This window comes from Bos mutus, chromosome 5 (genome assembly GCF_027580195.1).
Source record: "Bos mutus isolate GX-2022 chromosome 5, NWIPB_WYAK_1.1, whole genome shotgun sequence".
In the NCBI taxonomy this organism is placed as follows: domain Eukaryota; kingdom Metazoa; phylum Chordata; class Mammalia; order Artiodactyla; family Bovidae; genus Bos; species Bos mutus.
The window spans coordinates 107,730,210-108,001,515 of record NC_091621.1 but is presented as its reverse complement, the minus strand read 5'-3'; the positions used below and the strand labels follow the sequence as shown (position 1 = coordinate 108,001,515).

Here is a 271,306-nt window from a genome sequence, read left to right as displayed (position 1 = left end):
GGCTGCTGCCGTCCATGTTCCTTCCACCCTCGGCAGAAATCACCTCCTTTAAACCCCTTTCCGGTGGTCATTCACACTGCAGGAACACTTCAGCGATGCAGAAGAACGGTTTTCACATAGCTGGCGTCACCTATTTGCAGAGTTCTGCCTGGGTATCCATAAGGACCCTTGGTTGCAGAGCAGCCAACTCCAGCTTCTGCTTAGGTCATGGAATGTTTGTGAGGGCCAGGGGGCTGTGTCCTCTGAAAGGAGAAAGGGACACAGGGGCTGGACATAAGAATGAATAACTAGAACCAGGGCATCCCTGCTGGGATTCTCTCTATCGCTCTTTCACAAAGACCAGCTGCTTTTTTTGGCTATGCTTATAGCTTGTGGGATCTGGAGTCCCTGACCAGGGATCAAACCTTCGCCTGATTAATGGAGGTGCAACTCTTCAATTCCTGAAGCCACAGGCATTCAGAGGCATCTGAGCTCTCCCTTCGCCTCTGCATCTAAGTAGTCATTAAACTCCATTCACCTGCAGCACTCACTGCAACCTGCACCCTCTTCTCCATTCCCATCGCCACTGACAGCACAGGCTGTCTTCATTTTCCTCTAAAACAATTGCAGTTCTCCAACTGTTATCGTTAGTCTCCTTGCTACAACCTGAAACAAATCTTTAACTTGACTGATGGCCCTTCCACTAGCTGGGAAATCTCTACCTTGATGGACAGAGTTCACTTCCCATTGTAGACGAGCGTGCCTCATCCCGGCTCCTCCGGCTTCCAAGCAGCTGGAGAGGTAGGGTACCCCACCTCCATCAGAGACACTCGGGCTGCCATCCTTTGTGGCTGTGGGCAGCAGCATTGGCAGCACCCAAGGCCCAGTGCAGACAGCCAAATGGGTTGTGACAGCCGGTGTTTAATAGCCTCAATAGCCAGCACCTTCCCAGACCAGTTTTGTGGCATCATTTTGGCTGTGGTCCCAGTTGCTGCCCATTTTCCGAGCCTGATTCTCCAACATGCCCTGTGCTGCGGTGAGCTCTCCAACATTTCTTACCGTATCCAGTCTGCTGCAACGATCACCCAGGCCTTTGGTTCTCAACTGTCATCATTAATCCCCTCCTGCCCCTGCCAGGTACGTCTACACTGTTTCCTTATTCATTCTCAAAACAGTCCTAAAAAGCCCATCATTTTATGAAAATGTCATCTGACATTTTTTATTCACTTCTTCAGCCAACAGAATACTTCTGAGAGTCCTTTGCCTGTCTTTTCTCTTCTCGGTTTTTGTCCCCTATTTGATCAGTTTGTTTTTTCGCTGCACTGCTTGGCATGTGGGATCTTAGTTCCCTGACCAGGGATTGAACCCCTTCCCCTGAAGCAAGGAGTCATTAACCATTAGACCACCAGGGAAGTCCCTCTTGTGATATTTTTTCCTTCAATGCCTTTTATTTTCTTCCTGCTTGGACCAATTTTTCAGCCTACTGTTGAAACACCTTTTGAGGGCCTCTTGTCCCCACTGAGCCCACTGCCCTGCCCTCTTACTTGGGTCTTCAACCCATGGCATACAGAGCCTCACACGACCTGTAACCGCAAAGCACATCCCCATCTCTGTTCCTCTCTTTCCAGCCTGGCATGAGCTCCTCTGACCTCATCCCAGTGCCATGTGGAAGCTTCAGCTGGATTTGCTTGAACCTCCGTCCTTCCAAGAATACCTCCTGCCCAATCCAGTCCCCCTCCCTACTCCCTTGTCTCAGTGCCGGGTTACCTGAGAGGCTAGCCCTCCCCCAGACTCCTCTAAACAGGGTCAGGGCCCCTGCCTCCCTTTAGGGCCTCCAGCATCATAGTGTCCTCTTTTCTCCGAACTTTTTGAAATCTCCCCCAAAGTGAGACCATATTTCTAGCTAAACCCAGGCTATGATGAAGTCTGAAACAGCGTGGTGTCTTTCACCAAAGTGTCCCCTTTCTTCTACTTTCTTCAGAGCAACCTCAGAGTAGCAATTTTTCAAACTAATTGTTTCTACATTTTGCGTTCTGAGACATGAAACTAACCATTACACAAAAGTAGAGCCTATCATCCTATACTTAGCAGAGAATGGAACTATTTTCAGATGCCTTGATAATTATTCTATGTTCTGCCAAACAAACTCCTTCTGGAAGTGATAGCCTCTATCTTGCTCAGAGACATTGATATCCAAACAAACAGTCTAGAAACATTAAACTCATCTTTAATGTCACCTCAACCCTCATCCCAAATATCCATGTGTATACTGTGTCCTATCTATTATACTTCAATTTTGCATCTCTCAAATCCACTTTTGTCCACTCTGTCTCCACTATTCAGGCCTTGATCATCATCTGGATTGTTGAAATGTGTCCCTTATTCCCTTCACCTACAAGATTTAGGAGCCCTTATAATAGAAAGTGGCTTCCCAGGTGATGTTAGAGATAAATAACCCTCCTGTCAATGCAGGAGACTTAAAAGATGCAGGTTCGGTCCCTGGGTCGGGAAGACCCCCTGCAGAAGGAAATAGCAACCCATCCCAGTATTCTTGCCTGGAGAATCCCGTGGACAGAGGAGCCTGGCGGGCCACAGTCCATGGGGTCACAAAGAGTCAGACAGGACTGAAGCAACTTAGCACGAATGCATGGGGCTTCCCTCATAGCTCAGTTGGTAAAGAATCCACCTGCGATGCAGGAGACCCTGCTTCAATTCCTGGGTCAGGAAGATCCCCTGGAGAAGGGATAGGCTACCCACTCCAGTATTCTTGGGTTTCCCTTGTGGCTCAGCTGGTAAAGAATCCGCCTGCAATGCAGGAGACCCGGGTTTGATCCTGGGTTGAGAAGATCCCCTGGAAAAGGGAAAGGCTACCCACTCCAGTATTCTGGCCTGGAGAATTCCATTGACTATGCAGTCCATGGGGTCGCAGAGTTGGACACGACTGAGCGACTTCCACTTCACTTCACTTCATGCACATGATAAAAAGTATCATGAAAGAATAACCCAAGGACTTCCCTTGGTTTATTAGTCCAGTGGTTAAGTCTTCACCTTACAGTGTGGGAGGTACAGGTTTGACCCCTCGAGGTCAAAAAATCAAAACATAAAACAAAAAGAGTAATGCAACAAATTCAATTAGACTTTTAAAATAACCCACATTGCCAGTCAGAATGGCTGCGATCCAAAAGTCTACAAGCAATAAATGCTGGAGAGGGTGTGGGGAAAAGGGAACCTTCTTACACTGTTGGTGGGAATTCAAACTAGTACAGCCACTCTGGAGAACAGTGTGGAGATTCCTTAAAAAACTGGAAATAGAACTGTCTTATGATCCAGCAATCCCACTGCTGGGCATACACACTGAGGAAACCAGAAGGGAAAGAGACACGTGTACCCCAGTGTTCATCGCAGCACTGTTTATAATAGCCAGGACATGGAAACAACCTAGATGTCCATCAGCAGATGAATGGATAAGAAAGCTATGGTACATATACATACATATGGAGTATTACTCAGCCATTAAAAAGAATACACTGGAATCAGTTCTAATGAGGTGGATGAAACTGGAGCCTATTATACTGAGTGAAGTAAGCCAGAAAGAAAAACACCAATACAGTATACTAACGCATATATATGGAATTTAGAAAGATGGTAACAATAACCCTGTATACGAGACAGCAAAAGAGACCCTGATGTATAGAACAGTCTTATGGACTCTGTGGGAGAGGGAGAGGGTGGGAAGATTTGGGAGAATGACATTGAAACATGTATAATATCATGTATGAAACGAGTCGCCAGTCCAGGTTCGATGCACGATACTGGATGCTTGGGGCTGGTGCACTGGGACGACCCAGAGGGATGGTATGGGAGGAGGAGGGAGGAGGAGGGTTCAGGATGGGGAACACATGTATACCTGTGGCAGATTCATTTCAATATCTGGCAAAACCAATACAATATTATAAAGTTTAAAAATAAAATAAAATTTAAAAAAATAAATAAATAAAATAAAATAACCCACATTAAAAAAAAAGAAAAGAATAATCCAGAAGGTCCAGTTTTATGTCATCTAAAGATTTTGCCCCTTCAACAAACTCACGTTCTCTGACTCTTCTGAGCTGTATTCTCAAGAGTCTGCAGAAGGCATCTTCATTCATTCAAAACTGTTGGGGAACAAGGCAAAGATGAAGGAGCATACATTTGCCAACAATTTCTTTCTTTACACCACTAATGTTTAAATCTCACCGAATTTCAAAACTTCACAAAAATACAACTGCCTAGAAATAAACATGTAGACATGCTCTAACACTAATCAAATGGAATACTAATTGTAAGATGGAACTTTAATAGGGTAGAATATTTTCTTTAATTGTGAAAACTGATAAGAAATGCATAAAAGCATTTATTATGTGATGCCAAAAGGAAATAGAATTATTATGGGCATCGTGACTGCCCATGTAGCATATTCGACAATATACTCCAGTAAAAAACATAGATAATATGCAAAATGAGATTGCTGTTAGGTATATTAAATTGTGGATCATTTATCACCATGTTTTGTTTGTTTTTTGCTATGTTTCCTCTTGCATTTAAAGGGGAAATAATAAGGAAAAGGGGGGCTTCCCTTGTGGCTCAGTGCTGAAAAAAAAAAATTGGCCTGACAATTCAAGAGACTCAGGTTTGATCCCCAGTCCAGGAATATCCCACGTGCCGCAGAGCAACTAAGTCCAAGAGCCACAAGTATGCTGTAGCATCTGGGAGCTACAACTACTGAAGCCCACGTGCCTAGAACTCTGAAGCCCACGTGCCTAGAACCCTGAAACCCAGGTGCCTAGAGCCATGAAGCCCACGTGCCTAGAACTCTGAAGCCCACGTGCCTAGAACTCTGAAGCCCACGTGCCTAGAACCCTGAAACCCAGGTGCCTAGAGCCATGAAGCCCACGTGCCTAGAACTCTGAAACAAGAGAAGCCACACAAGAAGAAGCCCGAGCACCACAGCTGGACAGTAGCCCCCGCTCACCACAAGTAGAGAGAAAGCCTGAGCAGCAACAAAGACCCAGCCAACCAAAAGTAAAAGAAATTTAAAATAAATTTTTAAAAAATAAAATAAGAAAAAGAAGAATTCCCCCTCCCCCTAACCCCACCAAGATGCTAAGTTGTCTTCAGACTCCGGAAGGCTCCACTTACCAAGATCAGTGACTCAAACTGCGGAAGCATGATCCTCAAAATTCACGATTTCCATCATGTTCTCATACATACAACCTCATCTGATCTTCCTAACCACTGCCTCTCTCAGATCTTTGCTTCTGAACAAAGTCAGTGGCTGGGTTCCTTGTCTCCACTCCCAACCCAGCACATCTTGGAGACACCTGAGACTATGTTCAGCTCCCTTGTGTCATACTGACAACCCTACTCTTCATTGCTTACCCGCTGGGTGTTCCTATAAAGATGGCAGATGCTATAAAGCTCAGGAGCCTGTCTCTCTCCTTGCTTTATCTGAGTTGCCAAGCTCCTCTCTGCTGTCATTATATCTTCCTTTGTTATATCCCATCCTCCTGAGTATACAGCATTATCTGTATTTTCACAGTACTACTCAAATTTCTCCCTAAGGCCTTCTTGATCTCCACTGCCTTCCCATAGCGAGGGGTCAAATGAGTTTAAGCTAAAAGCCTGGCTCTGCTACCAACACGAGGTGACTCTGAACAAGGTTCTGAGCTTAGGAGCCTTATCTTTAAAAATAGGTATAAGGGATACCATGAAAAGTGAGAAATAAAGAAAATTAGATCACCTGCTGAGATTAATATCGAAGAGAGCAGAGCTGGGATTACAGATGGGCAGACAGAGGAAAAGTGGATCCCAGGCAAGCAAGAAAGGACTGGGAAGGGATTAATGGCATTAATACATCCAAATAAATAATATGTTGACTTCTAAAGGGGCTTAATCTCAGCAACCTAAAACCTGAGCCTCACTGAGTCAAAAGTAAGCAGGGCCCATCCCTACTCCCTGCAGAATAAGCAGCCGTGGCTAATAGACTTTGACTAGTAACAGCCATTGACAAAGCCAACCTCCCTTTGGAAATCTTTGTGTGCTTTATATGTTTATTTTGTTGGATTTTATTATTTATATATGTATTTATGGCATGCTTTCTCTAGTTGTGGCGAGCAAGGATTACTCTCAAGTTGCAGTGCTCTGGCTTCTCATTTCAGAACTCAGGCTCTAGAGTTAGGATTCCAGAACACAAGCTCTAGTTGTGGTACACCAGCTCAGTTGCCCTGTGGCATGTGACATCCTCCCAGACCAGGGATCAAACCCATGTCCCTCACATTGGCAGCCAGACCCTCCACCACTGGACCACCAGGGAAGTCCTGCTTTAAATATCTGCATCATCTGATTAACTTTAAGACGTTCTTCCTTGGCTTTCCCATTGAACTTAAATTGAAACTTCTCACCCACAGCAACTCCTTCTCAGGTGAGCTGACCCCTCCTGCCTTCCCACATCTAAGAATGTCATTCCCTCTGGTATTCACAGAGCTCCAACCACCTTCCTGACCCCCACTTCTCTGCCCCAAGGGAGCCAGGACCTTGGCCTGGGGCTCCCCCACTTCTCAGCACGACTGGCTTCAAGTCTCAGAGCTCCCCTTAATTGCCACTGCCTAAGCAGGACTTCCCTGCCACCCATTCATTCTATCACATCAACCCATTTTATTGTCTACACAGTACTTGGTGCTATTAAAATCCTCTTGGTCCCTTATGTGATCACTTGTTTTACCTGGTTCTGAAATTTCAGAACAGAAACCTCACCTGTCTTATTCACCCCTGAATCTCCAGCACCTACCAAGGTGCCTTTGCTGCATGAGGAAATAAACACAGGACTGCGAGATCAATTGACTCTCTCATTTATTTAACTTAAGCTGACCAAATCAACTGTGATCCAGGTTTGGTGGTCTATTGGGAAAGAGTATTAAACTGACGGTGGAGATGTAGTTTTCTGATCCTTGTAATAGCTATGGTTCACTTTGAAATTAATGTTATCTTTTTAAAGTCTAAGGGTTTGGTAATTATTGTTGATGTCTATATTTACCATTATTATTATTCATTACTGTTGATGACTTGCCAGGCATCAATGAGAACTTTATCATCCACTGAGTCTTCACAAAAGTAGAATCTACAAGATTAGTGCTGTTGCTAGTCCATGTTACAGATTAAGAAACTGAGGCTCAGGGAGCTTAAGTGACTGTATAAATTCTCACCGTAGGTAATGGCAGAGGCAGATTTTAAACTGAGGTTGAAAGTGAAAGTGTTAATCACTCAGTTGTGTTCAACTTTTGTGACCCCGTGGACTGTAGCTCTTCAGAATCCTTTTCCTTGGGATTCTTCAGGCAAGAATACTAGAGTGGGTGGCCATTGCCATCTCCAGGGGATCTTCCCAACCCAAGGATTGAACCCAGATCTCCAGCACTGCAGGTTGGTCTGATGCAAAAGCTGGTGTGCTCATCCCAAGGCCCACAGTTGGCGCTGAGCTCTACCTGCCCCGCCTCACCCAGGGGATTCGACTCACCCTCTCTCTTGGTCTCTGATGATGATGACTCCACCTCACCCTACCCCTTCCAGAAGCCTGGCCCCTCAGTGTGCTGCCATCCATACCCAGAGTTGTCAGTCTTTTTCTTTTAAACTGTGGCCAGATACAACCTTTAGGGACAGAGTGAAGATGAGACCTGTTAGTTTTTTGTGTGTTCGCTTTGTTTCTTAATTTATCTTTTAAAGTCTTTATTGAACTTGTTATTATATTGTTTCGGTTTTATGTTTTGTTTTTTTGGGTGAAATGTAGAATCTTACCTCCCCGACCAGGCATTCAACTCACATCCCTTGCATTAAAGGAAGGCAAAGTCTTTTTTTTTTGGAAGGCAAAGTCTTAACCACTGAACCACCAGGGAAGTCCCTGCTTTGTTTTTTTAGAAGCTCAGTTCTTAATATATTGAAGGTCAGAGTAGAATGTACAAATCAGTAATAATAATAATGCTGTTCATTAGATTGGTGCTTGGGAAAACAGCCATATTCTCTGATTTTTTTTTTAAAGAAGTAATTTATTTTTTCTCTTTTAGTACTTTATTTATCTATTATTTATTTATTTATTTGGCTCCTCCAGGACTTAGTTGCCAGCCTGTGGTATCTCGTTCCCTGACCAAGGAGTTCCCCATGTTCCCTGATTGATAAGGCCTGATGTTTGTGCAGCCCTTAAGCATTTACAAAGGGCTTTCACTCCGTTATCTCGTGTTTCCCTTACACTAGCCTTTCTGTAGAAGAGGCTACGTGGGCGAGTAGAGAGGAGGCGGTCTTAGAAAGAGATAAACCTGGGTCCCCTCCTGGCCCACCACCAAGGAGCCATGAGACCTTGGGCAGGTCACTTGAGTCCCTTTTTTAAAAAAAAAAAAAATTGTATATACAATATCTCATTGTAGTTTTGATTTCAGTTTAGTTCAGTTCAGTGGCTCAGTTATGTCTGACTGTGCGACCCCATGGACTGCAGCACACCAGGCCTCCCTGTCCATCACCAGCTCCCAGAGCTGAAAATGTGCTGAACATCATCAGTCATTCAGTTTGGCTTATTGGCTATGTGTATGCCTTTGGCAAAATGCCCATTCAAATCCTTTACCCATTTAAAAAAATTATTTCTTCATTTTTGGCTGTGCTATGTCTTCCATGTTGTTCAGGTTTTTCTCTAGTCACTGCCGTGGCGAGAGGGTGGGAAATGCTATCGAGGTGCAGTGCGCGGGCTTCTCTTGTTGCAGACCACAGGCTCTAGCACCTGGGCTTCAGTAATAGTGGTGCACTGGGCTTAGTTGCTCCACGGGGATCCAGGGATCGAACCTGTGTCGCCTGCATTGGGAGGCAGATTCTTTACCACTGAGACACTGGGAAGCCACATCTGTTTCTGCAGCGCTACTGTCTGAATTCACATGCCCCCAAAGAAGACCCTGAGACAAGAACTCCAGAGCTTATTTCGGAGGCGATTCCCGGAAGCGCAGCAAGGGAAAGGGAAAGTGAAACGGAAAGTGAAAGGAGAAAATGAGGACGCGCCTGTGGGCAGCGGGGCTCCGCCTCACTGGGAGGAGCCTCGCCGAGCTCTCAGCGCCGTGCTCGCGGGGGTGTGTCCGCCCACTCCCACCGCCCTAGACGGTTCACGTCTCCGGCCCTTCCGGGCTGCCCGGAACAAAGGGCTGAGTACTGAGTGCTGGAGGTAAAGACTGCATGCAGGGACATCCCTGGCCGCTTTCACTGCAGGGGGTATGGGTTTGATCCCTGCTCAGGGAACCACGATCCCACATGTCACACAGCATGGCCAAATAAATGAATAAAACAAAACAAAACTGCATGCAGAGAAGCATCTCCTGTATCTGCAGGTAAAATAAAAAGGACCAAGGGGTGATGGGGCAGGGTACCAGCAGCCTCTTCAACTACCATCATCAGCTAGCTGCCTCAGCCCTTACTGCTTCGTCAGTCTTGCCTGCTCAGAGCTTCCTCTGCAGCAGACTTCTACTCTTGACTTTAATCTCTGTGCATCTCCGGGTTTCTGTGTCACTCTGCTGCCCAAGTCTCTGTGGAAGTCTTGCACTTAACCAGTCCTCCAGAGAAGCTTGGATGGTCCCTGGGGTCACCGCCTTGACTGGGCGGGGCTCTCCACACACCCCAGCTCATCAGACCTGGGCCTCCAAAGCTGGCTGCCCTGACCACAGGCCCTGACCTTCTCCCAGCCCCTATTTCTGAGGTCCAAAGAATAAAACATAACAACTGGTTCACACGAACCATTTCTGACTCCTTTTTCAGTCCCAGGTCTCCCAGATTGTTCATCCGTATCCCTCTCTGATGCTGAGCAATCATGATTGTTCATCAGGATCCCCCTTTGGAAATGAGGATATTGGGGCTCAGAGTGTTTAAGAGTCTTGCCCAAGGGCACACAGTCAAAGGCAAGTGTGCACTTGCACGAAGTCTCAATCATTTTATCTCTTTTTAAAAAATTTATTTGCTTACGGCTGTGTCAGGTCTTAGTTGCAGCAAGAGGGGCCTTTCCTTGGGGTACATGGGCTTCAATAGTTGCTCCCAGCATGTGGGATCTCAGTTCCTCGACCAGGGATCGAACCTGAGTTCCCTGCATTGCAAGGCAGATTCTTAACCACTGGACCACCAGGGAAGTCCCAATTGCCTGGTTTTCTGTTGAGTTGTTGGTCATTCCTGTTTCTTCCAAGATCTTCTACATTTTCAATGACGAATATATATGTATGGCAAAGTTTGCTCTCGGCCCATCACACACTGTAACTTCAGTTCTGGTACCTGCACTGACTCCTGTAATGCCAAACTCCCCAGATTTCCCTCCTGCTCTCTGGTTCAGCGTCTGTCCTTCTCCCTCTGCCTCTTCCTGTGAAGTCTTCCTCATCACATAAATGGCACCATGACTATCTAGGCTCCGGTAACAAAGAGAGGGCTTCCCTGTTGGCTCAGTCGGTCAAGAATCCGCCTGCCAATGCAGGAGAAGCAGCAGACATGGGTTCGATCCCTGGGTTGGGAAGATCCCCTGGAGAAGGAAATGGCAACCCACTCCAGTATTTTTGCCTGGAGAAGTACATGGACAGAGGAGCCTGATGGGCTACAGTCCATGGGGTAGCAAAAAGAGTCGGATACAACTTAGAGACTAAACCACCACCAAGAAATATGGATATCTGTCTCTAATTTTTTTCTTTTTTTTTTGGCCAGCTCAGTTGCAGGATCTCAGTTCCCTGAACAGAGACTGAACTTGGGTCACGGCAGTGAAAGCCTGGAATCCTAAGGACTAGACCACAAGGGAACTCCCTGTGGGCATCTCCTTCCATCTTCCTTCTCCCTCATCTATATTTGACTTATCGCCAAGCTCCATCAGCTTAACCTCTTAGTTCAGTTCAGTTCAGTCACTCAGTTGTGTCCGACTCTTTGTAACCCCATGGACTGCAGCACGCCAGGCCTCCCTGTCCATCACCAACTCCCGGAGTTTACTCAAATTCGTGTCCATTGAGTAGATGATGTCATCCAACCATCTCATCCTCTGCCACCCCCTTCTCCTCCTGCCTTCAATCTTTCCCAGCATCAGGGTCTTTTCCAGTGAGTCAGTTCTTCATGTCACTTGGTCTTTTCCAACGAGTCAGTTCTTCACGTCACGTGGCCAAAGTATTGGAGTTTCAGCTTCAACATCAGTCCTTCCAATGAATATTCAGGACTGATTTCCTTTAGGGTGGACTGGTTGGATCTCCTTGCAGTCCTGTCAAATCCATGTATCTCTCTCCATCTCCCCGACCCGGTCTATAGCACCATCACCTCTTAGACACTCACCAACAGCTTCTCTGGTTTCTCTGCATCTGCTCTGCCTCCTCCAATCCATCCTCTCAGGATCTTTTTTGACCCAGACTGATCTTATCACTACCTGGAGCCACTTTCTCCCTCGAGAGACTCTCCCCAGCTCCCCAGTGACATCAACCTTCAGAACAAGTCTTCCTTGCTCCTTGTTTCCTGGAGGCCTTTTCACATTCACATTCTTTCTCTCTTGAAAACTACCATCCCCACTCCGTATTAATTTTCTCAAACAGGAATGACCTTTCTTCCTCCCTCAAGTTCAAGTAGAGTCTCCCTCACCCTCACCAGGGTTCAGCCAGCTGAACACTGATGTGCAGCCCCCCTGGACTCTGAAATGCAATCCACCGGCAGGAGTGGAGGTCAGTGTCTTCTTTTCAGAGACAAAGGAGGCTAACGCCATGGAAGGCAGAGCATAGCCCCTGCCTTATAAGAAAAGGACACGTTCGTTACTATGCTGAGAAACATGGGCTTTCTCCTCCACCCAGTTCTCCTTGGGGGAGAATGTGAATTACTATGGCAGGAATGCATGCAATGCTACTGCAATATCCAGTCTCTGGTTTTCAAAATGAACTTTTGAATCCCATGTCAGATAAAATAGCCTTCTTTAGCAGATATTTATTCAACAAATACTTACTGAGCCTCTACTATGAGCTGAGAGCAGCTTGAATGAAGCTGGCAATACAGCGGTGGAAAAAGGTGTAGCTGAATCATTCCCCCAGAGAGAATGTCATCAAGTGAACAAATAAGCATAGTATTGATTTACACGAAATCTTCCAATGCATATGAAGAAAAACAAGGCAGAATAAGGGGGAGGGTGGAGGGAGAGGCAATTTGGGGCAGAACGATCAGGAGGGCCTCTAGGAGAAGGTGTCCTTGGAGCAGAGCCCTGAAGGTGAGGACAAGTCTTCCAGGCAAAGGCCCAGGCTGGGGCCGGACACAGTGTCTGAGTGAAACCTGGAGGCTGGCACAGCTAGGGTGACACCAGCAAGGGTGAGCCCAGGGTGGGTTGGGGGTGTGTTGGGGTGTGGGAGTTGAGGGGGTGTGGCGGGTGGGAGTGAAGGCGGAGAGCAGCCAGATTCTGAAGTTGTGGATTTGGAATTCTATCCCAGGGCCTTGGGAAGCCAAAGGAGGGGAGTCACTTGCTCTGATATTTGTTTTAGAACATTCGCTCTCAGTGCTCCATGAGAATAGACCATAGTGGGGCAGATGTGGCGATGGGGGGGCACTGTGTGGGACCAGGAGGGAGTAACCATCACAGGACCAGGACTGAGCGTGAAGGCCACGAGTGATGCTGGGTACAAGGTGGATTTAGAAGCAGGTGCTTTTAGCAGTTGGTGATATGCTGGACAGAGCAGGACAACGCAAACAGAGGTTTCCAGGGTGACTTGTAGGCTTCTGTTCTAAGTGACAAGGTGAATGCTAGTGCCATTTACTAGGGGAAGAGAGGACTTGTCGGTTCACCTCTTCCATTTCAAAAAAAAAAAATATATATATATATATATATATATATATATATATATATATATATATATTTGGCTGCATCAGGTCTTAGTTGTAGCATGTGGGATCTTCATTGAGTCATGCAGGCTCTCCAGGGTGGTGCTCAGGCTTAGGTGCCCCGAGGCATGTGGGATCTTAGTTCCCTGACCAGGGATGCAACTCAGGCCCCCTGCATTGCAAGGCAGATTCTTAACCACTGGGAAGACCACCAGGGAAGAGTCCCACAGCTTCCATTTGGGAGGGTCTTTTAAATAAGTGGAGATGTCCAGCAGACCGTCATGCTGGGAACCCTACGGAAAGGCTGAGGGTGAAGCTGTAACTGGGGCTTCACTGGCAGATGGTGTTCCAGGTGTGGGACTGGGTTAGGGCAACTGGGAATGAGTTCAGGAGAGAAGAGAAGGGGTCCAAGGAACAGGCAGAGGACATGGGCCCATCACGTTTCACACTGTCCAAAGCCAGCTCACCCCTCACCACTTGGACCCTCAACCTCGTGTGACTCCAAGTAGCCCCTAATATGGTCCAGTCCCTGCACTTCCTGATCAACCAAATGCTCCCACCACACTCTAGAACTCACAGCCTGCAAAACCCTGTCCGTCTCCACGTCTTCTCCGCTAGCCTGACTCTTCCCGGGACACCGCTTCCTCTCAGTCCTTAAATGGGGACTGTTTTCTCCTCAGGACTCCCTGGACCAAAGGGCCAGAGGTGGGGTGAGTCTCCTCCATGCTCCTGTTTCCTCTCCCCCTCTGTCCCTCTCCCCCTCTCCCCCGATGCGGTCACTCTCCTTTCCTCGGACGCCTCTTTGGTGCACAGGCCCTTAGAGGAGGTCCCTACTCTCAAGTCACTCCCCTGCCTTCCTTCCAGGTGCTCCTCATCCTCCCCAGGGCTCACTGCCTCTCTCTCCACCTCTATTCCTTCCCGCCTTCTTCGTGAATCCGGCATCCACGGGTTAGACCACCCATCTAACCCCCAGGCTCTTGACCTCTGTGCTGCCAAGAATCTGTTCTTTGGCCACCATTGATCTTGTCATGCCCCAAACCTTGTCACTTGCAGCTCCATTTCCAGACCTTCTAGCGCTTCCCAGGTGGCTTAGTGGTAAAGAATCCACCCGCCAATTCAGGAGATGTGGGTTCAGTCCCTGGGTTGGAACGCTCCCCTGGAGGAGGAAAAATGGCAACCCACCCCAGTATTCTTTCCTGGAGAATCCCATGGACAGAGGAGCCTGGTGGGCTACAGTCTGTGGAGTCACAAAGAGTCAGACATGACTTAGCGAATAAACAGCACAGCAACCAGACCTTCCAAACACCCTAGTCTGGTACTTCTACCTCCAACTATATTTCCTCCCTTTTAGTCTCCTGGGACTTCCTTATAGCTCAGATGGTAAAGAATCTGCCTGCAATACAGGAGACCCAGGTTCAATCCCTGGGTCTGGAAGATCCCCCAGAGAAGGAAATGGCAACCCACTCCAGTATTCTTGTCTGGGGAATCCCATGGACAGAGGAGCCTGGCGGGCTACAGTCATGGGGTCGCCAGGAGTCAGACACGACTAAGCCATTAGCCCACACACATGTTTGGGACCCCTAAGCTACTGGCTGTCCATCTTTTAACTGCTCATCCCTGCCTTTCCCATCCTCATGTCCATTGTCACCCAGATTGGCTCCATCATTGTTTTAATTCATTCCTTGCTGAACTGCTGAGTGTCCTTGGGGGAATAACACCCATCTGAGGTGGAGCACAGGCTCTAGGTGCGAAGGCTTCAGTAGCTGTGGTACACGTGCTGAATGTTCTTACTTTGACTTTATTACATGAAAGTCAAAGTAACAACATTTGCTGGGAAAGATTGAAGGCAGGAGGAGAAGGGAGTGACAGAGGATGAGATGGTTGGATGGCTTCACAGACTCAATGGACGTGAGTTTGAGCAAGCTTCAGGAGATGGTGAAGGACAGGGAAGTCTGGTGTGCTGCAGTCCACGGGGTCGCAAAGAGTCAGACACGACTGAGCAACTGAACAACGAAGGGCCTCCATGCTGCTCAACAACCACCCTCACCCAAAATGTGGGTCCTTTTATTTTTCCTCCCATCTCTCTCAGAGATAAAGTTATCAGTACTAAGTAGAGCCTCCTTCTCAGCACTGGTACTGTAGGCATTTTGTCTGGATGATGGGGTAGAATGTCGAGGGCAAGGAGATCTGAGGTCTGCCCACCCATCCTGCTGAGAGAGCATGCCGAGTGTTGTGGCCGAGAGCCAGAGCTTTGATTTGCACCAGCTAGGTTTTTTTTGACTGAACTGGATCTTGGGTCTTCCTTGCCACCCACAGGTTTGCTGGAGGTGTGGTGTGCGGGCTTCTCATTGTGCAGGCTCCTCTTTTTTGTGGAGTGCAAGCTCCAGGCACACAGGCTTCAGCTGTTGCAGCACTTGGACTTAGTAGTTGCGGCTCATGGGCTCAGTTGCCCTGCTGCAAGTGGAATCTTCCTGGACCGGGATGGAACCCATGTCCTCCGCACTGGCAGGCAGATTCATTTCCACTATACCATCAGGGATGTTGGTATAGTGGTTTTGAGACTAGAGGGGCAGCCCCTTTGATGGGGAGGGACATGGTATTTATCTAACAACAGTAGTTTGGAAAGCAAAGAGATAAAATGTTAGGCATCACCTGGGGTAGGAGGAGGAGATTATATCTGAGGTTAGAGGCAGGAAAAGAGAGTCAGGAGGAGTTTGGTGGGGCCTTGCTGACTCAGGAGAAGAGCAGGAGTTTACTCCTGTAAAGTCCAACAACTCCTGGGACCGTTGGAAACACCCACCGCTTGAGCGGGTCCAGCAGCCCACCTATCACCTACTTCCAGGATGGCGGGGCTGTGTGTCTCGCCCTCCCATGACCAGCTGCCTGCACTGACCCCACTGGTGGTCTAGCTGGCGAAGTCCTTCTGCCTTGAAGCCTCGCTCAGTCCGTCCAAAGCATCCATGAGAATGAAGAAGACCTTGTCAACAGTCACGACACAGGTCAGCACTCTCTGGACAGTTGCGGGGCTGGTGGTAGCGGAAAGCCCCTGGCATGTGTTCTGGGGAGGATCTATCCAGAACTAGCTTGGGTGGATCAGTGGTGATACCCACTCCCATTACCCTAGCTTTCAGGGATCGTGCTTTGTTCTGGGGTGGCGAGGAGAGGAGGAAAGGCGCCTGGTCTACTGAATCTCTCCTGGAGTGGCTGTGGCTGGGAAGCTTTCTAAGTCCTGTCTGTGCCCAGAGGCTCCCTAGTCCACTCACTTAGCTCCATCCTCATTGCCACGTACCTGGTTATTTATCCTCTCTCAGAGATCACTTTCTGATAAGTCTCTTTGGCTTACTCACTCCCACTCTGCCTCATTATTCTAAAATCCAGTTCTGGGACTTCCCTGGTGGTTCAGTGGCTAAAACTCCGAGCTCCCTGGGCAGGGGGCCCGGGTTCAATCCCAGGTCAGGGAACTAGATCTCACGTGCTGCAAGTAGAGTCTGCATGCTGCAATGAAGATCGAAGATCCCGTGTGCTGCAACCGAGACCCACTGCAGCAAAATATAAAGAAATAAATATTTTTTTAAATAAAAATAAAGCCCAGTTCCTGGGACTTCCCTGGTGACTCAGTGGTTAAGACCAGGTGTTGCCAATGCAGGGAGTACAGGTTCAATCCCTGGTTGGGGATTCTACATGCCATGCAGCATGGCCAAAAGATAAACAAAAAATAAAACTCAGTTCTCATCATGTTGTTCCAGGGACTTCCCAGGTAGCTCTACTGGTAAAGAACCTACCTGCCAAATGCAGGAGATGTAAGAGACATGGATTTGATCCCGGGATCGGGAAGATCCCCTGGAGAAGAAAATGGCAACCCATTCCAGTATTCTTGCCTGGAAAGTCCCATGGACGGAGGAGCCTGGAAGGCTACAGTCCATGGGGTCTCAAAGAGTGAGACACAATTGAAGTGACGTAGCACGCAGGCAGGGTTGGCAAATTTCAGCATGAAGGCCAAATGCAGCCCACTGTCTGTATTTGCACAGCCTGGGAGTTAAGAATGGTTGGAAAAAACTCAAAAAAAGAAGTTTTCTTTTTTATTTATCTTATTTTTTGATCACTTTGCACACCTTGAGATCTTAGCTCCCTGACCAGGGGTTGAACTCTCGCCCTTGGCAGTGAGATCTTGGAGTTCTAACCACTGGACCACCAGGGAATTCCCAAGAATAGTTTTTCATGACACATGTAAATTATATGAAATTCAAATTTGTGTCCATATTTTTCTCTATTTTTTTGGTTCAACCCACAAGGCATATGGAATATTAGTCCCCTGATCAGGAATTGAACTCACGCCCCCTACAATGGAAGTATAGGAGTCTTAACCACCGGGCCACCAGGGAATTCTTTCATTTTTTAAAAAGCCCTCGTGCACCCTTGGGCTTCCCATGTGGCTCAGCTGGTAAAGAATCCACCTGCAATGCGGGAGACCTGGGTTCGATCCCTGGGTTGGGAAGATCCCCTGGAAAAGGGAAAGGCTACCCACTCCACTCTTCTGCCCTGGAGAATTCCCTTGACAGTCCATGGAGTCGCAACGAGTCGGACACGACTGAGCGACTTCCACTTTCACTGTGTCCCTTCTCCACTTGGCTGAGTTACTCATCTTCTCCCGCTGTGCTCTGAGGTCACCTCCTCCAGGGTGCCCTGTCTGGCCCCCTCCAGGCTGGATTAAATGTCACTTGAGTGCGTTCCCCCAGACCCCTCCACCACATCACCTGCTGCAGGGCAGACCCCTGGGCTGTTAGCTGCTCTGAGAAGCCCAGGAAGCTAAGAACTTAGAAGTGCCCTTGATTGAGCAAGGTGGAGACAGGTGGGGCCTGCAGGAAAGGGTTCGGTGGAACTGCGAGCAGAAGCCAGGTTGTTGTGAGGATCAAGGGATGTATGGGGAAACTGAAGCAGCCAGTGTAGACAACTCATTCAAAAAGAATCGGCTTAGGAAGGGAAGAGGCTAGTTGTTAGGAAAGGACACAGAGGGGAGGAGAGAGGCAGGGAGGGAGGAAGAGACATGAGGAGCTCGGTTTGCTCTTGGCAAAGAGTCAGAGAGCCCACAGAAGCCTGAGGGGGCATCCAGGCGTGGAAAGTGGGGTTTGGGGTGTGCGAGTCCGCACAGTGGGGAGGCCTGGCCTTATATGACGTCTTAGTCTATCCAGGCTGCTATAGTAAAATACCACAGACCTGGTTGTTTACGAACAATAAACATGTATTTCTCACAGTTCTGGAGGCTGGGAGTTTAACAGCGGATCTGGTGTCTGGCGCTGCCTCCCGTGATAGACTGGCTAAGGGTAGCTCCCTCTGGAGCCTTGTTTATGTGGCATGAATCCCATTCATGGAGTGACCTCATCACCCCCAAAGACCTCCTAATACCATTACATTAGGTGTTAGGATTTTTTTTTTTTTAATTTGGCCATGCCATGTCAGTTGCAGCATGTGGGATCTAGTTCCCCTGCCAAGGATCGAACCTGGGACCCCTGCACTGGGAGCTCAGAGTCTTAGCCACTGGACCACCAGGGAAGTCCCAGGTATTAGGATTTAGCACATGAATTTGGGAGGACAAACATTCAGATGCAGAAGACGGAAAAAGGACACATATTCCCTTCAGGAGGCAATCAGGTGGGCTCCTCGGTGGCAGGACACTGGGGGAGATCCTGTCTGAGGGCCTTCGGTCTCTGTGTGGAATAGAAGGTGAGGTCAGAGGTAGCCTCTGCAGTGGGCGGCAGGGTGAGCTGACGAGGACCCAGTGACAGTCATCACCCATGAAGCGATGGCAACAGGCCCTGTGGTGACACGATTTCCTCCAGCAAAGCTCAGGGCCCAGGCGCTCCCCAGGAGAGGAAGGGCAATCAGACTGACCCCGAGGTGGGGGTTCCAGGCAGGTTCAACAGGGAGGTGCAACAGGGAGAAGAGGATGTTGTCAAGAGAGCAGCCATGGTGGGGAATTGTGGAATCCGCAAGGGAGGGGAAGGGAGTGAGGACAGGCGTGGAGTCAAAGACAGGCCTGAGGTCACAAAACAAGAGTTCAAGCCACTAACAGCTGGAAAGGAGGGGCTCATACGTGGGCACGAAGGTAGCAGAGCAAAGGAGGGGCTGGAGGGGAGACGAAGATAGAAACTGAGCTGTCAGTGAATGAGCACAGCCGAGATGGGGACTTCAGAGGAGGCGGAAGGACGAGGGTCTGGAAGAAGACTGGGGCGGGTGCAAGAAAGGGAGGGGGAATACTTGAGTGAGGGAGGGTCCTGGGAATGGGTGACCTCAGAAAAGAGCGTGATTTCTGTTCCAAGGTTCCAAACTGGTGGCCTACAGGCCAAATACTACTTTGCTTTGCTTGCTCAAAAATTAAGTCAGGGAATTCCCTGGTGATCCAGCGGTTAGGATTCGGTGCTTTCACTGCTAGAGCCACGGTTCAATCCATGGTTGGGGAACTAAGTTCCCACAAGATACGTGGTGTAGCCAAAAAAAAAAAAAAAAAAGGAATTTAAGTCAATGTGAAAAACATCAGGTTTCTCACAATGATCCAGATTGTTGGCCTCTTTCTCTTTGTTTCTGAGATATAATTCCCATACCATAAAATTCACATTTTAATATGCATAATCCAGTGGATTTTAGTACATTTGTAAAGGTGTATAGTCATCATTGTTACCTAATTCTGGAATATTTTCATCATCTCCAAAAGAAAGCCCATACCCACTAGCAATCACTCCCCATCTTCCCTTCTCTCCCAGTAACCACTTCTCTATTTTCAGTCTCTATGGACTTACCTAATCTGAACATTTCATATGAATGGAATCATAAAATTAGTGGCCTTTTGTGTCTGGCTTCTTTCACTTAGCATGTTCTCCGGATTTATGTTGGAGCATGTGTTGGTACTTAGTTCTTGTAGTGCAATAATATTCTGTTAAATGAATAGACCACATGTTGTTCATACATTCATGCCTTGATGGGCTTTCAGGTTATTTCGATTTTTTTTTTTAACTTTTTGGCCACGAAAAGCAGACATTACTTCGCCAACAAAGGTCCATCTAGTCAAGGGTATGGTTTTTCCATTGGTCATGTATGGATGTGAGAGTTGGACTGTGAAGAAAGCTGAGCACCGAAGAATTGATGCTTTTGAACTGTGGTGTTGGAGAAGACTCTTGAGAGTCCCTTGGACTGCAAGGAGATCCAACCAGCCCATTCTAAAGGAGATCAGTCCTGGGTGTTCATTGGAAGGACTGATGCTAAAGCTGAAACTCCAGTACTTTGGCCACCTCATGCGAAGAGCTGACTCATTGGAAAAGACTCTGATGCTGGGAGGGATTGGGGGCAGGAGGAAAAGGGGACGACAGAGGATGAGATGGCTGGATGGCATCACCTACTCGATGGACGTGAGTTTGAGTGAACTCTGGGAGTTGGTGATGGACAGGGAGGCCTGGCGTGCTGCGATTCATGGGGTCGCAGAGAGTCGGACACGATGAGCGACTGAACTGAACTGAACTGAGGCATATGGGATCTTGGCTCCCCGACAGGGGACTGAACCTGTGCCCCCTGCATTGGAAGCACAGAGCCTTAACCATTGGACCACCAGGAAAGTCCTTAGGTGATTTTTTTGACCAAGAATCAGCTTTCCAAAGAGAAAAGGAAAAAAGTTTCAGAAGGTGGAGAGCAGAGGGCTATTAAAACAAGAGGGGAATTACAGAATGGTATGGAGAAAAGAGATGGCCAAAACAGCTGATATCTGGGGCAGTGACTGAGGATTAACAGGCATGGCGGGATGAGCATCCCTGCCTGGGCCTCAGAGGGTTGAGGCCGGCAGCTCCTGCAATGGTCCTGGTGGATTTGGAAGGACGAGTCCTCCAGGTGCTGTAGCTCAGTGATTTAACAGCTGACGGGGGAACTGGTTTCAATCTAGATCAGCACTATTCAATGACAATAGATTATGAGCCATATGTTATCAAACCACTGTATTTTTTTTTAAAGAAGAATTTATTTTTCTTTTAGGCTGCTCTGGGTCTTCGTTGCTGTGCACAGGCTTTGTCTAGTGGCAAGCGGGGTTACTCTCTAGTTGCAGCGCACAGGCTCCTCATTGTGGTGCCTTCTCTTGTTGCTGAGCACAGACTAGCGTGCACAGGCTTCAGTGGTCGTGGCTTGTGGGCTCCGCAGTGAGGGTTCAGCAGCCGTGGCGCAGGAGCTCAGCTGTCCCTCGGCATGTGTGATCTTACCGGACCAGCGATCAAACCAGCGTCCTCTGCATTGCAAGGCAGATTCTTAACCACTTATCTTTGCCAATCCTTGAGTCTAAATGGCAACCCATTCCAGTACTCTTGCCTGGAAAATTCCATGGACTGAGGAGCCTGGTACGCTACAGTCCATGGGGTCGCAAAGAGTCGGACACAACTGAGCGATTTTGGGTTTACCCAGTGGCTCAGTGGTAAAAAAAAAAAAAAAAAAAAAAATCTGCCTAATACGCAGGAGATGAGAGAGATGTGGGTTCGATCCCCAGATCAGGAAGATCCCCTAGAGGAGGGGATGGCAACCCACTTCAGTATTCTTGCCAGGAAAAATCCTGTGGACAAAGAATATGGACAAAGTCCATGGAGTTGCGAAGAGTCAGACATGTCTGAAGCGACTGAGCACACAAGTATCTTTTTAATGTATTTAAGAGCCATGTTAATTTCCATTTCTGTGAACTCTTTGTTCATATCCTGGGACTATTTTTCTATAGGATCTTAGCTTTTTGTATTTTGATATATGAGTTGTCTTTATGTTACAGAAATTTGTCTGTTACATATGTTGCATAAACTATTGCTTAGTTTGTCTTTTGATTTTCTTATTTTTTTCCATGGAAAATTTTGAAACTTTTATTGTGGTCAGAGTTGATGACTTCTGAATTTTGCGTCATGCTTAAGTAAGCCCATCCCACTGCAAGATTATAAATTTTTTTTAATTTGCTACTTTTATGGTTTCGTAGTTTAGATTTATATCTTTGAGCCATTTGCAGCTTATTTTAGTGTAAGTACTACAGGAAGGATACAAATGTATTTGTTTCCAAATGGCTACTCATACTCCCAGGAAAACTTCTTACATAATCTATGATTTCCTATGTGTATTTAGGTCTGTTTCAGGATATTTTACTCTATTGATCTCTACTCATGTTTCCATACAAAAGAATTTTAATTACCATAGCTTTATAATATGTTTTAATATCCAGCTGGGCTAGTTCCTCTACTTACTCTCTTTTTAAGAATTTTCTTAGCTCTTAAAAACTAGTTTTCTTTTCTTTGGGGACAGCCCATATTAAATTTATAAATTAGTTGAGAAAAAAGTGACATCTTTCTAACACTGATTTACCTCCTTTGGATACGCAAAGCCAGCATGATTTAGAATGTATTCTGCTCCTTGCTTTTTTCCACTAAACTGGAGATCTTCCCATTTCACATCGCAGAGAGTTTCCTTCGTTTTTTGTATAGCTGCATAGTATTCCATTGGTAGATGTACTTTGTTTAAACTGGTTCCCTATCGATGAATACTTATTCTTTGAATCTTTTGCTATTACACACATGACTCTTGTGCACTCATCAGGCATAATCCCACCCTAGGGACTTTGTGCATGCCCCCTGCCCCCAGTGCCCATATTCACATGGCTCAGCCCCTCACCTCCTTCTCCACGAGGCCTATCCTGACCACCTAGTACGCCCAATCTCCCTATCCTGACAGTAATCTTCTAACACATTGTATCATTTACTTTTAAAATTATGCTTTTTATCTGTTTCCTACCACTAGATTAAAAAGGCTTTTGTTGTTATTTGTTTTGTTTTTGTCAATTTGCTTGTTTATTTGCAATCTTGGCACTCAGAAAGCTATCTGATATGGAATAAGTAAGCATTCAGTAGTAACTGCAGAATAAATGAGTGAATGTATGCACAAGTATGTTGGTAAGATAAACTCCCAGAGCTGAAATTGCTGGGTCAAAATATAAGTCCTCTGGGACCTCCCTGCTGGTCCGATGGTGCAGACTCCATGTTTTCACTGCAAGGTGGGGGGGTCTGATCCCTTGTCAGGGAACTAGGAACTGGCTAAAAAAAAAGTCTTCCAGTATATTTTCAGACCAATCTTTTTATATCTAGTAAGGCTATTGATTTTTGTATATGAAATGTGTACGGAGATGCATCACTGAATTGTGTGCTACAATTTTCTAGTTGAATTTTGTAGGCTTTCTAAAATATAATTGTATCATTTCACCTGTAAATAATAATTATATCACTTTTTCCATCTTTATAACTGTTTAATTACATTGGTAAGTGCCTCTGGAACAATTATAAATAAAAGTGATGGTAGTGGATATACTAGTTTTGTCCTGACTTTAATGAGAAGTCTTTTAGACTTTTTGGCTTGAGGTATATACGTATGTATGTGTATGGGTGTGTGTGTTGAGGGAGGTAGCTGTGGGGTGTAATTGTACTTTAAGGATGCATTTTTCCCATCCTCTTGTTAAGGAATTGTCTTAAAAATCAAACATGGATTTTTGAACTTTTTCAAATACCTTTTCAACATCTCTGAAATAATCAGACAATTTTTCTCCAATGATTTGTCAATATGGTGAATAATATCGATGGTATTTCTAATGTTGAACTGTCTTTTATTCCTGGTACGACCTACTCGGTTGTAGTATATAACTTTGTATGTGCTGCTGGATTATCTTTGCTAGTATTGGGTTTACACCTTTTGCTGTTGTATTCATAAGTGAGATAATTTGTGTTGTTGCTGTCTTGCGCCATCAGTGACAGACTTGGTTATTGATATGTAATATTCATAAAGGTAATTTGGAAGAGTTGACCTGACATAGTGGTTCAGGGTGAATTCTGGAGCTAAACTCAACTGGGTCCAAATTAGGATCTGCCACTTACTAACTGTGTCACCCTGAACTACTTATTGACTCCTTTTGCCTGTGTTTTTTCATCTCCAGAGTGAGAACAATAATTTATCTTTAAACAGGAATAATCCTTTATTGTGAGAATTAAATGAACACAGCACTCAGAACTGTGTGTGCCACTGGGACTCTACAAATGTAGCTGCTTTCTTATCACTTCTAGGGCCGTGAACCATTTGAATGGCATTTTTACTCATCACTTTATAAAGTTCTGCTCGAATTCACCTGAAGTCTTGTTTGGACTCAGTACTTTCTTTCCCCTTTACGTGTGGGAGAATAGCTCTTTAATAAACATTTTCATTTTCTTATGTAATATTTGGTCTGTTTACAATTTAATGGTCCTTAAGGACTGATTTTTGTAATTTATGATTTCCTAGAAAACCACCCATTTAGTTCAGGCTTTCTCATTTACTTGCATAATCATCACAATTCTTTTAAGGTTCTTTGTAGCAGTGATTATTTCCTCAGTCTCACTTCTGATTTTGTTTAGAAAGGCCTCAGGAAGCTATTTCCTATATTTCAGAAAGTCCAAACCCTACAGGCATGAACTACTTAACAAAACTGTGGAGTTTCTGATTTGGGGCTAAAATACTATCAAAGCTCGTGAGGGGATGGTTATCTCCTGAAGCTCTGATGGTAGTTCTGTAATTGTTGATGGATAAAGAATGAGGCTACAATTTATTTACCACTTATGGGCAAGTGTCCTCGGTAGATACCATTTTTTAAACTATGGGTCTGTTGTGAAGGTGGCGGTGGTGGGACAAACAGGGTCCTTGGTCAACAAGGATGGTCAAGAGCAATAAAGTATGACTTTATTGTCATCAGGGACTCTCTCCTCTTTGCTGCTTTGTGTTAACCTTTGTCGGCTTGGACAGAAAAGCTGTAATTATTGCAGAGAGAGAAGGGTTCACTGGTTTTGTCCTGGGTTGCCTGAAGCACTTACTTCTAAAGTTCGGTTACCATGGCAACCGTGTAATCGCCCCTAGGGTCTGTTAACTTTGATCAGGGTGAATCTGGATGGAGGTGTGGGAGACTGGAAAGAGCTTGATTCCTTCATTCATTCCCTCGATGTTGGGGAGACACGTGTGAACCAGACAGATAAAGGTCTAGCAAGAATTACAGATTATGGGAATTCCCTGGTGGTCCAGTGGCTAAGAGTGGGCACTCCCAGTGCAGGGGGGCCGACTTCAATCCCTGGTCAAGGAACTAGTTCTCACATGCCGCAACCAGAAAAAAAAAAAAAAAAAAAAAAATTCACATGCCCCCACTGATTCGGTGGACCACAACTAAGACCCTTTGCAGCCTAATAAGTAAATATTTTTAAAAGAAAAGAATTACAGATTAAAAGAATCAGCTAGACCTACATCCAACTGCCAGCCCTGCCTCTTCATCGCTGCGTGATGTCGGCGTGGTGCCTAAACCTCCCTGAATCTCCTCTGCAGATGGAGCGAAGACGACTTCTGTGAGGCTCTTGGACGCGGAGTAGGTGCCGTACCCATGTTGGTTCCCTTCCTCCTCGTCCCGACTCAGCCATTTACAGGCGGCGTGACTTGGGAGAAGGTATTTATCTTTCTGGAGCTTCCATTTCTTCAGAGATGATCCGTAAAAGACCCTTCCGTCTCGGGAGCCTGGACCCTGAAGGGTTAAATACAGCCGCTCAGCGGAGCCTGATTGGCTGCTGCCCCTCCTTCCTTCCCAGGAACAGACCCGGAAGTACAGGTTCCCTGGGACGCCAGCAACACCCCCCAGCCACAGGCTTTCCAGGGCAGGGCTGGTCTCAGGTGCGAGTTCCGTGCTTGTCAGACCAGATTCCCTGGTCTGGAGTTTGGGAGAGCCAATAGCCCGGAACTGACCTCGCAGGGGAGACATCCCTTTGTCTCGCTGGGCTACTCTGCTCAGGAGGGGGATGAAGAACCGGTGAGAGTCCTTCACAGGCTTCAAGGAAGCTAGCCCGGGAGTCACCGCAGGGCGCTGAGTACCACAAGCCTGGCATTAGGTTCTTCATAGAAGGATTGTTTTCTAATTGAGATTAAAATTCACAAAACATGATTTGAACCATTTTAAAGTGTAAAACCCAATGACATTTAGTCCCATTTTCTACCACCCCTACCAGTTCCAAAACACCTTCATCACTTCCAAAGGAGACCCTGTGCCCATTAAGTAATCCCTCCCTATTTCTCCCTTTCCCCAGCCTCTGGCAACCGCTAATCTGCCTTCTGTCTCTACAGATTTAACCATTCTGGATATTTCATATCAATAGAATGATAATACGTAGTCTTTTGTGACTGACTTCTTTCACTGAATATAATGTTTTTGAGGTTTATCCACCTTGTAGCATACATTGGTCCATCATCCCTTTTTATGGCTGAATAACATCCCATTGTATGGGCCTCCCACATTTTACACATCTGTTCAGCCACTGATGGACACCATTGGACTATTGTGAATAGTGTTGCTATGATTCATGTACCAGCAATTGCTTGAATACTTCTTTACAATTATTTCAGGTATATACTCTGTAGAGATTCCATTCTGCCAAACTGGGGTAATAATCCCTGGCCTGCCTTCCTCACTGGCTAGTGTGAGGATTAGGTGTAAAAGTGAAGGAAAATATTCATTGTAGTGCTTCCTCGTAGCTCAGTCAGTAAAGAATCTGCCTGCAATGCAGGAGACCCGGGTTCGATTCCTGGGCCAGGAAGATTCCCTTGGAGAAGGAAATGGCAACCCACTCCAGTATTCTTGCCTGGAGAATCCCAGGGACAGAGGAGCCTGGTAGGCTACAGTCCATGGGATCAAAATAGTCGGACACAACTTAGTGACTAAACCACCACCACCAGTGCTAACAACTCTGTTTTACATCAACATCCTATTAGATATCTTCATGCACATGTCTGACATCTAGATCTTAATACGTCCACATTGAAGTGGATCTCCTCCCCAAAACCTGGTTCACTTGCAGCCTCAACCATCTCAGTTGGTGGCAGCTGATTCCTTCTGTTAGTTCAGGCTCAGCATCGCCATCATCTCCTCTCTCTGTCTCACACACACACTCCAGATCAGAGCCCTCAGGAAACCAAGCTGGTCCCAGCTTCAAAATATACCCAGAATCCGATGATTTCTCATTGCCACCACTGCCCTACCAGGACCTCTGCACCGGTTCTCCCAGCCTCATTCCGAACCTCCTTTTAAAATGTAAGTCAGATCATGTCGTTCTTTTGCTCAAAACCTTGCAGTGATTCCGCTCCACCTGGAGTAAAGGCCAAGTTCACCATGACCAGCACTGCCCCATGGGATCTGGCGGCCTGACCTGTGACATCATCTCTCAGCTCAGCTTCCCCGACCGCCCCCACCCCCAGCCCCGCCAGGCACGTTTCACCTGGGGAGCTTTGCACAGGCATGTTCCTTCTGTGCAAACATTCTTCCTCAAGATACTAGCACGTCTGTCTCCCTCACCTCCAGTCTTGGCTCAAATGTCACCTTCTTTTTTCTTTTTCTTTTAATGGGTTTCCATTTATTATTTTTCATGATAAACTTTTCTTTTCTTTTTTTTTTTTGGCCATACCGAGGGGAACTTCCCTGACCAGGGATTGAACCTACGCCCTCTGCAGCATAGTGGGTGCTTGATGCATATTTGCTGAATTAGTAAACAATACTAACAACAATAGTGAACATTTATTAAGCCTATTAATGCCACATCCTCTACAAAGATGCCACACAAATTTCATAAACAGGGGCTTGCCTGGTGGCTCAGTGGTGAAGAGTCCTCCTGCCAATGCAGGAGACCTGGGTTCGATCCTTGATCTAGGAATATCCCACATGCCACAGAGCAACGAAGTCTGTACGCCACAACTATTGAGCCTGTGCTCTTGACGCAGGACCTGCAACTTCAGAAGCCCACACGCCCTAGAGCCTTTGCTCTGGAGCACCGCAACCAGAGAGTAGCCCTCACTCTTGGCAACTAGAGAAAAACCTCCACAGCAACAAAGACCCAGCACAGACAAGAATTTTAAAAAAGAAGAAGGTGTTGTCTTAAAAAAAAAATTCATAAACAAAGTAGAATTCTTTTGCTTTCATTTTACAGGAACCTGGGGCTCAGAACTTTTTAGGCAACCTACCCCAAGCGACTATTTAGCACTTGACAGAGAACAGATTGGAACCCAGATCTGACTGCTTGACTCTGGAATTCTTACTCTTTTCTACTTTGTCCTGTGGTCACTGCAGTGTATTTAACATGGTTCACTTACTCATTCATTCAGCAAGTATTTCCCAAGCCTCTTGCATTCCTCCTCTCCTGAAATGCCAGGCCCTTTACTGCAGACTGGGGACACTCACAGAGATGGATCTGGATCCTGGGGGAGGAGCTCAGGTCCTAAGTTCTGGGCAACCCGTCTCCTGGGTTTTGTAAACTGATCAAGGGGGCTCTGTCTCCCTAGCCACTCATGAGCTCTACTAAAGGGGAGACCATGTGAACTGATTGTCCCCCCTTTACAGCAGGAACAAAGCAGCTTCCCACACCATAGCCCTGGCAATCAGGCTGAGTGAGGCCTGAAGGAGCACACTCCACTGCACCTCACCAGGTAAACAAGCCAAGAGGAGGGCCATGGGTGTGGGTGCAGGCCCAGGCCGATGGGCCGAGGGGTGGGAAGACAGGGAGGAAGTGTGGGCGAGGGGGAGTGCTGGCTCTGGAGCAATCATGATTGCCACACAGGGAGATGCCAGCCCCAGACTCCCTCCCAGGGCTTCCTCCCCGCTTGCTTTCTCAAGCCCGGAGACTCACTGAGCACAGTGTGGCCTGAAGGGGCCCTTCCTCTTGCTCGCACTGCTTCCTCCCGCCAGAACCCGCATGCCTGCCTCCTCCGGGCTGCCCCTCTGTGGTTCACCCCCTTATTCCTTCCTCCTGAGCCTCCCAAGGAAAGCAGGGGGCAGGGGTGTGCGGGGTGGGGAAGACGCGACAGTTCGTCCCTCTAATCCTCAATTGCCTGGCACTTCATGTTGTAAAGCCTCACTGAGGAGTTGGTTTTGGGGTTTGGGGTTTGATTAAACACACACACACACAGACACACACTGGGTCCTGCATGCCCCGTGGCTTTTCTTTCCTGTTTAGCCAACACACATTTATGAGAGCTTCCTTTGGGCAGGACCCTCTGCCAGGCGCTGGGGGGCCTGAGGGGTCCTGGGGGAAGCTAGAAAGGTGACTGCTAACCACATTGCAGCCACAGGCGGGGGCAGGGTGGCTCTGGGGCCCCCAAGGAGCTCCTGATGCAGCCTGGAAGGCAGGGACACTGCCTAGAGAAACAGGCGAAGGACAAGCTCTGAAGTGGAGCTCAGGAATAGAACTTAAGTGCCCAAATGCAGGGGACACTGTCCTTCAGTCTGGAGGCCCCTGGGATGGACCTGGGCAGTTGTTCCCTGTCTGGAATCAAGTCCAGGTCTCCCTTGCAAGGGAGGCCTGGGCAACAGAGTGAATATTCTGTCCTTGAAACTACAGCTGGGAGGTGGAAAGCGTGCTCCCATTATAGAGAGGGGCAAACTGAGTCACAGGGCTGTGTTTGCACACTCCCCTAGATCACAGGTTGCCTTGGAGGTGGGAAATCAGGCTTGACTCTGCAGCACCCAGGGTAAAAAAGACGTAAAAATTATCCACGGGTAGGGTATTTACTGGTACAGCAGTGTGATTTTATGTCATATGATCCAAATTTTATAAAATACACAGGTACATACACACTTACATTTTTTAAATTGACACTGGTAGACTACAAAATGTTAATAGTTGTTATTTCTAGGTTGTAGATTGCAGATGTTTTTAAAAGACTTTTTATCATGCTGAAATATGCTGGAATAGTATGGAAATATGCGAAAAATAAAATAGGATAATGAACCATTGTTGTTGTTCAGTTGCTCAGTCGTGTTCGACTCTTTGAGACCCCATGGACTGCAGCACGCCAGGCATCCCTGTCCTTCACCATCTCCCAGAGCCTGCTCAAACTCATGTCCACTGAGTCAGTGATGCCATCCAACCTTGTCGTCCTCTGTCATCCCCTTCTTCTTCTGCCTTCAATCCTTCCCAGCATCAGGGCCTTTCCTGATGAATAGGCTCTTCACATCAGGTGGCTTCAGCTTCAGCATCAGTCCTTCCAATGAATACTCAGGATTGATTTCCTTTAGGATGGACTGGTTTGATCTCCTTGCTGTGTAAGGGACTCTCAAGAATCTTCTCCAACACCACAGCTCAAAAGCATCAGTTCTTGGTGTTCAGCCTTATTTATGGTCCAACTCTCACATCCGTACATGACTACTGGAAAAACTATAGCTTTGACTATATCAACCTTTGTCAGCAAAGTGATGTCTCTGCTTTTTAATATGCTGTCTAGGTTTGTCATGGAAATTCCCTGGTAGCTCAGTCAGTGAAGAGTCTGCTTGCAGTGCAGGAGACCCGGGTTCAATCCCTGAGTCAGAAAGATCCCCTGGAGAAGGAGATGGCAACCGACTCCAGTATTCTTGCCTGGAAAATCCCATGGCCAGAGGAGCCTGGCAGGCTACAGTCCATGGGGTCGAAAGAGTCAGACACGACTGAGCAACTAAACCACCACCAGGTTTGTCATAGCTTTTCTTCCAAGGAGCAAGCATCTTTTAATTTCATGGCTGCAGTCACCATCTGCAGTGATTTTGGAGCCACCCAAAAATAAAGTCTGCCACTGTTTCCACTGTCTCCCCGTCTATTTGCCATGAAGTGATGGGACTGGATGCCATGATCTTAGTTTTCTGAATATTGAGTTTTAAACCAACTTTTTCACTCTCCTCTTTCACTTTCATCAAGAGGCTCTTTAGTTCCTCTTCACTTTCTGCCATAAGGGTGGTGTCATCTGCATATCTAAGGTTATTGATATTTCTCCCTGCAATCTTGATTCCAGCTTGTGCTTCATCCAGCTCGGCATTTCTCATGATGTACTCTGCATATAAGTTAAATAAGCAGGGTGACAATATACAGCCTTGATGCATTCCTTTCCCAATTTGGAACCAGTCCTTTTGTTCTATGTCTGGTTTTAACTGTTGCTTCTTGACCTGAATACTGGTTTCTCAGGAGGCAGGTATGATGGTCTGGTATTCCCATCTCTAAGAATTTTCCACAGTTTGTTGTGATCCACACAGTCAAAAGCTTTAGTGAACTGTTGTCAGCCCAGTAACCAACCACCCATGCCTGACCATGCTCCATCCACCCCTCTGTGATGTACTCCATGGCAGTAAATCCTATAGATCATATTATCTCTTCTCCAAATAGTTCAGTGTGTATCTCTCAAAAGAAGACCTTTAAATATATGTGTGTGTGTGTTAGTAGCTCAGTCGTGTCTGAGTCTTTGCGACTCTATGGACTGTAGCCTACCAGGCTCCTCTGTCCATTGGATTCTCCAGGTAAGAACACTGGAGTGGGTTGCCATGCCCTCCTCCAGGGGATCTTCCTGACCCAGGAATCGAACTCGAATCTCCTGCATCTCCAGCTTCGAAGGTGGATTCTTTATCGCTGAGCCACCTGGGATCCCCCCAAATATATGCACATATATATGGCAACCACGATACCATTACATCTAAGAAGATATACAATTATTCCTTAATATTATCAAATGGCCAGTCTGTGTTCAGATTTCCAACAGTGTCACATATGCATAGGTGTTTCCAATTTACAGCTGCTTTAAAGAAAATCAGGATGAAAATCATGACCGCTTTATGTAATTAGCTGATATACTGTTTAGGTATCTTTTATCTACAGTGTCCCCCTTCATCTCTTTTTATGTTCTTCCAAAACACATTATTTATCCTAAAATAGCTGACAGTTTGCTGATTGCATCTCTGCGGTCTAATTTAACAAATTTCTCTGTTCTTTGTATTTCTCGTAAAGGGATAGTTTCACCTAAAGCCTGATTCGATTCAAATTAGAGTTTTTTAGACAAGACTAATTCAGAAGAGGTGTTGTGTGATTTCACTAGGAGGCAAAAAATGTCTGGCTGTCTTCTTTGGTGTGACATGAGCAGCCTTGTCGTTCAGTGTTGAGGTCCGTAAATTCATGAGGAGTTGCAAGACGAAAATCATCTAATTGATCATTCTCTGGAATGATCAATTCCAGAATACCTCTGTGAAGTGAAATTCCTGTCACCACCTGTCTGACTCATCTGAGGTATAGATTTTAAAGGAAGGGCCTGAAAAACGCTTCAATCTCACCCTTTATTTACCAGTCTTCAAAATACTGAGTTTGTTCACCAGCATCCACCAAAGGCCTTTGGAAACCTCAACTCAGCTCCTGAGTCCTTTGTCTTTTTTTTTTTTTTTAGCAAAAACATATACATATGTATGGGTTTTTTTTAATATATGTTTTAAAATTTTTATTTGCATATTTACTTTTGTCTGTGCTGAGTCTTCGTTGCTGTGAGAGCTCTTCTCCAGTTGCAGCGGTCCGGGGCTTCTCTAGTCGCAGTGAACAGCCTTCTCATTGTGGAGAACGAGAAGCAGTGGCTTCTCTTACTGCGAGCACAGGCTCTAGGGTTTCAGCTGCACGGGCTTCAGCAGTTGCAGCTCGTGGGCTCAGTAGTTGAGGTTCCTGGACTCCAGAACACAGGCTTAGTAGCTGCAGCTCCTGGAACTCCAGAACACAGGCTCAGTATATGTGGCACACGGGCTTAACTACTCCGAGGCATGTGGATCTTCTCAGATCAGGGATTAAACCTGTGTCTCTTGCACTGGCAGGTGGATTCTTGACCACTGAGCCATGAGAGAAGCCCATGTATGTATGGTTTTGTTTGTTTTGACTTTTTGGCCAGGCTGCATGTGGGATCAAACCACTGGACCACCAGAGAAGTCCCACACCCTGTAAGTCTTGATAGCCTCTTTGCTAGCTGGTGTTTCCAGATCTTCCAGAATTCTCTGGGGTTCAGATCTAGAATCAGCCACTCTCTAAGGAGCTCTGGTTCCTCTTGAAGGCAATCATGTTTAGAGACCATAAGCTGGGTCCTAGGGGTATAATTGGTTTCTTAAATTTTTTTCTCTTTTTACTTTTTATTTTGAAATAATTTTAGACATACAGAAAAGTTGCAAAAATAGCACCGAGAGTTCCCCTATATCCTCTTGCCCAGCTTCCTCTCAAGTTAACATCTTACATAACCACAGTATCATGATCAAAACCAAGAAAATACCATGGGGACAATACTATTAAATAAAATTAACTGCAGACTTTATTCAGATTTCAGCAATTTTTCCACCAATGTTCTCCCACCCCCACTCCATTTCTAGGATCCCATTGGATGGTACGTTAAATCTACCCATCATGTAACCTTAGTCTCCCCTCGCCCATAAGGGTCCCTCAGTCCTTCCTTACATAAATCGTGATCTTGACACTTTTGAAGGGTACTGGTCAAGTGTTTTGTAGAACGTCCTTCCCTTTGGGTTTATCTCATGTTTTTTCATCATTTGAGGGAGATTGTGCCTTCTGGGGAAGCATAACAGAAGAAGAGGCCTTCTTTTCACTACATTAGGGATACCTGATGTTCATATGTCTTCTTCCTGAGATATGCAGTTTAATCACTTGGTTAAGATGGTGTCTGCCATATTTTTCCACTGTTCAGTTATTATTTTTCTTTTTGTAGTTAATAAATACCTTTTAGACAACGCACACACGCTCCTCTCCTTAAACTTTTCCCACTAATTTTCCATCCATCGGTGGATGCTGGCTGCCGTGAGTACTATTATGGTGTTCTAATGGTGAGCCCCTGTTCCCCTCATTCCTTCTCACTTATTAATTGGAATCCTTCTGTAAAACAGAGCTGTTCTTTCCTCTCCCATGTTTCCTCATTTATGTATTCATTTATTCATTCACCCACGTACATCAGTATGGATTTGTGGATATTTTATTCCATGGGTTATAATCCAGTTCTGTAGCTAGTATAATAGGCTTTGAATAAATGTTTCTGGAAGAAAGCAAGGCAAGCATGGAAAGAGAAAGAAGAAGAAATTGATAGGGAACTTGTCTTAATCACCTGTATGTAATAAACCTTCATCAGAACACAGCATACAGGTCAAGTAAAGTGTTCCAGTCCATCCGTGTGTGCTGGTCGGAGGGCCTGTTCTACAATGCAGGTATGAGTTGGCTGGGGGACACTGCACTGCCCTGGGAGCCCCTGGGAGGAGGGCTGTTTTTCTCTCTGTCCTCAGGACTCTGCCTGGCCAGGGCAGGTGTAGTGAATGCTGGTTCCTTTAGTTTGCCATCTCACTCAGAGTAAAAGCCTAAGGTCTTGCAAAGGTCTCAGAGTCTACGTACTCTGGGGCCCCCTTGTCCCTCCCCGCCTTTCTCCTCTCTGTCCCTCATTCGTCCGGTTCCACTTGCACTGGCTGTGCTCCCTGAGGCAGGCTCTCTGCACTGACCTGGCCTGCTCTTCCCCAGGTGTCGCTTGACCCTCTCCTCCGGCAGGTCTTCTCCCGGGAACTCCCCTGACCGCCCCCGACCCACCCCAAACTGCCACCTCTCTTCCCACACTGCCTCCCTCCTCCTCCCATTGCACTACATATTTTTTTCCTATTTGTTCTTTCCTTTTCTGTCTCCCTCCCCTTGGATCTAAGCGCCTGGAGGAGCAGGGGGACTGACTTCAGTGAGGCAATAGGAGGGGGGACAAATCAACACGGTGTGGAAGCCCTGAGGAGTGGTCAGGGAGGGCTTCTCGGAAGAGGAAGCCTCCAAGCCATGGAGCCAAGGGTTGTTCAGGTATTAGTGAGGTGAATGGAAGCGTGTCAGGAAGAGTCTTTTAGGAAACAGGTGAGACGGAGCAGGTCACTCGGGGTATGGTGGGTGCTGCAGACGGCTGGCACGGGGAACCTCAGCATGTGTGTGCACAGGGTCCCCCATGTGGCAGGTCGTGGAGCCCCTCGGGGTCCTGGGGGTGGGGGCAGTGGCAAGCAAACTCGCTCCTGCTGTCGCCAGGGAGACGGGAACGACTTGGGAGAAGGGAGAGGAGGTGGTCCTGAGGACAAGCTGTCTGCTCCACAGGAATATTCCTGGACCATTCTCGGGTGAGAAAAGCCAGGCAGCAAAAGCCAGGCATCAGAGAGATTGAGGTGGAATGTGGGGCCCAGTTTTGCTAGAAAACATGGAATTTGGTCTTTATCCCCAGGAGAGAGAGCCACGGGGGCATTTTAAGCCTAGAAATGACACCATCCAACTTGTATTTTGGGAAAGATTCCATCTACTCCTTTCTGAAGAAGCCTCGACTCCACTCAACAATGTCTACTTTGCTTCTATTTAGTAACCTTTCTTCCTTCACCATGAATCTCCTTTTCCCTAATTCCTGCTGTTGTTGTTTTTTTAAGATTTTTTTCTTTAACGTGGACCATTTTTAAAGTCTTTATTGAATTTGTTACAATATTGCTTCTGTTTTCTGTTTTGGTTTCCTGGCCAAGGGATCTTAGCTCCTCAAGTGAAAGTGAAGGTCACTCAGTCATGTCCTGCTCTTTGTGAGCCCATGGACTGTATAGTCCATGGAATTCTCCAGGCCGGAATACTGGAGTGGGTAGCCTTTCCCTTCTCCAGGGGAATCTTCCTGACCCAGGGATCCAACCCAGGTCTCCCACATTGTGGGCAGATTCTTTACCAGTTGAGCCACAAGGGAAGCCCAAGAATACTGGAGTGGGCAGTATTGAAGTGCCTATCCCTTCTCTAGCGGATCTTCCCGATCCAGGAATTGACCAGGGATCAAACCCAGAGCCCCCTGCACTGGAAGGGAAAGTCTTAATCACCGGGCCACCAGAAGTCCCTCCCTTTCCCTAATTCCTGAGTACTGAATACTCGTGGCCTGGGTAGGAGACCCCAAAGCTTTCACCCTCTCTTTATTTTACTGGCTCCCACACTTGTCCTTCAGGTCCATTTTCTTGCTTTGCATTTATCGTAATTAATAACTTCATATTTGTGCTGAGTGTTTACATGTTTATGGGCTTCCCTGGTGGCTCAGACAGTAAAGAAATCTGCCTACTAATGCAGGAGACCCAGGTTCGATCCCTGGGTCAGATCCCTGGGTCAGGAAGACCCCTTGGTAAGTTCTGGGCCACCAACCACTGTTTTGACTGTGGAGTACACACTTCCAATGGTTTTCAACATAATTTTAAGGTGTTAGGAAAGGCAATGGCACCCCACTCCAGTACTCTTGCTTGGAAAATCCCATGGACGGAGGAGCCTGGTAGGCTGCAGTGGATGGGGTCGCTGAGGGTCGGACACGACTGAGTGACTTCACTTTCACTTTTCACTTTCATGCGTTGGAGAAGGAAATGGCAACCCACTCCAGTGTTCTTGCCTGGAGAATCCCAGGGACGGGGGAGCCTGGTGGGCTGCCGTCTATGGGGTCGCACAGAGTTGGACATGACTGAAGTGACTCAGCAGCAGGAAGAATGCCTAACATCTATTGAGTGATTACCTTGTTACAGGCATCGTTCCCATCATAGGAGCAGAAACTCATTTCATCCTCACAACTGGCTTGTGAGGTCACACTATTTTATATTCTCATTTTACAGATTAAAAAAAAAGTGAGACCTTACAGACTTAGAAAACAAACTTATGGTTGCCAGGGAGAAGTGATAGTTAGGGAGTTTGGGAAACCACTATTCAAAATAGGTAGGTAACCAACCTGTGGCACCTACTACGTAGCACATGGAACTATTCAATCTTATATGCCAGCCTGGATGGGAAGAGGTTTGGGGGAGAATGGGTACATGTATATGTATGGCTGAGTCCCATGTATGACGGTCTCACCCAGTCCTCCCTTTTTACAAAGAAGACCTAGGCTGGAAGGTGTTATCTGGAATCTGGTCTGTCCTGGTAAGCCATGGTGGGGTAGCCAGGTTAGGACTAGGACAAAGTTGGGACTTCCCTGGCCGTCCAGTGCTTAGGCATCTGTGCTTCCGTTGCAGGGGGCACGGGTTCGATCCCTGGTCCCTAAGATTCTGAATACCTTGAGGTGTGACCAAAAAAAAAAAAAAAGAACCTGGACAAAGTTGTTACCTCTCTCTGTTGCCCTCAGTGGGCCCCACGTCCATTGCCTGCAGTGTAATGTGTATGACACCCTCTGGGCTCCCACTCTGCCCAGCCCTCAAGCTTCCCCTCCCATCTCTCTGCCCATCACCCCGTTCCTCCCCTAGCTTCCCTTTTTCCTTCTGGGCATTTAGGGGACCCCTGAACCCAGCACGACTGGTCTTGATAATGGCTAATTGTTGGTGTTGCCTGCATTGCTGGACCACCAGCTCCAGGAGAAGAGGGGCAGGCCTACTTTGCGGAGCCCCCAATTCCCAGCACAGCCTCCAGCTAAGACATACATGTTGAGCAAATGGATGCTTGTAGTGGGAGAATAAGGGAGAAATTACTGCAGTGGTCAAGGTGAAAATTAAAGTAGGTCTGTGCTACCTGCGTGTGTGGGTGTGCTCAGTCGCTCAGTCCTGTCTGACTCTTTGCGGTGCCATGGGACTGTTGCCCGCCAGGCTTTTCTGCAATTTTCCAGGCAGGAATACTGGAGAGGTTGCCATTTTCTACTCCAGAAGATCCTTTGTGACCCAGGGATCGAACCTGCATCTCTTGCGTCTCCTGCAGTGGCAGGTGGATTCCTTACCACTAGCACCATGTGGGAAGCCCGTGTGGTGGGGGCAGGGGTTGTCAGGAGAGGGAGAGGAACAAGCCCAGATGCGAAAGGATTTACAGAGCTAGAATCTAGATATTTCGTTTTGTTTGTTTGTTTGTTTGCTGTTGTTGTTTTTGATGTGGATCATTTTTAACGTCTTTACTGAATTTGTTACATATTGCTTCTGGTTTTTTCTTTTTTTATTGCTTCTGTTTTACGGTTTTGGGGTTTTTTTTGGTGGGGGGGGGCTGGCGGCTGGGAGGCACATGGGATCTCATCTCCCCCACCAGGGGTCAAACCTGCACTCCCTGCATTGGAAGGCGAAGTCTCAACCACTGGGCCACCAGGGAAGTCCCACAGACGTTTGTTTTTAATGGTGAGAAAACATTATTGCCAGTCCACACCCTACTCATTCCAAAGGGGTAAATCATGGCAAATTATCTGGAGCCACTGAAGGCTTTTGAGTAGAAAAGCGATTGTTTCACAACAGGCACTGTTCTATATCAGGCATGTTTTATATCTTGTAAGTTGCCTCAGTCTAACACAGTCAAAGGGCCCCTCGTCCCTGGGCCCACCCTCTGAGGCTGGCCCCACTCGCGCACTGAGAGGGAAAGAAAGCCAGCTTATCACCAGGTAGCCCATGGCCCCTGCAAGCCAGTGAGCAGAGAAAGGCCCACCTGTTGATCCTAAATTCAAATCATCCTGGAGCGAGACAACCTACAATCAAATCCCAGTGCTGACACTCTGCGTCCTCACAAGTTACTTGGTTCATTTCCCCAACTGTACGATGGCTATGTGAGGAGTAAATGAAATACACATGGAAAGCCTTTCGACATCCCTGGCAGGTGGTAAAGGTTAGTTAATATTAAATCCCATCCCTCCCATCCCTCCCATCCTCTATGGAAAAATCCGACAGGAAGCCCAGAGACCTCCTCACACAGCAGAGCTGGGTGGCCTGAGGTGGGGGAGGGGCATGCCGGCCCTCCTCCTGGGCCTTCGGCAGTGCCCTGTGGCAAGGCCTAGGGCTCCCCGGATTCACAGCTCCCACCCTAGACCTGCCCTTGGTATTCTCTGTTGGGTGGAATGTAACCAGGTTAGGGTTATTTGCTTGAAGTGTGTCTTGGAAACTCACTGGAGCCCATGGGGACAGGCTGGTCCCATCTGCAGCCCCTTTGTTCACTTAATTCTTTTTTTTTTGGCTGTGCCAGGCCTTAATTATAGCATGAAAGATCTTTAACTGCAGCATGGGGGATCTACTTCCTTGACCAGGGATTGAACCCAGGACCCCCTGCATTGGGAGAGCAGAGTCTTAGCCACTGGATCACCAGGGAAGTCCCTCATTCGCTTATTCTATTATTCATTTGCCTCAGCACACACTGTGCTGTGCTTCCCAGGTGGAGCCAGTGATACAGTCAATGCAGGAAAAGCAAGACACAGAGGTTCAATCCCTGGGTCGGAAAGACCCCCTAGAGTAGGAAATGGCAACCCACTCCAGTATTCTTGCCTGGGAAATATCATGGACAGAGGAGCCTAGCAGGCTACAGTCCATGGGGTCTTAAAGGGTCAGACATGGCTGAGCAATTGCACACACACACACACACACACACACACACACTGTGCTGGACATTAGGGAGTCTGTGACGTCTAAGCTCCCTCTAGGGAGTCCTGTCTCCCTCTAGCAGCTCACAGTCTTTACAGAGGAATCAAAAGAGCCAAGAGGCAGCTTCGATCTGGCAGCATCCAGACCACTGGGCCCTGCCTGGCGATGCAGGTGTGGATGGTGGGAGCCCAGATGGAAGGCCCAGCTGAAGCCAGGCAGGGAAGTGAGAACTGGTTTGTTCTGCTGTATTGGAAAGCCTGCAGTGGGGTGGCTGGAGAATAGGTTAAAAATATGGCCCAGAGCCTCATAAACTTCCCTCCAAAATGTGGCAAAAGGCCTGCTCCCTGGGGTTGTGTGTGTTACTCACTCAGTCGTGTCTGACTCTTTTCGACCCCATGGTCTGTAGCTCACTAGGCTCCTCTGTCCATGGGATTTCCCAGGCAAGAATATTGGAGTGGGTTGCCATGTTCCTCCTCCAGGGGATCTTCTGGACCTAGGTATTGAACCCAAGTCTCCTGCTTGGCAAGCAGATTCTTTACCATCCGAGCCACCAGAGAAGCAAGAATGGAATTTGCTTTTTCCAGAAGATGGAGGGTCAGGATGGGTTAAAAAGGGAGAACTGGCAATCAGAGGGAAGGGTGCCTTGGATGATGGTCTGGGGACTAATGGAGACCCAGGCAGATGGGAGGGACACTGAGGGGTAGAATCAGTAGGACCTGGACCCTGGCTGAGCTGACAGTCCTGCAAGCTTCCAGAATGGCAGCACAGGCCCCCGAACTGACTTCAGTCCCTGCATGGGGAATGCCAGGCCGCTCTGACAATGGAGTTGTGCAAGTCTGTGCAGCTCAGCTGAACAGGCGGAGCAGCCCATTGCCTCCAGAATCTGTCCCATGCCAGCATCCAGCTTTGGTGTGGCTGAACTACCCAAGTGATCCTTCCATGCCCCCTCATAGGAAAGCATGAACTCAGCACTTAGCATAGAACCTGGCACAGCACAGACACTCAGTAAATGGTAGGTGGGATTATTTATTAAGCCTCTGCAGGGAGCACTCGGGGCTTCCCTGGTGGCTCAGTGGTAAAGAACCTGCCTGCCAACGCAAGACACATGAGTTCAATCCCTGGATTGGGACGATCCTCTGGAGAAGGAAATGGCAACCCACTCCAGTATTCTTATCTGGGAAATTTCATGGACAGAGGAGCCTGTCAGGCTACAGACCATGGGGCCACAAAAGAGTTGGACAAGTCTTAGCCACTAAACAAAAAAGGGAGCATGGGGGTGGGGGTCGGGGGTGAGAACAAAAGACTTCTTCCGTTCACTCAGTATTCACCTACTGAACAGTCTGGGGACAGGCCCTGGACAAGACCAGCTAAGGCGCTGTGTTGAAACTAACTGAGGGATGGCCTGAGGCCCTAAGCACTGCGGGATGGGGAAAAGCTGAGAAAAGGGGGTTCCTTCAGAACTCTTCCTAATGCAGAGGTGGCAAGAGAAAAGGATCTTTCAGCCTACTGAAGGGTCGGGGTCTGGCTTCTGAGAGTCTACACCTAGTATCTTATCTAGAAGCAGTGTTCAGGTCACATGGCCTTTCTAAAAACAGGCCAAGGGGCAAGCAAGTACTCTAAGTGGCTGGCACTACCTGGAGAGCCTAGGCCTGGCACACAGAAGGGCCCTGGGCTGGCTGACTTCTTGCAGCTTCAAGGGCCCACCTTCTGGCCGGAGGGAAAGTCTCCTTTATTGGCTTCTCCAGGCCCAGCCCGCTGCCTTTATCACTGCACCCTCCCGCCCAGCATGGGCTCGGTGCCAGAAGCCTCAGAATATTTAATGGGCTGTTGTGTGTCGGATTCTTTGCAACCCCCATGGACCGCAGCAGCCAGGCTTCCCTGTCCTTCACCATCTCCTGAAGTTTGCTCAAACACATTGAGTCGGTGATGCCATCCAACCCTCTGGTCCTCTGCCGACCTCTGTTTTAATGGGAAGTGAAAGTGAAAGTCGCTCAATCGTGTCTGACTCTTTGCGACCCCATGGACTATACAGTCCCTGGAATTCTCCAGGCCAAGGAGTGGGTAGCCTTTCCCCTCTCCAGGAAATCTTCCTCCACCCAAGGATGGAACCCAGGTCTCCCGCATTGCAGGCGGATTCTTTCCCAGCTGAGCCACAAGGGAATTCCGTTTTAAGGGGAGGAAGGAGCCCAGACCTGTGTAACTGGGTTTGCCCGGCAGAAGCGGAGGGGCGCTCGGCCCAGCCCTGCAGGTGGCGCGCACAAACGCCATTCCCATTAGACAGACCAGGAAGCCGAGGCCCAGAGAGGCCGCTTGCCGAGGTCACACGCAACCCGTGTGCCCGCGCTGCCTGCCGCTCGGGCAGCGTCCTGTCAATCCCGTCCCCAAGCCTGCGACCCCTGGCCCCCAACAGTGCAGTACCCGCCTCCTGCTCTGCGGGCTTTTTTTGACCCGGGCGCAACCCCCGGGGCAGCCCCCCCCCCCCGCCCCCCGCCACCTCCACTCCCACTAAGGCCCAGCCTGCCTGCCCGCCCAGGCCCTCCCACCCCCCGCCCAGCCGCGCCGCCTCGCTGTGGCCCCCAGGGCCGCGCACCTGCCTGGGGTGGGTGGCGGGGACCGGCACTTCCGGAGGCGGGGTAGGGGTGGCGGGGCCCGCGTCTACTTTTTAGCGATGGAGCCTCGGCTGCGGCCTCCCGGCTCCCGGGCGGGGAGCGGGGTGGGGGTGGGGTTGGGGGGAATCTGAAAAGGGAACTCGGACGCGAGAGCAAAACGGTGGCGGTTTCGTTCACCCAGATCCGGACACAAAGGCGCCCGCGGGCAGCTCGGCGCGGGCGGGCCGCCCCGAGACCCCGCGGCCGCCGGGGCCCCGGGGGCTTCCGCGGAGGAGGGAGACCCGGGCGGCGGCGGCCGGCTCGGTCCGGCCACACCCCGACACCTGGGCCCGGGGCGGAGAGAGCCGCGCCCTAGGGCTCCGCTCTTTCCAACCTTTGTTCTGGCTTCAGCGCGCGATCCCCGGGCCCCTCCACCCTGGCCGCAGGGCTCAGTGCGGACCTCGACCCTTAACCTTCGCTGATCCGCGGGCAGTCCCGCGGTCTCGGTCCCGGGCGGGGCGGGAGTGGGCGCGCGCGCGGGGTCCCGGCGGCTGCACGTGCCGGGCCTCAGGGGGCACGGAGCCCCGTTCTCGCCCCGCTGCCGCCCAGGTGTCCCGGCCGCTGGCACCGAATCGGGGGTTGGGAGCTGCGGAGGCGAGCCCACTGGAGCGCCCTGGACCCCTGCCCTGGTGGAGAATATAGACAGGATCAGGGCCACGCTGATAGTAGTTAGTGACTGTCAGCCCTCACTATATGGGTGAGATCACAGCCTCAAGGGCTGACCCGAAGAGCCGGGCGAGAGTTCCTGTCCTTAAAGTTACAGGAAAGTTGGTAATCTTGGATTTTTTTGTTTAATCATATTATGGAGGATTTTTTATCATAAGCGAAAGTCACGATGGTAAGATGAGTCCCCCAGGTGCGCAGCACTCAGATACAATTATAAGCAGGTGACCATCTGGTTCTGCCTGACCCTCACTCTCCACCCACGGCCCCGACCTGTCATTGTGAAACAGATCCTTGGCATCGGGTCAGATTTCAGTTGTGCCCCCTGAGACACTTACTGGCTTTTGATGAAAAGCCCTTTGTTTGTTTAGAAAACATTTAAAAAGCTGAATAGATTAAAACATTAAGGAGTGGAGATAAACATGAAGATAAAGGAGACTGAACAGAGGAAGGAGTGGAAAGACTGAAATGATGGGTGAAAGCCCAGGCCATGCTTTCCGGGGGTGGGGGGGCGGGGTGGGGTATTAAGTTCCCAAAGTGAGAGCTTGAGCAGAGAGGAGCCAGGGAGAAGAGGTGTGATTCCGAAGGTAGAAGTGACTGGATTTGCTGATGGATTAGACAGAAGTCTTGAAGGAGAGAGGCTTCGAGGACGGGAAGCTAGAAGAATGGCAGTGCTTTGAACTGACTTGAGAAGACTAGGGGAAGATTCGGGGGAAACCAAAATGGAGTTTGGTATGTTACACCTGAGCTGCCATTGAGATATCCAAGTGGAGATACCATGGGGAGGTAGGTATTTAAAGAGAATTCCCAGGGATGAGAGCAGGGCTAGAGATTCCAAGAGTGGAGTTTAACTACTGGACCACCAGGGAAGTCCCAAGGGCTAGAGATTTAAATCCGGAAGTTGAGAACTTGTGCTGCTGCTGTGTCGCTTCAGTCGTGTCCGACTCTGTGCGACCCCATAGACGGCAGCCCACCAGGCCTCCCGTCCCTGGGATTCTCCAGGCAAGAACACTGGAGTGGGTTGCCATTTCCTTCTCCAATGCATGAAACTGAAAAGTGAAAGTAGAGTCGCTCAGTCGTGTCGGACTAGCGACCCTATGGACTGCAGCCTACCAGGCTCCTCCATCCATGGGATTTTCTAGGCAAAAGTTCTGGAGTGGGGTGCCATTGCCTTCTCCCTGAGAACCTGTAGTGTATTTAAAATCACAGGACTGGAATAGATAGTGGCCAGTGAAGTTGGAGGGAAATCAGGAGAGTGGTCTCTCAGAAGTCAAGGGAAGAAAGCGTTCCAAAGAAAGAGAGAGGGATTGACAGTGTGGAATATCATGGAGAGGTCAAGGAAAAGGAGGACAAAGAAAAAGTGACCATTTAATCTCATAACTGGGACACCCTTGGTGAAGTTGGTGGGAGTAATTTCAAAAGTGCAACATAGTTGAAAGCCAAACCAGAGAGACCTGAGAGAACATGAGTGAGGGAGTGATTAATCTTTGGAGAAACTGTGATGTGAGCAGAAACTAGAGAAATGAGGCCAAAGGGAGCATAAGGTCAAGATACATTAAAACGAAATGACATTTTAGTACAGAGAATTTAAGACTTACTAGAGAGTAGAATAATATAATGAACCCATACCCGTCATCTAACATCTGTCTTTATCAACATACAATTTTGTTTCATCCATACCTGCCTAGTTACTTTAAAGCAAATCTTAGAATTCATTCTCTTTCAGTCATAAATGGACTTCAGTATGTATCTCTAACAGGGAAGGATTCAATCTTTCATAGTTAAGAACTTAGTTTTTTAACATAACTGCAAAATAATTTTCATATCTAAAAGCAATTAACAGTAATTCCTAAATAATTATCTAATAGCCAGTCACCAGTGTTCACACTTTCCTGATTATCCCATAAGTGATTTTCTAATAATTTGTGTGTTACAGTCAGGATACAAATAAATCCATATATTGCACTTGATTGATTTGTCTCTTAACCCTCTTTTAACCTATAACATTTCCTCTCCTTTAAAAATTTTTTAAGAAACCAGATCATTTGTATTTTAGAATTTTCCACACTGAGTTTTTCTACATTGGCTCTGTGGTAAAGAATCTGCCTGCCAATGCCAGAGACATAGGAAATGAGAGTTCAATCCTGAGTTGGGAAGATCCCCTGGAGAAGGAAATGGCAACCCACTCCAGTATTCTTGCCTGGAGAATCCCAGGGACAGAGGAACCTGGTGGTGCGTCCAGGAGGTTGCACATGACTTTGCAACTAAACAACAAAAGCAACATCTTTCTAATTGTGCTGGGAACTTCCTGATGCATCCCATAAAGCCTCGTTGTCTCTTGGTGATTGATCAGGTGTTTTCAGCCTGATCCTTCTATTATAAGTTCCCCATCAGCCTGTCACCCTACAACCCTAGTCATGAGTGTTCTTGAAAAAGCAATGGTGAAGAGAAATCCTCCCAAGGGGCAAAACTGGAGTAGTGTATGTCATTGTCTACATGGTCTAGACTTGGGGATGACCTGAAATTAGACTTACAGGCCGTAACTAACAGAGACTTGAAGGGACAGGACTGGAAGACAAGTAACCAGAAAACTGCCACTGCTGAAGTCAATTTAGTCGTGTCCAACTCTGTGCAACACTATGGACTGCAGCCTGCCAGGCTCCTCTGTCCACAGGATTCTCTAGGCAGGAATACTGGAGTGGGTTGCCATGCCCTAACTCCGGGAGATCTTCCCAACCCAGGGATCAAACCCAGGTCTCCTGTATTGCAGGCCGAGTCTTTACCACTGAGCCAGCAGGGGAGTCCAACAGGAAAACTAGGGAAGAGCTATGTAGATGGGGGTGCTCAGAACAGGCAGTGTGGACCTATTTGTGTCATATTTGAATGCTCTTCACAGGATATCTGTTGCAGAGGAGGCTCTCAGTATTATCAAGTGGACAAAATGATACATTCTGCGGCTGTCAGTCAGCCTCTTTCCCTGGCCACCCTGGTTCAAGTGGGTCCATGTGGCGAGGATGAAGATAATATGCACAGCTAACAAGGCCCTCCCCTCAACAAGCTGCCCTGGCTTCTGCCATTCCTGAGTGTATAACCTCCCAAGCAGAGACCAGCACTCACCTCCCCAACCCTGCATGCCATCATCCCCCAGGGACTAGCCACTTGCTTGTAGGCTGGTTACGCTGGACCCCTTCCATCGTGTTGGCAGCAGTTTTCCTCTCTAGAAAAACATACATCCTGTCATCAGTGCTTCTCCCTGCATCACCGTCCATAGTCTCTTAGAATGCCTTTTGCACTTGCATAGTATTCCGTGCAACATGTATTTCATAGTATTCCATTGCACATCCAATCAAGGGACTGGCTTCCTAGCAAAAGAACTGTAGGTGTGAGCACGCGTGCATAGAATTCAGTAGTGTTACTATGTACCCCACCACCTAGGGGCAGCTGGCCTGAAAGATGGTGGAGTGACCTACTGGAAGTTCTTTTCTGATGCCGGTTGAGAAGAACACCCTGAAAGGATGGGAGTCTGTCTTACACGTGCTTTCTTGCACGTGTGGTCAATACGTGGGTGCTGTTTGAAGGTCTAGACAGGAGCAGCACCTCTCACTGTTACACCTGCTCAGCTCCTTCTCCCACACCTTTAGCTTGATGGGAGGCCTTAGTTCCCAAAGAAGGAATTTGTCCTAATATTAGGGGACACAGCTATGGTTTCATTCAGTTGGAATCTGGATGTTTGGCACTTCCCATCTGGTAAAGAAAGAGGTTACTCTACTGGCTGGAGTGATTCACCTGAATTCTCAAAGCAAATTGTTACTTACAAATCCATCACATGCTCAGTTGTGTCCAACTGTTTGCCACCCCATGGACTGTAGCCTGCCAGGCCCTCTGTGCTTGGGATTTCCCAGCAAGAACATTGGAGTGGCTTGCCATTTCCTTCTCCAGGGGATCTTCACGACCCAGGGATCAAACCCATGTCTCCTGCATTACAGGCGGATTCTTTACTGCTTGAGCCATGGGGGAAGCATCGTTACTTAAAAAGGGGGCTACAAAACTGTGTCTGGAATCCCAAGGAATCTTCCTTCATTTTCTCTCAGTGAAGGGGAGGAGCCAGTCCTGCTGTCTCTGGTGGTTATGGTGAATCTAGGTGTTTAAGTTTCTCTTAAGGCATCTACTCAATGTCACATCCGGGCCTCAGAGCCTCACTCCTCTTTCTAGTCCCTAGCAGAGGAGACTTGCTGGGCTGCGAGTTCAGCCTTCTTTGTAACTCATAAATAAAATCTTGGATCTGATTTCCAGCACTGTCTGTCCTCTGGGTGCAGGAGATGAGGGTCTCTTTAGATGGTGACTTTCTGGCTTCCACATCATGCTCTGAGTTGATTGTTGACTGACTTGAGCCAATTGTTTTCTTCCTTTTGGGTTCTTGTGGCAGTTAAAACAGCCAACTAGGGACCTCCCTAGTGATCCAGTGGCCAAGAGGCCGTGTTCCCAATGCAGGGGGCCCAGGTTCCATCCCTGGTGAGGGAACTAGATCTCACATGCTGCAGCTAAGACCCAGCGCAGCCAAATAAATAAATAAATATATTTTTTAAAAAGCCCCCAGATCCTTATAATCCCTGATCCTGGTGTTTTTCATGCAGTAGCATCGTTGCAGATGCCAATGCAGCATCTTCTACTGGTACTGCATCCCCATCAACCAAAGATGAGAGTCTCAGTCCTTGTGCTGGTCCAGCATATTTGGGGTCATCTCCATCCCACTCACCATGAATAAGAGTCCTCATTGCCATCTGGCTGGCAAGTGATCCAATTCCAAAATCCCGTTCTGAGAGCTTACTTCCTAGAACCACTTCTGGTAACGTCTTACCTTAGATTTCATCAGATGCAGGTCCTTAGGCAAGAATCTGAGAGCAGGTAACTTATTTTGAAAATGAAACCGGGAAGTCCCAGTAAATGGAGTGGAAAAGTAAGACAGGAAAGGTAAGGAAGCTGATGCCCAGGATGTGGTTGATATACAGGGTACATTAATGATAGGTTACCCCTGGGGGCTTTCCTGGTGACTCAGATGTTAAAGAATCTGTTTGCAATATGGGAGACCTGGTTCGATTCCTGGGTTGGGATGATCCCCTGGAGAAGGAAACGGCTATCCACTCCAATATTCTTGCCTGGAGAAATCCCATGGACAGAGGAGCCTGTTGGGCTACAATCCACGGGGTTGCAGAGTCTGACACAACTGAGCGACTAACAACAGCACCACTGTGGGCAGCTAGAGATCATCACAGACTCCCTTTGGAAGTGGTGCAGAGCAGTCCTTGGGATGGTGCTACTCTGGATTAGGGAAGCACGCTATTTATCCACTAACTTCTACTTCCCATCCTTCAGGGCTGCTCCTGGAGTGTTAATTTCCTGGCACTTTCGTACTGCCCACATTCAGTCTGAGTAAGTTCCTGCGGCCCAAGAAAGTCCTTCAGGTAGAGAGTCTTTGGCGCTTGCACTGGGAAGCCTAGGGATGCAGAGGAATAATGGGTGCTTTGAGGAATTGGTGGAGGAGGTGTGGTACTATCATGATGGCCTCATCGGAGTCCAAGCTCCATGGGCCCCTCCTCCAGGTGTGCAGGTTCTCCAGCTCTAGCTCTTGCCTTTGTCCTCCGGGGCCCAAGGCAGGTGGTGGCCACCTGCAGTTACTGTCTCTGTGTTAACTCCAGCCTTGCCTTTTCAGTCCTACGATATTTGTTCAGGACTTCCCTGGTGGTACAGTGGATAAAAATTTGCCTGCCAATGCCAGGGACAGGGGTTCAATCCTTGGTCCAGGAAGGTTCCACATACCTCGCAACAAATTAGACTGTGTGCCACAACTACTGAGCTGGAGACCTAGAGCCTGGGAGCCTCAAATACTGAGCCCTGGCGCCAAAAGTACCAAAACTCATGTACCTAGAGCCTGTGCTCTGCTACAAGAGAAGCCACTGCAGTGAGAGGCTTGCACGCTGCAACAAAGAATAACCCTTGCTTGCCTCAACTAAAGGAAGTCCAAAGAAGACCCAGCGCCACCATAGGTCAATAAAACATATTTAAAAAAATCTGTTTAACCAATTTCCCTCGTTAATTTCTCCCTGCTAAAACAGCTAGTTTTGTCTCTGTTCTCCTGCCTGGAAATGAACAAAGGAATTAATGAATGGAGAACACAGAGCAGCATGGTAAAGAACAGAGTGAGGGGGCAGCATACGACACGAGTATGCGCCCAGCCCCTGTGTGCCAGCTGCCTTAGGGTTGTTGTTCAGTCGCCCAGTCGTGTCTGACTCTTTGTGACCCCATAAACTGCAGCACGCCAGGCTTCCCTGTCCTTCACATCCCTCTTGGAGCTCACTCAAATTCATGTCCATCGAGTCAGTGATGCCATCCAACCATCTCGTCCTCCGTCGTCCCCTTCTCCAGAAGGAAACAGGTACAGTCAGTTCCCTATACATGAATCTTCAGGCTGTGGACTTTCAAAGATGCAAACGTGTGTGCCAGCCCCTGTATGCCAGCTGTCTACTGTACTACTGTACTTTTTGAGGTACTGTACTGTAAGATTAAAAATGTTTTCTTTATTTTTTGTGTTTGTTTTTTAATGAACATATGATTTGTGTGAAAAGTATTCTAAACCTTGTACAGTACTATAAAGCCAATTGTGTTAGTTGGGTACCTAGGCTAACTTTGTTGGAGTCATGAACAGATTGGACTTACAAACTCACTCTCGGAATGGAACTCATTCGTGTGTAGGGGACTTCTGTAAGAAAGTATTTGGGAAGCACCCAGGAAGCATCTGGGTTTCCCTACTGTCTCAGATGGTAAAGAATCCACCTGCAATGTGGGAGACCTGGGTTCGAGCCCTGGGTTGGGAAGATCCCCTCGAGAAGGGAACAGCTATGCGCACTCCAGTATTCTGGCCTGGAGAATTCCATGGACAGAAGAGCCCATGGGGTTGCAAAGACCTGGACATGACTGAGAAGCTTTCACTTTCAGGCAGTGTCTTGGCTGTGCCTGGTGTGTGGATGGTTCCTGTTTTCCCTTCCTGTCTCTGTTTCATCTTCAGTTTTATTCTGCAAACATTCTCCTGACGGGCGCAGTCCAGGCCCTGTGCTCAGAGGGGGCTGTGCAGGGATGTGAGTCTACCCTCTTTGTCAAAGGAAACCCCAATCTTATTGTCTGAATGTTGAGACTGGCTTGACCCTTCATGGATGTAGATTTTTCAGAATCTTGGTACATTCTCTGCTCTATTGATATTGATACTTCCCTGTGGCCTCAGACCTGCCATGTGGTTCCACCTGCCTGGAGCCTTCGCCTGTGATATTCCTGTGCCCGGGAATGTGGTTTCTCCTGTTCTTTCTTTCTGTCTCAACAAACTCCTGCCTCTCTTAAGACCTAACTGAACTATTCCATCTTCAGTCTCTGACTTCCCTGTATAAGACTGTTGCTTCCTCTTTGGAATTTACATATGCATACATACATCTATCATGGCCTGTATTACAAATCTTTTTTTTTTTAATCTGTTTTTTCTCCAGAGTCTGACCTCCTTTTGGGCCTCATTCATCCCTGTATCTTCATTCATCCTCACAACCATCTTTTTTGAGTCTCTGCCTATCCAGGGCGTGGGAGCAACTCAGTCAGTGTCTGTTGACGGGATGAATGAACTGGTGAGCGGTTGCTACCCCACGGATGCTATGTTGCTAGGTGACAAGCTCTAGCGATGATTAGAGAGGAGGGGGTGATGCTGGTGCATGAGATGAGAGTCTACACATCTTCCCGCAGAATCAGGGAAACTTTGTGGGTGGAATTTCCACACTTCAGGGCTGCCAGCGTGCCAGGGGTGAGGTTGGGCCTCCAAAAGTGATCTTGGAAAAAAAAAAAACAACTGATCTTGGTTGTGCGTGGGGAGAGGAAGGACGGGGGAAGGAGTTGTGCTAGAATCTTTCTAGTGTGTAAGAGGCCATCTCTCCTGCACCCTTCAAGTTGAGAATCCCTGAATTAAAAGCTTTCTAAATAAGAGTAGTGAGGAAACCCAGGAGCGTGGGTTCAATACAAGAGTCTACACAGCTGCCTTCGAGGATCAGGAAGGAAAGGAGGAGCAAATGACTGAAGGCCAAGGAGGCTCATGCCTGGAGGGAGCCACTGCTGCTCAGCAAAGAGACAGTCACTAGGAAGAATTGTGGGCCCCAGGTTGCAAGATCTTCCAACTTTCCAGGAGAGGCCCCCAAGCCCAGGTTTTAATATGAGATTCCTTAAGTTTTCCATGTTAAAAGTAAATCTGGATTTCTCAAAGCCAGGAATTTTCAGACTCAGTCTCCCCCGGCCCAATACAACTCTTTTCTGTAAGCCCCAGCCTGGAGAACACGTTCCCAGGGGGCCTTTCCCCAGCATCACTGGCTCTTCTGTTCATTCAACACTAACTAAACCCCAGCTGGGTACCAGGAGCTGTGTCTGGTGCTGGAAACGCATGGGTGGAGGTGTCTCTGCTCTTGCCAACTTTCGTGAACCCCCATATTGCAGCGTCTTCCGTAACTCTGTTCTTCCTCGGATTTGTTGGTTTCCATGTCCACAATTGGCTCCCTCTCTCTTCTGTGAGTACCGTGAGAGCAGTAATAGCATTGTGTGCATCTCTGCAAGAGGACAATTTGTTGTTGTTGTTAGGTTGCTAAGCTGTGTCCTGGGACTTCCCAGGCAAGAACACTGGAGTGGGTTGCCATTTCTCATTCTTGTCCTGAGATCATCCACATAGAGAACTCAGCACACCGCCTGGCACATGGGCCTTCAAAAAATATTAATTGTAGAAAAAAACATTAGCCAACACTTATCATCATAATCCAAACACATATAATAAATATTAAAATGAAAATACTAACAGTATGCATGCGTGTGAAGTCGCTTCAGTTGTATCCAACTCTTTGCGGTCCAATGGATTGTAGCCGCCAAGCTCCTCTGTCCACGCAGATTCTCCAGGCAAGAATACTGGAGTGGGTTGCCATGCCCTCCTCCAGGGGATCTTCCCTACCCAGGGATCAAACCTTTGTCTCCAGAATCTACCTGCATTGCAAATGGGTTCTTTACCACTAACGCCACCTGAGAAGTCCACTAATAGTATAACAAGCAACAAAGGAAAGATAGCAACCCACCTATACTGAGTACTTATCACGAGTGTATCTTTATTATCCCCATTTTACAGATAAAAAGGATGAAGTTTAGAGGAAGACAATTAATATAGCCAAATTTCTACTAGTGAATTCACAAAGCCAGGTAATCTGGCTTTTCAGAACCGTGCTCTTAAGCACTGTGCTCTACTGATTCACTGATGTTGGGCATTTCACTGGAAATTCACTTCATTTGGGCATTTCACTGGGAATTCACTTCATTTGGGCATTTCATTTCACTTCACCAGGCTTCCCTGGTGGCTCAGACAGTAAAGAATCCGCCTGCAATGCAGGAGACCTGGGTTCGATCCCTGAGTTGGGAAGATCCCCTGGAGAAAGGAATGGCTACTCACTCCAGTATTCTTCCCTGGAGAATCCCATGGACAGAGCCTGGAGGGTTACAGTCAATGAGGTTGCAAGGAGTCCGACATGACTGAGCGATTAACACCTTTACTTCTTTCACTACTGATTCACTGAGGTTGGGCATTTCATTTATGCTAAGAATAATCAGTAACTCTGGCAGTTCTGATCACTGGTAACTCTGGATCCCAGTCAGAAAATATACCTGGCCCTCCTCTTGAGTTGGTGTAGAAACTGGGTGACCAGGTGAAGCCCAGGGGAGGTGTTCTCATAGCGTGGCTGGAAGGCACAGGATGGGCAGGGCTCTCCTTTTCCTGACCCTGCTTGTCCCTATTTCTCCTCGAATGTGTGTCTCATTCCTCTGGCCATGGCCAGACCTCCACCTGGTGGGAAAGGCAGCTGCTGACAAACCCCAGCCCCCACTTTTGAAGGTCATAACCTGAAAGTGGAACCCTGTCCCTCCTGATGTCCCTAAGCAAATGGATGGGAAGGAACTGATTGGGCAAGACAGGGCTGCATGTTCCTCTGACCAGTCACTCTGGGTTGACATTGGGCACCTTCATTATCCAAACCCTGACTGCTGGACCCAGTCCCATAGTTAGGTGGCAGTCAAGGCCCTGGGCCATAAAGAAAGTTGAGTGCTGAAGAATTTATGCTTTTGAACTGTGGTGCTGGAGAAGACGAGAGACTCTTGGGCTGCCGAGAGATCAAACTAGTCAATCCTAAAGGGAATCAACCGTGATTATTCATTGGAAGGACTGATGCTGAAGCTGAAGCTCCAATACTTTGGCCACCTGATGGGAAGAGGTGACTCACTGGAAAAGACCATGTTGTTGGGAAAGATTGAAGGCAAAAGGAGAAGGTGGCAGAGGATGGAATGGTTAGATAGCATCACCAACTCAGTGAACATAAATTTAGCAAACTCTGGAAGATAGTGGAGGACAGGGAAGCCTGGCGTGTGCAGTCAAGGGGGTCACAAAGAGTTGGATACAACTTAGTGACTGAACAGCAACAACAAGTCCCTAGGAGTGACCATCCTGCCATGGGATGGGGTAGAGTCAGCCTCCCAGTGGAAAGAGAGATGCTTGGAAAACAAAAGCAGACATCACTACAAGGAGGCAGGCAAATCACGGACTCATTTCAACACACGGCGGTTGGTACTGGGTTCTGAGTCTGAGTCCAGGAAGCTGGGGTTGAAGGAAGCTGGGCTGGCTGGCATAGCCTGGCACCTGGGGTAGCACAGCTGAGCAGTGACCCCCCCCCTACTGTCCCCCATTCTCCCTGGAGACTCACCTCTCCCATGATTCCCTAGATTCTCCCTCTTGGTTGCAGGAAAAAGAGCCACAGATTGGATATGAGAACACTGGAGCTTGTATCTAGATCTGCACCCTGGCTGTGTGACCTCAGGCTGGTGGCACCAGCAAGGGAGGGACCTATTCAGCAGGCTGTGAAGAACAACGCAGGAGTGAAGGATCCAGTGGTTAAGACTTCGCCTTCCAGTGCAGGGAGTGTGGGTTCTATCCCTGATCAGGGACCTAGGATCTCACATGTTTCCCAGCCAAAAAACCAGAGCATAAAACAGAAGCGATATTGTAACAAGTTCCATAAAGACTTTAAAAATGGTCCACATCAAGAAAAAAAAAATCTTAAAAAAAAGTTATTTATTTTTGGTTGTGCTGGGTCTTCATTGCTGAGCAAGGGCCTTCTCCAGTTGTAGCAAGCAGGCGCTACTCTTCCTTGCGGTGCCTGGGCTGCTTACTGCGGTGGCTTCTCTTGCTGTGGAGCCCAGGCTCTAGGTGGGCAGTCTCTGTAGTTGTGGCACACGAGTTTTGCTGCCCCACGAGGCATGTGGAATCTTCCCGGACTGGGGATCAAACTTGTGTCCCCTGCTTTGGCAGGCAGATTCTTATCCACTGTACCACCAGGGAAGTCCAAGAAAAAAATCTTAAAAAAAAAAAGAATGAAGGACCACCGCTTGGCTCACCACTGAGCCTCTCTGTGGACACACCTCCTCCTTCCCACGCCGGCCCTTCCCTCTGGTGATCTCTGCATTTGTCCAGTAGGCAAGGAGGAAGACAAGGGAGAAAGAACTGGACCTAGAAGTGTGAACCCAAACAGCCACTGGGTGGCCATTTCTATGTGCTTTTTTAAAGTAAAGAAGATTTAATGAAGGCTTCTCTGGTAGCTCAGCTGGTAAATAATTTGCCTACAATGCAGGAGACCCCAGTTGGATTCCTAGATCAGGGAGAACCCCTGGAGAAGAGATAGACTACCTACTACAGTAAAAGCCAGCCTAGATGGGTGAGTATCAGGAGACTAAACTGCTGTGTGGTTGCCTTGGCAACCAAAGTTGATAGTGATAAAACCTCAGAGCCACAACACCGAGAAGCTGCAACGTACAACCTGTGTGCAGGTTGGAACAGTCAAGCGGTGTCCTGGGTGTTCCGGGTGGGAACCTCTGGGAAGGAGCTGGGTGATTTCCCTGGATATGAGGAGCTGGGGGTGCTGAGCATCCAGTCACCAGTACAGCAAAGAAATAACCCCACTTGCCAGCCCCGGCCTGTGCTCCAAGGGGCGGGTCACCTCACTCTGGAGTACTGGGGACCGACAGAATTTTGTCTGTCTTGGCTGAACCCATTCAGGTGTGTAGGCAAGAGTTCCAACTTGCCTAAAAGCAGAATTCCTGCCTAAAAGTGGGTCAGATGCCCTTGTGGGCTTGCTGTGTCACAAGGACCCGGGGCAATCCACTCTTTTGGTTTTCCCCTTCCCCCACCCTCCCCACCCCTCCTCCCATTTTCTTCCTCAGAATTCCACTCCCCTCTGTCTCCCACCCTGGAAACTCTTCATCTCTTCAGCAGCTCTCCTCACTGCCTACTTTATAACTAAAAAAAAAAAAATGCTCCGTAACATGGAAATAGGGAATCATCTATAATCACAACCAATTAATACAACAAGTTTTGGGTAGTGCTGGCTTACCTTATCCCCATAATTATCATTTAGATGTCGGTTCACAGAGCAGATGAACCTTAATCACCAGGGTGGGAAGCTCCTTTCAGATCTGTCTCCACCCACATCTGACATCAGTTCTGCTGTTTTATTCCAAAGCAAAAAGATCCTGCCTAGGCTAAATTCTGAGTTGGCTGTGCATGAGTGAAATCAATCAAGACTCTGCTATGTACTTTGAGGCCTTCCCTGGTGGCTCGGTGGTAAAGAATCTGCCTGTCAGTGCAGGAGACACAGGTTCAATCCCTGGGTTGGGAAGATCCCCTGGAGAAGGAAATGCATGGCAACCCACTTCAGTGTTCTTGCTTGGAAAATCCCATGGACAGAGGAGCTGGACACACGAGTGACGATGCAGGCAAAGTAAGATGCAACTTACAACATCAGTGTAAGAATTGAATTGAATTTAAGAATTTAATTTAATTTAAATATATTTGAAGAGTTTACTTATCAGAAATGATAAAGCAATAGATGCAACTGAAAGTTAACAATTAGAAAACAGCTGATTCCATAATAGGATAGCCACTATCTTGACAGCTTGCTAAGTAGCCATTGCAAGTGAGAGTCATAAAGACAATGTTGCAACATGAAAACCACTCCGGCTGCATTATGTGAAAAAGCAGAACTAGAAATTTCATGTACCCTTAGGACTGTTAGAACAACGCCTGGCAACCAGGAAGTACTCACTAAATGGTTGTTGTTGTTCAGTCACTAAGCCATGTCTGACTCTTTTGCGACCCCATGGACTGTAGCTTGTCAGGCGTCTATCTGTCCATGGAATTCTCCAGGCAAGGATACTGGAATGGGTTACCATTTCCTCCTCCAGGGGATATTTCCCGAACCAGGGATCAAACCTGAGTCTCCTGCATTGGCAGGTGGATTCTTTACCACTGAGCCACCTGGGAAACATCCACTATAATGGTAGATACTGTTAATAGGTTGTAACGGTGTCAAAGCATGTATGCTCCTGGAAGAGACCATGAAAGGAACACACAAAGTATAACTGATTTTTGTGCTGAAGGAGTGTGATTTTTTTTCACTCTACAAATGACATTCCCAAATAAAAATTTGATAATAAAAAGCCAACAACTCAATTTAAAATGGAATTGAAAATTTTTTAAAAAAAGAATAGAGAAATGGACAGAGGATATGGACAGATGGTTCTCACAGTGAAAAAACAAATGATTCAAACAAATGAAAAAGTGTTCAGTCTGCCTAGAATAAGAGAAACATACATGATAATCAGCCTGACATACCCTTTTGAATTTATCAGATCGGCACCGTCCAAAGAATTTGAAAACACTGTGTCGCAAGAGTAGAGGGAAACAGGTGCTCTGGTACCTTGTTTATGAGATTGTAAGATGACACAGTTTAGGCTAGCAATTTGGCTATATTTAGTAAAATTCTAAGTGGATGAACCCTTGAGCCACCACTGCTTCCAGGAATTTATCCTATGATCTATGTACACTTTTGCCAAATAACATGAAAAATCTATATATTGCAGCATCGATCTAATATCAACTGATTAGAACCAGTCTAAATGTCCACTAATAGAGGATTTGCTTAAATAGTCCGTACAAAGGAGCACTCTATAGCCTTTAAAAGGCAGGGGTGTGGTTGGGCAGCAGCTAAGGGTATTCAAATGAACAGGGTTAGAGCTTCCCTGGTGGCTCAGATGGTAAAATGAACAGGGTTCACTGTGAGTTATGAAGTGATGGAACAAGGTGTAGAATGGTGTGTTCAGTGTGTTCCCTTTGTGTGAATAAGGAAAGCATGTTAATCACACACAGATTGGCTCCATAAAGATGCCCAGAAATCTCTGCAATGGTACCTGGGCTGGGGTGGGACAGAGTCCCTTAGAATGGGACTGACTTTGCAGCATATACTTTTTTTGGTAACTTTTTAAATTTTGTAGCTTTTGTACATATAACCAATCCAAAAACTAAAGTAACACCATATTAATTTTTAAACGTTGTCAGTATTCTTTTTTTAAAAAATCATGATCCACGAGAAGTTTTCTTAATCCAGGCTTGCAGAGATCACCTGGTTTGGTAGAATAGAAATGAGGGGGTTTTGAGCTCCCTTTTCTGGTTCAGCCTCTGACTCAAAGGGTCTGGGTGAACAGTTTCATCCTGACTCTTCCTTTCTCATCAGCACAGCAGGGGAATCGGCTTCAGTAATCAATCAATTCCCTTTCACTCTATGAGTACCTTTGAAAATATCTTACTGTTTACAAATAAGAAAATATCATTCACAATCATTTGTGAAAGCAAACATTCTATTAAAGTAAAATGTACAGGAAAGCACACAAATGGTAAGTGTCCAGCTAGGTGAATAGAGCGAACTTACACAGGTAATCATGGTGTTGGAGAAGACTCTTGAGAGTCCCTTGGAAACCAAGGAGATCAAACCAGTCAATCCTAAAGGAAATCAACCCTGAATACTCATTGGAAGGACTGATGCAGAAGCCAAATCTCCAATACTTTGGCCACCTGATGCGAAGAGCCGACTCATTGGAAAAGACCCCGATGCTGGGAAGGATTGAGGGCCGGAGGAGAAGGGAGCGACAGAGGATGAAATGGTTGGATGGCATCATCAACTCAATGGACATGAGTCTGGGTAAACTCCAGGAGTTGGTGATGGACAGGGGAGCCTGGCGTGTTGCAGTCCATGGGGTCTCTGTCAGACACGACTGAGCAACTGAACAACAGCAACAGCCCAGGTAATAACCTACTTCTGTGTGGACCACAGAACACCACTGACACCCCCAGAAACCCTGCCCAGTCACCACCAGTCGCCAGGGCTACCGTCCTCCCCACCCCATAGATTCGTTTTGCCAGGGACAATTAAAAGCAAATCACCCCACCAGCCCAAACAACTCTTTCCATGTTTGCACTTTTCCTTTCAGTCGTTTCAAGACCTGAACAAGCAGGGCAGATTGCCAGAAGGTCCTGCCAACGACCCACGTGTGTTTCCACCACCTGCCAGTTTTTGCTGTGAGGAGTCTAATGGCAAATAATGGTTAACACTCTTCTCCTCTCCGCGGCCTATTACAATGTTCAAGGGAAAATGCCATTACAGACATTTCTAGACAAATCACACAGAAGCAAAGTAAACACGTGGATGAATGGTCTGGAATGCACTCTCATCAGATAATGGAAAAATCCAGGCTGTCTTCTGGTGCCCTGCACTAACATCGCCTGGGGCGTGTGTCCGAGTCCCCTGGATGGTGGTCTCCCTGCCTCTGCCCGTGTGGCCGTGGCGGGGAGCATATATTTGGGCGCATTTGTGGAATCCGCAGGATTAGCTGACTTCCTGTGTGCCCCAGGGTTCACCCGCCAGGACGCAGGCAAGATGCACAGGGCCTCTGGCTGGAAGACGAGTGTAGCCTCCCCGGACGTCCACTCTGCTTCCCCGTGTGCAGGGTCTGTGGTGTCGGAAGACCTCAGTGGATTCAAGGAAAGTTTGCCCAGCAAGCCTATAAAGCCGCCACCCTGGGCTTGAATGGAATGGCTTGGGGGAGGGGGTAAGGGGGAGTGTTTCTGAGCCTCTGCCTGCACCCACATCCCCACCCCCACCCCTGGCAGCCGCCCCGCGGATCGCTCTGGCTGGCTTGTGCCATCGGTGATTTATGGGCCTCGGGGCCCAGCTGTTGGCCGTGCACGCGGCAGCTGCTCAAGGTTAAGGGGGCCTTACTGAGGGACTCGCGTCACAGGATGGCTTCGGTGCAGTTGTTCCCTCCCGGGGTCAAGGTGGTGATCATGTTGCGGGTCTGGGAGCCAATACCGGAGAAGGAGAGGCGACAGTCCCCCACCCCGCAGGCAGGCACACATCCACCCCTCACCCAGCTCCAGCTAAGGCCCAGCCTCTACCCTTGGTCTCAATCTTCTCCGTGGCCCACTGATGCCAGGCTAGCAGAGCTGAGTGGTTGTCTAGGAGCAGGGAGTCCACTCCTTCAGGAACATCGTTAGTGGGAGTTGCTCCCGGTTGACCCTGACTGTCACCCAGCCTGGGCGTGCATCAGGGCAGGGGCTGAGAGCAGAAGGGAACAACCAGCTCTTCGTGAAGCCCGTACCGTGTCTGGGCCCCTCGCCAAATGCTTTCCTTGCATTTTCTCATCTATCTCCTGCAACAAGCCAGTGAGGTAGTTTTGACTCAGATGTCCCTGAACCTCCTGAAAACTGAGGTTCAAAGTGAAGGAAACGGGCCAAGATCACACAGCTAGCTGCCTGTCTCTGGACCCAGAGCTTTTAACAACTAAGGTGCTGTGTGTCAGGTGGTCTGCAGAGGGTACAGTATTTCATCTCCTCATCAACTCTAAAAGGCCAGCAGTACTAGCCCCATAAAATTAAAAGATGCTTGCTCCTTGGAAGGAAAGCTATGACAAACCTAGACAGCGTATTAAAAGGCAGTTTGTCGACACACGTCTGTCTAGTCTAAGCTCTGGTTTTTCCAGGAGTCACGTACGGTTGTGAGTTGGTCCGTAAAGAAGGCTGAGCGCCAAAGAATTGATGCTTTCGAACTGTGGTGCTGGAGAAGACTCTTGAGAGTCCCTCAGACAGCAAAGAGATCAAATCAGTCAATCCTAAAGGAAATCAACTTTGAATATACATTGGAAAGACTGATGCTGAGGCTGAAGCTCCAATACTTTGGCCACTTGATGCAAAGAGCCAACTCACTGAAAAGATGCTGGGAAAGATTAAGAGGAGGAGAAGAGGGAGACTGAGGATGAGATGGTTAGATAGTATCACTGACTCAATGCACATGAATTTGAGCGAACTCCAGGAGATAGTGGAGGACAGAGTTGCCTGGAGTGCTACAGTCCATGGGATCACAAAGAGTTGAATGTGATTTAGCAACTGAACAGCAGCTAGCCCCATCTGGGAGCTGAGGAGTCAGGTCTGCTTCTTTCTAAGGTCACGTAGGCAATGAGCAGCCAGGCTGAAACTGCCCTAGTGCCCTTCTTCCTACCTCTTCACCTAACTCCATCCTCTACTGCTTCAGGGGGGGCTTCAGAGGGGCCCACCATGGACTTTTTGCCAAAGAGGGCAGAGTCTGGGGTTAGCCCTACATCCTGCTTGCTCTTTCCTGCCCACTCGGCTGCCTGGGACATACTCGGCCCTTGCCCCTTCACAAAACACTCCTCTCCCTTGGCCCACATCACATGGGTATCTCCCACCCCATTATCTGCTCCTATTTGGCCTTCTTTCCTGAACTCCCCTCCTCTCCTCTTTTCCAGCGAGGAAAGGTCCCAGGACTTGATCCCAAATCTTCTTACCCGCCTACTCATCTCTCCAGTCAGATCTCTCCCGTCCCCATCTGTGGCCCAGTAACTTTCAATTTATTTCTCCTGCTCCAGCCTCTCCTCTCAGGAGTCATGCCTGATTGCTTCCTTGCATTTTTTGAACTGTATTGAGATATAATTCACACACCATACCATTTGTTCACTTAGAGCGTACAATTCTATGAATTTCAATATATCCATGGAGTCGTGCAACCATCATCATATAGTCAATTTTAGAACATTTTTATCACCCCCTAAAGAAACCCCATACCCATTAACAGTCGCTCCCCACTTCCCCTCAACTTCAACAGGCCCTAGAAACTAATCTTATTTCTGTCTCTATGAATTTGCTTATTTCTGCACATTTCATAAAATGGGATCATTCATACAGGCAATTCCTTGGATGTCCAGTGGCTAGAATGCCACGCTTTCATTGCCAAGGACTTGGGTTCAATCCCTGGTTGGGGAACTAAAATCCTGCAAGCCAGTGGGGCAGCCAAAAAAAAAAAAAATGGGATCATGCAATATGTGACATGCTGTGACTATAATGGTGATGTTTTATGCTTTCAAGTTTTATCCATGTTGTAGTATACATCAGTCCCTCCTTTTTAAAAGCCAAGTAATATTTCACTGTATGGGTGTATTGTATTTTCTCTATCCATTCATCCAGTGATGACCATTCATGTTGTTTCCACTATGTTTAACTTTTTGAAGAACCGCTTAGCTGTTTGCCACAGAACCGCATTATTTTACATTTCTACCAGCAGTGTATGAGGATTCCAAGTCCTCCACACCCTCACCAACACATGTCATTGTCTATCTTTGACTGCAGCCAACCTAGTGGAAGGACTATTCACTAGACTGACTGATGTTCCCTGTGAAGGACAGGGAACCCAGGCGTGCTGCAGTTCATGGCATCACAGAGTGGGACACGACTTAGTGACTCAACAAGAACAAACCTAGTGGATGGGAAGTGGGATCTTGTTGTGGTTTTGATTTGCATTTCCCTGATGGCTAATGATGTTGAAAATGTTCTCATGTATTTATTGTTGATTTATACATCTTTAGAGAAGTTATTTGTCCTTTTATTATTGAGTTGTAAATGCTCTTTACATATTCTGGATGAGAGTATCTTTTCACTTTCTTGATAGTTTTCCATAATGGCTGCACCAATTTATATCCCCACTAACGATGTAGGAGGCTTCCCTTTTCTCCACACCCTCTCCAGCTTATATATAGATTTTTTAAATAATGGCCATTCAGACCAGTCTCACTCTGGCACCTTATTGTAGTTTTGATTTGCATTTCTCTAATAATTAAAAATATGTGGGTGTCCCTGATGGCTCAGTGGTAAACAATCCACCTACCAATGCCAGAGACACGAGTGCCGTCCCTAATCCAGGGAGATCCCACATGTTTGGAGCTACTAAGCCTGTGGGCCACAAGTATTGAACCTGTGCTCTCGAGTCCAGGAGCTGAAACTACTGAGCCCTCTAGCTGCAGATACTGAAGCCTGAGTGTCCTAGAGACCCTGCTTCGCAACTAGAGGACCCACTGCATTGAGAAGCCCTCACACTGCAGTTGGAAAGTGGTACTTGCTCCCCGCAACTAGAGAAAAGCCCAAGCAGCAACAAAGACCCAGAACAGCCAAAGATAAATAAATAAATAAATAATCTGGAATGCTTCATGAATTTGTGTGTCATCCTTGCACTGGGGCCATGCAAATATTCTCTGTATCATTCCAATTTTAGTATATGTGCTGCTAAAGTGAGCACCTGGATGAAGTTTTTTTCCTTGCCTGATTACCCTATCTAGAACCTCCAAAACAATGTTAAATAGAAGTGATGATAGTGGACATTCTTGTCTTGTTCTTGATCTTAGGGGTATATCTTGCAGTTCAGTTCAGTCGCTCAGTCGTGTCCAGCTCTTTGCGACCCTATGGACTGCAGCACACCAGGCCTCCCTGTCCATCACCAACTCCCAGAGCTCGCTCAAACTCATGTTCATCAAGTTGGTGATGCCATCCAACCATCTCATTCTCTGTCATCCCTTTCTCCCACCTTCAATCTTTCCCAGCATCAGGGTCTTTTCCAATGAGTCAGCTCTTCGCATCAGGTGGCCAAAGTATTGGAGCTTCAGCTTCAGCATCAGTCCTTCCAATCAATATTCAGGACTGATTTCCTTTAGGATGGACTGGTTTGATCTCCTGGCAGTCCAAGGGACTCTCAAGAGTATTCTCCAACACCAGTTCAAAAGCATCAATTCTTTGGTGCTCAGCTTTCTTTATGGTCCAACTCTCACATCCATACTGGAAAAACCATAGCTTTGACTAGACGGACCTTTGTCAGCAAAGTAATGTCTCTGCTTTTTAATACGCTGTCTAGGTTGGTCATAGCTTTTCTTCCAAGGAAAGAAAACCTTTTCTTCCATCTTTTAATTTCATGGCTGTAGTCACCATCTGCAGTGATCGAACAGTATACCATTCAGTCTTTCACAATTATGTTTGTAGTTAATTATGATGGGTTTTTCATAGATTATCTTTGTTAGGTTGTGAGAGTTACCGTCCATTCTTAGTTTGTTGAGTATTTTTATTATTAAACGTTGGATTTTGTCAGATGCTTTTTTCTGTATCTATCGAGATGATCATATGGTTTTTGTCATTTATTTTATCCATGTGCTATATTACATTAATTAATTTTCAAATCCCCAAGACCATCGTCAAGGTCAAGAAGACTCACAGGATTCAGTATGTAGTCATACTCACAGCTAAGTTTTATTATAGTGGAAGGATACAGCACAAAATCAGCAAAGAGAAACAGCATGTGGGGCAAAGTCCAGAGGAAACCAACACAAGCTTTCAGCGTGCTCTTCAAGTGGAAACATACCTAACACCTCCAACAAGTCCTGACAATGCGTGAGATGTTGTTTACCACAGAAACTCATTTGAAATTCAGCGTCCAAGGTTTTAAATAAAGACCAGTCATTCAGGCATCCTTTGCCTAGCATGGACCAAAATTCCAGACTCTTAGAAGGAAAGGAGGTATTTAGTTAGCATAAACCACATTATTTGTATACACAGTATAGGCACAGTGAACTGCACTTACCAGTCCTGAAATTCCCATTTCCAGATGCCAGCCAAGGGCCCACCTTGCAAACCAGCATTTCTAAGGATAGCAGTCTTAAATTCCATGTGTTTACTCCTTTCTGCACAAGATATTAAACCAACCTTGTATTTCTGGAATAAATCCCACTTGATCATGGTGTATAATCCTGTTACATATTTTTTATTTTTATTTACTTATTTATTGAAATATAGTTGATTTACAATATTATGCTAATTTCTGCTGTACAGAAAGTGATTCAGTTATACACATATATTCATTCTTTCCTTTTCATATACTTTTGGGTTCATTTTGCTAGTATTTTGTTCAGGATTTTTGTGTCTAAATTTGTGAGGGTTATTGATCTGTAGGTTTCTTTTCTTGTGATGTCTTTGCCTAGTTTTGATATCAGAGTAATACTGGCCTCATGCAACGATTGGGAAATTTTCTCTCCTGTTTTTGGAAGAGTTGGCCCTTCTAGTCTTTGGAAGATTGATGTATTCATTTCCTTTTGCTGCTGTAACATGTTATCACAAACTTAGTGGCTTAAATTGACAAATGTATTCTTCTACAATTCTGGAGATTGAACATCCAAAAATCAAAAAGTGAGGGACTTCCCTGGCAGTCCAGTGGTTAAGACTTCCTACTTCCAATGTCATGGGTTTGACCCCTGGTCAGGGAACTAAGATCCCACACGCTGCAAGGCATGGCCAAAAGAGAATGAAGTTTTTAAAAAAGGTCCAAAAATTGAGGTGTAATGGGACTGCTTCCTTCTGGAGGCTCCAGGAAAGAATTTTTTTTTTTTTTTTTCTTGCACAAATGTTCACACATTACTTTCTTTTTATTTATTTAGTTTTGGCTTTGCTGAGGCTTTGTTGCTGCACTGGAGCTTGCTTTAGCTGTCGCAAGCGGGGGCTACTCTTCGCTGAGGTGCACGGACTTCTCATTGCAGTGGCTTCTCTCGTTGCAGAGCACGGGCTCTACATGCACGGGTTTCAGTAGTTTGGCACACGAGCTTAGTTCCTCTGCAGCACGTGGGATCTTCCTGGATCAGGGATCGAACCCATGTCCCCCGCATTGCAGGTGGATTCTTATCCACTGCATCACCAGGGAAGCCCTCCAGGACAGAATCTTTCTGCTTCTTCCCTTTTCCAGCTTCTAGAAGCTGCTCATGGCTCTTTTCTCCATCATCACAGCCAATTGAGTAGTAGCTTCTTTTCCAGACTCTTCTTCCCTCTGCTTCCTTCTTGACATGGCATCCTAACCCTGACTCTTCCATCATCCCTCTTATAAGGACCTTTCTAATTACATCAGGCCTACTCAGAAAATCCAGGATCATCTCCCTATCTCCAGATTCTTGGCTGAATCACATCTGTAAAATTCCTTTTGTCATATAAATTAACACTCACAGGTTCTTTGAATTGCGACAGACAAGGGAATCTTTGGGGAACCTTTATTCCACCTACCATAATTTTTCTTTGAATGTTTAGTCGAATTTGCCAGTGAAGCTATCTGAGACTGAACTTGTCTTTGTGGGACATTTAAAATTATTAATTGGATGTCTTTATTTACAATAGGCGTACTCACATTTTCAGCTTCTCCTTCTTTTTATTTTTTTTTTAAGTCACATCCGACTCTTTGGGACCCCGTGGACTGTACAGTTCATGGAATTCTCTAGGACAGAATACTGGAGTGGGTAGCCTTTCACTTCTCCAGAGCATCTTCCCAACCCAGGGATGGAACCCAGGTATCCTGCATTTCAGGAGGATTCTTTACCAACTGAGCCACAAAGGAAGCCCAGGTTCTTCATTTTTTGGAATAACTGTATTTATTTTTGGTTGGCTGTGCTGGGCTTTGTTGCTTCACGGGCTTTCTCTTGTTGTGGCAGGCAGGGGCTACTCTTTGTTCCAGCACGTGAGCTTCTTACCGTGGCGGCTTCTCCTGTTGCAGAGCACGGGCTCTAGGGCACAGACTCCATGGTTGTGGCACATGGGCTTAATTGCCCCGAGGCACATGGGATCCTCCCGGACGAGGGATCAAACTCAAGTCTTCTGCACTGGCAGGCAGCTTCTTTACCACTGAGCCGCTAGGGAAGTCCTTAGCTGCTTCTTCAGGGAGTTTTAATCGTCGTGCTTTTCTAGAATTTGCCCATTTGATCTAAATTATCTAATTTGTTGCAGTGCAGTTGCTCATAGTATTCTCCAGCTTTATGGATGTATAATTTACAAATGAAATTGTATACATTAAAGGCGTACAACACGATGATTTAACCTATGTATACTTTGTGAAATGACTACCACAGTCAAGTTAATTAACACATCCATTATCTCAGATAGTTACTTTTTTTGTATGTGTGTGGTGAGGATGAAAAAAAAATTAAAACTTCTGGTTACTCAGTCATGTATAACTCTTTGCAACCTCACGCTCCTCTGACCCTGGAATTCTCCAGGCAGGAATACTGGAATGGACAGCCATTCCCTTCTCCAGGGGATCTTCCCGACCCAGGGGTCGAACCCGGGTCTCCTGAATTACAGGTAGATTCTTTACCATCTGAGCCATGAGGGAAGTCCAAAGTCTATTCTCTTAGCAAATTTCAAGTACACAGCATAATATTGGGCAGAGTTTCATTCTGTGCATTAGATCCCCAGGACTTATTCATCTTATAACTGCAGATTAGTACCCTTTGAGCAGCATCTTCCCATATGGTATCCTCTTATAATCTTTCCTATTCCTTAAGTTTAGTTTAATGTCCCTTCTTTTAGTTGTGATTTTAGAAATTTTAATTTTCTTTTTCTCTGATCAGTCTAGCTAAAAGTGTATCACTTTTGTTGACCTTTTCAGAAACCTTTGGGTTTTATTGACGTTCACTCTTGTTTTTCTGCTCTTTAGTTCATTTGTTTTCTGCTCTAGTGTTTATTATTTCCTTCCTTCTCCTTCTTTTGGGTTTTATTTGCTCTTTTTTTTTCTAGTTCCTTAGGGCGGAAGTTTAAGTACTTGATTTAAGATCTTTCTTTGTATTAAAACTAGGCATTTACAGTTATAAGTTGTGCCCTGAGCCCTGCTTCAGCTACATGTTGTGTAGGGGTTAAGGTCATAAGATCAGGACCCACTCCCTAGGTTGAAATTCAGCTCTGCAACTTATTAACCCTTGGCCTTAGGCAACAGCCTCATCTGTAAAATGATATAATATGATAGCAACTGCCTCATAGAATTGTTGTAAGGATTCTATATATATTAATATACTTAAAGGACATAAAACAATGCCCAGAAAATAGAAAGCACTTAATAAGTATAGCTAATATTATTTATTTAACAAATATGCATTGAATCACCACTATGTAGCAGTTTGGTTGTCATGAGAATGATAAACGAGACTAAGGTCCCACTCTCCTGACGCTTATGTTCCAGCTGGGAGAGACAGACAGTAAATTAATTAATTAGTTAATAATAATTTTTAGTCAATTAATTAATTAGTGTGCTAGAGATAAGCTGAGGAACTCTTTTAGATTGGGAAAAGTGGGTTAGGGAAAGTTATATCCAAATGAAATTTGTCAGGGACAGAATATGCCAAGCTGAGGAAAGGGCTCATGTAGAAGTCCCACAACAGGAACAAGAACGGATTGTTTGAGACCCCCTCAGGAAGGCCGGAGGCGGATAGAGGAAGAGTGGTTTCAGAAGAGGTCAATCTGGGACTTTAAATGACTTCATGGGATTCCAGAGTCTGGCTGTTCCGTAGTATTTTTGAATTTTTTGTTGAAGTTATAGTTGGTTTATAATGTCAGGCTTAATTTCTGCTGTACAGTAAAATGATTCATTTATATATGTATATATTCTTTTCATATTCATTTGCATTATGGTTTACCACAAGATATCGAATATAGGTCCCTGTATCTAGGACCTTGTTTATCCATCCTATATATAACAGTTTGCATCTGCTAATCCCAAGCTTCCAGTCCTTCCCTCCCCTCACCCCCTTGGCAGCCACAAGCCTGTTCTCTGTATCTGTAAGTCTGCTTCTGTGTCATAGATATGCTCCTTTGCGTTGTATTTTAGATTCCACACAGAAGTGATATCATACAGTATTTGTCTTTCTCTTCCTGACTTTTAAAATGTTCTCTTCTGAGTGGTTGTTTCCCAATTTGTTACTCTTACAACAATGCAGCACACAGGTTCGTCTCTGCATTCAGCAAGTTTCTAAGATAGATTCCAAAGGTAAAACGATTGGGTTGTATTACTTTTTAATTGGAAACAATGTTATTTAAAAAAATGAATAAATGAGGGACCATACAATGGGGAGTGGGACCCTCTAGGGGCACCACAGCACATTCTGGAAGATTGTCATGTGCTGAGAAGTTAAGCCTTCAGGTAGCAAAGAGCTACTGAATAATAAATTGTTGTTCATCACTTATTAAGTTTATTATGCACCTGGCACTCTGCTTCTTTACATGCAAATTCATATTTCATCCTTGTGAAAATACTCTGCTACAATACTATTGGTCTCCATCATTTTACAGCCAAGGAAACTGAGACGAGGTTAAAATAACTTGCCAGAAAAAGTGGTCCAGCTCATAGGCAGGGTAGTCTGGATTTGAATCTAGGAATCTTGATTCCACTTCTAAGTTTAAGCACTATGTCTGATGGTTGAAGAGTTGGGAATGGGTCAAAGGCAGACCAAAGTGAAGGTGTCTTCTAGCTATGTGAGAACAGCTCTGAGAGTTTTGAAAAAAATCAATGGTTAAAAAAAAAATGAAATACTTGGTTACCACTCATGACTGAAGTGACTTAGCAGCAGCAGCAGCAGGATGCCTTGAATCTACAAGTGAATCCTATTAGTTGCCTTATAATGAACGTGCTCTCTCCCTTTTTTCCCATTGTAATATCACTAAAAGGGCACACAGTCACCAGCATGAAAATAACATCTCTCAGGACTTCCCTGGTAGTACAGTGCATGGCAATCTACCTGCCAATGCAAGGAACACCAGTTAAATCCCTGGTCCAGGAAGACCCCACATGCTGTAGGGCAACTAAGCTCGTGCACCACAGCTACTGAGCCCACGCTCTAGAGCCTGTGAGCTGCAACCACAGAAGTCCACATGCCTAGAACCTAGAACTCTACAAACAGGGAAGCTACCGCAATGAGAAGTTCATACCCCGCAGCAGGGAGTCGTCTGCACTTGCCGCAACTGGAGAAAGCCTGAAAGCAACAACGAAGATCCAGTGCAACCAAAAATAATAAACAAATAAAATTACAAAAAATAAATAAATAACATCTCTCACCCTCCTTGCACTAGATGTGACCATGTATCTAAACTCTTGCTGGTGAGCTATAAGTAGAAGTGTTATATGGCAGCTTCTAAGAACAGAAAATAAAACACTGCTGGGGCTCCCTTTGCCTGCTCCTCCATCTTTCCACAAACTTCTGCCTCGTCTGAAGATACTGAATTGGTGCTGAGGTAGGAGGCAGCAGGCCTCTGGACCTGACACCTGGTGTTTGTCAAGTAGAATAAAACCTAGCCTTTGGTCTCACCCAGACATTCCAAGGACAAAGCTATGGCAAAAGCTGAGCTCTGCTAAAGAGATCAGGTGCCCACTCCTGAGGTCAAGGAAGACCTCCCTGTCTGCACATGCACAGGAAGGCTTCTTGAGGGTCAAAAAGGGAGGGGGCCCCACCCCATAATAAATGTGGACATGCACTCACAGGCCTCTGCAGTGGGATCCATCTTAGCAAAAAGTTGTGCATGCATCTAGGTGTGAAGAAAGAAACAAGTTAATTGGCCAAAGCAATAAACAAAGACCCGGAAGGACTGTCCCATACAAATGATTTACATCACCTCTTTACTGCACTCCTCCTCACTCAGGGTGTCTGCACTTCCGTCCGGGTGTGCATTTCTGCCTGGTTTCTGACTTACTATGCTCCTCCTCACTCAGGATGCCCCCAACTCCACTCTGGGCGTATGTCTCTGCCTAGTTTCTGACTTACCGCAGTCTCCCTCATTAGAAAGGATGTCCATACACTTTCTTTCTGAGTGTGTATCTCTGCTGTGCTTCTGAGTTGGATAAATAAACTGTTTTCCGGTGTGCTTTCCCATACATTGTGCTGTGTCTCTAATAACAAACTTTGTACCTGTTTTCACAGTTTTTGTCTCCTTGAAACAATCTTGCTTTCAAACTGGGGAAAGAGCCAGGGCCATTTTGCTTCTGGGCTCTAGCTCCTGGTGGTCTAGTGGCTAGAATTCCTGGTTTTCATTCATGCTACCCAGGTTCAAATTGCCATCTGTTGGATCATAGAAAAAGCAAGGAAATTCCAGAAAAACATCTACCTCTGCTTCATTGACTACATGAAAGTCTTTGACTATGTGGATCACAATAAATTGTGGAAAACTCTTAAAGAAATGGGAATACTAGACCACCTTACCTGCCTCCTGAGAAACCTGTGTGCAGGTCAAGAAGCAACAGTTAGAACTGGACATGGAACAGTGGACTGGTTCAAAATTGGAAAAGGTGTACATCAAGGCTGTATATTATCACCCTGATTATTTAACTTATATGCAGAGTACATCATGCAAAATGCTGGGCTGAAATCAAGATTGCCTGGAAAAATAACAACCTCAGATATATGGATGATACACTCTAATGGCAGAAAGTAAAGAGGACCTAAAGAGCCTCTTGATGAAGGTGAAAGAGGAGAGTGAAAACCTGGCTTAAAACTCAACATCCAAAAAACTGAGATCATGGCATCGGGTCCTATCACTTCAAGGCAAATAGATGGGGAAAAAGTGAAAACAGTGACATTTTATTTTCTGGGGTTCCAAAATCCAAAGACACAAAATTAAAAGACCCTTACTCCTTGAAAGAAAAGCTATGACAAACCTAGACAGCTTATTAAAAAGCAAGGACATCACTTTGCCAACAAAGGTCTATATAGTCAAAGCTATGGTTTTTCCAGTAGTCATGAATGGATGTGAGAGTTGGACCATATAGAAGGCTAAGTGTAGAAGAATTGGTGCTTTCGAATTGTGATGCTGGAGAAGACTCTTGAGAGTCTGTTGGACTGCCAGGAGATCAAACCAGTCAATCTTAAAGGAAATCAGTCCTGAATATTCATTGGAAGGACTGATGGTGAAGCTGAGGCTCCAATAGTTTGGCCACCTGATGCGAAGAACTGACATTGGAACACTGGAAAAGACCCTGGTACTAAGAAAGATTGAGGCAGGAGGAGAAGGGGGTGATAGAAGATGAGATGGTGGGATGGCATCACTGACTCAATGGGCATGAGTTTGAGCAAACTCCGGGAGCTAGTAAAGGAAGGAAATCCTGGTGTGGATTCATGGGGTCACAAAGAGTTGGACATGACTTAGTGACTGAACAACATCAACAGCCCAGGTTCAATTCCTGGGCAGGGAACCAAGATCTCCTTGAAGACCGCTCACTGCTCTCCCTCTGAGATCAGTGCCAGAGTCTGAAAGCCACCAGTTAGCCATGGAGGGTGAGCCAAGGCGCTGGAAGCAGCTGAGCAGGGAACTTTGTGGAGTGAAGCTTCTATTCCTGCCCTGAGCTGCAAGCATCTGATATTTTCTATTCTATTCTAACTTATTTAAAAAACAAAAAAACAAAAAAGTTGGCTGTGGCCCACTTGACATCACAACACACTAATGTTCCCAACAGGGCAGGAATACTGGAGAAATGGTAGAGAAAGTTCAGTCTTTGGGTGTGTTGGGTGCTGTTTGCTTTCAAGAGTTCTCAGAGAGCAGGACACAGAAGCGCTCCAGTCTTCAGCAGAGGTACAAAGGAATGTACTCTGCTGGCAGCCCCCAATCCAAATTGTCCCAAAGTTCCATAACACAGAGAAGATTCGGGGCTGAAAGAAGCCATCTGCTTTGGTATTTCAAACCTAAGCAATTACAAGGAGTGGCTTAAAGCAATGAGAGATAAGGCTAACTTTCCCCCAGAGGCCAGGAGCCTGAAGGCAAAAATGGGATTAAGGAATGTGCCTCCCCACCCTGTTTTAGAGGCTTTGAAAGTGGCGGCCATCAGGCTCAGCCCTGGGATTCACTTGTAGACCAAAACGCGTGCTTAGTTCCTCAATCGTGTCCAACTCTGCGACCCCATTAACTGTAGCCCCCAGCTCGTCTGTCCATGGGATTCTCCAGGCAAGAATACTGGAGTGGGTTGCTATTTCTGACTCCAGGGGATCTTCCCAACCCAGGGATCAAACCCACGTCTCCTGCAATGGCAGGCAGATTCTTTACCCCTGAGCCACCAGGGAAGCCCATAGACCAAAGTATCCAGGCCTAAAAGTTATATGTAGGTGAGCTCTTTGGCTGTGGTCACTTCCTTGCACAGGAAGCAAATAATCTGGAGCTGCTCAGAGAAAGAATTAAACAGTAGTTCCAAAAAAAAAAATAAACAGTAGTTCCCACTCGTCCTCGGGGGACACGTTTCAAGACCAGCAGTGGGTGCCTAAAACCACAGATAGTACGGAACCCCATACATACTGTTATTTCTAGCATCACTACTCTTGATCTTTGGGGTCATTATGATGTGAAATGAGTAATCTGAACACAAGCACTGGGACATTGAAATAGTCTATCTGATCACCAAGAAGGGTGCTAAATGTCTTCTCCATGGGAAATATGTGCAGTGTGGATACACTGGACAAACGGATGACTCATGTCCCTGCAGGAGAGAGCTGGACGGGGCAAGATTTCATCACACTTCTCGGAACACTGTGCAATTTAAAACTTATGAATAGTTTGCTCTGGAGTTATCCAATTAATATTTTCTGATGGCGTTTGACCCTGGCTAACTGAAATGGGGCAAAGTGTAAGTGAAACTGAAACCGGGGATAAGAGGGGACTACTGTATTAGCAAAGAAACCACGAACTTGAGAACATCTGTGACTACTCAACCCTGAAGGAAACCTGCATCAGCAGGAGGCAAGCACTGAAACTATGCGGCCTCAGTAAGCCACCTCCCCAGTGCCCACCTTCCTTGCGTCCTTGGAGAGTAATGGACATTTTCAGAACAGTCATTGTGATTATCTTGTTCTCACTCCACTTACGTGTGTCTGTGCTCGGTTGTATCCAACTCTTTGCCACCCCATGGACTGCAACCCACCAGGCTCCTCTGCCTCAAAAGATCTATTTCCAAACTCCCTCAAATGAGGCTCTGCACAGGACAGCCTTGCTGCATGGCAGCTGGATTTTCCCAGAGTAAACCATCCAAGGGAAAGGGAAAGTTAAACCCACAAGACAGAACCACCATCTTTTCATGAGCTAATCTTGAAAGTAACATTCTGCCACTTCTCCTGTATTATCTTCTCTGTACGCACATGCTCAGTCGCTCAGTCAGGTCCAACCCTTTTGTGACCCCATCGACTGCAGCCAGCCAAACTCCTCTGTCCATGATTTCCCAGGCAAGAATACTGGAGTGGCTTGCCATTTTCTTCTCCAGGGATCTTCCTGATCCAGGGATTGAACCTGCGTCTCCTGCATTGGCAGGCAGATACTTTACCACTGAACTACCTGGGAAGCCCCTCTTACTCCACTGCTGCTGCTGCTGCTGCTAAGTCGCTTCAGTCGTGTCTGACTCTGTGCGACCCCATAGACGGCAGCTCACCAGGCTCCCCGGTCCCTGGGATTCTCCAGGCAAGAACACTGGAGTGGGTTGCCATTTCCTTCTCCAATGCATGAAAGTGAAAAGTGAAAGTGAAGTTACTCAGTCGTGTCCGACGCCTAGCGACCCCATGGACTGCAGCCTACTAGGCTCCTCCGTCCATAGGATTTTCCAGGCAAGAGGACTGGAGTGGGGTGCCATTGCCTTCTCCACTAGTATGTATTTAAAGATAGTTTGTCTTTTAGTTTTTAGGTTGCACCTTTATCTGAACCAGGACTTCCCTGGTGGCTCAGACGGTAAAGCATCTGCTCACAGTGTGGGAGACCTGGGTTTGATCCCTGGATTGGGAAGATCCTCTGGAGAAGGAAATGGCAACCCACTCTAGTACTCTTGCCTGGAAAATCCCATGGACAGAGGAGCCTGGTAGGCTACAGTCCATGGGGTCGCAGAGTCAGATGCGACTGAGCGACTAAACTTTAAAAACTTTTATCTGAACCCGATAGGTAGTTACAGACTTAGGTTATAGTTTGAGCTGGATACAGTGGGATTTGGAAGTTTCTTTATTGGGGAGCAGGTAAGTATGTTTTATAAGTGGAGAGAAAAATATATAGGGTGATGATTTAATTTACCATCCAAACTAGGACAATTTTTAAAAACTGTTTGTTTTTGAGGGGGGATTCAGGTTGAGCTGTGTGGAATGAGAAATCTTAGCTCCCCAGCCAGAGATCGAGCTTGTGCCACTGCCATGGGAGCGCAGACTCTTAATCATCAGAGTGCCAGCAAAGTCCCTCTCCAAAAAGCCATTTATTTTAATATTATTTATTCAGATGTTAATGTAATTGTGTGTGCATGTTTAATTTAATAGCACATATAAAAACTGTACACATTTAAAGTGTATGAATTAAAAAATTTTGACATATATAAACCATCATCACAATCAAGATAATGAACTTAGCCATCACCTCTTCCAAAGCTTCCTAGTGTTCCTTGGTGATCCTTCCCGCTTAACTTTCTTGTTCAGTCACTCTCAGTCATGTCTGACTCTTTGCAGCCCCATGGACTACAGCACGCCAGGCTTCTCTGTCCTTCACCGTCTCTTAGAGTTTGCTCAAACTCATGTCCATTGAGTTGGTGATGCCATCCAACCATCCCATCCTCTGTCATCCCTTTCTCCGCCTTCAATCCTTCCCAGCATCAGGGTCTTTTCCAATGAGTCGGCTCTTCCCATCAGGTGGTCAAAGTGTTGGATACCTCTCTAGGCCACCACTGTATACTCCCACTATACAGTAATGTGCATTTTTTAGAGTGTATATAACTGCTATGTATGAATATGGCATATACTATTTTTTATAATTTTATTTATTTCATTGTTTATCTTATTTTTGTCTGCGCTGGGTCTTTGTTGCTTTGGGCGGGCTTTCTTTAGCTGTGGCAAACAGGGGCTGCTCTTGATTGCAATGCACAGGCTTCTCAGTGTGACAGCTTCTCTTGCTGTGGCACACAGCCTCTAGAGCTGGCGGGCTTCAGTAGTTGTGGCTCCCTGGCTTAGTTGCTCTGAGGCACGTGGAATCCTCCCAGATCAAGGACAGAACCCGTGACCCCTGCACTGGCAGGTAGATTCTTAACTGCTGTGCCACCAGCGAAGTCCCAGCATATACTACTTTACTGGCTTCTTTCACTCAATATAATCATTTTGAGATTCATCTATCTTATTGTAGGTATCATCAACATATTCCTTTTTTACTACCAAACACTATTCCATTGTATGGATATACCAGAGTTTGTTTATCCGTTAACCTCTTAATGTATGTTGGGGTTGTTTCCATTTGGGGGCTATTGCAAATAAAGCTGCTCTGAACTGCCATTATTTATAATGGAAATATATGCTTTCTTTTCTCTTAGGTAGATACCTTAAGCTTTTTTTTCACTTTTTAAAAACTGTGGCAAAATACACATAACGTAAGATGCTTCATTTTAACAGTTTTTAAGTGTTCTGTGGCATTAAATACATTCACGTTATTGTGTTACCATCACTCTATACATTTCTAGAACCTCTTCATCATCCCAATAGAAACTCCTGTACCTGTGAAACGATAACTCTCATTTCTCCCACCTCTCAGCCCTGGTAACCACTTTCTGTCCTTATGAATTTGCCTATTCTGGGTAACTCGTATCAATGGAGTAATATAGGATCTGTCCTTTTGTGTCCGGTTTCTTGCACTTAACATAGTGTTTTCAAGGTTCCTCCATGTTGTAGCGTGTCTCAGTATTTCATTCTTTTTAACAGCTGAATAGTATTCCTTTGTAGGTATATTTCACGTTTGTTTATTCTTCAGTCTGTTGATGGACACTTGGTTGTTTCCACCTTTCGGCTATTGTGGATAATGCTTCTATGAGTATATATAGGTATCTGGTATATAGCTATCTGTTTGAGTTCCTACTTTCCGTTATTATTTTTTTAACTTATTTTTAATTAGAGGATAATTGCTTTACAATGTCGTATTGGTTTCTGCTGTATAAGAATGTGACTCAGTCTTAAGTGTATGTATATTCCCTTTCTCTTGAGCCTCTCCCCCACCTCCACCAACCCAGCCCTCTAGGTCATCCCAGAGCAGCAGGCTGAGTTCTCTGCGTTATGCAGCAACTTCCCACTGGCTATCTATTTTCACAAGGGAGTGTATATTTGTTAACGCTACTCTCCATTTGTGCCACCCTCTCCTGCCCCCACTGTGTCCTCAAGTCCATCTTCTATGTCTGTGCCTCTGTCCCTGCCCTACAAATAGGTTCATCAGTACCTTTTTCCTAGATTCTATATATATATATATGCACTAATATACAGTATTTGTTTTTCTCTTTCTAACTTACTTTTCTCTGTATGACAGTCTCTAGGTTCATCCACCTCATTTCAATGGACTCAAATTCATTCCTTTTTATGCCTGAGTAATATTACATCGTATATATGTATCACAACTTCTTTATACAGTCATCTGTCGATGGACGTCTAGGTTGCTTCCTTGTCCTGGCTGTTGTAAATAGTGCTGCAGTGAACATTGGGGTACACGTGTCTTTTTGAATTATGGTTTTCTCAGGGTATATGCCCAACAGTGGGATTGCACGGTCACATGGTACTTTTATTCTTAGTTTTTTAAGGAATCTCCTTACTGTTCTCCATAATGGTTGTATCATTTGCATTCCCACCAACAGTACAAGACGGTTCCCTTTTCTCCACATCCTCTCTAGCATTTATTGTTTGTAGATTTTTTGATGAGGGCCAGAAGATCAGTGTGAGGTGTTACCTCATTGTAGTTTTGATTTGCATTTCTCTAATAATGAGCAATGTTGAGCATCTTTTCATGTGTTTGTTGGCCACCTGTATGACTTCTGGGGAGAAGTGTCTGATTAGCTCCTCTGCCCATTTTTTGATTGAGTTGTTTTTCTTTTTAATTCTTTGGGGTATATACCTAGAAGTAGAATTGCTGGATCACATCATTGGAACTACTGATGCTGAAGCTGAAGCTCCAATACTTTGGCCACCTAATGTGAGAAGCCAACTCATTGGAAAAGACCCTGATGCTGGGAAAGATCGAGGGTAGGAGGAGAAGAGGGTGACAGAGGGTGACATGGTTGGATAGCATCATCATCTACTCAATGGATATGAGTTTGAGCAAACTCCAAGAGATAGCGAAGGACAGGGAAGACCCGTGTGCTGCAGTTCATGGGGTTGCAAAGAGTTGGACATGACTTAGTGAATGAACCACAATGGCAATTTTATTTTTAACTTTTTGAGGAACCACCAAACTTTTCCCTTTTCTGCCCTTTTGAGTGAAAAGGAATTCTATTAATACACAGATAATCGTGTAAGCTGTGGCAATCCCATGCAAATTGGGATGTATGGTTGTCTTTTGTGTGTATAGACATATGGAAGAAATGTGGCAGAGAAAATTGTTTCCCTGTATATGTTCTCTGCTTGGCCTATAAAATTTAGGGGTGCATGTGGCTACTCAGAATGAAATCTATATTTCCAAGGCTGCCTTGTGACAAGGCATAACTGTGAAACTAAGTTCTGGCCAGTGGGATATGTAACAGCCGCTACAGTTTCCAGGGAGGGTTCTTACAGGAATCTCTTTCTCCTGACTGGGATGGAAATATCCTGGCTGCTAGATCTCAGAACAGAGATGATTAGGAAAGGAAGATGCACAAGGCAGTGAGATGGGGTTGAAGGAGGCTGGGTCTCTCATGCCCACTGGAATCCCTAATGCCAGCTGTGGACCATCTACCTCTGGACTTACACCAGGAGCAAAATTAAATTTTTGTTTGGTTTGAGGTTTTCTAATTCTAATTCTTCCAGGTATTCTCAGTAGCTAGTTATTGATTGTTTTAGTGCTTGAAATGTGATAGTTATGATCTTGGGGTTAAGTTGGTGGAAACCCAACCTTAAGTCTGACTTTCTTTGATTTGTTCAGCGCTAGACAATTTCAAGCTCCCTCACCCAATACACCTCCTCCTTCCTTTTCTTCTCAGCCCTGTGCTCCCCCTTCTGTGGCAAACAAAGCCCCTCAGCCTGGACCCTCACTTCCAGCAGCTTTCTCTCACTGGCAACCGGAGAAGCTGGCTGTGTCCCAGCAGCTACGGGAAAGAGGCTCCTCCGGGCCCCCTCACCTTCTACTCCCGGAGCTCTAACTCTGCAGTCTCCTCCTGCCAGCCCTTCACTGTTTGTCTCTTCAAGCCACCTCCCGCCACTGTTTACTCATCGAAAACTCGGCACCAGGGCCCCAGGCAGGGGCAGGCAGTGGAAAGCAAAGGGGTCAGAGAGCTGGGCTCATGGTTGACCTCAGGGTCTGAACTGCTGTCATGAGGAGCTTGGCATGAGATTTCTGGGGAAATCTTAGTCCCTAGCATCCCCTCCAGCTGTCCCACATACCCACTTCCCCTGCCCTTTGGAAGCATTCAGCCTCCCCATTTCTCCCCACCCTGAATTTCTTTCTCTTGGCCTCACCGTAAGCAGGCTGTTTTTGTCACTCTCTTGAACAATTTATTGTCTCTCCAGCCTCACCAGCATTTCTGACTCCTGTGCTCCTAACCCTCACCCCTGCCTCCTTGAAGGCAGGAGTCAGCAGACTTTCTGTAAAGGGCAAGACTGCAAATATCTTAGGCTTTGCTGTCCTTTTGCTGTCCCTTGTAGCAAGAAAGCAACCGTAGACAACAGGTAAATGAATAGGTGGGGCTGTGCTCCAATTAAATTTTATTTACAAAAACTGGCAGCTGGAAAAAACAAAACAAAACTGGCAGCTATTCTTTGCCAGCCCCTTCTCTAGGGCATTGTTCTGCCAGGAATCCCTGATTCTCTTCTGGATTTTTAATTTCTTTCCCTGTGTCAATTTCTTCTCCATATTCTATGAATATGTTCAAGTATCTGCCTCTCAATGGGAAAATAGCTGAAAGGGGAGAGAGGATGAGTCAAGGGTGAGGGAACACAGAACAGTCTGGGGCTGAATTTGAAGGAGAGAGCAAGAGATTGAAAGTGATTTCAATGAACATACATCAGGAGCAAGTCCTCATAATGATTATATCTAAAGCATTAGAATAATAAGAAACTAGCATTTTAACTAACTGAAGTAGTTTCCAGGGCCACACCAAAGAGAACCTAGATCATTGAGGATTAGCTTTGACTGGCAGAAATTGGAAAATCCAAAAAAATGATGACTTAAACAAGATAAGAGTTACTCTTTCTCTAAATAAAAACTGAGAGACACAGCCCATGGAGGGAACGGTTCCTCCACAATGACAGGACTCTGGCCCGCTCAGCCCTTTTACTGTGCCATTTACATCTTCCACTTCCAAGATCACCTCATAATACAAGGTGGCTGCTTGAGTTCCAGCAGTCATCTCTGTCTTCTAGCCAACAGGCAGAAGGAAAGGTAAACAATCACTGAGCACACCTTCCCCCCACACTCCATGGTGTGTGTGTGTACGTGTGCTAAGTCACTTCAGTTGTATCCGACTCTTTTCGACCCCATGGACTACAGCCCACCAGGATCCTCTGTCCATGGGATTCTCCAGGCAAGAATACTGGAGTGGGTTGCCATGCCCTACTCCAGGGATCTTCCCCACCCAGGTATCGAACCCGCGTCTCTCATATCTCCTACGCTGGGAAGCAGTTCTTTACCACTAGCGCCACCTGGGAAGCCCCACTCCAGTATGAGCGGCTTCTGTAATGACTTCCAGGTATCCCTGCCTCCCTGGACTTATTTATTCACTTCTGGGAAAGACATAGGAGACATGGGTTCAATCCCTGGGTCAGGAAGATCAGCTGGAGAAGGAAATGGCAACCCACTCCAGTATTCTTGCCTGGGAAATCTCACGGACAGAGGAGCCTGGTGGGCTACTGTTCATGGCATTGCGAAAGAGTTGGACATGACTGAGTGGCTGAGCACATGCACACAGAGAAGACAATACAGGAGACGTGGTAAAATGTTCCTTTCAAGATTAGTCCATGAAAAGACGGTGGTTCTGTGTTACGTGCTAGCTTTCTCTTTCCCTTGGATGGCTCACTGTGTGAAAATCCAGCTGCCATGTTGCAAGGCTGTCCTGTGCAGAGCCTCATTGGAGGGAATTTGGAAATGCATCTTTCAAGGACTGCCGATAGCCACAGGAGTGAGCTCAAATGCAAATCCCCCACTACACACACCCGCAGCAGGGTCTTGAGGTGATTGTCGCCCCAGCTGATACCTTGATCACATGAGAAAGAACCACCCAGCTAAGTTGCTTCTGGATCCCTAACCTGCAGAAACTTTAAGAAACAAATGTTTCTTGTTTCTAGGTTTGTAGCTTTGGGATAATTTTTAATGCAGCAATAGATAAAACATTCCCCTTTGAGAATACTTCCCAGAAGTGCCTTCATCAAGCATGTCTATAGATGATTGGTCAAAACTTGCTCCACGACCACATCCAGTTGCAAGTGGTGCTGGAAAACATAGTCTTTATGAGGAGAGTGGCAAATGTCCAGCTAAAAATTGAGAATTCTAAGTGAAGAAGGGATATTGAGAACTACTGCCCATCCCTAGAACAATGACAGTGACCAGAGATATGGCTTGAGGTGATTACCTTCAATGAAAGTTGTGGAACGGATCACTGGAGAGAGGAATGAGTTGGCCATATTGGCTCAAACGAAACAATCTGGGAATGGGGTCAGATTCCCAAGGTTCTCAGGGGCTGAGTGGTGAGGGGGCAAACACCTGAACAAAACTGAGGCTCTGGTAGGAAGAAGGAAGGGTATGTGAATGCTGGGAAGTCAACCAACAGTGTTCTTGCAGACTGAATACTGTATAAGAGGGTGAAGATTGGTTTTCTTCCTTCTCACTTTCCATAGTCTCCTGTGGAGACACAGACAAAAGACTCTGCTACACATTTCGTCCAACAATTCCAGAATCACTTTGTCCAGCCCAGCCCAGATCACCCCATGAGGATGAGACGCACACATCCAACTGTCCACTGCCAACGGGGCACAGTCCATCCACAGGTCCCTCTATTGCAAGGTCCCTCTTCACTGATGGTGAAGGTCCCTCTTCACCATCAGTGTTAACTCACTAGGGCTGCCATGATGACATAGCACAGGTTGGGTGGCTTAAACAACGGAAATGCATTTTGGGGGGACTTCCCTGGCAGTCCAATGGTTAAGACTCCTCCATGCTTCCACTGCAGGGGGTTCAGGTTCAATCCCAGGTCAGGGAACTAAGATCCGGCCTGAAAAGAGAAAGAAAAAACAAAATGTATTTTCTCACTTCTGGAGTCTAGAAGTCCAAGATCAAGATGTCAGCAGGTTTGGTTTCTGCTGAGACCTCGCTCCTTGACTGGCAGATGGCTACCCTGAACTCTTTTTACAATACCACGTGACCACATGTATGGTTCTTCTTCTGTGTGCTCAGTCATTCGGTCATGTCTGACTCCTTGAGACCCCATGGACTTTAGCTCACCAGGCTCCTCTGTCCATGGGATGTTCTAGGCAAGAATACTGGAGAGGGGTGCCATTTCCTTCTTTTCCCACACCAACAACAAATTCTCCAGCTCTTGAGATACCAGCTGCTGCTGCTACTACTGCTAAGTTGCTTCAGTCGTGTCCAACTCTGTGGGACCCCATAGACGGCAGCCCACCAGGCTCCCCCATTCCTGGGGTTCTCCAGGCAAGAACACTGGAGTGGGTTGCCATTTCCGTCTCCAATGCAGGAAAGTGAAAAGTGAAAGTGAAGTCGCTCAGTCGTGTCAGACTCTTAGCGACCCCATAGACTGCAGCCCACCAGGCTCCTCCATCCATGGGATTTTCCAAGCAAGAGTACTGGAGTGGGGTGCCATTGCCTTCTCCGAGATACCAGCTGGGTGCCCAACAATTCAATCAATTCTGACACAAACTGCCCAGAATAGGCAACAGACCGTACAGGTTAGGGCTCAGTCTCACAAGACTGTCCCCTATTTCAGATGCCAATCACCATTCTCAGACTTCTCATATGTGTGTGTGTGTGTATATATATATATATATATATATTTTTTTTTTTTTTTTTCCCCTTAATCTTTTGACTGCACCACACAGCATGTGGGATCTTAGTTCCCTGACCAGGGATCGAACCTGCATTGACAGTGCTGAGTCTCAACACTGGACAGCCAGGGAAGTCCCAGGCTTCCCACACTTCTGACAGAGGCTCTAAATTAGGGGTTTCCATGACCCTCTCTTCCAGTGCAACTATTTCTTAAGATGGCTCACTCAGGAAGGCTGTTTCCTGACTATTCTCCATTATAAAGGACACACCTGAGGAACAGGGGATGAAGAGACACACCGGGCAGGCAGGATATGGGGGAGGGGGTGAAGCCTCCCAGCACGTCGATGCATTCCCCAACCTGGAAGCTCCATGCTGCTGCTGCTGCTGCTAAGTCGCTTCAGTTGTGTCCGACTCTGTGTGACCCCATAGACGGCAGCCCACCAGGCTTCCCCGTCCCTGAGATTATCCAGGCAAGAACACTGGAGTGGATTGCCATTAGGGTTTACAGAAGATTCCGTCATGGAGGAATGATCGATCCAATCAGGCTCCTCCCTTCTTCCCAGAAGTGAGTGGGTAAAGATGGAGTTGAAAGTTCCATCTCTCTAATCCCAAGGCTTCCTCCTTTGGTAAGGAGCTTCCATCTTGAAGCTATCCAGGGGACCCACCAAGAGTCACCTCATTAGCATAAACTCCAGTATGATTGAAAGGGGCTTATTATGAATAACAAGACGCTCCTCTCACCCCCATCGCTCAGAAAATTACTAGGATTTTAGGAAGTCTTTGCCATGAAGTAGGGCATGTGTGCTAAGTCACTTCAGTCATGTCCCAGTCTTTGTGACCCCATAGACTGTAGCCCTCCAGGCTCCTCTGTCCGTGGGATTCTCCAGGCAAGAATACTAGAGTGGGTTGCCATTTCCTCTTCCCGGGGATCTTCCCGACCCAGGGATCGAACACACATCTCCTATGTCTCCTGCAATGGCAGGCGGATACTTTACCAGTAATGCCACATAGGAAACCCATAAAATGGGGACGAAAGACCAAATGTATATTCTTATATCATAACATCACAACCACCTTCTCCCTATGTCCTCACATGGTCTGTTTTCTGTGTGGTCCAATCACTGCTATCTGTTCCTCTTCTTATTAAACACCAGTCTTGCCTGGAAAATTCCATGGAACAAGAATCCTGGTGGGCTACACAGTCCATGGGGTTGTAAAGAGTCAGATATGACTGAGCTCACTTTCATTTACATACACATAGTGGATTAAGGGTCTCATTGTAGCTTAAACGCCTCTTTAAACATCTTATCTTTAAATAAGCTACATTCTGAGGTACTGGGCATTGGGACTTCATGAATTTGTGGGTGGGTCATAACTGACCTTTAACATCATCTTGCTCCAGAAATCTTCCCTTTCATTCACACACGATTCATTCAACAAACTTATACTGGACATATATAGAGATGGCACTAAAAGCCTGCCCAGGGGTAGAGAATGGTATTAGAGGGCCAAGAACTAAGCCTTGGGGAGTGCAGCATTTTTTTTTTTTTTTTTAAATTTTGGCTGCACCACGTAGCTTGCAAGATCTTAGTTCCCTGACTAGGGATCCTGTGCCCCTGGCAGTGAAAGGATGGAGTCCTAACCACTGAATCACCATGGAATTCCACTCAGCATTTTAAAGACAGAGGAGGGCCCAGAAAAGGAAACTAAGGAGGAGTGAAGGCTGCCCTTTCTGGCATGTGGATCTTCTCATTCTCTCCTCTGGCTCTTTGGCCCTTCCTCACTTTGAGCCCTGCTCCTGCCTCTTGGGGGGCTTCCTAAGTGGCGCTAATGGTAAAGAAACCGCCTGTTAATGAAGGAGACATAAAGAGACACAGGTTGGATCCCTGGATCAGGAAGATCCCCTGGAGAAGGGCATGGCAACCCACTCCAGTATTCTTGCCTGGAGAATCCCATGGACAAACGAGTCTGGTGGGCTGCAGTCCATGGGGTCACAAAGAGTCAGACACCATTGAATGCACACGCACCTCTTCCCCTTGGAACTCCCCATCCCTCCAGGCATGAGAGAAGCCCTTCTGGTGTCATATTTCAGTTGGATGTCAGTGCAGCCCTCTTGCGCTTGGGTGTTTACCACTTTCCAAGAGGATGATGCCCAGATGGGGGTAGAAATGGGGGTTGCCCTGTACTCTTAACAGGGATATAACATCTTAGGTGTTCAGTTTAAACTCGCATCAGCAGAAGCTGTAGCTGTTTCGCCCCTCAGTTCCCAAAAGGCAAACTGATCTTCCCACCACAGAATTCATTTCTTCTAACTCCACACTGTCCAGTCCAATGAAAAACACAATTTCCGGGACTTCCCTGGTGGTCTAGTGGCTAAGACTTTGAGCGCCCAATGCAGCGGGCCCAGGTTCGAACCCTGATCAGGGAACTAGATCCCATGTGCCACAACTAAAGATTCCTGCATGCCACAACTAAGACCCGGAGCAGCCAAATAAATAAATATTTTAAACAAACAAACAAGCACAATTTCTTCTGATAGATAAGATTTTGCTCTGTTCCCTAAGAAATGATAAAAATTCCTTGGGCTTTTTGTCTCCCAAATGCATTTGCTTTCCTCCTGGGGATTTTTTCCATAAAAATGTTATATGGTAATGCCTCCACCTGAGGTACCAGGGAAGGATAGCACTTTCTGGCATAAGTCTTCTCTGATTCCCAAATTCCTCCTCTAATCTAGGAAAGGTTTGATTCCTTCTGCCACACTGTTGAAACCAGAGAAAGGGTAGGAGTTGTGTTCTGATGCTTTCTCTTTGCCCTGCAAGGTACAACGCAAGGCCATTTACTGAGAGTGAAAGAGGAAGGCAAAGAAGTACATAGTTCAGCGGAAAAAAAAAAAAAAAAAAAGATTAGCAAGAGTCTTGTGAAGACCAGGAGAGAGAGCTGACCAGAGATGCTGGGTAATGTTCTCAGCAATGTTAGAAGGCCCAGGGAGACGGGTGACCCTGAATTTTAAGCCAGACCAGCCTGCCCATACTGCGTACGGCTGCCTGGGTACATCGCTGCCTCCTCTCCCTGTCTCCTTTTCCTGGTTAATAATGCTACTGTCCCCTACCTGGAAACCTCAGCCCCACAAGGAGTCAGCCACTCAACCACCAAGCTTATAGATTCAATTGCTTACATATTCCTCACACCCATCCCCTCTGCAATGTTCTTTCATTGTGTACAACAAATTCTTCATTGGACTCCTACTTCTCTCCTTTCCATTACTCCAGCCAGCTATTACAGTAACTTTTCAGATGCCTTCCAAATTCTCAGAAATTTGGTGATGTCATTCTTTTATTTAAAGCCCACCATGGGTTCCCTGTCACAACCCTATCATCCGTGGGCTTCGTTCTCAGAGCAGTGCAAACCACCGGAGGGCTTTGAGCGTGACATGATTCAATTCACATGTTGGAAACGTCACTCTGGCTTTTACGTGGAGAATGGCTTTGATGGGGCGGGGGTGGGGGGGCGGTGGCGGGAAGAGCAGCTGCAGGAAAGGCCAGTGAGGACATCTTCTGATGCAGGTGAAGTGCTGGCTGAGGCCACATTGCTGGTGGTGGGGATAGAGATACAGGGAGAGATTTCAGCCCGGTGGTCCAGTGGTTAGGACTCCACGCTTTCACTGCCATGAGCCCAGGTTCAGTCCCTGGTTGGGGAACTAGGATCCCGTAAGCTTCACAATGCCACCAAAAAATAAATGAATAAAATAAACTATAAAATAAACATGGTGGCTCAGTGGTAAAGAATCTGCCTGCCAATGCAGGAGACTCTGGTTCAATCCCTGGGTCAGGAAGAACCCCTAGAGAAGGAAATGACAACCCACTCCAGTATTCTTGACTGGAGAATTCTATGGATAGTGGAGCTGGTGGGCTATGGTCCACGGGGTCCCAGAGAGTCAGACACGACTGAGCAACTAAGCACGCACTTTGGTCTAAGCATGCCAATAAATTGGGTACAGATTCTGTGGGAGAGGGGGCTGTTAAGAAAGACCCTTTACTTTTGGAGATTCCAAAGTCCTTGTCTGGAGAAGGAAATGGCAACCCACTCCAGTACTCTTGCCTAGAAAATCCCATGGACAGAGGAGCCTGGTAGGCTACAGTCCATGGGGTCATGAAGAGTCGGACATGAATGAATGACTTCACTTTCACTTTTCACTTTCATGCATTGGAGAAGGAAATGGCAACCTACTCCAGTGTTCTTGTCTGGAGAATCCCAGGGACGGGGAGCCTGATGCACTGCCGTCTATGGGGTCGCACAGAGTTGGACACGACTGAAGCGACTTAGCAGCAGCAGCAAGTCCTTGTCTTCTGCAGCACTTCACTCTTCCCCCAAGACGTGACTCTCAGTCTTGCCATTGCTCCACAGTCACTGCCAGCTCCTTAAAGGATATGATTCTTTAAGGCCCATGACCCTCTTCCACTCCAATTTTATTAGCTCTCTCTGGGAAAGCTCAGTTACCCCTTAGCTTCAACTCTTAACTATAGGTGACATTTTCTTTTTTTTTTTATAGGTGACATTTTCCAAGTCTGCCTCTCCATTCTTGTTTATCATGTTGCGATCAGTCTTTCTGTAGGTGCCTCATTGAACATGCCCAAAACAGAACCTATTCTTTGACCCTCAATCATGCCCCATTTTCTGTGCTCTTGATCTCAATGCTTTCACCATCTCTCCAAATATTCCTCATTATCTACTAGAACATCATCATCGTCTTTCTCTCCTTAATCCATATATGCTGTGAGCCAACAAATTCCATGGTCCTTAAATACATTTGTCATTCAGTGTTTCTAGCCATTTCCAAAGTCACAGGTTTATTTCCATTCCGCATTATCTCTTGCTTGAACTATCTTACCTCCATGAACCACTTTCTCTAGCTTTTCCCTCTGGGTTTCTGTTGCTTAAAATTAGCATTTCCCTGGGATTGCTCCTCGTGTGGCTTGGTCAAAGTTCAGGTGATGTCATCAGGAACCAGTCTCATATCTCCTCCATGCTCTGCTTCCTCCATGATGACTCTTCCTAGGTTCCATTCCCCCTGTGCCACAGATACTCTCGTCTTTCTCATTCAAGTCAGGAAGTAAGACCTAAAATTGAGCCTCACTGGCTCTGATTGGCCAGATTTGCATCATGAACCCCGTCTTGAACCAATGATTGTGTTCAAGAGTATAGAATGTTTTTATTGACTTAAGACTAGCTCACATGCTTCATCCTTGGTAAGGGGCTGGAAGAAGTTTCATCGAGAGCATCATGGTTGAAAGGAGGGGAAGAATGGTTCCCTTAAGGCAAAACCAGGGTACCATTATCTCAAGAAGGCAGACTGGATGCAGATCATCATCTACTGCAAGTTTCCTCTTCCTATATCCCTTTTCTTAGTGAGCAGTACCATCCTTAACCATCTGAGGGAATCCTTGGCACATTCCCCACATCCAGTCAAATCCCACCAAATGCCAAGATTCTAATCAACTTTTCCTTTCTTTCCCCAATGACAGGTTGCAATAAACTGTCTTATATGTTCATAGTCATTCATTCCTTCCAACCCATAACATGGAGCTTCCCAGGTGGCTCAGATGGTAAAGAACCTGCCTGCAATGCGGGAGACCCAGGTTCAATCCCTAGGTCTAGAAAGATCCCCTGGAAAAGGGAATGGCTACTCACACTAGCATTCCTGCATGGAGAATTCCATGGACAAAGGAACCTGGTGGGCTACAGCCCATGGGGTCGCAAAGAGTTGGACGCAACTGAGAGACTAATACTTTTTTTTTTTTTCCACCCTTCACATATCTCCCTGGCCTACTGCTTTGGATCTTGCCACTTGATCTGCTTTGGCCACTGGGATGTGAGTGTAGGCAACCTTTATCACAACTGAGTAGAGCTTTAAACCCAATCGTGTGGCTTGTCTGGGGGGCTTTTGCGCCAACACTCCACTATGAGAACACGTCTCAGAAGGTGGCTGTTCCTTCATCCTGGGTTCCAGGAAGAAAAGATTTGTGCGGCTGCATTTAGAAGGGGCTTCCTAGGTGGCGCTAGTGGTAAAGAACTAGTCTGCCAATGCAAGAGGCGTAAGAGACGTGGGTTCGATCCCTGGGTCAGGAAGATCCCCTGGAGGAGACAATGGCAGCCCACTCCAGTATTCTTGCCTGGAGAATCCCATGGACAGAGGAACCTGGAAGGCTGCAGTCCATAGGGTTGCAAAGAGTCAGACAAGACTGAAGCCACTTAGTATGCACACATCTAGAGGAAAGATAGCTAAACTACAACCTTCGTGTTTCTTGAGCAAAAAATAAAGTGTATGTGGCCACATGCCATGAGATTTTAAAGTATTTGTTACGTAGCGTAACTTAGAGAAAGCTGAGTATTACATACACCTGAGTTTGAGTCCTTATCATTTCTACCAGGATCACTGCCAGCATTCCCCACTCCCACCGCAGCATCCTCCCCACCATCCTCCTTGCTGGTCATCTGGCCTCCTCCTGCCCATTCTCCACATTGCAGACACAGAGATCTTTCTAAAGGGCATATCTGATCACACGACCTCCCTGCTTACCTCCAAAGCCTCATTTTTCAGATAAAATTCAATCTCCTGGGAATTCCTTGGCGGTCCAGTGGTGAGGATTCCAAGATTCCACTGCCTGGGGCACAGATTCGATCCCTGGTCAGGGACCTAAAATCCCGCTGGCTGAGCAGCGCGGTAAAAAATTTTAATTTAATTTTAAAATTCAATCTCCTTTAAGCACACCCCAGTTTTTCAGGAGCTTATCCAGATCTTCAAGCTTACGCCTTCCCCATACAGGCACCCATTCCCCCAGTCTCACTGAATCCCAGTGAGGTTACTGAATGCAGCCACTCTGCTGGCTCTGCCTACCACGTTCTGCTCCTCATTCACCTAGGTGTTGCTTAGTTGTTCATCAAGGTCTACCTCTACCCATATCTTCTTTGCCTTTTTTTGGGGGGAGGGGCCATGACTTATGGCTTGCGGGATCTCAGTTCCCCGACCAGGGATTAAACCTGGGCCACGGCAGTGAAAGCACCAAAGCCTAACCGCCAGACCACCAGGAAACCCCCAGCCATACTTTCTATTATGGAAGCCCCAGCCCACAGTGGAATTAGGTCTCTTCTCCTTCCTCTGTGCTCCCATAGCACAGTGTGCCCAACTACTCCTCTTACAGCGAGGTTCCCTAATCTCACTCCTTCCTGGCCCCAAAGTCCCACAAGGTCAAGGACAGCGTCTGGTTTACCTCTGTGTTCCCTGGGCTTGGTGATCCCTGGCACAAAGTGTGTGGTGATACTTGGAAGATGACTCAATAAAAACACATGAATATACGTGTCGGATTTTCTACGACCTATTTCTCCAAATCAGTCAATCTTCTACATTGCTGCCAGAGCTGTCTTCCAATAAACAAGATTTGTTCATGTGACTTCCTTGCTAAAAAAACTATTCGGGCTTGTCTTTGCTCTTACTTAACTTGTCCCAGTCTAATTTCATCCACTGTTTTGACCTCAGGCTGTATCCTCATGATGCCCAAATTTCCAGCCCAGAACTTTCTCCAGTTATATATATAAAACTGCCTATTGTACTTAACCTACTCAGGTAGGGTCTCACAGGAACCTCAAATTGGAAGAATCAGATGAACATTTTCTTTCTCGAAACTTCTTCCTCTCTTGTGTTTTCTCTCAATAAGTAGCATCATCGACCACTGAATTGCCCAAACCTGACATCTGGGAGTCGCCCTTAAGAAATGGGTTAAGGGCATGAACTTGGCAGCCAGATAAATGACTTCAGATGCTGGTTCTGCTGCTTAGTACCTAGGTGGCTTCAAGCAAGTTCCTTAACCTTCTTTAAATCTGTACATTCTCATCGTGGTAGACATACCTTCCCGATCACTAAGACCACTGAATGACAGAGTCATGCTGGGCAGGTAATACCACGTGGAAAGTCCTTACCAAATAGTAGCTTTTATTATTATACTGATCTTCTCTCTCCTTCTCCCTGTCATCCAGCCACTAAGTCTGGTGATTCTATTTTCTCAATCTCTGGAATTTGACCCATCCTCACTAGCCTCACTGCCACCCTCTCGGTCTAACCACCTGTCTTCTGTCATCTGATGATGGCAGAAGCTTCCTAACCAGTCTTCTGGACCCCACTTTTGTCCCCTTTCAATCCTTTCCTCACACTTCGACTGTGGCTTTTTCTGAAAACCAACTCAGTTCATGTCAACTTCCGGCTGGGCCAAACTTCTTTCAGTTCCTCAAATGGCCAGAGCTCTTTGTTCTCCCTCCACAAATGCTGTTTCCTCTTCCGGGCCTGTGGTCTCCAGCTCCACAGGCTGGCTCCCTTGTCCTTCTGCTCCTCATGTAAACATCAGGCTGCCCACCTACAAGGCTCTCTTAGATGACCCTGCTCTGTGTCAGTTTCCTCCAAAGTGCCTCAATGTCCTATATTATAGCACTCATCACGTCACCATAAGGATGGCTTTAGTGACTGTCACCCCTCACTAGACCAGGAACTCCAAAGGTAAAATCTCTGTTTTGTTCACCACGGTATTGCTAGGATTTAGCACAGGCCTGGCCCATAATTGGATCTCAGTACATTTTAAAATTATTTGGACTTTCCTGGTGGTACAGTGGATAAGAATTTGCCTGCCAATACACGGGACACGAGTCTGATCCCTGGACAGGGAAGATTCCACATGGCACGGAAGAACTACAAATCCCATGGGCCACAGCTACTGAGCCTGCGCCCTAGGGCCTATGAGCTGCAACTACTGAGTCCACGTGCTGAAACTACTGAAGCCCGTGCGCCTAGAGCCTGTGCTCTGCCAAGAGAGGCCACTGCAATTAGAAGCCCAGGCACCGCGACTAGAGAGTAGCCCTGCTTGCCACAACTAGAGAAAGCCCATGCACAGCAACAGAGACCCAGCACAGCCAAAAAATAATAAATAAAATAAAACTGTTTAACTTACATTTAATAGGTGAAATGTACACCTAGTAGAAAACCCAAAAGGTGCGAAGGGATGTACAGTAAAAAATAAATCTCTTTTCGCCCTGATTACCCGATCATCACTATATCTATTTTCTTAAGGGTCCTTCCAAGATATTCTGTGCAAATCCAAGCATATATGTACATACTGCAGGTGCAGTAGCATATTATATACAGTATTCTACACCTGGCTATTTTTCCTTTTCTTTTGTTCTTTCTTGTCTTTCGGCTACACTGCGCCACTTTCAAGATCTTAGTTCCCAGACCAGATCTTAGTTCCTAACCACTGGACCATCAGGGAATTCCCTGTATTTTTTTCTTAACAATGTATCTTAAAAGATATTCATTTTCAGCCTGTATAACTTAAAAAATAATCTGCATGTTCCTTTGTAAAGATGTATCTCAAATTACTGAAGCAGTCCCCAGCCGATAGGTATTTGTTTTCCATCTGTGCTATTACAAACAAAGTTACCCTGAAGATCTTTGAACGCATCATTTCACAGATAACTGAATCCATACCTTTCTCAACCTTAAAATGTGGTGACGTCACTAGAAACCCATCATAAGTTGAAAATATTGTAAGTCAAAAGTGCCTTTAGGGCTTCCCTGGTGGCTCAGTGGTAAAGAATCTGCCTGCCAATGCAGGAGACATGGGTTTGATCCCTGATCTTGGAAGACCCCACATGCGGAGAAGTAACTAAGCCCATGGGCCACAACTGCTGAACCCACGTGCAGCAACGATGGAAGCCTGTGTGCCTAGAGCCCGTGCTCTGCAGCAAGAGAAGCCACTGCAACGAGAAGCCTGCACACTGCAACTACAGTGTGACCCCCCCAGGGCTGCAACTGCAGAAGGCCCAAATGCAGCAACAAAGACCCAGCACAGCCATAAATAAGATAAATACAATGAATACATCTTTATAAAAAATGCACTTAATACTCCTTAAAAGCACATCAAGCTTAGCCAAGCCAACCTTAAACATGCTCAGAACACTTACATTAGCCTTCAGCTGGGCAAAACTATGCAACACAAAGCCTATTTAATAATAAAGTGTTGACTACCTCATGTCATTTTTGGAATACTGTACTGAAAGTGAAAAACAGAATGACCGTCTGGGTTCAGAATGATTGTAGCCATATCGGTAGTTAACCCTGGTGACCACGTTTACCCTGGGAGCTGTGGCTGCTGCCCTGACCAATATCCTGAGAAAGTTTTCTCCCAAACACCGCTAGCCTGGGAAAGACCCAAATTCAAAGTCTGAAGTATGCTTTCTGCTAAATGAACTTTGCTTTCACACCGTCCCAAGGTTGAACCACCAGAAGCTGGGGACTGTCTGTGTGTCATGGGGTAAATTCCTAGAAGTGAAACGGCTGGAGTCAAACCACACCTGCATTTCACAGTGTGCTAGATGTGCCACACTAGTCTTCAAGTTCACTAGTTTACACACCTGTGTGTAACGGACTGCTATATATCCTTCACATGCTTGTCAGCACAATATTACCAGACTCCTTGATCTCTGGCTAAGCTGGTAATAGCAAAAACAATGCCGTCATAGTTTTGTCATCTCTTTTTATAACTGAGGGTGAGCATCCCATGTGCAAAGTTAAAAGACAAATGACATAGTGGGAAATTACAAACCATCAATCAGACAAAGACAAACGAACCGACAGAAAACTGAACGAAAACTTGAACTGGGGACTTCTCTGATGCTCCAGTGGTCAGGACGCCCACACTTCCACTCTAGGGCACGGGTTCGTTCCCTGCTTGGGGAACTAGATCCCATATTCTGTGCAGAACAGCAAAAAGAAAAAAAACAGTGTAAAAATAAACAAAACTTGAACTGGCACTTCATAAAAGAAGATATCCAAATGGGCATTAAGGGAAATATGAATTAAAATCACAGCAAGACTGCACTGTATACTCACCCGAGTAGCTCAAATTAAGAAGTCTGACAATACCAAATGTCCCCGATGATGTGGAGAATAGGAACTCTCACAGAGTTCTGGCAGGAGTGTAAATTGATAAACTGCTCAGAAAAGCTGAAGATATGAATGCTTTATATCCCAGAAATTCTATTCTTGGCATCTATGTTCCTTGAGAAAGTCTCGCCCATGTGTACCAGAGAAGTTATATGAAGGAATTTCGGGGCAAAACTGTTTCTACTAGGAAAAAAAAATGTAAAACCTTAACTCTCCATTCTAGTAAAGTGGAAAATAAATTGTTTACTCATTTTTATGATTTTTATAAAAATATTTTAATGTTTAATAATTAAAAATAAAAATATATAATATTTTGGAAAAAATAAATCTCCACAACAATGGAAAACCATACAGTAACAGAATGAAGGAATCACGGCTTCATGCATCCACATAGCTGGGTTGCATAAAAATGCAAGCTAAATAAGTCACAAAAGAAGAACATGACTCACCTTATGTAAAGGTCAAAAACAGGTGGAGCTACACTTCTGTACAGCGTCTGAGGATGCAAACACAGAAGGAAAAACTACATTAAAAAGATAAAGAAGGGCTTCCATGGTTGCGCGGTGGTAAAGAATCCACCTGCCAATACAGGAGACATGGGTTCAATCCCTGATCTGGGAAGATCCCATACGACACAAAGCAACGAAGCCCGTGCGCCACATCTACTGAGCCTGTGCTCCAGAGACCAAGTGCCACAACTACTGAGTCCTCAGGCTCCAGAGACCGTGCTTTGCAATAAGAGATGCCACTGCAGTGAGAAGCCCAAGCACCGTAACTAGAGAGTAGCCCCCACTCACCGCAAATCGAGAAAAGCCCTGCCAAGATGCTGGCTTTATTTTACTTTACTGTGTGGGTGATGGTTCTGCAAGTGTTGGCTACGTCTTTAAAATGTACGTATATGTTTCATACACTCCTCTGTGGGTATGATAAAAAAATAAAAGAAGTTCAGAATGACATGTGTATAATACCACTTAATTAAAAAGAAAAAAGTTTTTAAAATATAAAGAAATAGACATTTATTTCCTCATCTATGCACTGATCAGCTCTGGGAGCTTATGGAAGAAACTGGTAACAAAGATCATCACTGGAATGAGGCAATGGGTCACTGAGAGGCAGAAGCAGGAAGAAAAAGATACTTCTGGGGACTTCCCTGGTGGTCCAGTGGCTAAGACCCCATGGTCCCAATGCAGGGGGCCCAGGTTTGATCCCTGATCAGGGAACTAGAACCCACATGCCTGAACTAAGACTCAGTACAGCCAAATAAATAAATATTTTTTGAAAAAAAAGAAGAAAAGATACCTTTCACAGTGTTAAATCATGTTAACATACTACTCACTTAAAAATACACTTGCATTAAAGAAAACAAGTTCTGTTGGTATTTTCTTTCTTGATCTATTACTACATAACAAGTAGCAAATTTAGTGGCTTTAAACAATACATACCTTTATTATCTCACAGTTTAGGTGGGTCCATCCTAAAGGAGATCAGTCCTGAGTGTTCATTGGAAGGACTGATGTTGAAGCTGAAACTCCAATACTTTGGCCACCTGATGTGAAGAGCTGACTCATTTGAAAAGACCCTGATGCTGGGAAAGATTGAAGACAGGAGGAGAAGGGGACAACAGAGGATGAGATAGTTGGATGGCATCACTGACTCAATGGACATGAGTTTGAGTAAACTCTGGGCGTTGGTGATGGACAGGGAGGCCTGGCGTGCTGCAGTCTGTGGGGTCACAAAGAGTCGGACATGACTGAGAGACTGAACTGAACTGAATTTAGGTGGGTCAGGAGTGCAGGCATAGCTTAGCTGAGTCCTTGACTCAGGGTCTCCCAGGGCTGCACAAGGACTGGGCAGTATTTTCACTGGGAGGCTCACATGGGGAAGAATCTATTTCCAAGCTCATTCAGATGGTTGGCAGAATTCATTTCTCAGTAGCTATATGACTGAGGGCCCCAGGTTTTTGTCCCAATTCCTTGAGACCACTTTGCCAGGTGGGCTTCCCAGCAAGGCTGCTCTAAATGCAGTCATAGGTAACACAGCATGTTTTGGGAGTGTCCTCCCATTATATTTGCTGTATTCTACTGGTTACAAGTGAGTCATACATTCTGCCCACACTTAAGGGGAGGGAGTTACACCAAGGCATGGACACCAACCAGGAGGTAGGAATTACTGGGAGTCACCTTAGCGCTTGTCAGCCACAACTGTTTATTATTTGGGAAGATTTTTTCCCCCAATATTTTTCTATTTTATTTTTTTCCTTTATCTATTTGCAAGAGACCTGTGGATAAGTTAACCCTTTGTTTGCCACATGAAGTGCCAATTCAAATCATTTCTGATAAATTAATAAATGACTTCATGAATCTTCTATTTAGCTGGTAAAGAATATGCCTGCAACATGGGAGACCTGGATTCCATCCCTGGGTTGGAACGATCCCCTGGAAAAGGGAAAGGCTATCCACTCCAGTATTCTGGCCTGCAGAATTCCATGTGGTCCCAAAGAAACGGAGAGGACTGAGCAACTTTCACTTTCACACACTGTTAGCTACAGCAAGAGTGACTTCACTGGGCCTTTGTAGAGTCTGTTTCCCTTACCTGGAAAGCTGAACTGGGTCAAGGCACAGAATTTGATTAAAATTCAAGGACAGGTGAGAAGATTGATTTGGGCCTGACTTGAAGTTTCTCTGACTTTGATTTATGTCAAGATGAACCAAAGAAATAGTGCCAAGAGGAACGTCCCTGGTGGTCCAGTGGCTAAGACTCTGTGCTCCAAAAGCAGGGGGCCTGGGTTCAATCCCTGGTCAGGGAATAAGATCCCCCATGCTGCAGCTAAAGATCCCTTATGTCACAACTAAGACCCAGCACAGCCATAAATAAATACATTTTAAAAAAGAAAAAGAAATAGTGCAAAGACAGTGTGTGCTGTGCCAGTTCTGGGCACTCTTCCCTTACCTGTGCCTGGACTACAGAGCCAAAAGGGAGTTGTTCAACTCTTTCACATAGGCCTCTTCCTTTTTAAACAACAAAAGCAAGGATAACACTCTGAATCATTCCAGATTCAGCTCCTAGGCTGTCTCCTAGAGGGACATCACAACTTCCAGGCCAAGGTGGTCATACCATCAACCAGTTAGCCTTCACTGCAGAGAATTGTAATAGATCTATTATTAATATATTCACATTTCTAATTCTTTCACTCCATAGCAAGACCCTTCAAGGCAAGGATGGAATTTGCTTTTCATCTGTATGTCCAGCTGTCCACTGGAGATCTCCATATAGGTATCCCTGCAAGCAGATCACCCTGTCCAAAGCTGAATTCACTTGATGCACCCTGCCCACTAAGTGTCTAGATAGCACCCAAGCCTCTTTCGTTGCATCTTTTTTCAAAATTTTTATTTATTTATTTTTGGATGTGCTGGGTCTTCGTTGCTGCTCAAGGGTTTTCTCTAGTTGCAGCAAGTGGAGGCTACTCTTCATGGTGGTGCCCAGGTTTCTCATGCAGTGATGTCTCTTGTTGCAGAGTATAGGCTCTAGGTGCTCGGGCTTCAATAGTTGCAGCACAAAGGCTCAGTAGTTGCAACTTGCTGGCTTTATGGTGCACGGGCTTCGGTAGTTGTGGCTCCCTAGCTCTACAGCTCAGGCTTAATAGTTGTGGTGCATGGGCTTAGTTCCTCCATGGCATGTGGAATCTCCCCAGACCAAGGATCGAACCCGTGTCCCCTGCATTGGCGGACAGATTCTTATCCACTGTACCACCAGGGAAGTCCTCATTGCATTTTGCATGTAGGTTGTAGTTTTCTGTTAACAAAACTATCTCTCCCATTAGATAGTGAGAAACTGGGGGCAGAAACCATATGAATTTTATTTATCTTTGTATCCCTGGAGCCCAGCCCAGACCTCCAGTGTAGGAGCTATTGAATAAATGGCCACTAAACTGAACTGGGTGTCTATATCTTCAGGCCCAGGTACCATACGGGTACCTGGGAAATGCTCAGGACATGTTTGTTCCATTAGATTCGAGGAAAGATGCTTCTCCGAGTCCTCTGCCCGCCCTCCTTCTCTAGCAGGCTTGGATTAATACTGAGAGCCAATAGTTTGTCACATAGCAACAATAGTAAAGAATGAGCTACTGCCGCAGAGAGCAGAAGCTTGCCTGCCGCAGAGAGCAGAGCTATTTTGAGATCCTTTAGGTAAAGTCACAGTCTGATAGGCCCACGCGTTGTGGCAAGTTACCCTCAGCTTAGGGGTACAAGGCACTGAAAACATCTTATTTGCATATCTGTCTCTTTTGCCATCCTTTGGAGCACCCTTTTAGAATATGAAGTACCACATTTTAGGTCATGGTTTTTCTTATTGTTCAGTCAATCAGCTTTTCACCTGCAATAATACTAACATATTTTAATATTCCACTGAATTACTGTACAGATGTGCTAATTTAGAGATCAAATGGCCACAAAACCCAAACAAAAAAGCAGGACTTAGGTCTCAGCCCAAACTTCTCGGCATGACACATGGGCCCTTTGTGGCCTGGCCAGGCCTACTTTTTCGGGATCTTCTCCTCCCTGGCTGTTCTCATTAGCATATGCTCCAGCCTTGGTGAGCAACCTCGAGGCACCAATGTGGCAAGTGCTTTCGCTCATGAATTATCCATCTTTGTTTGCCTTGAGAGAGCCTCTATTGCTCTGTCCAGGAACTATTTACCTCCATGAGTTTCTTTCCAAATAGACGGTGTGCCCAGTGGACAGGAATAGTGGTTTTTCCCTTGTTGAAATCTACAGTATCCAGCAAAGTGCTGGGCACAGAGAAGATGATCAGCAAAGGTTGGTTCAGGTATAAAGAATACAAGTTCTTCAGGTACCTTTCAGGCTCTGCTAGTCCACTTCAGTCCTGGTGGTGGGACACCATGCCTAATGACATGGACAATTATTACACATTCTATGGTTGTTTTTGTGGCCCTGGCAGTCTGTGTTCTTATTTTACAGAAAAGACATTGTGACTGTATGTTTACGTATACAACTGTCTTCTTCCTTTATTCATTCATTCATTCAACAAACACGCATTGGCTCTGAATTCTGTGGCAGTTCCTAGAAGCGGTGCTTCCCGCCCCAAAGGTTCAGTGGTAAGAAGCCTGTATGTGGGGTTGGAAGACCTACGGTCAAGCAAGCCTTGCCTTTGCCTCAGTTTGGGGTCCTGAACAGGACATTTCACTTGCCTTAGAGTCCTAGGTTCCTAGATCATCAGTGAATACAAACACTTATTCTCCTTCTGTTGTAATTGTAAATAATTTGGGTCAAGATATTCAAGATGCCAGGAGAGAGGAAGATAGACTGGCATCTTGATGGACAGGAAAAAAGAAAAAAAAAAAAGACCAAGTCCTTTTCAGGGCCAGAAAGTCCTCCTTGCTGCATTAGAACAGATGAGGGTGGGAAGGGAGACCTGCCCACCCAGACCAGATTCACAAGTCAATGATATCCATTCATTTGTTCAAGAAATTTGAGTTGAGTTCTTGCTTTCCCTTGTAGCTCAGTTGGTAAAAAATCTGCCGGCAATGCAGGAGACCCAGGTTCGATTTCTGGATCAGGAAGATCCCCTGGAGAAGGAAATGGCAACTCACTCCAGTATTCTGGCCTGGAGAATCCCATGGACAGAGGACCCTGGCAGGCTACAGTCCCTGGGGCTGCAAGAGTCGGACACGGCTTAGCGACTAAACCACCACTTGAGTTAGGAGCTGGGGAGAGAGAAATGGACCATATGGTCACCCTTCTCACTGTCACAGGGAAAGACCAACAAGGACTGTAACAGCATGTAATGTGGGGCAATTCAGAAGTATAGGATACTGGCCATGGAGGCCCTGGGAGGAGTCAGGGACTGGGGAGGACTTTAGTGGAAACGGGAGTGTAAGCTGAGATCTGAAGGGTGAATTGGCAATTCGGCGGGGAAAAGGGCTGAGGGTGGTGAGTGTTTCAGACAGAAAGAATATTTGTATGACTGTCCCAGGCACAGAGAAACCACGGCTCGAACAGAACAGAAATAATTCCACTTGGCTGCAAGGAGGGAAGTTGAAAGGAATAAGACAGGTGGGCAAGAGCCATTTCCTGAACATGAAACTTTGCCCTCACGATAAAGAGGAACTATTGAAGGCTTTTGAAAAAACACTTTTGGGCTCTGATGTCATACACCACAGAAATTCATATTGCAGAATGAAAGCTCTCACTCTGACACTGGTAACAGTTCAGTGCATATTCACTCCCATTATTATCATTAATAACATTCGTAAACGTAGAGCCATTCTTTACCTGCTGTCTTATCATTTTTTCCCTGTCCTTAGTAATATGGATATCTTTCTATGGTAGTACATATCTACCTACTAGTTTTTAAATGACCACATAATATCCCATTATTGTAAGGCTGTTTGATTGCTTTGTATTGTGGTAAAAAAAAAAAAAAATGTATATTCCCTGGTAGCTCAGTTGGTAAAGAATCTGCCTGCAGTGCAGGAGACCCAGTTTGATTCCTGGGTCGGAAAAATCTGCTGGAGAAGGGAGAGGCTACCCACTCCAGTATTCTTGGGCTTCACTTGTGGCTCAGCTGGTAAAGAATCCATCTGCAATGTGGGAGACCTGGGTTTGATCCCTGGGTTGGGAAGATCCCCTGGAGAAGGGAAAGGCTATCCACTCCAGTATTCTGGCTTGGAATATTCTATGGACTGTATAGCCCATGGGGTTGCAAAGAGCTGGACTCGATTGAGTGAATTTCACTTTTACTTTCCCCATCCCTCCTCCCCCCAGCCCCTGGCAATCTCCATTTTGCTTTCTGTCTTTATGCATTTGACTGCTCCAGGTACTTTATATAAGTGGAAACATATCCATAGCATTTTGTTTTGCTTTTTAAAACATTCACATAGAGATAGGCAATTGATTTGTTTCCCCCTTTTGGGTGAGGGATATTCTCATCTCTGTGTACTTGTATAATACATCCTAGAGGTACTGGAATTTTCAAAGTCTGTAAACATTTGGTATGAATCTAAACATTTATACCATGCTCTATCCCCACTAACAGTGTATGAAAGCCACAATTCTCCATATCCTTGCCAATTGTTGTTGTTATTTAGTTGTTAACTTGTGTTCGACTCTGTGACCCCGTGGACTGTAGCCCACCAGGCTCCTCTGTCCATGAAATTTCCCAGACAAGAATATAGAGTGGGTTGCCAGTTCCTCCTCCAGAGGAGCCTCCTGACCCAGGGATCAAACCTGCATGTTCTGTGTCTCTTGCATTGCAGGCAGATTCTTTACGTCTGAGACAGGGAAGCCCATCCTTGCCAAAATCGGCTATCACAAAAAAAATTTTTTTAAGAACAGATCTTATTAAATGAGTAATATAAAAAATGTGTTCTTGCAAATGTGGACAACATTTTACATATAGTATATCAATCGATAATTCCTTGTAATGGGTGTACAGTCACTTTCACCTCCCCGTGAGTGTTCACATTTGCAGGAGCAACCCAAGTTCGTGAACTGTTTTTCCCTTGATGACAAGTGCTTTGGAAAAAACTTTGTTGAGGCCACACCTGTAAGAGTTCACTTTAATTTTTGTGAATAGGTGATACTTGCACGTGGTTCAACATCCTCAATTTGGAAGATAATTCAGGAAGTAGTATTCATAGGGCTTGATGACTTGGTGTGAGGAAGAAGGAACAGGGAAGAAGACTATGTGGATTCATGGATGGTGCCCAGATATCCATCCACAGATAGAGGGATCGTGGGGTTATTCGTAGGAATAAGAAACACAGAACACAAGGTATAGATCCTGGGGAAAGGGGGCAGAGGTGAACTAAGCTACAGTGCCAGGGGGTCACAGGGGTAGTATCTCAACCAGAGGCAACTGATGGATACACCCTGCGCTAACATCTATCTCCTCCTATTCTTGTGCCCATTATCTATGTGTGTTTGTGCTCACTCATGTCCAACTCTGCAACCCCATGGACCGTAGCCCACCAGGCTCCTCTGTCCATGGAATTCTCCAGGCAAGAATACTGGAGTGGGTTGCCATTTCCTCCTCAAGGAGATCTTCCCAACCCAGGGATTGAACCCTTGTCTCCTGCATCTCCCGCATTGACAGGTGGACTCTTTACCACTGAGCCACCTGGGAATCCCCAATATCTAGATGTCTCTTTTGGCAATCAGGGCATCTGGAAAGCTGAATTAGTGATCAGAGGGTTTCAAGGTGAACCGAGAATGTCTTAAAAGGAGTTGGATGACCCTGTGAGACACTTCCTTCTGACGACGGAGAAGTGAGTGTCGTAGCTCAGGAGCGCTAGCCAGGCCTGAGGTGCAGGCCTAATCACCTTACATGCAGTGATCTCATTTGCATTCTCCCAGCAACTCTCTGAATTAGGTAAGATCTCTTCCCTTTTAGAAGGAATGACCAGAAACTAAGGTGTACTGAGTACTTGCTGTATTCCAGGCACTGTGATAAACACCATTCATAAATTATCACATTTCGTCTGTGAAACAGTAAAGTAAGTCTAATCAAGAAGTCCACTTTACCAACGAGGAACCAAGTCACACAGCTGCCAAGTGACAGAGTCAGGATTTAAACCCCATCCTGACTGACTTCTTACCTGCCCGTCTCTACTGCCTAGCGTGTGTCCCCCACTCTCCCACCACCCAGCTACCAGCAGGCAATTTCTTCTTTATGAATGTACTCTTCATTTACACATGGCACTCCACATTTGATTAGATTTTCATTTGATTAGGCTAGATATAATCCAAGCTGAAGATTCAATTCCATGTTTTTGGAAACATGTGAAGTTTTCACCCTGATCGCATTTTGTGTGATAAAATGCCTTCAGTCACTCGCAACATGGCTGACTTCAGTGTCAGATTCTGGGTGAAGACCCAGAGGAGTCAATTGCCTGAAGAGAAGGGCGTCGAATCAGAATTCCCGGTTTACAGCAGAGCCTTCCCTTTGCCAGGTCCATGGCCCCTGACTACTCTCTGCAGAATTTTCCCCTGAGATGTTTCACAGGATCTTCTCTAATAGGTATTCCGTGGTATTTGGGGCTAGGTGGGCCAGGGACGTTTGAATGCTGTTTAGCCTCAAGCTGCACCATCTGCAAACAAGGCAAATCTTTCCCCAGAAGTCATGAACTCTTCAAAAAAAATCAGATGAGAAACCTTTCAGGAGGAAATGATGGGCAAAATTTCCAGGTGTTGTGCATATTTTTTCCCTCTGTCCTCTTTACTGTGAACGTGGATATAAACTACTAAAGAGAACTGAATTATTCCTGAAGGCCAGTTCTGACTGTAGCCCAACAAGGTGAATCCATCCTATAACAACTTTAAGGTAAGTTGGTACTGCCCTTTTCAATTTGCCTGCCTTTCTACTGCTGCTGCTGCTAAGTCGCTTCAGTCGTGTCCGACTCTGTGCGACCCCATAGACGCCAGCCCACCAGGTTCCCCCGTCCCTGGGATTCTCTAGGCAAGAACACTGGAGTGGGTTGCCATTTCCTTCTCCAATGCATGAAAGTGAAAAGTGAAAGTGAAGTCACTCAGTCGTGTCCGACTCTTAGAGACCCCATGGACTGCAGCCCACCAGGCTCCTCCATCCATGGGATTTTCCAGGCAAGAGTACTGGAGTGGGGTGCCATTGCCTTCTCCACCCTTTCTACTGCAGTTTGGGGTAAATAAGGCCTGAAGTCACAGGACGGAATTCATCCCTGTTGGCAACCTGAATTGCTTTATTAAGATTTTCACTTCTAGGTTCTTATTTATTCTCCTAGTTATTCATTTAAAAGGCAATAAACAACATCTACCGAGTCTGATGCTGGGAGGGATTGGGGGCAGGAGGAGAAGGGGATGACAGAGGATAAGATGGCTGGATGGCATCACTGACTCAATGGACATGAGTCTGAGTGAACTCCCGGAGTTGGTGATGGACAGGGAGGCCTGGCGTGCTGCGATTCATGGGGTTGCAAAGAGTCGGACAAGACTGAGCGACTGAACTGAACTGAACAAAAATCAAAGTAAACTTGACAGTAAGGAAACATCAACTAAGAAGCATGAGATCTGAAACATGTTTAAAAGCTTTTAACTATCTCCATAGAAACTGGTTTAGGGGTTTCTTTGGGGAGACCTTGCCATCAATTTACCCAAGGCCAAACACAGAGAAATCCTGTAACATGTAGGTACGAATGCTGGTGAGGCCTTCCTCTGCAAAACTGATGTCATAAACACATTTTATTTATATTCAAGCATTTTCCTCCATCATTTTCCCCATAATTACATTATCTTTAAAGCACTGCCTAAACATGGCCTTTTTTTTTTTTAAGCTGTTTTATCGAGAGCGAATTAAAAGAAACACCCTAAAATGTCATCAGGTCCTGGATGCGTTCAGAAAAGTAATTCAACGCTCCTTTGGTGAGAGTGCCGCCTGGTAGGGGCATGTGCACACGTGGTGGGCAAGAAAAGAGTTTAGTAGATCTGGTCTTAAAAAATCTTCCCACTGCTGTGATTTTTGTTTCCTGATTATCAAAATAAAGTATGTTCATTGTCAAAAAAACCTAACATTAAAAGAAAAAGGAAACAACTCGTAGTTGGTGTGATTTTTGGATGGGAGCCCTGGGAAAGCGACGGAGAGGAACGCACGATCTGTGGCCTGGAATACTGGGCGGCAGGGTACCCCTGCCTAATAAATTAACAGGGCTGGGAAGACTGGCTTCCCAAGGGCCCCGGGCGCAGTGCCATCCCCAAGAAGCTCCTCTTCGGCCACCTGTGTGGCGACTTGTCGCCTTCCCTGAGTAGCTGCGCGGCCCCGTCACCCCGCCACCCAGTTCCCACCGATCTCCTACGCAAAGACCCAACCCAGGCACCTTCCCCCGTAAATGTCCACCGACTGAAAATAGATCCCAAGCCCGCCCCTGACCCCCCCCTCCGCAATCCTCCCCTTTAAAGGGAGCCACCGGGTGACGCCGGGGGAGTTTGCGGAAGCGCCAACCGCGTTGGGGCCTTGGGCGGATCCCGTGATTGACCCGGCCCCGCCCCCCGGCTCCTCTTCCCCCATTGTGTGAGCGGCTCGGGCCCAGGCCCCGCCCCCTGCCACCTCCCTCTGGAGGCCCAACCCCTCCCCTTTTTTTCACCCCCCCCTTGGCTCATTTCCGGCCGCCGCTGCTACCGCTAGCCTGTAAGGAGGATTCGGCAGAGCGAAGAAACAACAGCCGCCATCTTGTTTGTGTGCTAGGCTTGGGGGGGAGAGAGGGCGAGAGGGAGCGGGCGAGAGTGGGCAAGCGGGACGCCGGGCTGAGTGCGAACTGCGGGAGCGAGAGTGCGGAGGGGAGCTGGGCCGGAGAGAGGCGGCAGGGGGCCGAGACAGTGGCAGGGGGCCCGGGGCGCACGGGCTGAGGCGACCCCCAGCCCCCTCCCGCCCGCACACACCCCCACCGCGGCCCCGGAGCCGGGCCGGCGTCGACGCCTAAGGGGGGACCATTACATAACCCCGCGCCCCGCGGCGCCTTCGCCCGCCGTCGAGGGCGGCCCCGAGCGGAGCCCCGGGGGGCGGGCGCTCCAGGCACCTGGCCGCCGAGGGTGGGGGCCGAAGCGGCGGCCGTATTTATTTTCCGCGGGAGGGGAGGGCGAAGGAGGAGAGAGCGCGGCGCGAGAGGAAGCCGCCTGCGCCGCTCGCCAGAAGCGGGGCCTCCTCGGTGGGCTCGGCGTCGGCGCGGGCAGGCGGCGCTGCTCAGCCCGGCCCCCCTCGGCCCTCTGGGCCGCCGAGCTCCGCGCCCGGCGTTCTCGCCGCGCCTCCGCTGCGCGATGTGAAGCGGCGGCGCCAGCCTGGCTCTCAGCTCGGGCGAGCTCTCTGCGGCCATTAGGGGCCGGTGCGGCGGTGGCGGCGCGGAGCGCGGCGGCAGCAGGAGGAGGAGGGTTCGGAGGGTGGGGGCTCAGGTCCGGGAGGGGGCACCGGGAGGAGGTGAGTGTCTCTTGTCGCCTCCTCCTCTCCCCGCTTTTCGCCCCCGCCTCCTTGTGGCGATGAGAAGGAGGAGGACAGCGCCGAGGAGGAAGAAGCTGATGGCGGCGGCGGAGCTCCGAGAGACCTCGGCTGGGCAGGGGCCGGCCGTGGCGGGCCGGGGACTGCGCCTCTAGAGTCGCGAGTTCTCCGGGATTCGCCGCAGCGGACGCGCTCGGCGCATTTGTGTGCCTGTGCCCTCCTCCGGGCCCAGGCCCGGCCCCTCGCACTTGCCCCTACCTTTTCTCTCGAGTCCACATCCCTCTTCAGCCACCGCGATCCGGCGGAGAGAAAAAGGAACTTCCCCCCACCCCCTTCGGGGGCCGGCGGAGCCCCTAAGCCCACCCCCGGGATCCGGGCGGGGACCCCGGGCTGAAGAAGAGATTTCCCGAGGATTCTCCTTTTCCTCGCCCGTGTCTCCGAAAGAATTAAAAATGGCCGAGAATGTCGTGGAACCGGGGCCGCCTTCAGCCAAGCGGCCTAAACTCTCATCTCCGGCCCTCTCGGCGTCCGCCAGCGATGGCACAGGTTAGTCTCTGAAGCCCTGGCCTTCCACCTCCTCCTCAGTCTTTTCTGCTCGCTGCACCTTTATTCGTCCATATTTTCTTCTCTCTTCCTAGTTCTCTGCCTCTTGATTGATTTTAAAGGTGTTTGAATGAGCTGATCGAAGGCGTCCAGTAGCCGAACCATTTTCTTTGCTTCCTAAACATTCGTTGCCACACTATGTCATATCGATGTGTGTTCTGGAATTAGGGCTCTTGAGTGGTGCTGTAAAAATGGCCTTTATTGTCGTTATCATGCAGTTTAATTTTGGAAATGCTAGTGCATTTGAGTTGTAAGGGCTTTTTTTTTTTTTTTTTTTGCACTTTTAGTTGTAATTTGTGGTTAAGTGAGGAATTATGAATTCTTTCTTCCTGATCGTTACTTGTCCTGTTTCTTCTACTTTCTACTACTCTTCATGAATTCCATTTTGCATAAGATTTTCTGTTGAGGATGAAGGTGTAAAAATTCTTGGTTTTACTTGTTTGTGTGTGTGAGATCCAGGATTTCAGGCTTGATGTGAAGTTAAACGTCAAACTTGAAATTTGGTATGAATTATTTTACTAACCATTCCTAGCTCCCTCCGCCCCCTTATTTGCTTTAAAAATCAATATGGAGCGCAGTTCATTTTATCTCTCTCATTTCTTTGGTGCCAGACCAAAATGTCTGAAATTCTGGGGTTTTAGGTTGGAAGAGAGCAGAGGCATTTTCTTTGCAATTTGTAGTTACTTTCTCTTTGGGAAGAGTTGGGGGGTTAACTGATTCTATGGAGTTATATACTTGGAAATCAAGACTAGATATTGAAAGAGTCGCAATCAAGAACTGCCCACATAAACTGATCATAGAAGAATTTAAAATGTGTGTTAAGTTTTGTATTTGTGGGTTTTGTCTTTTTACACTTTAAACAATGTATGGGGATCCAGATTGCAGTTTTAAGAAACTTCAAATTTTTTACTTCACTCAGTTGTGGACCAGCCTTTTGTCAAGAGAAATGAGACTTGTATCATTCCCTTCTCACAGTGAGTTTGGTGCTATCCTGATGGGCACCGACCTTCTCTTTGGCTTGTCATAGTTGTTTGAGGTGCCAGGATAATGAAGACGAAGAATGGCTGGCCATCTGACAGTCTACAAGATGTTCCCCTTTACTACGGAGCATCTCTTTAACACCCTGAGAAAACAGGCTCGACGTCATCCCTCCATCTGCCAGTGATAGTGCATAATGGAGTTAAATGTACCCTCTGAGTTTGTAGAGAACTTTTAAGCGCGGTTCTAAGTAGGTTTCCTTTCAGTGGGTGAAAAGGTAAGGATATGGCAAAATGCTGTGGATTTTTTGCTTTTATAAGATGTATCCTGAGTTTAAGATAACCTGCAAAGATTGAGGATTTTTGCAGAGTTCCTCTGCTTCAGGCTTGTAACATTGACAGTACATGAACTTTGATCTGTCCTCATTTCTTGAAGTTTCTGTAGTCTTCAGGGATTATTTTTTTTAACCTGTTTTTTCCCTCAGAATTCCTACACGTATTGAGTATCGTATTCCTTTGCGCTTATTAAAATGTCGCTCGGGACAACTTTCACCTTAACTTTAGACTCATTTTCCACCTGTAGATTTGTGTGTTGTTTCTTTAGTTTTTGTGTACTGTGGTAGTTTTTGCTGATTAGTTTTTGTGTAATATGGTAATAGATTTGAGTTAGCCAGTGACTGGGGATATTGTAAAGAAAACTTTTTACCTGTACTATTTTGCCAATTCCTCATTTAAGCAGTTTAGTCTTGGGAGTACTGCAAGGCCTGAAAGGAGACTGCTCTGTTGTTCAGATACTTCTGTTCAGGTTGATCTGTGTACTTGGTAACTTTAACTTACTTTGGTAGTGTTTCACCTGACTTATACACAGAAACTGTTTTGCTACTTTAAATACCTGTGAATAATTGTAAGAGTACTAAATGTATCAAGTAGGTTTTTATATAAAAAAAAAAATTGCTCAACATTGAGATTTAACTCAGTCTTAGTATTAAGAGTTTATCTTAATTACTTTACTCTAAATTTTGTAGTGAAGATTGATTTTTGTACCCCTGCCCCGCCCCACTTAAGATTCTAATCCAGGAATTGTTTGGTATCTAATTTTTAATCCTAACCAGTCTGGATTTTTTGATTGGGGCTGGAGGAAGGATATACTGTCCCCCTGTGAACTTCACATTGGGCACCATTGTATTTCTATCGATTGATTGTTTTACATCCAGCACGGTGTAGTTTTAAGTTTGCAGGTAACTTTAATAGAAACATTTCACTCTTTAAAACTTTACATTTTAAACTTGTAACTTCTGAATTTTTAGAGTTGCCACCCTAGGTAGTTTATAAATGTGAATGTAAATTATGCCTCAGTACTTAACTGATTGATTTTATCTAGAACTGTTCAAAATGATCCCCGAATTCTAGACTCCAGAAACTTTTTTTAAATGGTTGAGGCTTGCAGTTTTAATAGTGTACGTGTACCTGCCAAGAGTGTTTGCATGTGCCAGTTTTATAGGGAAGAAAGTTGGAACACAATTGGGTTGACATGCTAAAGCATTACAAAACAGAATTAGTGCTTTAATCTCCAAATTTGAACTTCTAAGGTTATCCACTGATGCAGAATGAAAATGACTTATTTAATTCTCAGAGATTCTTCTAAAAGATTTTCCAGGTTGATTGTAGTAGCTTGAATTAAGTTCAAGTTTTACATGTCAAAATGAGGAGAAAGAGAATTACAGCTTTTGCATCTTTATGGTCTTGTCTCAATATTCGCACATGATCCATTGAAATTTTTACGTAACTTGGTATGGTTAGATCAGAATTATTTGAGAAATCAAATGACTTTCTGTCCTACCACATCTGTTACCGCCCTACATCATAAAAGCATTTATAAAAAAAATTGTTTTGGTAAAATTATTGACCAGAATAGTTAATATGTAAGTCCTACAAATATTTCTTGAACCTGTTTTGGTAATACCTTGAGTGGCGGGAAAGATGGGGATGATGCGTTGCCTTCATTGCTCACTGGACGTGTTCTAGCACTGCTTTGTGTACATTGGATGCTGTATGGCCAGAGTCTGGAAAGAGGCATGACAGCATGATCTGGTATGTTTAGTAGGCTCTTTCTGGTCTTGATACGGTTTTGTGGCTCTGCGTGTACTCTGTGTCAGAATTAGCTTGGATTTTATGCCCGTTTTCATTTTGAAGGCAAAGGACAGCTATAGCTGCATTTGAACACTAGATTATGGTACGTAATGGATTTTTTGTGTGTGTGGCAAGGATTTTTTAAATGTCTGTTTCTTTCTCAGGACACCATTGTGTCTTAGTGGTTTATCATCAAAGAAAATATTTTTGATTGGAGACTCTCCTTTCTAGCTCTTACACCGGTGATACTATGTTTTAATTTTATTTTGGGGGCATGAAGGTTTGCTTGAGAGTTCTGCTTCTGAAGTTTTTGAGTTATGGCTGTTCAGTCCAGCAAAGTATTGCTGACCTTGTGTTAAGTTAAATTTCAAAACATTTTAAGTGCCTTAAACTCTGGCAATTGCTTATTCTTAAGACTTTGTAAGTTCATTTATAAGGCTCCCAGAAAGTTGTCTGTGGTTGATAGTAAGATAAGATGACGTTAAGTTGTAAATCTTGTGTGTGTTACAGTAGGGTTCCCTTTTTCAGCTAGAGTTCACATTATTTTGTGGAGGTAAGAAATGCATTGCCATGTCTAGCGATTGGATGAAGGGGAGGGAGGAAAGGGTTTCTGCCTTGGTTGCCTTTTGGCATTGTTTTCTGTTTTACTTTGCTTTTGAACCTTCTCCTTAGTCTGTTCTGTAAAACGGAGGGGAATTAAAACAAAAAGTTGAATATTAGTGCATAGTGGGTTTGTAAGAACAGTAAGCGGTAAATAGGAAAGAGAGTAGGAAGAATGTTGCAGATACAAGTGGGAGTGTAAAAAGCTTCTTCCTGGTATATTTACAAAAACAATTCAAGAGTTATTCTGCCAGTTCTTACACCCAACAATTAATGGAAAAATAAGACATCTTGTTTGGTGTGATTTAAATTTTAAGGTTTCCTCCTTTGAGAATTTCTGAAGTTGATATTTTTTCCCCCCCGTATGGCAAGGCATTAAGAGAAATTAATGGGCAAGCTGAAACTTAAATTATGCCACGTGTAAAATATTTAAAACGTTGGCTATTGCAGATGATTTTAATTAGATGGATAGTAGTTTTCTTCTAAAATTTTAATGGGAAAATTTTTTATTACTGCTCAGTTCTTGAAAAAGATTTAAGAGAATAAATACTGAGCTTTTAAGGCCTATTCTGAACAATCTGGATATCATTTGTTTTTGAATGTACATTTTTTAAAATAAATGCCCCCAACATCAATTAGGAGTAATTTAGTTGAGAATGTAAATTTTGACTAATAGGGAAAAAAGTGAAATGTACACTACTGGGAAAGTGAGTGGCTGAGAGAATGGGTTTTAGAGTCTAACTAGCGGAGTTCAAATCCCAGGCCTGCCTTTATTAACTGTGTGCCTTAGGCCAGTTACTTAATCTTTCTGTCTCAGCTTCCTCACCTGTAGTGCCCAATGTGTAGGATTGTGGTGAGGAGTAAATGAGAGTTCTCTTTATTAAATGCTTAGAATAGAGACTTCCCTGGTGGGCCACTGGCTAAGACTCTGTGGTCCCAATGCAGGCAGCCTGGGTTCGATCCCTGGTTGGGGAACTAGATCCTACATGCTGCAGCTGAGACCAGGCACAGCCAAATAACTAAATGAAATAAATAAATATTAAAAACGCTTAGGGTGGTGCTTGCTGTAATATAGCATGAGCTTATTAAGTGTTAAGTGTTTTTAACCTTACTGCTAAATATACCCCACAAAAGCAGTTCTAGGTATGTTTTTTAATGGATATACAGATAGGTTGGCTAAAGATAATGAGAGAGTAGTCTTAAAAGTAAGGCTTATGGTGCAGAGTTAGCCTATACATCATCTACTCAAATGTGAAGTTTTTTGAGAATATAATATGGCAGCAGAGATTTAAGAGTATATATATGTGTGTGTGTGTGTGTGTGTGTGTGTACACACACACACACACACACACATACACTGTCACATATTGAAGGCAGTTAAGAAAGATTGTTCTTACTGGAAATGCTCAAGGTAAGAATGTCTTTTTTTCTAAAGAATCGTGTGGTTGAGCATTTTTTATTTATCTGGATTTTAAAACTTTCTTAAAGGAGGAGGAAGAAAAGTAGAAGGAGCAGGGTACAGCTTTTCAGTATTTTTGGCCACACCCAATAAGAACTACAGTTTATATGGAGAACCAGAGACCCTGTCTCAGCAAGTGAACAAACAGTACTTATCCTGCTTATTTCTTGTGATCTACTCTGATATTTTCTGTTGCATTTTATTTTTTTAAAAAGTGGTGGTTGTGATCCACTACATTGATTTCATGACCCACCATGGCTTGTGGCTCATGACTAGTATTTGAAAAATACTAGTTTAAAAGAGTTGACAGTCTGCCAGTTAGTTGTCCTGTGTTGGACCAACATTTTCTGTGTGCTAGGCATTTATCCTCAGAATGAGGAATATTGTGGTAATCCAGAAAGTCATGGACCCTTCCTTCCTGGGGTTTGCAGATAAGGGGAGGAGAACAACATTCAAGTCTGATGGGGCCAGTATTGTATTTGGGAAGTACAGTGTACAGTGGGAGAAATGGGGGTACCTAACCTGTAGCTACTATTGCTCTGGTGGCTGTCTTTGAAGAAACTGGAATCTGATCTTGGGATTTGAAGGATAGACAGGGCTGCTAAGAGTGAACCCAGGTTAAGGAGAAGAGTCTGGTCTGTCAGGGAATCTTTGCATGTCATCTAGTTGGGGGACAGCAAGAAATATAACTGCATAAGTTAGCAAGGGGTCAGTCATACAGGACTTATTGGCGTTACTGCTTACTAGAGTTTAGACTTTCCATTTTAGCTTTTTTAAATGTATAGACAGAATTGTACCTTAGAGTCTAAGGCTTAGATGATTGACAAATGAGGAATGGTTTGGAAAGGAAAAGGAGAAAATAGGGAGACCAGTGAGATAACTGTTTCAGAATTCCAGCTGTGATGAGAGTGGCCCGGATTAGTAGATGAAAAGAAGTGAGGTTTGAGGGGGCATGGGTGGTCAGCAGAGCTTGGTGATTAATTAAATGTCAGGATATTGCCAGAGAGGGAAATTCCCAGATTTCAGGCTTGGACAGCAGGATTGATGAGGATATCATTTACTGAGACAGCAAGCATAGGAAGAGATGTGTGTGGGTATGGATGGGGGAGGGGTTTTGATGAGTTAAGTTTTGCACATTTTGAAGTTGTGCAATTCTCCTGAATTGAGTAGTCACTATTTTCATTTGGAAAACTTTTCATTTCAGCTAACAAACATTGACTGCCTACCGAGTTATAAGTGTTCGCACATAAAGATGAAGCAAGGTGCAGTGTCTGGTTTCAAAGCCTTTAGAATCTGCTGGAATTGGTATACATATCTACACAGTTTTCCCATAAGTTATACCCTGATACAAGTTGTTAAAATGGGTTAGATGAAGGCAGAGGATAGGGATTATTTCTTTCTTGACATGTATAGCTGCTATATTTATTTATTTTTGGCCACACTGGGTCTCTGTTGCTGCAGGCAGGCTTTCTCTCGTTGCAGGGAACGGGGGCTTCTCTGTCAGTGCACGGGCTTCTCTGTCGGTGCACGGGCTTCTCTTGTTGGGAAACACAAGCTCTAGGTGCACGGGCTCAGTAGTTGGCTACTTGCTGGCTCTAGGTTGAGTGGGCTTCAGCAGTTGTGGCTCACAGACTCAGTAATCATGGCATGTGGGCTTAGTTGCTCCGAGGCATGTGGAATATTCCTGGACCAGGGATCGAACTTGTGTCCCCTGCACTGGCAGGTGGATTCTTATCCACTGTGCCACCAGGTAAGTCCAGGGATTATTTTTGACAGAATGGGTTTGAAGTATTAGGGGAAAAACTTCATAGAGGAAATGTATATTTGAATAAGGGTAGGAGAGCATGACCTACCTTTTCTTAGAAGTAGGGAAAGTTGGGAATTAGGACTCCTGCACTTTCACTGCCAAGGGCCTGGGTTCAGTCTCTCAGCAGGGAACTAAGATCCTGCAAACCGCATGGGCCAGTTAAAAACAAAAACAAAAAACAAGAAGTAGGGAAAGTTGGAATGGTATTTCAGGTGGAACAAACATAAGTGGTTTATGTGTGACCGGAACACAGACTATATGGTGGAATGTTTTCATAGGCGACAGATGGGAAAGGATGTTAGGGTCCTATTTTGGAAAAGACAGAAATACGCTAAGGAATTTGACATTTATCTCACCATCAGGATAAACATTTTATGAGAATAGTGGCATGGTCAGGGGAAGAGTAGTTCCAGAAGCCTTGTACGAAATCGGTAACAGCGACAGAACCTAATGGCTGGAAGACCTAGGGTTTGTCGTTTATCTCTTGGACATGCACATATCTTTTGTCTTTGAGGGTTTTGGTAAGTTGTAATTTTCAAAGTGAATTGTTTATTTTCTTAAGATCCAAGTTTTGTTACCAGTTGTTTGTCATACATGTAGAAAATACAGCTGATTAAAAAAAGTCATGCTCCTCTTTTTCTTTACAGATGTACAGTTTCTAGGAGGCTTTTTTTTTTTTTTTTTAAGAAAAGAGTATGATAGCTTCTCTAGGAGTCCCCTAGGCATTCCCTTGGAACAAACTCCAATTAGGCAAACAAATCCAGCCCTCAGAGCAAAGCTTCTCATAACATGTTACTATACTCAAAATCAAGAAATGATCAGTGGTAGTTATGTTAGCATGCTGTTTAGGCTTAATATAAACATGTAATTGAGTTGATTGGTAAAGTGGGTATTTATTGAAATGAAAATAATAGTGTCCTCATCTTTTTAATTTCACACCAAGAAATATCATAAATATGTTAGGGTTAAGAATAAAACTTCAGGTCAGTCACTTTGCAAAGTATAGGTACACCTTTTGATGTCATGGTTGCAAGACTGTTAAGAATGCATATTTTGAAAATTAATACGTGCTTTTGCCTGTTGGCTTTCGAAATTCAGCACCAGCCAACATGCATAGCTGTATGATCCTATAAAACTTAATATTGATTATCGTCTTTGATCAAACTTGTATCTTACGAAACAGATGTTTCGTAAAGTAATAGAAGTCTTACCTGTCTCTCCAGCATGGATTTTTTTTTTTATATATATATAATTTTTGGCTGTGCTGGGTCTTTGTTGCTGCAAAGGCTTTTCTCTAGTCGCAGTGTGTGGGCTTCTCATTGCAGTGACTTTTATTGCAGAGTACAGGCTCTGGGGTGCACATGCATGGGCTTCCGTAGCTGTGGCTCTTGGGCTCTTAGGGCACAGGCTCGGTAGTTGCAGTGCATGGGCTTAGTTGTGGGATCTTCCCAGATCAGGGATTGAACCCATGTCTCCTGTTTTGGCAGGCAGGTTCTTTACCACTGAGCCACCACGGAACACCCACTGTGAATATTTCATTACATTTTTTAGTGTTCCTTTAAGCTCAGTATTGTAGTTTTGAGTGTCTGTGATCTTTTCCTTGACAGGTGGGTTTTTATGGTTAGATTAATTCTGCTTCATCTACAGAGTATTAAAATACTTACGAATTACAGTACTGAATAGAAGTTACCTATCATGAAGTTTACAAAATTGCCTCGATTTTAAAGGCCAACATTGTGCTTTTTTAAGCACCCAAAACAGCTGAGTTAATTTAAGAATAGAAGTGCCCCAAACCATTAAGGAGAGATCTTTGTGAGATTGATAGTTTCATATCTAGCCAAACCGTTTTCAGAATTATTAAAGTTCTGTAGATTTGACTTTCATCTCCAATCCCTGTTTTTTTAAAACCTCAGCTCTCTGCCCACCTCGTCACTCACCTGGCTCCCCTTCAGTTTGCTGTGGCTCAGTTCCTCTCCACTCTTAACTTGTCCCATTCCTACTCGTCCTCTGGCCCCACCACAGGGATGAAAGAAAGGTTTTGAGATCTGGATTGTACATTAATTTAAAGGCACTTTTAATATCACCAGGGAAGTCCTTTAATATCACAGAGAAAGCTAGCTTAAAGGAGTGGATGGATAGATTCTGTCTTTTGAGCAGATACTTGCAAATTGACTAGTTTTAGAATAATTTGTACAGGTATTTCGCTTAATGTACACAGTTTAAGAGAACTGAGTTTTTATTTGAATTCAGCTTACCTGAAGTATAAAAAATAAGCCTGTTTATTCAGCAAATAAAGTTTGAACTTTCTAAATGGGGAAAAAAATTAGTAAGTGCAAGAGATTCTCTTATGCAGTAGAATTAGATTTTGAGCCAACGTTATTTCAGTTTTGCATCCTAGTTTGTAGTTTTAAACTTTTCTTTATACTCAGACAATCCACTGTTTGGGATTATATTGTTAGTAATCCTAATTTTGAAAGTTATACTTCAGTTATATATTTCACAGTAGTGAATGTCTGCCCAATTTCTCAGCTAAGTATTTATTGTACAAGAGATGATACAGTTAAATCTGCTGTGAGGACCACAGAAATAGAGAAGACACCAAGGGTAATCTACAGAATCAGAATGTAAGAATGAAAGGGTGTTTTGACTCAACACTAGTTTCCTACATGTTCAGTCCAAATTCATTTTTGTTTAAATTGTCACATTTCTTATCCACGGTCCATTGGCTGAACCTAATGTATTATGCTAAGCTTTTCAAACCAGATTAAAATCTGTCCTGTTTGGCTCATTTTGTGCCACCATGTTTGGACTGAATGTATACTCAGGTGAAGAAACATTATTTTTTACCACATCGCCTGGCATTTGGGATCTTACTTCCCCAACCCAGGGTTGAAACAAGCCCGCTGCAATGGAAGCGATGGACCATGGACCTCCAAGGAAGTCCCGAAGAAGCATTTTACTCAAAGTTCTTTTGTATTTGAGCATCTGAGAACTGTATATGGAAACCTGTCAATAAACTATTTGATAGAAGCAGCCTGCTGTTGATGTTGATCGGTTGATACTTTGAAAAGTAAGCAGGAAACATCTTACAGGATAAGACGTTCAAGTTGTTCGTGATACTATTCTACAGTGTTTGTCATGGGATACTTTAAAGGTAATGGGATAAATTTCAGATTTATACATTTCTAATCAAAGAAAAAGGGGAGTCAGCAAATTAAATATGTTAGAGGCTCACCTTAGTATCTAGAAAAAGTTCTCTCTGTCATTTACTATCTTAACTTCCTATTTCTCAGTCCACTGCAGTCTGGCTTATGCGCTTCACTGCTCTTAACTTAGACCACCAACTATCTCCTGTTATCTATATTCAGTGAATTCTCTCTCAAGCATGGAACACCACGAACATTGCCTTCTTGGAACCTGGTTTCCAGGACAGTATTCCTGGTAGATGGACTGGAGGAGGATGTTGAATTTTAGCATCCTTTGCTGGTAAGATCATTGTCCTTTAAATACGGGCATGTCCAGGTTATCCAAGAGAGTAACTTCAGAGTCATTCCTCTCTTTTTCTCTCCGTAACCCCCTAACTACAGTTAGAGAGTTCTTCTGGTAGACCTCTTTGATGCCCCTTTAGCAGCAGCCTCCTCACCAGTCTGCCTTACTCTAGACTTGTCTGTCGATTTATTTTTCATCTTCTTTGTCTGAGTGAGCTAGAGCATGAAGATTTGTTCATATCCTGAAAAGTGAAAGTGGCTCAGTCCTGTCTGACTCTTTGCGACCCCATGGGCTGTATTAAGTCCGTGAAATTCTTCAGGCCAGAACATTGGAATGGGTAGCCGTTCCCTTCTGCAGGGATCTTCCGCACCCAGGGATCGAACCAAGGTCTCCCACATTGCAGGCAGATTCTTTAACAGCTGAGCCATCAGGAAAGCCCAAGAATACTGGAGTCGGTAGCCTATCCCTTCTCCAGTGGATCTTCCCAACCCAGAAATTGAACCGGGGTCTCCTGCATTGCAGGTGAGTTCTTTACCAGCTGAGCTACCAGGGAAGCCCTTTATTCATGTCATATTTTGCTTAAAACTCTTCAGTTGGGAAATTCTTCTCTTTACAGTAAAAATCCCAAGGTATTAACGTTAAGGATCTTCTAGGTTGCTGCTTTTATTTGTTTAACACGTAAATTTTATTCAGCTGATCTGACTAATCCCTGTGAAGGGCAAGTTGAGGTGGGGGCCTCAGAAGGTGATTTATTTGAACGTTTATATTTTTCCTTTCCTTGAACGAAAAGGAAGAAGCTGAGGAGCTTAGTAAGAGTCGTGGATTGAGGCTGGTCAGTATTGAGACCCACTGTTCAGTATTTGTTTAAATCCTGGCATTTAAATTTCTAATTATTTTTCCCTTGCATCTTCATACATACTTTTTGTTTGGGATTTGCTTTTCTACTAGTTTTAGATCATTGGGTTTTATTTCTGTTTATGACAAACTGGTTAAAGACATAATATCTCATTTTTAGTAATCTTTTTCCTATATGCTGCTCATGAACTTGCAACCAGGTTTTTTTCTGGGAAGCCCCTTGCAGAAGAACCTAATGGGGAAAGCTTGGAAGTTTGATTGTTAAAGTAAAACCCTCGTATTACATTTATTGAGCTTTAGTACTCTTAACCCTTTGGGGTTTCCCTGTTGGCTCAGTGGGTAAAGAGTCTGCCAGCAGTGTAGGAGAGACAGGTTTGATCCTTGGGTTGGGAGGATCCCTTGGAGAAGGAAATGGCAACCCACTCCAGTATTCTTACCTGAAAAATCCCATGGACAGAGGAGCCTGGCAGGCTGCAGTACAAAGGGTCTCAAAGAGACAGATGCAACTGAGTACACCTCTTATCTTAACTCTACCAGTATAGAACTGATACAGTTTGGGTAATTTTTCTTAGTCTGTAAATATTTAAGTTTTTATTAAAAAATGTTTTCTCAGTTTAAAAATGTTCAGAAAAGTTATACTTCTCATAAGGTTGACTACTACTCTAAAACAACTGCTAAAAATGAAGTCTATTTGCTTACTTACATAGAACATTCAGCTGGAATCCAGGGGCTTTAATAGAGTCCCTATTCAGTAACAAAATAGTACAATCTCAGGGAAGCCGGTGATGGATCACTAACTGCACCTATAAAATGAGAGAATCAGTCATTTCTGATCTTGGGCCCTCCCTGGCAGGGGCCGTGTTCTCTAAGAGGCCTGAGGAAAATGCATCTTCGCTCTCCCAATTCCTCCCCACCCCATGTGTGCTGTGCTCAGTCTCTCCAGTCATGTCTGACTCTTTTCGACCCTATGGACTGTAGCCCACCAGGCTCCTCTGTCCATGGGCTTCTCCAGGCAAGAATACTGGAGTGGGTTGCCATGCCCTCCTCCAGGGGATCTTCCCCACCCAGAGATTGAACCTGTGTCTCTTGAGTCTCCTGCATTGGCAGGTGGGTTCTTTACCACCAGCGCCACCTGGGAAGCCCAGTATGTTTCTGCTTTTATATTTTGTCTGTTTCCAAGTAAACACTACTAGGTGATCTGAGGATCCTTTGCTCAGTCCCACCTGGTATATAACTTTTAAAAGAGGGTTAATGAATTTACACGTTTTTTAATAGGCACATACATTTATATACTTTGGAATTTTACTTTTTTTGTTTTTAAATATGTAAGAACCATCTCGTTCTTTAAAAAAAAACACCATTCATTCATGGGGGTAGAATAAGTAGCCTTTTGATAGAAGAGGTAACATGAGCTCAGTTGGAAAGTAATTGGTAAATTAAGTCAGCTTATAAGAATTAGGTTTTAAACCCCAGGTATTTGGACCCCTTGAACTGTGCTGTTAGGTACCAGTGATGGCTGATGGCATTTGGGAATCCTAAATGTGCAGAACTCTGAGGCACAATCAGACTAGCTCAGAACAGTCAGTGGTAATCAAATGAAATAGTAAGATCTGTTTAGTCGTGGGTCAAAGTAGATGCGACTCTCAAGCCTTCTTTGCTGTGCAGGCTTTTCCCTGACTGCGGTGAGCGGGGCTGTTCTGCTCACAGTGCGCAGGCTTCTCACCTTGTTGGGGAGGACGGGCTGTAGGTGCGCAGGCTTCCTTAGTTGTGGCCTAGGGGCTTAGTTACCCTAGCATGTGGAATCTTCCCGGATTCAGGGATTGGCAGGCGGATTCTTTACCACTGAGCCACCAGGGAAGCCTGTGACACTCTAGCATAGTCTTCCAAATTTAATTAATTTAATCATTGAAAATAACAAGTTTTAAGGAAAGGTTAAGAGAACTTTTATAAATTTGTAAATCACCCAATCAGATATAAATATAGTGTGCAGTTGCAGAATTGCTGGAAACGTTTATTATCATATTCATTTATTGAGTATATGTGAGGTGCTATGGGAAATGTAAATGTTAAATGAGACCCTTACCTTTCAATACTTAAAATTTGGTAGAGAAGAGCACACAAATATTTAGCTATAACAACAGGTAGAAGATAGGAAGTACATAATTGAGATTGTAACAATGAACCATCTTAGAAAATAGGAGTACTTGAATCAGACTGAGTTGAAACCTGAGTGGATCTTTTGTAGTGATCACTGAATTAGGTCAATTGAAAATACAGGATTGCCATTAAAAGAATAACCCTATAACCATTGTCAAGGTCTACCAGCGTTAGCTTTCCTGTCTGCTTCACAGTGGAGCCTAACTTTGTAATGAGATGTTGAATATTTTGAAACAGTAACCAAGTGCAGCAGATTGGCTGTAGTACAGGTTAAGTTAAATCCTCAAGGTGAGGGCCTGGAATAAGGCTTCTGTATTACTGAAGTTGATATCTCCTCAATGAACTCTCTATATGTGGCTTTTAACTACTTCTGAGATTCTTGGAGGATTAATGAGAATAATGTATTTATTGAGGAAATGCAGACAATATGACACATTGAAAGTGCCTTATAAAAAGTTGTTTTTGTTATTATAAGCTAGTTATAAGCTAGTCTTACCTCCTAATAGAGTGATGATTCTGTTGAATAATAGGTAACATTTTCATAGTTCTTAATATGTGCCAAGCACTACTATAAATACTTATATTGTCGAATTCTCACAAATAATCCATGAAGTGGCTACTTCTCCTGTTGTGGAAACTAGGTTCTTCTGTGTATACTTTAAAATAGTCTTGTCTGGTGATTTGAAAAATTGTTAGGTTGTTTTTTTTGTGGGGGGGTGGTGTTGCTTGGCATTTGGGATCTTAGTTCCCCAATCAGGGGTGGAACCAATGGCCCCTTGCAGTGGAAGCATAGACTTAACCACTGGACTGCCAGGGAAGTCCCCTGTTAAAATTTTGATTGGCCTTGCATTGAATCTATAGGTCAATATTGGGGAAGAGTTGATGTCTTTATGTAATATTGAAGATCTGTACCCATATGTTTTGTGATGTTACTCTGTTCATTTAGATGGTCTTTAGTTTCATAGTTCACGTGTATCTTCTAATACTATTGTCAGGTCCCCCCCTCCCATTTCTTAAATTATTTCTAATCATTTTTTACTGATATACAGAAAATGCAATTTAATTTGCTAACCTCTTACTATTTCCACTTCTTTGCCTTGGAATTTCACTGTTGACAGGTGTATTGTTTGCATACAGTAAGTTATGTTTCTTCCTTTTCAGTCTTGACTCATGAATATTTCTTGTATTATTGCTTTGACTAGAGACTCCAGTTCAGCACTGAATAGAAATGGTTGTTTTGGGTATCTTTGTCTCGTTCTGATGCTAAAGAGGCTGTTTTTAATGTTGGTGCGTTATCCATAATTGCTGTCAGTTTTTAGGTTTTGGAAGAGCCTTTTTTATCAATTTAAGGAAGTTCTCATCAGTTGTGTGTGTGTGTGTGTGTGTGTGTGTGTGTGTGTGTTTTATCGGAGTGTTACTGATTTACACAGGCTTCCCTGGTGACTCAAGAGTCACCTGCCAACGCATGAGATGTGGGTTCAATACCTGGATGGGGAAGATACACTGGAGAAGGAGATGGCAACCCACTCCAGCATTCTTGGCTGGAAAATCCCACAGAGGAGCCTGGCAGGCTGCAGTCGATGGGGTAGCGAGAAGAGTCAGACACGACTACAGACGAGAGCATCGTTGATTTACACTGTTAGTTTCAAGTCTACAGCATGGTGATTCAGTTATATATATATCTGTTCTTTTTCCCGTCGGGTTTTGATTGCTGTGGTTTTGTTTTAAAAATCGTGATTGGGTATTGACTTTTATCCAGTGCTTTTATTCCAGTCACTGAACCTAATGTTTTCTTTCTTCTCTGTTACTATGGTGAATATGCAAACCTCTCTTTCATGGATTCCTGAGATGATCCCAACTTGATCATGAGATTACACCTTTAAGACACTGATAAATTTGGTTTGCTCTTTTTTAAGGATTCTTGCTTCTCTGTTCATGATTTTCTTTTCTTGTACTGGCCATGTGTGGTTTTTAGAGTATTTCTGTTTTCTAGAAGTATTTGTGTGAGGTTGAATTGTCTTTTCCTTGAAAGTTCAGTAGGACATGCCTGCAAAAATACTTACATTTGGTCTTTATGGGAAAATTAAGCAATGGTTCTTTGATAGTAATAGCAATATTCAGAGTTTCTCTGTTTCCTTTTAAACTTTTTAAATGGAAGAATTCAATTTAATAGAAAAAAGAATTCCCATGTGCCTGTTACTTCAGGTTACTAATAATTTTGTCTCTTCCCCCACTCTGTTTTTTCTGCTGGAGTTTTAAAAGTAAATCCCAGGCTTCTTGTTTCACTAGAAATGCTTAAATATGTATCTCAGGATTTATTTCAATAACTATTCTGTTGTCGTACCCAACAAAATTAATGATTTTCTTAATATCCATTAATCAGTATTTGTGTTATCTTGATTCTCTTCTTAAAATGTATTTCCACAGTTGGGTTTGAATCAGGTATTCAAACGAGGTATTGTTGAATCTCTTGAGAACTTCTACCATTGACTTGTTGGAGATGCAGGGATATGTATAATTTCTTTTTGATTGAGGTTTATTGAGTGCTTAACAGGAATTCATTAGTTTTGTCACTTTTCCGTTTTTTCTTGGTATAAAATTGATTAGTAATGCCACTTTTTCTTTTTATTGTCTTTTCTCCTTAACTTTCCCAGAAGTTTATCTTTTATTACTCTCTTTGAAGAACTAACTTCTGGTTTTGTTCGTAACCTCTCCATTTTTCTTTTTTGTTGCATTGCTTTTTTATTTGATCATCTTTTTCTTACTATTTTTTTCAAATATCTTAGATATTTGTTGATTTCTAGCTGTATTTCCTTTAAGTTTTGAAATGTATTCTTATCATTATTCAACCAGGGATTGAACCCAGTGAAAACCTGGAGTCCTAACCACTGGGCTGCCAGGGAATTCCCCATGTGTATATTTTAAATTTCTAAATAGGTAGAGATTATTTTTTCTTAAACACTAAACATATGCTGACGGTGGAATGTTTCCTTGTGTACTCCAGGGGGTCAGTAGAATGCAAAGCTGCTTAAAAGTTTGTATGATTCCAGTGTTGTGAATTATGTAAATAGAAGGAAATGAAAGAAATATATAATTAAGCAGTTGTCTTGAGTAGTGATGTCAGGTAAATTTTATTTGAAACCTTATTTATATTCCAAAACTAATCATGAGATACTTTATTTTTATGATGGAGGGGCACATGATTTTTCAGAAGGAAAGAGAATAATTCTGTACTCTAAATCACATCCTGAGATCCTGAGGTACAATTCAGTTCAACTAAAATATCACCCTTTGAGGAGTTGGTATGTAAGTAAGTAACTCATGTCATTCCCAGAGCTACAGTCTGGGTGCATAGGTGGGGTGAGGGGTGGGGGCGGGGGGAAAGACGGCAGGAGAGGAGGAAGAGAAAGAGACACACATGTGATTTCAGTGCCATGACAGAATGCAAAAGAACAGGAAGTTCACATAGAAGAAGAATTGTACTTAAGAACTGAGGGTAATTAGACCAAGAAGATCATTATTAAAGTGGTATCTTGTCTTTGGGTGAATTATCTTTAATAGGATTATCAATTGTAGATTGAACTATATTTACTTTTTAAATACCCAGTAGGGCCTTTTTTGTTTAAAATTAATTACTTTTGGCTGCGCTGGTTTTTCCTTCCTGCGCGCAGTCTTTCTCTGGCTGTGGTGCTGGAGCTCCTCATTGCAGTGGCCTCTCTCGTTGCTGAGCAGAGGCTCTAGGACACATGGGATCACTAGTTGTGGCACTTGGGCTCCTAGTTGTAGCTGGAATTCGTGTCCCCTGCACTGACAGGCAGATTCTTACCCGCTGGACCACCAAGGAAGTTCAGCAGTGTCCTTTTAATGTTAAAACTACTTGGAGAATTAAAACTCAAAACACCTCAGTCCTTCTATTTACATAACACTGGATGGAGGAGCCTGGTGGGCTGCAGTCCATGGGGTCGCTAAGAGACACGACTGAGCGACTTCACTTTCACCTTTCACTTTCATACATTGGAGAAGGAAATGGCAATCCACTCCAGTGTTCTTGCCTGAAGAATCCCAGGGACGGCGGAGCCTGGTGGGCTGCCATCTGTGGGGTAGCACAGAGTCGGACACGACTGAAGTGACATAGCAGCAGCAGCAATCATATATACTTTTAAGCATATACTTATAAGTATATGCTTTAAGCATACTTTCATTCTACTGTCCCCCTGGAGTACACAAGGAAACATGCCACCATCAGCATATAATGAATTAATACTGTCAACAACCAGGGACAGTTTTGCACTTCCAAGGCACATTTGGTGATATCTGGAGACATTTTTTATTGTCACAAATTGGTTAGAGGTACTACTAGCATTAAAAGGAGAGACCAGGGATTTGCTGAGTATAGTGCACAGGACAATTTTTCCTTCCTCCCAAGCAGAATTATCTAGCCTAGAACGTTCAGTAGTGCCAAGACAAGGAACCCTAGGTTAATCTATAGTCTTCGCATCTTTTTGGCACGGGGGTAGGGCAGAGATGGAGTGGTGATGGTTCGTAGGTTGGTGAAGGAACTGGACGCATGGTTTCATATCTTACTCAGCTAGATTTTGGTTAAGGAGAACTATTCTGTGGTTTGAAGTCAGGTGAACACAACTTCATTCAGCTTTGTGGCAGGCGCTGTGTGATAGCAGTTAGAGGTAAGCAGCTCCTGTCTTTCTGGAGCTTACCCTGAGTGGTCTACAAAGAGCAGGTCTTTTTCTTTATATCAGTTGTCTTTTTATAATTATTATATTTTTAATCTTTTGTTTCATTCTGAATTAAGTTTGTGTATAGATTCTGGATTTAGTCTGTGTATAGATTAGTTATTTTAACCCCTTGTAAGAAATTCTGGAATAGTAAACAATTTTAATTGTATATCTTTTTCATGACTGTCAATACAAACTTTCAGCAACTTGTAATGTATATCACACTAATATGTATTCTTCTTTGGTTTTATTTTAGGTACAGTTTATAAATGTTTAAACTTGTTGGCATGATAGTACTCTTTTATATATATTTTCTATGTGCACACACACACAAACATGTAAAATAAAACTTCAGTGTAACATGAAAAACTAATACAAACAGTATTCCATGGGGTGAGGTTTAGAGATGATATTTAATGCTGATCAAGAACAAGTATAGAGAAATCTGTAATTTTGACTGTCATACTTTAACCTTTATCTTTCCTCTTTGTTTTTAGATTTTGGCTCTCTGTTTGACTTGGAGCACGACTTACCAGATGAATTAATCAACTCTACAGAATTGGGACTAACCAATGGTGGTGATATTAGTCAGCTTCAGACAAGTCTTGGCATAGTACAAGATGCAGCCTCTAAACATAAACAGCTGTCAGAATTGCTACGGTCTGGTAGTTCCCCTAACCTCAATATGGGGGTTGGTGGCCCAGGCCAAGGCATGGCCAGCCAAGCCCAACAGAACAGTCCTGGATTAGGTTTGATAAATAGCATGGTCAAAAGCCCAATGGCCCAGGCAGGCTTGACTTCTCCCAACATGGGGATGGGCACTAGTGGGCCAAATCAGGGCCCCACGCCGTCTGCAACAGGTGTGATGAGCAGTCCCGTCAGTCAGCCTGCCATGGGAATGAACACGGGGATGAACGCTGGCATGAGTCCCGGCATGCTGACTGCCGGCAATGGACAAGGGATGATGCCTAATCAAGTCATGAACGGTTCAATTGGAGCAGGCCGGGGGCGACCGAATATGCAGTACCCGAACCCAGGCATGGGAAGTGCTGGCAACTTAATGACTGAGCCGCTGCAGCAAGGCTCTCCCCAGATGGGGGGACAGACGGGACTGAGAGGCCCCCAGCCTCTCAAGGTGAGTGCAGTTTCGGTTTGTGTGCCCTGTCAGTGTATTTCTGAGTGTTCCAGGGGTGGAGGAGGAGGGCCTGAGGTCATTTATTCTTTACTGTTCATGTTTACTCTTCTTATATTATGTAGCATCTCCCACATATTATATGCCAGGGATCTATTGTCACAAATTTTATACTGCTCTTACATTAAATGTAAGTGATAAATTTATTTTAACAACTTTGAGTACCTTCACAGTTTGTTTCAAATGATTGCCAGCTAATTCCTGTTCCCTGTGACACAAGTATTAGAATATTTTCATCTCATTTTAGCCTTCATAGCCTCCCTTAAAACACAGTTTTGAGAGAGCTGGCATTATACTATCTTCAGATAGATTTCATTTGTTCCCATTGCTTGGAATGTCCCTGGTTTTTAAGAGATGTGTTATTTTTTTTCCTTATTGGTTGATGGATATTAAGATGCGTTTTTGTTTAGTCACTTAAGTTGTGTCCCACTCTTGTGACCCATGGAGTCCAACCTGCCAGGCTCCTCTGTGCATGGGATTTTCTAGGCAAGAAAATGGGAGTGGGTTGCCATTTCCTTCTCCAGGAGATCTTTCCGACCCAAGGATCTAACCCACGTCTCTTGCGTTGCAGGCAGGTTCTTTACCACTGACCACCTGGGAAACCCTAAGATGCCATTAAGCCCCAACCAACGTCCCAGGTGTTCTAATTAACCTGATCTTGGCTGTTATTTGAAAGACTTTTCTCTTTTAAAAAGCCTACTTTCTTAGCCTTATCAAGTAGAGAATGTTAAATACATTTAAAAATACATTTAAATATGTACTCTGTGTAATTAAAATTTTATCAGTGTATATTTGATGTTTATTCCTCCATATTTTTCCTGCACATTTCATTCCTTTTTCTTGAAATGGCATCACACTACAGTTGCCAGTCTCTGACATGTAATTATTCCTAAGTTCTTGTTGAATGAAAGAGATGGCTTCACTTGTAAGGTGATATTAGAGGTGGGAGAGATTTTCACATTGAGTTAGGAGCAAGCATGCTCTGTAAGAGGAGTAATTTGAGCAACATTAGGACTTGTGTATTCCTGAGAATCATGATGGTGAGGGTTCTAGAGTGAAAGTAAAACGTGGATGAATTGGGAGCGGGAACCCTGAGGGCACGCAGATAAATGAAAGCCCTTAAATATATGTGTGTGGGGGTGTGTGTGTGTATATATTTTATAGCTACAGGGTAAAAAATACAGACAACTTAGGAAAGGGTTCTGTTTGGGGTCAGCTGCCTACTCGAGGCTCTCCCTTTCCGGCACTGTCATGTTGTGTGTTGGTGTGGCTTACTTAAAATATTTGGAATGAGAAAGAACAAGAAGGTAGAGTATTAAGTACCTCTTCTGGATTCTGGGGATATGCCTGTTAGGAGTCCCTGCCCTCCTGATGTTTGTATGGGGCAGGGATGGTACACCTTACGCCTTCACTGACCCAGCAAATATTTACTGAGTTGTGGCTTTGATGCTGAAGCTAGAGCAGTGGATAAACTCACTTCAGGGAACTTACTTTCTAGGCTACACATAAGATGTAAATTAATAGTATTCCAGGTAGTGCTGTGAAGAAAAATAAGAAAAGGCTCATTAGGAGAATGCCTAGGTTGAGAGTGGATCACTGTTGTATTTATAATCTGAATCACACATTTCTACATCAGCATTGTTTCAGGTTGGATATATAGCGAGTAAATTAATCAGACAAAAAAATCCTTGGCTCTGTGGAGCCTAATGGGGAGGGGTAATTCAAATATAAAGATTCTATTACTAAAATATTTGTTTTAAGTGAATACCACCTATATGAGTACTGAACCCATAAAGTTTAAAAGTAAGAGTATTAAGTATAAGGCAGAGAGGAAGAATCCATGCTGAGAGAGAAAAAGACAAGTCTTTATGCCAAATCCTGATGGATTTTAAAGGAGACTCTTTCTCCAAATTTGCAATCTTGATGGGTGTGGTTTTAGGTGTGCTGTATCAATTTGAAAAATAGTCCCTATGGGGAGGTGAGGCCCCTGAATTAAGTGTAAGAGTCATAGGAATGAGTATGGAAAATGTTTAGGATTAGATGTCTTTTCGCTTCTGAAAGATCCCTAGTCTTCCTTGTTTATCGTTGTACATACCACCCTGCCACCGCCTCTCCCACCCACCACCAATTGACACAGTGCTTGGGGAATGACTGGATATAGATGTATTTATCAAATCCATTAGGTAGACCAGGTCAGGATGTAGTTTAATTTTGTTTTTATTATTTGGGGATTCATGGAGTGTGTGCATTACTGTTGATGCATGCAAGTCTTATTAAGGGATTTTGTTTCTTAAATATTCCTGAACTGTTCACGTTGTTGTGTTCTGGGCGCTGGTTTTTGTTTGTCATGTGTGTTACCATCGTGTGTTTTATGTGTTCCTGTGTTCCCTAAGTTTCTGTTTTTAATGCATCGGACGCTAAGAAACAACCTGTAGAGTCAGATTTATTTTTAAAGAAAGATAAAATACTCCCCTGCGGTCCTCTGGTTTTAGTTGCCTGGAACTGACTGTGGCTTCCTGGTCCTCTGCCTTTTCAGTTGAGGTGGAGATCTGTATCACTGTGGTCCAGGTAGGTGGTACGTAGTTGGACATCTGGATCACATTAGCTGTAGGGAAGGGAACAAGATGAGATAACTCACTATAGTGTAGCAGAAATTAAGTACAGTATATTCCCTTCCTGTTATACTTAGTGAGAGAGTAGAGGGGGTTGAATAAATAGAAACGATAGGGGTGAGGGGGTTGGTTGTGTTTATTTTCTAACACAAAACTCTGAGGGAGATGGCACACAGAAAGCCTGAGGGCCTTTGTTGGTCACGGTGACCAGAAGTGTTAGGAATGAATTATCGCCATCTGACCAGCAGTTAGTGCAGTCTGTATATTTGAGACCAGGGTCTGCTAGAGTGAACTTGGAATTTCCAGGTTATGCATTGTGATTGAGGAAACAAGCAGTGTCAGAAATTGTTGAAACTTGGTGAGAGCAATCAAGGTGATGTCTGTGTGAACAAATGTTTGAAGGACCGAACTCTACGAGGATGTACTTGATAAAGACATTATGCATCTAAACAAGAGATGTGAAGGCATCTTACTAGTGCCAGGGTTTTGTTTATATAAATTGTGGACTCTTAAATGGCTTTCGTTTTACATCTACCGTGGATTTCCATGCTAATAAGAAACACAAGTGAAATCCAACTCCCCCAAGTGTAGGCGAGCACACTGTTGGAACTGTTAGTGTAAATATCAGTCCTTTAAAAGCAACATGTAGCAGCAGTGCTCCCAGCCCCATTTGGAACTACCAGAAGAAACTGAAACTTTTCACGTAAGCCTGTTTTTGTATTTGGTTATCCCTACATTTTCACTGGTCAGATTCACATAGGAAATTCCAGTTATCGGAGACCAAATACGTTTTTACTCTGGCTGCATCCCACTGAGGCTGCCTGTTTTTTTATGCTTTCACCGAAACGATGCCACTTCCTCAGTCTCATTCCCTATCATCATCCCTGCCTCTTTGTGAATTTAGTATTTTATTTCCTTTACAGGTTAGCATTCAGGAGCCAAAAAATAGGGAAGGAAGGTGTGCCACTCACTGCCTAGTTATAGGGAAAGGGAAAAGCTGAAGCAGATATTGGAGATTCAAGAAACATGATGCTCTCAGGTTTGCAAGTAAATGGGTAAGGGAGATAAGTAGTACTTCTGCCATGGAGAAGTAGTCAAGTTCTCATGAAGATAATGAAAGGTCTGGTATACCATCATTTTTTTCCCCCTTATGAGTAGAAAAAAGTGAGGACAGATGGCAAGAAAACCTGTTACATGTAGTCTACAAAAGCTGCGTTCAGGGACTTGAATTAAGACAGTGACAGTGGGCACGGATGCATGGGACTGGGCGGCTAGAGGTAGAATTTGAAGGACCCTTTGATAGATTGGATCTGTCCAAGAAAGGTGAGAAATCTGGCATGACTCCTTTAGCATCCTTAGTTTGTATCCTGAGTGCTTGCAAGTAGGCAGTGATTGACTTACATGGGGGTCTTATGTGGAAGAATAGAGTTGTGAGTTGCATCATTGTTATCAATAAAACATTTGGCTTTTGAATAATTAATGCTGTGTTCTTTAAGCTACAGTATGATGGCTCCACACAGACTTACATAAAGACAGGGAAATACTTTTTTTTAAAGCCATGCTCTGCAGCATATGGGATCTTAGTTCTCCGACCAGGGATCCAACCTGTGTGCCCTGCAGTGGAGGTGCAGATTCCTAACCACTGGACTGCCAGGGAAGTCCCCGAACTTCCTTTTTAAAGTACATAGGGATTACGAATATACTCAGATTACTTTAAGAGCCAAGGAGGCAATTTAATAAAGCAGCTAGGTCTAAGATATCAAGAAATGCAGGCTTTAAAGTTTATGCGCTGTATCTAGGTAATTCAGATTCAAAAAAATTTTAAATCACTGTTCTACTGTGTCCCTAAATTTAAAAAAAGACATATCCCCCAAACTACCAGTTTTCTACCTTGTTTTTGGTATTTGTTTGTTTGTTTTTTTAACCCAGCCACTCCACACAGCATTTGGGATCCTAGTTCCCTGACTTCAAACCCATGCCCCCTACACGGGAAGCACAGAGTCTTAACCACTGGACAATAAGGGAAGTCCCCTCCCCCACTCCTTTTTTTTTTTTAATGCTGGAATAAGCATTCAAATGCTTTGGTATATCAAGTTCTCTAATATATTTAAGGATTAGATGGTTTATTGAGTTGAATTGAATTTGTTAAGTTACAGTTTGCACATTAAATGAAAGTTATTTAGTCATTGAAAGTGGAGATGAATGGCAAAACCTGCTTAGTAGGTATAGCTAAATGAAGACACATTTTTAGTAACATCTCATATTTACAGGCAATACCTCTAAATTCACTGTACCTCAGGCCCCTAGTCTTTTTATATATGGAGAATTTCTTTTAGAATTGTCTTTGTAAATTAGGAAGTGGAAAAGGAAGGGAAATAGTATGTCCTGTTAGTGTGGGGAATAAGATGTAATTTCTTTTCTGTTTCTTGTTCTTAGATGGGAATGATGAACAACCCTAATCCTTACGGTTCACCATACACTCAGAATTCTGGACAGCAGATGGGAGCCAGTGGCCTTGGTCTCCAGATTCCGACAAAGTCTGTACTACCAAATAGCTTATCTCCATTTGCAATGGACAAAAAGGCAGTTCCTGGTGGAGGAATGCCCAATATGGTGGGTAGTAATCTGTCTGCAGATTTGTTTTCCATCTGACACTTGAGCAAAAGAAATGCGTTTGGGACTTCCCTGGTGGTCCTGTGGTTAAGACTCTGTGCCTCCAGTGCAGGGGGCGGGGGTTCCATCCCTGGTTGGGGAACTAAGATCCCAAATGCCATGCATGCTTGGTGCAGCCAAAAGATTTTTTTTTTTTTTTTTAGAATTCTGTTAAACTTTTATGTTTTCTGTTCTGCTATAAAGCACAACACTAGGATTTAATGGGATGGTCCCTGTGATCAAGGAAGCTTATGCCTGCCTTCCATTTCACATGGTTTTTTTTTACTTGGGTATTGATCAGTAAAGCTGTTAGCCCAAACAGAAGCAAGTGGGGCTGCCACAATGAAAGTTTGGGGGTCCTGCCATATTCAACTCCTTGTATATGCAGTTCTTTCTATAGAATAGGAAAGTGGAACCTTTTTCCTCTTCGGTCAGTCATCTGGATATCTATTGATTTATATCTGGTACTGTTAGACAGAAGTAACTTCTCCCTCTCAAAGTTACACATTTTTAACAGTGACTGTTATGGAAAAATCTCCAACTCTTCTAACATTGCTGTTTTTCTAAAGTAAAACTATCTCTAGTTGTAAATGTGTCAAATAGTCCATGTGTGTCTTCAAAAATTGTACTGTAGGAATTTTATTTCTTTTTCAGATATTTTAGGTTTTTTGCTTTATGTCCCATAGTCACTGAATGCCTGTATTTCAGATACTCTGCTAAGTACTGGAGACAAAAGATTAACACGTTTCTCTGTCTCCAGAAATGTTTACTTTTCTATAGGACAAGACGAATTTTGTCCAGAGTTTACAAAAACTAGTTTTTCACCCACCTGAAAGGCCCCTGCCAGGTCTTCTGAGAAGCTCTTCACTGTTTCAAAACCTAACTTGAACATGCCTTTCACAACAGATTCCTTTATTTTCCCCCTTGCATTGGACTTTACCGTGTCCTCTTTGTTTTACTCTATGTTACACATACTTTGATTATATTAGTTGTTAATATAGTAATAGTAATTTATTTTCTTGTTAAATTAAGCTTCTTGATGGTAGAAGCCATCGTTTATTTATCTTAGAATCCCCTGTGTTAAAAAATTGGGTGTGGCACCTAGTAGATGACATGTCGTTAAAGGTTTTCATTGAAAATCTCCAGGTCCGTGTTTATTCAGGAGGTAGCACCCAGTGACCCCTAACATTGAATGTGTCTTTACTGTTGTACCCCTTAGGGACAGCAGCAGGCCCCACAGGTCCAGCAGCCAGGCCTGGTGGCTCCGGTGGCCCAGGGGATGGGTTCTGGGGCACATACGGCTGATCCGGAGAAGCGCAAGCTCATCCAGCAGCAGCTTGTCCTCCTCCTGCATGCTCACAAGTGCCAGCGCCGGGAGCAGGCCAACGGGGAGGTGAGGCAGTGCAACCTTCCCCACTGTCGAACCATGAAGAACGTCCTAAACCACATGACACACTGCCAGTCGGGCAAGTCCTGCCAAGGTGAGTGGGCTCAGAGGTTTTTTGTGCTCCGCAGTCAATATTTATTTATAGTCAGAGCTGATCACATTTTCTCTCCCCTGAGACTCCTTACTGATAATGCCTTACTCTATGTTATGATCAAATTCAGTATCATTTTGTGTGTATCTAGAGATATGGTAGTAGAGGAAGTTTTAGAGACTTCTCTTTTGCAAGGGACTTTTATTTGCCCCAGCATAGCTTTAAATATTGAGAGTTTGCTGTCATGTAGGCAAATACTAAAAAGAATGTTACCCAACTTAATATAATTATAGAGCCATTAGGAATCTGTATTTTTATTGAAGCATAGTAGCTTCACGATGTTGTGTTTGTTTCTGCTGTACAGCAAAGTGAATGTTATACATATTCATATATCCATTCTCTTTTAGATTCTTTTCGCATGTAAGTCATTAGAAAGTATTGAGTAAAGTTTCCTGTGCTATACAGTAGATTCTTACTAGTTATCTGTTTTATAGAGTATAGTAGTATATATATGTCCTTCCCTATCTCCCAATTTTTCCACCTCCCCTGCCCAGTAACTAGAAGTTTTTTTTTACATCTCTGACTCTCTTTCTGTTTTGTAAATAAGTTCATTTGTACCCTTTTTTGGGGGGAAGGTTGCACTGGGTCTTTATTGCTGCATGCAGGCCGCAGGGGCTACTCCCTGTGGTGGCTTCTCTTGTTTCGGAGCACAGGCTCTAGGAACTCAGCCTTCAGTGGTTGCGGCTCTCGGGGCCTAGAGCTCGAGGGTTCAGAAGTTGTGGCACACAGGCTTAGTTGCTCTGTGGCGTGTGGAATCTTCCTGGACCAGAGTACTCTTGCATTGGCAGGCAGATTCCTATCCACTGAGCCACCAGGGAAGCCCTGTACCACCACCACCCCCTTTTATTTTTTTAAGAGAAATCTGTATTTTAAAGATTTTTCTCACACAGTGTTGTGGTCAAAAATAGAGGCTCTGGAAATCAGATTGCTTGAGTTTGAATCCCACTTGGGGTGCTCTGTGACTTTGTTCAAATCACTTAACCAGTTTTTGCCTATTTTCTCAACTGTAAAATTTGAGGATTAATAACTACCCTTTAGGGGGTGTTAGGAAGATGCATTAATAACATTTGTAGCACTCATTATATGGTTGATAAGTTAGCTAATAATAATGTAAAAAATCACTTTTCTTATCAGTGGCACACTGTGCATCTTCTCGACAAATCATTTCCCACTGGAAGAATTGTACAAGGCATGATTGTCCTGTGTGTCTCCCCCTGAAAAACGCTGGAGATAAGAGAAATCAACAGTGTAAGTGATGAAATCTTTTGAAACTTTTATATCAAAGTATTCTTAGACTCTTCCCCGGTGCGATTTGGTGAGATTTAACATACTTCTTGATTATATGAAGTTCCTGTGACTGCCAGTGCTGTCATACTAGATTATTTCCACTTACCACAAACTTCATAATAATAAGGTTAGAACTGAAGTGTTTATTACTTAAAATAAGATCCAGAAAGATCATTGCTTTGACATTGGGCAGATTATTACTCTTCTCTACCTGTGATGTAAATATTTAGATAATTTGAAATTAATGTTAAAGAAAAGTTTGAGGTTATTTTTAGAAGCCTGGGGTTGATGAGCTTTTCTTAGAGAAAAAGTATCAAAAGTAGAAAGTGCAGCCACCAAGTCTCATTTAGGATTTAAAATTGAAAGGTGGCATTTAGGATTGAAAGATAAATTTGGAACTGCATATAGCATATTTTTAAAAGGAATGAAATTCCATAAATGAGTAAATAAATCATAGATATCCTAGTAGAGAATTAGGACTAGGAAATAGTTCACCAGGAGGAGGAAATACCCAAAAGTTCCCTATTAAATTAAGTAATGAAATAAAATACCATTTCTCTCCTGTCAACGCTGTCATGCATTCTTCATGGGAACATTGATAACAGCTTGTGGGAAGGCTTTTGGGTATTTTGGATCAAAAGTTTTTCATGCCAGTGATGCCCTTTGACCAATCAGTTCTATGCTTAGAAATTTAAGGAAATAATGGGAAACAAGATGCATGTATTTCATAATCACACAACAGTATTTTTGTGTTTAAAACTCAGACATGATAGTATTTCCTGTCTCAGCATCTTTAATGTTGTAATACTCTTTCTTCTGTTTTCCCTAGCAATTTTGACTGGAGCACCAGTTGGACTTGGCAGTACTAGCTCTCTAGGGGTGGGTCAACAGTCCACTCCCAGCCTAAGCACTGTCAGTCAGATTGATCCCAGCTCTATAGAAAGAGCCTATGCAGCCCTTGGACTGCCCTATCAAGTAAATCAGATGCCGACCCAGCCCCAGGTGCAAGCGAAGAATCAGCAGAACCAGCAGTCTGGGCAGTCTCCCCAAGGGATGCGGCCCATGAGCAACATGAGTAAGTCTGTGTCCTCCTCGTCATGGCAGACTTGCAAGTTAGCTTCTTGGATTTCTTTTTTACCTTTCTGAGTCTTTTTTTTTTTTTTTTTTTTTAAATTTTGATCTCTTCTACTGTTTTTGGGGGGAGCATTGTGCTGGGTCTTCATTGCTGTACATAGATTTCCTTTAGTTGCAGCAAGCAGGGGCTACTCTTCGCTGTGGTGGGCAGCCTTCCTGCAGTGACTTCTCTTGTCACGAAGCACAGGCTCTAGGCTTGCGAGCTCAATAGTTGTGGCGCAGGGGCTCAGTAACTGGTTGTCCCTACTTTTGAGACATCTCTAGTGTGGATGAGCAAGTAAGTGAACAAATAGACAAAACAGCAGGATCTCTACTGCATATTTCAGGTAGTAGAAATTCTGTAGCAGAGAGGGGAAAGAGGGAGCCACTCCTGGAACTCCGCATTAGAGCTTTTCTCTGTAAGGCCCCCATGACCCTGTTTAACCACATGCTTAATCTTCTGATTACTATTGGATTCACTTAATGTATAAAGATTTTGTTGGGGCTTAGAAAAAAATATATGTTCTCCTAAGGCTTAAGATTCTCCCTAGGGCTTAAAATATTACATGTTTTCTCCTTGATTATTAGGTGCTTTGAATTTTTCTTTTGTTCATTTTTTTTTTTCTTTCTGACTTACTCTCTGCCAGTGCCAGTGGTGTTTTTATCCCTACATTTTTGTATCTCAAGTGAATGCTCACTCTTAGGGTCCTAAATACAAATCTGTGTAAAGGTATCTTTCTCAAGTTAGATTGAGCCATTACTTGCAATCAGTGCCAAAGATTAAATGAACCTGGATACTTTGGAGGGAATGTCTTTTTTCGTATGCCATCAGAAGGCAGTAAAATAAGCAAATCAGTAATAGTATAATCACTTTTTTCTTTACCTTAATACTGTTACCACCAGTGAAACAAATCTGTGTTAAGGATGTGTAGTTTTCTTAAAAATGAATATTTCATAGTGACAGATAAGCCACTACCAGCAACTGCATTTCAGAGCCTGCCTTGATGCTGTTAGGAGAGTTCTGCCTAACGATTTGGGAAGCGTGATGAAAGAAGACAATAGGATTTTTATTAGACACTGTTGAGAAATCCAGTCAATTATTTGCATTTTAGGGAGGAGTTTTGTTTTCTTATTTTTAACTAAATATCTTGAAGGATATATTAATAAAATTGTTAATCAAAAAATTTTAACCACATGAAAATCTGGTTTAGTATAAATATTGCCATTGATGGTTTTCTTTGTTTTAAAGAAGTAATATTCATTAAATCATTAATTTAAAAAGTAATAGGAATACATAGAGCTATTCAAGCCAGTTTGAAGGAGTAGTCAATTTAAAATGTGTAATGCAAATACTGTCTTTAATTCTCCTCCCTGGGGATCATCATCCTTAGCTTTCTTAGGTTCTTACATAGATGGTGCTTATGAAAACACGTGCATGTGTTAAGTTCGGTTCCCTAAACAATTTTAGTTCTAGTTTTTTGCTCCTTTTGACACCATTACTCTTATGTTTATCCATACATATGTGAGTATAACTGTAAGATGGAATAGCAAGTGGAAATCTAAGTTGGTGAAAATGTGTGTACATTTTTTTTTTCATTTGTTTAACGGTTACCAGATAGCTTTCCAAAGAGTGGATCAGTTTACACACCTATGAATTTTCAGAGAAATGCTGCTTTTCCCAAACCTTTCTCAACATTTTGTATTCTCAAACTTTAAGGGAATTCATAGGAATTCCCTGATGGTCTAATGATTAGGACTCCATGCTTCCACTGCAGGGGGCACAGGTTCAACCCCTGGTTCAGGGAACTAAGGTCCCCACAAGCCCAGTGGCCCCCCAAAAAAAAGTTTGTGGAATTTCATACGTGAAAAAAAATTATATGTTTTTCATGTATATTTTTTAAGCCATTGTATTTCTTTTTTTATGTAAATTGTTCCTTTCTTCTTCATGTTTTTCTTACTGTGCTATAAAGGAACTTTGTGTAGTAGCCTTTATATATGTGTTGCTGATTATATTGCAAATAATTATCATATATAATATTAGCATTTTCCCCCCCAGATTTGTCATCTGTCTCTTGATTTGGTTTATGGTGATTATTTTACTTATTACTAATTACTGTTACATTTCTAAATATCCTTAAAACTTCTGTTTTGGGTCTTTTGAATGGACAAAAAATTCTTGTAATGTTTTATTCTAGTACTTTCATAGTTTTTCCTCTTCCTTTCTTTTTATCCTTAATTTTTGTTGTTTTTGTTATCATTTTTTGGTATTTAAAATACCATCTCTTGCTTTTTGTTTTGATGTAGGTGCTAGTCCTATGGGAGTAAATGGAGGTGTAGGGGTTCAACCGTCGAATCTTCTTTCTGACTCGATGTTGCATTCAGCCATAAATTCTCAAAAGTAAGTTTTAATCTTGGCTTGTGCCCTTTGTCAGATTTCAGACTCTTGTTAGAGCTCCTTATTTGAGCTTTTTAAGTTTACTTGATTTGACAATATCCTTGGTGAATGATGACAAATTATGTGTTTTCTTTAGGCTCTGTATAACCTCTTTAGAAATTATATCAAGTATTTGGGGTAACTGACACCTGTACAAATACAGTAGGAAGTTAACAAATGCAGCTGCTTAAAAAGCGAGTTTGCTTTATCCCAATGCTAGCAGTTAGTCCATCGCCCAGTGGATTCTTGGGTAAGCTGTGTCAAAATGACAGCTCAGTCTTGTAACACAAGACTCAGTCTTTTAAACACAAGGTTATCAGCCACCCCTCTACACAGTGAAATGTTGTGTGTTTTAATTGTTTCCCCTCACAAGTACAAATACATATATACCATTTCCCCCAGATTTATGTGTAAACAGACTTGTCATAGTGTATTGGCCCTATTGCAGTCATCACTGTTAGCTCTACTTAAATTGAGAGCCTCTTTTTCCTACTACCCTTCTTTGCTAAAACTGTTTCACTCCTTCTTAAAGCCCACTGATGAGTGACAATGGCAGTGTGGCCTCTCTGGGTCCTATGCCAACAGCAGCTCAACCATCCAGTACTGGAATTCGGAAGCAATGGCATGAAGATATTACTCAGGATCTTCGAAATCATCTTGTCCACAAACTGTAAGCTTGTTGGCATGTCTTATTCATAAGGAGTTATAAGGTCAATCTGCCAGGCACTTAAACACGAGAAATTACTGATTTTTCTATAGCCTGGTTGCTACTGATACTTCTCCTGTGGCTTTCCTGCTTCTATTCTCTGCTTCTCAACTTTTTCTCCATTATTTCTTAGGTGTCTTTTAGCTTTTAACCATGTGTGAGGATTCTGTCTAGTGACAATAATCAATATATATTAAAGATTATTCATTTTATTAATCATTTCCTTTACAAAGTTAATATTTTAAAAGAAAAACTAGGTTTTAACTGAGATCATTAGAATAGTAGTGGCAACACAGCCTTCTGTTAGCCTTGGTAAAATTTTTATTATCTTGACAAATTGAATCTGTTTGGGTGGCCTCTCTGGTCTTCTGGTCTTCTAAATGTGTACATAGCAATTACTTGTGAAATACCTGTGCACTGTTTTTTGTGAAGTTAATGTATGCCAGGCACACTGCCTCACAAACACTGTCTTGTTGGATGAAAGAGGCGTAAGGCATATAGAATGGTAAAATGTAATATACCCGATACCCTAAAAATTGAGCTTTGCCCTCACTGGTTACAGAGCTTATACTTCAACAAAATGCAGCACTTTTTTTTTTTCTTGGAAGAATCAGGGTTTGTTTGTTTTTTTTTTTTTTTCATTTCCCCTCTACTTAATAGAGAGATCTCCAGTTCATCCAGTTTTTTTTATTACCTTGAAACAGGGTAGTCTGTCTTGTTTTCTTAGTTTATTTTTATGTTACATTAGCTTATCAGTTATACTTGAGCTTCATTTAGGAATTCTCAAATGATAGCACCAGAAATGGAATTTGACACAGAGAAAAAACAGATTATTTTTAATACAATGAATTAATAAGGAATAACCAAAACAAACTTATCTTGTGATCAAATTGTTTAGAAACTTAATAGAAACGGTAGGTTATTTGGGATTGATCATCTGACTTGATGTTAATATTATATGCTTGAGAACTTTTTACTAACTCGGATTTCCATTTATTTCTTCTCCACCTGGTGCCTGCAGGAAAGTTAGTGCCAGGCATTTTGGGGAATTGCTAGAGAGTAAAAGACATTGAATTTAGCAGAATTTTCTTTGCATTTTTGCTCCCTTCACTTCAAGTTTTTGATCTTTTAAGATTTTGTAGAGACTATTAGGTTTTATTTTACTAAGCTGAGTGCAAGAGTAGAAGGATCTTAAGGCTTTTGCTACATGATGCTATAGCAAAGGTCAGGTTTTCTCACTTCCCTTTATGCAGATAGCACAGTTTTTTCTTTTTTTTTTTTTTTGCCTTACATTAGAGTCATAGGGACCAGAGTATTTCCATGGAGTCATTTCTTATATTCTGATCAGGAAAACCCTTTGATTTGATTAATACAGACACTTCTTTTGGTCAGTAATTTATGTTTGAACACATCTCAAGCCTTATTTTAAAATTTTACCCAAAGTATTCATTGTATAAAAATGAGAAAATACTAACCAGGAAAATATTTAAAATACTGTGTGTTTCTATGATGAGAAAAAAAAGCTGACGTGATATAATAGTGGTAGGATTTTATATTCCTAGCGTTCAAGCCATATTTCCCACTCCGGATCCTGCTGCTTTAAAAGACAGACGGATGGAAAACCTAGTTGCATATGCCCGGAAAGTGGAAGGGGACATGTATGAATCGGCAAACAATCGAGTGAGCATCTGTTTTTTCTATTTAAAGCAAAAGTGGACCTCTTCTGGTTGTTTATTTTTGTTCCTCTGTGTTGCATGTACACAGAACACTATACCTCAGAGGACACCCTTTAGCCATTCTGTCCTGTAATGCACTGTGGAGTTGCGATAACAAAACACTTTTTTTAAAGTGTATGTCAAGAATCTTGCATTTTTCCTCTTAATACAGCGCACTCATGTGGCACTTTATCTGGGTTGTCCTTCTGGCAGCTAAAAAGTGGTTGAGCTGTTACCATGCTCCGTGCTGTTTTCACTGGAATATGGTGGTGAATCAGCTGCTCAGTATCTTCATCTCAAGTAGTATTTCTGTATCAGTTGAACTTTCTTCTCTAAATTGGCACTTCTTTAAGAAGTAGCATATTCTTGGCACATGTTGGGAATTGTACTTTGAGAAGTCATGCCTTACTGTGTATATTCATTATATAGCAATTTTTTACTGATCATTTTAAATGTGAGCTCATATTTGGAATGATCTAAGAAAATAGATTAGAATGCTTCTTTTCCCTTTTCATTTCTGCCTTTTTTAAATGAGGCAAATATTTGCTCTTAGTTCGTTTTTTCTGTTACCTGATGGTAGTTCATCTTTTTTCCTCATCTCTACTTAACAAAATTCAAAAAGGCGGAATACTACCACCTGCTAGCTGAGAAGATCTATAAGATTCAGAAGGAACTAGAAGAAAAGCGAAGGACTAGACTACAGAAACAGAACATGCTACCAAGTGCTGCAAGCATGGTGCCAGTTATGAACACAGGGCCTAACATGGGGCAGCCACAACCAGGAATGACTTCTAGTAAGTGCTTTTTGTGTATTTTTAGGAGAAACTGAAATAAAATGGTTTCTAACCAAATTCACTAATTTGCATTAGCTTATGTTACTATTCTGGAGCTTTCAAATGACTATTGCCTTTTCAAAGAACTTAGTTTGTTCTCTAGTAAAAACAGTAAACAGTGTATTGAAGATTCCTAGATTTGCTACTTGTCTTAACAATATGGCATCATTTTTAGTGCCAAAGGTATTCTTCTCTCATAGTGACACCTAGGAACTGATAGCCCATGGGTTTTTACTGACTTGCATGTGGCAGGCAGCCAATTGATGTAGACTCAGCAGGCAAGCACATTATTGGCTTTGATACATCCTAAACAGTATCAGATTACTTACCTTGTCACACTTTCTTCTTGACCCAGTATGTTCATAGGCTAAGAACTGTTTAAATGATGTGTGAACGGCTGTGATGGGGAAAACCTGTGTTTTTTTTAAGTCAGGAAAAGCTGGCTACCTGTAAGTAGTGCCAACTGAGCCAGCAGGTACCAACTCTTAGGCCACTGGTGGATGGTGAGTGGGCTGAGAAATTGACACCCCACAGGTCTTGAAGTAGTCAGGTGGAGAGCTTTCAGCAGCCTCATGTGTTAACTGTGGTGTGCTGGATACATTTTCTCATTGGACCATGATGGTGAAAAGAATTGAGAACAGCATTTCTGGCAGAGAGAACAGCATGCACGGAGGCCCCACTAGCAAGGGAAAATTGCAGGTGTGTGGGTTTGGGTTGGTTTTTTTGTTTTGGTTTTTTTTTTGAGTAGGTAGAACAATTGTTCGGAAACAAAGTCAAGATTGGGTTGAGGATACTGCTTCAGTGCTGATAGTTTGAATTAGAGCAGTACCTATGATATAGAGACAAGTGGATAAGTTTGAGATATTTGAGTGTGCTACAATTTACTTGACTTCTTCAGAAATTGGAGCCAAGTTTAAAGTTTGTCAGGTATTAAATTGTAGTCTGTATTTTAAAATACAAACAATGGTTCTAGTGTAGGCAGGAACAAATACTAGTGGAACTGAGTAGCCCTAAGTGCGTGTTTATGGAATGAAATCCCTCTCTTATCCCATACACAGAAATCAATTGTAGAAGAATCCAAAATTTTGTTTTTAACCATAAACATAACTAATGAGCAAACCAGGGGAACCAAGCGAACCACCTTTCATAAAAAAGGTGATTTTAGACCATATAGATTTTAATCATTCTTAATTATTTCTATTTTTGTTTTTAAGAGGTACATGATATATAGTTCAATATAATATGTATATTATTTAAAGTCAGTGTTCACAGTGGACATGTATACATCAAAACACATTATTGGGGGTACACAATCAAAATCGGTCACTGGACAAAATCTGTGGCTCTTGTCTATAGAGAGATTCTTTTTACCAGTGAAATAATCAGGCTTAATCAAATGACAGCATATTAAATACTATATTCGTCTTTTTAAATATAAGATCTCACATTATTTCCTGTCAACAGCAAAAGCACCCTGGTTCATATAGAAATGGACTAAAACCATTTTGAGGTATTTTCTTGTACTGCAGAAAAGCATTTTCTTCAGATTCCTCTCTGGTTCAAACCTTTATTCTTTTGATAGACTGAATTCTGTAAGTTACTACTCTTATTTAAATGGGAACAGCTGGCTGAAAGGTGCGTTTCTAACCATCTCTCTGTTCTGCTCTAGATGGCCCTCTCCCTGATCCATCTATGATCCGTGGCAGTGTGCCAAACCAGATGATGCCTCGGGTAACTCCACAGCCTGGTAAGGTTTTTGTTTTTTAACAGAATTCCTAGTGTATTACAAGCTTAAAATTGTCACCTTGATTGCTGCTGCCACTCAGCAGCAGGTATCACGATTGTCTACTTGAGAAATCAGAAAGCCTTTTAGATTAGGAGCCCAGGGAGGGGGGAAATGTGAAGAGCAGGTTGACTGGCAGGTGTAGGAGCAAAAGGTACAAACGATCACGCATTCATTCAAAAACAACTAGCCAAGATGAGGTTTGTTCCATCCAAATTTGGTTGAGACCATACATTAATTAACAGTGCCTTTCTGTAGCTGTTGGGAATGAAACAGAGATTCTTTCACAGTTGGAAGCAGGTTCCTTTATTTGTCCTGATAAAATGACATAGAATTGTAAAGAAGAACTCTCTTATTCTCCAGTCACATGGTGTTCAGGTTTAGTATTTGTACTGATTACAGGTTTGAATCAGTTTGGCCAGATGAGTATGCCTCAGCCCCCTATTGGACCCCGGCAAAATTCTCCTCTTCAGCACCATGTACAGTTAGCTCAAACTGGAACACTTAACCCGGTAAGTTTGACCTCTGGGTCATCTTTTTGCCCTTTACTTGACCTTTTTGAAGTTCCTTTTTTCTGAGACAACAAATTCTAACACTAGCTTAAACAGCTAACTATATGCAATTAGTTCTTAATGCTGTTGTTTTTTGGGGTTTTTTGTTTTGTTTTTCGTTTTGTGTAGAATTCTGTTGTATTTAGCCCTTATCACAGACATGATTAAATGATTAAAACTAAACCATATACCACAATTAGACAGTATTCTTAATTTTCACTTACCTCTGTTTACCTATATTTGTTGTTTTTAGAAATTTATCCTATAGAAATAATTCCTGAGATACTGAAAGGATATAATTTGAAGAAAATTCATATTAAGGGTGGTATATTATATAATGTGTTTTAGAAAATGGCCATAGCCTGAATGTACATTAAGGGATTCATTATGGTTAAATTATGGTACATCTGTAAATTGGAATGCTTCATAAGTGTTAATTTCAGAACTTATATGATGGCATGAAAGCTGTTTACAGCTTTAATTGGGAAAAGCATGTGTCTAAAGTATATAGGATACTGTACAGTTAAGAACTCTCTCTGGATTATAACATATAAAATAAACACTAAAAGAAAGATTTGCTTCCAAATACTGTTCATATCTAGTCACAGTACTAGAAAGCTTGTAACAGCACCCAGTCAGCACTGCCTAGAGTCTCACTCAGCGTTGAGTAGTCTGCACACTTGGACAGAGTCCTCTCTCTTCTGTAATGCCTATCGTCCCCAAACACAGAGCCTGCCCAGGGAGGAACCTGTCAAGGGTGATGGAGGGGCAGTTGTTTGGTTCTCAAGAGTGGAGAAGAGGGACTCTGAGCACCTCATTCCTCCTTACACAGATTCTAAACCTGTCATCCACCTTTCCATGTTGGCCCCCAGCCCTTACCCTACCTCTCAGAGTTAGTACTATCAGTCACTGGGCCTTTTTGGAGTTGTCTCTCGCCTCTGGTCTGCTGTGTTTAATGAGGGGTTTTATTTTTCATTTTAATCTCTGAGACAAGTGCCTTTCTTAGATTATGAAGTTTTGGGCCTTTGGTATCCATAATTACTCATTTTAGAGTCTTACAGCTTGTGCTTTAATAATACCTACATAAGCAAAAACCTCATGAAACTGATTTGCTCTTCTCACTTATAAAACAAGCAGTGTATAAAGACAGTTACCTCTGTACCTCGGTCTAGATGCGTGTGTGTAACTTCTTTAGAGTGGGCTTTAGGGTAAGTAGTGAGGCTGTTCTCTGTTATCTTGGCATGAGTGTCTGCTGCTCTCATGCCACTTTCTTCTTGTTCTTCCCCACCCTCCCATAGCAGGGCCAGAGCAATTAATTGGTGATTCTAGCCTTAGTAGAATAACTAAAATGAAGCAACTTGGTGCTCTGTGTTTTGTTTTTTGTGTGTGTGTGTGTACAGCCTATGGGCTACGGGCCTCGCATGCAGCAGCCTTCCAGCCAGAGCCAGTTTCTTCCTCAGACTCAATTCTCAACACAGGGAATGAATGTAACAAATATGCCTTTGGCTCCGTCTGGCGGTCAAGCACCAGTGTCTCAAGTATGTCTCACAGATGGTTGTTCTAAATTTGTGCAATTCTTGAAGCTTCTCTTGATGTAGGTTTTTACAGAGAAGGGCAGCAAAATTAAGCTTTTAATAAAAATAGTTATGGACATAGTATTCTGAACATGAAGTGATGACTCTGTGATACACCAGTGGTATTCCTTGCTAATAAGTAAGAAAAAAGTGACTGTGGTTTGTTTGCTCAGTTGTGTCCAATTCTTTGTGACCCCATGGACTATATCCCACCAGATTTCTCTGTCTGGGATTTTCCAGGCAAGAATACTGGAGTGGGTTGCCATCTCCTTATCCAGGGGATCTTCCCCACCCAGGGACTGAACCTGGGTCTCCTGGATTGCAGGTGGATTCTTTACCAACTGAGCTACCAGGAAGCCCAAGTAAGAAGGAGATTAGATTTTAAAGAAAACCATTTTAGCCAGTTTTTAAAACCGTGAACTCTTTAAAAATGGTATCTTACTGAGTGCTATAAAGCAGAAGAGAGAGCTTTGGCTGAAGAGAGCATTGGACAGCTAGAAAACAACATGTTCACCTGTCCCATGCCCCCACAGCACCTGAGACATCTACCTAACTAAGTGCTGTGTACTGGTTGGATTATCCAAAGACAGGCCCCCAGTAATCGGGTTTTTGACACATTTTGAAATGGAGACATTCATTGCTGATTTCTGTTAAATGTATATAGCCTGCCTATGTAAATACTTCTTTGACTGTGTTCTGAATTGCATCTTGTTTTGTTTTTCCTTTTAACAGGCACAGATGTCCAGTTCTTCCTGTCCTGTGAACTCTCCTATAATGCCTCCTGGGTCTCAAGGGAGCCACATTCACTGTCCCCCTCTCCCTCAACCAGCTCTGCATCAGAACTCACCCTCACCCGTACCTAGTCGCACCCCCACCCCTCACCACACTCCCCCTAGCATAGGGGCTCAGCAGCCACCAGCAACAGCAATCCCAGCCCCTGTTCCTACGCCTCCAGCCATGCCACCTGGCCCACAGTCCCAGGTTCTCCATCCGCCTCCAAGACAGACGCCTACGCCGCCACCAACACAACTTCCTCCCCAAGTGCAGCCTTCGCTTCCTGCTGCTCCCTCAGTCGACCAGGCGCAGCAGCAGCCTCTGTCCCAGCAAAGCACAGCAGCCTCTGTGCCCACCCCGACGGCACCCCTGCTGCCTCCGCAGCCGGCAACTCCAGTAAGCAGAGTCTGGGCTTTCAGCAGAACCATGTCAGCTGTGCTGTAGTTTTACACTACTTCAATGCGGTTTCTTTTTTTTTTATTTTTTTAAGCTGGGAGGTGGGTGGGGGTGGTGAGCTTGCAGGATCTTAGTTCCCTGAGCAGGCATCCAACCTGGGCCCTTGGTAGTGAAAGCGCCGAGTCTGTATCACTGGACCTCGGGGGAATTTCCTCTGCCATGTCTGTTTTCTGTCATTTCTTCTCTCGTTGTCGCCTCCTCAGACTGGAACCTCTTACGTTTACGGACTTTTGCTGTCATACCTCACATAGAAGGACCTCAAAGATTTTGTTTAGATCTTATGTTGACCGCGGTCATGTTGTATTCAGAGGCTTGAAAGCATGTAAGGGGAGAAGAGCGACCAGACATTTAATACTACACGTGAATTTTACAGATATTTAAAGAGTCTTTTCAAACAGCCTGAACTGCTGTGCTCAAGAGCAAATGAACAAAATCACTGATTTATGAATGTCTGTGGTACTAGCCAAAGTTAGAAAATTCATGAGGTGTTTCATAAGGGCCTGAAACACTCCTTGCAAAAGATGTGTTACCTGTGTAGCAGAGATCCAGATGTCCACCTGACAGTTGATCCTTATTAACAGAACTCTGCGTGTCACTGTTCAAACTTTCTACATGATCGCTGATACTAACACTTCAGTTCTCTGTCCTGTTGGCAAACTGAGAAGTGCTGTGAGTCATCGCTACTTCTTAATACATTGTTCATGTGTGACTGGTTCATCTTAGCCTCTGATATGTAAGAAAAGGCAGGATGCAAAAAGGCATCTTTATTCTGTGTAGGACAGATTCTGAAAATACTGACTTCCCATTAAGAGGTATGTTATTGGAAGACTTAGGAAAAATAGAGATTGTTAGTTATCCATTAGAATGTGATGACTCAAAACAGCTGCTCATGGTGGGTATTTATTATATTCTCCCAACTTGGACATATGAAACTTTTTCTAAGGAGAGTTAAAACTAAAAGATTGCCCATCAGTCATTCTTATTTTCTTTCCATTTTTCTATAAACATGAGCTCCTCTGGGGCAGTCCTTTCTGAAACCTCCCTCCCAGGCACTGTCACAGAATGGTACTGGAGAAACAGTTGTTGACTCTTATGACTACAACCAGCCAACCGATATTTGTTAGTCCTCAGTCTCCTTTTCTTAAGCAACATTTACTTCAGGGGGGCCAACTAGGTAGAGTAAGTGAAAGCACCATGGGTGTACATGCGTGCTAAATCACTTCAGCCGTGTCTGACTCTCTGCAACCCTATGAACTGTGGCCCACCAGCTCCTCTGTCCACAGGGATTCTCCAGGCAAGAATACTGGAGTGGGTTGCTATACCCTCCTCCTCCAGGGCATCTTCCCCACCCAGGGATCTAATATGTTTCCTGCATTGCAGGCAGTTTTTTACTAGCCCCAAAACACCATAAATGGGTGTAATGACATTAGCTTAGAAATAGGTGGTTATGCTGCCATCTTGTCATATAGCCTAAACTCTGGTTTTGTAATAGACGGACTTTTTTTTTTCTCTCCCCCGCCCTTTTCTACCCAGCTTTCCCAGCCAGCTGTAAGCATCGAAGGGCAGGTATCAAACCCTCCATCCACTAGTAGCACAGAAGTGAATTCTCAGACCATTCCTGAGAAGCAGCCTTCACAGGAAGTAAAAATGGAGCCTAAAATGGAAGTGGAGGCACCAGAACCAGCAGATACTCAGCCGGAGGATATTCCAGAGGTGAGAGGAGGGTAGTTACCACCTTTTTGGGTTAGGAACGTGTTACAGGAAAGGACTCTGATAATTAGGTCTCATTTTACTGATTTCCGTATGAGAAGGGGTCTTGAGCTCCGTTCACAGGGGAGAGTAAATAAGATAATGATGGTACTGCTACTCAGTTACATGACTTTGGAATACCAAAAATTCCTACCTTGCCTTCTAGACTAAAGCAGAAGACTGTAAAGTAGAACCTACAGAAACCGAAGAGAGAGGCACTGAATTAAAAACTGAGACAAAAGAGGAAGAAGACCAGCCAAGTACTTCAGCGACCCAGTCATCTCCAGCCCCAGGACAGTCAAAGAAGAAGAGTAAGTTTCTTAGTCTCTGGGTTCGTGGAGGCAGAGGGAAAACTAAAGACTTCAGTAGAGCGAGATTGGGCTTCTTGGGCCTTGGAATTGAACTCTCATGTGATTTCATTAAGCTTGGCGCCCTGGGCCTGGTCTTCATTATTACTAATGTTGGAGAAGGAATTTTCTTTCCTTTAAGTGTATTTGCTTCCAGCAGTCGCTGGGTGGCAAACAACTTCTCAGAACTCTTTCAGAGGACAGAAATTATTAAATAATAGTCTGGATCAAAATGCAGGAAATAACAGCAGTAATAATATTCTTTGTTTTCTTTGTTAACTGCTGTGCACCAGGCACTGTACCACAAGCTTTCTGGTCTCGTCTGAGAACCACACAGCCCCTCTGTGAGTGAGGTCCCTGACCCCTGTTTCACAGTCGGGAAAACTGAGGCTCAGCAAGGTCCAGTAACTTATCCCAGCTCTCTTAGTCCAGGCAGGCTGATTCAGAGTCTCTGCTCTGAACCATGCTACTGAATGGTAATGAGGCAAGCAAGTCTGCTTAAGCAGAAAGTGTTTAACAGGTCCCATGGAAGTTAATTTACTAGCTAGTTTAGGACTAGAACTTCTTATGGCTCTAGTGACCCCTTCAGTGTCACAGGTGGTAGGACTTACCTTAGAGGGGGTCTGCTAGCTCCTGAGATGATATATATGAAAGTGTTCCATGAATACAATGCACCTTCAAATGATGGGGCTAAAAAATTATTTAAAAATAAGGTTGTTGGGACTTCTTGGTGGTCCACTGTCAAGACTCCTTGCTTCCACTGCAGGAGATATGGAGTTCGATCCCTTGTTGGGGAACTAAGATCCTGCTAAAAAATAAATAAAAATAAAGTTTTATATATGGAGATGTGATTTTGATGTAGGCTGCAACAGACCCAGTCTTACTATTAGGAATTAATATTTAAAACAGCTAATCTCACAAATTTGCTCAAATTCTGTTTATTTTGAACATAGCAAAATATTAATATATTAAGAGACAAGCTTCTCCCATCTATTTGTTTGAATTTTTCATGGCAGCCCCCACCACGTGGTGAAAAAATACTCAAGTACTGACAGATATACCATCTTGAAGATGAAATTAATTTGTAAATAGAAGAAATAAGTCTCTGCTCACAGTGATGGACCCTGAATGGCCAGCTTCTTAAATGGAGTGTAAATTAATTCCATTTGGCGCACACCAGCAAATCTTCCTGACTTTTGGGAACCATACTGAGAACACATTTGAACATAATTTGATAATTGAATACATCATTCTGGTGATAACAATTTAGGTTTTTTTTTTTTTTTTAAGAATTAAAACTAACATTTGCCATTGAAACAGTAAATATGTCTACTGCTGAAGCTCTAAAACATCAAACATTTTAACGAAGGACTCTTGGCCTTCATTGGTTCTGATTCCTTTGGTGATAAGACAATACCAGGTCTAATTTCTGACTTGTTATACTCTGCTATTGTGAAGAGGGGGCTTCTTTCTCTTCTTGCTTGACAGCATCCCCTGCCCATCGTATCATTTGGAATATGCTGACAAAGTCTTTTCATAAATTTTTGGAGCACTTAGGATTCTCTTGCTACTTGGTCAAGACTAAGTGAGTTTCTGACTAAGAAATTTAACTGAGTCATGACGGGTATTTAAAGATGACTAGACAGGGTGTTTTAAAGGATCTGTCTGAACCAGAAAATAGAAACACCCTTAGTGATCTTTGATGGGGACAACGTAGGGAATTTTGTGTATACCTCAAGACCCTTGAGGTATATGTTATAGTTTCGACTTGAACTTTTTCTCCTCTTTCTCTTAGTTGGTAACTAATTTCTAATATACTCTTTTTCAGTTTTCAAACCTGAAGAGTTACGACAGGCACTGATGTCAACACTGGAGGCACTTTACCGACAGGATCCGGAATCCCTTCCCTTCCGTCAGCCTGTGGACCCTCAGCTTCTAGGAATCCCTGTAAGTATGTGGGTGCTACTTCTCATTTCTCTTACAATCTGGTAACAGCTTTTTTTTAAAGATGGAATTCACATATTATACAAACTGCCCATTTAAGTGTACAATTTTATGGTTTTTTGTATTAACAGAACTGTGCGACTATCACCACAGTCAGTTTTGGATCATTTTTCATCATCCCAAAAAAGAAACTGTGTCCCTAAGCAGTCACTTCCCTTCCTGCCCACAGCCCCCCTACTCCCAACCAGCTGTTGGTCTGCTCTCAGTCTCTGGTTTGTCTTTTCTGGACATTTCATCAAATGGAGCCTTGTAGTATGTGGCTCTTTGTGACAGGGTTCTTTTCATTTAACATAAAGTTTTCAAAATTTGTCTATATTGTAGCACAATCAGTACTTGATTCTTTATGGCCCACCAGTGTTTGTGTGGATATACATATGTTCTCTCTGCCCACTCATTAGTCAGTAGTTACTTGGGTTTTTTATACTTTTTGGCTGTTGAAGATAGCATGCCTATGAATGTTTACGTACAAATTTGTGTGTGTGTGTCTTTTTTTTTCTCTTGGGTATATATCTAAAAATGGGACTGCTGGCTCATATGCTTTATTTTTATCAGTTGAGCAGCAGTAGTTTCATGATAGAAAAGATAGACCCAAAGTAGCTTCATCTGCTTTTACTTTTTTTTTTTTGCTTTTAAAGTTGCCTTTATACACCAGACTACTGGCAAGTTTCATTTGAGGATTTTAAGTGGTGTTGGATAAGGCATTGGAGTGCTTCAAGGGGTAAAAATTGGTTGGAATCTTTTGTTTTTTTCCCCTCTGTTTTTTTGTTTTGTTTTGTTTTGTTTTTTAGAGTACAGGTCTGTGAAGTTTCAGAGCAAAGTTTTTTTTTTTTTTTTTTATTTTATTTTATTTTTAAACTTTACATAATTGTATTAGTTTTGCCAAATATCAAAATGTCCCCTCTGTTTTTATAGATGATCTTAGTTTCATCTGTAGGCCCCATCTAGTACTAAAATGCTAAGGGCCTTTGACTTCTTGGTTTTTAAGTTGATCACACACATACTATAACAAAGTGTGTGGAATTGCTCCGATAGACCATTAGCTTGCTACTAGAAAGTCTAGGATTGAAGGCAAAAGGAGAACAGGGCGACTGAAGATGGGAAGGTTAGATAGCATCACTGACTCAATGGATATGAGTTTGAGCAAACTCCAGGAGATAGTGAAGGACAGAGGAGCCTGGTGTACTGCAATCCACGGAGTCGCAAAGAGTCAGACACAACCGAGCAACTGAACAATAAGAAGCTCGAGAATAGTTGTTATTCTCTCTGCCCCTGTCTGCTTAGTATGTCTATAGACTGATGATTTAAGGAAGTGTTGGGGGACTTCCTGGTAGTCCAGTGACTTAAGAATCAACCTTGCAATGCAGGGGATTTGGGTTCAGTCCCCAGTTGGGGAACTAAAATCCCACATGCTGTGGCGCAACCAGGCTTGAGTGCTCTGGAGCCCGCATTATACAACTCGGGAGCCTATGTGCCGCAAGGACAGGTCCCGCATGCCACAACTAAGACCCGATGCAGCCAAATAAACAAAAATATATTTTAAATAAATAAAGATGTGATGGGCATCAGTCATTTATTTGGACAGACACATCAAAGATTCAGCATTGCCTAGAAAATGTCAAATGGTTATACTGTGGACCTTGAATATACTGAGGTTTTTGGTAATGTTGTTTGGTGTCACTTGTCCTTCTAGGATTACTTTGATATTGTGAAGAGCCCTATGGATCTTTCTACCATCAAGAGGAAGTTAGACACTGGACAGTATCAGGAGCCCTGGCAGTATGTGGATGACATTTGGCTCATGTTCAACAATGCTTGGTTATATAATCGGAAAACATCACGGGTGTACAAATACTGCTCCAAGCTGTCTGAGGTCTTCGAACAAGAAATTGACCCTGTCATGCAAAGCCTTGGATACTGTTGTGGCAGAAAGGTAGGAAATTTTTGCACAGATAAGAATTACAGTGAAAACTTGACCAGTTAGAATCCTTGGATCATCAGGTTTTAAGTTCATCTTGAGTTAGGGACTTGGTCATTTTTGCCTGCGGGGCACTGTGCCTGGCATGTGCTAGTTCCCCTGTGCGTGCCAATTCACACTGAGCTGTTTGTGCCCTCTTCAGTTGTTTGGCAACTGGTGGAGAAGTAACAGCTATTAAGCTTACCTCAGAGTGGTGGAATAATACAGTAGTAAACTGGAGTAGTTTTAGTTCGGTGAACTGTCTTGGAATCTGAAATTGCCTATCGTGAGAGACATAATGAGGACTACGGCTTAAGTTCTCTTTCTGATTTGCCAGTGTAAATATTTTAGCTTGCCCTTCAAACCATATTCACCAAATGGTTTCTCTTGCAGTTGGAGTTCTCTCCACAGACACTCTGTTGCTATGGCAAACAGTTATGCACAATCCCTCGTGATGCCACTTACTACAGTTATCAGAACAGGTAAGCTTGACCTGTGTGGACCAAGGTCACAGTGTCCGCGTGTCCAGGGAGTGCATGCGGATGGACCAGCACACATACAGTCATGGTTTGTGTGTGGCTTGCTTGAACACAGCTGTACAGCACAAGTTCTGATCTTTGCATTCTGCCGTTGCAAAATTGCATGATTTTCTAGTAGAAAGGAGCCTTGGGTCAGTTGTCTGGGCCCGTATTTTTATAAGCCAGGAACCCAAGGCATGAAGAAGTCAAGCAACTTTATGAGTTGGTAGCATTCATGGGATTATGTCCCAGGCTCCACATTCTTTTCCCACTGTCTTTTTATAGCTTACCACAGCCTCTGGCAAAACAGAAAATTGTCAAACTAATTGGTCTATCTCTCCGTGAAATTCCCAAATCTACCCAGAAAACTTTTAACCAGAAATTTGTTAGCCAGCTGTATCTTTTAGGAAATAATTCCCTTTTTGTGTGCAATGGATTCCTCAGTTTTTCTTGGAGCATATAAAATCAGAGGATCCCAGGGTACTTGCTTTTTTCTCTATTAAGTACATCAAAAGGAGCACCTCCAAAAACAGCTCGGTACCGGCCTGTTCCTTACAAGATGCACATGACCGTGGATAGTGTGCTTTTAACAAGTTAGACACTTCGGCCTTTTCTCCTGCTAAAGTAAGGACTGTAGTCACACAGACTGCATTCATTAATCATGATTTGTCTCTTATTTTGTGAAATCAGTCAGCAGTGTACCTGGCATGGGGTGTTGACTTGGGGCTCTAAGACAGTGTAAGAGCATGGCTGGACAGTCAGTACTTTGATAAAGCAGCCCCATGGTGATGGCTTTTTGCTGAACTTGTGCACTACAGCTGTATTTCTAGCTTTGAAAAAGTTACTTAAACTTTTTGTTTTATTTACAAAAAGTTAGGTGTGTTCTCCTAATGCTTTGTAGTGGTAAGAATCCACAGTTTTTTATTCATGAAAACCTAGGAAAAAATGGGTCTCAAGTTGTTATTAGCACCTTATATTCAAAAAAAGCAAGTGACAGCTGGCATGCTATAGTCTCATGCTATCATCTTGGCGTTTATATACCATTTTTGGATTTTAAACACCAGTCTACAGCGCTTGCAGTCTTTGTACCAAGGAATATGTAATCACGTGTCTGCACATACCACTGCCTTTCATTTCCCTCTCAAACTAGGTGGCTACAATCAGTATTTAACTGCTTGTGCAGACTTTTTATTGTACACTGTGGTTTCCTTGGGATCAAAGAGAAATTGGTGTTTTTTGTTTTTTTCAGACCAAAATTGTTTTTAGATGATTATTTCCTAGTACTGTGTTCATAGTGGATTTTTGGTTATCCTATCTTTGATTATTTGTATCAAGTAGCATTAATTACTCAAATGAAAGGGTATAGGTCTGTGTGAGGCTTGTTTATTTGCTGTAATCATTTGCTACTTGTGATCCCATTGAGATATTTAATGCTAATCTGTGCTTTGCCTTGGCTTTCTGCTTTGTGTTGTCTTGTCTTGCTTTTATGTTTTTTGTTGCCCTGCAATCCCTCATTTCTTCGTTTGTTTTGTGTTTTTTTTTTTCTCCTCATGCTTGTCGTTGTCTGCACTTGGCTTTGATTGCAAAAACCAAAACCCAAACTGTGGTGCCCATAAATCTGCATCATTGAATGTTCTTGTCGCCGTTGATGACCTGCTCTCTGCTCCCGTCCCCCTCCTTGGCCTGCTGTGATTGGTGGCTTCGTTGCTTGGCTTGGGCTGTGTTGTGTGAACGGAACAGTTCACCCCAGTATGGCCTTCTTGCCGACAGGTATCATTTCTGTGAGAAGTGTTTCAATGAAATCCAAGGGGAGAGCGTTTCTTTGGGGGATGACCCTTCCCAACCTCAAACGTAAGTAACTATTATTTTAGAAAGTACTGTCTTTTCAGTTTGTTGTCAGATGATCGTGCTCAGGCTTCTAAGTGGTCTTGGATTTTGTTGTCCAGGATGGTATAGCCACAGGTAGCTATTTAAATGGAAATTAAAATAAATAAGATTTAAAATGTCTAATTTCGGTTGCTCAGTAGACGTTTGTGGCTCGTGACTGCCATATTGGTCAGCATAGATGGAGAACATTTTGATCACAGCATAAGTTCTCTCGGTACTGATTTAGGGGGGTACAGCAGTACTGGATGGTCATAGATTCCTTCTACAAGGAAATAGCTTCTCCCAAAAAGTGCAAGTGTGGAGTGCAAGGTAACTTCATCGTTAATTGTTTTGAGTTTGAGGAGAATTGAACAAATAACCACCATACAGCCTTCTCATAAAGGTTAATAATACCAAAATCCTTAGAATCATGTGTATCATAATATCATTAGGGATTTAGGAGGTTGTGAGAATGACTTATTTTAAAGAGACTTGGTTGGACTTCTGCAATCCACAAGCTCTTGTGGTTCGGTAAATGCCAAAAAAATTTTTTAAACATTGCCTAAACTGCCTCTAATCTCTTAAGATTCAAACCGTCAAATTTTAACTGTTTTAGGAAGAAAGTACTATTTGGTGTCCTTTAAATATTCTTCAGCTTCTCTTCTGATTTAACCTACAATACACAAGCAATTCAGAATATTTCCCATAGCAATTCAGAATTGTTATGTTACTAGTAAAAACAGGGCTTCTGAGAAAAACTTGGTGTCTTCAAATTGGATTTTGAAGTTGTACTTTTCCTTCAGTCACCACTGACATATAAAATGGTGGGGTCTGGTACTGGTTTGGGTCCCCTTGAGCCTTGAGATTTTCTGACTCTTGGCTAACCAGGGAAGTCAGGTCTAGGTAGGTTTCCCTGATGCAAAAAAGGGAGGCATCCTTACCACAAGTTTTGTACCTTAGGACAGCAGGTCTCTGACTTTGAAGTGTGTAGGAATCCCTCTTCCAGTTCTGCAGTTGGCAGTGAGCCTGAGAGTGTGCGTTACTGACAAGTTCCCAGGTCCATCCAGGCTGATAGTCTTCCAAACTCACTTTGGGTAGCAATATCTTAGGGCACGTAGCGATGAATCTGGAGTCTGTAACTAGGAGAAAACAGTTTCAATGGGGAAATCGCTTCATTTTTATGAGGAAGAATCACAGTAGTCAAAGTTAGGTCCCTAACTTTAAAAACTTTAAAATTTTTTTAAGTTTGTTGTAGGTGGCCTCCTGTGTTTGTGAGACTATGAGCAGAGTAGTAGGCTAGATTTCAGGATAGGAGGCCATGTGAAAAATTTTTAATGAACCCTTTTTTTTTTTTTTTTTCTTTTTTGACTAATCCCATCAGTAACCTGAACTATGTATTCTTAATGCTGAAATTTTTTATTAATATAAAAAGTTGCTTGATTGGACTGTCCTAAAAAATGCCTTTTTTTTTTTCCAATAGTGGTTTAGCTCCCTCTATACGCACTGTCTTTCATACTGCTAGACTGAGCTGTCTAGAAACATTAAACTATTCAAAGGTATAAATACATAACACTAAGAGTAGTAGGCAAGATTTTAAAAGGAAAAAAGTACAAATTCATTTTTAGGTCTTATTGGGTTGTCCTGTTAGTGGGAACAGATTTACTGTAAAGTCATTTCCCAAAACATAGGCATGTAAACGTGTGTTTTGTGGGAGCTTAGAATGTACTACTTGTATCCTTGATATAGTCTTAGATTTAAATAATCTCCTTACAGGGTGGGGTTTTTGTCATTTGGTTATTAGAACAATAGTCAACTTGCTAATCTTCTTGTGTTGCTTTTTCTTATTGTATCCTTTTCTTTCCTTAGTACAATAAATAAAGAACAATTTTCAAAGAGAAAAAATGACACTCTGGATCCTGAACTGTAAGTAGTTCCCCTTGAGTAGTACACTTTCATTGTCCTTCTTCCTGTCATTCTCTTGGTTTGTGCAGCCAGTGTGGTGATGCTATTATTCTTGGGCTAAATCTGTAACCTACATCTAGCAGGAAAGGTAGAAATGTAAAAAATTGAGGTTATGGTTTACATTTGCATTTCATTAACCCTCCCTAGTGTTTTGGTGCTTTCGAGGCTCATGTGAAGCACCAGGCTACCTCTGCTCAGTGCCGTTATTCCAACTTTGTCCTCTGTGTGTTCCAACCGTTTCGTAATCGCCTCCTTTATTGTGACACCTTTCAGAGGTACAGAGATGTACTGGTACTAGACATTCCTGGAATGGACAGGATGGTGTCAGACTCGGAGGTTTAAGCAGCAGTCATTTTTTCTATCACTTTTTACTCCATAAAATGACTGAATTTAACTGTGTTTGAGATTCGCTCTGTTACACTAAAGAGCTTTTAAAAACACTATTACTTCAATTCTTTGGACATGATCTTGGCCATCTTTTGAATTGTCAGAAAACGAGAAATACCGGCAGTTTTCATTTGGTTCAAGTTTTGGATTTAACTCGACGTTTTGCCTTTGCAGGTTTGTTGAGTGTACAGAGTGTGGGAGAAAGATGCATCAGATCTGTGTCCTCCATCACGAGATCATCTGGCCATCGGGGTGAGGCATCAGTATTTTCCCCAGACTTTGTTGCGAACTTTAGCAAGTTTTTGTCATCTTTGCAATGATTGTATTTTATCGTCAAAATTAATTCCTCTTAGAATTATTCTCTGGATTGGGAAAAGGTCATTAAAATTCAGTTTTGAAACAGTAATGAACCTGGAATCCAGAACAGTCCTTGTCTTATTGCATCGGTCAGTCCATGTATAAACATTTCTCTCTGCTGGTTCACAGTTTCTAAATTCTTTGGTGGTCATTGCGCATCAAAAGTAAACATAGAGGATTCATCAGTAGAGGTAACAGAAATCTGTAGCACCTAGAAACTAGAAAGGAAGTGTTAGACACAACTAAGTGTTGGTTACTCGCTCACGTCCAGCTCTCTGTGACCCCATGGACTGTAGCCCACTAGGCTCCCGTGTCCATGGGATTTTCCAGGCAAGGATACTGGAGTGGGTTGCTGTTTGCTTCTCCAGGATATCTTCCCAACCCAGGGACAGAGCACAACTCTCCCACATTGCAGGTAGACTTTCCTGACTGAGCCACAGGAAAGCCCTTAAAGTGTTAGTTGTGTCAACTAAACTTGACAGATTTTGAATGTTGCTAATATTGCAGTAGACAGACTAGATGATGTCAATAACGGAGAACGCCAAAACGACGACTTTGTTTCTGCCTCCGAGAGAACATTAAAGTGAGATTGTATACTGAATGGTGGCCCTGGTTAGTCTGGATTATTTAAAGTCTTTTGGGCAGTTGGATAACAGGTAACATGGGTGTTCCCCCCTGCAAGGCAGAGATGCATGAAAATGATGAGATACAGACTTCAGTGAGCTAGATACACTTGGGCCTCTTGTTTCTTGAGTATTCTCCACGTATCTCCCCAGGCTGCCTATCATCAGTGCCTCTCACGGAAATACGTGGATTTTTGTCCACTGTGACACTGCCAAGTGTTTACTGCCACGGCTGCCTCTTGCTCTCCAGGAATGAGGCTGCTCCCAGCTCCCTTCAAGGGAAGGGTTGGGGAGGGGATGTCTGTGCATTAAGTGACTCTCATCAAGATGGGAGCTCTACTCTCTCCTCTGCTTTTTTCCTGGACTAACCTGATGCTAGTTTAGAGTTTATGGGGGAAAAGGAGGCTAAATAACAAAATTTTCAGAAAAAAAAAAACTAAGGAAAATAGTAGTAGATTTCTAAAGGCTTGTCTTTAGATAGGTTTCTCTCCTTAATTACAGAGGATGTGAGGATCACGAGACTTGCAGTGATCCTTGCAACTGAAGGTCAGCCAGCTGGTTGACGAGTACTTTTGTGGTGTCGTTTTTCTGAAAATTCTACTTATGCACACATCCTTATGTAATTTCAGGAACAAAGAGAATGTACATATAAAATCTATTCATGCTGCTTTCAAAATGTCCCTTTTTATATTCCCACCTGTAACATACACACTTTTGCTAATGTGATTGGCCAAAAAACAAAAATTTCTGCTTTAATCTGTGATCTTCACCATCTTTGCACATGTAAGCTAGTTTATACGCTCTTCATATCTTCTACCTATTTATCTTTTTTCTCTTAATGTTTTCTGAAAGCTCTTTGTATATTGGTTGTATTTCTCCCAGGTTGTTTTTTTATTTTCAACTTTATGCATACATAAGATAGATTCTGTAGAGTGCGTTATTTGAAATGCTTCTCTAAGTTGTTTAAACAAAGTCTTGGTTTACATTTTAGATTTGTCTGTGATGGTTGTTTAAAGAAGACTGCACGAACTAGAAAAGAAAATAAGTTTTCTGCTAAAAGTAAGTTCCTTTCTTACACGTAAATTTTGGGAAAACTTTGCTTGAAACATAGTTAAAAATTAACATCCATAATGAATTGTTTTGTTTCAACATTATTTTAGATATTTAACCAAACTAAACAACAAATAAGTTTTCCATGATGTACTTGAAGTTGAACTGTAGTATCCTTTTTGGTGTGAAGTTACTTACACCTAATAATGTGTGAAAAAGAGCAGATGTATTTTTCTTGTTCCAACACATTTCCTGATAGAGGCCAGAATTGCCATCCCGTGAGTGATTCCCTCAGTTTTGTGTAGGGTCTGCATTTAGTCCTGTGTGATCTTTTCAGTTGGCTGGGGGTGGCAGTAGTTTTAGTTCTGGAGATAGATGCCTGTGCAGTTTTTTGCTGTTTGGTGGTGTTGTTGTTGAGTCCATCTCTTTGCAACCCCTTGAACTGCAGCACGCCAGGCTCCCCTGTACTCCACTGTCTCCCAGAGTTTGCTCAAATTGATGGCCATTGAGTCAGTGATAATCTTGCTAGTATTGAAAAGGCAGAAATGAGATATGGTATTGAAATTTGACTGATAGTAATAAATGTGCACCTTGGTTTCTCCTGAACTTGCAACTTGTAAATTCCTAGGACTGCCATCTACCAGGCTTGGGACATTTCTGGAGAATCGTGTGAATGAGTTTCTGAGGCGACAAAATCACCCTGAGTCAGGAGAGGTCACTGTTCGAGTAGTTCATGCTTCTGACAAAACTGTGGAAGTCAAACCAGGCATGAAAGCAAGGTATGTAGTTATTTCCCCCTTCTCTGTGGATCCACAATTGCTCACACATAGTTACTGTTGATGATTCTAATCTGAATGAAATGTTGTACTTCTTCCCTCCACTATGAATTGTATAGATTTGTAGATAGTGGAGAGATGGCAGAATCCTTTCCATATCGAACCAAAGCGCTCTTTGCCTTCGAAGAGATCGATGGTGTTGACTTGTGCTTCTTTGGTATGCACGTTCAAGAGTATGGCTCTGACTGCCCTCCGCCCAACCAGAGGTAGGACTTTCCTGTGGTTACTTTGTAATTTGTGTGGAAGTTTGAAATTACAATAAGGTGAACAAGCATAGTGGAAAAGAAAATGTTTGATGTGCTTCTTTTGGAAATGCAAGTTCTCAAGTGTGTAGTACAGAAGTGAAATAAAAAAAAATAGAAAATACTGCTCTTCCATATTCATAACAACAGGGAAAGAGATATGAATGGCAGCCTAAAATATGACTTTTCAGAAAATGCACTTAAATCTAGGTTGTGTCTAGTACCTTCTTGAGATTCTACTACAAATGAAGTAGAATATGGTGTAGAATTCTCCACATAGTATAAAGGCCAGAATAAGAGTCTGCCAGAATGTATTTGGACTGCTCAGTAGTGACTAATTATGCTGTATCTCAGGCCCTCTAGGTGCTGAGATGGTAATAGGGCCACAGACCCACAAAACTCCCTGATGAGCTCATGATCTAGTCATTTACCTAAATAACTGTAATATTGTGTGATAAACATTAAAAATGACAAGGCGAGCCAAGGGCACAGAGAAGAGAGATGTCTTTAGCCACATCGTCAGAAACTCATTATGCAACTTGACCTGGCTTCTTTCTCATTTGATACAGGAGAGTATACATATCATACCTCGATAGTGTTCACTTCTTCCGTCCTAAATGCTTGAGGACTGCGGTCTATCATGAAATCCTAATTGGATATTTGGAATATGTCAAGAAATTAGGGTAAGCATAAAAACAAATGCTAGTTTTAAAAACAACTTGTTTAAGCTGATTAGTTTTAAACTGATCACCACTGTGGTATTTTGGTGAGATACAGTACATGCAAATATGTAACTTTGGTTTTTTCTCCTCTACTTTGGTTTTCATCTGGCAGAACTATAATTTAGAGACCCTTTGAAATTGTTGGCTTTGCCATGGGAAAGAAATGGGTATTGTGATGCTAGTTGCACCCACCCCAAATTACTTTGTTTTGTTCAATTAAGCCGTTTGATACAGTTTGATTTGAAGAGCCAGAACTTTAAACTGCACTTGGTCCTTTCACACCTCTAAGTATCAAAACCAAAATCACACTAAGGTCTGAAGATACAAAACTCCTTCGTAGTGGTTCCTTACCTTCAAGGTATATATATGCTTGAGAATGTTTAGCACCTCACCTTGCAGGTTATTCCTCCTGATGGTTTGCATTTCATTTAACTCTCTTGCTGACATGGATTGACTTTCCTTTGCATTGTAGCTTTTGTTTGATCTTTAAATGGAAATTGGGGATTTTTTTGATCCAGGGTTATGCCTAGTTCTGGCGTAGATCACACACTTCATGTTATCTTGGAGAATCGTTAGTTTCTGTACTGATTCCTCTTTGTGGTTTAAAGTGTAGCATTCTTTCTAGAATGGATGATCTTTCTCTTCAATATTCCTTCTGTTTGTGTTGTTAGATACACAACAGGGCATATTTGGGCGTGTCCGCCAAGTGAAGGAGACGACTACATCTTCCATTGCCACCCCCCTGACCAGAAGATACCCAAGCCCAAGCGACTGCAGGAGTGGTACAAAAAGATGCTCGACAAAGCTGTGTCCGAGCGAATCGTCCATGATTATAAGGTCAGGACAGGGATGGCAGCACCGTTGCTCGACTAGTCCTGCTGCTCTGTATTCGGCTTGTTTTACTACCTTAACAAAAATCTTGTGTTTCTTCTCATTCTTCCATGTAATTTAAAACAACCATTTGTGACTGTAAGATGTCTCATAATAAGAAACTTGAACTGTTAAATTTTTTACCTGTTTTTACTTATGGGGAGGGAAAACATGAGCTGCTGCTGCTGCTAAGTCGCTTCAGTTGTGTCCGACTCTATTCGACCCCATAGATGGCAGCCCACCAGGCTCCCCTGTCCCTGGGATTCTCCAGGCAAGAATCTGGAGTGGTTGCCATTTCCTTCTCCATGAACTGGTATTGTCCTAATAAGCAGCCCAGAAAATCGTTCTTAGCTATATGGTTTCCGGTATCTGTAACTGGGATTTTTCTGAACATACTTCTCAGTAGAAACTGCCAATATTTCTAGGATTTTTGCAAGGCCAGCGCGCCTCCCATCACGCCGCATTCTGTCTCAGAAGTGCTGGAGGCATGGGTGTGAGTGCTGCTGCCTCTGCCTTTGTTCCCGACAGAGGCATCTGTCACTTGGTTACATAGAGGCAGATGATCTCCCCGTCCTCAAGGGTAGAGGAAAGAGGAAGCCAGAAATACTGACTTCAGACCAGACCTTTCCCTGTTGGTGACACTGTCTCCCCAGGCACCAGGCTTGGGCACAAAATCCCTGCTGTCTTGCACAAAATCCCTGCTGTCTTCCAGAAGACAAATCTGGTTCTTTGCATTTCTTGAATCCATTAGCTGTGACTCTGCTGCTATATAATAAACACTTTTTTCCCCCCCAAAAAAATAGACATTGCTATTTGTTCTTGGATATTTTCACAGGACATTTTAAAACAAGCTACTGAAGATCGATTGACAAGTGCGAAGGAATTGCCTTACTTTGAGGGTGATTTCTGGCCCAACGTCCTGGAAGAGAGCATTAAGGAACTGGAACAGGAGGAGGAGGAGCGGAAGCGGGAGGAGAACACCAGCAACGAGAGCACAGATGTGAGCGCTCTGCGTTTCCCTTTTCCGCCTCTGCCTCCGCTCATATGACCCAGACGTGAGCTGAGGCTTTCACCGGGCCCTGAAGCTCCAGCTGTATAAATTGGGCAGGCGGGGAATATTGGTATAGATAAGTTACTATGGTTCTAGTTTAGAGATTTTAAGCCCTTTTTGCACCAGCTGCTACTGCTAAGTTACTTCAGTCATGTCTGACTCTGTGCGACCCCATAGACGGCAGCCTACCAGGCTCCCCCGTCCCTGGGATTCTCCAGGCAAGAACACTAGAGTGGGGTGCCATTGCACCAGAGCTCATTTTTAAATGGAATCTTAGATTTCTAGTAATGGAAACCCTGGAGAACAGAACATTACCTGTCTAGAACACGAGGTTGATAAACTGTTTCTGCAAAAGTCTGAATGTTTCAGGCCTTATATTGTCTCTAGCACATTCTTTTTTTCTTCTTTAAACAACCATTTAAATATAAAAACTATCATTCTTAGCCGTACAAAAAACAGATCTGGGCCAGAGTTTACCAGTCCCCCCAACAGAAGTTGCCTTATAGCAGGTCACCTGAGGAGTTTTTCCTTGTCATTTATTTCCCTGCAGTATGTTTTGGTTGCCCTTGCTGAGCCTGAACTACTGAAGTCACCCTTAGTCTAAGAACTCTTTACAGCCTGCAGTTTAGATTCCTCGATTGAATGTTTTTCAAGGGTTTTCTTTTTTTTTTAATAGTAGGTCCATGAAATTTTAGAAAGTGAGTCGAAGGAAATAGAGCCAGGGCCTTTGGCTCCCTGCTCCCATGTACACTTCACTACCTGTTGCTCACTCCTCTCCATCCTCAGATTTGGTATGGCCTGGCTCCACCTGACGTGTCTCCCGGTCCGCAGCTTCCGCTGGCCAAGGAGCTAAGGCTGCTGTTGCCTAATGAAAAGATAGAAGAGAGATTTTTCAGTGAGAGAAAATTAATGCAAAAACATTAGTAAACCTTAGTTTACTGTAAACAACAGCTTTAAAAAGAGAGGAGCAATGAAGAGAAAGCAGCTGTTAGAAGGTTATGATCTGTTCCTCCATTAGAAACTTGTTCTTAACAGTTATTAACAAATAACTGTTCCAAACTTCTAAACAGTCTGTTAACAAAGAGTTATTAACATTTTCTTGTTCTCTTATGGTAACCTGCAGGTGACAAAGGGAGACAGCAAAAATGCTAAAAAGAAAAACAACAAGAAAACTAGCAAAAACAAGAGCAGCCTGAGTCGTGGCAATAAGAAGAAGCCAGGCATGCCTAACGTATCCAACGACCTCTCACAGAAATTGTATGCCACCATGGAGAAGCACAAAGAGGTAAGGGGACAGCCGAAGAGCAGGAAAACCAAGGCCAGGGTCCTCCAGAACTGCCCACCGTAGTTGGTATCTATGATGTGAGCACCAGATCATATGAAACTCAGAAGGAAGGAAATCATTTGAGGGAGAAGAAAGCAAAGAGAGGGCGGTGAGAACAGGAAATGGTAAGGTGTCTTACTTGGATTTGTAGCTGTTACAAAGCTATATGGTGTTGGGAAAAGTGTAAGCATAGTTTGTCTGACCCTATTGTTTGTAACCGTTTTATGTTTGTGTTTCTGTCCATTGTTCAGAAGATCGGCTTGTTGGATATTTTTTGGGTATCTTTGTGGTCTTGCTTTAGACCAAAGCCCCTTAGAACTCTATTTGGCCATTCAAGTTTGTAATGGAACTTTGGCAAAACGAATGAATGTTTTGCCTAACTGAAAGGGAATTGGCAAATGGAGAGAATTGAAGAAAAGTTAAACTTTGATATATGCATTTGTGAATGCCTTCACAGCAAAGTTAAAACTTTGAATTATTTGAATATTTATATTGGTTATTTGTTGTTTGGGAATATAACTGAGTATGTTGGGTTTTTTTCCCCTTCGACATTATTGTTGGTAAGATGAGGCGTGTTGAAGATGTTGCTTTGTTTAAACATCTGTTTATCTCCATGTTCAGACATCAGGTTCTTACAGGAAGAGGCTATTAATGTGGAGAGGGAACTGATGGTTTGACTTTAGGTGTGGAACTCTGAAATAACAGCGATTAGGAAAGGCCCTTAGAGTATGTTGTAGTCGGTATGACTTCAGTTGTAGATATATCATCTGAAGAATTTGTGGGTAGTAGTCTCCTGTTAGGAGTTAGAATCTAATTGTAATCATTTTATTAAATTTAGGTGTTGTTTTAGCTCTAGGGTGACATTCAGCAGAGTCAGTCACGATGGCTGTTATTGGAGGTTGGCCATAGTGAAGGTTTCCTAGGGAGTCACCAGGTGGTTTGATCTGCCCCCACTTGTTAGATACAGTACTTCCCTGTGTGTGATCGCATTTTCACAACACTCCTCCTCACTCTATGAATGCTTGCTTTGAGCCGCAGTAGCAAACCCAGTATCACAGATCCCCCCTTGAGCTTTTAACTCTGGCTTTGATGCGTCTTTACTCAGTGTGGATGCTCTTGTCCTGTGTTGTTTTCTGGCACGCGCAGTCTTAGTCCCACGTCCCGTCTCCCGCTCTCACCCGGGGCCGAACCCATGCCCTGCAGTGGAGTGCAGTGTTTACCAGTGGGCCACCGAGAAAGTCACTGTGTTCTTTTCCTAGACTCTTGTTCTGTGCCAACATTGCTGCCCAGATATATAACAAATATTACTGCCAGTTTGCACAGATTTTCAGCCTCAAAAAAACTGACAGGATATAGTGGGCAATACAGCAGTTACAAGTTCTTGATGTCTTGAAGGTTCCATTTTACATTTTATTACAGAAATAACAGCAGCTTTCTCTTGCAGCCTTTATACCAGTGGTTATGGGAAACAGTGGTTGTGTTGTGTTTTTAAACTTCAACAAAAAATTTTTGTTTCTGTAGCAAGGAAAAAGATTTTTTTTTTCTTTTTCCCTTCCAAACTTACAGGAAAGTTCTACAGAAGATGCCCTCCTGTTGCCTTCAGCTAGATTCATCAGTTAACGTTCTGCTACATTTTATTTCAGTAAGCTCCTTCTAAGACAGAGGACACGTTCTGCATTAGCGTGCTGTGACTTCACACTCGGGAAACCTCACCCCTGTAGCCACCTCCCATCTGCTCCTCTGCTCCATGTTGAGTTGCCGTGTCTCAGTTCCTAGCTTTATTTTCTTTCATGACATGGGCATTTTGTGAAGACTCCAGGCCAATTGCTTTGTAGAATATCTATCCATTTGGGTTTTTCTGATTTGTTTCCTTATAATTAGAGTCAGGTTAAACCATAGATTGCATTTTAAAAGTTGACCTCTTTGAAGCAGAATGTCCCCTGTATGGCCCTGTGTCTGACCATTCTTCTTTTGAAGAATTACTGAATGAGGTAGAAAACATAAGATGTAGATGTTTTAGGCCCATTGTAGTCAGTTTCAAAAAAGAGAACAAATGCGTGAAGCAAGAGAACGAGGGCAGTATAGTGTAACTTTGCGGGGTGGTCACAAAACGAAGCCAGGCATCCCAGCCCCCCAGGTGCACTGGCCCAGCTGTCTGCAGTACTCTAGTTCCAGAGTCCAGAGGAGACTGTCTGTTTTGCAGGTCTTCTTTGTGATCCGTCTCATCGCTGGCCCTGCCGCCAACTCCCTGCCTCCCATTGTTGACCCCGACCCCCTCATCCCCTGTGACCTGATGGATGGGCGGGATGCCTTTCTCACCCTTGCAAGGGACAAGCACCTGGAGTTCTCGTCGTTGCGAAGAGCCCAGTGGTCCACCATGTGCATGCTGGTGGAGCTGCACACCCAGAGCCAGGACCGCTTTGTCTACACCTGCAACGAGTGCAAGCACCACGTGGAGACACGCTGGCACTGCACCGTGTGTGAGGTCGGTCCCTTGGCGGGGAGGGCTGGGGGTTCCAGGTACCTGGGAGGTGGTTCAGAGGTGGTACTGGCCTGAGGGCAGGCTCCGGGGCCAGTGTGAGGACCAGAACAGGCCAGGTGGGGCCTGGTGTCAGATTTGAGTGGTTGGGCTAAAGAAGCTTTCTCTAAATTAGGGCTTTTTAGCCCAAGCAGGATATGTAAATGCCTTTGAATGGCTTGAATCCTGGAGTGTTGACCTGCGCCTCTGTTTTCCCCAGGATTATGACTTGTGTATCACCTGCTACAACACTAAAAACCACGACCACAAGATGGAGAAGCTCGGGCTGGGGCTTGATGACGAGAGCAACAACCAGCAGGCTGCCGCCACGCAGAGCCCGGGAGACTCCCGCCGCCTGAGCATCCAGCGCTGCATCCAGTCGCTGGTGCACGCCTGCCAGTGCCGCAACGCCAACTGCTCGCTGCCGTCCTGCCAGAAGATGAAGCGGGTGGTGCAGCACACCAAGGGCTGCAAGCGCAAGACCAACGGCGGCTGCCCCATCTGCAAACAGCTCATCGCCCTGTGCTGCTACCATGCCAAGCACTGCCAGGAGAACAAGTGCCCCGTGCCCTTCTGCCTCAACATCAAGCAGAAGCTCCGGCAGCAGCAGCTGCAGCACCGGCTCCAGCAGGCCCAGATGCTGCGCAGGAGGATGGCCAGCATGCAGCGGACTGGTGTGGTGGGGCAGCAGCAGGGCCTGCCCTCCCCTACCCCTGCCACCCCTACCACGCCGACGGGCCAGCAGCCCACCACCCCGCAGACACCCCAGCCCCCACCCCCCTCTCAGCCCCAGCCCACACCTCCCAACAACATGCCGCCCTACTTGCCCAGGACTCAAGCTGCTGGCCCAGTGTCCCAGGGCAAGGCAGCAGGCCAGGTGACCCCCCCGACCCCTCCTCAGACTGCTCAGCCCCCACTTCCGGGACCCCCACCTGCAGCAGTGGAGGTGGCCATGCAGATTCAGAGGGCAGCCGAGACGCAACGCCAGATGGCCCACGTGCAAATCTTTCAGCGGCCGATCCAGCACCAGATGCCGCAGATGACTCCCATGGCCCCTATGGGTATGAACCCGCCCCCATGGCCAGAGGGCCTGGTGGGCATTTGGAGCCAGGGATGGGGCCCACTGGCATGCAGCAGCAACCCCCATGGGCCCAGGGAGGACTGCCCCAGCCCCAGCAGCTGCAGTCCGGGATGCCCCGGCCAGCCATGATGTCGGTGTCACAGCACGGGCAGCCCCTGAACATGCCTCCCCAGCCGGGCCTGGGCCAGGTAGGTGTGAGCCCTCTCAAGCCAGGCACTGTGTCTCAACAAGCCTTACAGAACCTCCTGCGGACTCTCAGGTCTCCCAGCTCCCCCCTGCAGCAGCAACAGGTGCTCAGTATCCTTCATGCCAACCCCCAGCTATTGGCTGCGTTCATCAAACAGCGGGCTGCCAAGTACGCCAACTCCAACCCGCAGCCCCTCCCCGGGCAGCCGGGCCTGCAGCCCCCCGCTATGCCAGGTCAGCAGGGGGTCCACTCCAGCCCCGCCATGCAGAACTTGAACCCCATGCAGGCAGGTGTCCCGAGGGCTGGCCTGCCCCAGCAGCCCACGCAGCAGCAGCAGCTCCCGCCACCCATGGGCGGGATGAGCCCACAGGCTCAGCAGATGAACATGAATCACAGCACCATGCCCTCGCAATTCCGAGACATCTTGAGGCGACAGCAGATGATGCAGCAGCAGCAGCAGGGAGCGGGGCCAGGGATGGGCCCGGGGCTGGCCAACCACAACCAGTTCCAGCCTCCCCAGGGCGTGGGCTACCCTGCCCCGCAGCAGCAGCCGCCACCGCGAATGCAGCATCACATGCAGCAGATACCACAAGGGAGCATGGGACAGATGGGCCAGCTCCCGCAGGCCCTGGGAGCAGAGGCGGGAGCCAGTCTGCAGGCCTACCAGCAGCGGCTCCTTCAGCAACAGATGGGCTCGCCGGCCCAGCCCAACCCCATGAGCCCCCAGCAGCACATGCTCCCGAGTCAGGCTCAGTCCCCGCACCTCCAAGGCCAGCAGATCCCGTCTCTCTCCAATCAAGTGCGATCTCCCCAGCCTGTCCCTTCTCCGCGGCCTCAGTCCCAGCCCCCCCACTCCAGCCCTTCCCCACGGATGCAGCCTCAGCCTTCTCCACACCACGTCTCCCCACAGACCAGTTCTCCACATCCTGGACTGGTCGCTGCCCAGGGCAACCCCATGGAACAAGGGCATTTTGCCAGCCCGGACCAGAATTCGATGCTCTCTCAGCTCGCTAGCAATCCAGGCATGGCAAACCTCCATGGTGCGAGCGCCACGGACCTGGGACTCGGCACCGACAACTCAGACTTGAATTCAAACCTCTCACAGAGTACACTAGACATACACTAGAGACACCTTGTAGTATTTTGGGAGCAAAAAAAAAATTATTTTCTCTTAAGACTTTTTGTACTGCAAACAATTTTTTTGAATCTTTCTTAGCCTAAGAGACAATTTTCCTTGGAACACATAAGAACTGTGCAGTAGCTGTTTGTGGTTTCGAGCAAACATGCGAGATGAACCTGAGGGGTGATAGAATACAAAGAATATATTTTTGTTAATGGCTGGTTACCACCAGCCTGTTTTTTTTCCCTTGTGTGTTTGGTTCAAGTGTGCACTGGGAGGAGGCTGAGGTCTGTGAAGCCAACCACATGCTCCTGCCTTGCACCTCCAATAGGTTTTATTATTTTTTTAAATTAATGAAAATATGTAATATTAATAGTTATTATTTACTGGTGCAGATGGTTGACATTTTCCCCTATTTTCCTCACTTTATGAAAGAGTTAAAAAGAACATTTCTAAAACCAGAGGACAAAAGGGGTTAATGTTACTTTAAAATTCATTCTATATATATATAAATATATATAAATATATATTAAAATACCAATTTTTTTTCTGGGTGCAAAGACGTTCATTCTTTTAAAAATGTTTAAAAAAAAAAAAAAAAAAAAAAAAACCCTTTGCTCCCCTCAAGTCAACTTTTGTGCTCCAGAAAATTTTCTATTCCGTAAGTCTGATCGTAAAAACTTCAAGTATTAAAGTAATTTGTACATGTAGAGAGAAAAATGACTTTTTTCAAAATATACAGGGGCAGCTGCCAAATTGATGTATTATATATATTGTGGTTCTGTTTCTTGAAAGAATTTTTTTCGTTATTTTTACATCTAACAAAGGAAAAAATTAAAAAGAGGGTAAGAAACGATTCCAGTGGGATGATTTTAACACGCAGAATGTCCCTGGGGTTTCTTCTGTGCTTGCTTTCTTCCTCCTTACCCTGCCCCACCCCCCCACACACACACTTTCTGTAAAACTTGAAAATAGAAAGCAAAAACCCTCAACTTGTAAATCATGCGATTAAAATTGATTACTTATAAATATGAACTTTGGATCACTGTATAGACTGTTAAATTTGATTTCTTATTACCTATTGTTAAATAAACCGTGTGAGACAGACCCCTGATTTTGTTTCACTTCTTGCGGTTGCATCTCTGTGTTGGAAACCATTGGTTTAAATGCCTGACATCTGGGATTTCGGGCGGAAGGTGAGAGCACTGGCTTAACAGCCCTCCCTAACTACTACGTGAAGTGATTTTGTGATAAGATAGATTTTGATAAATTCATCCAAAATTTTGGAAAAAGACTTGCCAGGGAAAAAGACAAGCACCAGCTAAACATTAATTGTATCCATTTGAATTGATACAAGCCTTTATCAGCTTGATACAGCTCCTTCTCTATGGTCCCCTATGTATGACCGCATGGTCGTCATTCAGTCACCCTCATCTTAAAGGAGTAAGAATGACCACCTAAGAGGAGTCATACCTGCTGAAGTCACAAGTAGCTCCACTGGAAGCTGGGGCAACAATACAGCCCTGTTCTCTGTGAAACACACTTTATTTTGCTGACTGCCAGCCAAGAAGTCCTGGGGGGATGAGGCTGTAGGAAAAGACACTCTGGAAATAAAACCCACAATGGGAAGGCTGAGAGAGACTAGCACAGAGTCTGGTACTGAGATGGGTGTTGAAGAACAGAAGGGGAACCGGCCCTTCCTCTACAGAATATTACATCCACTGTGGACAAGTCTGAAAAGTCAGAAGGACCCTGGAGTGAGCTGCTCTGGCAGCATTTGGCAGGTCTTCCTTGTTACTCTAATAGAGCTTTAATTTACATTGACTCGATCATCTGCTAAAGGCTAAGGAAAGAAGACCCTCTTCAAGTACCTTAATTCAAACTCCTGTTTGGCCTTTCCACTAGTTTACTTGGTCTCAGCAAAAATAACCAGTATGTCCATGTGAGGTGGACCAGCACACTCAAGCCCCCATCCCAGAAAATGTTAGCCAGTGTCCACCTGCCTCAGGTCAGTGGTCCAGCAGACATACACGCAGCGCCTACGTTCTGTGCCAGGCCGGACAACACACGTGGATGCGGTGCAGCTTTGCCCTCAGGCTAGCCAGCTAGTGATCTAGAAGAAAAGACAGAATGATGCTTAAACAAGATAAAGTGGAAAGTCTTAAGCATTGTAAGCAGGGAACAGAGGAAGTAGGAGTAAAAGCTTCTGGCTATTGGGAAGTTTCTGGGGAGGACAGCACTTAAACTTTCCTTTGTGGGGACTATCCACAGCTTTGTGGGGGAGATGGATGGGATCCAAAGGAGAGAGGTGAGGACGGTCTCCGCCCCTGAAGAGAAGAGTCAGTTCCTACTGGGAAAAAAACAGCTTCAGGTCCCCATGACAGACCAGAGAGAAGATATGAGTGCCTGTTACAGAAAGGTCCCCAGTGTGGTCCCCACAACTAGAGACCCAGGGTAGATCTGAGCGCCCAACAAGGAAGATACTTAAAATTCCATCCATTTCCAAGCAGTGGATTCCCAGCCTAGGTAACCCTAGCCTCTTTGGCCAAATACAGCTGGATTGAAGTGTTAACATTCGCAATTTTGCAAGGAGGAAGTGGGGACAGAAATAATTAAATGGGGAGGAGGACACAAGCTGTCCTCGCCCAGGCCAGAGGCAGTGCTAGGGAGAGGAAAGATTGAATTAATACACAGCCAGGGATACAAGAAGGTGATTCCAGTGTTTCTGTGTATTGAAAATTACCACAATCAAAAGGTCTAAAAGGAGCCCCAAGTTTCCAATTGGGCTGTTTCTCGGACATCAGTCTAGGAAATGGGTGCAGCAGTGTCCAGGTGCTTTTTCATTTACTAGCTCACTGAATCCTCAAAACCAGCTCCAAAAGCTGACAGATGAGAAGACTGCAGCTTGGGAGTGTGCGCAAGGTCCTACAGCCAGAGCGAGCCAAAGGCTGCTGGACTCCAGCCCTGCCTTCCCCGGCATCCTTTCTCTCACTGCAGAGAAGCCCCGGTGATGGCTGATGACACAGGGCTGTATTCCAAACAAATCCAAAACACAGACTAAAAACTGAAGGGACAAAAACTAAGGAATAATAAACTTAAGTTCCAGGGTTCTCCAACCAGGGAACCTGATCTCTAGTTTCCCGAAGTGTTAAGTTCAGGACGTAGTCATGCTGTTCAAGGAGCGCACAGGCCAGCATCAAAAAGGATAAAATGTTTAAGAATAAATTTAACAAAAGACATGCACAATTGTACACTGAAAACTACAGAACATCACTGAAAGAAATGAAAGACCTAAAGAAATAAAAGGACATCCTTGTTCATGGATCAGAAGACTGGGAAGACCACATATTGTTAAGAAAGTGCGGACATACCTTGTTTTATTGTGCCTCACTTTATTGCACTTTGCAGATACTCACTTTTTTTTTACAAGCAAGATTTGTGTAATCCCTACATCAAGCAAGTCTACCAACGCCAGTTTTCCAATGATATTTGCTCACTTCATTTCTGTGTCACATTTTGGTAATTCTCCCAATATTTCAAACTTTTTCATTATTATATTTGCTATAGCAAATAGAAGGGGGGAAAGCAGAAGCAGTAACATTTTATTTTCTTCGGTTCCAAAATCACTGCAGACAATGGTGACTGCAGCCATGAAATTTAAAAGATGCTTGCTCCTTGGAAGGAAAGCTATGACAAACGGTATTAAAAAGCAAAGACGTCTCTTTGCCAACAAAGGCCTGTACAGTCAAAGCTGGGGTTCTTCCAGCAGTCATGTATGGATGTGAGAGCTGGACCGTAAGGAAGGCTGAGCACCAAAGAATTGATGCTTTTGAATTGTGGTGCTGGAGAAGACTCTTGAGAGTCCTGTGGACAGCATGGAGACCAAATGAGTCAATCTGAAAGGAAATCAACTCTGAATATCCATTGGAAGGACTGATGCTGAGACTGAAGCTGAAGCTCCAAACTTTGGCCACCTGATGCAAAGAGCTGACTCACTGGAAAAGACCCTGATGCTGGAAAAGACTGAAGGCAAAAGGAGAAGGGGTGGCAGAGGATGAGATGGTTAGATAGCACTGCTGCCTCAAGGGACATGAATTTGAGCAAACCCCAGGAGATAGTAAAGGACAGAGGAGCCTGGCGTGCTGTAGTCCATGGGGTAGCAAAGAGCTGGACACGACTTAGCAACTAAAGCGGAGAAGGCAATGGCACCCCACTCCAGTACTTTGGCCTGGAGAATCCCATGGATGGAGGAGCCTGGTAGGCTGCAGTCCATGGGGTCGCTAAGAGTCAGACACGACTAAGCGACTTCACTTTCACTTTTCACTTTCATGCATTGGAGAAGAAAATGGCAGCCCACTCCAGTGTTCTTGCTTGGAGAATCCCAGGGACTGGGGAGCCTGGTGGGCTGCCATCTATGGGGTCGCACAGAGTCGGACATGACTGAAGTGACTTAGTAGTAGTAGTAGTAGTAGTAGCGACTAAAGAACAAAATGGTGATCTATGATCAGTGGTCTTTGATGTTACTATTAAAATTGTCTTGGGAAACTAAGAACTATGCCCATCTAAGATGGCGAACTGAATCCATAAATGTGCGTGGTCTGACTGCTCCACTGACTGGCCATCCCCTCATCTCTCTCCCTCTCCTCAGGCCTCCCCATTCCTTGAGACAAAACAATACTGAAACTGGGCCAATTAATAACCCTATGATGGCCTCTAAATGTTCAGGTGAAAGGAAGAGTCACACATCTCTCCCTTTAAAGCAAAAGCCAGAAATGATGGAGCTTAGTGAGCAAGATATGTCAAAAGCTAAGACTGGGCTGAAAGCTGGCCTCTTGCACCAAACAGATTAAGTTGTGAGCGCAAAGGAAAAATACTTGAGGGAACTTAACATTGCTACTCCAATGAACACATAAATGATAAGACAGCAAAACAGCCTTACTGTTGATGTGGAAAACAAACTTTTAGTGATCTGGAAAGAAGATCAAACCAGCCCCAACAGTCCCTTAAGCCAAAGCCTAATCCAGAGAAGGCCCTACCTCTTTAATCTAGGAAGGCTGAGAGAGGTGATGAAGCTGCAGAAGAAAAATCTGAGGCCAGCAGAGACTGGTTCATGAGGTTTAAGAAACCACATCCGTGACACAGAAGTACGAGGTGAAATACCAAGTGCTGATGAAGAAGCTGCAGCAAGTTGTCCAGAAGATCTAGCTAAGATAATTAACAGCAGTGGTTGCACCAAACATTTTCGATGCAGATAAAACAAATGAAGATGTGAAGAGCTGACTCATTAGAAAAGACCCTGATGCTGGAAAAGACTGAAGGCGGGAGGAGAAGGGGACAACAGAGGATGAGATGGTTGGATGGCATCACCGACTCAATGGACATGAGTTTGAGTAAACTCCGGGAGGTAGTGAAGGACAGGGAGGCCTTGGCGTGCTGCAGTCCATGCGGTCGCAAACAGTCGGAGACGACTGAGCGACTGAATAACAATAACAAATGAAGACACTATATAGGGTCTTCATAACTAAAGAGAAGTCAGTGCAATGCCTGGCTTCACATCTTCAAAGGACAGGCTGACTCCCTTCTTAGGGAATAACAGAACTGATGACTTGAAGTTGAAGCCTGGGCTCGTTTGCCATTCTGAATATTCTAGGACACTTGATAATTAGGCTAAATCTACTCTGCCTGGGTTCTATAAATGGAAAAACAAAGCCTGGATGATAGTACTCCTGTATAAATGTTGTTTACTGAATATTTTAAGCCCACTGTTGACATACTGCAAAGAAAAGAAGATCTCTTTCAAAATAGTGCTGCTTCTTGACAATGCACCTGGTCCCCCAGAGCTCTGGCAGAGATGTAATGAGATTACTATTGTCCTCATGCCTGCTGACATCCCTTCTGCAGCCTGCGGGTCAAGGAGTAACTCCTACTTTCAAGTCTTATTTTTAGGAAACACATTTCATAAGGTTATAGCTTCCACAGATAGTGATATTTCTCTGATGGATCCAGGCAAAATCAGCCGAAAGCCTTCTGGAAAGGATTCACCACTCTAGCTGCCAACAGATTCAAGGCAAGAGGTATTAACAGGAGTTTGGAAGATGATTCCAACCCTTGTGGATGACTCTGAGGCATTCAAGACTTCAGTGGAGGGCTTCCCTGGTGACTCAGTGGTAAAGAATTCGCCTGCCAATGCAGGGGACATCGGTGCAATCCCTGATCCGGGAAGATCCCACAAGCCATGGAACAATTAAGCCTGTGTGATACAGCTATTAAACCTGTGCTCTAGAACCCAGGAGCCACAGCTACTGAAGCCCGAGCTCCCTAGAGCCTGTGCTCCACAAGAGAAGCCATAGCAATGAGAGGCCCGAGCACCACAAGTGGAGAGTAGCACCTGCTCACCGCAAGTAGAGAAAAGCCCATGCAGCAACAAAGACCTAGAACAGCCAAAAATAAATAAATTATTTTTTTAATTAAAAAAAAAGACTTCAGTGAGAGGAAGTAACTGCAGAGGTGGTGGAAACAGCAAGAGAATGAGAAGTGGCACCTGAAGAAGTGACTGAATTGCTGCCACCTCATGATAAAATTTGGGTGAGGAGTTGCTTCTCATACATAAGCAAAGAAAGTCGTTTCTTGAGATGGAGCCTACTCTTAGTGAGGATACTGTGAAGACTGTTGGGCAACAGTGGGGTAGAAGATTACAGAAACCTAGGTGATAACAGTGGCAGAGCTTGAGAGGACTGACCCCAACTTTGAAGGAAATTCTACTGGGGGTAAAATGCTACCAAACAGCTGTGCATGCTACAGAGAAAGCATCTGGGAAAGGAAGAGTCACTTGATGATTCAAACTTCACTGTTGTCAATTTTAAGAAATAACCAGTCACCCCAACCACCCTGATCAACATCTCCACCAGCAAAATGGTTACAACTCACTGAAGGCTTAGATGGTTAGCATTTTTAGCAATAGTATAATTGTATACAATAGTATAATCTAACAATAGTATTTTTAAATGATTTACTTATTTATTTTTGGCTGCGCTGGGTCTTTTTTCTGCTGTGTATGGGCTTTCTCTTGTCGTGAGCGGGGGCTACACTTCATTGCAAAGCACAGGCTGTAGGTGAGCAGGCTTGAGTAGACGCAGTGCGTGGGCTTTGCTGCTCCAAGGCAATGTGGGATCTTCCCAGATCAGGGATCGAACCCGTGTCTCCTGCATTAACAGTCAAATTCTTAACCATGGGACCATGAGAGAAGTCTCACAATTTTAAAATTAAAAGATATGTACATTGTTTTTTAGCCATAATGCTATTGCACATGTAATAAACTATAGGACAGTGTAAACATAACTCTTAATTTTAAGAGTTAAGCACTAGGAAATAAACAAATTCATGTAACTCACTTTATGGCAATACTTGCTTTCCTGCGGTGGTCTGAAAACAAACTGTCAATATATCTGAGGTACGCCTATACTACTCTCCAACTAATCTACAGATTCAATGCAATCCCTATCAAGAAAATGTACTTTTTTTTTAAGAAGAAATTGACATGCTGATCTTAAAATGCATATAGAAATGCAAAGGAGTCAGGGACTCCCCTGTTGAGCCAGTGGCTAAGACTCTGTGCTCCCAATGCATGGGGCTGAAGTTCAATCCCTAGTCAGAGAACTAGATCCCACACACTGCAACTAAGAGTTTCTATAGCTGCAACTAAGACCCGGGGCAGTGAAATAAAATAATGAAAGAAAATGAGACCCACATATTCACGGACAACTTATGCACACCAAAGGCACCAAGGTAATTTGACAGTGAAAGAATAATCTTTTAAGTAAATGATAGTGAAACAAGCAGTTATAAGTAAAACACCAAAAAAAAACCTGATTTACACATCAAACCATATACAAACTAAAGCCTTTGACTGTGTGGATCACAATGAACTGTGGAAAATTCTTAAAGAGATGGGAATACCAGACCACCTGACCTGCCTCTTGAGAAGCCTGCATGCAGGTCAGGAAGCAACAGTTAGAACTGGACATGGAACAACAGACTGGTTCCAAATAGGAAAAGGAGTACGTCAAGGCTGTATATTGTCACCCTGTTTATTTAACTTATATGCAGAGTACATCATGAGAAACGCTGGACTGGAAGAAACACAAGCTGGAATCAAGATTGCCAGGAGAAATATCAATAACCTCAGATATGCAGATGACACCACCCACCCGTATGGCAGAAAGTGAAGAAGAACTAAAGAGCCTCTTGATGAAAGTGAAAGAGGAGAGTGAAAAAGTTGGCTTAAAACTCAGCATCTGGTCCCATCACTTCATGGCAGATAGATGGGGAAACAGTGGAAACAGTGGCTGACTTTTTATTTTTGGGCTCCAAAATCACTGCAGATGGTGACTGCAGCCATGAAATTAAAAGACACTTGCTCCTTGAAAGGAAAGTTATAACCAACCTAGACAGTATATTAAAAACCAGAGACATTACTTTGCCAACAAAGGTCCATCTAGTCAAGGATATGGTTTTGCCAGTGGTCATGTATGGATGTGAGAGTTGGACTATAAAGAAAGCTGAGCGCCAAAGAATTGATGCTTTTGAACTGTGGTGTTGGAGAAGACTCTTGAGAGTCCCTTGGACTACAAGGAGATCAAACCAGTCCATCCTAAAGGAGATAAGTCCTGAGTGTTCATTGGAAGGACTGATGTTGAAGCTGAAACTCCAATACTTTGGCCACCTGATGCGAAAAGCTGAGTCCTTTGAAAAGACCCTGATGCTGGGAAAGATTGAAGGTGGGAGGAGAAGGGGATGACAAAGGATGAGATGGTGGGATGGCATCACTGACTCAATGGACATGTGTTTGGGTAGACTCCAGGAGTTGGTGATGGACAGTGAGGCCTGGCATGCTGCGGTTCACTGGGTTGCAAAGAGTTGGACACGACTCAGCAACTGAACTGAACTGAACTGAAAAGTTAAAGCTACAACTACTGAATTTTCTGGAAGGAAACATAGTAAAAAAAAAAAAATCTCTGCAAATCTGGAGAGGCAAAGATTTCTTAGGATGCAAAAATCATGACCCATAAAAAAATTTTTTTATTAACTTGAGTAAAACACAGTTTAATACTCATAAAACACCGTTAAGAAAATGTGAACAGCCCACAACCTGGGAAAATATTCACAATACACATACTTGATACACTAAAAAAAAGACCAGCATCTAGAATAAAGAACCCCTACAACTTAATAGTAAGAAGACAGATAACCCAATTAAAAAATAGGCAATAAGATTTAAGCACACACTTCACATGATAAGATATGTGAATGACAATAAGCAAATGAAAAGTGCTTATTAACATCATTAGTCTTCAGAGAAATGCAAACTAAAACCACAAGATACCAAAACCACAAGATATACACCCACTAAAATGGCTCAAATTGAAAAGGCTGTCAATACCAAGTGTTGGTAAGAACACCGAACTACTAAAATTCTCCCAGCGTGCCATTCAATGTTTAAAATGCCAAACTCTGGAAGACAGTTTGAGAGTTTTTTATAAATTCAATCACACCAGTATTCTAAGACCCAGGAATTCTATGAAATTCCCAAGTATTTACCCCAAACATTTGTCCATGCGGAGAACTGCGCATGCACGTTCCCAGCAGCTTTATTCCTAACAGCCCCGAACTGAAAGCAACCTAATGTCTAGCGCCAGGTGGATGGACGCTCAGCCACCAGGACACTGCCCAGCAAAGAAGCAACCTCACTCATGCAACAAGGAGGATGAGCCTCGAAAGAACGCAATGCTGCGTGAAAAAAGCCAAATTTAAAAGCATATACTGTATTACATTTATGTGAGATTCTAGAAAAGGCAAAGCTAGTCCATTAGTAGCAAAAATCAGAACAGTGGTTGCCGAGGGCCAGATGGGGGTAGAGTATGGCCTGACCGTGAAGGCACCTATCGGTAAACTCCCTGGGGTGGTGGGAATGCTTGGTTTCCTGTGTGGGAGTGAGGGTACTCATCGAACTGGACTCACCGCATCTCACCTCACCCCAGAGAAGACTCCTGGCCAGAGGCCGCATCTTCCCTAGCCTCCCCCACTGCCAGGCCATTGACGCCAGCAAACACCAAACGTCACACTGTGCAGCGTGTGTGACACACAGCGTTTCACTGAACTCTCTGGTAAGGATGTTCTGTGATGGTGCAGACCTTGGCCCTAACCCTAAAATATAAGTCTGTCCTACACTGAGCCACTAGCCACACGTGGCAACTGAGCACTGGAAAGGCAGTTCCTACAACTGGGGGACTGAATTGTTCTTTAATTTTAGTGAATTGAAAGGGAAATGCTACTGTAGACAGCACAGTTCCAGCTCTCCCAGAAGTGAGGACCATAATCCTCATTTTACAAGTGAATAAAGTGGGATTCTTGCGAGGTCCCTAATGTCAGTCTACGGGGAAAATATTAAGCTTCTCCCACTCAGGTTAAAAAAGGAAACGTGAAATTGATTGTCCTCTAATGGATCAGCTCAAAGATACAAAATCATCACAAAGAAACAGCACAGTTGCCACGCCTACACTGACGTCCCCAACGTCGCTGCTACCCCATCAGAAGGGCCCATCAGCAATGGCTTTGAGAGAAGACAGGCCATTGCAGACACACATCCCAGCCCTGGCAAAGGGTCAGCCCAGGGATATCCAGACTCTCCATGCCAACCACCTCCCGGGGTGTGGTCCCAGATGTGGGGCCACAGTCTGGGACTGCCTGTCAACCCCCACCCCTGGCCCCTGGCCATGCGGCTGAAATAGTCCTCTACTTCTCCAGGCAAATACATTAACTAGCATGTGTCCATCAGGCCCACGCCCTTGCTTGTGGCACCCGGGGCGTGAGAACCAGAAGAGCTTCCTGGTGCTGAGGCAGGTTTCTGAGCCTGCAGGCAGAGATTCGCAGGGACCAAGCTGGCTGGCGAAAGTGATGAGGGACCCCCGCTGGACTGGGCAGCTGGCCTTTCCCAGGGGACTCCCCAGCTCTTCTGCAAGTCTCCACTGCGGGGGACCACACCAGCCATGGGGCTCAGCACAGGGCCAGGGACACACTGTAAGTGCTTGATGGTGGCTCAAGGCCTCCTCCTCCAGGAAGCTGCCCTGATAACTGGTGCACAGACTCCCTCCTTCGATGGACAGAGCACTTGCTGTCACAGCACGTTTGGGCTCTTGGTCACATGCTGTCCCCACTGTGCAGCACCACATTCCTTGCTAGCCTGCCTTCCAGCCGTGTGCACTCTGCCAGCCCTGCCTCCACCCCCACCAGCATGTGACGAGCACCTGCTGACCACGCAGCTCTCGGGGACGGCATCACCTCCTCAAAGAGGTCCTGACCACCACTTTCCGGCACACTGCCCTGTGTCGATGTGCTCCAGAACCCTGTCTCTAACCAATACTTTTCCTGTTTATTATTTGTTTCAACCCTGTTGACCCGTTTAAGCCCTGGTTCCCACTGGCTGGGTTATTCTGGTCAGTGGGAACATTTGCAGCCAAAAGTTCTTGGGAACTTGCACCTGCCAGGTACCGCTAAGCTTTCACATACATTGCCTCACCCAACACTCACAAAATCCCAGCAAGGTAAGTTCTGTTAGTACTCCAGTTTTCACATGAGAAAACTGAGATGCAGGAAGATTCAAGAACATGGACTTCCTTGGTGGCTCAGTGGAAAAGAATCCACCTGTCTATAGGGGACCCAGGCTCAATCCCTGGCCTGGGAAGATCCTACGTGCCAAGGGGCAACTAAGCCCATGCAGTACAACTACTGAGCCACGTGCCCTAGAGGCTGTGCTCCACAACAGAAGTCACCAAAATGAGCAGCTCGTGCACCCCGACTAGAGTAGCACCCGCTCTGGGCAACTGAAGAGTGACCAAATGTAGCAACAAAGACCCAGCAGCCAAAAATAAATTAATTAATCTTTTTTAGAAAAAGACTCATGGAAGAAAACATAGAGAAAATCTTTGTAACTTTGGGTTAGGCAAAGAATTCCTAGATATACCTCTTTAAAAATGATAAACTGGACTTTATCAAGATTTAAAACTTGCCTTGCAAAAACGATGAGAGAACAAGCCATATGAAGAGAATGTGTGTAAATATCTGTGAATCATAAATACAACAAAAACCGCTATTCAAAAAACCAAACAAACACAGCAAAAGTAAACGTCCATCAAACTAAAAAGCTTCTACTCGGCAAAGGAAACAATCTGCAAAATGAAAAGGCAACCTACCAAATGGGAAAAAATATTTGCAAATCATATCTTTGATAAGATTTAATATCCAAAATATATAAAGAATTCATATAACTCAACAGCAAAACAAACAGCCAACAATCCAATTAAAAAATAGGCAGAGGATCTGAAAAGACATTTTTCCAAGACCACCAGATGGCCGACAGGCCCATGAAAAGGTGTTCAACACCACTAATCATCAGGGAGACACAGATAAAAACCATAGTGAGAGACCACCTCACACTTTTTAGAGTGACTATTATCAAAAAAGACAAGAAATAACAAGTGTCTGTGAGGATGTGGAGAAAAGGGAATCCTTATCCACTATTATGGACATGTAAATCTGGTACAGGCACTACGCAAACAGTATGGAGTTTCCGAAAATAATTAAAAATAGAACTATATGAACCAGTCATTCTACTTCTGGGTATCTATCTGAAGGAATGAACCCTAAATCAAAAGGATATCTGCACCCTTGTGTTCACTGCAGCAATATTTACAATAGTGAAGATATATTAACCACCTGGGTGTCCATTCACTGACGGATAAATGAATACAGACAATATGTTAAATGTATACAATTGAATAGGGGCTTCCCAGGTGGTGCAGTGGCGAGAACGTGCTTGCCAATGCAGGAGACAAGAGAGACTCAGGTTGGATCCCTGGATCAGGAAGATCTCGTGGAGTAGGGAATGGCAACCCACTCCAGTATTCTCGCCTGAAAAATCCCATAGACAGAGGAGCCTGGCGGGCTACAGTCCATGAGGTCACAGAGTCAGACAGGACTGAGCACAGAAGATACAACTGAATATGATCTAGTCACTGAAAAAAAAAAATCCTGCCATTTGCAACAGTACGGGTGGACCTTGAAGGCGTTGTTGCTGGTGCTGTTGTTCAGTCCCTATGTCACATCCGACTCTTGTGACCCCATGAACTGCAGCACCTGAGAACATCTTACCTGCCTCCTGAGAAATCTGATTGCAGGTCAAGAAGCAACAGTTAGAACCGCATGGTTCCAAATCGGGAAAGGAGTACGACAAGGCTGTATATTGTCACCCTGCTTATTTAACTCATATGCCGACTACATCATGCAAAATGCATGGCTGGATGAAGCACAAGCTGGAATCAAGATTGCAGGGAGAAATATCAATAACCTCAGATATGCAGATGACACCACCCTTATAAAGAGCCTCTTGATGAAAGTGAAAGAGGAGAGTGAAAAAGTTGGCTTAAAACTCAACATTTAAAACACTGAGATCAAGGCATCTGGTCCCATCACTTCATGGCAAATAGAAGGGAAACAATGGAAACAGTAAGAGACTTCATTTTCTTGGGTTCCAAAATCACTGCAGATGGTGATTGCAGCCATGAAATTAAAAGACACTTGCTCCTTGGAAGGAAAGTTATGACCAACCGAGACAGCATATTAAAAAGCAGAGACATTACTTTGCCGACAGAGGTCCATCTAATCAAAGCTATGGTTTTTCCAGTAGTCACGTATGGATGTGAGAGTTGGACCATAAAGAAACCTGAATGCTGAAGAATTGATATTTTTGAACTGTGGTGTTGGAGAAGACTCTTGCGAGTCCCCTGGACTGCAAGGAGATCCAAACAGTCTATCCTAATGGGAATCAGTCCTGAATATTCATTGGAAGGACTGATGTTGAAGCAGAAGCTCCAATACTTTGGCCACCTGATGCGAAGAACTGACTCACTGAAAAAGACCCTGATGCTTAGAAAGATGGAAGGCAGGAGGAGAAGGGGATGACAGAGGATGAGATGGTGGGATGGCATCACTGACTCGATGGACATGAGTTTGAGTAGGCTCTGGGAGTTGATGATGGACAGGGAAGCCTGGTCTGCTGTAGTCCATGGGGTCACAAAGAGTCAGACATGACTGAGCAACTGAACTGAATTGGTCCAAGTGTCACAATAGTGGTTAGTCTCACTAATCACTATTGAGTGCACTTATCATAGGAAACCAGTGACGTTTTCAGATTTAATTGTGGTCAGTGGAAGAATATGCTCCTGCTATTCAGTTTGTTAGATAAGGCCCACACCTGTTTTGCATCTCCCTTTTTGAAATGTCAGGATTGCGTTAAAGGAATTACTTACTTCATGTGTCCCCACAGCACCACATCACATTTAGAAAGAGGGGCTAGAACATCACCATGGATTTATAAATGTTTATCCCCTTCCCTGCAGGAGGGATTGGGCTTTTTTTTTTTTTTTTTTTAAGGTTTCCTAGTTGATTTCAAGGTGATCAGCTGAAATGAGCAAAAACCATGGTGGGTTGTCATGAGGATTAAATAAAATACTCAAAGGCACCGGGCCTAAGGAGCTGTTTATTAAATATTCACAGACTCTGAACCTGGATTGATCAACAATGGGAAAAGTGTGGTTTAGTGAAAAGCTTTTTCAGCACCAACAAGGCTGATTTACTTAACTTTTCTACGCTTCACTCTCATTTCTAAAAAGGATAAAAACCCCTCCGGCCTTTTAAGTTTGTTGTGGGGAAAAACAAAGTTACAGGATCAATGAGAACAGGCAGCCTGGAAACACCTGACACACATCACAGTAGAAAACGCTTGGCCTCTCTCCCTTTCACAGGCCGATGGGGACTGAAAAAAACACAGCGTCTCTTAGGGTCCCTGTCAGTGTCTGTGATAATAAACTGCCAGCTGCGTAGACCTTGCTACATGTATTAGTAAATACACCCCTCAAAAATGGGCATTTGATAAGCACCCATCAATTAACTGTACACCTGGAAGTGGTGCCACCAAATTAACTGCCATTATTCTACAAAGAAACGATTTCAGTTCTTTAACTGATACTTCAAAATTCCTACTTACATTTTGCATTTGCCTTCCAGTAATCTGCTAGGAGGTGAACCTGTCAATAGGAAGGACAAAAATTATCTATCACCAACGCCCTCAAAAGAACGCTCACTTAGAAAACCCAAAATAGTCAGCTGGAATTTTCAGAATTCAATCAACCCCCTCTCTACCTACCTCCCACTTTTGATTCTGCCTATAGACTCCTCGTAGTTGATCCAGCCCAAATCAAGAAATGTTTAAAAAATAGTAAGAGTCAAAACTGCTGGGGCCTGGTGATCTTGTTTGCTGGGACACAGTCGTTGGGACTTGGGAAGGGGCAGATTCCGCAAAAGAGCTGCTTTAAACTAATAGCTAGGCGCTCAGATGAGGTCAGATGAAGTCACAGCATCTTTGAGCTTTTCAGAGCTCTATGCTCAGCCAGGCAGTATTCCTACATACCTTTGATTTATTCAACATTAAGGCTCTGCCCCTGCTCCCTGATCTTATAAACGTCTCTAGGACACAATTTCTCCATCTATATAGGGAGGCTAATAAAACGCTTCCTCAGTGCGTTGTGAGGAATTATCTCTGACAACGTATCTGAAAGTGCTCTATCCTTTGCAAAGCACTACTCACATACTAGTTACGTCTTCCTAAGTCCAGCCGTTTTCACGTCAGAGCAAAGTGTGGCTTACAGAGATCAAACGTCTTCCCAAGGTCTCAGAGAACCAGGGCAGAGCTCGCTCGGTTATCTGCAACCATCCAACCCTTCTCAACTTTCAAAGCCTGGTTCGAGTACGCGTTTTCCTCAGCCCAGCGCAGCGGGCAAGAGACAAAAACGGCCCGGGGTTCGCACCCCAGCGCTGCCTCTCACGACCTCCTAGGACACACGACTGCTCCGTGCGCCTCAGGGGAAGGATGGGGTGGCGACCCCGCCTGGCCAGCCTGGATACCTAACAATGGCAGTTAGCTTCTTGTCAGTCCAGCTGGCACTCCCTCTCCTGTCTTCTCTCCGCTCGGGGGCCTGCAGTCAAGGCCGGGACACTTTGAGGGCTCGCTGAGTGCCAGGCACTGTGCTCGTGGCTCTGGCCGACCGCGACCCCCTCCTCAGCCCAAGACAAATGGTGGTGGTGTGCCTGTGGGGGGTCGTGCCGCCCCATCCTCCCCATCACGGGCAGGCGGGCATCCCAGCTCTGGCAGCCCCCGGTTCAGTAGTTCTCCTATCTCGCTGCCCCGCGACGACTCCAGCGCCCCTACCCTAAACGGCGGTCACTGACCCGCCCTGACTGGCCCCCGGCTGTTCAGCAGTCTGGCCGGGCTCGCACCAGCAGAAGCTGCACCCTTCCCGAGGAGCGGGCCGGGGCGGGGCGCGGGCCGGGGTCGGGCCGCGGGGCGGGGCGGGGCAGCCGGCGGTTGGCGCCGGGAACCCGCGCGCGCTCGCAGGCCACGTGACCCATGGGGCGGGGCGGGTATTGCGAGCAACTCCGCCCCAGGCTGGTATTCCCGCCCCGTAACCCCAGGGGGCGCGCCAAGATCTGGGCCTAATAGTTATCGTCCCATTTTGCAGATGAGGCAAACTGAGGCCAGCCCAGAGTCACGGGGCGGTGGGAGGGGGTGGAGGCCGGCCGGGTGTCAAAGCGGTTAGCACCGTGCCTGCCCCTGGTTGGGGCGGGAAAGCGCTGGTCTCCTTTCCTTTGGATTATATTGGAGCGGAAGCCCTAAGAGGGCAGAACTGTGCCGTTCGGTGTTGTGCCCGAGCACAGTGGGCACGCAGTAAATCAGTTGACTCAATGATTTACTCCGGCCCTGCCTACCTCTCTAACTTCAACTTTGAGTCACCCAGGCTTCTCCTCAAAAGCTTGTACAAGAATCCGAGAAAGTCCAGACAGGAGGGATATGATATGGAAAAGAGCTCCCAGCCTGCACTTGTGCAGAGGAATTAATCCAATTTACAGAAAAGGTGGAGAGAGACCAGCTAGGAGACTTCAGTGAAACCCAGAGCAGGATGATGGTGGTCTGTTTAAGGGGTGGCAGTGGAGATAGAAGGGGAAATGTTTGAGATAGGTTTTGGAGAATTAAGGGGATTTTCTGATGGATTGAAAGTAAGGAACGGAGCAAGAGGAAATAAAGAAGCAGTTCTTAAGTGGCTGATGGTGCTGGATAGTGAAATGGGGAACTAGGAGAGAAATAGGTTTAGGTTAAGGGAATAAAGTGTTCTGTTTTTCTATTTATGATGTAAGTTATCTCTACAGATATAAAAGTCTAGAACTCAGCGGACAAACACATGGACTGAAGATGGGAATGCAGGCCATATAAATGGTATTTACAGCATTAAGAATGAAAGACATCACTTATGGTGAGAAGATAAAAGAAGCAAGCAGGACAGAGCCCTGAAAATCACCTGGACTTAGAGTTCTGGTATGAGAGGGAGGCCCTGCAAAGGGGAGGGGACTGGCCAGAGAAGCAGGAGAAAAACCATGAGGGACCCAGAAAGAACAGTGTTTCAGGAAGCATGGAGTCATCAGTTTTGGCAAATGCCACTGAGAGAACAGCGATGTGGCTGTACATCAGAGAAATTGTACTTGAATTTGACAGAGCGCGTTTGGTGGAGTGTAGGGACAGCAGCAGCAGAAGTGGAGGTAGGTAGTGTGCACAGACAATTCTTTCAAGACATCGAGGGGTGGAAGAGAAGAGCGCAATGGTCAGGGACAGAGGAGGTGATTTCAAGGGATTTATTTGTCTAGAATGGGTGACACATGAGCACATGTGTGCAGTTATTTGGGAATGATCCAACAGAGAGCAAGAGATTTAATGATCCTGGAGAGACAGGGGCAGTGACTCACAGAGGAAAGGCCTCAGAAAGAGGGGAGTATGTAAGATTGTATATAAAGGCATAGCTCAGACCAGCCAAAAAGCATACCTTTGTGACAGCTCAGACCAAAGACCCAGGAGCTCCACTGCAGAAGAAACAGCCACACTATTTCAGGGTAGCCACTGTTGCTTAGCAACCTGTGTTTAGTAAGATGTTTCAACTGAATTCCTCATTAACTGCCATTTCAACTTAGGCTAACAGTTCACATCACTGGGACCTGCCTCAGCTTCCTTCCCTCCCCCAAAGCTGGGTACTTTTGTGGAAATGCCATGAAACTGGAAAGCTCAGGTTTCTGCTTTCTTCTACTGTTGATGATATATCCATTGCGATGTGAAAAATAATACATCATAAAGAAGATGGATTTAGGGACTCTGACTCTGATTTCATCTTAAAGGGAGGTTGTTGAAAACTGCAACAGCAAAGTGTTGAGGAAACTTCCCTGGTGGCTCAGTGATTAAGAATCCTCCTTCCAACCTGAGGGATGCAGGTTCGATCCCTGGTTGGGGAACTAAGATCCCACATGCCACAGAGCAACTAAGCCAGCGTGCCCGAACTATCGAACCTGTGCACTCTGGAGCCCATGTACCACAGTTACAGAGTCCATATGCCACAACAAAAGATCCCACGTGCTGCAACTAAAACCAAATGCAGCCGAATAATTTTTTTTTTTTTTTAATTTCAGGGTTTATATTTCTAACTCAGGACTCTCTGGTGAACTCCACTACCTTTTTGCCCTCTTGGAGGCATATCAGGCTAAGCAGAACTCCTAATTCCCTCTATTCAACCACCCAAACTCACTTATTCCTTGTACAGTTTTTACCAACTACAGAACATGGTCAACCCATCTGACATATTTACCCAAAGTCATTCTGGATTCCACCCTCTTCCAAACCTACTCCATACAATTAATTACTGCCTCCAACATACTTCTCAAATTCTTCTACCTTTCTGCAAGTCCTCTAAGTCTGCCCTGGTCCAAGTCACCACCATCCCTCCCCTGGATCAGCACAGGAGCCTTCTAACTGGCCCCCTGCTGCTCCCTTGATCTACCTCCAACACACTCTCCACGAAGCATCCAGAGAGTGAGCTCTTAAAACAAAATCTAAACAATCTACTTATTTCCTTAAAAATCTTTGAAGGTTTCTGGTTACATCTTTCTGCCAACTGGAGCCCTTTACCTCCTCCTCTAAATTCTGTGTCTGGGAACTTCCCTGGTTGTCTATTGGCTAAGACTCCACAATCTCAATGCAGGGGGCCCAGGATTGATCCCTGGTTCGGGAACTAGATCCCACATGCCACAGTTAAGAACTCAAATGCCTCAACTAAAGCTCCTTCATGCCACAACTAAAGATCCCCCATACCACAACTAAGACCTGATGTAGTCAAATAAAAAAATACATAGTTTTTAAAAATATAGGATACCTTTTGGTGGCAGAACCAACAGTACTCGTGGACAACGTGGGTATGTGGCTGGAGGTAGAAAGTCTTGAAGAAAACAAATTAAGAAAGACTTTCACATGTATCTGAACTGAAACTGAAAGTTGCTCAGTCGTGTCCGACTCTTTGCGACCCCACAGACTATACAGTTCATGGAATTCTCTAGGCCAGAATACTGGAGTGGGTAGCCTAACCCTTCTCCAGGGGATTTTCCCAACCCAGGAATTGAACCGGGGTCTCCTGCATTGCACGTGGATTCTTTACCAACTGAGCTATCAGGGAAGCCCACTCACATGTATCTAGTGGACCTCAAATTTAGAAATATATTTAACACATGTCAAGGCCTACTTATTATATTTAGATTCTCAATTAAGAGTATAGCATAGGCAAAGAATTTGGAATAAATCTTGAATTCCAATCAAATGTGATCTTAAAAACTGTCTAAACCCAAAGTGCCACTGTTTCCTCATTTGTGAAACAGTGACTGATTGTTCCTGATTTAAGATGTTTGTACAGCTCCATGGTAGAATTTCCTTGATGGCTCAGTGGTAAACAATCCGCCTGCCAATGTAGGAAACAGGGTTCTGATCCCTGGTCCGGGAAGATCCCACATGCTGTGGAGCAATGAAGCCCGTGTGCCACAACTAATGACCTTGCGCCCTAGAGCTGGCGCTCTGCACAAGAGAGTCCATGGCAATAAGAAGCCTACGGATTGCAAGGAAGAGTAGCCCCCACCCTACCCCCACCTCTCTGCAACTAAAGTCCACACAGCAAGGAAAACCCAGCACAAATAAATGAATTTTTTTTCTTTTTTTAATTTAAAGCTCTACTACAGCACCTAGAACTGTAAGGACCGTTGTGGGAAACCCCAAAAGAATGAGGCAGAGAGCCTCATATCTGAGATTTATTTCAGGAGATGGTGATGCAAGGTAGAGTGTTGCAGAATTTTGAGCATGTGGGACATTTATACCATTGGACCTAAGAGTTGAGTATTCCAGTTTCTGCCTAAACAGGGAACAGTCTCTCTGCTAGGCATCCCAGCACTAGAGCACATTTAATTTCTCATCAGGGAGAGGGCGAGGTTTTTCCTGGAGGGTGCCTGAACAGTACCTTCTTAAGTATTCAATAATTGTTTAATGAAGAACGGAGTCGGTGTGATAGCAAGAGGTTACCGTGGAGAAACAAGAACTGTGCTCCCGGGCCGGGCAGGTCTGGGGCGGGGAAATTTTCACGTCGCCATAGCAACGACCCCCTCCACGCGCAGCCCAGAGGAAACTACAAGTCACATAAGTAGCCGCGGCTTCCCCGCCTCCAGGGGAGGCGGGGCTCAGGCCAGCGCGGAACCGGCTTTACCTCTTTCCTGCAGCGTGATTGGCCCTCGGCCCTGAGAGGCGGCCAATGAGTGCGCTCCGGGAGAGCGGCGAGGCCAATATGGCTTCCTGCACCTGGTGACGGTTGAAGAACCTGTGTTAGGTCTCATGGAGAAGCCACGGGGCGTCGAGGTGAGAGGGAGAGGACTTCTCGTGACTGGGAAAGGGAACCCCGAGAGCCTCGCTCGGTGGGCCTTTGAGCGACGCCTGGAGGGTGGAGGATGGAAGAATGGATAAACAGGTAGTTAGGCTGAGCAAGGCCAGAGGCGATTGGCGTCGCCTTTTGCTCCCGTTCTCCTGGGTCCGAGTGAGGTTGAGGGAGGAACAGCTTCACTGCTCTGGGGGAAGAGGAACTGGGTTCAGAATATGAGAGCTCCTGAATCTTCCTTCTCCCCCTTGTCTCATGGTGGCGTCTTTAGGGTCTGTGAGGCCTGTCACATCCTGGTGGGAAGTAAAGGAAGATTAAAGTTTAATAAACACTCCGCATCTGGAGCGTTCCCATTCGTTATCTCCCACAATTACAAGCCCTGTGTTATTGTCTGTTTTTTATGGATCATGCAGCTGAGGCTTGGAGAGGGTAGTGCTTCTCCCCAGGAAGGTCACCCAGCTGTAAAGTGAAGGAGATGGGCGCTAAGTCTGTCAGGTTCCAAAACTCTCCCTGTTTTGCTTTTTCCATTCTTCCCACCACCTGTAACCCATACATCCTTTCATTATTTGGCTTCTGGTCACCTTATATTTGAATTTCGTTTCTGGCACACTTGCATGTGTAGTATAAATATAAAGTGGAATTGCTCAAACACTCTACAAGAGTAAAGAATCATCATCATCAGTGTAGAGTGTGAATGATAACTCCCAGTTTTAGAGCTGTCACTGACTCCTGGGAACAGAACTAGGCTTTACATAGTGCCTGGGTGCTCATCGCAGCCCTCTAAAGAAGGCTCGTTACAGCCATTGGACGGATGGAGAGACCAAGAGCCCTAAGTAGGAGAGCCTGGATTCCAACTCCGGCATATCTGACTTGAGAGCCTGTGCTTTTAACCAGTAATGATCACCAGCATTTATTGAGTACTTGCTGTGTGCAAGTCACCATTCTGAGTGCCTTTCCCATATTAACCCCCAAAGCCTATGAAATAGGTGGAACTGTCCTCATTTACAGATGGGGAAACCGAGGCACTGAGATTGAACTGCTGCCGGTCATATACTAGGGCCGGTTTTGGAGTCTTGGCCTAGAGCCCAAACGCTTCACACCTTTTCTGCTACATGCCATGAGATTCATATACAATACCTCATTTTACATTGCACGTCTTTTGAACCAAATATTTTTTTGTTTTATAGATGAGAAAATTGAGACCCAGACAGGTTAAACAACTTGCCCAAGGACCCACAGCTAGTTAGGATCAAGGCTGAGTCCAAAGCTATGGTATTTCCCACAGTGCTAGTATGTCATTTCCTCAAATCCTCTTTAGGGCAGTCTGGGCCCCAAATTAACTTTCATCTGACTTAAATTGTTTTTGAGTTGAAATTACTTTGGTGTACACCTGCTGAAGGGGGAAGAATGAGTTTCTAAAATACATCTTTTCCAAATGTCTTCACGAGGCACCATGCTTAGTATTACTATTTTCACATCACTGTGTTCTGTGTGAATTGTGGTAAAATGTCGTCACGTGTAAATCCGCAGAGGACCCTGGTGAATTCCTAATACATGTTTCTGTCTGGCTAAGGTATTCTTTCGACTTGCAGTTGAGAAATGTATAAACAAGAGTAAAGATCCTGGTGTTTACGAAAGGGGTGTTTGATTGTACCTGCCACTCGGCCCAGAAGCATTGACTTGACTAAGAACTGGAAAGGGAGTTGATAGCAGACTTGCAGTTTCCCTTGTCTTACAGTAAGCCAACCACGATTGCTTCTGCCTGCTTCGTGTCATCCTTTTCCTAGGAGACTCCGTCTTCAGAACCGATGGAGGAGGAAGAGGAAGACGATGACCTGGAGCTCTTCGGTGGCTATGACAGTTTCCGGAGTTACAACAGCAGCGCGGGCAGTGAGAGCAGCTCCTATCTTGAGGAGTCAAGTGAAGCGGAACATGAGGATCGGGAAGCGGGGGAGCTGCCCACCTCCCCGCTGCATCTGCTCAGCCCTGGGACGCCCCGGTCCTTGGACGGCAGTGGTTCTGAGCCAGGTGCCTTCAAAGTGTCCCCCGAAGATAGGGAGGTTGCAGAGGCTATGGATGGAGAGGCAGATGTAGGCCAGGTGGGCGGAGCTGTCCAGGTGTAAAGGGCTCTTTGATCTGATGTCTAAGGACCTGGGAGAGAGACAGAGGCACCCCAACTATCCCCAAGGGTCATTTCAGTCTGATTTCAAGTCGTGATTTCATTCTTTTCTCACAATTAATATTCATTCAGCACATATTAGATGCCGGTCATTAACATGGTGGTGCTTTTGCGTTTGTGTAAATAATAATAGTTGGTGGATTTCTAAGCCTGGGTCTTGAGAACATATGACACCTAATGTGATCTGGTTACTCTCTGGGAAGGGACAAGAAATAGCTCGTGAGTTGGAAGTGAGAGGGAAGGAAATACAGAATTAAGTGACCTCCAGGTAAGAGGATGAGGGCAGATAAGAATCCCCGTGAATCATCTAGAAGCCAGTTGGCTTCAGAGGTGTGATGCTTGCATAGCTGCTGGACCTGTGTGTCAGGGCCTCCAGTGTGGGGACTGCCTGTGCAGAGAGGCAGGTTAGATGGTCTGTGATGACACTCCTGTTTCCTGGTCCCTTTACTCTTTAGAAGAGGAGCATCTAATACTCTTTGCCTCTCCATTCATCCTGTCTTCTCTTCCTCTCTCCCCTTTTATTTTTATTTATTAAATTATTTATGTGTCTGTTGGTTGCGCTGGGTCTTCATTGCTGCACGCAGGCTTTCTCTAGTTGTAGCAAATGGGGGTACTTCGTTGTGGTATATGGGCTTCTTGTGGTGGCTTCTCTTATTACGGACCACAGGCTGTAGGTGCACAGGCTTCAGCAGTTGCAGCACATGGGCTCAGTAGTTGTGGGGCACGGGCTTAGTTGCATTGTGGCACGTGTAATCTTCCCAGGCCAAGGATCAAATCCGCCTCTCCTGCACTGGCAGGCAGATTCTTAGCCACTGTACCACCAGGGAAGTCCTATTTCCCCTTTCTTTTTTCTCCCTTCTATCTTCTTCCAGTCATTATCTTAGAATCTTAGAACTAGAATGAACTATTAGAGACCATCTAGTCTGGGGGTGCACTCACCTGGCCACACATTAGAATCATCTGGGGAACTTCTCATAACCACTGATGTCTGTGTCCCACCACAGAGCAGGTCATTCTAATCAGGGCATTTTTAAATGCTTTCCAGGTGATTCTAATGTGATATCAGGGATGAAACATTGATCTAGTTCAGCCTCTTTAGAGATGAGAAGAAAACAGGCCCACAGAAATTACATTTTTGTCTTCTCATTTTCCTCTTTGCAAACTTTCCCCAGTTGTCCGCAGGGATCTCCTTAGCCCCACTGCTGACACACAGCCAAGGGATGCCACACAGCTTCAGGGGTACACACCCAAACCGCTTCCTCCTATTCCAGCTCTGTCAGCCTTAGGGGGTTAATACAGTGCCCCAGGTTTGAAGGGCCCATCATTTTGTTTGAATTGGGGTGATGATCGAGGGAGTCACGTGCTAAATTCTCTTCCCAGCTGTCTGTGAGATGTGTGGGATCGTGGGTACCAGGGAAGCCTTCTTCTCCAAGACCAAGAGATTCTGCAGCGTCTCCTGTTCCAGGAGCTACTCCTCCAACTCCAAGAAAGCCAGTATCTTGGCAAGATTACAGGTGAGAGGCAGTGACGTGGAAGACCCTTCCTGGGGCCCTGGGTGCTGAGTCAGGAACCACTACCTGTGCTGCCGAGGGGCCCAGAGGGCTTGGGCAGGACGTTGCTTGTGGCTCTCTGAGGTTATAAACGGCCTGGTATTTCTTATGCACCCATTTCTGGAGCTCAATAAGTTGCAGATTCATGGAGCTACCCTTCACCCCCAACCCTCAACCCTCAGGGTCTGATGTGTTCTCAGAAAGTTCTCTTTTTGGCTGTGCTGCATGGCATGTGGGAATCTCAGCTCCAGGGATGGAACACATGCTCCCTGCAGTGGAAGCGCAGAGTCCAAACCACTGGGCCGCCAGGCAACCGCTGCCCTCAATAAGTTATAAACAAGAACTCGGGGGGGAGTCTGACACCCATGCCTTCCTGTTGCACTTTTACAAATGCTCTGAAAGGAAGCTGGGAAATGGGCCACAAGCTTCTCCGGCCATGGGGTGTTTGAGAAGATGGTGCCTTGACTCTGACTCCATTCCACAGGCAGCTGCCTAGAGTCTTACCAACCTCTAGTTAGTATTACCAACTAGTCTTACCAGCCTCTACTTTTGACATTTGTAGAACTCTGAGAAGGGGGAGGATTCTTGGAGATGTGTTGTCTAACCCACATACTAATTGACAAGTGTGCTGAGGTCCCGAGAGGAAGAATGATTTACCTGTGGGCTCTGTAGGAAGAGGACAGAGCTGAGACTGGAGCCTCATCTCAGGAGCCTGGCCTTGTGTCTTCACTACACTGGTTTGCAAACTTGACTACACGTAGGGGTCACCTGGAAAGTTTCAAAAATATCATGAAGATTCTAGTTTAATTGGGAGGGAGCACAGCCTAGACATAGGAGGCTTTAATGAGCACCCTAGGTGATTGTCCTGTGAAGCCTGATGTTTATTGTGGGTCTCAGCCCAGCTCTTCTAGTTAGAGCCTCGTGCATGTTCTCTCTCACTCGTGAGACAGCTACTGTTGTCTCCCTCACTTTGCAGCTTTTAGTCAAGGCATAAGAAAGTCCTTCCCAGGGAGCTAATAATAACATTGTTATTAACTACAGTCTGGGGATACTTGAGAAGGGCTTGGCACCCTCAGTCTAACCAGTGATTCCTAAAAAATGAATTTTTAAAGATTACTATTTCAAAGCCTCAAAAATTTTTACTAACTTACTCAGAGGTACACAAATAAAATTGAAGAGCCAGGATTTGGCGCCAGATCTGTGTGGAACTTCAGTTCAATTCAGTCGCTCAGTCGTGTCTGACTCTTTGCGACCCCGTGGACTGCAGCACGCCAGGCCTCTCTGTCCATCACTAACTCCTGGAGTTTACTCAAACTAATGTCCATTGAGTTGGTAATGCCATCCAACTATCTCATCCTTTGTCGTCCCCTTCTCCTCCCACCTTCAATCTTTCCCAGCATCAGGGTCTTTTCAAAGGAGTCAGTTCTTCGCATTAGGTGGCCAAAGTATTGGAGTTTCAGCTTCAGCATCAGTCCTTCCAATGAACATTCAGGACTGATTTCCTTTAGGATGGACTGGTTGGATCTCCTTGCAGTCCAAGGGACTCTCAAGAGTCTTCTCCAGCACAATTCAAAAGCATCAATTCTTCAGCACTCAGCTTTTTTTTATAGTCCAACTCTCACATTCATACATGACTACTGGAAAAATCATAGCCTTGACTAGATGGACCTTTGTTGGCAAAGAGACATGTCTCTGCTTTTTAATATGCTGTCTAGGCTGGTCATAGCTTTTCTTCCAAGGAGTGTCTTTTTGTTTCATGGCTGCAGTCACCATCTGCAGTGATTTTGGAACTTAAACCCACATTTTTTTATTTTGAATTTTGGCTGTGCCACTTGGCTTGCAGGATCTCAGTTCCCCGACCAGGGATTGAACCCTGTCCATGGCAGTGAAAGTGCCAGATCCTAACCACTAGACAAGCAGGGAACTCCCTAAACCCACATTTCTAGTTCACTGATCTCTTTTTTTTTTTTTTTAACTTTTTACTTTGTATTACAGTAGCTTCCTTTGCAGCTCAGTGGTAAAGAATCTGCCTGCCAGTGCAAGAGAGGTGGGTTTTATCCCTGGGTCAGGAAGATCCCCTGGAGGAGGGAATGGCAACCCACTCCAGTCTTCTTGCCTGGGAAATCCCATGGACAGAGGAGCCTGATGGGCTACAGTCCATGAGGTTGCAAATGAGTCGGACACAACTGAGTGACTAAATAACAACATAGCCGATTAACAATGTTACGATAGTTTCGGGTGAACAGCAAAGGGATTCAGCCATACATATGCGTCTATCCATTCTCCCCCAGTCATTGATCTCTAATAAAGTCTCTGGGCCTCTCTGATCAGTGCTTAAGCTACAAATTACCGACCAGGTTTTCCTTCTAGCTTAGATTGTAAAGAATCTGCCTCTGATGCAGGAGACCTGGGCTCGATCCCTGGGTCTGGAAAATCCCCTGGAGAGGAAATGGCAACCCATTCCAGTATACTTGCCTGGAGAAAAATCCCATGGACAGAGGAGCCTGGCGGGCTACAGTCCGTGGGTCTCAAAGAGTCGGAAACGACTAAGCGACTAACACACAGTTCAGTGGCCTTTCACTCTGGGGTAGGACACCTTTGAGCACCTCATAAACTCTGTTCAGTTCATGAGCCTCCTGAAGCCCCGTCTCTGCCATAAACCTATAGGAGCACCAGGGGAAGGAGAAGGCTGAGAGCTTTGGCCACCAGCAAGAAGTTCCTGGCAGTAGCAGGGCTTAAAAGATGGAAAATGTATCCCTCCCTGCCCTCTGGCTCTGCCAACCCCCGCCCCAGCAGGTGAACAATGGCTAAGTGCTTCCAGAGTTCAGCACAATGTGTGACCCTCACCCTTGCAACTCCCCACTGAGCTAAGCATTATAATTGTTATCATCTTGATTTACAAGTGAAGAACCTGGAGTCCCAAAGAGGTTACCAGGGCAGTCCAAATCCAGAGCCATGTTATCAGCCTTTAGGCTACAGACAGGCTCTCCTCCCTCCAGGGAAAACCACCTACCAAGAAGGCCAAAGTCCTGCACAAAGCTGCCTGGTCTGCCAAAATTGGAGCCTTCCTCCACTCCCAGGGGACAGGACAGCTCGCCGATGGGACCCCAACCGGGCAGGACGGTAAGTCTGTGGGGACTGGTGCTCAGGAAGCCGGTGGGGTGTGATGCCAGGACTCGGCAGGTGAGGCGGGGGTGCTCCCTAGGAGCCAGGATTGGAGAAGGGGGCCAGCTAGAAAGGGCCAGCCCAGGCTCACTTTAGATGTCATCTTCCTCACCTGGGAGTAACTGTGAGATGGCCCAGGAGATCCTTCAATCACTCTCACTCTTCTCTTGAGCTCTTAAAAGCCAAGAGTTAGCTTCCTCTGTTTAGCATTGCCTGTAGCCCTCTGGCTTTTATTTCCCTGGGGCAGTGGAGACCTAGATCTCCTGTGAAGAAGGGTGATGGGATCAGGAACTTCTCTCTCTCAGCATGAGTAGCTGTTTCTAAATAAATGAAGACTGGAAGCTATGCACTAGGTGGTCTGACACAGCTCCCAGATCAGGGCAGGAGGGGCTGTGGTGTGTGTGCCTCCCACCCATCTAGATTGGCTGTGGCCAATGAGAGGTTGGGGGCGGTCTGAGGAATTTAAGCCAGAGGGTCTTTTCTCCTGGGGAGAAAGATCAGACGTTTCCCTCTGAGAGCTTCCTTGACTGAGAGTCTGGCAGCCTCTGGATGAGGTCCTCCCCGTCCCATCCCGATGGCCACTGCTGAGGCAGGTATGGGGTGGGCCCGGGCTGCACGGCAGGAAGGGGCCTGTGTTTCCGCTCCCCAGGCCCGGGTTCCTGCGGTGGCCACTGCTGGGGCAGGTATGGGGCGGGCCCTGGCTGCTCCCAGTCCTCGGGGCCGCCTGGGTTCCTGGAGTGGCTGCTGCGAGAGCTCCCCGCGTCGGTCGACCCCTCAACTCTGGTCCTCTTGGCTCTGCAGCGCTGGTCTTGGGTTTCGACTGGGGGAAGTTCCTGAAGGATCACAGTTACAAGGCTGCTCCTGTCAGCTGCTTTAAGCATGTGAGTGCCTTGGGCACGAGGGGAGGGAGGGCAGGGCCCGGGCGCTGCCGCCGGCTCACCCACCTGGCTTACCGCTTCGGCTCCGGGAGGGAACAGCCTGAAGTCTGGGTGCTCGAAGCCTGGCTTTGCCACTCGCTCCAATTCACCGTTTCTGTCCACTTGTTCTTCACCAAGTCCTCCCACAGACCCTCACCGAGGGCTTCGAGCACGCCCCTCGGAGGTCGCCCCCTAGGCTTATTCACATAATGGCACTTTGTGTTCTGGTATCCAGAGCCAACTGTGAGAATCCCTTTCTCTTTTCCCCCATCTTTAGTGCTTTCCTGTTGACAGCTTGGTGCTTGTGAACTGCCCCCGGCCCATTGGCTCCTGGGAGGCAGATATGGGTGCCTCCTGGAACCCCTTCTGCTAAAGGCTTCCTGTCAGTGCCTAAGTTGTATCCGATTCCTTGAGACCCCGTGGACTATAGCCCGTCAGGCTCTTCCATCCATGGAGTTTTCCCAGCAAGAACACTAGAGTGGGTTGTCATCTCCTCCTCTAGGAGATCTTCCCAACTCAGGGGTCGAACCCTGCATTGGCAGGCAGATTCTTTACCACTGAGCCACCTGGGAAGCCCCGCTGTCACTGAGAAGCGGCCAAGGCTGAGACCTGGAGGGCTGGGCTTGGAGTGCAGGCCTGAGCAGTGGTCCCCCACAGGTGCAGAGAGAAGCCGAGGGGGCTCTCTTCGTCTTTCAAGCCAATTTCCTAAACCCCAGGAAATCTGGAGAAGGCCTGTTTATTTTGGTTGCATTGGGTCTTTGCTGCGGAGCACAGGGGCTCCTCGTTACGGCACAAGGGCTTAGTTGCCCCTTGGCTTGTGGGTGCTTAGTCCCTGACCAGGGATTGAGCTCACATCCCCTGCACTGGCAGGCAGATTCTTACCCACTGTACCACGAGAGAAATCCAACCACCCAGTATGGCGATTGAAGGAGCGCTGTTTGTGTCTCAGAAGCGCCTGTTACGCAGTGAGAGTGGGAAGCCACTAGGTGTCTGCTGGCACAGGTGTGATGTGCCAGAGGGTGACAACTAGGAGCCAGGCCTGTGAGATTAGCAGAGCTGTCTGACACCCCGACTCCCATGCCGACTAGGCTCTTCACAGAGGCGGGCGCATCCGTTCATCGCTTCCTCCCTGGTCCTGGGCCTGGCCTTCCACACACAGTGAGGGGAAACACCGAGGGGCAAAGGAGAGGATACGGTGTTTTGTGAGGCCCTGCGGCCAGCCACTCTCCTCTGCCCACCCAGTGGCTCACTGTCCCCTTGAACCCTCTCACCCCCACGCAGGTCCCACTCTATGACCAGTGGGAGGATGTGATGAAGGGAATGAAGGTGGAGGTACTCAACAGTGACGCCGTGCTCCCCAGCCGGGTATATTGGATTGCCTCGGTCATCCAGGCTGCAGGTGGGTGCTCCTCCGGCCAAGGCAGGGTCAGGGGCTGGGGGCGACATCTCCAGATGGACAGGTAGAGTCGGAGCAGACATCAGCTTCATAAAACAAAAAATCCCGCCCACTGGAGTTTCGTTCTCCCTCCTTGCTATGCTTTCATGCTACCTACCTTAGAGGGGACCACAGAGCTTGGCGAGTTTGGAAACTCCCATTTTGAAGTTCATTCCGGGGTTGATCAGGCCATAGAAAATTACTCCCCCTGCTGTGCCATACTGCTTTCCAGGTACATGGCAGGGGTTTGTTTTCGCTCTGGCTGTTGTAGAAGGGGTTCTTGGAGTAGGCAGCCTGGTTTAGGCTGGAGAAGTGAGAAGGCCTAAGAGTTCATCTCCCCTTCCTCCTGCTCAGGGTACCGGGTGCTGCTCCGGTATGAAGGCTTTGAAAATGATGCCAGCCATGACTTCTGGTGCAACCTGGGGACTGTGGATGTCCACCCCATCGGCTGGTGTGCCATCAACAGCAAGATCCTGGTGCCCCCGCGGAGTGAGTTGATGAGAGTGCTCCCCGTCCTGGTTCCTGTGGGCCCCCTGGGAGAAGTCAGAACAGCCCAGAGCCCTCCTGCCTCTTCGCTCCCTCTCCTCCCTCATCCAGAGGCCCCAGGGCAGATCCAGGTTGGGGAGTCCAGGATTGCCGGCCTGAGAAGGCAGAAATACGTTATTCAGGCCCTCTGCTGCTCTCTGGGGCAGACTGGCACCCGTCAGCAGAGTGGTGGCAGTCTGTATTCAGGATTCTGCTCTGTCTCCCCAGCCATCCATGCCAAGTTCACCGACTGGAAGGGCTACCTCATGAAACGCCTGGTGGGCTCCAGGACACTTCCTGTGGACTTCCATATCAAGGTCTGGCACAGCACCCTGGGGTCTCCTGACTGGTCTGCTCCTGCCCTTTTCCCCTTCTGTTGGTCCTTGGTGCTGCTCACTGGAGTATTTTTTCTAAGACCCCCTTGGGTTAGCCCTCAGAGCAGCTCCAGATTCCCTAAGTATGGGTGGTGGGCGTCATCTACCATTAGCTTCCTCCCTTCTCTGATCCAGCCTCATCGGTCACGTTGCTTTGTCTGCTGGCGTGCTCTTCCAGATCCTTCCCTTTGCTCACAGCATTTTCAGGAGCGTTCATTCATCTGGGCTTCCCAGGTGGCGCTAGTGGTAAAGAACCTGCCTGCAGTGTAGGAGATCTCTCTGCTTTCGATAGATTTGATTAAGTGCTTGTTGTATACAAGGCACGGCCATCTGGCACTCTCCCCCTCCTGGTAGGATTTGGAATTGCACTGCTCTGTCCCCACCACCACTAAGAAACTGGAATGGCTCTCCCTGAGTCCACAGTGCCCTGGTGCTAGAAAAGCCACAGAACTTCCATAACCATCCTCTATCCCAGGCAGGACAGCACGAGAATCTCAGCAGACAGAACCACCTGTCTCTTCACCCAGGCCCCACCACCGGGGCTCTAGAGCAGCTGTGGGATCTTGATCACTATCCTTGGCTGTGTCCAAGAGGCTGGCATTACTGCTGAGGTGCTAGGAGAGCCGTTCAGAGCTGCAGCCCAGCGGGGCCAGGGCTGAAATTAGAGGTATCGAGGCAAAGGGTGCTCAGTTCTTTATAAACACCAGGCTGGTTGAGTGAGTGCTGTTGGCAGGGGCCGGAAGCTAGAGAGCACTGGGAGGGACTCGTGATCAGAGTGCAGATCCCTGAAAGAGCTCAGAGCTGGACCCCAGGACGAGATTTGTGGCTCAGCTCTGGCACTAATGACCCTGTGTGACTCCAGGTTAGTCACATGACCTCCCTGGGGCACCTGTTTCCTTAATCTGAAAAGCAGTCTATGATTCCCATCACAATGAGTTGCTGGCATTTTGGTGCACACATTGTAAATATTCTATCATCCCAGGGACTTGGAAGCCAGGGTGGAACCTGGCCGGCAGGAGGGGCCCCTCTGCCCGTTTCCTCCCGCCCCCTGCCCCGTCCCATCCTCTGGTTACTCCCAAGGGACAGGACAGGACAGGACAGGACAGTGGGAGGGAGGGATCGACCCCAGCAGGCCTGTGTTCTGATGTCATTGCAGATGGTGGAGAGCATGAAGTACCCCTTTCGGCAGGGCATGCGGCTGGAGGTGGTGGACAAGTCCCAAGTGTCCCGGACCCGCATGGCTGTGGTGGACACAGTCATCGGGGGTCGCCTGCGGCTCCTCTATGAGGATGGTGACAGTGACGACGATTTCTGGTGCCACATGTGGAGTCCCCTGATCCACCCTGTGGGCTGGTCCAGGCGAGTCGGTCACGGCATCAAGCTCTCAGGTTAGCCGAGTCCCTGGCCAGCATGGGCCTGGGTCAGGGGGGCACATCTCTGCACCCCACAACTACTCTGAGTAATGGGGGCAGTCATCTTTACCTGAGGATGGCAGGACTTGACCAGGTGTCCCAAGGGGTTGAGTGACTTGACCAAGGACACTCAGCCTGAAGTGTGTTCTGTGTGTTAGTTGCTCAGTCATGTCCAGCTCTTTGTGACCCCATGGACTGTAGCCTGCCAGGCTCCTCTGTCTGTGGAATTTTCCAAGCAAGAATACTGGAGTGGGTTGCCATTTCCTTCTCCAACCTGAAATGGTAAAAGTTAATTCGCAACTAGAGGTTCCAGGCCACATCCTCTCCTTGCGACGTGGGAGGAGTTTGGGTCCTCAGGGCTGAATAGTTCTGACAGAGAGCTCCTCCGTGCGGGTGGGAGGTTGCTGAGCAGCCCCACATTCTGGGGGAGGCGTGGAGATGGTCATGTTAGAAGCTTCAACTTCCTTCTCTCCCTTCCTCCCTCCACTATCTCCCTAAAAGAGAGGCGCAGTGACATGGCCCACCACCCCACCTTCCGGAAGATCTACTGTGACGCTGTTCCTTACTTGTTCAAGAAGGTGAGGCCCAGCCCTGGACACTGCCCCTTGGCTGCAGGTCCACTCCAGACCTGAGGCCCCGGCTCTCCCTTCCCTCCCCATTTCCTTGCCAGGCCAACGGCAGCTGAGGCCTCTTCCCCGCCCCTCCCCGGGTCAGCCCAGAGATTGCCCAACTGCCCCATTCCTTTAAGGTTCGAGCTGTCTACACAGAAGGTGGCTGGTTTGAGGAGGGGATGAAACTGGAGGCGATCGACCCCCTGAATCTGGGCAACATCTGTGTGGCGACCATCTGCAAGGTGAGCCTGGGTGCCCTCCCGCCTCCAGCAGCGTTTCCTACGGGCAGGGCGGTGGCAGAGCGCCCCCTACTGGTTGCTCCCGAGTGGCCTGGTTTTCGGGCACATAGACTGAGCTCCTGGCTGGGAATCTGCTTTCTCGTTGGGGGTCGGAGGCTTGCCAACCCTGTGGGCTGGCCCAGGCGTGTCAGCCATGGCATCAAGCTGGCAGGTTAGCCGAGTCCCTGGCCAGCCACCCGTGGGTGCTACGGAACACCTGGCCTGAGCCTGGTCCTGGGGTAAGTGTAGGCCTTCCTGCCACTGCCTGCTGTCTCCTTTGGGGGCTGGCATTGCCATGCCTCAGCCGGGCTGGTGTTGCTGCAGACCTCTGTTACTGCTGCAGCCTGAGGAGCCAGCCACACCCCTCGGCCCTCCTGGGGACACGCTGATTTGTCCATCTAGCCAACTTCCAGGCTCTGCCCCCTGTTCACCCCTGAGAACAGTGACAAAAGGACAGACAGCGTCCTTGCTGGCACAGCATGTGGTGTCCACTGAGGGGGTCAGGAAGATGCCCTGGGACAGGAAATGGCAACCCATTCCAGTATTCTTGCCTGGAGAATGCCATGGACAGAGGAGCTTGGTGGGCTGCAGTCCATGGGGTTGCAGAGTCTGACATGACAGACCACACATGAGGAAGCTAGATGATTTTACCGTTATGGGTTACGTGAGTGCTGAGTGCTCTGAAAAGCAGCTCCATCCTATCCCTGTCCTGTCACCTCACCCTGGAATGGGGGTGCAGTTTAGAACACCAGGTTCTGTTTCCTTCTCCACCACCACTAGGTCCTCCTGGATGGTTACCTGATGATCTGTGTAGACGGGGGACCCTCCACAGATGGCTCCGACTGGTTCTGTTACCACGCCTCCTCCCACGCCATCTTCCCAGCCAACTTCTGCCAGAAGAACGACATTGAGCTCACACCCCCGAAAGGTAAGACTGGCATACAGTTGGAGGGAGCAGGGTTGAGGCCACAGGCCAAGCCAGACCCCCAGAGTTGAAGTCTGAGTGGACTGGAGAGGTGACAGCACTCCCCACGGTCACCACTAGCCTTTAGTCTGGGCTGCCTTGGCCCCATGGCCCCATGTGGCTTGGTGAGCAGAACTCCCACCTGTCCCTTTGGGCAGTGAGCACCCTGTACTACAGGACCATGGTCCTAGAGCAGGTACCAGCCTGGGCAGGAAGGAAGAAGGTTGCTGGAGAAACTTCGGGCTGAGTCCTGATGGAGCTGCAGAAGCCCCTTTGGCGCTGTCTGGGACTCCCCCTCACCTCCCTCCCTCCCTCATCTCCGCCTTCCACTCCAGGGTACGAGGCTCACACTTTCAGCTGGGAGGCCTACTTGGAGAAGACCAAGGCAAAGGCAGCTCCATCGAGACTCTTCAACATGGTGAATAGACCAACCCTGCCCACTACCACCCAAGGTGGCGGTTCCAACCCCTTCTCCTCTCGAGTCCCTGCTGCTAAGATCAGCTGTTTCGGGGACAAGTCCAAACTCTGATGGATGCGGATGCGTGCTGAACAGTCAGCCAGTCCCTTTCCCAGAGGGGCTGGTGCCTGGGATCACAGTGCAGAGGGGTTCCTGGTCTGAGGACCCTGCCCCCACAGGCAGGCTCAGACCCACTCCCATACCCAGGGCTGCCCCGCCAGGGTGGGGACCTAGCTGATTTGTTCGGCCTTTATCCCCATCCCAGGACTGCCCCAACCACGGCTTCAAGGTGGGCATGAAGCTGGAGGCCGTGGACCTGATGGAGCCCCGGCTCATCTGTGTGGCCACAGTGAAGCGGGTGGTGCACCGACTCCTTAGCATCCACTTCGATGGCTGGGACAGCGAGTACGACCAGTGGGTGGACTGCGAGTCCCCAGACATCTACCCTGTTGGCTGGTGTGAGCTCACCGGCTACCAGCTCCAGCCACCTGTGGCCACAGGTCTGGGCTCTCCTGGCCCTGAGGGGCTCTTGACTTTCCTTTTCATTTTCCTTCCTGCCAACCACCCTCCACCCCACCCCCCATGCCGCATGCCCACCTTTGGCCCTCTGGCATGAGATTGAGCATCTCCTGGACCACTTCTAGGGAGAGAGTGGCCCTGGTCTCCCCTCCTGCTCCTGACTTCTCTGTCTCCCTCTCCCTCTGGCCTGCAGAGCTCCTTCCTTGACCTTGCCCACTCTGTCATATGCTCGTGCCCTTGTGCACCAGGTAAATCCCCCAGGCCCCTCTAAGCACCCTGGTGATGCGGGTGGGAAGAAGGGACAGCTGTCATCCAGTCCCTCCCCGCAACCCCCTCCCCGTTCTCATGGCCCAGCTCTGGCTTTCCTTCAGGGGCGTCCCCTGTGTAAGGGAGGCCCGTGAGGGGTGGGCAGGGGTCTCGGGACGTGCCTGCAGCCTATGTCCTCTCAGAACTCTCTTCTCACCTCATGTCCATGTCTTTCAACAACAGAGCCCACCACACCTCTGAAAGCCAAAGAGGCCACAAAGAAGAAAAAGAAACAGTTTGGGAAGAAACGTAAGTGATGCTCTAAAGCTGCCCGGCTGGGGTGGGACCTGGGATCACCTGAGCCTGTGCCCCTGGGCAGGGGATCACTACGCAGATCAGTCACACTCTTCATATTCCCACCTCTCCTTTGCCCCTTGCCCCATGCACCCATCCATCACCCTGTGTCTTAGGGACCCACAGCACAGTTAGGGAGTCTTCTGGTCTCTGGCAGTGGTCAGGATGCTGAGGAAAAGACACAAGAGACTATATAGGTTGGAGCAGGGGTCGGGGGTGGCCTGGTCTCTGAGGCCTTGTGCAGCTGTGGTGTATGAAAGTAAAAGATGTAAGAGCCAACAGACGGAAGGCATTCTCTCATGATCCCCAGAGGGAGGGAGCAAGGGTAACCACCGGGCTTGGGAACCTCTCACAGGCCGGCCCAACCTCACAGGCCCCAGGCTGAGCTGCAGTGAGCTGGGCTCCCCAATGTGGTCTCCGCAGAAGAGAGGATGTCCCGAAAGGGAACAGAAAGGAAACAGATGCGGTCCCTGGGCAGGGTTAAGATCCTGTGAGGGTGTGGTGTGGTTTGAGTGGCAGGATCCTGTGCCGTTCCGAATCAGGGCTGGGAAAGGCACGGTGTAGAAGTGAAGACAGTGAGGAGCAGAAACAGGAAGCTTAACTACCGTGGCGGGGTGGGGGCACTAACCTCTTACTGGGGAGAAGCTCTGCGCCTCGGACACACAGCCCTGAGGGTTGAGGTCAGAGCTGGGCCTCCGTCCTCCCCGGCTGGCACCTACCCCTCTGCTGGGCTGCCTGACCGCTGTTTCATGTGGATACAGCCCTCGCCTGGGTTGAATTCTGTTTTTATTCCAAGGAAAAAGAATACCACCGGCCAAGACGCGGCCCCTCAGACAGGGGTCCAAGAAGGCACTGCTGGAGGAGGACCTGCAGGCAGCGGCGAAGGCCCCGTCGGAGCCCGCCCCTGATGAGAGTAAGCCTCCGGGGGCCGGCAGGCGGCTCCCTGCTCAGAGGCCGGTCGCCTCCTTTCCAACCTGGCACAGAAGAGCAGAGTCAGGCTTAAAGGGCATTTTCTGGGCACTGAGAAACCTCTCTCAGACCACTGGGCCTGGAGGGCTTCCCAGACACCACCCCCCCAGCTCTGAATGGAGCCAAGCACCAGCCTGGCCCTCTCCACCCCCAGTCCCAGCCCTTAGCAGGGTGGGCTGCCTGCCAGGCTGGTGGGACAGGGCCCTAGGCCTTGGCTGCTGTCTGCCCCACAGATGGGAAGGGGCTCTCCCCACCACACCCAAGGGCCCCTGTCTGTAGGAAGCCCAGTTCCTTGCATCCTGAGCTCCATGCTCTCTCCTCCTTGCCCCGCACCTCTCTCCCTCTTCAGTCATCACCGTGCGTGTGAAGGAAGAGCACCTGGACGTGGCCACAGCTGACAAGGCTCTGAGTCCAGAGCTGCCAGTACCCGTCGAGAACATCAAACAGGAGACGGACGACTGAGCCTTCCTCGCTGCCAGTCAGAAGCCAGCCTAGGGCGCCTCTCTTGCCACCACGCCAACCTGCTTTACTTTGGAGACTGAGCCTTTTTGCATAAATTTTGCCTGGTACTGTGGGGACCGGGGACCCAAGGAGCAGCCAGGGTCTCCTCTAGCCTCTGGCCTCCTCTCCAGCAAGGCCATGTGACGGGGGCTGCCTGCGAGCAGCTCCCTCTCCAGCTCGAGTTCCTGAAGCTCTTCCACACTAGTCCCCTCCACTCCCCCAACACTGCTCCATTGCCAGGGCGGGGGCTACACACGGGAGACAAGCTGGCTAGTGGTTAGGCCCGAGCAGGTCTCGAGGTGGGGACAGACGGTCACCTGATGGACGTGAGTGGTGTGAGGGGTACAGCCTCTGTCCCAGACTCCATGCGGAATGGCCCCTCCTGCCTCGGTTGGGGCTCTGCTCCTCCTGGCACCCCCAGGAGGTTGCGGAGCCCTGTGCTGGTGCCCAGCTCTGGCAGGCAGCTGAGCAGCAGTGACCAGCATGTAGGTCCTGGTGACTTGTGAGGTGGCCTTGATCTGTTTTCCCTTGGCATGAGTACTGACTCCATTTCCAAGAGGAGCAGAGATAAGGTCTGCTCCCTGGGAAAGGGAGCTTTCCAGGGCCTCAGGTCGGGGAGACCACACCAGTCCCTGTGCCATGGGAGTGGGGGGTGGGTGTGGGTGTGGGTGTATGCACATGCGTGTGCACAAGCATGCAAGTGTCCCCGAGAGAAGGTGCCCCCAGTGTTGAACTTGCCACTCTGGAGCCCAGCTGGACGGGACCCGTCCTCCTCTCCCCCTTTCTGTAGCCAAGAGCAGGTCTGGCCTTGCCAGGAAGTCTCAGGGCCTCGACACGGGGGTGGCTGGCCCTGCTGGGACGTGGCCCTGGAGGAGCTCCTGGAGGCAGGGATGTACTTCTTGGTCCTTTTCCTCACCGTGCATGTCCTTAACTCCATAATATATTTTGATTCCGCTGCTCCTCTGAAAGTACATTCTAGAATTTCACCTGGTGTCTGCCCACATTTCAGCTGCTTCTGCTCCGCAGTTAAGTCTCCTTTGAAGCTGTCTTCTCCCTCTGACTCACCCTCTCTTCAGGAGACCTGGGACCTAAGTGGTAACAGGCTGCTGTCCTCAGCCCTTCTTTTTCCTTCCGCGTGTTTGAGTAGAGACAGCATGGCTAAGTGTGTCCCTGTGTTCCCCTGTAATAGCTGCCACGGCCCATGCTTGCCTGATGGGGTGCTGACCTTGGGTGTGTTGAGGACTCTGCTGTTGGGTGTCATCCCAGAGATGGGCAACCAGCCCAAAGGGAGCCAATTTCAGTTCAGAGAGAACCAGATCATTTGTCCTTTCCTAAAGGCACTGTGCAGGCTCACGTGGAATAGAAACGACGCTCTTGCAGCCTGAACTCCCCTAAATGTGACAGGGGCTGTGCCTCCCCTCACCCCACCTCACATTGATGGGTGGGTCATTGGAGGAAGGTGGCCAACAGTGGCTTGCAGTTCCACAGCCTGCTCTCATCGCTGGCCTTTGTTGAGGGTGACTTGCCCAGCTGAGAAGAATCATTTTCCCCTATGCTCTTGCCCTTAAAGGATCAAGTTCTGCCTGAAGAGCTTCTGGGGCGATGGGACTTGTTTGGCTTTCAGTTTTGCTTCTTCCTAAGTGAAGAAGTTGATGCCCACAACTTGATGCTTGGGTGCAGCAGGCAGGGCTAGAGGACAAGTTTAGCCACCGTTACAGCCCCAGATGGGCTTCCCACACCTAAATCCTATGAGACGATTAAATCCCTTTCTTGCTGCAGTCAGTCTGTCAGTGTTCCTTCTGAGACACCACCCCACCAGGTCGGTTACAGAGACGGGGAGAGTTCACCCGTGAAGAGTGCAGAACAGCACGTCTCCACAGCAGTATGCTATGTTATCTGTCCCTGCCACTCCCCTCCCAGGACCCCGGGCTCCCCAAAGGCCCAGCCCGTGTCTTCATGTCCCTGGGACCTAGAGGTTAGTCGGTCACAGACGGAAGTGTTGACCTCCAGGACATTTTAGCTCAAGGCACAGAATGAACCTTGTCCCTCCATTGCCCTTGCCTTTGGATGGGACTTGTTGAAGTTCCACAGCAGTGGCGGGGGTCGAGGGGGTGGGGAACACCTGAAGACTGGAAGACATCCTGAGGAACAGAAGCCTCTCTACTTGCCCCACTGCCTGACGGCCTGCAGCGAGCGGCTCCCTGGTACAAACACTGGTGGAACCCCCTGCACCTTCCTTTACTGTCACCCCGTCGGACTCGGCTGCTCGAGGGATGGGGAAGCAAGGGATTCCACATTTGTGACAGCCTCATGCCAGACACTAGTTTACAGGTGTTCACACTGCTTGCTTCATCTTTGATCCTGTGAGGATGTGCTGACTTTATTTTACAAGTAAGAGAAAGAAGGCTTGTTAAAGTTCAGTAACTTGGTGGCCTAAGTTGACATGAAATGGCAACAGTGGGATTAAACTCCATCCAGCTCGTCGGCCAGGTCACAACCAGGACTCGGTGGCTTCAATCTGGTGAGCACCCCAGTGCAGAACATTCTGCCGGGGATCAGAGCCCGTGTCCTTCAAGGCCTTTGTATTCCTGGGAGGAAGCAGCTACTTTCAATAGAAGTAGAAACAAATCCTAGGGCTTCCCTGATGACTTAGTGGTAAATAAAACGCCTGCCAGTGCAGGAGATGCTGGCTTGATCCCTGATATGGGGACATGCCACATGCTGCAGGACAACTACTAAGCCTGTGCTCCAGAACCCAGGAGCTACAACGACTGAGCCCATGTGCAGCTAAAGCTGAAGCCCAAGGGTCACCACGGTGAGAAGCCTGTGCACCGCAATAAGGGCAGCCCCCACTTGCTGCAATTCCAGAAAAGCCCGTGCAGCCTAGCTGAAATAAACCCCTGGTGTGGTCACTCACCTTGAGCCAGACATCCTGGAATGTGAAGTCAAGTGGGCTTTAGGAAGCATCACCATGAACAAAGCTAGTGGAGGTGATGGAATTCCACTTCAGCTATTTCAAATCCTAAAAGATGATGCTGTGAAGATGCTGCACTCACTCAATATGCCATCAAATTTGGAAAACAACAGTGGCCACAGGACTGGAAAAGGTCAGTTTTCATTCCAGTCCCAAAGGCAATGCCAAAGAATGCTCAAACTACTGCACAATTGCACTCATCTCACACGCTAGTAAACTAATGCCCAAAATTCTCCAAGCCAGGCTTCAGCAGTACATGAACCGTGAACTTCCAGATGTTCAAGCTGGTTTTAGAAAAGGCAGAGGAACCAGAGATCAAATTGCCAACATCCCCTGGATCACAGAAAAGCAAGAGAATTCCAGAAAAACAGCTACTTTATTGACTATGCCAAAGCCTTTCTGTGTGGATCACAACAAACTGGAGAATTCTGAAAGAGACGGAATATCAGACCACTTTACCTACCTTCTGAGAAATCTGTGTGCAGGTCAAGAAGCAACAGTTAGAACTGGACATGGAACAACAGACTGGTTCCAAATAGGAAAAGGAGTATGTCAAGGGTGTATGTTGTCACCCTGCTTATTTAACTTACATGCAGAGTACATCATGAGAAACGCTGGGCTGGATGAAGCACAAGCTGGAATCAAGACTGCCGGGAGAAATATCATGAGTAACCTCAGATACGCAGATGACACCACAGTTATGACAGAAAGCAAAGAAGAACTAAAGAGCCTTTTGATGAAAGTGAAAGAGAAGTGAAAAAGTTGGCTTAAAGCTCAACATTTAGAAAACGAAGATCATGGCATCTGGTCCCATCACTTCATGGCAAATAAATGGGGAAAACAATGGAAACAGTGACAGACTATTTTGGAGGGCTCTAAAATCACTGCAGATGGTGACCGCATCCATGAAATTAAAAGACACTTGCTCCTTGGAAGAAAAGTTATGACCAACCACGACTGAAGCGACTTAGCAGCAGCAGACAGCATATTAAAAAGCAGAGACTTGACTTTGCCAACAAAGGTTCATCTAGCCAAAGCTTTGGTTTTTCCAGTAGTCACGTATGGACGTGAGAGTTGGACTATAAAGAAAGCTGAGCGCCAAAGAATTGATGCTTTTGAACTGTGGTGTTGGAGAAGACTCTTGAGAGTCCCTTGGATAGTAAGGAGATCCAACCAGTCCATCCTAAAAGAAATCAATCCTGAATATTCACTGGAAGGACTGATGCTGAAGCTGAAACTCCAATACTTTGGCCACCTGATGCGAAGAACTGACTCCTTTGAAAAGACCCTGATGCTGGGGAAGATTGAAGGCAGGAGGAGAAGGGGACGACAGAGGATGAGATGGTTGGATGGCATCACCGATTCAATGGACATGAGTTTGGGTAAACTCTGGGAGCTGGAGATGGACAGGGAGGCCTGGCGTGCTACAGTCCATGGGGTCGCAGGGTCGGACATGACTGAGAGACTGAACTGAATTATGGTCCCAGTTACTTAAAGAAAACTATATGTTTTGTCAAATGTAGTCAAGGGGGTGATGGAGTCTCATCTGTGGTGCCAGCAGCACACCTGTACCCTTGCTCTTCCCACCCCAGCAACAAGCAAGGCCCCCGAGATTGGGTGGGAAAAGGCTGAATGGACAGCAAGCCAGCAGTGACCGTCATTGTGGGATTCTTCTGGACACACGGTCCCGGGAGGCTGCAGCTTAATCAGCCACTGCCCAGGGGACAAAACGGCGTGCAGTCATTTCCCCATAGGCCCCCTCTGAGCTTAGCGCAGAGCCGGAGAGGGTGGACATCACTCTCAGAAGCCACCAGAAGTAGATCTGGTCCCTGCCCAGATCTACAACCTCATGAACCTAGGACCAAGACAAGTCAGACCCGTACTACCATAAGGGCCTTGAAACCTGACCCAACCACCCCTCGGCCGACCTTGTTCGCTCTCTGCCGTCTTCTCTTCGTGGGGGTCCCCCGGGCGCCAGGCCTGGGGGCTGGTGTCCGCTTGGCCTTCCTGGCAGCCTGGCCTGGGCAGGCTTCAAAGACAGCAGCTGCGGCCTTCACCCTCTGGCCACGGGCACTGGGAGGGGTGGCACAGGTGGCCCCCACGCGCAGGTTCAGCCCAGCCAGCCACCTGAGAAGAAAAGGGGTAGTGGGGAAGCCCCTGTGCCGAGCTTTCCTGAGGACAGCGAGGAGGTCCTCAGGGATTTGGGGATGGTGGGGCCTAGTGGGTGAGAGTGGACACACCAGTTAAGTGATCCTGAGCAAATCAAACTTCAATCCCCTTCCTGTAAAAGGGGGCCGGTAATAAACAGTCGTGGAGGACTGGTGAGCCAAACCGATCGAGACGAGCTACTGAATTTAACGTCATTTTACAGTCACCATCATGGCCTTTATAGATGATGAAACAGCACAGAGAGGCCATGTTCCTCAAAAGGAGACAATCACAGAGGCGGGTTTGAGCCCCGGTCACTGGGCTCCGGGGCCCTTGCTGCTTTCTTGGGCAATGATGTACAGCACTCACACACACTGACTAGGTCCACTCGGCCAGGCAGATTTCACCCCCACTTTATGGATGAGGGAACAGAGGCTCAGGGAAACCCACCCCAAGCCCTGTGGGGTAGTTCCCCAGAGAGGGTAACTGGTCCTGGCAGGATCCTCCCCTGCCAAAGGTGCTCAGATGGCACCGACTTGGTGCCCCCAGAGAGACGGTGGGGGCTTGAGAGCAGCTGGCCGGGCCCCCAGCTGGGGGACTTCAGGCGGAGGTGCTCACCTGTGAAGCGGGAGCAGCTGGCAGTCACAGTGGAAGGGGTTGCCGCTGAGGTCAACGAGCTCCAGCTCACCAAGACCGGGCAGGGCAGGCAGTGTCTGCAGCTGGTTCTTCTGCAGGTGTAGGCTCCGGAGCCGGGGCCCCAGGCCTGAGAAGGCCCCAGGAGGAATCTGCAGGAAGGCGCCAGGCCCTGGTGTGAGACCCTGCACGCCTGTCCCAGCCCCAGGCCTGGGGAGTGGCAAGGCCAAAGCAGGGCAGGAAGGGCAGTGCTGGTGGGAGACTCAGGCTGGGCCAAGGCCAAAGCACTGCCCTCTGCGAGTCACCCAGACCCCCAGTTCATGGTTCTTACTGCTAGGCCCTATCCCCCATATAATATATATTATAAATATAATTATTTATATATATACCCCCCATATAATTATAACAAAAGCCCTGCCCACAACGTGTGTAACAGCAGGTAATCCCACAGACCCTGGGGAGCTCCTGCCTCCAGGCCTCAGCAGCGTCCTCCCTGCTTCGCTGTGGCACAGCATTCGGCCTGATCTGTGGCCTACACCTGAGCTCCTAGGGGCAGGCGCAGTGCCCGGCTCATCTCGGGGCCCCACGCCCAGCCTGGGGCCCAGCGAGGCAGGGCAGCAGTGTGGGCTGCCTCCCCTCGCCCCTCTTCCCCTGCGCCCACCTGCTCCAGGCCACTGCTGTTCAGGAAGAGGTGCTGCAGCGAACGGCCCACGGGCCGGAAAGCGCCATCTCGTAGGGCCCCGAGCGGGTTCCCCGAGAGCTGCAGCTCCAGGAGGGCCGGCAGCCCCTCCAGGGCCTCAGTGGGCACCTCGCCCAGCTGGTTCCTGTCCAGGTGCAACTTCTCCAGCTCCCGAGCGGGGCCCAGCGCCCCAGGGGACACTCGGGCGAGGCGGTTCCCACTCAGGTAGAGCCAGCGCAAGGCCCGCCCGCCTGCCAGGTCACCAGGTGCCAGGTGGTCCAGGGCGTTGTCCTGCAGGTGCAGGGAGAAGAGGCTGGGCAGGGCGAGCAGGGCGGCCCCTGGCATCCGCACAAAGCGGTTCCGCTCCAGGTACAGGTAGCCCAGGCGGGGGGCCCCCTCGAGAGCGGCAGCGCTGAGGCCGGAGAGCCGGTTGTCTGACAGGTAGAGGTAGATGAGGCTGTCCAGCCCCGCCAGGGCGCCCGCCTCCAGCTCCGTGAGGCCGCAGTGCTGCAGGTGCAGCGACACGAGACGGCCCAGACCCGGGAAGGCCGCTTGGGGCACCACGGGGAAGCGGTTCCGCCTGAGGTCCAGGAGCTGGGTGTCGTTGGGGAAGCCGCGGGGCACGGCCTGCAGGCCCCTGCCCTCACAGCTGCTGTGCCGCGACTCCGGGACGCACACGCAGGTGCGCGGGCAGGGCCCGGCCGCCCCGGCCTCCTCCCCAGGGGCGCCGCCAGGGGCGCGGGGCCGCGCGGCCTTCAGCTCCTCGGCCTCCTCCTCCTCCTCCGCCCCGGGCCTGGGACAGCGCAGGTCCGAGGGCCGCAGGGCGTCCAGGGCCTCCCCGCGCAGGCGCCGCGGCCCCCAGCACGCGCCGTCCGAGCGCACGCGCGCCCGCGCCAGCCACTCCAGCAGTGGCCGGGCCCGGCAGCCGCACCACAGCGGATTTCCCTGCAGCCGCAGCCGGCGCAGCTGCCCCGGGCCCTGCAGCGGCGGCAGGGCGTCCAGCTGGTTCCCGCGGAGATCCAGGGTGTGCAAGCGAGGGCAGCGGGCGAAGGCCCGGGCATCCAGGGCCTGCAGGGCCCCGTGGTCCAGCCTCAGCTCCCGCAGGCCGGGGAGCGCCAGCCCATCCTCCTCGCCCGTGTAGGTGAAGGGGTTGTGGCCCAGCTCGAGGCGGGCCAGGCCGCGGGCCTGGGACAGGGCCGCCCCAGGCAGGGCCTGCAGCTCGTTGTGGTGCAGGCTGAGCCGGCGCAGGGCGGGCAGGCCGGCCAGGGCCTCGGGGGCCAGCACGCTGAGCGCGTTGTGCGACAGCTGCAGCCAGCGGGCGCGCACCAGCCCCTGGAAGGCCATGGCGGGCAGGTAGACCAGGGCGTTGTGGGCCAGGTTCAGCGTGGTCACCGCGCCCAGCGCCCCAAACGTCCCTGGCCGCAGCTCCTCCAGCAAGTTCCCCGCCAGCTCCAGCCGCTGCAGCGAGCCTAGCCCGTCCAGCGCCTCCTGGGGTAGCGCGCGCAGGCGGTTGGAGGCCAGGTTGAGGAGGAGCAGGCGGCCTAGGCCTCGGAAGGCACCCTCGGCCACCAGCTCCACCTGGCAGCGCCGCAGGTCCAGGTGCGTCAGGTGAGGCAGGTCCCGGAAGGCGGCCGGGGGGATCTCCTTCAGCATGTTGCCCTGGAGGTCCAGACGCTGGGTCAGCTGAGCAGGGAGAGGGAGGGGATGCTGAGGGGCACCCGGACCACAGCCTGTGCCCCTTGCTGATGCTGGCACCTGTTCTTCCCTCACCTGGAACAGCCTCCTCCCCCTCATTCTCTTCATCCTGCTCCCTGACACCTGCTCCAGGGTATCCACAGCCACCCGGGTATCCCCCACTCTGGCACTTTCCACACTGAATTATCACTGACCCCTCTACGTTCACTCTCCAGCTCTTGACTCCGCAGGGCAGAGACCATACCTTATCCCAGTAGGTCCCCAGTTCGCTGCCCTAGGGCCTGTAATTAACTCAGTATCTATTATAGGTCACATAACTTGTTCCAGTCACTTAGGATTTTAAATAGATCATCTCCCTGTTGTTGGCTGTTATCATTCCCATTTTACAGATGTGAAGACAGAGGCTCAGGGAGGAAAAGTGACTTGCCGGGGCCTCCCCCAGCCAGGTAGTGGCAGAACCTCCGGTGCCAGCCCAGGCTCCTCCCGCTGTCCTTCTCCACCCCACCTTGCCCTGCTGACCTCAGGAATGGCAGTTGGCACCTCGGTGAGGTTCTGGTGCCGGCAGGCGACATGCCTTCTGGGATTGTCACAGACGCAGGCCTGTGGACAGCGCTGGGCCACTGCGCACCGATTTGGCCCTAGCGGCAGCAGCAGTGGAAGCAACAGCACCAGGGAGAGGCTCTGGGGCCTGGCAGAGAGAAGGGCCAACTGTTCACAGAACAAGAGACCCACACTGTCTGCTTCCCTGAGCCCTGCTTCTTGTCCCAGAGCCCATCGGACATCTTCCTCCTTTGGTGCTGGGGAAGCTTTCGTTACCCTGAGCCTCCAACCCCTCCACAGAGCTGGAATTCCGTTTTAACAGAGGAGACGGGATCAGAGGGACGACCTGGCGAGTCTCTGTGACTATCTGCCCGTTGCCTTGGTGAGGCCTTGCCCAGTCAGTTCAGAGGAGTGAACAGGCAGTGCAGAGGCTCCTGGGTCCAGGGGAGGCCTGTCTTCCCGGGGTGAGGCTGGCGATGGAGAGTCAGCCATTCCTCAGACTGATGTGGCATCGGCACCCTGGTGCCAGGGAGCACGACACCCACCTTGAGAAGACGGCCCAGCAGCTGGAGGGGCAGACCCAGGCCTGGCCCGAGTGAGGCTAGACTTTGGGGGACCAGGTGTCATGGGACCCGAGAGCCTCAAGGAGCCTTGGTGGCTGGCCAGCGCCACTCTGACAGGCAGGCTGGTGGGAGCTCTGCCTTCTCTGCTGTTTATCCCTCTGCTGTCCTCTCTCCATCTTAGCGCCACCCAGCTGGCCTGGCCTGGGGGAAACTGAGGATATGGCCTTAGAGCTGTGCTTTGGGCCTGGTCTGTCCACTTACCCATCTATCCACCCACCATCCATCCATTGCCCAGCAAGACCCCTTCACCTCCCAACTGCTACCTGCCTCTCCACAGGGCCCACCGTGCCACGATGGCACTCCTTGCCGCACCACACCCCCCCGCCGCAGCCTTCCGCTCACTGCTAACACCCAGAGGGAACTTTCTGAAATACAGCTGGGCCCTGACACCCCAGCTGAAAACCCTCCAGCATCTCCTCACTGCCTTTGCTGGGAGGTCCTGAGTCCTGATTCCCTGACAGGTACCCACCCGCTCTGAGCCTTCAGTGTACCGTAAGTACGCAGAGCAGCTCCCTCCTGTCTGCCTGCCACGCAAACCTCACCAGCTCTTCCCGTGTCTGTCCTTAGCTCTGAGCAGCCCTTCCTGACCCCTGGACTGGCTTCTACCCTGAGCTGCCCCATTTCTGTTCGCTGGCTTGTCACCATCTATTTTGCAGTCTCCTTGGAGTCCCAGGGTCCAGCCTGGCCTTGGGGCTGGTGGCATCCTCTAGTCTGTAGTGAGGTTGGGGCTCAGCGCAGGCTGGAGTGGGGTGGGGGCTGCGTGGTGACAGATCTCTGCAAGGTCAAGCGTCCAGGAGGGCTGCCAAGCTCTCAGCCGGGCTCCTGGAGGACTAGCCCAGGGGAGCTCACGGGAGCAACTGCACCCGCCATCTTCCTCAAAACCCTCTTTTGAGACCCTTGGAGAATCTCTGTCCGGGAAGATCCCAGAGCCCCTGTCCCCCCAGCCCTGAGAGGCCCAGAGAGGGATAGGGGCTTGCCTGCAGCCATGCAGCTTCTCAGACCCCCCCAGCAACCCTGAGGCCCCAAGACTCACCCCGCCATGCCGATCGCACGGCCAGTCTGGCCTGGAGGCGCAGCACAGGGAAAGGCTGGCAACAGTCCCCCGCCTGGACGCCGGGGGAGCCCCCCCTCCCGGCCCACAGACCTGGCAGCAGGGGCAGAGCTGAATGGGAGGCTTTGTGAGGTGAGGGAGAGACGGGCACCACGGGAGCAGCGGCTGGAGTTACAGGGCCTCCTGCTCTGAATCTGGGCCTGGGCCTGAGACCCAAGTCCCTGGACCAGCCCAGCAAGGAGGGGCCTCGAGGGCCAGGCAGCCCGTGGGTCCCAGACCTAGACTTCCTCCTGCTGTGGGTCAGTTCCCTGCTCTGTTAATGTGCTCACACACAGTGACTGGTTTACGGGGCTGCTGTGGGGTTACGGTCGGCATCTGGCACACCATAGGGGCTCAAGAACAGTTAACTCTGCCTTGTTTGTGCTAACATTTACCTATGTTCTTCAACACTTTACACAAGATATTCTGCACATTTTTTGTTTTTCCACTCATCATGGAACTAAGTTGATTAGTTAGTATTGGATGGTATTTCATTGTATAAATGTATCGACTTGCCTCCATTTTTTATTGCAGTGTTGCACAGAATACCTAAATACTATCTTCCTGGGGACATGCACACTTAAAAAAAAAAACAGTTTATCTAGACTGTAGCAATTATGTATCCTATGATTTTCCACATCCTATACTTTAGATCTGTGTTTCTGGTGGAAGTGCAGCTTTCATTCTTTTTTAAAAGCAAGAAACAGTGTCACACCACACACAGACTTCCCCATGTGCTTTATCTCACACAGCAAGTTCTATCCACAGTATCCCATGGGGTGTATTCTTTTATGTCTGGGCTTTTTTTTCGATCAGTATTGTTTGTGAGATTCGCCTGTGATGCATATTTTAAAAATTTGTTCATTTTCATTTTTACCCAGCATTCCCTTCTGGGACAGCGGCAGGAGCGTGGTCCGCCCCCGATGGAGGTAAGAAAGTGTAGCATCTCCTTGTCTCTCCTTTCTACCCGAAGGCAATGGCTTTCATGTAGTAGTATAGTTTTTAAATATATCAAACAGTGCCATATTATTTTGCAAACATGTTTCTTTCACTCAGCCATGTTTTTGAAGGTTTATTTAGTAGATCCATGTAGCTTCTGCATCTGGTTTGTTCACTTTGAGTGCTACACATATCTCACTGCATGTCTGTGTGCCATAGTTTAACTCTTCTACTGATGGATATTTGGTTCTTTATTTACTTTGGCTGTGCTGGGGTCTTAGTTGTGACATGTGAGATCTCTGCTGTGGCACGCAGAATCTGTAGTTGTGGCACCTGGGAATCAAGTTCCCTGACTGGGAATCGAACCTAGGCCTCCTGCATTGAGAGCTTGGAGGCTCAGCTGCTGCGCCACCAGGGAAGCCTCATTCGGCTATTGAATCTTCTGGTATTCCTCACCAAGCTGCTTGTCTCCTTCTGCGCGTGTACAAGTTTCTCTCAAGCAGACCCTTAGATGGGAACTTGGACTCACAGGCCGTGTATGTTTTCAGCTTTATGTGTCTGCCAAATTACTCTCTGAAGCGGCTTTCGTTAGCTTGACGTCCCTCCAGCAATGTGTAAACGTGCCAGACTCGTCTTTTTTCTGGTGTCACCTCTCAATCGTATCTGCCAGCCTGGTCTATAACGGTATTACCTAGAGTTTTACTTCGCATTTCCTTCAAACTGGATGTATATTCTCAGCACGAATCCTTGCTGTGTTGCAGTGTCTTTTTCTACTCTCTCACCTTGTCTGTTAACTTCCACGGTATTTTTGGTGACTTGTTTTTCACTTTGTTTTTCAAATGTATTTGGCTGTGTCTGGTCTTAGTTGCGGCGCATGGGCTCCAGGGTGCGGCCTCAGCAGTGGCAGCCTGTGGACTTGGTTGCTCTAGGGCACGCACTTTGTTCCCTGACCAAGGATCAAACCCACGTCCCCTGCATTGGCAGGCAGATTCTTACCCAGTGTACCACCAGGGAACTCCCTTTTATTTTGATGAAGGCAAATGTCCTTATGGTTTGTGCTTTTTGTGTGTCAAAAATGCTCGTGTTTAATTTTTCCCTTAAAAACAGCTATGGCTGTCAGGCAGTGGAGTTGGACCACTCTGAAGACTGGTGCACGAAGGCAGCCTGTGCCTTCACCCCGTCCTGACCCCTGCCCTCCCCAGGCTAACTCCCGTCCTGAAAGCTGGGTTTGTCGCACACGTGTATCCCGGCTTTGGAACCCGGGGTGCTGGGCTGAGGCTGCCTTTGCTCAAGGCCACTGTTGATTCACCTGTGGGGGTCACGGTGTGCTTCGAGCCCACAGCACGCTCTCACTGTTGTGACGTGGCCTGTGCTCCTGGTCCGCTTTTCAGATGTGCCTGTGAGCCATTTCTAGGTTCCTGCTGTCGCAACAGTGCTGCTCCGGGCGCCCCTGACCACATTGCGTGGGCCTTCCAGGATGGAATCGATGGTTTGCAAGCCACTGGCCCAAAGCTGAGCTCCGTTTACTGGGAACAGCCTGGGGCTGAGCAGGTCGTTTGCAGCTGGTGGGGGGGGTCACAGGCTGCCTCAGCGGAGGCATCCGTGATCTCGCAGACCCCAAGTCAGGGTGTTCAGGGACCTGGTGCCTGTGTAATCCTAGGATTGGCTGTCGTCCTCAAATGTGGGCATTCGAGTCTGGGGAGGAGATTCCAAAGTCTGCTCTCAGTAGGCAGGGGAGAAGCCCCCGGCCCCTTCCTGCACCTGGAGTTGCTCTGAAGGACGGGGCAGGGGTGGGCATCCTTTGTATCACCTGTGAGAGGTCCTGCTTGGACGTCACGACTCAGCTCTTGAACCTGTAACTCGAGATTCTTCTCTGACTTCACCGCCCACCACCCCCACACTGGGTCTCCTACACCAGACTGGAGCTCCCCAGAGGCTGGGTGCCGCCCAGGAGCTCAAAATGGCCAGACCCCCACTGGCCTCCTGCCTGACACCTGGGATGGGGCGAGGGGAGGGTGAGGCCTGGGCATCGCTCTGCCACCCAGCCAAAAAGGATGTTGCCTGAGTGGTCCATGCCCAGTAAAGACACACTGCCCCCTAAGCAACCTCGGAGGGAGCTCTTCACTGTGGGGCCCGCTCCAGGGCGGGAAGGAGAGGATTAGGCTGTTGTCACACCACCGCAGCAACAAGAGGACCCCAGGGGTGGTGCCCTCCACTCTGGGCCGCTTCCCATGCAGGCCCAGGGGCTCCTGCCTCGGCCGCCAGCAGGGCCTGTGGCCACATCTGGACTGTGTTCCACTCAGCTGGGTCCGTAAATGGAATAATGAAAGGTCTGGTGGAGCCCAGGTTAGGTAAGGCGGGACGTGGGGCTAGGCAGGTGAACCAGGGCCCAATTCCCCTGCCCAGAGCAGAGGCCTTCCACTGTCCCCGAACTCCAGGAGTGGCTGCCCCTCCTGGGCGCCACCCACCCAGCTGTGCGAAGGGGACAGGCAGGCCCATGACAGAGAGAGGGGGCTACCAGGCTGACCCCCGGTGATGATACAGACTGGCCTGGGAGCTCTTGGGCAAGGCGGACTGCCCCTTACAGACCTAGATGTGGCAGGGGTTGGGGGGCGCATCACCGTGGCCCCGTGAGGCAGGACCCCAGGAACCAAGGCCTGAGAATAGCTGCTTTAGGGGAAATGTTTCTCAGTGGTCACTGCTGCCACACTTTATTTGTGAAGCCCCGGGCACAGCCCAGACACACACAGAGCACATGGGGAAAGCACGGAGTGTCGCAGGGCTCCTCCAGCCCAGCCCAGCCCCCACCTTGCCCCGGCCCCAGCAGGCCCTGTCCCTGCCCACACCGCTGGAGAACAGCTGTGGGCCTGCCCAGACCCTCCACCTCTCTGCCAGGGCTCCCAGGCCACACCCAGACACCTTAGCGGCCCACACGGGGTGCGGAGCCAGAGCTGTCCAGGCAAATGCAGCTCCCAGACCCTTGCGTCTGCCCCCCGCTTCCCTTCCTGCCCACGCGGTGTGGGCGGACACCCACACCCAGTCTTGCCCTCTGCCACCCCCACCCCATGGCCCCAACCAGAGTGGTCCTGGCCCCTCAGGCTGAGCGGCCGCACAGAGCGGGGTGGATGGTAGGGGCAGGGGTGGCCGGAGGAGCCAGCCCTGGCGACAAGAAGCAGAGCAGCCCTGAGCAAGCAGCCCCAGGCAGGACAGGACACATCCGGCCAGCAGTGCCCCAGGCCTGGTGCCGCCCGCAGCGGGGGCAAGGAAGGCAGGCAGGGGGATGGCCGCCGGGGCCTGGCGCCTGCGCAGAGAGCAGAGCGTCCTCAGACAGCGGCAGCTTTAATGGCACAGCAGCCTGCAGCCCTGGCGCCTGGGGGCCATCAGCTCCGCTCCAGCGGGACCAGGGCAAGTCCGGCAAGGAGACATGAAAAACTCAAACCCCGACCAGAAGCACACGCCTGCACGTACGCCACACCAACACACACACTCGGGAGACGACACGCGAGACAAAGCCCGTCCCTGCCGCCGGCCAGAGTCCTTCAGCTGAGTCCCTTCCCAAGTCATGGTCCAGGCGAGGGATGGGCAGAGGCCAGCTTGGCATCTAGACCTTGTACAGCGTCTGCAGTAGATTGTGGCGGGCAAAGGAGCAGGATTCCAGGGCGCCGTTGGGCCTGTGGGGAGAGAAGGGTCAGTGGGCGGGCCCCGCTGGACCCAGGAAGCTCTGGCTGTGCGGTGCCAGCTTCCCAGCTGTGATGCTACCCAGAATACACACCACACTCGGGTTTTCTAATTTTCACGACGACTCTGCAAGGGGGACGTCAGCTCCTGCCTTTGCAGGTTGGGGTTGGGGAGGCACCTGAGGCCACATGGCCCCGAGCTGGCACCGGGCTGGGAACCTGGCCTCCGCTCCGCCAGACAGGCTCTCCCAGGCTTCTCCAGCGGGCACAGGGCCAGGGAGCCTTCCTGAGCCACTGGTCCCTGTGAGCGACTGGACCGTGGGAGTCCCAGCTGGGCCCCTGAGAGCCACAGGTAACCAGATCGTTAGATGGTTAGTTCCACTGCCGAGAAAGAAACTGGCGAGGTGCTCAGGGGGACAGGGAACCTGGCGAGCAGCCAGGACCGAAAGCCACGGACGCCTTGCCTGGTGCAGGCTGGGCCTGGACCCTAGAGCCCTGGGCTGGAGCTGAGGGAAGGGAGCACACGTGACCCTCACGGTCGCCTATCAGGCCCAAGCCCCCCTCCTCTGATGTGGATACGTTGAGGCCTGCACTGGAGGGCCGGCAACAAGCCGGGAGGAGGCAGTCTGTCACTGACCAGCAGGCGAGGGTGTCTTCTAGGGGTTTGGGGGTCCATGCCCAGCCCAAGGGCCAGACAGGGACGACAGGAGAACAGAGGCGACAGTCCCAACCAAGGGCTGGAAGGACACGGGCAGCCGGGGATGGCAGCTGGGGACACTCTGGACAGCCTGTGGCAATGGCTCCTGCAGCGGGAACAGGTGCAGGGAAGCGCGCACCTCGGCTGGCGGGGGAGGCCGGGCTGCAGTCCTCATGAGACCATGCCCAGGGCTTGGACTTGCCCTGGGCTTTGGCAGAGGAGCAGCTGCAGCACAAGGGGATGCCTGGGCTGGGGCAGGGGGTGGAGGGGTGGTGTGTGGTGGCAGGGGCAGGCAGACACAGCGAGGGAGTCAGGCCAGACCAAGGAGGCACCTGAGATGCCAAGTGGCAGAGGCCAGCTGGGTCCTCGCGGCCAGTGGGTGGTCCTCACCCTCCTCTATGCAGGCCACCCCCACATACTCCCTCACAAGCTCTAAGCGCCCTGACTGATGCCCGGGGGCCCAGCGATGTCACGTGTCCCCCAAGGTGGGGGCCCCTTCTTTCTCCTTGGACCCTCCCATGTTCCCCCATGGTCCTGGCTTCACCAGAAGTATGGTGGTCAGAGCCTCGGAGACAGCCTCACCCACCCCTCAGTTTGGCAGAAGGGGAGACTGAGGCCTGGGGAAGGCAGGGGCTCGGCTGGGGGCCACACGGGGCCTCAGTGAGGGCAGGGACGGGCCTCCCACCCCACCCTACCCCACCCCACCCCAGCTGGGCCTTGAGGTTAGGAGGCTCCTTGTTCCTTGACTGTGGCCAGCACCCTACCAGGCCCAGGACCCTCCAGGACAAGGCCCCCTTGGCCTAGGCTGCTGAGGGAACAGACACAAACTGCTCCTGGGATGCTGCCAGGCATGGAGCCCCGGTCGGCAGCAAGACGTGGGCAGACCCCCTCTGACCCGGTGTTCACTGCCTTGTCTGCAAGACAGGGCCACTACCGTGTCCCCACTCTCAGGGAAGATACTGTGCCCGAGCCGTGTCCTCAGCTGTCCAGGCCTGGTGAGACTCAAACACAGATGCCGAGAGCTGGGGAAGCCTGCGTGGCCAGGCTGGGGACATGGACACTGGCCGCGTGGCCGGCGGGCGGACACTCACTTGGTCATGAACGCTAGCAGCAGGGGGGCAAGGGCCTTGGGGAAGTAGTCCTGCTGCACCACGTGGGTCAGCGCCATCAGGGGGCCGTACAGGTTGGCAACGGCCTTGATCTTGTCTTCACTCTGCGAGACAGACACACAGCAGAAGGCTGGGTGAGCACCGACGCAGCCCCTGCTGAGAGCACCCCACGGCCGAGGTCAAGCTGAATCCCACATCCCATCACAAAGGCAAAGCCTGCTTAAGCAGACCCAGGCCTGGGGACGGTGGGCGAGCGGCCCCAGCAGGACTCGAGGTGCCGGATGTTGGGGTGTACCCCCCCACCTGGGCCACGCTCCTTTTGGCGCACCTTGAGCAGCCCCATGTGGATGAGCAGCCGGGTGAGGAAGGCGTTGGAGTTGAAGGCGGACGAGCTGAAGGCCTTCTTCATCAAAGCATCTACAAGGCAGAAGCAGTCGAGAGGACTCAGGTCATGTGGCCCCTGGGCACACAGGCTGGCCCTGTCTCCTGTCTCGTCAGGAGGTGGACGTGGGGTGGATGTGGCCACGGCAGCCAGACGGCGGGGCCAGCCAGCACCAGGGGAAGGGCTCAACCCCCCTCCCGCCCCTACAGGGACGCCTGGGCCTGGCCTGGCCTCAGGTGGAACGGGCGTGGGCAGACGTGAGGTGAGGCAGGTCACCCTGGGGCGGTTTCAGCTGGTCTCTGGAGGTGGGGGGTTGGGGAATGGATGGGGGAACGGGAGGAGGTGTGGCCAAAGCCATGCAGGGACCCCACGAGCTCCTGCTCCTGTGTGAGGCTATTCTGGTAAACAGAATTCAGGCAACCTGTCCCCACAAATGCCCCAGGAGGGGCGGGGCTGGGCCCTCAGGGAACAGACACAGAGACCCCGCCTGGCCCTTCCCGCCCCTCCCAGCCTCCCCTCCACCAGCCCACCAAGCGTCACCCACTTCTCCAATCGCTTCCAGCCTGTCCTCCCCTCCCTGCCTGGCCCAAACACTGGCAAGGTGGAAGGTGAGAAGTGCTGTGAGGAGAGGAACTGAGAGGATGGGGTGGCGAGAGAGGGTCCCAACAGGACCAGAGACCCTCGGAAGCCTGGGGAAGGCCTGGGGACCTGCGGGTGGAGGGGACAGTGTGTGCAGCGGCTTGGAGGCGGGGACAGGGTTCAACTCTCATCACCCCTCCTCAGAGAGGTCTGACCTTCCTGCAGAGGGCACCACCTGGCCCGAGTTCTCACCGTATAGAACTGTATGGCTTTGGGAAGGGCCTCAGGCTCCCCATCTGCAAAAAACAGAGAGGCGAGCACCCGACGAAGAACAGATGGGAGGGCAGCGCTCTGAGCCGAGCCCAGGGCAGCGAAGAGGCCGGAGCTGTCTGGGCCACCCCCCGCACGCACCTACAGCGTCCTGCACAGCCGTCCGCACCGAGGCTTCATCCTTGAACACGGAGGACACCTTCAGGAAGGCGGAGACCACCTTCTCCGGGTCAGACGTGTCAGTCTGAGGACACAGGAGACGACGGCTGGTCACCAGGGGCCTTGGCAGACGTGGGCCCCTGCCTGTGGCTAGAGGAGGCCTTGGCAGGACATGGGCCTTTGCTGGGCAGGGACACGCTGTCCCCCCAGAGCCGGCAGGGGCCCGGCCGCCACAGGTGTGCAGCACCCACGGAGAGTGTACACACTAAAAACCACTGTCTCCAGGGACCCCCTCTTGCAGCCTAACCCGATGAAATAATCCAGCACGCAAATGACGTTCACATGGAGGAAACCTGCCTCAGCTTAACCGACAACAGAGGAAAAGCGAAATGTTGGGAATCCACGGAAAGTGTGGATGGTTTAAGTGCTACCTCTGCTCACTGACATAAAGGGCGTGATGAGAGCTGTACTGACACAGAAAACAATGAATGGTGTTCAGTGAAAGGGTGGCCACACGAAGGTCTGCATCATATAATCTCATTTACCATGGGGGAAATCAGATAACAAGAAAAAAAAAAGAGATCACAGAACAACATAAGAGGGAAATAAAAAGCCAAAATACCAAGCCAACTCTGCGAGTGGCCCCTTTTATTTCTTCTAGACGCACCTCGCAGACACTGTGGGCTTGGCTCCAGACCACAGCAATAAGGCAGATGCCACAGTGAAGCCAACCACGTGAACTTTGGGTCACCCTGTGTGTGCGTCTATGAAGTGTGCAGTAGCATCATGTCCAAAAAAACACGTATATTAACTCAAAAACACGTTCTTACTAGAACATGCTGTTATCTGAGCCTTCAGAAAGTCGTGATCTTTTGTCAGTGGACGGTGTGAAGCACTGTGAGAAATACCAAAATGTGACAGAGACACCGAGCGAGCAAACACGGCGCAACCACGGCATCAAGAGACTCGCTCGCCATGGCTGCCTCACACCTTCCGTTCGTGTAAAAACAAACGCGCAGCCTCAGCTTTCTTATCTGCCAAATGACAGTAGAAGGGCCTACGTTCCGAGGTGCCAAGAAGGTTGAGTAAAATCACGTCCAAGTGCTCAGAGCAGTGGGGGCAGACAGGCACTGGGCGCTGTTGAGCTCAGGGTGCTCGGTAATCACCTCGGCAAGAACGAGTCACAAGTGAGCAGCCTGGGGCCTGCTTGGGGGCCTGGGACCTTCACAGGGGCAGGAGAGCCGTCTAGAAGCCGGTCCTGCAGGACGTGCAGAGGGAAGCCTAATAACCGTGTGCTCCCGTGACAATCCTGTGAAAATTCCCAACCCCAGTTATCACTGAGACGCCCCAGGCCTACCCTTCCTCGCAGCCCAAGTTGTGTCCACAGTGTGCGCAGACCTGTGCCAGCACTTGTCACACTCATTACACGAGTGTGCATTAGCTATGACGCTTGGCAGCCCCGCCCCCGCCCAACCCCAAGCTGTGCCGGAACCTCTGCTCCGGCAGCTCCAGCAGCCGAGGCCCGAGTGGGGCTGGCGTCAGTGGTACTGTTACCTGCTGGGCTATCAGCATGGAACTCTTGGGCCCGAGGCGCAGCAGCTTCTCCGGGGAGGGGAAGGCCAGGAAGGTGGAGACGTCTGCGGGAGGCGGGGAGGACAGGACAGGAGCTGGTTCCTGGGGGACAGGCGGCACAGGTGGCTCTGGAGAGGTCCATGTCCAGACTCCTTGCCCAGAAGGACGCCCCTCACTCAGGCCACTCAAGGCTCAGAGTCCAGAATTTCCCCAAATTCCCCAAGGGTGAGGGGCCTGCAGAGGCTGCCTCTGGTCAGCTCTTCGCGTAGGAGCCTCTAGGGTGTGGGCAATCACTTCCTTCAGACTCCAAGAGCCTGGTGCGGCCAAGGGGATCCTCGGGATGACATGGGATACTGCAGAAATGACTCCAAGGCTCAAGGGGCCCCACCAGGAGCCGGTGTCTTAGCTGGGATGACCACTGCCGGTGGGCACCAGAGGCGCCCGGCCATCACACTGGACCATTAGCCACATTCAACACAGCCTGGCCCTCTGTGCCCAACCCGAAGTCCCCCAGAAGCTTTACTTGGGAACCTGAGGGAACAGACATGCCTCCCGGCCGGGAAAGGAACACCAAGTATCCAAGCTGGGTCACGACCCGGCCACTGTCTCCAGAATGGGGACCATCCCTAGGGGTCACCAAGATGGGGAGGAAAGTGAATTTCCATTTTTGCCTGTTTTTTACCCTACTCTTTTAGAAACACTTATATGCCTCCCGCACAACTGAAAACCCAGGTATGACTTTACAGTTGCCCTCTGTGTCTGAGGTTCTACACCCACAGATTCAACCAACCACAGATCACGGAGCCGCGCTGCAGTTCAGTCACTGCAGACACCCACACAGAAGTGGGCTCGTGCAGGGCACACCCGTGCTGTTCAGCAGTCTACTGCACGTGGCGCAGCAGCACTGTGCGTGTGGATAACTTATAAATGAGCAGACACATCTGTCCTGGGGTTAAGTAAGACAAATGCAGCCGCACTGGGGTGATTTCCTCTTTTCCATGTGGAAGCGCGCAGGCAGAACGAGTCTGCAGTCCTGGGACCAAGACACCCCCACCCCCCCCTCCCGGGGGAGCGGTCTCAGGACCCCAGGACCCGGGGCGGGGCTCTGACCTGCAGGACTCACCCCACTGTTCGGGCCCTGGCCCTTCCTTGAAGGTGTGCTCGACTCCTCGCCCTGCTCTTCCTGCTGTGGCTCCTCTTCCTCCTCCTCCTCTTCATCCTCCTCCTCCTCCTCTTCTCCTTCCTCCTCCTCCTCCTCCTCCTCCTCGTCCTCATCCTCGTCATCCTCACCCTCGTCATCACTGCGGAGGAAGGTCTGGCTGAAGCAGACCCCTCCCTGTCCGGTGGCCCACATTGGCCTCGAGAACCCACAGACCCCCAGCCAGGCAGGAGCCGGGCAGGGAGGGCCGAGGAGCAGCTGTCCCGGACTGGGGACCTGGGAGTCGCCTGGAGGCCCGTCCCACAGGGACGCCTGCACTGCATCTTGTCCCTGTCCCAAAGAACCCGCAGTCCCACGGGGGAGAAGGAGGAAAGGAAGAATTCTGTCATAGCTGGGGCCCAGGGCTGGGCGGGAACACTGCCCAGGCTGAGACGCCCAGGACGGTGCCACCCACGTCTTGCTGACCACGGGAAACTACGGTCAAGGGGGAGTGAGGGGGCCGCCCTGCCTCTGATGAAGCCTGTTCCACTTCCCCCGGACTGGGGGGCCCCTCGAGCCCTTCCTGGCCTAGGTCCTGCAGCAGCACGGGGCCTGGCCCTGATGGGACACGATGGAGGGCCTGACACAGAAATGACACCCATCTAGAGGTCAGAGAGGCAGGCAGAGACGGGTGCTGATGGATGAGCCAGCTCCCATCCAGACGGAGGAGGCAGCCCCCTGCCCCTCAAACCCGGAAGACCCTCGCTCCTGCATCAACTTCTGCCTTTTCCAGTCGACCTCCAAGACTGGTCTCAGGAACAGCCCGGGCCCATCCCATGGCCACTGCACCCCACATCACTGCTGCCCCGCATAGCGTCACCTCAGATCGAAGCGCGTCCCTTGGGAGGCTTCCCCGACCCTCCTGCTCTATAGGGTGACTGCTCTCAGCCCCCTCTATGTCCCTGTGATATTTACACGCCATCACTTGATTATCATTGTCTTATTCCTTGATCCCTCGCCCACGGCAACAAGGTCTCAGGAGTCAGAAACCTTGACTGTCTCGCTGTCAATCCCCTAATGCCCAGCACGGTGCCCGGCACACCACAGGGACTCCACCCATGTTTTCTGAATGAATAAAGGGAGGAACGAAGAATCCGGGGCCCCAGACCCCCCACCTGAGGGACGCCAGCACCGCGGCCATGTTGAAGCCTTCCAGCACTTCCTGCAGCTGCTCACAGCCTTCTTCTCCCAGCATGTTGCCTGCTCGCGGGGAGGGGCCGGAGGTCAGCACAGGGTGGGGCCCACTGGGCAGGCCGGGGCCGAGGCCACCCGCCTCCTACCATTGAGGTCCAGTTTCTCCAGTTCCGTCTTGTCTGCCACGGCCTCAGCGACGGACAGAGCAGCCTCTCTCTTGATCTCACCAAATGACAAATTCAGCTCCTAAAAGATAACGGGAAGGGGTGGAGGCAGGCAGACACAGGAGCCAGAAGACAGGGGGACCAGGAGACACGGGGTGACCAGGAGACAAAGGGGTCAGGAGCCTCCGCTTCCCCAGGTGAGGGTTTGAGGCAGACTCTGTCCGGCGTAGACACACCGCCACGACAAAAGGAATACTATTCACCCAACAACTCCCACTAAACTGCAACGACCCGAGTCACTCTTCTCTTTGAAAAGTCAGAAACCCTAGCTCGGAGGGGTGAAGAGACTTGCAGAGTCACTCGGGGAGAAGGAGGTGGAAAGGCCGGGCTGTGAACCCAGGCCCACCTGCCTTGACAGGCCTGAACCCTGCTCCCCGCACGCTGTCACCCTGAGAGCGGGGGAGCCTGGACCCCGGAGGGAGGAGGTAGGGGGTCGGCCAGCACCTTCAGCTTCGGCAGGCCCCCGTGGATGGCGTCTGCGATGGCGATGGCGCCCTTGGAGCGCACCAGGCAGTCCCCGAAGTTGATCACCTCCACCTGCCGTAAGGTCTTCAGCGTCTGCAGGAGGAGGTGGGGGACAGGATGAGGCCCTCCTTGAGCCAGCGTCACACCGCCCTGTGCCCGGTCCAGTTGCCTCATCAGCTCTTCCTGTTGCCCCCGGAAGGCCTCCCAGCCTCTGGCTAAGCCCCTTCCAGGGCTCCCTATTACTCATGGGAGGTCTCAAGGAGTCAGCAAGGCCCCCTCCATCCCCCAGCCCTCAGACACACCTTGACCCCCGGCCTGGTCACACCAGGACCAATGGAGTAAGGGTCACTCCCGTCTCTGGCCTGCCCACGGGCTGCTGACCCCTTTTCCCGAACACCCCTCCTGCCCTCCCTGTCCACACAAAGTTCACTTGTCCTGGAGAACTTGGCCACAAGGTGGCCTCTTTCAGGAAGCCTGCCCTGCGTCTGGCTGGAACTCCCTGTGTGCTCCCCAACGCTTGCTCAAGTCTCTAAGACCCCACAGCAGGCCTGCCAGACTCCTGTGGGGTCGTGCAGGCCTCTGAGGTTGATGGGAGCAGCAGCGTCTCCCACCCAGCAGCCCCGACGCCCAGCAGCCACTGTGCTCGCAGTGGACTGGCTCCTTCCTCCCCTCCTCGCCCTCGGGGCTCCTTGAAGGCAGAGTCCCAGACTCAGCTCTGTGTGGCCTGCACTCGGTACAGCGCTGGGCACTAGACGGGGGCTCAATAAACAGCTGAGGAAAGAATCGATGAGGCCAACAGGCTGGAGCAGCCTCTACGTGGCCTCTGAGAACAAAACCAGCACCGACAGCTGCGGCTGCATGGAGGTCGCTCAGGATGGGGCAGCGCGGACACGCAGAGCTGCCCCCAGGGCCCAGGCCCCCTGGTGACAGATGCCCGTTCGGGACACGTGCACGTGGCTGAAGCCACGGGATACACACCAGGTGGGTGGGCCGGGGGGAGAGCAGCCACCTGCCGACGGGTCCACAGCAAAGACAACCACCAGTCCTGGTTTCCGTGGCCCACTCGGGCCCTGCTGTGCCCCTCTCACCTTGGCCATGGCCACGGCGCCCTTCTCGGTGAACGTGTTGTCGTTCAGGTTGATGACCCGCAGCAGGGGGTTGATGGCGAAGGCTTGGGCCAGGGCAGTGACGCCGGGGTGGTTGATCCCATTCTGGGGCATGTGGACCTCCTCCAGAGTCCCGATGATCTGTGGGGGGCAGGAGTGAGAGCAGTGGGCCCCGAGGTCGGGGGCGGGGCCAGGGGACACCCTGCGGGCAGGAGGGCAGTACCACCAACCAGGTGTGGGAGGGGCTTGTCCATGAACAGAGGGCAAAGCATGCTTCAGGGCACAACCACACCTGATCCTCTCGTCTCACGAGGGAGACCTACCTGGGATCAGGACCATCACCAGACAGATGACTGAGATCAGAGGGGCTAAGTAACTTGCCCAGGGCCACACAGCTCTGAGCACTGGTGTCTCTGTCTGGCACCTCTGCACTGCAGGGACCCTGGGCTTTGGCCTGCAGTCAGCCCAGGCCCTGCTCTGTATAATGCAGCACCGCGTGGCCTTTCTTTATGAGGGTGCTGCTGCCTTATTTACACAGTATGAGTGGCAGCCCATCTTCTGCATCCTTTTCTTGGGGTGAGAAGGCTTCCTGAACCTAGCGAACCCCCTCACTCCAGCCTTCCCTCACCTCCTTTTCTCTGCCTGGAACACTCTGTCTCCTCCTTTTTCTGGCATTTTCTTGACAGGCTGACTCCTAATGTGTTTAATAGCTCTCATTTTGGATGCCTCCTCCCACAGGAAGACTTCCTGGATTGCCCTACCCCAACCCCCCCAGCACAACCCAACACTCTTCCTCTCTGCCCCCAGGGCGCCTCATCCTTCCCCTCTCATGGTGTTCATCCTTCTAAAGTGTCAAAGCCACCTTCCTGTCTGCATCCTAACAGCCCCCAAGATCTCAAGGAGAGGCCCACGTCCCAGTCTCCATCACCACCCTGGAGGGACTGAGGACAGGCCTGGCCTAATTCTGTACCCAGGCACCTTGTCATCTCTGGGCGCCCAGCACAGCATGGGGATTCACAAATGAACACAGGCAGCCCAACTGAGGCACATTCCAAGTCAGGGCTCTTAATATTTTCTGTGCCATCAGGCAACCTGGTAAAGCCCTAGGGCTCCCCCTCTGGATGTTTTTAAATTTTAAGCTAAATTATACAGAATAACAAATCAATTCAACTGGAAGACAAGTATCAAAATGTTTAGAAAACTGCCTAAATGTTTGCTGTACTCATACATATACCTCTTAAGCCAACGGATAATAAGACCTTGGAGAACCATTAACTTTAATGTATGAGAAACAAATACTTCTGTCTATCCACAATGGCTATCATTTGACATGAAAATACCTGTGATTTCTCCTGGTAACAATGCCACAAGAATTTCTAAAGCTGAAGTTTACTGTCCACATTCACCATGGAAGGTAAATGCTGCATTTTATTAGCTCTGGTAGTGAAACAATCATGCACTATCCCCCTGACCACATTCAAAGCCTTCCTGAACTCTATTCACAGACCAGTGGGATCCCACAGCGTGCATGCTCAGTCATGTCCAACTCTATGCAAAGCCATGGATCGTAGCCCACCAAGCTCCTCCGTCCGTGGGATTTTCCAGGCAAGAATATTGGCGCGGGTTGCCATTTCCTACTCGAGGGGATCTTCCTGACTCAGGGATCGAACCCAGTCTCCTGTGTCTCCTGCATTAGTAGGCAGACTCTTTACCACTGAGCCACCTGGGAAGTCCACGGACCTGACTTAGACGCCCTGCCCTGAAGGACACCTGAGAGCACCCCCTCCAGCTGCTGCTCCCACCCTCCTCCCTGGCTCATGGGCAAGTTTCATGGGCTCCATCCCAGCGCCCTTCTCACTGGAGCCAGGGACTGTGACCCCACAGGCCGGGGTCAGCACTCACGCTGCTCTGGCACTGCCGCTCGTTTCCCAGCCTGGCAGGTCACAAATAGCACTGACGATTCACCCCAGAAGGCGGATCACGCCACCTTTCCGACTCGAGTGATGGGGATCCTGTCCCGAGAAGATGAGCTAGCAGCCTCGGAGGGGGAGGCGAGCCACCCGAGGTCTCTTCGCCAAGTTCTTGCGTCTGCCGGCCATGTTCAGCCTGCCCCAGGGCAGGGAGGGCAGAAACCACTCACCCCGAAAGCTTCTGCCAAGGCGGTGGCTCCGTCATTCTCCAGACGGTTTCTGCCCGCCACGAAGACCTTCAGTGCCAGTGGCTTGCCTTGGGCACTGGACTTCCGATGACACTCGGTCAGAGCTGCTGCCAGGATCTGGGGGAGGCAGGAGGCCCTGGTCTTCAAAGTGCTGTACCAGCCACGGCCCGGGTGGATACGGGACGAGGAACTGCTCAGCAGCAAGCACCTCAGCTGGGCCCAGCACTTTGCAGGAACATGGGCTGTGACATCCACCTCTGTGTCCACCTATCCCGTCAGCCTGTGGGGCTTAGCCTCATGGTAGGGACGGGGAGAGGGAGATAACAACACCGAGTGACGTGGGCAAGGGGCTTCATGGTCAGCCCACTTTAGCGTCAGGACCCTCTGTCAGGTGGGCACCATCGCGACTCCCACACTCTGGCTGAAGAAACTTGGGCTCAGAAAGCGACAGAAACTTTCCTGCAGACACCATGCAAGCGGCACACCCTGAACAGAACCTGAACCTTCTGGCATCTCCTCCACGCTCCGCAAGGCCTCAGGGGAGCTGGCCAAGGAGGGCAGGGCTCCCCCCACCATGACCCATCTGACACCCGCCCAGGCTCTGACCAGCCATACAGCGGGGGCTCACCTGCTGGGGGTAAAAACCTAAAACGTGGTTTGCCCTGACCCTGGGGTGGTGCCAGGAGGTGGCCTCTATCTAGTGACACCAACAGAGCAAGAGGTCACAAACACTAGTCGGCTGGTGGGTTGAAGTGGAGAGACGGCAGTATAGAGGATGTAAACGGGTCCTGGGCAGTGCGGCAGCAGACACTTACACACACCTGCCAGGCCTTGAGCGCTCCCAGCCAAGGTGCTTTCACACCTCATTCAACCTCAAAACCAGCCCGGGAGACAGAAGGCATTAGCCTTGCTCTGCAACGAGGGAGCCGGCTCAGTGTGGCTGCACACAGCTCTACTCCGGGGCACATACAGGACCCGGGACACCGCCAGCGGGGGTCGGGCGTGTGTTCAGGGCAGAGCCCACCGACTTCTGCTGCAGGCCAGCCTGAGGGATCTGCAGAGGCAGCTCTACTCGGGTGGGGCTGGACTGGTGTCCTGCGCTGAGGCAAACACTGTTGTCTTAACACACAGCTTACTGCCCCTAGACCGGAGGCCTGCAGGCTGAGACGGCCCAGCGTGAGCTGCCCGCCCTCCCACGGGGCAGGAGGTGACAGGCCATGTGCAGGGCAGGCCACTGTGGCTCCTCAGCCTAGGCCGCCTCGAGCACACACAGGTGCCTCCTGCTGCTCTGAGCGGCCACGGGGATGCTGGTTCAAATCCCACATCCGGCCCACGCTAGCTACATCATCTGAGGCGCTCGACCCAAGAGCTCTAAGCTCAAGTGCCGTTATCTGAAAAGGCAGGGACAGTGTTACCCACCTCTCAGTAAGGGGGGAGAATTAAGGTGACACGTCTTCAAAGAGAAGACGTCCCTGTTTGCTGTCAGTTCCTATGTCCGGGCCCCCTGCTCGTTTTGGTCAGACGGTGAGGGAAGGAGAATGGGAATGCAGACTGGCGCTTGGCCTTTCTAGAAGCTAGGCCAGAAACAGCCAGAACGGGCCAAGAAGAGAATAATCAAGGCTGGCCTCCCTGGCCCTTCTGCCCTGACCAGCCTGGTTGCTGGCAGGACAGAGGAGGCACCCTGGGCAAGGGTCTGACCAGGGACAAAGGTGAGCTGCGCCCAGGCCTCCCCGAGTGGCCCCTTGCTGTGGGCTCCCTCCGCCACTGCACATGCCAGCCCTCACATGGCTCTGGCAGCTGTTCCGAGGGCACAGCGGGTCTGGTGATGCCCAAACCCTGTGCTCTACAGAGCCAGCAGGTTGGAGCACGTCTGCAATACTGCCTGTGGGTTGCTAAGGCAACACAGAACTGAGGATGGTTGCTTGGCAACTCCACCCTCCCAGATCCATCTCCTGTCCCCACTGGCCATAGGCTGCTGCCTTTGAGGCCTTTGTCCTTTGAAGAGAAAAACAAGAGGCGAACCATCCCAGACGGTGGGTGGCCAAGGGCACATACTCCAGGCGGATGCAGATGTACCAGGGGACCGGGCAGGGAGGAAGGCGGAAGACACAGGGATGTGGGGGAGGGAGTGGCCACACCCACCTTGCCACCACCGATGCCCATGCCACAGTTGTTGAGCTTGAGTTCGTGCAGTGTGAAGCAGGCGGAGCTCTTGAGCAGGGCCTCGAAGCCTCGCACGCCATCAGGCCCGAAGGCGTTGTCACTCAGGTCCAGCTCTACCAGCTGGGCCCCGGCCGTGATGAGTCCCTCCCCGAGAGAGATCTGGGCACAGAGGAGCTCGCGTCAGTTTCACAGACAGGGACCAGGTGCTACTTCTGTGCCAGGCCCTTCCTGCCCTCGGGGGGCATCTGGCAGGTGGGGACCCGGCAGAGACACAGACTGTCTCAGTACAGAGCTGACCATGTTACATTGGACTGAAAACCCTGCAGAGGACTCTTAATTCAGCTGTAGCCTGGGGCTTAGTACGGTCATCCGGGAAAGCATCCTGCAGGAGGCCACATCTGAGCTCAGTCTGGATGAGCAGCAGCCAATCATGGAATACGAGGAGGTTCCAGCCAGAAGTAAACCCACTAGCAGAGGGACACAGCACGAAGCGGCAAGCTGTGTGTCTGGGGACAAGCCTCCAGGAGAGGCGGGGGTCAACTCAGGCAGGCGCCAGGCCAAGAACTGTGAACTTGGGCCTGAGCGCAGTGGGCTTGGAGGCGCGTGAGGTGTACAGAAGACACAGCCCCAGACTTGGGGAGGGCAGACAGACAGGCAGAGGGAGGCTGGAGGTGTGAGACAGGGATCCAGGCAACAGAAGAGGCTGCGGGGGCCAGTGTGATGAGAGGTGGTGGAGGGGAAACTGAGTCTCGTCAGGGTTCTCACAGAGAGAGGGGGGACCTGCAGAGATGGGTTCACTGGCCAGGGAGGGGAGGAAGGACCACCGATGCCCCAGGGTTTCCAGCGGTGACTGAGCACCCAATGTGGGTGCCCCATTTCCCACCTCAGCCCAGGACCAGATGTGGCCAGAAGGTGCTGAGCTCTCCCGGGAACCTGCCAGGCTGGGATACCGAAGTTCCCCAGGACAAGTGGGTGGGGCAAGGCGGCTCTGCCAGGGCTGGGCATGGAGGGGGCAGGGTTTCAAGGTGGGAGGCGTAGGGAAGACACTGCCCTTGATCCGGTGATGGACAGGGCAGCTGAGGCAGTTTCCACGGCCTCCAACCCCAGATCGACAACGAAGGGCCATTCTCTGGCTCCCCCGCCTGCTGAAGAAAGCCCAGCCCCAGTGATAGGGCTGCAACAAATCTCAGCCCTTAAGCGGTCAGAGGCTCAAGCTCTCCCTCTACACCACTCCACCATCCCTGCACTTCACGCCATTCCTGGACCCCAAATTTGTATTCCTGTTTCTGAGACGTGCTCTCACCGTAAGTTTAGTATGGAGATCACGCCTTCTGCAGAACTTCTGCAGAAGATTAGAGGCTAAAATGTAGGTAAGACAACAGCGCAGAGGCGCCCAGCCAGGATCTCGTCAGTCAGTCTCCTTCAACTTTTCTAACTCAAAAGCCTTTTGTATACACTCACGTCAATTCACTTAACCTGTGCTCTGAATCCTAGCCGCCCCTGGTTCCTGTCCACCCTTGGAGACTTGTATCCAGCTTGAGCAACTCTGCCAGGGCTCCATCAACCTTCCACCCAGGGAGCCCGCTCTCCAGTGTCCCCATGGGGACAGCTGTCCCATCCTGGATGACCCTTAACTGTCTATTGGACAGAGGTGCTTTAGAGATGAGGCTAGTGCCGGCATCTCAGGAGGGCCGGTGCTGGCTGATCGGAGGCCTGGGAAGATAGCACCAGCACAACACAGACCAGACTGACCGGAAGCTTGCCCAGCCTCGCTGGGAGGCCTCGCTGGGAGGCTGCCAGCCCCGCCCCCTCCCCTTGAGCCCCAGGCAAGCCACACTGGGTCCTGTGACCCTCCGTGCCTCCCACACATGCACACAGGCTGGGAGCTCCACCCAAGCCAAGCTGAGCCCAGGAATGGGGAAAGGGAAAACAGGCAGAGAGAAGCCACCCATGATGAGAACCAAAGCAGAAAGAGTGGTATTGGAGAAAGGGAGGGGCCGGAGGAAGACTGGGCAGCCTGTGTGCAGAGTCAAGTCGAGAGGGACCTCAGGACACAGAAGGAGGGGCTGGGATGAGGGGATAATCATCTGGGGAGGAGACCCACGCTGCCTGTGGGCGAAATCTCTGAGCTCAGGTCTCTGCTGCGCTTCCTGTCACTGGGCCGCCCAGTCTCCCAGGGACCTTGAGTCCTCACTCCTGGCTCCCCATCACCGCGTGTGCTGCCACCTGCTTGTCAGGACACAGACAGCGACCGCGCTTGCCTGGCTGCCATGGCAGAATCTCGGCCACCCCCAGGGCACTCTCAGCCTCCACAAAGAGGAGGCTGTGAGGGAAAGTCCTGGGAGGTGCTAAAGGGGTCCCTGCGGCCCGGGGCGCAAGCAGAGGTCGCCTTTACTCACCAGGGCGGGAGGGATCTCCGACCGCAGCCTCCCCGTGAACATGTCGCTCCAGTGGCATCGCTTTGGAAGGAAGAAGAGAGTTAGCCGAAACCCTTCGAGATGGCCTTCAGACAGCCCCTCACCCCCATGGACCTGGGACCAGCTGTGATGGACGCTGACAGGACCTGGAGGCCCCAGAGGAAAGGACCGTGAGTATCAGCAGCAGTGTCAGGAAAACCCTCCATCTGTCCAACCCTCTGGTTCTCAGAGAAAAAAATAATCAGGCTGAGAGGGAAGGAGGGGACTGGCCCCAGGCCCCCCGGCAAGGCAGCGGAAGGACCAGGACCAGGACACCAGACTCCTGGCCCAGTGCTCCTTCCCAGTCCAATTTTCCCCCATGGTGTGGGCCATAGCAACACGGGACATGATCTTGGAGAGTGGAGGAAAGGAAACGAGACAACATAGAACCCAGCAGTGAAGAAGTTACTCTCTTTTCAACCCTCCTTACCACCTCCAGAAGACAGGTTTGGTTTGGGGTTGGTGAGTCTCACCCACGCCCCCACTTCCAGCTCATCTGCCTTTTTAACAAAGGGAGAGAAGGCTTCAGGTTCAGACCCTTTAGATGACAGTGACCTCGAACTAGAATTTAATAACACTCTGATTTCCTTTATAGTAAGGGATGTGATTTTTCCAGCTAGAAAAGAGATCGCGTTTGCTTTTAAATTACTTCCAAGTGAGCTGATTTAAAGGCCATGCCAGTTAAATATCACAAAAGCAGTGGCCACGTAGCTGGGTCACATACCATGCTGGGGAGCAGAGTTGAGGCTCCCAGCACACAGCCCTACCTCTAACGCTAGGTCTGTGTCCACTTAAAATATCACCTCTGACAGCTCTGGCCTTTCCTGGCCAACCCTCGGAAAAATGGACACAGGAGAAGCAACTCTTCCCTGAAACCCAGGCCTCAACACGTATGAACTAGACCCAACATTAAGTACTAGAGAAGCTGGTGTTGGCAAAACTCTCACATCCTCCAATAAAGCAAATCACTAACACCCCTGCGGACATCCTACACAAGTTGGCTTGGGGAGATACACCTGTATGTAGGTGTGTGGGGTCAGAACCGGCAGCTCCAGCCTAAGCGCCTCCCTACGGACAGTGTTCTCATCCAGAAGCTTCCCCAACCTAGCTCTGATGGGCTGAGGTCAGCGTGGGGCTTCAGGGCACGCGGCTGCCTTCTATTCCTGGCTCAGCTGACCCAGGCCTGCCACTCCCTGACTCTGACCCCCAGCATCTTATCTCTGAAACAGGCTTTAGGCCTCGCTCATATCCATGTGGGTAGTATAGCAGTTGAGAGGCTGGGGTGCTGTCTGGGCTCCAAGCCTGGGTCACACTTTGCTCACCTGGCAAGACCTAACGTGTGAGGTGCTACAGGAGTGGAACTACCATCTTATCTCGCCTCAGCGCTGTGCCCAGGGCACCGGTGTCACAGGCACCTCTGCCCCGGCTGCTGCTCCAACACCCCCAGCTCCTTCCTGCAGAGAGGCAAGCTTGAGACTCTGCGGTGAGGCGACTCAAGGCCCTGGGCCTGCACAGGGGGATGCGAAACAGGCCCTACTCCCACAGCTCAAGCACTCTCACTCCAGCCTGCCTGTGGTCACCATGGCAACCACCCAGGGAGGAAAAACTCCTCTGCCAGGGCTCCATCAAGGAGCCCAGACGCCATGTAAGGCCAGGCAGTGCAGCCAATGAGGTGGCGGCACTGGGGCTCCAACCCAGGCCCTTGGATTCCTACGCTCAGCTGCAGGCACGTCTCCTCTGTTCCTGTCCTTCAGGGATCACCCGGGAGAGCAGAGTTCCTTCACAGAAAAATGTTCCAGTTCATGCGCAGGCAAAGGACAGGCCCTGGGCAGGAGAGCAGAAGCAGCCCTGCCTTGGCTGTCTGTTAACCTGACCGTGATCCTCTTGAGGACACAAACATCAGAGGCCACACCATTGACCAGCTCGGGGCCCTCCGCTTCCTCTCACGGCCCTGGCCTCGTCTGCCTTCCCTTTGAGAAAGCCCTGAGGGCCACGAACACGTGCTGGACTTGGAAATGTGAGCACAGCTCAGGCTCTGACCAGCAGCAGGATCTGAGGAGGCTGACTCAGCCGCCCTGAGGCCTCAGTTCCCTTGACTCACAAGATGGAGACACAGCTTTATGACGGCACGTCTCTCACAGAGCATGAAGGACCAGCATTCAGAGGAACTCGCTCTGAGAAACACCAAAACGGAAGAATCTCTGGGTTGGCTGAGGAAGGGCACTGTTTGCGTCTAACCTTCAAGAAAGGACCAGCCATTAGGCTGTGAGAAGGGCAGGTAGAAGGCCCCCACTGAGCAGCCTTCCTTCCAACCACCAGCACCTGAGCTGAGGTGTGGCCATTTCTGCCCCAAACGCGCCTCCTCCGAGGGGCAGCCTTTGCTCAGGAGTCTTTGCCCAGGCTGGGCTGAGCACCTGTCAGAATGGCTCCCAGATCTGTGACATGAGCTGCAGGCTCTCTCCAGCTCTGCTCCTTCCTCTTTCCCTTTCTCACGTGACCCGGTAAACCTCTTATCCTCCTGACACCTTCTCCGGGTCTGTGACCGCCGGGCTCGAGCAGACACATCACACAGGCAGAGGGGCCCCAGCTGGCGCTGTGCTCCAGGAAGCCTGGAGCAAGGGGGCTGTCCGAGGTGACCACCCCCAGGGCCCAGGAGGGACTGGACACAGGCACCTGCCGGGGGGGTGGTATGTGAGCGGAGGCCTGTCCCCAACCAGGCTGGGCCTGCTCGCCCCCGACCTCACCTTCAGCTCCGGCTTCTTCTCCAAGGCCTTGGCGATGACCCTGGCTGCCTCCACGCCCACCGTGTTGCCCTCCAGGCGCAGGGCCTCTAAGCCGTCAAAGTCTTCAATCTCCTTAATCACATCTTTGGCTGCCCGGGGACCAAAAAAATCACATTCTTAGACTTCATGGGCCACAGATGCAGGAGCTGAGGCCCAGCAACCACCTCGTCCCTCACGAGGGCTACAGTGCACCTCCTGGGTGCCAGGCCCAGGCTCACCAAGGGACTCAGACAGGCTCACGGTATAGTAGGGGACGTGGCTATGCGGACAATTCCTCTGTAGTCGTTAGTAGTTAGTCGCTCAGTCGTGTCCGACTCTTTGAGACCCCATGGACTGTGGCCCGCCAGGCTCCTCTGTCCGTGGGATTCTCCAGGCAAGAATACTGGAGTGGGTAGCCATTCCCTTCTCCAGAGGATCTTCCCGACACAGGGATCGAACCCAGGTCTCCTGCATTGTAGGCAGATTCTTTACCATCTGAGTTACAATTTCTCTGTAATGAGTGTTAAAACAAGGCTTGGGAACCAAGGGAAAAGAGGAATCGGCTGGTGTGGGTGAAGAAGGTGCTCGGGGCACCTTGTGGGTGGTGTGGGTAGAACCTGCCAAGAAGGGGCGAACACCGGCAGGGTAGGGAGAAGGCACACACGCATCCAGGGCGAGGTGACTCGGGCTGGCGTGCGCATTAGTGTGCTGCTTTATTGTGATGAAAAATCCCATACACTCTAAATGCCAATCAACAGAGGGCAGGGTAACTCACTGGGGCGCGTGATATAAGCAGTCACACTGACGTCACTACGAATGGCAACAGAGCTGTTTACCTGACTTGGAAAATAATCATCTTACAGTGATAAGTGAAAACATTGTATGAATTCTTACACACACACATCCCCCCCCCCCCCACCAAGTTTTAGAAACCAGACGTTAAAGCGGTTATCTCCAGGTGGTGGGATTCTGGCTCAATCTGTGTTTTCCCAGCATCTGTTCAATATACTCTCAATGTGTCTGGTTAGAAAGCAGCTTTTTAAGTATCTGTAATTATGATCCCAATTACTTAGAAAAAAAAAAAAAGAGGAACTCAACTATGTGTTTTGGGAAAAAAACACAAAACTTGAAAAAAAAAAGCATCAAAATTAACAGCAGTTACATCCCTGGGCTGTGTTATAATGAAGATAATTTTTCCCCCTTCTTTCAATGCTTCTGTATGCTACAATGAGCATGTATTAATTTTACAATCTGAAAAAAACCATGCAGGTTACATGAAAGACAAATCTAGTCTGGCTGGCACAGGATGGATCGGGGTAACATGGTGGGGAAGAGATGGAGAGGAACGTGAGAGAGAAGAGCGGAACATGACCTTCTAGGCTACGACAACCACAGAAGGGTCGTCAGAAAGTCTGTGATATGCTAGGACTTCCCTGGTGGTCCAGTGGTTAAGAAACTCCCAATGCAGGGGGCCTGGGTTCAATCCCTGGTCGGGGAACTAGATCCCACAGGCTACAGCTACAACGAAGACCCGGTGCAGCCAAGCAAACAGTTTTAAAAGAGAAAGCTCGTGACCTGCAGCCTCTAAGGGGCTCCCTGAGAAGCTGTCAGAGCTGCAGGAGAGCTGGGGGTCTCCCTCCTCTTCCCCACCCCCGCCAACAGTAGCACCTCCTCAGAAACCTTGCTACCTCCAACCAGGTCCATTTTTCTTTCGGCCCTGTTGTGCAGTATGCTGGGTCTTAGCTGGGATGGACTGTGTGGAGTCTTATCCACTGGACCGCCAGGGAGGTCCCTGAACGGTTACTTGATTATCACACAGAGACTTCATTAATACCGGCTTCCTCGCTGGGTCATCCGTTTGCGAAGAAAGGGCCTTTCCTCATCTCACTTCGCCTCTGCTCACTGCTACCACGTTTCCTAAGGTTGTTACTGACAAGCCTGGTCTTGTTAAGTGACCTGAGGTAAGGAAGTGCCTGCGAAGGTCACACAGCTAGAGTAGTGACCAGCATGCATTTTATGACAAGAAAGACTAGACAGGCACGAGCCTCCCATTTCCTAGGAAGGTACGCTGAGGCTTCAGAGAATGAAGCCACTCTGCCCAGAAGTTCAGGGGAAATGGCAACGCTGAGCTTCAGACAGGTTTTCCCAAAATGAACGTATGTGCTGCTCCCCAAAGTCTTGCTTCTGTGCACAACCACAGACTTCACACAGGGGGGCCCTGGCAGAGAAACCCCCAAACCCCTCTCCCCCTTTGGAGCTGCAACTCCACAGCGCCAGGTGTCCAGGTCGCTTCTGCAGCTGGCACTTAGGGGCAGGGCTGGCGTGGCCTCTCAGCCTTTGGAAGACCTGCTCCAACAGGGCGTCCCCCTAACATCCAGGGAACGGCCGGCTCACCAGGAGGGAAGATGGCTGCTCATGGGAATGTTTACACCGTCCTTAGAAGCGAGGCGAGATGCCAGGGCCCCAGGGGAAGCCGTGTATGTGACACAGGTACAGAGACCGGAAAGTCCTGTGCTTGCCACGAGCTTAGCCAGGGAGTCAGAGTGAGCGTGCAAGGAAGAGCACCCAAATGGAAAGAGCAGGGACGGGAGAGGGTGGGGGTCACAGCCGGGTCGCCTCTCGCTTGACTGGCAATCCAGAGTTACTTTACACAGAACTTAAAAACAGGCCAGGGATGGGCCCCAGCTGGCCCTGACTAACCACCAACCGTCACCAGGCTGTGTGGAAGGGGGTTCTCCTTTCAGCCTCGACTGCCTCACAAAGAAACAAGTCCCAGGGGCTCTGCTACCTAAGGTAGCAAGGCCTTACTTTGGTCCTTACATGACTCAGTGAGCAGAGAAAAGGACCTAGTTCTTTGTTTTGTTTTCCAATTTTTGGGGCCTAGTTCTAATCAATGGCCTCATGGCCTTCCTTGGACCTCACCTGCTCACTCCCAGCCAAGACAGAGGCCCTTTCTGGGCTCACGATCAGGCCACCAGGCCCCTTGATACAGCACTCAAGGGCCTCTGCCCAGGGCTCCTTCTGGGATTCTGACTTCTTTTCTCTCAAGCCCACCCTGTGTGTCCCAGCTCCTGGGCCAAATCACATGGTTCTCCTGCCTGCGGTGCCCACTCTCCTTCAAATATCTGCTCATCCTCAGGAACTTCTGGAGCCCTCCTCCTCCTCCTCCTCCTAAGTCGCCTCAGTCATGTCCAACTCTGTGCGACCCCACAGACGGCAGCCCACCAGGCTCCGCTGTCCCTGGGATTCTCCAGGCAAGAACACTGGAGTGGGTTGCCATTTCCTTCTCCAATGCATGAAAGTGAAAAGTGAAAGTGAAGTCGCCCAGCCACATCCGACTCTCTGTGACCCCAGGGACTGCAGCCCACCAGGCTCCCAGCCTCTCCCTAAGTGGAAAACATCTGATCCCTTCCCCAACCTCACTTCCCAGAGCTCTTCCATGTCTCTGAGACTGTGTTTCATCTCTCTCCTGTTGGCTGTCTGAGGACCTCATTCCTACTCCAGGTCAGGAGCTCCTCAGAGGCCCGGGCTCTAAGCTGCCCATCCCTGGTGACCGCCAAAGCAGGAGGTGGCACGTCCAGCCTGAGCCAATGAAGTGGTTACGTGCATCTATTTTAGGAGCTGACAAACCTGAATTTTCTTCCCAGCTCCACTGCTTAGAGCTGGGCCTTAGGAAAGTCCTATCACCTCCCTAGGCCTCAACTTCCCAATTTGCAAAATGGGGTGAAACCTACCTCCAGACCTTTTCGGGGGGGATAAACGGAGACACTCTTTGTACAGCACTGAAGACTACGTGACTCAGTGTTAACAACCAGCATTTAATAGCAAATTCACGTTTACTGAGCTGGGCTGAATGTACACTGAGACGCACCAGACCAGGGACTCAGCTGGACCTCCGATGGAATCCTGGCTCTGCTATTCAGGGCTACACCACCTTGAGTAAGTTACTGAAGACTCCCGAGTCCTTTATTCCTTATTTATCAAATGGCAACATGTTTACCTCCCTTTCCCAGGGATGATGCAAGGATCAAAAGTGACAAAGCACAGGAAGGAACTCTAAAGATTAAGGCCCTACAGAGACGTTAGGAATGTGCAAGGACTCAAGCGGTCTCTGGCCTGGAGGATGGGAGCCAGTCTGCCTGTACACTAGGACAACCGGGCAAGTCCAGACCAGTTTCTCTGGTTGGGCTGGAACCTCAAGAGGCCCGATGCGGGCACCTTCATTTCCAGATGCCTGGGATTCGGGGTGGATGCGTGCCAGCCATACTCTGGCCACAGAAGCAAAGACAGGGTCTGTATTCTGCTTCTAGTTCTGTCCAGGCCTAATGCCTGTTCACAGACAAGCACATCCATCCCTCCCCAGGGGCGTTCACTATGTGGACTAGACTCCCAAGAGGGCCCCAAATCTCTTTTTTTTTTTTGGCCTGCGCTGCACAGCATGTGGGATCTTAGTTCCCTGACCTGGGATTGAACCTATGGTCCCTGCAGTAGAAGTGCAGAGTCTTAACCACTAGACCGCCAGGGAAACCCCTGGACTGTCCTTTTCATGCAGCCTTACTGCTCTCAGGGGTGCAGTGCTCGGAACCTTCCCGCTCTCGGAAGGGCAACGACTGTCCCCAGACCAACTCTGGATTGTGCGGTGAACTCGGGGGTGGATCTGAAGTAAGAAATCAGGGCCGGATCCTGGGACTGCAGCTCACTGTGGTCCTGCGCTGCCAACCATTCCCCCAAAGAGGCGTTTCCCACCTGCCGGCCTGAAGCCACCGGCAGGGATGCCCACAATGTGCTCACGGACAAAACATCTTTAAGCCTCACTGGGCTAGGACAAGTGTGATCATGAAGCTAACCGGGCCTGACAAGTGCTCCCTGTCCCTCCAGGGCCATTCCACACGGGTACTCACCATCGTCCGCAGTGTTGAGTTTGAGGCTCTTGCCCTTGAAACTCAGCTGTCCCCCGGCCACCTGGGTCTTGGCGAGCGTCTCTGCTAGCTTGGCAATATCTTCAGAGGCCATGGTGGCTGTGTTGGTGGGCTCCTCTGGAAATCTGCAGACTGAGGAGGTCAAAGTGCATTAAGAGAGGATCTCTGGGCATCTCCAGGTTGAGGAGGGCCGGGTAGGACCATTTCAGCTGCCTGAGCCCACCTCCCAGGATAAGGAAATCCCAAGCACTAAACCACTGGGAGAAATAAAAACACTGAGCAAGGAAGAGTTCTAAAAAGGCAAAGGTTTCAACCTCTGTAGAGTTACCGTCTAACTACAAGCCCTCCTCTGCCCAACTGCCCCAGGCGGGGTACCAAGCAGAGCCATGTAAGTTGACCACTGGGTCCCCAGGGAATGGCAGTCGAGTCCCAGTCTGACGGCTATGAAGAGTCTCCCCAGAGCACACACCTGCCTGATCATGTTGGGTGCTTTCTGTTTGAGGGTCCCATTCCTCAAACAGGACACAGATGGCTATGGGATCCAGGTTATCCATCCCAAAGAATGCCCCACTGCCCTCGTTGGCATGACTCTGGGGGTGGGGCACAGGGCACAGCCCACTGCACAGCTCGTTTCAACCTTGGCCAGGAGACTGGGCAGCCCATGGCGGCCAGACCTCAGGGGTTCCTAGGCGACCAGAGGTCTCTACATCACAACAGCCACCATCACAATAGACTGAGGACAGAGTTGCTGAAAAAAAGGAGCTTCTAGCTTATAGTTCAGCAGATTGGCAGAAAGGATCACTACATTTCCCCAAAGAGGAATGGGTGATCAGGAAGAACAAGGTTATTTAGTGTCTCAGACAGTGATAAGAAAAAAAACAAACAGGAAAAGGGGTAAGAAGCTTTGCTGTTTTCCTTTTTTCTTGGGAGGGGGGAATGGATTTAATCTAAAATAGAGTGGTGGTTGTTGTTCAGTTGCTTAGTCATGTCCAACTGTTTGCAACCCCATGGACTGCAGCACACCAGGGTTCCCTGTTCTTTACCATCTCCTGCAGCTTGCTCAAACTCATGTCCATTGAGTTGGTGATGCCATCCAACCATCTTGTCCTCTGTCGTCCCCTTCTCCTGCCTTCAATATTTCCCAGCATCGGGGTCTTTTCCAAGGGGTCAGTTCTTCACATTAGGTGGCCAAAGTACTGGAGCTTCAGCTTCAGCCCTCCCAATGAATATTCAGGACTGATTTCCTTTAGGATTGACTGGTTTGATCTCCTTCCAATACAAGGGGACTCGCAAGAGTCTTAGAGAAGGTATTATTCAGAAAGAAACAAAGACTTGAAGGATACTGGGGACTGACCCACGCAGATATCTGGGGGAAGAACATTCTTGCAAAGGCTCTTGTGGGGGAAGGCGGTGGGGGGCGGGGGGGGGGGGCGGTCAGAGGAAGTGCAAGGAGGCCAGTGGGGCTGGAACACAGAGAGAGAAGGAGAAAAGAGGTAAGAGATAAAGAGAATTAACAAGAGGCCCCAGTCACAAAGGCCATTTTAAGAACCGAAGCTTTTACTGTGAATGACAAAGGGAGCCACTGGAGGGTTTCTAGCAGAAGAGGAACTGTGATGTGACGTTATATTCTGACAGGATCACTCTATCTGCTGCGTGAGGCAGGGAATCTCAAAGCTGCTTCAAGAATGAACGAGGGGATGAAACTGAGCATAAAACAGCCTGACACCGCCACCACCCCACTCCTTGTAATTCCAGTTTGGGACAATTTAAGGCTAGAAAAACGGTGGTGAGGCGTCCAGACTTCTCAGCTGGAAAAGTCCAGTACGCACACACACACACACCCCATCCTATCCACTATAAAGACTAGGCAACACACACACCGTTCACTGTAAAGTCTAGGCAACTGGACCACAGAGAGATGAACTGACTGGTCCAAGGTCTACAAAGGGCCAGCAGCGAAGTAAACACAAACATCTCCCGAGCAGGAGCCTGGCACATTTGCCTCCGTGCACATCCACCGCTCCTGCCCAACGTCGGCAGAGACTCACGAGGGTCCCCGGGGATGAGGCTGCACCAGCCCAGGTCCTCGGCGGGTGTGGGCCTCTTGGGAGGCGGCGGCGGGAGAGCGACGTGCGAGTTCGGGCCGCGATTGACAGGCGGGGCCGCACCGGAGTCCCATCCGGGATCCCAGGCGGACGTTCACCGCCCTCGGATTGACACCGACGCGAACAGGGGACGCCGCTGCCGGCTGGGCGAGCCGGGTGGGCCTGATGCCCTCTCTTAAGCCTCAGCCTCGCCGCTTGGGAAAAGGGACAGCGCCCCTCCCGGCTTCCCAAACTCCCACCCGCTCGGCGCTCGGCGGTCGAGGGCACAGGGGATGAAAGCGGAGGGGGCATGCAGAAAGCGCCACACCTTCCTCGCCCGGTTCCAGGGCCGCGCCACCCCCGCCTGTATCCCCAGGCAGGTGACAAGGAAAGGAAAGGGATCCCCGACCCTACCGTACACAGGCTGCGCCGCCGCGTGGGGCGATCGGAGTGCGCGCGTGCGTCCGGCGGGCGCGGACGGATTTAGGGTCCGGGTCAGGTCAGGTCAGGTCGGGGTCGCCGCCTCCGATCCGGGGCTCCCGATGCTCAGCTCCACCGGTAGACGTCCGTCAGCTTTGCCCAAGCGCTTCTCGCCGCTCGCAACTCCGACACCACCTGCTCCCCGCACGGCGGCGGATGATGGCGGAGGGAGGTGGATTTTGAAAGCCGGCAGTTTCTTTCCTTCGATTTGATTTGTCGGAGGCCTGGTCCGGCTTCCCCTACCCCTGCGCGCGCGCGGCCTGTCGGGTATGGTAGTCCGCTTCTCCTGCGCGGGGAGCCGCTGGACGCCGCAGAGTCGCGCCCGCGAACTACCATTTCCATAATACCCGCGCGGCGTCCCAGGGCGCCTCCGCTAGGTCCCTCTGTGCCCTCCCTTTTGCGGCTTCTGGCTCTTTTTCCCGGAGGCCGCTGGGCGGCGTTGAACCGCGAACTCCCAGGGAGACTACAATTCCCTAAATGCCTTGAGGCCGGGCTGGCTCCGCCCTTCCGGAAAGGCTCAGGTTCACGTAACTTTATTGACAACGGCTGGTGCTAACGGAGACTCGAAGCTCAATCTGTTCCGCAAGCTAAGAGGTGTCCATTTCCTAAAGGGAAAACCTCGCTTTTTTTTGTCCCATGAAATTGGAAGGACATTCGAGGACTTCCCCCAAAATAGCCACAAATTCCTTGATAATTAAAAGGAGGGGGGGAAATAGTAACTCTGTAGCAAAGAAACTCTACCACACCACCCTTAGCCATATTAACGTTCACATTAACGCTACACTGACGCTGACATCCATCGCACACCTCCCGCTGTGCTGAGGCCACAGCATCACCATCCAGTCCCAGCAACGCATAAAATTAATCTAATCGTGAGGAGCCATCGGACGTACCCAACTGAGGAACACGTTACGGAATAATGTGTCTGTACTCTTCCAAAAATGTCTGTGTCGTGAAAGACAAAAGCTGAGGAACTGTTGCAGATAAAACGTGACTGAAAAGACACGATAATTAAATGCAACACGTAGTCCTGGATTGGATCCTGGGGTCGGGGTACAGAGAATTATTATAAAGGGCAATATTGAGACAGAAAAATTTGTATGTTAGATAGTAACATTGTAAAAAAAAAAAAGATAATAGCATTGTTTCCATGTTAAACCTGTTGTTCCTTTTAAATTGTACCTGATTATGTAAGAGACTGCCTTTGTTCTTGGGAAATACATGCTGAAATAATTACAGGCATGCTGTTGCAACCTAGTCTGGAATGGCTCAAAAAATGTATACATTCATATGTAGCGGTAGAGAATGCAAATATAGCAAAATGTAAACAAGTGAATCTGGGTGAAGGGTCTGTGGGAGTTCTTTCAACATTTTTGCTACTTTTCTCTAGATTCGAATTTTTAAGTAACAGAACACAAGTAGCTATTTTCTTTTCACAAAGAACTCTTTAACCATTATGTAAATAAGGTGTTCATTATAAACACTTCAACCAACATAGAACAGGATAGAAACAGAAAAGTAAACCTTACCAGAGAAACTCCAGTTCCCAGAGATCAGCACTGGCAACACAGGCAGACTTCTTTCCAAAGTTACCTCTCACAACTCGGCCCACACACCCACTTACGCTTTCGCTTTACCTGCAATTCAGAGTTAAATGTCGTATGTGCCAGGTTCTTCCACATACAACCAAATTAATCTTTACAACCACAAAGGAAAAGGGCATCATTGCTACCCTTCCCAGCAGAGATGAGAAAACAGAAGCTCCAGACTCTAGTCCGAAGTACTACTGAGTTGTGGATCCTCTGCCTTCTCCCTTTCCTCTTCTGCCTGTAGAGCCCATATTAAATGCCACCTCCTCCAGGAGGCTTTCCTTGCCCTGGTGACTCCACCCTGAATGAATCAGCTTCCTGTGGGGCCCCTCAGCAAGCTTCAGAACCCTCACAGCTGTGGGTCTGAGAGCTTTTTCACAGAGTTAACATTCTACTTGGCAGCTTCCTCCTTCATCTGAAGAGCCTCTAGGCAGGTACTGTTTCTATCTGGGCAGCATTCTCTGGGGTCCTGGCCTGTCATAGGTACATCAGTTCTGTTCAGTTTAGTTGTTCAGTCGTGTCCGATTCTTTGCGACCCATGAACCGCAGCACACCAGGCCTCCTTGTCCATCACCAGTTCCCAAAGTTTACCCAAACTCTTGTCCATTGAGTCGGTGATGCCATCCAACCATCTCATCCTCTGTCATCCCCTTCTTCTCCTGCCCTCAATCTTTCCCAGCATCAGGGTCTTTTCCAATGAGTCAGTTCTTCACCTCAGGTGGCCAAAGTATTGGAGTTTCAGCTTCAACATCAGTCCTTCCAATGAACACCCAGGACTGATCTCCTTTAGGGTGGACTGGTTGGATCTCCTTGCAGTCCAAGGGACTCTCAAGAGTCTTCTCCAACACCACAGTTCAAAAGCATCGATTCTTCAGCACTCAGCTTTCTTTATAGTCCAACTCTCACATCCATACATGACCACTGGAAAAACCATACCCTTGACAGGATGAACCTTTGTTGGCAAAGTAATGTCTCTGCTTTTTAATATGCTGTCTAGGTTGGCCTTACTTTCCTTCCAAGGAGCAAGCATCTTTTAATTTCATGGCTGCAATCACCATCTGCAGTGATTTGGGAGCCCAGAAAAATAAAGTCAGCTGCTGTTTCCACTGTTTCCCCATCTATTTGCCATGAAGTGATGGGCCCAGATGCCATGATCTTAGTTTCCTGAATGTTGAGCTTTAAGCCAACTTTTTCGCTCTCCTCTTTCACTTTCATCAAGAGGCTTTTTAGTTTTTCTTCACTTTCTACCATAAGAGTGGTGTCATCTGCATATCTGAGGTTATTGATATTTCTCCCTGCAATCTTGATTCCAGCTTGTGCTTCTTCCAGCCCACAGGTTTCCTCATTTGAACTGGATTTCAGTCAGGGTCACAGGATGTTTCCTTAAAATGAATCATCATCTGAAAAGGCTGAGAAGCTTCCAGCTAGGCCTGATGTTATTCCTGAGCTGATTCTGGCTGCTGCTGCTGCTGCTGCTAAGTCGCTTCAGTCGTGTCCGACTCTGTGCGACCCCATAGACAGCAGCCCACCAGGCTCCCCCGTCCGTGGGATTCTCCAAGCAAGAACACTGGAGTGGGGTGCCATTTCCTTCTCCAATGTATGAAAGTGAAAAGTGAAAGTGAAGTCACTCAGTCGTGTCTGACTTAGCTACCCCATGGACTGCAGCCTTCCAGGCACCTCTGTCCATGGGATTTTCCAGGCAAGAGTACTGGAGTGGGTTGTCATTGCCTTCTCCAAATTCTGGCTAGGACTGATCAAATCAGTCTAAATTTTCCTTAGGATGACCCTAAGCCTCCCTCTTCTAGTTTTACTTTCTGAGACTCTTCTGATGGGGACCTCCCGAAGGGAAGAGAGAAGTGGGTGGCAGAACATCTGAGGTAATCTTCTCTGCCTCCTTGTCTGGGTGATGGATCACAGGGTTTTTTACAACTGCAAGTTTCTTAGCAGAAACTCAATGGCCTTCAAAGCCCAGGGGTAACGGGGTCCCATGGGGCCTGTGGAGAACCAGTGGGTAGGTGTTCTGCTTGAAGGTGTTCACGTTCAAAGCTAAAAATCACAAATCCAGGCCCTTAGCAACACAGATTCTGTTTGTTACTCCTGAATCTAGATTCTATCCCAAACCCCTTTATTTTATTTTATTTTTTAAAATATGGAACGCTTCACGAATTTGCGTGTCATCCTTGCGCAGGGGCCATGCTAATCTTCTCTGTATCGTTCCAATTTTAGTATATGTGCTGCCGAAGCGAGCACCCAAACCCCTTTAAAATGGGGAGACTACAGTTTAAAAGGGAGGAGGGGGTTTGCACACTGAGTCCAAATGTTAGGGGAAGCACACTGACTGAAATCGCCCACCCTGGCCAAGTACCTGAGTAACCATTTGCATGAGTTGTTTTAAGACAGGAGGTCCTGGTAAGGAACACGAAACTAACAGGCCACCACCAATGGGAAGAGTTCGGGAAAGGTCAAAAGGAGACACCATGTGTTCGACCACCTCCCAGAATCCTTCTTGCTGGCATCCATCTTGGCTGGGCGATGCGATGAGTGTGCCTTCAGGAAGGACTCTGAGTCAGAATCATTGGCTAAAGACAACCTGGAAACTAATCCCATCACCATAAAACCCGAGACTGCAAGAACGTGGCAGAACAGTCCTCCTAAGTGACCTTACCCTATTGCTCTCTGCCTGGGTGCCCCTTCCCAATAAAATCTCTTGCTTTGTCAGCGCATGTGTCTCCTTGGACAATTCATTTCCGAGTGTTAGACAAGAGCCCATTCTCGGGCCCTGGAAGGGGTCCCACTTCCTGCAACACAGAGTCTTGAAAAATCAGTGTTTCCAAGCAACTCATTTGTCATCTTCTTTCTCTCTTCCCCTCACTTTCTCCAACTCTCTCTTTCAGAGAGACTAGTCTGTTTGCCTGACCCTGAGAAAAGAAATGGAATGGACAGATGGAACCATCTTAGGCCATCCCTTGCCTCTTTTCTTTTGTTCTTCTTCTTCTTTTTTTAATATTTATTTGGAGGCACCGGGTCTTAATTGCAGCATGCAAGATCTTTAGTTGTGGCAATGCGAACTTTTAGTTTCCACATGCAAACTCTCAGTTCGTTGACCAAGGTTGAACCTGGGCCCCCTGAATTGGGAGCACCAAGTCTTAGCAACTGGACAACCAGGGAAGCCCCTGTTCTCTTTTCAGCAAATGGAGAACTAAAGCCCAGAGGTCAAATAACATAAATTACACAGTAATTTAGACAAGAAATAGTGGAAGCCAGATCTCTGGGGTTCTTTTTCATTACACATGCAAAATAAGTCACCTTTTGAGTGTGAGTTGGGAATAAGAGGAGAGTGGATGTTCCAGACCCCTTTCTCCATTGTGCAGCAGCTTTTATTGTCTGCTTTCTTTCTTTCTTTTTTTAATGTTTTGAAGAGAAAAAGCAGACTGCCTCTGATTAGTTTGGTTTTCTTGAACTGAATGTTTTAAATTCCATTCTGGTGCCTAAAAACAAACTTAATTGCCAATTTTGAATGGAATAAATAACAATATTTATTCTGGTTTCCTGAAGAGCTACCAAGGCTGCAGACTTGCCATTTAGTCAGATCAAAAACAAATGCCTGAACTATGTCAGACACGTGAGGAATGCGGAGAGAAAGTCCCAAGAACCAACTGGGTGCTGGCCTTAGGTTCCTCCTGGAGAGAGGCAAGGAGGCCTGGCTTACCCACATTGCTGGAGAGTCTGCCCCCTCCCCCAGTGGGAGGGGATTACTACATTATTTGTTAAAGATAACTCAAACCAGGCTCCCCCCAGGTTCAAGCCCAGAGCTCCCTTAATGATTTCTTTTTAACCTCAATAAAAAAATGATACTCAAAAGAACTCATTCACTCCACAAATAGTTATCTACTATGTGCAAGGCATTATTCCAGAATCCAGTGTTGAGTAAGATGGAAAACAGTGCCTGGGGAGGAGCTTAAATTTGGGTCTAATGTGTATGAAGGGTTTCCTGGTATCAAATTCTTTTAGTAGATTATATCCCCTTTTAATAGTTCTTTTGTTTCAAAATGGAAATTATTTCATTTTTAAAATGAAAACTGACAGCAATTTTAAAAATTAGTATAAATGTAAAAGAGCACAGAGAAGAAAGTTAAAAATTACCTATTTTGTTTTTAACAAAAATATTACGTAGACTGATGGAGGGATGAATATATGATAAAACAAATACAGAAAAAGTTTAATAGTCAGAGCATAATATGGGCTTCCCTGGTGGCTCAGCAATAAAGAATCTGCCTGCAATTCAGGAGACTCGGGTTGTTTCCCTGAGTTGGGAAGATTCCCTGGAGGAGAGCATGGAAACCCACTCCAGTATTCTTGCTGGGAAAACCCCATGGACAGAGGGGCCTGGAAGGCTACAGCCTAGGGGGTCGCCGAGTCGAAATGGCTGAGCAACTGAGGCAACTGCGCACGGATAGCGTAACAGAGGGCTCTGTAGTTCTTCAGTTTTCCGTATGCTTGATCGTTTTCAAGCGTACTGGGGACAAATGTGAGCATGTTTCATCACCTGAATTTCATCCACTGTGTTATAACCTATCTCAGCTTCTGGGTTCATGGGTCCATCTTCATTTCTGAGAATTGGAATTCTATGGACTGTTTCCCAGAAGAATGTGTTATTTATTTAATCACACAGTACTTTGCATGCAGGAACTCAATCTTCATAGTAACCCTATGGGGAATGTTCTCATTACCCTCAACCTAAGCCTAAAATTGTGCACTTTATCTTCATGGTCTTTCCCTAACCCCGAAGTTAAGATCCCTTTCTGGAGGGCTGGGACCAGGGACTGTGCTGGAGCTGTGGGGAAAGGGGTTTACTTACAGTCCCAGGAGTGAGGCCTGGCAATGAATGCTTTTGAGTGAGTAAATGAACAGTGTATACATGATTGCAATTAAGGCTGCCCTTCTCTGGTGATCTAGTGGTTAAGAATCTGCCTTCCATTGCAGGGGATGCGGGCTTAATCCCTGGTTGGAGAACTAAGATCCCACATGCCACAGGGAAACTAAGCCTGTGTGCCACAACTAGAGAAGCCAGTGGTGGTGGTGGTTTAGTTGCTAAGTCGTGTCCGACTCTTGCGACCCCATGGACAGAGGAGCCTGGCAGGCTACAGTCCATGGGATTCTCCAGGCAAGAATATTGGAGTGGGTTGCCATTTCCTTCTGCAGGGGATCTTCCCAACCCAGGAATCGAACCCGGGTCTCCTGCATTATAGGCAGAGTCTGTAGCAACTGAGCTACAAGGGAAGCCCCCAGAGAAGCCAGTGGGCAACTGCAAAGATCCAGCACAGCGTGGAAAAAAAGAAAAAGATTGCCATGCACTCAGGCTTTTCCCAGGTGATAAGAAGGCATCCCTGAGGTCCAGCCCATGGCATGCCTAAGCTTGGAGCGGAAGGTGCTCACTGGAGAAGGGATAACTGAGTGATGTACCTGTCAGTTCCTCAAAGGTCAAGTGTCCACTTCCTATTCTCCAGCTACCCACTCCCATGACAGGCCCTTGGAGGTAATCAGTGATATGCATTCAGATTTAAGATAGTCACATCATGACATTCACATTCACATCTTACAGGTAGACAGCCCTGGCGTTGAATTCTGTCTCTACCTCTTTCTTAGCTGTGTAACCTTAGTGAAGTGAAAGTGAAAGTCGCTCAGTTGTGTCCAACTCTTTGTGACTCCATGGACTATACACTCCATGGAATTCTCCAGGCCAGAATACTGGAGTGGGTAGCCTTTCCCTTCTCCAGGGGATCTTCCCAACCCAGGGATCGAACCCAGGTCTCCCACACTGCAGACAGATTCTTTACCAGCTGAACCACAAGGGAAGCCTGTGTGACCTTAACCAAGTCAATTAACTGCTTTGTGTCCGTTTCTTTACTGTGAAACAGGCAACAACTGCTTGATACCAAATTCTAGAGATGGCGGCAGCTGAGAGGAGATCCGATGTCCAGTTGAATTGCAACCTGAATGATGAATAGTCCTCTTTTAAGGATATGTGTTTTTCCACTGGCAGCCTGGGATGGTGGAATCACCACGTCACCAGGTAGTTCATTTGAGGCAAGATGCAGTAGTCCAGCTGACCTCAACAGCTTCAGTCATAAAACCGGACTGATAGTAACAGTGGAACCTAATCTGATAAATCTGTCAAGAATGTTTCACCATACATTGTACAGGGGATATGGGAACTAACATGGATTCACCCCTGTGGGCTGGGCACTGTTCTAAATATTTTACATGTATTATTTAAATGTAGTGTTTGAAACAAACTTTATGTTGATTGGGTTTTCTTATCTTTATGTTACCATTGAGGAGCCTGAGGCTTCAAGATTGCCTGGGGTCACATAACTAGCAAGCCCTGGAGCTAGGACTCCGACCAACCTTTGTCTACCTAAGGTTGCCTCAGTGCCAGCTCCACTCTTCCACTTAGCCTCCCTAAATTGCCAGGCTCGGCCTATGGATACCTTTAACCTATGATCTTGGATTTCTTACAGGTGACCCAGCAGTGCTTGTCAGAAATACTAAATCAAAATCTCTGAGAGCTCCCTGGTGGCCTAGTGTTTAGGATTCTGGGCTTTCACTAACTATGGCCCAGGTTGGGGAACTGAGATCCCGTAAGCCATGTAGCACGCCCCTCCTCTTCCAAAAAAAGAATCTCTGAGATAGCAGTGAGGTGGGGGTGATTAGAGGTCTCCATTTTATTTCATTAAATTTTTTATTTTTGGCCATGAAGCTTGTGGGAATAAACTCGAGCCTCCTGCAGCGAAAGTGTGGAGTCTTAACCCCTGGACGGCCAAGGAATTCTCTAGAAGTCTTCATTTTAAACAAGCCACAACCCTCCTCTACCCCACCACAGTGAGCCTGCGTGGACGTGGCTTTTCCTTTCTGGACGTCCCCCTCATGCCAGAGACTGCCTTTCTGTTGTTGTTGTTAACCTCAGAGGAGTGAGGGGAGCGATGGCACCCACGGAAGGAAGGGCTGGAGAAATGCCGATGGTGCAGGTGTGCTTTCCCCCACCCCTTTCCAAGGCTTCCTTGAGGTGGATAGTGAAAAGCACAGGGGGCCATCTAAAGCGTACAGACTCTGCAGTCAGACTTGCCGCCTTGGACAAGTCACTTAATCCTTAAGGGCCTAGATCTGATAAACAGAGTGCCTGATGAACTATGAACGGAGGTTCGTGACATTGTACAGGGGACAGGGATCAAGACCATCCCCAAGAAAAAGAAATGCAAAAAAGCAAAATGGCTGCCTGAGGGGGCCTTACAAATAGCTGTGAAAAGAAGAGAAGTGAAAAGCAAAGGAGAAAAGGAAAGATATACCCATTTGAATGCAGAGTTCCAAAGAATAGCAAGGAGAGATAAGCAAGCCGTCCTCAGTGATCAATGCAAAGAAATAGAGGAAAATAATAGAATGGGAAAGACTAGAGATCTCTTCAAGAAAATTAGAAATACCAAGGGAACATTTCACGCAAAGATGGGCTTGATAAAGGACAAAAATGGTAGGGACCTAACAGAAGCAGAAGATATTAAGAAGAGGTGGCAAGAATACACAGAAGAACTGCACAAAAAAGATCTTCACGACCTAGATAATCACGATGGTGTGATCACTTACCTAGAGCCAGACATCCTGGAATGTGAAGTCAAGTGGGCCTTAGGAAGCATCACTACGAACAAAGCTAGTGCAGGTGATGGAATTCCAGTTGAGCTATTTCAAATCCTGAAAGATGATGCTGTGAAAGTGCTGCACTCAATATGTCAGCAAATTTGGAAAACTCACCAGTGGCCACGGGACTGTAAAAGGTCAGTTTTCATTCCAATCCCAAAGAAAGGCAACGCCAAAGAATGCTCAAACTATCGCACAATTGCACTCATCTCACATGCTAGTAAACTAATGCTCAAAATTCTCCAAGCCAGGCTTCAGCAGTACATGAACCGTGAACTTCCAGATGTTCAAGCTGGTTTTAGAAAAGGCAGAGGAACCAGAGATCAAATTGCCAACATCCACTGGATCATTGAAAAAGTGAGAGAGTTTCAGAAAAACATCTATTTCTGCTTTACTGACTATGCCAAAGCCTTTGACTGTGTGGATTACAATAAACTGTGGAAAATTCAGAAAGAGATGCGAATACCAGACCACCTGACCTGCCTCTTGAGAAACCTGTATGCAGGTCAAGAAGCAACAGTTAGAACTGGACATGGAACAACAGACTGGTTCCAAATACGAAAAGGAGTACATCAAGGCTGTATGTTGTCACCCTGCTTATTTAACTTATATGCAGAGTACATCATGAGAAACGCTGGGCTGGATGAAGCACAAGCTAGAATCAAGATTGCTGGGAGAAAAATCAATAACCTCGGATATGCAGATGACACCACCCTTATGACAGAAAGTGAAGAGGAGCTAAAGAGCCTCTTGATGAAAGTGAAAGAGGAGAGTGAAAAAGTTGGCTTAAAGCTCAACATTCAGGAAACTAAGATCATGGCATCTGGGCCCATCACTTCATGGCAAATAGATGGGGAAACAGTGGAAACAGCAGCTGACTTTATTTTTCTGGGCTCCCAAATCACTGCAGATGGTGATTGCAGCCATGAAATTAAAAGATGCTTGCTCCTTGGAAGGAAAGTTATGACCAATCTAGACAGCATATTAAAAAGCAGAGACATTACTTTGCCAATAAAGGTCCATCTAGTCAAGGGTATGGTTTTTCCAGTGGTCATGTATGGATGTGAGAGCTGGACTATAAAGAAAGCTGAGTGCTGAAGAATCGATGCTTTTGAACTGTGGTGTTGGAGAAGACTCTTGAGAGTCCCTTGGACTGCAAGGAGATCCAACCAGTCCATCCTAAAGGAGATCAGTCCTGGGTGTTCATTGGAAGGATTGATGCTGAAGCTGAAACTCCAATACTTTGGCCACCTGAGGTGAAGAACTGACTCATTGGAAAAGACCCTGATGCTGGGAAAGATTGAGGGCAGGAGGAGAAGGGGATGACAGAGGATGAGATGGTTGGATGGCATCACCGACTCAATGGACAAGAGTTTGGGTAAACTTTGGGAGTTGGTGATGGACAAGGAGGCCTGGCATGCTGCGGTTCATGGGGTCTTAAAGAGTCAGACATGACTGAGTGACTGAATTGACTCAGTTTTCTATTTGTAAAATGAGCATGATAAACCCAATCTTCCAGGATTATGGTGAGAATTAGGTAAACTGTTTAAGTTTCTTGTGCCTCCCAACATTTGCCACATGTTTAAAATTCATCTCAGTAATGTACCTCCAGTTCCTAAGACTGTATGGCACAAATGTGGAAATGATAACATTTATAAAGATAAAATCTTCACAAATCTCACAGTTGATCCTCACTAAATAATTTTCTTTTTTTGACCTCACTGCACAGCGTGTGAGATCTTAGTTTCCTGCGTGCCTGGATCTCAGTGGTATCTGACTCTCTGAGACCCCATGGACTGTAGCCCACCAGGCTCGTCTGTGCATGGGATCTTCCCACAGGAATATTGGAGTGGGTTGCCATTTCCTTCTCTAGGGGATCTTCCCAACTAAGAGATAGCACCCCCGTCTCCTGTGTCTCCTGCATTGCAGGCAGATTCTTCACCACTGATCTGTTGGGACAAATGCTCAGTCATGTCCGACTCTTTGTGACCCCGAAGACTGTAGCCCGCTAGGCTCCTCTGTCTATGGGATTTTCCAGGCAAGAATACTGGAGTGGGGTGCCATTTCCTCCTCCAGGAGATCTTCCTGCCCCAGGATTGAATCTGCATCTCCTGCATCTCCTGCACTGCAGGTGGATTCTTCACCCCTGAGTCACAGAGGAAGCCCCTTAGTTCCCTAACCAAGGATCAAACCTGCACTCCCAGCATTGGAAGTGCAGAATCTTAACCACTGGATCGCCAAGGAAGTCCCCCCTCAATAAAGAAATTTATGTGCATATACATACATGTGTGTAAAATGAAGAGGGAAAAGAACTCTAGGAATCAATGGTAGGGTGGGATGGATGACACGGTGTTTGGATCTGAAGCTCTGGATTCAAATTCAACCTGGACCTCTGACAGCTGGTTTCTCCTTCGGGTGATCTCCCCTTAACTTTTGGGTCTTCTTTGTTGAGTCGTCGTGTCCCACTCTTTGCCACCCCATTCACTGGGTCTTCTAAGCGGCCTCACATCCTTTAGGGAAAGATCCTAGACAAACAACAACCTTGGGTTCCCACTCTTGAAAAGGGCACAAGGCTCCTAGGGTTTTGGGGGAGCCTACACTGAAAGCAGCTAGAAACTCTGGGGCGGGGGCGGAGGGGGTGCTCTGTACACGCATGAAGAAGGGCGGAGGCGCTCAGGGAGACCAGCACCGTCCCAGAAATGCAGAATCGCCAAGAGAAAAGCCCTAAGAGGGCAGGACACTTGCAAAGAAAATAAAGGTGAATTCCAGGCATGAGCTGTCGGCGAGGAAGGGGGACCTCCCCGCCCCCTCCGCCCCCAGGTGCGCGGCCCGCGCCGCCCACCCCCGGCGCCCGGCGAGGGAAGCCGCGCTCTAGGACCCGAGGAGGAGGGACTGCAGGGAGACCGAGCCTCCAGCGGGTGCTGCCGCGAGCGGCCGGCCGGCGGGGAGGGCTGGAAATGAAAGTAAAGCGCTCCGGAGCCACATGGACGGAGCTGCCGGGGCGGCGGCGCCGGGAGCAGGATGCGGCTGCCCGTAATTAAATAGCATTTACTCTTATTATTACTAATAATAATAACGTAATCATACCTCTAGTCATAGCATACCATTTATCGGGCTCGGCGCAGGCCCGCGGGGAGCGCAGCCCGGCCGAGGTGAGTGCAGCGTGCGGCCCGAGCCCCGCGGGGCAGAGGCCGGGGCCCGACCGCGGACGGGCGGCCGGCGCGGGAAGGGCTCGGGGTACCCGGGGGCCGCGCCGGGCCGGGCGGAGGCGCGGGGACCCCTGGCCCGGCCGGAGCTGCGCTGGGGACGCCTGGAGAGTGCATGTTGCAAAAATAAAGACACAGCTTCCTCCCCCTCCGCAATCCCCCTTTCCTTCTTTTTGGGGCTCCCCCTCCCGGCCCCCGCGCCCAGCCCCAAAGTTTCAAAGTTATTGTGCGGCCGGGGGCACCTGCCGCTGGGTGATTTGGCCGCCTCTGCAAGCCCCCGGGAGGTGTCTCGGAATTTCTTGCATGGGGGCTCTCTCTTGGGCGTCCGGAGCTTTGGGGTGCGCGGAGCCTTTGCGGGTCCCCGCGATGGGGTTCGAGGGGATTGGCGATTGGCGGGGGCGTCGCTGGCAGCGCTCCCCTTCCTTTTGTGTGCGCCTTGGCCCCGCAGCGCCGGGAGTTGGAGGGACCGCAGCGCGGGCGGAGGACAGCGGCCGCCAACGGGCCGCCCCTGCGGGCTGCGGCGGCCACGCGAGCCCGGGGATCCGGGGCCTGCGGCCCGGCCGGGGGGAGAGGGCGGCAGGAAAGGGGGGCGCGGTCTGGGTGGGGGGAATTTCCGGTCGTGGGATCGGTCCCAGGACTCCTAGGCCTGCGAGAATTCCGTCGTCTGACCAGGTGCGCGCAGGGGCTGCGGGGGACAGCTCCAGTGCCTGCGGGGCGCCCCCTGAATATGGGTCCCCGAGAGCCACCCACAACGGCAGCCTCGGACCCCTCTACTACCCTCCGCGGGCCTCAGGACCCTTCCCGGCCTGCCCCTTTCTTTCCCTGATTTCCCCCTAAAATCTGACCGACTAGGACGTTTATAGGTGCCTGATTTGGGGGTCTTTAACAGAGACAAAGCAGTATTCCCAGGAGAAAAAAAAATCAGGATTCACTCTGATGGACTCTGATGGGTGTGATGCCTACATGCCATCTGTGGGGAAAAGTAGGGGCTGGAGAAGGGGTCTGAGCCCAGAGTAGGGGACTGGGGGCCCCCAGCAGCTTTGTCAGGGATTTCATTTTCCTGGGGCTGCTTACTGGGACTTTGGTCCTGGGTACAAGACTTTGAACCCCAACTTCTTAGCATTTTCCCTCAGAGCTTGCAGTTCATCAAGTTCCATGAAAATAGCAGAATGCAGATCCTTGAATCCTCACACAAATGGGATAATTATAGTATGTTTAGCAACTGTTGGACACAAAATTCCAGCAGAATCTTTCATTCTGTTACCAAATCTTCCTCTTCCTCTCTCTGCAAATACAAGCATACCCACCTTGGTTGTCTTTCCCCATTTTTACTTCCCTTGGAAATTGGACTGCAAGCTAGAAATGATGCCCAGCAGATCACAATTAGAGCAGGTTTGAGGTGTGGGCTTCCTTAAGCTGGGAAGAAGAAACCTGTTCCAGAAGGGTTGAGATCTGAGGATGGGAGAAAACTTTTGTGATCCCTGAGCTGGGATGACGGCTTCCCCAGTGTCTCAGCAGTAAAGAATCTGCCTGCAATGCAGGAGTCTTGGGTTCAATCCCTGGATCAGAAAGATCTGGAGGAGGGCATGGCAACCCACCCCAGTATTCTCGCCTGGAGAAGCCCATGGACAGAGGAGCCTGGTGGGCTGCAATTCACAGGGTCACAAAGAGTCGGACACGACTGAACATGCATGCACGTTCGTACTGGGATGAGGTTCCATGGATACTGTGAATGACTGCTGGCTTTTTGTTTAGGATGAACAATAAAGAATGTGGGTTTTGGTGGACTATTTGGGACTAAGAAGCTCTGTGGGATGATCTGGGCTCTTGAATCTTAAGTATAGGACAGTTGAGGCATCAGTAGGTTTGGATTTGAGAATCCAAACATAATAATCCCTTAAATAGCACTTTTTAGTTTATAACAAAAGGGTTTCCACATATGTTCTCTCATCTGTCCTCCATAGCAACCATGTCAGCTCGACATTTTTCAATCTTAATTTTCCAGATGAGAGATCTGAAGCTTAGAGAGTTGAAGGTCTTCCTGGAAAGTCACACAACAGAGTTAGGATTCCTGCTTTGTTTTCTGCCTGCAAATCTTCACCCTCTCCCAGAGCCCTGCCTACCTTAGCAAATTAGTCTTCAAGAGCCTCTTATGGTGTACAGTGTGATGCTGTGGAGTCGGCTTGGGTTGAGTTTGCCACTTAAAGGCTGGCTGGAAAGAGAAAAGTTAACTCTAGTGAAGCAATGAGAGAACAAGAAGATGATCAATACTGGGGTCTAGGCGGTGAGAGCGGAGAGAAGAGAGAGCTCTCAGGGTAACCTGGAAAAGTTAGGGAAGGTTTCCTCCAGCAGGTGGATCTTGAGCTTGAAAGGATGAGGAGGTGTGGCTGGGGTGGAGAAAAAGTAGGGGATTCTGGGCTCCTCACCACTGCTTCTGCGCCGCGACGTTGGTGTACATTTTCTCTGATTCTTCCAGCGGCTCCGTGAGGGGTAGGCACTATTATCTCCATTTCACAGATGAAGAAACTGAGGAACACAGGAACACAGGACCTTGGCTGGTCACCCAAGGTCACCTGGCTGGATTTGAAGCCAGTCCTGTGTGACAGTTGAGTGGGCTACATGGTGTCAGAATTGGACCACCTCCATCCCAAATATGGAGAGCAACAACAGGGACCCAGACAGTCTGAACTGGCAAACGCTCTAGGGGTGAGGACCCAGGCTGAAAGGTCGGTAGGCTCCCCAGGGCCAGAGTTTCACTGAACCAGCCTTGTGTCCCATGGTCTTATGGGGCTGGCCCAGTGCAAGTCCTCTCAGGCAGCTATTGGAAGCCTGATTTTAGAAGGCAGACTGGTGGTGGAAGGAGACTGGGTCCCGAGCATGAGATCCGAGCTCAGTTCCCAGTGCCTGCCAGCGCCTGATTTGATACTGCCGAGGAGCTTGTGCTTGGAAAAGAGAAGGATACGGATGATTAACCCGAGTCTCCCAAGGACAGAAACTGGTTCTGATTCACCCTCTGTGTCCCAGGCCCCCGTGGAAGTGCCAGGAAGACACGATCAACTATTGTCTTGTCAAATTGAATAATGTCCCAGTGTAGAGGAAGAAGATTTATTTTGCCCTGGGGGTTGGAAGGTCTTCCAAGAAGTGCCACTTAAAACATTGGAAAGGAAAAAAAAGAATAACGTGTTGGAAAGATGGGTTGAGAAAGGGCATTCTAAGGAGAGGAGCTGAGCTGGACAAAGGCAGGGCTGTGTAAAGTCAGACCGGGCAGGTTGTCTGGTACAGTCCACAGTGCGGGTGGCAGGTGTGAGTTCAGGTTCAAGTCAGGCTCTGCCACCGTGGTCCCTTGGGTTCTCTGGACCCAAGTTTCCTTTTCTGAAAAGGAACTCTGAGAGTTGATGATGTTTTATGGTAACCTCTGGGAGAAGCCCAGTGCCAGGGGATTGGGACAGGAGACTCATATGAGAGGAACTTTGTTGTTCAGTGGCCCAGTTGTGTCTGACTCTTTGCAACCCCATGGACTGCAGCATGCCAGGCTTCCCCGTCCTTCACCATCTCCTGGAGTTTGCTCAAACTCATGTCCATTGAGTCGGTGATGCCATCCAACCATCTCGTCCTCTGTCGCCCCCTTCTCCCCCTGCCCTCAGTCTTTCCCAGCATCAGGGTCTTCTCCAGTGAGTTGACTCTTCACATTAGGTGGCCAAAGTATTGGAGCTTCAGCATCAGTCCTTCCCATGAATATTCAGGACTGATTTCCTTTAGGATGGACTTGTTTGATCTCCTTGCTGTCCAAGGGACTCTCAAGAGTCTTCTCTAGCACCATAGTTCGAAAGCATCAATTCTTCAGTGCTCAGCTTTCTTTATGAGAGGAACTAGGGGAGTTTATGCAGAAGGCAATGGCACCCCACTCCAGCACTCTTGCTTGGAAAATCCCATGGACGGAGGAGCCTGGAAGGCTGCAGTCCATGGGGTCGCTGAGGGTCAGAAACGACTGAGCGACTTCCCTTTCACTTTTCACTTTCACGCATTGGAGAAGGAAATGGCAACCCACTCCAGTGTTCTTGCCTGGAGAATCCCAGGGACGGGGGAGCCTGGTGGGCTGCTGTCTATGGGGTCGCACAGAGTCGGACACGACTGAAGCGACTTAGCAGCAGCAGCAGGGGAGTTTAAAATTTTTTAGTAACTTCACAAACACCAATCCAGCGATTAGCTAGTGGCCAGCTGTTATGAGTGCTTTCTCCTGGATAAGCTTATTGAATCTTTATGATAGCCATATACAGGTGGGTGCTACAATTATCCCCATTTTACAGATGGAGAAATTGTGGCACAGAAAGGTTAAATGTCATCCTGTAAGTGGCAGAGCTGGAGGGCAAACCGGGACAGTCTGGCTCTTGAGTTGGCCCACTTGGGGACCAGGTGAGGCTAGGCAGGAGGGAGGCAGGAGACTCGTGGGGCCGGTGGTGGTACAGTTGAGACAGCAGAGGGTGGAGGTGTCCTCTGAGGAAGTCTGACTGCAACTTCAGCTGGGGTTGATGAAGTGACGGCTATGTGTCAGCTCCCTGGAGCCTCCACGGAAGCCAGCTCCTTTCATCACATTTAATGGTCCATAGAAAACGGGCTCGTTTTCCTTTTCTCTGTCAACACCAGCTATGGGGCTCCTTCCCACCTTATTTATTTCTCCTACTAAGTCTGTTTCTTTGCAAGCGCCCTGATGGCTTCTGCAGGTGTGTTAACGCCATTTCACCATCAGGCCTTGGAGGCCCAGAGGGAAGGGGAGGCAGCCTTTCTGCATCCAGGAGCTGTCTAGAGTTGACTTCAGTTCAGCAGCATTTCCTGAGCTCCGGATCAAAGCCTGAGATTCAAGCTTGATGGGCACAGCGGCTACAGCGCCAGCAACCACCACAGCTGGACGCAGCTGTGTGCCCACACTGTACTTGTGCTTTCTGTGTGCCTTCTGTTACCAAACCTGCTAGCAGCCCCATTTTGCAGAAGAGAAGACTAAGGTTCCCAGATCATACGACTGAGGTAGAGCAGGAGGGTCAGGGGGAGCCCGAGCCCGAGTCGGAGGTCTTAGCTGCCCTGCCAGAGAGATGCTGTCAAGCTGTTTCAGTTTCCAGGGAGCTCTTTGCTTTTTCTTTTCAAAATATTTATTTATCGATGTGGCTGTATGGGGTTTTAGTTGCAAGATCTTCATTGTGTCATGTGGAATCTTTCCTTGCGGCACGAGGACTCTCTAGTTGTGGCACACAGGCTCCTGAGCGTGCGGTCTTGGTTGTCCCGCAGTACATGGGATCTTAGTTCCCTAACCAGGGATTGAACCTGTGTCCCTTGCATTGCACAGTGGACTCTCAACCACTGGACCACCAGTAAAGTCCCTTGAGCTCTTTTCTTACCTGCCTGGAAACCCTAGTTATCTAACATGTGTGTCTAGTCTCTCATTCATCCTCATGATAATCCTTCATGATAAGAGAAATCTCTGTTAGTCAAAAGAAACCAAGGGGCGACCCACCCACCCTCCAATTCTTCCTGCTCTGTCCACAGTGTGACTCAGAGAGGGGACCAACCGGGTGTCAGATACCCTGAGACCGAGAGCTGGGGTCAGCCAGCAAGTGTCTATCGAGCACTTCCCTGAGGGCTGCAGGCAAAGGTCGAGACTGTGACCCTTTTCAGAGGCTCCTCTAAGCTCTGGAGCATTCCGTGTCAAACCCTGTCCCTCTGCAGGCAGAGGGGTCCAAAGTCCTGGCTTTCGTTCCCCGCTCCAGCACACACTAGCTGCGTGAGCGGGGCACCAGCACCTCCTCAGTCTTGGCCTCGGTCTTCTGGTCTGTGAAATGGCCTTGCTGATTCAGTCCCATCTGCCTCAGGTTGGCTCTGAAACTTAAATGAAGGAACTTTGAAAGTTATAAAGACCACCCAGTGTGATGGCCATGAATACTGAATAACCTCCAGAATGTTCCTGAATCTTCTCCACTGCCCGCCTTGATCTGGGCCTTGACCACAACAGCAGGCAGCCTCCTAACCTTCTACCTTCGCCTCTTAGGACCCACTCCCAAGGCAGCAGCCAAGGGGTCTTCTCAAAATTTAAAGGAGACCCTGTCAGGACTTCCCTCATGGCCCAATAGTTAAGACTTGCACTTCCACTGCAGGGGGCATGGGTTCGATCCCTGGTCAGGGAACTAAGATCCTGCATGCCACACAGCCAATATATAAAATAATAATAATAATAAATATTTTAAAAAATAGATGAGATTGTCAGTCCTCTGCTGAAAACCTTCCGGTGGTTTCCCAGCACACGTGGAGCACAGAGCTGGCTCTCGCACAGAGTGACCTGCGTGTAGCTCTCTGACTAGCTCCAGCCTGTCCCCTGCCCCTTTTGCTTCCTGCTTGACCTGCTCTCGTTCCAGTCCTGCAGCCTCAACTGGCCTTCTGTCTCTTCCTTGAACATTTTAAGCTTGTTCCCATCTCAGGGCCATTCCCTAAGCTGCACCTGGTGCCAGGTGCGCCCTTACCCACCTCCCGTGTCCCCGTGACTGGCTCCTTGTCCCCGTGACTGGCTCCTTGTCTCTTAAATGCCACCTCTCAGGACAGGCCTTCCCTAAGCTCCCAGCCACCCCACCCCCGTCATTCCCTGCCACGTTCCCTATTTTAGTCTCTGTGTAGCTCTTATCTGTATCTCTGCTTGTCTTGTGCATTTAACACTGACCTTTTTATTTGTTTTTCCACGCCTGAACCACAAGCTCCCCAAGGCCAGGGACTTCATTAATCTCATTCCCTCGGCTCCGGTAGAGCCCACTGCACACAAAGGTGTTCTGTGGTTGTTTGTTGAGTAAATGAACAGTAGTAGCAGAGTGGTCCAGAAGAGCCCTTGCCCAGAAAGAGTGGCCTAGACAGAAAGCAGGGCTTCCCTGGTGGCTCGGTGGTAAAGAACCCGCCTGCCAATGCAGGAGATGCGAGTTCCGTCTGTGGGTTGGGAAGATCCCCTGGAGGAGGAAATGGCAACCCACTCCAGTATTCTTGCCTGGAGAATCCCATGGACAGAGGAGCCTAGTAGGCTCAGTCTATAGGCTCTAGGAGTCGGACACGACTGAGCACACAAGTGTCATCATTAGTCTTGCAAGGTGGATATCATTAGGTCCATCCTATAAAGGACAAAACAGAGGCTCAGACTGATGCCGTGAAAGCTAGCATGAGTCAGGGCTATGATGGGAACCCAGCTCAGGGCCCTTTACACTGCTCTGGCCTCTCTTCAGCCCATGATGCAGGCAGAGCAGCTCATGAAACTCTTGGTGCTCAGGTGTTAGGACCACAAGGATTTCTTCTCCCATGAACAGGAGCAGTGACTTCAAATTGCTCAAAAAAATAAAAAAAAGAATAGTAAGCAGTCAGTCGGAGCTCTGGGACCCTGGTTGAGTTCTGTTTTTTTTTTTTTTTTTAATGTGTGCATGCCCATAACTCCCAAGAGTAAGCTTCTGTTACTTTTCTATTAAAAAAAAAATAAAACAAAAGAGTTATTGTTCAAATGTCTCACTTGAGCAGCATAGCAGGTGGGTCTTGATGGAGAAGCAGGAGCAGAGCGTTGGTCCCCTGGAGAGAGATGTAGGTTTGAACCCTTCTGTGCAATTGGGCCCTTAGGTTGCTGGGAAGGAGAAAGACAAGGTGAAGAAAGTATTGAATCAAAGCCCTTTGGAGCCAGGGTGCTGCGGGAGGGTGGGGATTAGGCCTTGCTGCTGATGCTTGCTTTTACTTTGGCTTATGGTGGGGCGCCGGAGGAGGCCTGGGGCAAGTTTCTTGAACCTTGGTTTCTGTTCAAGGTGGCCAATTAAAAGAAACAAATTATAGGTTGCTGAGGCCTGTGGGTATCCATTGCATGTCCATTCCTGAACATACGTGCAGCCTGCTTCCCTGGGAGCAGTGTGGCCTTGGACAAGTCACAGAGCACTCCAAGCCTCATTTTTTGTTTTTTGGCCGCTCCACGCTGCATGTGGGATCTTAGTTCCCAGGCCAAGGATCGAACCTGCACCCCCTGCATTGGAAGTACAGAGTCTTAACCACTGGGCCACCAGGGAAGTCCTCAAATCTCTTTATTTTTTTAATAAAAAGACTTTACTTTTATAGGCCTCGCTTTTGGGTGGAAAGTGGGGATAAGAGCCCATATTTTTGAGATTACTGTGGGGATAAATAACCTGATCCTGAGAGCAGGGCTTCTCAAGCCCCTCTGTACTGCAGACCTGTCAGGCAGCCTGGGGCATCCATGAATGCCTTCTCAGAATACTCTTTCTAGATGCATATGGTAAAAACACACAGGATTACCAAGGAAATCAATGCTCTTGAACTACAGTTTGGGTCTCTTTTAAATCATTGCACTAAAAAATAAGAACTAGCAGTGAGTCTATGTAACTACCAAAATTTCAAAGTTGGGGTGAGCGTGAACCAAGATTTTGTTGTGTCTGCAGCAGCTGAAATGTGACAGGGAAAAAGCTGTGATTTCTGTGCCTGGCGCTCTTGGGGTGTTTTTCCTGTGTTCCTAATTGGAGGGGAATGGTCAGTATGAGGTAGAAGTTTGTGAAAAAAGTTGTGTTTTCCCAGACCCCTGAAAAAAGGTCACAGACCCCTGAGTTCTCTCCTTGGGACCCAGGTTCAAAACTCCTGCCATAGAAGTGGCTGGACACCCAGCAGGTGACCTCCAGAAATGACTTCCCTGGAGCAGAGGGTTGTCCATTGGACAGATGGGGGATGGAGGAGGATGAGGGGAAGGGATAAATGCAGACCCGGCGAGCTGACGAGTGAGGTCAGAGACCATGGAATTAAAGCCTTCCCGGTCTCTCTGGGTAGCCGTCGAGGGCCTGGTGAGTCAGGAGAAGTGCCAGGCATGGAGATGACGTAAGCTCAGATAGTGTTCGTGTGGTGTGTAACCTGTCTGCACACTGTGGTGGGGCGGTGAGTGCCGGGGGTTGGAGGGGGAGGTGGAGTGCAGGTCCAGGCTGAAGGCAGCCTGTGGGGGTGGGGGAGCACTTTTGAGTTGGGAGGTGACACTATCTGAGCCCCAGAACCCACTGCCAGAGTTCAAAGCCCAGTTTCATCACTTAGTAACTAACCCTGGCAGGTCACTTCATCTCTTTGTGCCTTGGTTTCCTCATCTGTAAAATGAGGGTAATAGTGGTACCTTCCTAAGGAGTGTTATAAGGATTAAGCGGTATACTTAATGTTATATATAGTGTCTTATAGTATGTTATATATAGTATCTTACTCTCTTGGTATATAGTATCTTACTCTATTGGTATATAGTATCTTTTTAAAATTAATTTATTTTATTGGATAGTATCTTAGTATAGCATTATAGTTAAAGCTCACCAGGGCTTCCCTGGTGGCTCAGTGGTAAAGAATCCCCCTGCCAGTACAGGAGATGCAGGTTCAATCCCTGGGTCGGGAAGATTCCATGGAGAAGGAAATGGCAACCCACTCCAGTGTTCTTGCCTGGGAAATCCCATGGACAGAGGAGCCTGGCTGGCTCCAGCCCACGGGGTTTCCCAAGAGTCAGACAAGACTTAGCAACTGAACAAACAACTCAGAATAATATCCGGTAAGAGAAAGTGCTCAATAAATGGTGACTGAACTCTGCATCTTCACTTTTATTCCAGCTTTCATGAGACTGTACTTACTCAGAGTGTATTTTTCTGTGCTGCTGAGAGATAAAGCAGATACAGCTTCTTCGTTCAAGGAGCACCTAGTTTAGGGAGAGAATGGGAATATGAGCACATACTTTCAGTTAACTAGGATCACTGCCGTGCTTGTGCGCTTGGGGAGCTGTGCTAGGGTGGACTTTGGGGCAGACAGCCTTCCTGGTAGAAAAGCCACCTCAGCTGAGCTTTAAGAAACAGGCGTTAATCAGGGTTGTTCTAGAAAGAGCGGGCAGCTTGAACAGGAAGCTGCGTGGTCCAAAGTTGCTGGAATGTCACATTCCAGACCGGGCCACGGGCTCTGTGTGCCCTGGATGAACAGCCTGGCCTTTGTCCTCCTGGTAGTGGGTGTCATGGAAGGTTTTGTTTGTTTTTAACTTTTTATTCACAGGAAGTCGCGAAAATGGTAACAAAGGGTTCCCTTTACTCTGCTTCCCTTGATGGTGATATATAGCCAATATCAAAATCAGAAAAATGACATTGGTACATTACTGGACCACAGAGCTTATTCACTTTTCACCTTTTTTTTTTTTTAATTGATTTATTATTTATTTGGCTGTGCTGGGTCTTAGTTGTACGGTGCTCGGTGCTCAGGAACTTCACTGTGACATGTAGATTCTTAGTTGTGGCCTGTGGGATCTAGTTCCCCGACCAGGGATTGAACCTGGGCCCCCTGCATTGGGAGGGTCGAATCCTAGCCACTGGATCACCAGGGAAGTCCTCACATTTTTTTAAACCTACATCCATGTGGGTGTGTGCACGCATCTGGAAGGGTTTTGAGCAAGGGAGTGATGCTGATATGTGAATTAGACAGAGATCCCTGACCAGCAAATGGCAGCAGATTGCAGGGAGCACAATGGTCAGAGGTGATGGAAGGCCTGCTTGTGGAGGTGGTGGGAGAAGCGTGGACAAGCGTTTCAGAGGTAAAGCTGGAATTGGAGATTGACTGAGAGAAGGATGATGGTTGGATCTATAACTAGAGTTGGAGAATGACGGAGGAGGAGCAGGATTAGGGGAGAAGCTGCTGAGTTAAGTCTGGAATGTATTGAGTCAGAAAGAACACTCAGCTCAACTGGAATGGGTACCAAGGAGGACTTTCTGAACACGGAGGCATCCATGTTGGGTCTTAAAGGATGAGTAGGAGTTGGCTGGGGGTGTGGCTGGGGAGGGGGAGGGCATTCCAGGTAGAGGGTTCGGGATTAGGAAAGGCACAGAAGTCATAAGCAGCCTGGGTATTGGGCATCTGGGTAGCATTTCCCACAAGGTAAAAGACGCGAATCTGAAATATTGGGGAGGGGGTGAGCCTGGTGGGAGGAATAGATTTGTGAGTCATCGACATGACTCATGAGATCATGAAATGCAAGAGCTCATCTAGGGGGAGCAGGTGGAGTGAGGAGACCAAGAGCACTGTCCCTGAAGCTGAAGACCTGGGCGGACGAGGACAAGGACCCACAGATGCAGCCAGCAGTCCCAGAAAAGGCCAGTGAAAAACTGGCCCCTCCTGGACTCAGCAGGTAGGAGGTCCCTGGGACGAGGAGGATCCTTGGCAAGCACCCTCAGTGGAGTGAGCGTGGGCTTGTCGTGAGTTGGGGAGTGGAGTGGGAAGTGTAGATGTGGAGACAGAATAGACAACTCTTTCACAGAATGTGACCAAGAGAGGGAATCAAGTTTGTGCTCGCCAGAAGGGGATTCAGGATCTGAGGAGGGAATTATTTTGAGGGGTGAGGAAGACTTGAGTGCGATGACAGATGGAGGTTCCTGGGGCTAGGTCTCTTTGCTTAACGGGCAACACTAAAGGTAACGGCCATGTGCGTGGGCTTGAGGGCCAGGCTGCTAGGGTTTGAATCCCAGCTCTGCCTAGTTCCAGCTGTGTGACCTTGGGTAAGTCACTTAACTTCTCTGTGCCCTCTGCTTCTCCACAAATTGGGAATGATAGTAGTCCCGATGTCATAGGATTATGCAAGTCTTAAGAAAGGTATTATGTGGGGTGGGAGGTGGGTAAGTAAGTGTTAGTCGCTTAGTCATGCTGACTCTTTGTGACTCCATGGACTGCAACCCACCAGGCTCCTCTGTCCATGAGATTTTCCAGGCAAGGATACTGGAGTGGGTTGCCATTTCCTTCTCCAGGAGATCTTCCCAACCCAGGGATTGAACCCAGGTCTCCTGCACTGCAGGCAGATTCTTTACCGACTAAGCTACAAGGGAGGGTGAGAGGGAGGCTCAAAAGGGAGGGGACATATGTATACTTATGACTGATTCATGCTGATAGATGGCAGAAACCAACACAATATTGTAAAGCAATTATCCTCCAATTAAAAATAAATATTAAAAAAAAAAAGAAAGGTATGTGTATAGGGATCATGACAGTCCCTGGAACATCATAATCACTGAGGAAATATTATTACCTGATTGTGTATCTTGGTATCAGTTTTTTCATTCATTTATTCAACACTCATTCATTCTTATCTATGTAATGCTTGGGTTGAATGAATTGATACTCATTCATCCATTTCTTTTTCATCCAAACCACCATTTCCTGAACACTTGCTCTATGTCAAACATGGGCCAGACGTTGAGATTTTGGAGAACCTAGCATAGTCCCTGCCTGGTCTGAGGAAGATCTGAGTCTCTAAAATTCTGTCATCTTCAAACCCTTCTCCAAAGTGGGAAAAACATCGGGTTTCCTTCGTGGCTCCCAGGTCAATGGTTTGGTCTTTTTCTTAGGAAGGACAGTCCACGGATGCTTTGGCAGTCCCAGAGCACTGGGTTTAAAATCAGGCTCCTGGTTCCCATTTGGCCCCTGTCCTGCTGTTGGCGTCAAGTCAGTCATCTCATTTTGTATTTTAGATTACAAGGCAAATACTTTCTCCCTGCAAAATGTCCAAACCCTGCTGAGGCGTTTAAAGCAGAAGGGAACGTGGTCTGTGTGCTCTTGCCTCTTGGCAGATCCTAGTTCCCAGAAAGAACCAGTGAAACTGGAGAATATTCTCTCAAACGCCTTCTTTATATAAACACACATTACACACAGATGTAATCATACAAACCCAAATGTTCTGAAATCTGTTTCTTTTTTTCCTTTCTCAACCATGTACAGAGGCATTGCCATGACAGTACCTATAGATTAAATAGCTGGTTGTATTCCATAATGTAGTAGTTTGATTAAACCAGTTCTTTACTGATGGACATTAAGGTTGCTTCTAGTTATACAGTACCAGAAAAAGGGATAATCACTGCACTCCCATTTTATTTATTATTTTTAAGGCTTTTTTAAAATTTTTCTTGAAGGTTAATTGCTGTACAGAATTTTGTTGTTTTCTGTCAAATCTCAACATGAATCAGCCATAGGTATACATATATCCCCTCCTTTTTGAACCCCCCACCCCGCCATTTCCCTCCCTATCCGACCCCTCTAGGTACAGTCCCATTTTAAGTGTGAAGGAAATCTTTTCCAGAAGCCCCTTGGCTGATGTCCCCTCCTTCCTATTGGCCAGGATGATGTCACATGCCCTTGCCCAAGCCAATCACTGGTAAGGAAAAGAACCATTATGATCGGTTTAGCCCAGTGCAGGTTCACCTGCCCGGCTGTGTGCAGACAGAGGAAGTGATGCTGGCTGCTGGGTAGGCAGCTTGCTCATTTTGGTAGGTGTTGCTTCACAGAGACCTCACCAGTTCACAGGCTGAGTGCGTTATGGTGTTGGAGACTGCTCTTTCCTTCACCTCATTGACCAGGCTCTCTTCTTTCA

The 271,306-nt window shown here is 47.6% G+C and overlaps 4 protein-coding genes, 3 long non-coding RNA genes and 2 other non-coding genes across 15 annotated transcripts; 2 read left to right on the top strand and 7 right to left on the bottom strand.

Annotated features, from left to right (window-relative positions):
• Nucleotides 1-61,803: 61,803 nt before the first annotated feature.
• LOC138988094 (U6 spliceosomal RNA) lies at nt 61,804-61,910 on the bottom strand. The gene has a single exon (XR_011464429.1). It is a non-coding gene; the product is annotated as a U6 spliceosomal RNA (small nuclear RNA).
• Nucleotides 61,911-78,081: 16,171 nt separating this feature from the next.
• On the bottom strand, nt 78,082-104,670 carry LOC138987980 (uncharacterized). 4 transcript variants are annotated; one of them, XR_011464320.1, is made up of 8 exons: nt 104,604-104,644; nt 93,812-93,954; nt 93,167-93,284; nt 92,819-92,865; nt 92,316-92,552; nt 92,055-92,176; nt 87,960-88,091; nt 78,082-80,594 (listed from the first exon to the last, which is right to left on the bottom strand). It is a non-coding gene; the product is annotated as an uncharacterized lncRNA (long non-coding RNA). The 4 variants fall into 4 exon arrangements; XR_011464321.1 differs by having other exon boundaries at nt 92,316-92,549; XR_011464323.1 differs by lacking the exon at nt 93,167-93,284.
• An 86-nt stretch (nt 104,671-104,756) lies between these two features.
• On the top strand, nt 104,757-168,250 carry EP300 (E1A binding protein p300). The gene is given in 32 exon segments (XM_005909427.3): nt 104,757-104,891; nt 123,653-124,290; nt 129,396-129,572; nt 130,831-131,092; nt 132,284-132,397; nt 133,266-133,511; nt 135,854-135,947; nt 136,516-136,653; nt 138,252-138,369; nt 139,027-139,198; nt 140,907-140,984; nt 141,423-141,532; nt 142,972-143,109; nt 143,878-144,315; nt 145,909-146,088; nt 146,291-146,435; nt 148,300-148,418; nt 150,166-150,405; nt 150,823-150,911; nt 152,718-152,798; nt 154,680-154,736; nt 155,337-155,414; nt 157,134-157,201; nt 157,821-157,971; nt 158,088-158,234; nt 158,840-158,953; nt 159,664-159,829; nt 160,698-160,862; nt 162,037-162,198; nt 164,441-164,722; nt 164,976-165,831; nt 165,834-168,250. Coding segments are annotated over 32 exon segments (7,233 nt in total). The 5' UTR covers nt 104,757-104,797; the 3' UTR covers nt 167,150-168,250.
• On the bottom strand, nt 144,386-162,025 carry LOC106701530 (uncharacterized). Its single transcript, XR_011464324.1, has 4 exons — nt 161,673-162,025; nt 153,769-153,952; nt 147,083-147,279; nt 144,386-144,686 (listed from the first exon to the last, which is right to left on the bottom strand). It is a non-coding gene; the product is annotated as an uncharacterized lncRNA (long non-coding RNA).
• Nucleotides 168,251-169,119: 869 nt separating the features above from the next.
• LOC138987861 (uncharacterized) lies at nt 169,120-183,597 on the bottom strand. The gene is made up of 3 exons (XR_011464140.1): nt 183,465-183,597; nt 182,244-182,283; nt 169,120-169,256 (listed from the first exon to the last, which is right to left on the bottom strand). It is a non-coding gene; the product is annotated as an uncharacterized lncRNA (long non-coding RNA).
• A 4,269-nt stretch (nt 183,598-187,866) lies between these two features.
• Nucleotides 187,867-206,272, top strand: L3MBTL2 (L3MBTL histone methyl-lysine binding protein 2). 3 transcript variants are annotated; one of them, XM_005909428.3, is made up of 17 exons: nt 187,867-188,018; nt 189,822-190,062; nt 191,594-191,727; nt 194,763-194,886; nt 195,730-195,809; nt 197,127-197,244; nt 197,635-197,769; nt 198,034-198,122; nt 199,336-199,567; nt 200,093-200,169; nt 200,340-200,444; nt 201,261-201,408; nt 201,780-201,862; nt 202,167-202,401; nt 202,910-202,975; nt 203,817-203,933; nt 204,339-206,272. In XM_005909428.3, exons 1-17 carry the CDS (start codon nt 187,995-187,997, stop codon nt 204,449-204,451), a joined length of 2,121 nt encoding a protein of 706 aa, XP_005909490.1. In that variant the 5' UTR covers nt 187,867-187,994; the 3' UTR covers nt 204,452-206,272. The 3 variants fall into 3 exon arrangements, with proteins under 3 accessions (XP_005909490.1, XP_070227614.1, XP_070227612.1); XM_070371511.1 differs by having other exon boundaries at nt 187,950-188,018; nt 189,773-190,062; XM_070371513.1 differs by lacking the exons at nt 203,817-203,933; nt 204,339-206,272 and adding an exon at nt 202,614-202,668.
• Nucleotides 206,273-208,137: 1,865 nt separating this feature from the next.
• On the bottom strand, nt 208,138-213,401 carry CHADL (chondroadherin like). The gene is made up of 5 exons (XM_070370152.1): nt 213,354-213,401; nt 213,139-213,300; nt 210,907-212,607; nt 210,231-210,397; nt 208,138-209,591 (listed from the first exon to the last, which is right to left on the bottom strand). The coding sequence occupies exons 1-5, from the start codon at nt 213,399-213,401 to the stop codon at nt 209,336-209,338; spliced, it is 2,334 nt and encodes a 777-aa protein (XP_070226253.1). The 3' UTR covers nt 208,138-209,335.
• A 5,105-nt stretch (nt 213,402-218,506) lies between these two features.
• On the bottom strand, nt 218,507-245,624 carry RANGAP1 (Ran GTPase activating protein 1). 2 transcript variants are annotated; one of them, XM_070371510.1, is made up of 16 exons: nt 245,340-245,624; nt 242,824-242,973; nt 237,905-238,032; nt 235,104-235,163; nt 232,684-232,863; nt 230,524-230,658; nt 228,366-228,524; nt 227,257-227,370; nt 226,735-226,834; nt 226,570-226,654; nt 225,380-225,557; nt 224,239-224,358; nt 222,667-222,769; nt 221,623-221,711; nt 221,277-221,398; nt 218,507-219,482 (listed from the first exon to the last, which is right to left on the bottom strand). In XM_070371510.1, exons 2-16 carry the CDS (start codon nt 242,933-242,935, stop codon nt 219,413-219,415), a joined length of 1,755 nt encoding a protein of 584 aa, XP_070227611.1. In that variant the 5' UTR covers nt 242,936-242,973; nt 245,340-245,624; the 3' UTR covers nt 218,507-219,412. The 2 variants fall into 2 exon arrangements, with proteins under 2 accessions (XP_070227611.1, XP_070227610.1); XM_070371509.1 differs by lacking the exon at nt 245,340-245,624 and adding an exon at nt 243,885-244,222.
• Nucleotides 245,625-249,137: 3,513 nt separating this feature from the next.
• On the bottom strand, nt 249,138-249,244 carry LOC138988077 (U6 spliceosomal RNA). Its single transcript, XR_011464413.1, has one exon. It is a non-coding gene; the product is annotated as a U6 spliceosomal RNA (small nuclear RNA).
• Between the last annotated feature and the right edge of the window lie 22,062 nt (nt 249,245-271,306).

Coding starts and splice junctions, on each gene's coding strand:
- CHADL (XM_070370152.1), bottom strand. CDS start 213,401: ATGTCCGATGGGCTCTGGGACAAGAAGCAGGGCTCAGGGAAGCAGACA. Junction 213,301..213,353: donor AGGGCTCAGGGAAGCAGACA/GTGTGGGTCTCT, acceptor GCCAGGCCCCAG/AGCCTCTCCCTGGTGCTGTT. Junction 209,592..210,230: donor CAGCTGCTCCCGCTTCACAG/GTGAGCACCTCC, acceptor TTTTCTTCTCAG/GTGGCTGGCTGGGCTGAACC.
- L3MBTL2 (XM_005909428.3), top strand. CDS start 187,995: ATGGAGAAGCCACGGGGCGTCGAG. Junction 197,245..197,634: donor CTCGGTCATCCAGGCTGCAG/GTGGGTGCTCCT, acceptor CCTCCTGCTCAG/GGTACCGGGTGCTGCTCCGG. Junction 200,170..200,339: donor TTCCTTACTTGTTCAAGAAG/GTGAGGCCCAGC, acceptor CATTCCTTTAAG/GTTCGAGCTGTCTACACAGA.
- RANGAP1 (XM_070371509.1), bottom strand. CDS start 243,942: ATGGTTGGATGGCATCACCAACTCAATGGACATGAGTTTGAGCAAGCT. Junction 235,164..237,904: donor AGAAGAAGCCGGAGCTGAAG/GTGAGGTCGGGG, acceptor TTCCTTCCAAAG/CGATGCCACTGGAGCGACAT. Junction 221,399..221,622: donor TCCACATGGGGCTGCTCAAG/GTGCGCCAAAAG, acceptor TCTGTCTCGCAG/AGTGAAGACAAGATCAAGGC.